At 45.6% G+C, this 263635-nt stretch overlaps 4 protein-coding genes across 5 annotated transcripts; 2 read left to right on the top strand and 2 right to left on the bottom strand.

The window, feature by feature from the left end:
- Nucleotides 1–280: 280 nt before the first annotated feature.
- Nucleotides 281–5825, top strand: Tigd6 (tigger transposable element derived 6). Its single transcript, XM_026384469.2, has 2 exons — nt 281–365; nt 4086–5825. The coding sequence occupies exon 2, from the start codon at nt 4169–4171 to the stop codon at nt 5744–5746; it is 1578 nt and encodes a 525-aa protein (XP_026240254.1). The 5' UTR covers nt 281–365; nt 4086–4168; the 3' UTR covers nt 5747–5825.
- A 13557-nt stretch (nt 5826–19382) lies between these two features.
- On the bottom strand, nt 19383–32516 carry Slc26a2 (solute carrier family 26 member 2). The gene is made up of 4 exons (XM_026384430.2): nt 32290–32516; nt 25941–26120; nt 23217–23931; nt 19383–21460 (listed from the first exon to the last, which is right to left on the bottom strand). The coding sequence occupies exons 3-4, from the start codon at nt 23904–23906 to the stop codon at nt 19940–19942; spliced, it is 2211 nt and encodes a 736-aa protein (XP_026240215.1). The 5' UTR covers nt 23907–23931; nt 25941–26120; nt 32290–32516; the 3' UTR covers nt 19383–19939.
- Nucleotides 32517–45368: 12852 nt separating this feature from the next.
- Pde6a (phosphodiesterase 6A) lies at nt 45369–115758 on the top strand. Of its 2 annotated transcripts, XM_026384413.2 has the most exons (22): nt 45369–45842; nt 54085–54237; nt 54749–54838; nt 55737–55877; nt 65164–65238; nt 74705–74769; nt 81530–81596; nt 85655–85702; nt 88693–88842; nt 89451–89594; nt 91672–91737; nt 91947–92093; nt 93046–93153; nt 95421–95530; nt 97204–97291; nt 97461–97561; nt 97910–98017; nt 109782–109845; nt 110150–110224; nt 111776–111859; nt 113884–114031; nt 115682–115758. In XM_026384413.2, the coding sequence occupies exons 1-22, from the start codon at nt 45369–45371 to the stop codon at nt 115756–115758; spliced, it is 2583 nt and encodes an 860-aa protein (XP_026240198.1). The 2 variants fall into 2 exon arrangements, with proteins under 2 accessions (XP_026240198.1, XP_077652854.1); XM_077796728.1 differs by lacking the exons at nt 54085–54237; nt 54749–54838.
- Nucleotides 115759–119773: 4015 nt separating this feature from the next.
- On the bottom strand, nt 119774–225966 carry Ppargc1b (PPARG coactivator 1 beta). Its single transcript, XM_026384408.2, has 12 exons — nt 225803–225966; nt 150637–150810; nt 144410–144622; nt 141058–141174; nt 138393–139539; nt 137465–137501; nt 136939–137003; nt 135227–136034; nt 131946–132021; nt 129817–129938; nt 128115–128269; nt 119774–127253 (listed from the first exon to the last, which is right to left on the bottom strand). The coding sequence occupies exons 1-12, from the start codon at nt 225878–225880 to the stop codon at nt 127153–127155; spliced, it is 3093 nt and encodes a 1030-aa protein (XP_026240193.2). The 5' UTR covers nt 225881–225966; the 3' UTR covers nt 119774–127152.
- Nucleotides 225967–263635: the final 37669 nt, after the last annotated feature.

Here is a 263635-nt window from a genome sequence, read left to right as displayed (position 1 = left end):
GGAAGAGAGCAAGGACACAAGTATCCTCGCGGCACTAGTCTAGAGGTGGCAGCAGCAGCAGCAGCAGCAGCGGCGGCGGCAGCAGCAGCACACCACGGATCGCCAGGGAGACCCGTCCCGGCGGCCCTCGCGGCGCACCGGAAGTGGCCGGCGGCGCGTGACTGCGTGAATCCCTCGCGCAAGCGCAACAGTCTAGCCCTAGCTGGGAAGTGGATCCAAAGGAATCGTTTAGAGGTTTTGAGTGGGGCTGTTAAGACTGACGGACTGCTTCCGGCCAAAGGTCCTGGGCAAAGGAGGAAGCTGTGGCTGCCGGCTGTGGAAGTGCCCAGCCGTTTAGCCCCGGGGCACTGCAGTGGGGCGTTCAGGTAACAACAGGGGCGGGGCTGTGCTGCGCGTGAGGGATAGAGCCCCGCCTCACGTCTCAGAGCCACGTCGGGCACTGGGGAGCATACCGCACCACCCTCTGCGGAGCAGCATCCAAGGCCTCACCCCAGCCCTCCTCAGTCGGCCCGTCCTCATTCAGGATAGGTTGATACTTAAGGCCACATCAATCCCCTCTCTCACTTCGGTGATGTGTCCACAATCCGTCTCCACTGTCCTACGGACAGTAACGACAGTGAGTTCCTGGAATGACTCAAGCCAAGTTCCTGGAGTGTGGAGAGGCTCCGGGAATCAGGGATTGGACTGGATTGTCTCCCGGGTCACATATTGTGCTATATTTGAACAAGTTCCTGCACGACCCTCACTATTTTGCAAATGTAATTACAATCTGCTTTCTTCTTTTTGTCTACCTCTATCACCAACCTCCCAGCCAACATCATTTCCTTCCTGAACTTCCACCCTTGTCTCTTTACAGTCTATCCCACTTCTGCTTGTCTCTCTACAGTCTATTCACACAGCAGCCAGATTGATCATTTTGCATTGTAAGTCTTGTCATGTTAAATGCTTAACATTCTCCAATATCTTGTCTTTCACTTAGAATAAAATTCAAACTTCTGGATCTGGGGGTTTGACTTAGTGGTAGACCATTGCCTAGCATGGGAGAGATCTCCCCACAAAAGAAAAATTAACCAAACTTCTTAGGTTGATCAAAACTTTGGTTTGGCTTCCACCTCATTCTCTTTACATGTCTCTTTTCAGTATCAGTAATTTTCAGAACAAACGATATAACATTTTTTTTAGTGTTCAGAGCATTAATTTTGTCATGAGCCTTTCTGTATTTGAATCCTAGCCCTGCCACAAGTAAGCAGTATTAAGTATGTAAAGTGCTTCACAAATTGTTTAAGCAGTAGATGCTCAATATTTGGTTCCCATCTCAGTAAATAGCATCACAATCCACTGGATTGTTCAGGCTCAAACCAGAAATCTGAGAGTTGTCATTGATTCCTCTTTGATCTCATATCCTCACCACAACAAGGCCTGCAAAAACAACCCTCAGCTGATTACTTCTCACTATTTCCTATATTACTACTCTAATCCAAGCCACCTCATCTGTTGTCTGGACTGTTTTTTTTTTTTTTTTAATTTTGTGCTGGGGTCTAGCCCAGGGCCTTGCTTATGCACTCTATCATTGAGCTACATGCCTGCTTTTTCCCCAACACCTTTTAATTCCATTCTTCACACAGCAATCAGCTTTTTCTTTTCTTTTTTTTTAAGTCCTACAGTTGTTTCCTGTTGCATTCAAATTAACATTCAAACTGCATGCAGTCCACTAAGCTAGCTTGCTTTTATCTTCAGATTTAGGAGCACCTCTTAGGAAAATGGATTTTACCTATTAGGTTCTCCACCCTGCAACAGGACTCTTTCTAAAGTACAAATCTGATTTGTCATTCTCTAAAAACCCTCCAAAGGCTGCTTTATATTTATTTTTTGTTCGTGTGAGTGTATGTGTCTGTGGTACTGGGGATTGAACCCAGTGGAACTCTATGACTGAGCTACATCCCCAGACCTCTTTATTTTTTACAGGGTCTCACTAAATTGCTGAGGGTACCCTCAAACTGAGGCTCCAGCCTCAGCCTGTTGAGTTGCTGGGAATATACGTGTATGCCACCGTGCCCAGCTAACCAAAGACTTCTTACTGCACCCAGGATCAAGCTAGAGTCCTAACTAGGCCTTTGTGATTTGGTTCTGCTTCCCCCCAACCCAACCATGCCTGACCATGACATTTTATTTTCTATAGTAATCCATTGCCTTAACTCATATTTCCTTACATCTCGTAATTCTAGCTTGTTTATTTCTTAAGGCCCAGCACATTGCTTTCTCTTTGAAGTGCCCCCGTCCATGCCCCATTCCAGTTGATTATCCCTACTTCTGTGTTCACATGGCACTCTATAACCTCTGTTACAGTATTTCACACACTCAGGGCATATCTTCGCTGTGCTCCCTCTCTATGTGGCTGGCATTGAAAACATACAGGATGCCATGAATGGAAGGATAGATGTGTGGAGATGGTGTAAAAATCTCTCTTTGGGAAGGGACAGTCACTACATAGAGGCACAGCATCTTCTGTCTATGAGGACTCAGGATAAAATTAAGCAGGCAATTATCAAAACTGCTATTCCTGGATGATATTTTATTTGACCAGACTTGGCAGAGAAAGTGTTTGTTTTAAATTCTTAAGAGCTCTGGACAGGGCACACAGTTGACAACATTCTCCAAATATCTCACTTAATAATTCTACTCACTTATGCCACCCACCATTCTGGTTTCTAAAGGCATTTTTCTTTGGATCACCTAACTAGAGTCCAATACTTCAATTTGGAAGGAACTTTAGAAGTCATCTGGTCCCATGGTTTACAAACATGGGACATATAAGAATTACACTTAGAGCATTTCAAAATTATGTACTTCCTCATAGAAATTCTCATTCAGTAGGTCCTAGGTCAGGCCTGGACATCAGATTCTGATATGTCCTACCTGGTTGAGTCTAATCTCCTCATTTTAAAATGGGAAAAGAGGCCCAGAAAGGGTCTAAATTATAACCTGCCCATCATTTCTGCCATCGTCTCTTGCCCAAGTTGTCAGCAATAGCATCTCAGTATCCTAGTTGGTCTCTTTGCCCCTTCGGTACATTTTCTACAAAAAGAGCTAGAGTGAGCCTTTTTAAATGCAAAAGAGATAATGACCTTCCCTTGCCTATTCAGTGGATTTCAATTGCATTCAGAATAAAATATCACCTCCTTACTACAGCATATTTGAATGGTCTGGTTCTCCACCTTTGTCATAGACTTGGAATCATACAAATCTTCAGTTCCTGAATACCTCAAGCTCTTTTCTGATTTTGAGATTTTAATGATGCTATGTCCTTTGCTAGACTCTCCTTTCCCCCTGTTTTTCATGGAAATCTCAGCTTAAATGCCATCTTCTCAGTGAGGCCATGCCTAACCACCCTTTGTAAATATTATCTTTCCCTTTTATTCCCTGTCATAGTTTGTTTCCTTCATAGCACTTAACCACACTATAATTTTCTTATTTATCTGTTTACTTATTGTTTGTCTCCCATCATGTTTTGTATTTCCTAAGGGTAGAGACCTTCACTCTGTTCATCACTTTATTCTTGCTGCTTGGCACCTGTAAACATTTATTAAATGAATCTTACTAAGCCAGATGGCACAAAAGCTTTGAAGAGTTCATTTTGGTGGAATTTTAAGCAGGACTGTGGAGTGGTGGATACAGCACTAATCTGAGTCATCCCCTTCCCCAGGGCTCAGTTTCTCTATCCATAAAACAATCTGGATAAATAATTCCTTGAATTTTTATACTTCATATGTTATTTGCAAAGCTCTTTCATCACCTATCTTAATCTATTAACATAGCAGGTAAAATAGACCTTGTTATTCCCATTTTTACTGAGGCTGGAAAGTTTAAGTAAACCAGATTATCTGTAAAATACCTTCTGCTTCAAACATTCTATGAGTCTGTGGAAGTAGTCTACTACTGACAAAAAGTCAGAAGCATGAATCCTATCTTCTTTTCACTTTACCATTGTAATTTCCTCATAGGATTTTTAAAAATCTGAACCCATCTTTAAAGGGGAAGTTCATTATCTTTAGGTCCTGATAGATACTCCATTTTTGTCTTCTCAGTTTTCCACACTTGTGGCAAAACAAGCTTCAAGAAAGAACATTGGCATTCCTGTTAGTTGTGGCCCAGTCCTCATCCTCTGGAAATGGCAAACAAGGGGAACAAGAAGCGTCGGCAGTTCTCCCTAGAGGAGAAAATGAAAGTTGTAGAAGCTGTCGACTCAGGCAAAAGAAAAGGTGATGTGGCAAAAGAATTTGGTATCACTCCTTCTACATTATCTACATTCTTAAAGGATAGAGCCAAATTTGAAGAAAAAGTGCGAAAGGCATCTGTGGGGCCCCAGAGGAAAAGGATGAGGAATGCTCTCTATGATGACATCGATAAGGCTGTTTTTGCTTGGTTTCAAGAAATCCATGCCAAAAACATTCTCGTGACTGGTTCTGTGATTCGGAAAAAAGCACTAAACTTGGCCAACATGCTTGGCTATGACAATTTTCAAGCAAGTGTGGGTTGGCTGAACAGATTTAGAGATCGCCATGGAATTGCTTTGAACGCTGTCTGTAGAGAGGATGGTGACAGGTTAATGAATGGTCTAGGAATAGATAAAGTTAACGAGTGGCATGCAGGGGAAATTATAAAGCTAATTGCTGACTACAGCCCAGATGATATATTCAATGCTGATGAGGCAGGAGTGTTTTTCCAGTTGCTTCCCCAGCACACACTTGCTGCTAAAGGGGACCATTGTAGAGGGGGCAAGAAAGCAAAGCAGCGGTTGACAGCACTCTTTTGTTGCAATGCCTCAGGGACTGAAAAAATGAGACCATTGATTGTTGGTAGGTCACCCAGCCCACACTGCTTCAAGAATGTCCATTCCCTGCCTTGTGATTACCGAGCCAACCAGTGGGCATTGATGACGCAGGACCTGTTTAATGAGTGGCTGATGCAAGTGGATGCCAGGATGAAGAGGGCAGAACGCCGGATCCTCCTGCTTATTGACAACTGTTCTGCTCACAACATGCTTCCACGCTTAGAAAGGATTCAGGTGGGATATCTGCCCTCAAATTGTACTGCTGTCCTGCAGCCACTGAATCTTGGCATAATTCACACCATGAAAATGCTATATAGGAGTCATCTTCTAAAACAGATCCTCTTCAAGCTCAGTGGCAATAAAGATCAAGAAAAAGTGGACATCAAGCAGGCCATTGACATGATTGCTGCAGCATGGTGGTCAGTCAAGCAGTCCACAGTGGTGAAATGTTGGCAGAAAGCAGGCATCATCCCTATGGAATTTACAGATTCTGATACAGAAATGGTAGCCAAAGAACCAGACATTGCTATTGAAAAGTTGTGGCACTCAGTGGCTGTTGCCACATGTGTCCCAAATGAAGTAAATTTCCAGGACTTTGTCACTGCAGATGATAATCTCATCATCTCTCAAGAGCTACTGGACACAGAGATCATCCAGGGTATGGTGACTGGCAAAAATACTGGTGAAGCTGGAAGTGAAGATGAGGAAGAGGATGTTTCTTTACCAGAGCAGCCAAAAATCACTATCACAGAAGCCATCTCAAGTGTACAGAAACTTAGACAGTTCCTTTCCACTTGTGCAGGGGTTCCTGATGCTGTTTTTGGACAGCTAAATGGAATAGATGAATATTTAATGAAAAGAGTGACACAAAGTCTTACTGATTCCCAAATTATAGATTTTCTCCAAGCAAAATAATGTAGGAATTAACTGCCTCTTTTACTTTGGAAAATATTTTTCAAGAATAAAGATTTCTTTAGATAGAATATTGAACTAATTTAAGTAAAGCAATATTATTATGATGATTTTTCAGTACTCAGAGATAATCAGGAAACTTGAACAGAATTTGGGAATGAAATTTGACTAATATGTGTGTTCCCTTTTGGTTAATACATTGGTTTTCAAATTTTTCTGCACCTTAGGAGCATTTGAGGATCTTCTAATAATTCCAAAGCTCAAGCCATATCCCAGAGGAGTTAAATCACAGTCTCTGTTGATGGGTCACAGGCATTTAGTAGTTTTAAATTTCCCCAGATGATTCCAATGTACAGACAAGTTTGGAACTACTGAAATAACCACAGGAAAATCAAGTGCATTATGGACATACAGTCAACTACTTCCCAACAAGTCTAGATCAGTGGTTTCTAGAGTTTAGCTCACATCAGAATCACTTCTACCCTCAGAATTTTGGATTCAGTAGGTCTCAGAGGGAACCCAAGAATTTGCATTTCTAGTAAGTCCTCACCTGATGATCCAAGGTCCATACTTAAAGAACCACTGACATAGCTGGATTCTAGTACCTCCTCTTCAGATGGCCTTCTCAATACTCTCCATTGCTGTATAAAAAAGGAAAAGTGTCAGCTGTTCTTACTCCAGGGCTATTTAGCTCCTTCTTTTCTGCTGATTTGTTAACTCTAGAACTTTCTTAGCTATCCTCTTGATGCCCCAAAAGTTATCCAGGTTTTCAGTAGAGGTACATATGTTTGTGCCCAAGGAATTAACAGGAGCCATCTAGCTCATTAAAATATCCATAGTGCTTTAAACATATAATTATTAGGAAGCTGGAGTACAGGGAAATAAAGAGCATAAAAGGGACACGGATATGCTCTGAGACAGAAGGTATAATAAAGAGAATCCTGTTAATCAGGATCATGGGGGAGAACATATAGCCCCAGCGTGCCTCTCACTTTCTAGACAGGATGAAAGGAGAGTTTGTTAGATAAATCCTATGGGGGTGTTTGGATCACACCCTGATTTGGATTTTTTTCACTGTTCTTTTTTTTTAAATTTTTTTTGTAGTTGTAGATGGGCAGAATGCCTTTATTTTGTTTGTTTATTTTTATGTGGTACTGAGGATCAAACCCAGTGCCTCATGCATGCTAGGCAAGCACTCTACCACTGACCTCAGCCCCAGTCCTCACTCTTCTCAATCCAGTCTGTACTATATAATCAAAATGAAGGCACATTACATTTTCCCTCTACTAAAATGGTTCCATAAATTGTTTTTTTCCATTTGTGCTTGTTCTTCAGAGAAATCAAAGTTAATTCTGAGTTATTTAAAATTATATGAATTTATAATCAGATTTATATTAAAGTTTTTTCCCTATAGAGAAGGCATTCTTTTTTCTTCTTTGCAGGACTAGGGATCAAACCTAGGGCTTGTCAGGCAAGTTCTCTACCACTGAGCCACATCCCCAGCTCTAGAGAAGGCATTCTTATTATTCTTTATAATTCTAGAATATACTCCTGGTAAACCAGACAAATAAAATTTCATTTCTAGAGGGTACACACAGAACCTGTTAATGTTGCGGTGGTGGGGTTTTTTTTTAAACCTGCCCCCACCCTGAATGATTTTGTAGATATTTCAGAAACCCACAGGAATTCATTTTTCTTTCTGCAGTTAATTGAAACACATAAAGCAGATTAATCATAGAAAGATTGCTTCTACAGTAAACAAAACAACAATCATGAAAAAATATTTGTTTAAATAGATTTTTAAAGCTTATTTTGGATATTTTTCCTTTCAACAAATTAGTATGAGAATTTAAAAGTATTGTACATGTTTTAAATTAACACTTAGAAAAGGGAAACAATGTCTTCTAGCCAAATCCTGTGGTTATATCTCATCCTTAGCTCCTTAATTGCCCTCATCATCTTCTTGTATCAGGATTACCGACACTTTTCCTAATCCTTTCCCTCACCTCCTGCAGTCCCTTTCTGCACATATTGTTAGGTCTGTTGGCATCAAGCCATTTCCTTTGCCTAAGTGTTTGTGTTGGCTCTAAAATGTCTACAAAAATGAAAGACCAGATTTTTCAGCTGAGTGTTATTTCCCTGGGTAGTTGACTGCAATTTCCAACTTGGTTGTGCAGCACAATGTGCACCTTGCTGCCTAAACAGGCCATTGTCATCGTTCATTTCATACACATTGCTGCTTCTATGCCTTTACTAGAATGCCTTGCCCTGCTCTCTATGAAGCTAGGCCATACACATTCTCCAAGAACTAACTTGAGCCCAGCATGGTGGTGTAGGCCTATAATCCCAGCTACCCAGAAGGCTAAGCCAAGAGGATTCCAAATTCAAGACCAACCTAAGCAATTTAGCAAGACCCTGTGTCTAGCCAGGCATGGTGGTGCACGCCTGTAATCCCAGTGACTCAGGAGGCTGAAGTGGGATCATAAGTTTGAGGGTAGCCTCAGCAGTTTAGTGAGACCCTATCTCAAAAAATAAAAAGCTGAGAAGGGGGCTGGGGTTGTGGCTTAGCAGTAGAGTGCTTGCCTTGCACATATGAAGCACTGGGTTTGATCCTCAGTACCACATAAAATGAAATAAAGGTATTTTTTCTATCTGCAACTAAAAAAGCTGGGGATGTAACTCAGTAGTAAAGTACCCCTCAGTTCAATTTCCAGAACTACCCCTCCCCCCAAAAAAGACTGACTCAAAGCACCTTGGGTTCAATCTGCTGTGCCACAGAGGAAAAGGAAAAAAAGTAGAATCCTCTTTCTTGAAGACTCCAGCACATACTCTATGCTTTTCCCTCATCCCATAGTGGTAGAGATTCATTGTCTCTACCACTCAGTTAAGCACTTAAATGTTTTCTCAATGTTCTGTGACTCTTTGATTAGACTGTAAGTCCCATGAGAGCAGGGACCAGTTAGCCTTTATAATGGTGCCTGACACGGTGCTAGGTACATCTTAGGCATGTCAATAAACATTGAAGTAGAAATCAATACACATGTAATATGTCAAAGCTACCTTGTTTTTTAAAGCAGCATTGATTATATAAGAAAATGGCTTGGGAAAAGGGAGTAATGTATTCTATATTTGCAAAATTTTTCTGTATCATCACCTCAAATACAATTCCAATTCAAGTCATAATCTGGTTTTTGATAATGAAGAAGTCTATTATATGGAGTTAAACCTGTGTCTTTCCACCAAAAAAAAAAAAAAATGCAGGATTTTATTTTATTTTCTCTCCCCTCTATTTGTACACAGAGAACTTTTGTTAGAAAGGCCTTATCTAAGTGGATGCTAATCCATAATGATGGGGGGCATGGGATGAGTGGAGGAACTTTGGGTGTGGCAAAGGAGGGGACAGGGGGTAGAAAAGATGGTGGATGAGATGGACATCATTATCCTAAGTACACGTATGATTGTATGAATGGTGTGGCTCTACTTCATGTACAAAGAGAAGTGAAAAATTGTGCTCCATTTGTGTACAATGAATCAAAGAGCTTTCTACAGTCATGTATAACTGATTAGAACTTATTAAAAAAAGGCCTTAGATAGAATAGATGTTCAGGACATATGTGCTTAAACTTTTTTCACAAAAAGGAAATCTAGCATTCTTGATTTACTTAACATCATGATATAGATCTAGGAGATGAAAATCATATCCCAGAGTCCTTTGCAGTCTAATTTACATTGGCTAAGGTTTTGATTCTAGTGGATATTAGGGTTTTGGGCTTGGTACTTTGTTTTTTAGATTAAAAGTGGTTGATAGTATCCCTTCTTGGCCTGTTCTCATTAGACCCTCTGTGGCTTCTCCCTGAATATCTGGTCAAGGGGATGTGGCTCAAACGGTAGCACGCTTGCCTGGCATGCATGCGGCCCAGGTTCGATCCTCAGCACCACATACAAATAAAGATGTTGTGTCCACCCGAAAACTAAAAAATAAATATTCCCCATCAGGGTAGTGCCCAGGACATCAGATCCCTCATCAGACAAACCAGAGGGAGCGCAGGGTTAGACATCTGCGCCTCCGCCAAATCAGTACTAACTCCAGAGATGGGAGTTCAAATCATTTCCACAGGGGTGAAAGAACCTCTTCCCAAAGGAACAGTAGGCTTATTATTGGGACGCAGCTCTTCTACTCTAAAAGGACTTTTGATAAGTCCTGGGGTAATTGATCCCGATTATGAAGGTGAAATAAAAATTATAGCCAGTTCTCCAAAGGGTATATCAGTAATTTCACCAGGAGATAGAATAGCACAATTACTAATAGTACCAAGCCTACATGATAAATTTTCCAGTCATGCTGTAGAAAGAGGTTCCAAGGGATTAGGCTCCACAGGTGCAGATTGGGCTATGCTTTCTTTAAATTTAGATTCTAGCCCCATGCTAAAACTAAATATTCAAGGACATGAATTTAATGGGCTACTGGATACAGGTGCAGACCTTAGCATCATCTCTCGTCAAGAATGGCCAAACTATTGGCCATTACAACAAGCCACTCAAACGCTTCGAGGCCTAGGAGTGGCGACTAATCCCTATAGAAGTGCAATGGTATTAGATTGGAAGGATCCTGAAGGATGTGAAGGGCAGGGAAACAGCCCAATGAACAGCACCACAGAGGAGCCAATCAGCTAGATGTTGCTGGGGCCACTGTGAGCCAATCATCAGCCAGTAGCTGGAAGTTTGCTGGCAGCTGGAAGTTTGCTGGGCCCCTTTGGCTGTGGCTCTCAACACTCATTAGACCCTCTGTGGCTTCTCCCTGAATATCTGGTCAAGCTAGCTCCATTTGAGTAACAATTACATTTCTGCCCCGGTTGATTAACCCTCTCCATAAGCCAGTATGCAAGAACTCGGTACTTACCTCAATTGTGTTGTTATGAGGATTAAAAGATGTGTCTGGGGACTGAGGATGTGGCTCAAGTGGTAGCATGCTGGCCTAGCGTGCATGAGGCACTGTGTTAGATTCTCAGCACCACATAAAAACACCTAGAACTAAAAAATAAATAACAACAAAAAAAGTGTTAAAGACTAAGTGTTCTTTAAATTCTACCTATAGTCATTACTATCTTAATAGAACTTAACCATCATATAGAATCAGAGATTGGTTTAATCAATCCTTTCTTCCATTAGCAGTTCTTGGGTTCAGTGTTCCAGATGATAACTCCCAAGAGTTTTCTTTGTAACTCAAGAAGGGCACTTTCATTCAAAAGGAAGAAAATTTAAGATTGCTTTCCTATCATGTTATGCATTTTTCACTTATCATTTAATCTTTCTAAAAATATATATATAGTACAAAAGCACAAATAGGCTCAGATAATTTAGTTCCAAGGTTACAGAGCTGTTAAAACTGTTCATGCTGAGGCCTTATTTCCTGGAATTTCAACCACCAGAGGGCACAGGTGGGTGACATAAAGGAAACAGTCAACTGAAGAAACCCTAAGAGCAGCCACTTGTAAATTCTGTGATGTGATAAAGATTGAGAGGGAAGACAAGGAAAAGGGGAAGAGACATAGGATGTGAGACTTGTTCAAGCAACCAACCAGGAACGAACTGCCTAGGACCACAAAATCTACCTCATCACACATGTCTTCACTAGAGACTTTTTCCAACCTATTGATACCACAGACCATGTTGACTCTGGACAGCTAGATATGCTCTAGAAATGAGCCAGTGTTATAGGAATAATTATCCACCAAGCATATCCATGTTTGAAATAATAATTTATTGGACCTTATAATGTAGCCATCACTGGCCATAGGAGCTCTAAGAATTCTACCCTCAAGAATTTCAGCGGGGCACAGTGGCACTTGCCTATAGTCCCAGCTACTTGGGAGGCTTCAGGATTTCAAGGATGGTCTGGGCAACTTAGGAGGACCCTGTCTCAAAATAAAAGGAAAGGTCTGAGGATGTAGCTCAGCATTGGAGCACTTGCATTGCATGTGTGAGGCTTTCATTTTAAGCCCTGGTACTACAAAACAAACAACAACAAAAGACAGAAGAGGGAAAAAATGAGTAGTAAATGTCATTCTTAGTGAATAAGCATAGACTAAATAGAGAAGTACAGAGATGGAGTCCAAAGGAGCCCCTAAAGGAGAGGAGTTCTGTAGGAAATGTTGCCAAGAGCAAAGGATACTTGTTAAAAAATATCTAGGAGGAGGAGTAGGGAGTTAGGTTGATGAAGCCAGGAGGCATCTCCTGGCAGAACAGCGTAAAAGATAGGTGTTGTTTAGTAAATGGCCTGTTGGGGAAACCTAAGGTCAGTAGTTGGTATGTCAACCAAAGAATGTGTGATAGGACAAGAGGCTAGAGGGGTAAGTAAGGGCAGTTTTAAAGGTCTTGTCAGCTAGAATATTAACCTTTTATTTATCCTGAAAACACAAATAGCAAGGGTCAGGTGTTTGTTTTTAATATAGTAATTAGAGGCTGGGTTGCAGAGAAGCAGATAGTTATTTAGGCTGTGGCACTGTCTTGAAGAGAAATAATGAAAATTGAGAGCAAGAACAAGATGTTAGATTTGATAGACACTTACAAGGTAGGTGGATTTGGTGTGGGAGTTAAAGAGAATAGAGAAATCCCCAGGTTTCTAGCTTAAGTAGCTGGGTCATGCCATGATTACAATAGGTTAACACGGTTAGAGGTATAGCTCAGTGGTATAGCACTTACTTAGCATGTGTAAAGTCCTAGGTTTGGGTCCCAGCACCAAGGAGAAAAAAAAAAAAGGTAGGTTAACAGAAGGGAAGACAAGTTTGTTTGGAAGACATGTTGCATGTGAGATATCTCTAGGCATCCCAGCTGAGCTGTCCGATAACAGGATTTATATATAGATAAGTTGGTTGGCATTCTAGAAAGGTCAGGCTAGAAATCTTTTTTCAGCTGCTACTAGCTCAGAAAGTAAGGTGAGTGGAGCCATAGATGTGGAAGTTTATAAGCCATCCTTTTTATAGTTATATACCTGCACATGTGAATATTTCTCCAAGAGTCACACTTTCATCAGTCTCAACTGGATCTGAAAAGAACAAATTTATACAATGGTTCTAAATGAAGAGGCCATGGAAACAAACGTTGAAAGGGCAGATGGGGGAAGCAGAGCTCTCCAGGGTAGCCAAAGATGCTAGAGAATGACTGTGAGTGCATTTGACAGGTCTCAGAATGCCAGTGCTGTCTGCAGACACGGAGAGTATACAAAATGCAGAGACCAATTCCTTCACTCTGTGAGATGGGAATAAGGTCAAGATCAGAATGCCTCCTGCAAAAGGAGGACTAAAAACCATCCTTAGCCCTGTCCCCACAATCCCACTTCAGAGAGATGAAAAAGAAAGAAAAAAAACAATGGTGAGCATCAGCCAGAAGAGGCCTCATGGCAGGGGAGGGTGGTGGTACAGTCTCCTTCACAATGTATGTTCCAGTTAGGAATGCCACTCTCAGTTCTCTCACTTAATCATCATGTGTTAGCCTCAGTTTGCTGATAGGGAAAATGTGGACCAAAGATCACTTTTTCAAATTCAGAAAGAACAATAGTAAAATATTAGTCAGATTTGGGTTTTCTGATTCTAGCATGATACAGAATAGGAGTCAAGAAATATGAGAACTCCAAGTGTCCTCAAGCAAATCTAGTCCTCCTTCCCTCTTCACTTATGGAAAACAGAGTCCCCAAAGGAAAAGAATTCGGTTTCTTTATGTTTTGTGTCCTTCTATAATGACAGATACTATCGTTATAGTAGGGAAAAATTACTGAGTAAATCATTTTCCAAATACAAACAGACTGTATTATAAAATCCACTGGTGCCTAAATATTTCTTGGCAGATTCCCAACCCCACACAAAAGTAACTAGAGTAATATTTATTATAGTAACAATTTATTAGTATACAAAAGAAATAACACCTCTGGACCTCAATACACATAATCTTACATTAAAAAAAAAGGCAAACATCCTTCCAGCAGAAAAAGACCTTTCTATTAACCAACTCCCCTCCTTTCCAATAGGCTATAATACATTATTGACTCATCCTTGTCCCATAAGGGGACTAAACAATGACTTATGAGGAATAACATCAAGGCACTCACTTCAATTAAAAAATATGTAGTATAAACATATTCCTAAAAGTCATCAGTCTTAATATAATTAAAGGGGAAAAAGACAGTATACTTTTTTTGGAGAATAGACAAGATGGAGTTCATTCACTTGTTAAACTGATATTGTCTTGATTTGCATACAAAAGTTGCAAAGGTGGCCTATTTTGGTATTTTCACATACACATTTCTGAGAAACAGAAGCCATGGCAACATCAGGACTCAAATCATAATTTTCCAATTGATTTGCATTGAAAAGGCAAGAGCTATTTGATTCCAGGTATCTCATTTGAGGGATGGGGTATTGGATAAGGAAGAGAGAACTCCCCAAATAAGTTCATTAAAACTTGGTAAAAACCCATTCTAGCACAGACTTACAAACAGCATCAATAATTTTAAAGACATTTGGTGGTGTTCTTCATTATTCAGTCTTCAAAATTCAATATTCTTCTATTTTACACAAAGTTTAAAAAAAAAAAAGACATACACACAGAAGAATGTTTAGTGTAATGTTTACTTTCTTAACAATACTTAACATGTTTCCTTTAAAACTGAGTTGCAAATTAAAAATTGTTTATTAGGCTAAAAATATTTATAAAAAATAAATCTTCCTCACTCCTACATCTAAATTCTCCATTCCTGTTACTTATTTTCTTTTTTTAACCTTGAAAATTGGGCTAGGGGGTTGGGGCTGGGGCCTCTCTCATGTGTGAGGCCCTGGGTTCAATCCTCAGCACCACATAAGTAAAATAAAAAGGTATTGTGTTGGGGCTGGGGATGTGGCTCAAGTGGTAGCGCGCTCGTCTGGCATGCGTGTGGCCCGGGTTCGATCCTCAGCACCACATACCAACAAAGATGTTGTGTCCGCCGAGAACTAAAAAATAAATAATAAAAGTTCTCTCTCTCTCTCCTCTCTCACTCTCTCTTTAAAAAAAAAAAAATAGGTATTGTGTCCATTTACAGATATATTGCTCAGTGGTAGAGTGTTGTCTGAAATGCTCCAGGACCTGGATTCAATCCCCAGTACCACATTAAAAAAAAAAAAAAAAAAAAAAAAGAAACAACAAACTTAAAACTTTTAATATTTCAATAGTATTTTACTTCAATATAGGCTATAACAACAAACCAGCTGGTTTGTTATTTTGTCCTATTCCATCTGCCTTTTATTATTGTAATTCATGGCAATCCAAAATCTTTCTGCAAAAGTGGGGAGGGGTTTGGTGACACAAACCTGTAATCTTAACAGCTAGGGAGGCTAAAGCAGGAAGATCCCAAGTTCAAAGCCAGCCTCAGCAATTTAGTGAGGCCCTAAGCAACTCAGCAAGACCCTGTCTCAAAACAAATAAAAAGGGATGGGGATGTGTGGCTTAGTGTTTAAGTGCCACTAGGTTCAATCCCTGGTTACCTTCTCTCCCCGCCTCCCCCACCACCACCACCAAAAAGGGGTGGGGGGCAAATTAGTTAAAGCTTAAGTGTTCTAGTTCCCACTTCATCCTTTTTTTCAGTTTTTGAGCCCAGTTTTAAATAAGGCATCACTAGAATAAAAAAAAGGGGGGGGCACTAAAGAACAGAAAAATTGAGCAAAGTCTAATTCCTATCAACTGGATATTTACCATTTCCCTGTGGAATCTTCCTCTGAATGAACCAGGGGTATCACTGGCTCCTGCTCAACTCTCAGTCAAGCTTCAACTCAATACTCTTCTACAAAGCACATCCCCTAAGGGTCCCAGTGTGTCATTTATTGATTGATTGAGAGAGAATTTTATTATTTATTTAGTTTTTTAGTTTTCGGCGGACACAACATCTTTATTTGTATTTGGTACTGAGGATAGAACCCAGGCTGCACGCATGCCAGGAGCGCGCTATAGCTTGAGCCACATTCCCAGCACCCAAATGTGTTATTTATTGAGTACCATAGTACCAGAATCTGGCCCAGGGTCCCTGACTCCTGGGTAGGTCCTCAAATATACAAGGTAATATCTACATTAATGTAAAGAGAACCCACAGCCCAACTCTAACAACACATAGAGGAAAACAATTCATTAAGAAGGGTCACAGAACTTGAGTTTATCACTGTAACTTGAAGACTGAATTTAAGTTCCCAAGAAATGCACTTCATCCCTTGTCTTACTTTTAAGATCAGGGCTAAGCCTGACAATATGGTTGTTTTCTTGTTTGGTATGGAGGATTGAATCCTGGAGTACTTTACCACTGAGCCATATTCCCAGTCCTTTTTATTTTTGAGACAGGGTCTAAGTTTTCAAGGCTCGCCTTAAATTTGAGACCTAACCTGGGATTACTAGATGTGCCACCCACCCAGTTGACAGTGTGTTCTTCAATAACAAATTACTAAGAGAATACCCCTGCACAGAATTACTTTTCTTATTAAAATGTAGCCATTAATATTATAAGTCTAATAATGCACAACAATTCCATACATTTTTAAAGTTCACTGTTTACCATATTATAAATCTAACAATAAATTTTGATAATCAATGTCTCTATCATTTAAAAGCTAAGCCAACTGTCAATCAAAAACACCTTGCCAGGCATGATGGGACACATCTATAATCCCAGCAAGTCAGCAGCCTGAAGCAGGATGATTGCAAGTTCAAAGCCAGCCTCAGCAACTTAGTGAAGCCCTAAGCAACTTTTTTTTTTCTTTTCTTTTTTGAGAAACCTTCTCAAAAAAAGGGCTGGGGATGTGGCTCAGTAGTTAAGCATCTGTAGGTTCAATTCCCAGTACAAACAAACAAAACCCTCCTTTTCTTTTTGTTCTACTTTAAAAAGATCAATTAGACATGTCAATCTTATTACCATATCAGAATCACATAGAATACTGGAGTCACATAGTTTAGAGGGAAGACAGTGCTCCAGAATAGTTCAAACCAGCTCTTTCAGCTTTGGTGAATCTGACTCTTCCCTTCTAGAAACAGAAACCAGTTCTGATCTTGCTCTCAGAGGTGTGCTACCTAATCCTAATCTACTATTGTGTGGAGTTTACCAGGAGTTGGATTCTGTTCAATTGGGTCCCTTCCTTGTCTCCCTTTATAAGTCAGTCTCTTCAGTGATTATACCCTGCACTGTTTTCCTTGCACATATGTCTATTCCTGCATTGACAGACTCTACCCTTCTGTTGTAACAAATTTTAAAAATCAGGTTATAAGAGCTTTAACTATACAAATTGTATGCACAGTCTATAGTTCAATGAAATGATAACCATTTAGATAGAGTTTGTATATTTATCAATAAGTAACAAGAAAATGCTTCACTTAGACTCTCACATTTAGAATAATCAAAATAATTTTGTATCAAAGCAATTTTAAAAACATCAAAAAGCAGCCAGGAGGGTAGTAAAAACTGTCTTTAAAATAAAAAGGGCTGGGGATATAGGTCAGCGATAGAACCCCTGGGTTCAATCCCCAGTACAAAACAAAACAAAATACACACACACACACACACACACACACACACGTTTTTGGTTGTAGTGAGGATGGCAAACTAGCCTTTGGTTCCAAAGAGATGTTAAAAATTTTTAAGTTTACGTAGACCTCAAGTCCAAGTAAAGAATGAAACAACTCCAGTGAAATCTTAAAATGCCCTTATAATTGCCTACTAAAAGCAGAATCTCTTGTTTACTCTTATTTATCTTGGTAGGGCAGGTGCAAATCAGAACATTATTCAAGACTAATGCTCACTGCTTATTTAAAGATCCAAAACTGTTCATATCCACGTTGGTAAAAGTTTAGGCAATGCACAAACAATGTCATTCATCCTAAGAAATTTTCCAAATTCTGACCAAAATGAAATTCTTTGGCTATGCTGGTACTGGATTATAGAGTTGTTGTAAACATGTACTCATTCCTCTGTCAGAGTGTTTGACATCTATAATAGTCTCAATTCAAACCTGGCTTGGGGAAGGGACAAGAGGGGACAAAAAGCAATTGACCAAGACACGGGTTTTGACAATTATTATTCATAAGGCTGGATAGAAAGGGCAAACATCAGGGAGCAAAAGTTCTAAAAGGATGTCAAAATTCAGAACATTACATCTAATCATAACATTAATCACCTAGAAGATAGAAATCTAGACTTTGTACTCAGAAACTGCTCTGTCAAGATAATGGAAAGGTATTTTTCCATGTAAACAAATGGGAAAGTCCGATAATAGACAAGCAACACTGGCAGTTTATGGAGCAAACAGAAATACCAAAAAAAAAAAAAATATATATATATATATATATATTTGTATGTGTCAAGTAAGTACAAATATAGTATGTTTAAAAGCATCCCACCTCAATAGGAGCCCTATATATAAGGCTTGATTCTTATAATATCTAAAATTATTAGAACATAGAAGCAGGCTAAAAAAATTATTTTGCACTTTGTAAAAAAAGACTTGGCTAAACGTTTAAATCTCATATAAATTAATCCCCTATTCCTAACTTTGGAGAACCTGCTTTTTTCTTGCCTTTGAAGGTCCAGATATAGAATTGTAAGCTTTCAATGTCAGATATTCTTGATTTTCTAAAGAAACCATTTCTCAACTCGCAACTTGTGGCCAATGATCAGAAACAACACATCCATACTTGGGTTTTTACAAATGTGCTTCTAAATTATTTTGTGTAATAGTTTTAGGCGACTTGAGTTAAAAGCTATCACTGTCATCAATATTTACTATACATCAACAGACATCTATGGCAGTAAGCACCAGCACTGTTTTCACTAAAACATATACAAATTAATTATTGATGTCCTTTTGGAAGCACTCTTGCCACTCTTGTGCATTCTTTTCCAGAGCAGCAGCTTATATTTAAGAAAGACTGTCTAGTCCCCAGTAGACCCTTGCTAAAATGATATGAGGGGAGGGGGATATACAATTTACTGCCAAATAAACTAATTCTTAAGGGAAACTGTCAGCCATTCTTTTTTGCCATCTGTCCTTGATGGTCTGCCCAAAGCTCATTTAAAATACTGTAAGGCCAGGCATGGTGGTGTATGCCTATAATCCCAGTGACTCAGGAGGCTGAGGCAGAAAGATCACAAGTTCCAGGTCAGCCTTAGCAACACAGTGAGACCCTGTATCCAAAAAGAAAAAAGAAAAAAAAAAAAAGAGCTGGGAATGTGGCTCAGTCATTAAGAACTCTTAGATTCAGTCGCCAGTAGCAAATTAAAATACTTAAGAAAAGGCAAAATCAGCTCCTGCTTTATCTGACATGACTGAAATTGATATTCAGAAATGCCAGCTTAGGACAGATTCCATGGGAAAACACACTAGGATAACTTAATGCTGAAACAGAGCTTAATGGTAGATAAATGGTCAGATAAAGACCACAGAAAAAAAGAATTCCCAATGCAGAACATTTCTAATTTTGACGAACTCTTTGCTGAACTACTGACCTTAAACAAAAAGCTATGACTAAAACATTAAATATATCACCAAGGTTATTCTGTAAAATGTTAGTATGTCACAAACCTGCTGGCCATCAGACTCATAATGAGACTGTGCCTACAGTTCCCTGCCTTAAGGATAGGACTGGTTCTCTCCTCCTGAAATCCAGAGATCCTACTGCTATCTGGGGAACAAAGACTGGGAATAGAGAAGCACAAGAACAAGCTTGTCTAGTTAGGTCCTCATGCTTCACAAGCCCTTATGCTGCTCGTTCAAGGGCAGGCTCAACACTCTCCCTGACTTCTTCTCCTTCCTGTCTACAGAGCCAAGCAAAGGCACAAATATTTCTAATGCAAATCCCAACTTCACTCCTTTTCTGCTTGGAGGAGAAAGAGTCCAAATGTATAGCCCCTAAAACAAGGTGGTAATAGTCTTGGGACTACTGTACTCTTTAATTCAGTAGATATTTATTGCATCCCCCAAATACTTCATATCTGTATGAAAGCTTGAAACTACAACATTTTCTTCTTTTTAACTTTGCCCAACAATAAGCTCTGCTGCATTTGAGAATATACAAAGGCCATAAACTTCAAAGGAAGAATAATTTCAAGTGTGCAACTTGAAATTATTGGAAAACGTTGCACACTTAAAATTTTAACCTATTGGCTTGACATTCTTCCTTTCAACTACTTTCTCAATCACCGGACAGACTCAGACCATTGAGAACACATATTCCTTTCTGCTTTTGAGATTCTACTGCAAAAGCCACTGCTTCGTACACACTATAGAAAAGAAGATTTTCTTCTTCCTTTTTGGAATATTCTCCTCTGGCCAAAGAATCCCTCACAGAGGGATTGCACTGAGCCAGCAGAACTTGGATACCAATGGCTTCATAATCTCTACGAACTTCCTTCAGTGTATGGATCCCTGCTGTATCTAAAAATTGTATTGTACTGCAGTCAATCACTATAGTATGCAGCTCCAAAGGATCATGGGAAAGTTGCATTGAAACTTCATCCTGGATTCCACTGAGAGTCACCGTTTCCTCTTTGAGCTTTATCTTTGCTGCCTTCTTCTGAGCTGCCTTTACCAAGACTGGGTTTAGAGTTTTTTTGTATAAAGCAGATCTGAAGCATTCTTTGTTTATGTAGTACAGTGGAGCTGCAAAGCGGAAAATCTTAATGCCTGGCTTAGTCTGAAGGTTCTTGTAAGCAGATATGGATTCAAAGATTTCAGTCTCTTCCACCAAACCAAGCAATGAAATCTTTGGCTTCTGGGTGCGGAGGATGACACAAAACATAGAAAAACAAACTCCAACAAGCAGGCCTATTTCAGTGCTTATCAATGCAGAGGATAGCATAGTAACAAACCATATAACTGTATCCATTCTGCTAACCCTCCACATCTTGGGCACATCTCTAAATTTACAAAGGGCTCCCCGAAGATTTACAATAGTGATCACACCAAGGACACATTTCTGAAGGGAATAGAATAAAGGTGCAATTATCAGTAAAACCAACAAAAGAACAAGGGCTGTCACCACAGCAGAAAGCTGAGTTTGGCAACCTGTTGATTCTTTAACCAATGTCTTTGCAAGAGCAGCACTAGTAGTAATGCAGTGGAAGAAGGAAGGGATAATATTGCAAAAGCCAATGGCATACATTTCCTGATTTGCTCTGACCGTGTAACCATGTTTCTTGGCAAACATCTCAGAAAGTGATACAGTTATAGCAAAACCAATGATAGAAATAGCTATTGCATCTACAGCCACACTAGGAATTAGGCTCCAATCTGGTGCTTGGGGTGGCATAAACCCAGTGGGAATATGTCCAGCTATACTAGAATTGTAATTCTCATTTAGTTTTCCATAATGAGAGGCTAAAGTGGCCGCCACGACAACAATTAGTTCGGTAGGAATTGGTGCCTTGAGTTTGGACTTGAAGCGCTCATTGAGTTCTTTGGTTGGCAGAAGGACCAAAAGGCACAAAAGGCTGGTGATGAGATCACAGAGATTGGTCTTATGGATGTTTCTGAAGATATGAATCCAGGTAGTGATAAATGAGCCCACGCCACTACTCCGAGGAAGGCTGAGCCCAAGAAGATATTTGGCCTGAGATGTAAGAATAGTGAAGGAGGCACCAGTGACAAATCCACTCAGCAAGGCATCGGAGAGGTAGACAGAAACGAAGCCCACTTGAAAGAAGCCCATTGCAACCTGGAATAGATGATATATAAGTGTTAAATGGAAACAGAAAAGTGCTTCTCAATTTTCTATTACACTACATTTCTAGCATGGAAACAAACCATCAGAGCATCACAGTAGGTTAGAAATTGAATGAAGGCAATCATGCATCAATCTTTACATATTACAAGGAGAGGGAACTTTCCCAAGGTCACACTGTCACTCATTAGTCCAGGTGAAGGAGCAACTTAGGATATCTATCTATCTTCCCATACAATGTTTCTTAAACTTGAATAAGGTTCATACGTCTTTTCAAAAGGACATTCTCAAGGGTCCACAAGAAAACATACAAACTCAAATTGGAAAAATTCCTCCAATTTAAGAAACCACTTATTTTTCATTAAGTCATAATCATTACTTTAAAAGTGGAGCTGTAACTGGTTAAAAAAAAAAATCACGGGGCTGGGGATGTGGCTCAAGCGGTAGCACGCTCGCCTGGCATGTGTGCGGCCCGGGTTCGATCCTCAGCACCACATACCAACAAAGATGTTGTGTCCGCTGAGAACTAAAAAATAAATATTAAAAATTCTCTCTCTCTCTCTCTCTCTCTCTCTCCTCTCTCACTCTAAAAAAAATCACATCAAAATAGAATCACACTTTCAAAAATACCATAGAACTCTTTAATCTAACTTCTGTAAAACTTGTTCTCCATTCAGTATGTATATACTTATACCACATTGCCACCCATATTAATAATAATCTTGTATTTTCACAGTTAATACCTTTTTATTTCTTCCTCTTCCCAGCTCCTCAGAATTCTATCACAACTTTCTAATTCTTGGTGAGACATACTAAAATCAAAGAAAAAGCAGACTCTAAAGAGTACTACTCATCTGTATCTCACCTTCCTTTCCCTATCTCATCCAAACACCAAATTAAGTGAGCCAATCTTCCCCTTTGCCCACTGGTTCCAAACACCTTCATTAGAGAAGAGATTTAATGTCAGTGCTGACTTATGGATGCTAACAGGCATGGCATAATGATAACAGCAAATTAGTGGCTACTATGGAAGACCCAAGAATAATTTAATTTTTAATCCTTTCTCCTGGCTGCTATATAGTAGCCCTCAATTTATCCCTTCCTTCCCCAATAACCATGGAGAACTACTGCATTTTAAAATTTTATATTTTTTTGGCACTGATGACTGAACTCAGGGGTACTTTACCACTGAGCTACATTCCCAGCCCTTTTTATTTTTTGAGACAAGATCTTGCTTAGTTGTTGAGGGTCCTGCTAAATTGCCAAGACTGGTCTTAAACTTATGATCCTCTTGTCCCAACCTCCCTGAGTTGCTGGTATTATAAGCATGCACTACCATACCCAGCAAACTGTTTTTATTAAGAGCCCACTCACCAGAGCAGCAACTCTAAAGGAAGGTAGAAGAACCTATAATTTGAAATATTCCTAATCCACATTTCTCCCTATCCCCATTCTTTTATCATTTTTTTTTTTTTTTTTGGTTCTAAGAATTGAACCCAGGGGCACTCGGCCACTGAGCCACATCCCCAGCCCTATTTTGTATTGACAGGGTCTCACTGAGTTGCTTAGCACCTTGCTCATGCCGAGGCTGACTTTGAACTCAAAATCCTCCTGCCTCAGCCTTCCAAGCCACTGGGATTACAGACGTCCACCACCAAGCCCAGCATTTTGTTATATTATGCTCACTATCTGAAATTTCATGTAGAGATTACTTTTGCCAGAAATGACCCATTCTTCCACTGTTTCTTACCTGATAAACTCCAGCCATAAAGGTTACAGTGCTGCCAACTTTAATTGCATAGCAACTTTTATCACATACCCTGTCTAATGTCTGGTTTACTAGTGTGCTCCTATTTAAAATAACTTCTAAAGAAGGAGCAATATCAGAGCCAGCTTTGTGTACTTCTCGGTCAACTACCTCACCAATCATAAGGCACAGTACACCAAAAATGCCCACAGAAATGTGATGGGAGGTACCAAATATGAAATAAATGATGCTGGCAAAAAAAGATGTGTACAGTCCATAAATAGGTTCTTGGCCAGCCAAAAGGGAATAAGCAATAGACTGGGGCACCAATAAGATGCCCACAATCAAGCCAGACATCACATCTCCTAGAATGTTCTTCTTTAGATCATATTTTGGGAGCCATCGCAAAACAGGAAGGAAATCAAAAATCATATTTTTAACTTTGGTTGGGCTACACTGGCAACTCTTCTGTAGCTTTTTGATGACAAACTGCTTGATGTTAGTATGTGATTTCTCCTGAGGCTCCATATGGATCCTAGGATAAGAACTGCGTTGATCATTGGTCTCAAATTGCTTCAAGTCAGTACTTGATTCCTTTTGAGGCTTCAGAAGGACACCGGATGGAAGACTGTCATTTCCTTCAGCTGAGTCCCTGGGTGAAAGGTCATGTTGCTCTTTACTTTCCAAAGACATTTCCGGAGATAAATGGTTCCGCTTCCTACCCCAGAGAAAATATCAGTGTTAACCGATAAACTAGTTCTCAGTATTCAGGTATATTAACAATCCTACTTGTCACACACATGGAAGTTAAGAGGACTTCAGTTTGGGGATACATATCTTATGCCTTTTTTTCTTCATCAAGTCTTGTTTATCTTAGAGGAAAAAAGACCAGCACCAGACCACAAACAGCTAGGTCAAAGCAAACAATTGAAAAAAAACCAAATAACTGCAAAAAAAAAAAAAAAAAAAAAAAAGCAAACAATTGGCTGATACAGGACACCCCAAGAGTATAAAGCACTAAGGATTATTTTCCATATTTGCCTGTCTACCCCTGCAGTTTTTTCTTCAGACAAGTTACTGGGGCACTCTGTCTTCTTTCTATATACAATATTGGTCTGCTTCCCAGGCATACCACAAAATAGGATCTAGTCTCAAATCTTCACTCTTCTCTACCCATCCTTGAAAAAGTGGTGGAGCACTTGCCTAGCATGTGTGAGGCACTGGTTCGATTCTCAGCGCCACATATAAATAAATAAAATAAAGGTATTGTGTCCATCTAAAACTAAACAAAAAATAAAAATAAAAAAGATGGCTCTTTGTGTATGTATATGTTCATTTTTAAATGACCCACTAATTGTTGAGAATAGAAGATAAAGTATGTGACGGAGTAAAGATAAGTGTTTTGGGCAATAAAAAGAAACTAGAGCAGAATGCATCTGAATCTTCAAATAGCACTCCTTTACTTAGATAGGGAAGAGAAGCTGATAAGAGAATGTTGAAACTTAACAAATATCAAGTGCATGGGGAGGGTTCATAGGGCACGTGACTAATATATGCTATAGAAGGTTTTGGTCCATTCTAGTGAGTTCTAGTTTGGAGTTATCTGCCTTAATGGCAGAGCCCATATTAATGCAAAGAGAGACCCACTTGACTACTATGAGTACACACAACAAAACATAGGCTATCTAGAGAGGAAAATGTTGCCCTGAACTTCCACATCTCTAGGTCCTACCAAAACTACAGAACTAGTGCCATAAATCTACTACTAGGAACTACAGGAAAACAAAGGAGATAAAAATAACAAAAAAGAGAAGGGACAACAAAAATCTTAGGAGTAAAAGAGGAGGAACAAGAATCATGCTCTCAAAGGAGTCCAGTGAACACTTTTTAAGCAAATACTTCACAAATTAGTGACTTTCCATAAGCTATGTGCTTAGCTTAGAATATCCATCCATCTCTCTGCTTGTCAAGACCTTAATCATTTTTGAAAACCCAGTTAAAATGCTACCTTTGCTACAAAGCACTACCCAATTTCCCCTAACCCAAATGAATCACTGTGCCTTCTGTATTCCACGACACTTTGCATCTGCATTATAGTAGTAACCATACTCTGTATTAGTTAAGTAAGAGTCTGTCCAGCTCCTGGAGAAAAGACATCTTGTTCATCAGTACAGTCATCACTAAACACAATATAGTAACTCTGAGATAGCAGGTTCACAGAATATTTGAATAAATTTAAGAACAAATAAGCAAACAAATTTGTGACTATGAATATATAGAGTCAAGACAGATGGACGACTCAGGAAATTTTCTGTTTTCTTTTTTCCCCCCAGTCCTGGGGATTAAACCCAGGGACACTTTACCATTGAGCTACATCCCCAGCCCTTTTTATTTTATTTTTTTTAATTTTGAGACAGGTTCTCACTAAGTTGCTGAGGGCCTCTCATTGCTGAAGCTGGCCTGGAACTTGTTGATTCTCCTGCCTCAAGCCTCCAAATCACTGGGATCACCACTGCAATTGGCCAATTTTCTGTTTTATAACTGACAGAAAAACAAATCTTTGTGAGGTATAAACCTAACATAAAGTGCCACATTCCAAGATCCCATGGCCTATTCACCAAGACAAGATATATAAAATTTTATTTTATTTAGGTTGAAGTGTAAAATAACAGTTATTTTGATGGTCTTGTGAAGCAGAAAAGGAAAAAAAGGATAGATGCTACTGACCCTAAGCAGGTAAGCAGGTAATCAGGTTGATGGAGAGACACAGTAGCTCTTCGTTCCTCAGTGTAAACAGTCTGTAATTATCTTCTCACTTCCAGCTTTCTTGAGCAGCTTGTATGCACTTCTTACCTCCTAGTTTGGAGCAGCTCTTGTTGATTTCTGGGTCAAAAGTCTTTGACAAACCTAAAAAACAAAAAGAAACATAAAGCAAAACTAAATAAATCTGGGTCTTTGCCTTCTATGGAGCTGTTGAAAAGAATAAAAGAAAAAATACTTGAAAAGTATAAGAGAAGGCTGGGTACAGTGGCACATGCCTATAATTCCAGTGACTCAGGAAGCTGAGGCAGAGGAATCACAAGTTCAAAGCCCACCTCAGCAACTTAACAAGGCCCTAAGCACCTTAGTGAGACCACCTCAAAATAAAAAATAAAAAGGATTGGAGATGTGGCTCAGTGGTTAAGCACCCCCGGGTTCAATCCCCAGTACCACAAAAAAGCAACAACAAAAAATTATGAGAGAATTATAAATTAAGAAAGAATCAGGGCTGGGGATGTGGCTCAAGTGGTAGCGCGCTCGCCTGGCATTCGTGCGGCCCGGGTTCGATCCTCAGCACCACATACCAACGAAGATGTTGTTTCTGCCGAGAACTAAAAAATAAATATTAAAAAAATTCTAAAAAAAAAAAAAGTATCAAATAAAAAAGAATCAAATAGAAATGCTGTAAAAACTATAATAGAGGCAAAGAATCAGTGAACTCAGCTCAACAGAAATTAACTAATGCAAATCATCTAAATGCTGTTTTGCTGTTTGGTATTCAAACAATAACAAAACCAGAAACCTAATATCAAAATAACAGAACATCCAAGATATGTGAGACATCAAGCTATCTAACATGTGCATAATTAAAATCTATAAAGGAGGAGAGAATGGGAGAAGAAATGTGTGAAAACATAATAGCCAAGAGTTTTCCAAAATTAATGAGACACAACTACAGATCCAAGAATCTGAGAGAATGCCAGGAAGGATACACATAAAATTAAAACAAAACCCTATACCTATACATATCACATTCAAGCTGCTAAAAACAAAAGATAAAGAGAAAATAAACAAAAGAAAGAAAAAACCACGTTCTTTACACAGGGACAAAGGTAAGAATTACAGCATCTTTCTTTTTAGAAACCATGGAGGCCACAAGACAATGGAGTTATATCTTCACCAGTGAAGTCTACACCCAGAAAAAAAATCTTTTAAAAGATGAAGAAGAAATAAAAACTCTCTCAGATAAACACTGAATTTATTACCAGCAGGTCAGTTAGTTTGCGTTTGTGCACTATGTTGCCCCTGCACCCATCCTCCCTCATAAGTTACAGAGAGATTCTTTAGGCAAAAGAATATACCAGACAAATTTAGGTCAACACATCAAAGAAATAAAGGTTCAGGAAATGGCACAAATGAAGATAAAATATACTTAACTTTTTCAGTTTAAAAAATCTTCAATTTCTCTAAAAGATAACTGTCTAAACCAAACGCTTGAATGTCTTATTTATGCATATAAAAAATAAATGTGTGACAATAATAGCAAAATAAATGGGACTTGGAATGGGGAATTACAAGGTCTATCTGTAAAGTAATATAATAGTAAAACGATTTAAAAGGCCAATTTTATGTTACATATATTTTACCATACACACATACGCAAAAGCCAAAAGGGACAAAATTCTAAGACTCTTATGCCATATATGAAAAGATAAAAGACCATGAAATGCAATCCTCATATTCTGTAGATAATTATAAGGGGTTCAGAATAGTGAAATCATTTAAAGCAGAGCTGGAACTACAACTCAAGTATCCTGACCCCTTAACCTTTTTCCTCTAATAGATTATCAGTCTCCTTACATGTGTACAAATCATCAAATATTACAAGAAAACTACTGTCAACTCCAAAGTAATCTAGAGATCTAAAGTTTGTTGAAAACTGTTAAATCTTAACTCAATACTAAGGTAAACAAGTCATCTACCAAAATAAGCATCCCTTCTTAGATGGAAAAATCTAAAATAGTTTGGAATAGGTAATGTGTAATTTGGAAATAATTTTCCAGTACTCCCAGCACTTACAAGCAGCAGGATGATAGCCCTAATACTAGCCTCTGATTTGGGCACACTCTGTAGGTACATTCTGCCTTCTGACTGCTTATATTGAAGCTTCTTATTTAAAAGAACAAGACATGAAACACCTGTATACTCACAATTCACCTACTTAACTGACAATTGTTAACGTTTTACTGCATCTGTTCTTTTGCACCCTTTGTCCTTACAGAGTCTTGTTCTTCTGAACAACTTGAAAGCTGCAGACATACTTTGCCTTAAACACTTCATTGACCCTACATTTTGTAACCCTATGCTATCTGCCTCTTCTTCAAAAGAAGAAATGATTAACATAAGATGTCTACCTCTTGGATATACTCTTCAAAAATCTGCAAGGGCTCCCTGCCTCTTAACAGTCTAATAAAACCTTAGTACAGTCTCCTAAGTAGAACAAGACTGCAACTGCCTCTCTTGCTTTCTTCCATTCACTAGTGTTCCAATCACCAATCCATAAAACTATTAGGCAGTCTGCTCCTTTGCTCATGCTATGCCTTCAGTCTGGGATGCATTTTTTTTTCTTTCTTTCTTTTTTCTTTTTCTTTTTTGTGGTGGTGGTGCTGGGGAATGAACATAGGCCCTCATATATGCTATGCTCATGCTGAACTACACTCTCAGCCCATTTCTATCTTGGTTCTTTTTCTAATCCTAGAAGGCCCACCTCACAGGGAGACTTAAACTTCTTAGGCTATGCTTCCTTGACACGTTACATAAAATGATTTAGCACTTAAGCAAACATGTCTTTCAAATTACAGCACATTGATAGGCAGGCATCAAGTCATCCTTGTCTCTTAGAACCCAGCACTTAATGCCTCACACTTGCATTCATGTTAACGGAAATAAACATTTATGTTTCTTTACTTGAAACAACTTTTGTTTACTGAGGATTGAACCCAGGGCTTTCTGCATACTAGGCAAGTATTCTACCACTGAGCTGCATACCCCTGCCCTTTTTATTTGATTTTGAGACAGAGTCTTGCTAAGTTTCCTAAGGTGACCTCAAACTTGTGATTCTCTTGTCTCAGTCTCCCCAAATAGCTAGAATTATACCTATGTGAAACAGCTGCATGCAGCCAATACAACTAAGTATCAAGTAAATACAATGAACACAATAAAACTTGTTTTCCAGGTATCACAATTACCAATATTCATTTATGTCTGTGATACAAAATAATCAATATAAAGCATTTATCAGTAGTGTAAACATCATGACATATTATATCTGATATTAAGCACAATTGAAGACAAAATAATAAAATATCCAAGAGGAAAATAATATAAAACACCATCAAATAAATAGTTCCTTGAGCAGTATTTCACAGCTTTCAAGATTACATACACAACTTCTACTTGCCTCCTCAATAAACTTAAGGACACAACAGGAATTCCCATTCTCCAGTATGAGACAAATCAAGTTTAGTCACTTGCTCTATTGGTAACATCAGATTCTCAAATCTCATCCTCCAATTTCCAAGTTTAGCTTTTTCTATAAAACAACACTGTCTCCCTCAATTTATTTCCTTGTTAAAAGGTTTTAGTTCAAACTATTAGTCTGTAGACAAGTGCTCAACTCAGGATTTCTGAGTATATTAGTAATTTTAATAAGTGAAGATAACACACTACTTAAAGCAGGTTTGGTTAAAAAAAAAAAAAAAAGCCCAAGACTAAAATTACTTTTATGTTTCATACTATATTCATGCTTGGTAACATTTTCTTTTTTTCCCCTATTAGAAGCAAAAACATAAATTTACTCCAGTATTACATTTTGGCCAGAATAACTGTCATCCAAGACAAAAGTCAAACAAAGCAAATAAGCTCTCGCCTCCTCCATACCTTTTTTCTTCTCTAATGGAAGTGCTCTTCTCCAGTTATATTCATGGCTTGCTGCCTGTTTTTTCAAAGGACACCTTATCAATTAGTTCCTTCTTAGACACAATAGAAAATAGCACCACTGCCATCTGGGTCTATCTCTGCTTTGTACTCTCATCCCCTTTGCCTAATTTTTTTTTTTTTTTTTAAGTCTATGGCCCTGTCAGTTTTTAAACTGTCTTTCAGGCGGGGGCAGGTAGGGGTAGTTCAGGGGCAGGGGGCTTGCCTAGCATCCAAAGGCTCAGGGTAAAATCCACAGCACCATTAAACAAATAATTGTGTTTCTTTCCCACGAAGGCAGTGACTTACTCTATTTTGTTTGAAGTTGTATCCTGAGTGCTCTGTTATGTGGCACCTAATAAGTGCTTGTTGATGGTTGATAGTTTAACAGCTATTCAGGAAGAAAAAGGAAGTTATTTTCCCCATTCTTACTAAATCACCAACTCCGACCCTTCCACCCCCACATACCAAAACAAAACTTTTTAAAATAGTTTTTTAGTTGTAGATGGACACAATACCTTTATTTTGTTTATTAAGGTTATTTATGTGGTGTTGGCTATCTAATCAAGTGCCCCACACCATAGGCAAGTACTCAACCACTGAGCCACAACCCCAGCCCCCCCAAACCAAACTTTTATCAAGAAATTATAGTTTGGCAAACATCTGCCTGGGGTTTATGCTCACTAAACATGTTGTGTTGATTCTCAAAGTCTACCTCTAGTAAATACCTCTGGAGATCCCCCAAACCCTGAATTTGTTCATTTCTAGATCCTCCCCTAGGAGGCAGCACACTGAAGTACTGTACAATGATTTTCAAATAGAGATCAAAATGTAGATTCTTAGGCCTGCCCCTAAAAATCCAAGTATGGAATCTAAGTCTCTCTGCACTGTGGATAATAATGAGCTTTAGGGCCACATATGGAGAATCACTAGTTGTATTCTAGAAGTCAGACCAAATCTCTATTTAGATCCTAGCTACACTGTTCAAAGTTGTTCAGGGCTGGGTGAAAACTTCTACTTAGCATCAATTTGTGACCTACAAAATGGAGATACTATTACCTAACTTGCAGGATTAGGTAACACAAGTAAACTACCTAGCATATAACAATTACTCAATAAACAACAGCTATAAGTCTCTCTCACAATCTTTGAGATTCCTTCAGGAAAAAAAAAAATTGGACTCATTTCTTTTTTTTTAAATATTTATTTAGTTGTAGGTGGACACAATATCTTTATTTATTCATTTTTATGTGGTGCTGAGGATTGAACCCAGGGCCTCACACGTACAACAAGGCAGGTGCTCTACCACTAAGCTACAGCTCCAGGCCGGACTCATTTCTTTCCAACAGCGCTGATCCTCCATTTCCTATTGATCCAACTTTCAAAAACAAGAATTTCTGCTTAACCCAATCCTATAAATCATATTACCTCTAGATTTCACATAAAGCCATGATGTGAAGCTAGGGGTGGGAATGGAGCAGTGTCAAGAGGCCCTGGGTGCAATCTCCAGCCACCCTCTCCCCCAGCCTCCGCAGGAAAAAAAAAGGGCTATAGGGTTGAAAAAGGGGGGAAAAATACTAATAGGTACCAGAAAGGAGTGCAAGTTTTGGATGCTTCTAACTCACGGTGGGTCCCAATCTGTGCAAGAAAAAGGGCCCTGCTAGATATTTACAAGCTGAATACCAGCCCTAGCTGTGCAATTATAGTTAAGGCCTTGGACCGCAAGTCTTCTCAGTGTCTCTCACCTAACCACTGAAAGAATTCCAACTTCAGTGTATGAGTATTAAAGAAGTACAAGTCCATACCCTTCTATGACTCCGAAGCAAAAATAAATAAATAAATCTATTGCTTTGAGGGAGAAAAAAAAAAGAAAGGAAGGAAAGGAAGGAAGCGTAAATCCTAATTTTGTATCTAACCAGGTCTGATTTTAATACCCACGATAACCAAGTGTTCTCTTCAGGCCCGTTTCCCCATCTGCCCAAGGTGGGGCGGCTCCTACCACCTCGGTGCAGCTCCCCAGGTCTCAGGGTGCCAATCGCCTCAGCAAGGACTCGGCGGGAGCAGCAGCTCCGCATCTGCGAGGTGCGAGGGTGCAGGATGAAAAGTGGGCAGCCATGGGCCGCAGGAGCTAGCCGCCTCATGATATTGAGGCTCTGCTCCGGCCACCGCTGATTAAGGGAATAACCCGGACGCACGCCCACTTCTCCCCGCCCGGCCACTACGCTCACGGAAAAGCTAGGTCAAGGCTTCCTCCCACCATTCTTGGGACCAAGGCCAGTCTGAACCTAAAAGGTGCCCGCAGACCGCGTAGCGGCCGCCCCGACCCCTCCCCTCTGCTCACCTCTGGGGTCCGGACAGCACCACGCAATGAGGCCCCGCGGCGCCTCCTCTGCCGTGGCCGGGCTGAGCGGACACCTCAGCGCCGGTAGAGGCTGTCCGGCCCCGCGCTGGCCTCTCTTTAAACGGCCCGTCCCCTTCCCCGCCCATTGCCCGGCCCCCGGGGGAGGCAGAGGACCAGCCAAGCGAGACCCAGGGAGCGCAGCGAAGACGCACCGGCCAAAGGTGGTGCGGAAGGTACTCCGGTTGCTGAAGCCCGGGACTAAGGTGGTCACGTGGTTCTGAGGCGAGCGAAGCTGCTGTCAGCCAATGACTGGGCCCGGGCCGGCGAGGGTTCCGCCCCCTATCTGTTTTCCTCCTCGAGATTGGCTGTCCTGGCAGAAGGGGCCACGCGGCCGAAATCCTTCAGCAGTTCCTTGGGCCCAGAGACGGGTGACTCAACCGGCGAGTGGACAACCTATTCGTTCTCAGCCGTGACCCGCAGAGTGTAGGAAAGATGAAATGTCAGGATCGATAAGCGGAAGCGCTCTGCGCGGAGCTTTAGAGAGCTCTGAGATTGTGAGCTGCCTCATCTTCATCCAAGACTTCTTCGGGCTCCTTTTGCTCCACCCGCAAAGGGGAAATTAAAGCCCTGAATAGGAAAAGGCAGCTAGAAAGTTAAGGCACTTGCCCCATTTGAACTTGTTCTCCACCAAAGATCCCAATAACTAGAAGGCCCTTTTAAAAAACGTAAAACAAAAAGTGTAAAAATATGAAATGTAATTCCAGCCCTTGTTTGAAACCTTCCATGGCTTTCCATAGGCTTTATGCACTGGCTCCCTGTGTCCTCTGCACTTTCCTCACTGCTCTGGTCGTCTTTGTCCGCTAAGCTTTTTCTCTTGTGGGATCTGAACACTGGTTGCTGCCACCTGTTGTCTCGGTCTCCTCCTCGGAGGACATCCCTGACAATCTTATGTAAAGGAGCCACCCCGTCCCACCCTATCACACCCTCTTGATTTAATCATAGGTCTGGACAACATGGTGTATGCATTCATTCATTCGTTTGTAGCTTTCATGGGTCCACTAGATGGAGAGGAAGAGACCCTGTGAATGAATTATGGTTAACTTCTTTGCCACGAACCTCTTCACAATCATTTAAGAAATTTTCTTATCTACAGATGATTGATCCCCAAGTTTTGTTGCCCACTGAATTAAGAGTTTCCAAGGTCACAAACTACATCGGTAATTGTATTAATCAGGGTTCTCTAGAAGAACACAATCAAAGGAAGTATAATGATAAAAAGTTGACTTACTAGGTTAACTGGGTAGTCCACGAAGGCCGCTGCAGGCTGGAAAGCTGGGAGAACCAGTAGCTGCATAGTCTTAAGAGGCTGAAGCCCCCAGAACAAGAGAGATGGATGGTGCTACCCTAATCTGAGACCTAAGCCTTTTGGAGAATCACTATCAGAGTCCGCTTTGGAAGAGTCCAGAAGAGAGAATCCGCTCCCTGAGGGCAACAGCAATCAAGAACCCGTTCAAGAAGAATTTAGCTTGAATCTGCTGCTGCTTCTTTGTTCTTCCAATTTTTATTTCATATAAGCCATCCTATTGATTGGTGCTGCCCATGCTTGGGGAGGGTCTCCATTTCAGTAGACTATCCACAGGCCAATCATTCCTAGGCACACCCCCATAATCCTTTTAAGCCTTGGAACCTCTTAATCCAATCAAGTTGACGATTCAAAAATTAACCATTATAGTAATCAACAATCAATACCTGGGTTCTGATTCTTATGCTGCCCCTTTAGACTGGGGACAGATAGTCTAAATGGGCGTCAGTATTCTCACCTTTCAAAGGGTAGTTAATGGGCTAGCACCGAGTTTTTGAGAGGATCAAATAAGTCAATGGGATGTAAATTACTTTGCAGCTCCCTATAGATTGCCCAACAAGCAGAACCTCCATAATTGCCCATTTCTGGATGTTTATCACGTATCTCATAGAGATCTTCACATTCATATTTTAGTTAATTCTCACAACCCATCTTTTTAGAGGAGACCCTATACCATGAGTCTCCTTTTATATGAGAAGAAATGAGACTAGAGATTTTGGGTGAGTTGCCCAAATGCTCATGGTTAATAAGTGACAGATGACTTTAACCCAGTCACATATGACTGCAAAGCACATTTTCTTAATCCCTACATTCACTATACTATTCAAGTGTTAAGAATCTATCCACAACCTTACATATAATAGACATCAATAAAGACTGGTCTAATAATGGCTATCATTTTCTTCTTTTTATTCCATATATATTATTCTGCATTACAGATGAAGAAATTGAAACTCGGGATGTTGTTACCAACATCATACAACTGGCAGGTAGTAAATATCAAGGGCAATTTCTGAGAACTGGCAGATGTTCAAATCTAAGAACACCCAGCTCTGCCTCAGTGCTGGGGAAGGTGCTACAGAAGCTTTAGTTCAGCCACTGGAACCTCTCTCAGTTTAACATCCTCAGCTGCTGCTTAATATGGTGCCCCCCTCAACATCCTCAGGGGCCCCATGAAGGTGGACTTTGATCTGTCATGCCTATATTACCTTTACTGATGCTCCAATGGCTCCACAGTAATTGAAGGGAAAAAAAAAAGAAAAAAAGACAACCAACTCCCCCTGATGGAGAGCTGGCTAATAATCTGCTTTTCTTTGATAACAGCAGGTCACCAGCCTGGCCAGCCAGTACCTAGATCTTTTCACCCCTCCTACCTAAGCCTAAGCATTTTCCCTCTTGTTGGTCTCAGGGTTTATAGGGGTGGCCAGCAACCTAAGGGCTACATATTATAGCCATTACTCTGTTCCAAACAGCTTCACCAAAGAATAACTAATGATGTATAAACTGGGGGAATTATGGGTCAATAAGGAAGTCATTTTAGGTTAGGGACCCCATTAGGATCCACCATCTTAGTACTTCCTGAAGACCTGTTGTTTTTTTTTTGTTTGTTTGTTTGTTTGTTTTCCTACATGGGATAGGCCACTTCCTCTAAGACCGCACCCAACCTTAGGATGACTTTCACTATTTAATGGACCATTCCTGATTTTGCTCTTCAGGAGTCATTGTCATTGCTACCGATGTTGTACTGTTATTTATTTTTTTTTAATTCCACATCTTAAAAATAGTTGACAAAAACTCAAGTAAATAAATTCAAAACATCAAGAGGCTAGCAATGTAGTTAAATAATAGAGCACATGCTTAACATGCACAAGGACCTGGGTTCGTTGCCCAGCACAAAAGAAAAAGAATTTACAGTGAAAAGAAAAATCTCCCTCAGGCCCTATCCATTCTTACCCAACGGTACCTTTCTCCAGTGTACAGCCCCTGTTTCCTATGTTGCCTTTCACATTTATTCTATGCCATCAGTTCTTGATTATGGCTGCACATTAGACTCTCTTAGGGGAATTTCTAAAAGATACCAGTGTTTGGGTTCCATCTCCAGATTTATAACAGGTAGTATAGAGAGAGTTCAGGCATCAATAGTAAAAAAACAAAAACAAACAAACAAAAAACCCTCTCCAGAAGTACACTTGGGATCAGCAAACCAATGTTCTATGCATATACAAGACTGCATGTGTATTTTTAAAATAAAAGCGGCATGTAGTATACACTAACCTGTACTTTGAAAAAGTAATATACCTTTAAGATTGTTTCATATCAAGGCACAAAAAGCTGCCTTTTGACTATATTGCTTAGTAAATCACTCTACAACTTAGAGAATTAATATATATATATATATATATATATATATATATATATATATATATATATATTTTTTTTTTTTTTTTTTTACAGTTTCTAAGGGTCAGGAATTTGGTAAGTTCTGGTAGCTTCTGGCAGATTAACTCTAGAGAGTGGCTAGAAGTAGGATAGAATTGGGATAGAAAAGTGGCTCAGCTCTTTCCCTTCATGGAGTCTCAGGATCACTCCTGTGCTTCTCTATGGGCCAGTGTCAGCTTCTCCACAGCACAACAGTTTCAGGGCAGTCCATGCTGATGTGGCAGCTAAAGGTTTCAAGATCCATTGTCCCTGCAAATAAGGAGATCACAGTACAGCTTTTTATGACCTAACCTCAAAAATCATTCAGGATCATTCTATTGCAGTCTGTTAGTTTAACGTGATAAAAAGCCTTTCCAATTTCAAGGGGAAGGAAATATATATCAAGTGTCAATAGAAGAAGTGTCAAAATCACATTGTATAGGATGAAAAATATCATCGTTGCCATCTTTGACCTCAGCAACTTCCATTACATCCATTGTTTGGATGTGTTAAATAAAAATCATAGGAGGCCATTGTTTTGGACTAAGATCCTACACTGGGCTCCAACAGACCAGACTAAAAATCAAAATGGAGCCACCCATGCTGAAGTTCCATATAATGCAATGAAAAATAAGTCCTTATCTGACCTAAAAAAATCAGGAGAATGAGACAACTAAATTTCCCAAGCAGTCCCATTAGTATGACAATGAAGTTCCCTTTGCATATATCCTTCAATATTTTAATCCTTGCAAAAACTAACCTAGAGTAATCTGATATTAACCACTGAGCAAGAGCCTGTCTCAAAACAAACAAAACAAAAATATTAAAAGGACAGGGAATGTAGCTCAGTGGTAGACTACCCCTACGTTCAATCCCAGTACTACAAAAGTAACTTTAAATAATCAATCTACTTTGTGGAGAAAGCAATGTCTTGATGTACACCAGTATACCAGGGATTCTGGTCACACAAACAAATTAAACAAACTAAACAAGCTAATGCTGATAATGTCACTGTTTCTGCAACCTAACATATAAAACCCTTCTCTCAGTGGCAACTGGTGTGGAACTGAGGGTACTGTGGGAAGGATGCATGTCACTTATCCAGCCTGCCACCACTGGATAAAATACCATGAAGGAAAGTAGGTCTGCGACATGAATCACTTTGAAGGAAAAAAATGCTGTATTTTCAGCCTATCACACCTAACTCTAATTGGAGCAGTCATTGATCTCTTGTAAGCTTTCCCTAATAAATCCTGTCTAGCATGCTGTCTCTGGGCACTTTTTTTTTGCCATTCAGCAACCTACCCCATTAACCTGGCACAGCTGAAGTTGGGACACTATTCCATCAAAACATTTATTCTATTTTATGGAGTGATAAAGCTAATCAAGATCTTTAAATTGTTGTGTAGTTCTGTCTTTTGTTGGGTATATTGTCACTTATTTAGGCATTGATGGACTTTCATGTTGCTTAGATTCTTACAAAATTCTTAGATTTTATAGTTGTTACTATTATAATTTTTGAGGTGACAGGGATCATACCCAGGGCATCACACATGCTATGCAAGTGCTCTACCACTGAGCCGCATCCCCTGCTCCATTCTTTTAATATCACAAATAGTGCTTTGCATCCATAGGTGTTTTTCTTCTTCTCTGTCTCCCACAATTCTGAGTAGGGATTGGTTCTTCATGATGACTTGTGTCTACTGTGTGGCAGGGGGGAAGGCAACCATTCTCGCTATTGGTCTTGAAGGGAAATTAGGCCAAATTGTTCCAGAAGGAGAGAAAATGAAAGGCCAAATAGCTAGGGAAAGAGAAGATTTTTGGAAGCTTCCCCCCAAACTGAAAAAGAAATTGAGTTTTTCATGATCCTTGAGTGAAGAGGCCCTTTTCCCTCTCCTGCATGGGTGGCTATTGGGACTCTGGGAGTAGAAAGCCTTAGCCACAGCAAGAAGATTTGACCCCCAACTGACAGCAGAACTGCTCCTGGCCTTTTAGGGGCCACATCAGCTTGGATGAGGTGGATATTTGTGGTAGCAGAGTGGACTGAAGGCCAGAGAGCTTTTATGGGACTAGCCTAGTTTAGACCAGCAGGGCTTCACAAGACCTGGGGTGGACCATCCGTCGTAATTATCATTGGGATCGCATGTCCTGCCAGCACTGTTGGGTGGGGTATTGGAGCATATAAAATTTGACTTGGAGAAAGAAAAGAAATGTGATTCTTAGATCCAGGGGGAAGGGAAAACAGATTACTTCTGATATAAATATTTAGGCACTGAAAACAATCTGTTATTTGACGTTTCATGGAAATGGCAAACCCTAGCATCCAGATCTCTTCTTTCAGAAACATGGGTTAAGAGCTGTGGGAAATGGTCACTCAAAATGAAATAGGATCTTTGACTTACTTAGGATTTCTTTATATAAACTCAAAATTTTGGATGGCCAGCGTAACGTCTTAAAGAATTAGTGATGATCTTGTTCTATCTTTCTGGTCAAGTTTTTGGTTAAGAAGAAAAAAACAAATATGCAAAGACTTAGTACACAAATATTTATTTAAGAAACACAAGAGGGGCTGGAGTTGTGGCTCAGTGGTAACGCACTCGTCTGGCATGTGTGAGGCACTGGGTTCAATCTTCAGCACCACGTAAAAATAAATAAATAAACAAACAAACAAATAAATAAAGGTATTGTGTCCATCTACAATTTTAAAAAATATTAAAAAAAACAGAAGAAAAAAATTAGAAACAGTCTAAATAATAGTTGTAAATATGTTGAATAAATTATGGTACATCCACCCAGTGAAAGACTATGAGGCCATTAAAATTAATTAGTAAGCTCAATATGGTGACACACACCATGCTTGGGAGGCTGAGGTAGGAGGATTGTGAGTTCAAAGCCAGTCTCAGCAACTTAGCAAGGCCCTAAGTAATTCAGTGAGATTCTGTCTCTAAATAAAACATAAAAAAGGGCTGGGGATGTAGCTCAGTGGTAAAGCACCCCTGGATTCACTCCCTAGTACCGGGGGAAAAAACAATCAGTTGGTAAACTGGACATGGTGGCACATACCTCTAACCCCTATATTTTCAGCCTATCACACCTAACTAGCAATTTAGGAGGCAAGCTAAGAGAATCAAAAGTTCCAGGCCAGCCTCAAAACTTAGTGAGACCCTGTCTCAAAATAAAAAATTAAAAGGGATGAGGATGTATCTCAGTGGCAAATGCCTTTGGATTCAAACTCCAATACCAAAAAAAAAAAAAAAAAAAAAAAATCAACTAGCAAAAAGGAACATTTAATGGCAGAGAAAGATGTTTATGTATTGTTAAACAAATAAACCACAGCACAACCGTAGTTTTGTTTAAAAATTATATGATTGGAGGGGTTGGGGATGTGGCTCAGCGGTAGAGTGCTCTCCTAGCACGTGCAAGGCCCTGGGTTTGATCCTCAGCACCACATAAAAATAAATAAATAAAATAAAGGTATTGTGTCCAACTACAACTAAAAAATTTTTTTTAGTTATATGATTGGGGAAAAAAGGATGCATATCAAGATGTTTCTCTGGATTATGACTATTATGTTCTTTTTGTTTACTTATATTTTTTCAACTTTCTACAACACAAAACATATTACTTTATAAAGAGATAATTAAATTTAGTCATAAAGATAATTAAAGTTTTGAGTTTAAAAAATGATAGGGAGATAAATACAGCTGTATTACTTTTGCTTTCTACCAAGTATTACTGCCTCATACTTAGCTTACATTATTAATTTGCTACATTTATTGATAACCAGCTGTCAACAAGTTTTAATATATAATCCTCACAACAGTTCTATAAGTAAGTATCATTGTTCCCCTCAACTTGCAAACAAAGATAATGAGAGCAGAGACTAATAGTTCTCCCCAAATCAAAGTTTGAAAATTATAGGAAAAGAATTTGAATTCAATTCAGCTGTCTCTGGTTCCAAAGCCTGAGTGTCCCCTTCTGTCCATTGTCTTTTTGCTACAGTTGTCAAAACACATATATTTAAGACCTGATTATACCTGACTTTTCAGGATCACCCTACTATGGTTTGAATATTGTTTGAATGTGTCCCCCAAAAGTTCATGTTCTAGAAGCTTGGTCCCCAATGTGATGGAGTTGAGGTAATGGAACTTTGAAAACATAGACCTAGGCTTTTCTTAATTTTAGTACTGAATTCCTGATTTTAACATAAGTGCTCTTTCTAATCCAAAAGTTATGTTCTTTGGGGATTCTATGCATGGGGTTAAACTGATGTTAAAATAGTTTGGGAAAAAAAGCATCAGTTTAAGTCCTGTAATCATTTCAAGTGTATTATCCATCCTTCAAAATTAAGTTCATGAGATTTAAGACAATTATGTTTTCATTAAGTTCTTTTGTTATGCATGTAAATTTCTTTTTTGTATGATTAAAGAAAGATTATGATAAAATGATTAGTTCATTTGTATTCATTTGTAGCAATTACATAAGAATTTGAATTTCCATATTTGAACTTGTTCATTCCTGTGAATGATTTTCTTTTCTTTTTGAAACCCTCAAAGATTAAAAAGAACTATCAGGTTTCCTTAAAAATTACTCATTCATTTAAAATAAAAAAGAAAGAGATGGGATCTAGTGGAAGGAGATTAGGTCATTGGAAGCACTGCCCTTTAAATGGATTAATGTAGATTTTGAGGTAACCTAAGATAGCAGATTATTACAAAAAGAGAAATCCAGGTCCCTGAATCCCTGTGGCTCCCTGTCTGTCTCACATGTCATTAGCCAAAAAGTCCTCACTAGAGCTGAGCAGATGCTAGCACTATACTCCTGGGTCTCCAGACTATAAGCTAAATAAACCTCTTTATAAGTTTCCCAGCATCAGGGGGTTTGTTTGTTTGGTTTTGGTTTTGGTTTTTGCTCGGGGTTCTTTATTTTTACAGTACTTGGGGATTGAATCTAGAGATGTTCTACCTTTGAACTACATGCTCACACACCCACCCACCCACCCACCGGTTTTAAAATTTTGGGACAGGCTCTTGCTAATTTGCCCAGGCTGTTCTTGAACTTGCAAAACTTCCTATCTCAGCCTTCTGCGTAACTAGAAAACAGGCTTGTGCCATTGTGATAAGCTTCACCATCAGGTGTTTTGTTATAGTAACAGAAAACATACTAAAACATACTCCAATTTTCCATTGTTTTAATAGTAGATTCCTTTGAGAATCTGAACTTGAAAAAAAAATGTACATAGGTTAAAATGCACTTAAGGACAAATTTTTAAGGCCTGAACCATGGACCCAGGTTAGACTCTTGAGGTAAAACAAAGAGGACTTTGCAAACAGGCTAAGCTCTACATATACAGACCCAACAGGAAATCCATCCAGCTGAATATAAAGTCACTAAGTCAGCAGGTGACCATACAAGTAGAAAGTGACATCAACTCAAGGTCAAGGGTAAAATGAATGCAATATGGAAGTGAGCCATAGAATGTATAAAAAGAGGGTGGAGACCAATAAGGGTATTCTGGAACGTGTAAGGGCTGGCTGACCTAGGAGGGAACCAGTCTCCTGTGGTTTCACAGAGGAAGAGGAGTTGGGCGAGCCATGGAGGAGAAAGGTCTTCCTTAAAGAAGTAGAGGCTAAATCAGGATATATTGCCAGGGAAGTGTCCTGAAGCAAGAGGCCCAGTGCTGAGTTTCCCACAAAGGCCCAATGCACACAGATTCCCAAGTTCACACCACTGCTTCTCATGCCTCCCTCTCCCACTCAGTCAGCATGTCCTCCATATTCTATATCTTGCTTCTATACTGTTTCGGTTCTCTCTCTTGTTTGCACCTGCTTGCTGACTTTTAGCCTCAGGTTTATCTGCCTATGAAAATACTCATGGGTAAATCCTCTTTACCATGTCCTCCTCTTACATACCTGCAGTGGCATGACACTTACCCCCTATAAGGTAATCCAAATCTTTTATAGTGAAAATAACTAATATAATAATTATTGAATATCTATACTAAATTAAACAATAGAAAATCGCTTTTTGGGTAGGATGAATATAGTCATTGGAAGTTTTAAAGGGTTTGACTTAATATACACCAGGTACATAACTTTACATTATACATTGCATTATCTCATTCAATCTTCATAATATCCATGTAAAGTAAGTCTAATTTTACAGATAAGCAAAGCTAGGTCCAGGAAAAATTGATTAATTACACAGCTAGCAGATATCTGACCCAGACTCAGTCCCAGGTTTAACACTAAACTATCTCTTTTAAGTACTCTGGGTGCTGTGTTTTTATAATAACCTATGCCTCTGTCCTGATAGCTTATCCTGCTCTCTAGAACCTTCCTGAACAAATTGGCATGCTACCCCCACTTTCAATAGGTTTTTAGAATTTCCTTCTATTTGTTTCTTTTTTTTTTTTTAAGAGAGAGTGAGAGAGGAGAGAGAGAGAGGAGAGAATTTTTAATATTTATTTTTTTTTAGTTCTCAGCGGACACAACATCCTTGTTGGTATGTGGTGCTGAGGATCGAACCCGGGCCGCACGCATGCCAGGCGAGCGCGCTACCGCCTGAGCCACATCCCCAGCCCCTAGAATTTCCTTCTAGTTGAGTACCCCCAGCTTCTTCCCCATTGCTCTTGGCAGAAGTGATGAATATCTTTTGCATATCTTTTGTTATTCATACACATCTTCTTCTAGGCGACTGGTAGAGCGCTTCATACCCCACACTGGAATCTGTGGCCACTAATATGTCCACCAGTCCATTCACATTCAAGCAGGTCCTCAATTTCAGAATTCTATTCTTTCCAAATTGATACCTCACAAAGAACTTCTTCTTTGCCCATTCATTCCTTTCTTGTTCCTGTTATTTTCTTCTATTCTATCTTATTTATCTCTAAACTTGGACTCCAAAAAAAAAAAAATCACCTGTGGGATGAATGGATAAAGAAAATGTGGTATATATACACAAAGGAATATTACCCAGCCATAATGAAGAATGAAATTATGGCATTTACCAGTACATGGATGGCAGAACTCTATAGTTATGCTTTTTTAAAAAAGATGCAGAACTCAAAAGGAATGAAAAAAATATTCAGAAAATAGTGAATGTTTTCACTAAGAAATATAAAAGTTCCTTACAACATTGTTCATAATGCTATAAAATCAGAAACACCCTAAATATCTAACTAAGGGACAATAGTTCTCAATTGAGGTGGTTTTGCTTCTCGAGGGGCATTTAGAAATGTCTGCAGATATTTTATTTATGGGGGGGTGGTTACTGAGGATTGAACTCAAGGCACTCGACCACTGAGCCACATCCCCAGCACTATTTCGTATTTTATTTAGAGACAGGGTCTCATCAAGTTGTTTAGCACCTCACTTTTGTTGAGGCTGGCCTTGAACTTGAGATCCTCTGCCTCAGGCTCCCAAACCACTTGTCAGCAGGTATTTTAGTTGTCATAACTTTCAGGAGTGATATTGGTATCTAGCAGGTCAAGGCCAACGTAAGCATTCTCAGTGTTCTGCCTTTCACAACAAAGAATTACTGAATACAAAATGTTAATAGTGCCAAGGTTGAGAAACCCTGCTGTAGAGGGTGGTACTGTGTGGCATTATGGTCCCTCCATACAGAGGAGTGCTCTGTAGTCACCAGAATGAATGGGAGATCCTCAGAAAGATGTTCATATTTAGCAACACATGTTACAATCTGGTATAGATATGTATTCTCAAACTTTTTAGAGAGGTGGGAAAGAGCATTTGGACAGAGTTCTCAGTTTACTTTGGTGGGAGTGTTTGAAGTTTTTTTAAAAAAAATGATGGGTAAATAAATTGTAGCTTATTCATCCAATGGAATACTATACAGCAAGGAGAATGAATGAACTTACTGCTACACATAGCATATAGATGAATATCACAAACAGAACTTTGAATTTCAAATCTCACAAAACTAATCTGCAGTGTTTGGAGTTATAATGTTAACCATGGGTCAGGTGGACACCTTTGTACACAGTACTAAATGTGTCCAATGCCCAAAGGACTTATACTCTACAGCAAAAGAAGTAATCTACTTTCCAATAAAGTTCATTTACAAAGTTCAAAGTGCCAGCCACTGTTTATGATCATGCATTCTACAGTGGTTACAATGTAGAGACATCAAGGAAAAGAAAGTAAGGTTCACCCAGAAAGTAAAGTGTTCTTTTGCTCCTTCCTGGTGTGCAGGAGGGGCACTTCAGCAAGGATTCTGGTATTTTGAGATTCACTGCAATTGATAGTCTGTGGACCACTGGGTGTATTTCTGATGAACAATCCAAGAAGTTATAGGCTGGAGCCAGAGAAAACATATTAAAGTGCCAAAAGAAGGTCAAGTGCATTGAAGGGAATCAGATTTTTAAAGGTAGGCCTCTATGGAAAGGACAGATTGTCTCTGAGTAGCAGAATTATGGATGATTTTAGTTATCTTCTTCATGCGATTTTCTACAGAGAACATGTATATTTTTGTAATAAAAGAAGAACTATGAAAGGTGTGTTGTTTCTCTAAGGACCCTTAGAACAACAGAATCAGAATCACTGAAATCTAAGACCGAGAAAAACTTTCGCGCAGAAATCGTGAAATCCGGCCCCTCAAGTGCCAGACCTGTAATGGATAGGAAGGAAGCAGTCTGAGTGGCCGCTGGGCAAAGACAAGGCAGATACCGAAGAGGCTCTGGGGAAAGGGTGGCGCCGGGAAGAGCAGAGGAGGCTGGTGGACAGTCATCTCCCAGCTCCTGTCATTTCTGCCATGGAGGAATGTGGAAAGGGCTGTTAGATCTCAAGATTCTCCAGGAGAAGCCAAACAAATCTCCTAAATAGTGTTAGGCTTCTGTGTCAAAGGTTTAAGGAAACGATCTTAAAGGACAGAAGAACACATACATAGATAATAGGCTAGGCTGTTCCTGTGAGGCCTATTGCAACCTCCTGATTGAGTGGTATTTAAGTTCGCCTCCTGCTCTGTGCAGAAATCTCTTCTCTGTTTTAGCAGATCAAGGTGAAGAGGGAACCCTCACCTCCCACCCTGGGCCCAGCAGCATCTGGAACACACTGATCCCCATAATCCTGGTTCTTGGGAAATATTAATGACTTAATCTCCCAAGCTCGATCTCACTCCTATGTGTCTTTCTTTCTCAGTGAGATTTCCATGCAAGACCCAGAGAAGTCCAGATCAGAGCAGGGCACGTTCTGACGCAACTTGCCACAGACTGCAAAAGTACCCTTGGAAGGCCTCCGTCTCAGCACCTCCAGAGAAGTAGGCAGAGGGCTTCCCAGCCATGGGTGAGGTGACAGCAGAGGAGGTGGAGAAGTTCCTGGACTCAAATATTGGCTTTGCCAAACGGTATTACGATCTCCACTACAGGGCCAAGGTCATCTCAGACCTCCTTGGGGCCAAGGAGGCAGCTGTGGACTTCAGCTACTACCACCCACTGAGCAGCGTGGAGGAGAGTGAAATCATCTTTGATCTCCTGAGGGACCTTCAAGAGAACTTGCAGGCTGAGAAGTGTACCTTTAATGTCATGAAGAAGCTGTGCTTTCTCCTGCGGGCAGACCGTATGAGCCTGTTCATGTACAGGGCCCGAAACGGCATCGGGGAGCTAGCCACTCGACTCTTCAATGTCCACAAGGATGCCACCTTTGAGGAATGCCTGGTGGTGCCCGATTCCGAGATCGTCTTCCCTCTGGACATGGGTGTCGTGGGCTATGTCGCACAGTCTAAGAAGGTCATCAGTGTCCCCAACACAAAAGAGGTACTCTGTTCCCCATAAGAGAGGGTGGTGAGATATTATTCAGTGGGGCTCTGGGTACAAATGGGTCAGGGAGCTGCTGGTCACCAAGTCTGGGCTGATGACAACACGGTGCCTCTAATTATTTACTTATTTTATTTTGAAAAAAGTTCAGACTTAACAGAAAAGTTTAAAATACTACAGACAACTGGATATTTTCATCCAAATTCACCGATCATTTGTATCTTGTCAAATTTGTTTTCCAACCCACTTGAGAGGAAGTCGCAGACTTTGTCCCTTTGTTCCTAAGTACTTCACTCTGGATTTCTAGAACAAAGAAAGGTTTTATATCGCCACAGTATAATGACTGAATTCAGGAAATGCAACATTGCTGCAGTATTATCATCTAACCCACAGGTCACCTTCAGGCTGTGCCAACATCCCGGTCATGTCTGTGCAGCCCTGTCTCTTTAATCTTCTTTAGCCGGAAACAAGTCCTCAGTCAATCTGTGTTTTCCTTGGGGCTGATGTTCTTGGAAGTCACAGACCAAAATATATTTCCAGAAATGTCCTTCATTTGGCCTTGTCTGATGTTTCTCTATGATTAGATTCAGGTTGTGCACTCCTGGCGGGACTATCATTGAGATGATATTGTTTTCCTGGTTGACATCAGGAGGCAGGATGGATGGCTGACTCTCTGGTTCCTGGAAATGTTAACATTGATCTCTTGGTTAAGCACTGGGCTCCTTCTAAGAGTCCTGCAGTCCACTGGATTCTACCAACAGTTATGATAAAGTTCTCTTTGGTCACCGTGGGCAAATCGTGTCTCTTTTCTGGACATTAGCTTTCAAAATCTGCTATGCAGGGTCCACATACTCCTCTTCACTGGCCAAGTCCAACCCATCCTTTAGATTGCTGCTTACAAGTCACTTACTCAGGCTGGGTATGGTGGTGCATCCCTGTAAACCCAGTGAATCAGAAGGCTGGGCGGCTAAGTCAGGAGGATTGCAAGTTCAAGGCCAGTCTCAGCAATTTAGCTAGGCCCTAATCAATTTAGCAAGAACTTGTCTCAAAATTAAAATTAAAAATAAAAAGGGCTGGAAATGTGGCTCAGAGGGTAAGCACCCCTGGCTTCAATCCCTGGTACCTTTCCCACCCAAAAAGTGTCACTTACTCAGGAAGGCTCTCCTGATTCCCCTGTTATAGATTGCCCTTCCTGAAATTGCTTATCACAGTAAGCCCGCATCCAGGGCCCATGTCTGCCTTATTCCCCAGGCATTTATCCTAAGATCCAGAACAATGTGCAGCACGAAGCAGGTGAGGAAACACAGCATAAAGATCACAGCCAGGTAATTATGCAGTAAATTTCTTGAGTCCGTGTCACACCCAAAAGAATGACTGCCCCATAGTAGAGGGCCCGTGTGGGGCTCACTTACCACCACATTGGCCAAACCAGGAGCCCAAGTTCAACCATTTTCAAGATTGAGAACCTGGACTTTTTGTGTCTTGGCCTTATTTCAGATGAAGGGTCTTCTTAAGTTTAAAAAAAAAAAAATGGAGAGGGAGGTAGGGCATCAGAGATAATTTTATTCAACTGTTTTATTTAATATTTAAGAAAAACAGATCCAGGAGATCTCAGAAAGGGGATCGTGCAGGATCACCAGAGAGTTGTGGCCAAGCCAGGACTCCATACCTACTATTGCCAGTATTCAAGAAGGTCATCAAGTCCAGGCTTGAGCCTCTGTGGGACACACACCAGGTGGACTCCCTCATGGCGTTAGTTTCTCCTCTTATTTCCCCTGGGGCTTTCAGTTTTCTATATTTTTATGATGAATACATAAATTGTAGTTTACTCATCCAATGGAGTACCATACAGCAATGAGAATGAATGAATTTACCACTATACATAATAATATAGATTAATATTGGACTCCAGATCCTACTCAAGAGTCTTTCAGGAGGACTTGTCTAACTGGATTGGAGTCTGTTATCTTTCCAATTCTCTCCGGACTTTAATTGTACCCCACAGGATTATCTCATTGCTTTCATAACCTTTGATAGCATAACTCTCAATATCTCTGTCCTATAGATGATGAAATTGAAAGCCAGAAATATTAAATAACTTTTTCAGAGTCACACAGTAGAAAGTAGCAGGCAGGGATCTTAAACTGGCTTTTTTTTTTTTTTTTTTTTTTTTTTTTTTGGTACTAGGGATTGAACCCAAAGGTGCTTTACCTCTAATCAATATTCCCAGCCCTTTTTTATTTTGAAAAACAGCTTATAATAATTGCTGAGGCTATCCTTGAACTTGCAATCCTCCTGGCTCAGCTCCTGAGTCACTTGGATTATAGGTGTGTGCCTGGTTGCACTCTGGCCTTTAGACCATGATCTTAACTCTGATGTTCTATACTTTCTCAGTATCTAAAACATGAGGGCATGGGATTGTGTGTCCAAGAAAGGTCATTTCTAATCAAAGAGAAGAGAGTTAAGATCTTATCCTTTGAGATGAGATCTGGGTGTGAAACCTGTCACTTTCTAATTATATGTGCTTGGCAAATCTCTTAGCCTCATTGGATGGATTTCCTAATTTATAAAACAGTGATAAGAGAAGCCTGGGGCCCTTCTTCCTTTCTGTAGCAGGAGGTTTCAATCATCTGACTCTTCATATAACTCCTCCATGATTTGGGGGGACTCCTGTGCATATATAAGTAATTAAATGATCTTTTCTCCTGTTAAACTGTTGTACATAAATTTAATTTGTAGCCCAGGCAAAGAAGTCAGAAGGGCAGAGGGAAGCTATTGTTCCCTCCCCTACAAATAGACTCTCGAATTAGATATCTCAGGTTTGGGAGGTCTGCTTCAGCTTCCTCTGGTAAAAGAGGTTGAAAACACTAACATGTATCTCAGGGTTGTTATGAGGATTTAATTAATTAAAATTTATACACAGAACAGTGATTGGTATACAGTAAAAAAAAATCAAAGATTTTGATAAATTCTATTTTTATAGATAAGGAAACTGGCACAGAGGGCTTAGGTAATTTGCTTTAGATAACAGCTAGTTGCTGGGCATGGTGGCACATGTTTGTAATCCCAGCAATTCAGGAGGCTGAGTCAAGAGGATTGCAATTTCTAGGCCAGCCTCAGCAACGTAAGCAAGGTCCTAAGCAACTAAGAAAAACCCTGTCTTAAAATAAGAAATGAAAAGGGCTGAGATTTAGCCTAGTGGTAAAGCACCCCTGGGTTCAATCTCCAGGACCCAAAACCAAAAGCGAACAAATAAAAAGCAAACCGCAGTAAGATTTATCATCCAGCATTGTAAGGATTAAGCAAAATTATTCTTTCTCATCTAGCAGTGCTCTTGGCACATTGTAATGGCTCCCGTTGGTGGCCCCCATTCCTTATTTGTATTATTATGTTGTTAAGGACTTATTCTAAGTGATAGGTACTTCCCTGGGTCTCTGTGGAATATGAAGAAGAATCTAGTCTTATCTTTCTAGAGCTCTCGGTTCAGATTCTGTTTGTGGGAAAGCAGAGAACAAAGGTGCTGAGAGCTTCTGTAGACTCTGGCACTATGGGATGGAGGATCTTAGAAAGGTCCTTGGATTTCCCATATCTAAGCCTAACAGTTTATGGAGCCACCGAGCTAAGGGATGGCCTGTGACTTTCTCTTCAACCCTCAAAGTTCACCCTGGCAGCCAAGCCTGTCCTTCCCTGGAAGCTCTTGAGCCTGGGACAGTCTCCCTAGCTGTGACTCAACCCCGAGGGCGAAGTCAGACCAGTATTTGGATGTTGTTTGCTTCTGTCCTCCTTGGGAAATCTTACTCAGTTCTTGCCTTTGGGCAGGACACAGTCTTGGCTGCCAAAGAGAAACTGGAAGTGAAGCAGGGGAGGAGGAAGATGTTATGGACCGGGGTCTGGGTTGTCCCTGAAACCTCAAGTCGTACTTTTAGCCCTCAGTGTTGGAAAAAACCTGGGGAACGATTACAATCGCTGCACTGTTGGGGTAGGAAAACACGAATGGAGTTTTCCACGCTCTAACGTACCTCCCCACCCTAGAAGACTCCTACTTATCCTTGGGGTCTCCTTAGGAAGACTTGCAGTTAGGATTGCCAAGTAAAATATAAGATGGCCAGTTACATTTGAATTTTATATAAGCAAAGAATAGTATTTTGGTATAAATATGTTCCATGCAATATTTAGAACATATGACTAAGGAATTATTTATTACTCACCTGAAATCCAAATTTAACTGGGTATCCTGTATTTCCTTACTAAATCTGAAAACCCTACTTGGCACTAAATATTTATGAGTGTATTAAACTTTAATTCTTTTTCCTAGCAGGAAAGCCCATGAAGCTGTCTGTCCCCAAGCACAGTTGTCTTATTCACCACAGGTGACCAGCACCTAATCTAGTGACTGGGACAGAATGGGACGCTCTTTGCAATTGACTTGAGTGAGTGAAAGAGTGGACAGCAGCCCTTTCCCAGCACCTCCTGAAGTCAACCAGTCCCACTTTTGAAGGCTGAACCCTGATAGGACAGCATTCTAAGACACTCATGTTTAGTCCTTCCCTTCCTGGAGATCTGGGACCTGGCAAATTAGACAAGGAAAAAACCTCCAGAAGGGCCTGAGCCCTCACTCTGTTTTTGCCAAAGGGGAAACCAAGGCTCAGAGGGATTCCAACTACTGACGGTGCATTGAGTAGCTCCTAAATCCAATCCTAGAACAAGCCCCTCCCTCTCTGGAGCTCCAGGCATCACCCATTCTGTGAAGGGCTGCTTCGTATTATGGTTTGAATTGTATGTTCATGTTTTACAGGATCCCCTACTATACTGTGAGAACCCAATAAGAACAACCTCATATTATTGGTCTTGGCATACTAGTGCTTGACCCAGAGCCAGGTTCAATAAATATGAATGAATGAATGAAGTGATGAGCAAATCAATGGATAAACCAATAAATCAGTGAATGAAGGAGTGAAGTGACTGTGGCACTTAGCAGTAAAGGAGTTGGCTATAAAATGAGGAGGGTGAGAGTTTCTTGTGGCAGAGCTGATGTAAATTAATGAGGCTATATGTGAAAATTGTCTGGCCCTGAGCCTAGCCCATCATTACTAAATCATTAACAGATCTCATCATGGGATTCAATAAAGCTTAGCACTGTGAATGTTTGAAAAAGAGAATTGTGAATCAGGAATGAGAAGGGTGCTACATTGCTTTTCAAAATCTAAACTGTAAAATAAATAAATAAACAAACAAATAGGGCTGGGGATGTGGCTCAAGCGGTAGTGCGCTTGCCTGGCATGCGTTTGGCCCGGGTTCGATCCTCAGCACCACGTACAAAGAAGTTGTGTCTGCCGAAAATTGAAAAATAAATATTAAAAATTCTCTCTCTCTCTTTAAAAAATAAAAAATGAATACATAAAATAAAGGTATTGTGTCCATCTACAACTAATTTAAAACAAACAAACAAACAAATAAATAATAAAATCTAAACTCTACCATGTTCTCCAAGGCCCCGATGAAGGCGGTTCCTGCCCCCTGTCTAACTTCCTCGCCCTCCATTCTCCCTCTCCTTCTAGATGCTTCAGCTACACTGATCTTTCTGTTGGTCAGAGCTACCAGGCTCATTGCCACCTCTGTCTTGCATTCTTTGTGCCCCTTGCCTGGCTCCTTTCAGCTCTCGGTTCAGCATCACATCTCTAGAGAAGCCTCCCTGTCTACCATCATTAACCAAAGTGGCTTCGGCCTGTCACCTCTTCCATCACTTCCTACAGCATCACCCAGTTTATTCCCTCAAAACTGATATACCACCACAAGCTGGAGGGAGAATGCTTACCATGAACCTGCTTTTTGTTTGTCTTTCCCATTTAAATGTAACTTTTAGCACCCCTCTTGTTCACTGGTATGGCCCCAGGCTCCAGAGCAGTTCCTGCATATAGAAGGCAGCTTTGTTAATTCTAACCAAATAAATGGATGACTTTGTGCTTTTCCTAGCCAGGCCTCTGATTCCTGAGCTTCAAAATAAATGGTTTGAGCTAAATGTCATCTAAGTCCTCTTCTGCCTCTGATCATCTGAAAGTGTATAATATGATCATTTAGAACGTACTGAACACATGCAGATGAAATGATTGCATAGATGCCAGTCAGTTGGTAGCTGGAGTGCTCATGAGGGAGTTCCAGGGCTGGTGGATTCATGGAAAAGAGGATTCTGGTGGATTTAGAAACATCTGCTTCAAATGCAGGCAAGGCTCAAGGGTCTGCTTTCCCTATTAGAAGCAAACTCACTGCATGAAATGAATGTGAGCATGCCCTATCCTAACCCATACTCAGGAATTCGTCAGTGTCCTTAGAGAATGACACAGAAAACTCTCCTGGCTAATGCCTCTTTAGAGATTTTGCTTAATCCTCAAATGCTAATTCAAGTAGAACACTACAGGCTTCTCTTAATTCCTTTACCCTTCACCTGGTTTAAAACAGCTTCACAGTCAGGGCCATTGTCTATTTAATCTCACTCTAACCAGAAGAAATCCAAAAACGAAGAATATCACCCTCAGAATTTTTGAATCATGGGAAAGATTCGGCAGACTTGGTTTTAGAAAAGTTCTATGAGCCAGGTGGCACACATCTGAAATCTCAGTGGTTTGGGAGGCTGAGGCAGGAGGATTATGAGCTCAAAGCCAGCCTCAGCAACAGCAAGGCCCTAAGCAACTCAGTGAGACCTTGTCTCTAGATAAAATACAAAATAGGGCTGGGGATGTGGCTCAGTGGCTCAGTGTCCTGAGTTCAATCCCTGGTAACCCCTGGAAAAATGTCAAGTTCTATGAATTGGCTCTGTGAAATACATTTCCATTCTCACAACGGCATGTGCTGTGCATGTTTGGGTTGGCTTGTGTCCTAAGCCACACTGAGAGTTGGGAAACTCATGGAGGCACCAGCAGCAGAAAGGTGCATTCTTTCAAGTTCAAGATAACAATCCAGGCTCTGTCTCTTCATTCTGCACACATGGACTGCACCACAGCCTCGACTGGCTTCCCAGGCTGCTCTCAGTGGGGGATGTGAGGGGATGTCTCCCCTGCATCCCTAGAACTTTGAGCCAAGCCCTACGTCCCTGTTACTATGACTGATTTATCTGTGAGAGGCCTGAATCTTAGTCATCTCATATTCCTGGTGTTTGGCAGAGGTCTGACACATAGTAGGGCTTCCATTGAGATTTATGGGAAGGGGATATCTGTTGAACTGGCTGTGTGGTACTGAAACTAGATGTTAGAAAAGCTGAAAATAACAAATCCTTTTGTTCAATGAACTTAACCCCATGCTAACCACATCCCAATTTCTGTGAAAGGCAGCAGAACTGAGGATAGGTTCTGAAGTCAAACACACACACACACACACACACACACACACACATGTAACATTAGCTTCAAGTTTCCCCTTCTGTAAGATGGGCTCATGGTACCTATTAGGAAGAATGTATTACTTAGCTTTTCGTTTCTGTGACGAAAATACCCAACAAGAATAACTTAGAGGAAAAAACATGTTTTTGACTCACAGTTTCAGAGGTTCAGCCCATGATTGGCTGAATCTATTGCTCTAGGCCCAGGGAGAAGCAGAACATCATGGCAGAATGGCGTGGTGGAAGAGAGGGCTGCTCAGCTCACGACAGAGGGGAAGCAGAGAAAGAAAGTGCTCTGCTCACCAGGGACAAAATATAAACCCCAAAGGAAGAACCCCCTTACCTACTTCCTCCAGTCACACCCTACCTGCCTACAGTTATAACCCAGTGAGTCCTTTTAAATTATTAATCCATCAAATGGATTAATCCACTGGTTGGGTTACAGCTCTCTGATCATTTCATCTCCTGCATTAACACAGGAGTTCTGGGGGGACACCTCATACATATCAGGAAATGAAAACGAGATGATGAAGGCAAAGTGACATGCGCAAATACCTGCAAGTGATCGTCATTATTATACTCATTCAAGATTCTATTTTGGGCTTAATTGTCCTGATCTCAAAAGCCTCCTTCAAACCTCCCTCTCTAGAATGGCCCCCCTCCCATCCTCAGGCCCCCACAGGTCTGTGTCTCAGACCTTCTGGATTTTGGAGACTTCATCTCTGGCAGGAGTCATCTCTGGTTGCCTGGCTCTTGCCCCCGGGGAGTATATGGCAATGCCTTCATTCCCTCCTCAATGAAGGGCTCTGGGTCATTTTATTGTCCTCGCTCAGCATTTGCCTCCTCATGGTGGTCTCTGCTTTCCTTCAGGATGAGCATTTTTGTGACTTCGTGGACAACCTCACAGAGTACCAGACCAAGAACATTCTGGCTTCCCCTATAATGAATGGGAAGGACTTGGTGGCTGTATTGATGGCTGTGAATAAAGTAGATGGACCCCACTTCACCAAGGGAGATGAAGAGGTAAGAATGCTTTAGAAGCTGCAGGGGTGGCCATGCTGGCACATTCTCCTAGCTCATGAGGTCCCCCAAACTGTGCTATTTGGCTGGCCTCAGTTTTCCCATCTGTAAGACGGGGATTGGTCTGAGGCTCTCTGAAAGAGGTGGGGTAAGATAATGGTGAAGACGCTAGGTTTTGCAGTCAGGAATAAAGGAAAAATTGTTCTTGCTTTTCCAATCTCTCACTGACTTGGGCAGGTCACATAGCTTCTCTGAACCTGTTTTCTTATTTGTAAAACGGTGATGATTTTACAGAAAGTAATAGCTGTCATTAATATCCTCACATCAACATTCTATATTCTGTAAGTTTTACATTCATAATGCAATATTTTATGAGTCTGCTTTCTAAATAATCCTTCTGCTTAAATCACTTCTGATGAAGCTTTTAAAATATTCAGACATTTGCTGATGGCAAAAGTGGCCAGAGTGGATTTTTCCTTCTCATCTGCTCCTCCTATGCTGTTTGATTTTTTAGATTCTTCTCAAGTACCTCAATTTTGCAAATCTACTCATGAAGGTTTACCACTTGAGTTACCTGTACAACTGTGAGACTCGGCGTGGCCAGGTAAGGGTTTGGCTCTAGGAATGGACTGGACATGTCCTTTTACTGAAGCACTGATGTGGTTAGAACTGGCAGGACAGGTCGGAACGAAGGTGCCTGGGAACCATTCTACAGTCTCCAGTGAGAATCCCCAGTGGTATCAGGCAGAGGAGGTTTGTAAAGCTGAAACCCAGAGTGATTATATACACAAAGTTTCAAGTTAGACAGCTTGGATTTTAATTCCTGCTCATTACCTACTCCTACACCCTGAGCATATCAGATGGCCTCTGAGCTTTAGTCTTCTCTTTTGAAAAACAGAGCTAGTTATGGTACCACCCTCAAAAGATTGCTATCAATAGTAAATTATGCCAGGCTGGATGGCACACACTAAAATCTCAGCTACTTTGGAGTCTGAGGCGGGAGGATCATAAGTTGTCCAACTTGGGTAACTTAGCAAGATTCTGTTTTAGTTATCTAGCATGCTTGAGGCCCTAAGTGGAATCCCCAGTACCACCACTCCCCCTCATCCACATAAATGAGATGATATATGTAGGGCATTTGTGTCCAATTAATACTCATTATTATTTTTTTTTTTTTGTAGTACTGGGAATCAAACCTGGGGCCTTGTGCATGCTTGGCAAGTGCTTTACTAAAAAGCTACATTCCCAGGCCCTTTTTATTAATATGTTTATTAATAACATATAAGATAGAAAAAGTACAGAGTTGATCACAGTATAAACCAGCCAGTTAATTCACCTCTTCAAGCCTCAGTTTCTCAATCTATAATATCTATTTCTCCAGGTTATTGTGTCAATTAGATGAAATAAACTCAAAAACTTTACAGGATTGTTATTTTTATCTAGCTGAGTGAACTACTGCTCTGTGCCTCAAAACCTCTGCATACTTTTTTGTATTTCTGTAGATACTGCTGTGGTCTGGGAGCAAAGTCTTTGAAGAACTTACAGACATTGAGAGACAGTTCCACAAAGCCCTGTACACAGTCCGTGCCTTCCTCAACTGTGACAGATATTCTGTGGGTCTCTTAGACATGACCAAGCAGAAGGTGAGAAAACTTCAAGGTCAGACATTTCCAAAGAAAATCAGTGCCATGACCAGTGTGTCCAGTCTAGCAGTTTCTGGCAAGGGGCTATGGGGGATTAGAAAAATAAAGACTCACAGATACAGATTTTGAAGATAAATAGCTGGGATCAGGTGGAGTGCTGCTCTCTGATGGAGAAGCAGATCTAAAGAGATATGCCAGCAATCTTTATTTATATATGTCTCATTATCAGGCTAAAGGCTATGCAAGTATTATTCTTGGTATTCTGAAAGTTACCGGGCTGGAAACATTTATGTAGCTTTTACACAGTTGAAGTTTATCATTGCAATATTAGGAGCTTTGTGTAGTTCTCAAAAAAGTCCATTGTTTAAAGTTACTGTTAAGTGGGCAGCTTCCAAAGTAGTGGACCTGGTAAAACACTGTTGTTGTCTAGTAGGAGAGTCCCTCAATTCCCAGGAACTATGTGCCTGATATCAATGTCGAGGCTGATAAGACTCGGCATCCTGCACCCTTGCAAAGGAACACTCCCAGGCCCTAGGCTTGCCACAGCCATGAGGTCATCAGAGACCCCAATCTCAGACACTGTTCTCCCATTCTCTGTCACTGCTTTCCCAAAGAAGAGTCTTTTTTTTTTGTCACACATGTCATCGCACAAGGAAGAGGCTGGGGAGTTTGCATGTTGTGAAATTCTTACACAGGTCCTAATTGAACATAGGCATACTGGCCTTTAAAGGGTAAAGGTTACTCTAGAGCTCAAGTGTAGCTTAAAACAAGCCTACACTCCCGGGTCATTTAGAAAGGAAAGTGTAAGTGAGAAGAAGGCTGGTGAGGTGAGTGAGAAGTTTTATTGGTTGGCAGTCCAGAAGAAGATGGCCAACCTCTGGATTTCTTAGAAAATGTACTGAAAGTTGGGTATAAAACTTTCCTATGGTTTGTCAAAGCCAAGGCTCGAATGGAAGTAGAGACAGGCGCTTCATCGGGTCCTTAAAATGCTCAGGGGGCAGATTTGTAGCCCACATGGCAGCTAAGGAGGCAGAGTTTGATGCGATCCCAAGCAATGGTTCTCAACTATGTTCTCCCAAACTAGTTCTCCAATTCCTTTATTCATCTCTCTACCTCCTGAGACTAATCATTTTCTGTTTTAGAGGAGAACTTCTGATTGCCCAGATTTCTCCTGCACAAGGTGCAGGAGGACTCAATTTCCTTTTATGTACCTTGTTCTACTGAGCATGGTGCATAGACCATTGCGCACCCTCCTCATATGGAGTGGAGTGCAACACAGAATCTGGGGTTTGAAAAGATCTTAGTTTAGTCCAAAGGCCTCCAGATTTGACAGTTCATCAGCATCTACTGAGTGGCTGAGTCAAATTGCTGGGCCACATTTTCTGATAGTCTACATCTTTTGCTTAGTGTTTTATAAACATCTGTCCATACCAATACACATCAATTCTTTTTAATAAGCCTTTATATTGAAGCATAACATAGACCCAGAAAGGGGAATTATCACAGACTGAATCTCCCTGTGTAATCACTATCAAAACTAAGCAATGTTACCAGCTCCTCAGCAGTTTCTTTCAAACCCTCTTCAATATTCCCACAGCTGACTCCCTGAAGGTAGCCACCATTAGACATTGACCACCATATTTGTTCTGCCTATTTTGAGGTACATTAAATGGAATCATACAACACACATTCTCCTGTGCCGGGTTTCTTTGGCTCAACATTTTGTTTATAAGGGTCATCTTTATTGATCTATGTAGCAGTTTTACACTTGTGGAATGTTCCATCATATGAATAATCCACAACAATTTATTGATTTCTACTGTTGATGGAAATTTGAATTTTCGGATCTCGGATGGTACGAATATTGCTATTGTGAATGTTCTAGTATGTGTCTTTTTTGATCAGTTGTACCTGTTTCGGTTAGGTATTTAGCTAGAGTGCATTTTGGGGTAATAGCTTTAGAAGCCATTGCTTATCTGATTTTCCAAATGATTGCACCATATTTTGTACTCCCACCAGCAACGCATAGGGTTTCCACTCCAATACTTGGTGTTGTCATTTTTACTAACTTTCCACTCTGGTGGATATGTGGTGTTTTTCCTTTTGAAGGTAACATGTATTTCCCTAATGATTGATGAGGTTGAACACTTTTTCATGTTTACTGGCCATTTGGATATCCTTTTTTTGTGAACTGACTGTTCCAATCTTTCCCCATTTTTAAAAATTATGTTGTCTTTTTAAAAAATCATTGATTTGTAGATATTCTTTACAAATTCTGAACACAGGTCTTCTGTTGATTATATGCATTACAAATATCTCCCCTCCCCCCCTTCATTCTCTTAATGATGTTTTTATTGTTGTTATTTTGGTACTGGGATTTGAACCCAGGGGCACTTAACCACTGAGCCACATCCCCAGCCCCTTTTTTATATTTTATTTAGAGACAGGGTCTCACTGAGTTGCTTAGGGCCTCACTAAGTTGCTGAGGCTGGTTTTGAGCTCATAATCCTCCTGCCTCAGCCTCCCAAGCTGCTGGGATTACAGACATGTCTCACCATGCTGGACTTAATGGTGTGTTTTAATTAATATAAGTTCTGAATTATAGTGTAATCCAGTTTATCAATATTTCTTTATGACTATTGATTTTTGTGCCCCATTTAAGAACTATTTCTCACCTCCAAGGTCATAAAGATATTTTTCTATGTCAACTTCTAAAAGTTGTATTATGTTAACTTTTACATGTAGTTCTATAATCTACCTAAATTTTTTAATGTATAGTGTAAGGCAAATATTAATTTTTCCATACGGATATCCAGTTGGCCCAGTACCTTTTATTGAAAAAAAAAAAAACCTCCTTTTCCTACTATTCAGTTGAAAATATCATCTTTCTCTATCATACCTTTATCATCAGTCAAATATGTGGGAGTCTATTTCTGGATTCTGTATTTTGTCTCATTGGTATGTTTATCTATTCTTCTACAATACCTTACTGCCTTGATTTTTTTTTATATTTGTAAACATACTTCCTAGTTATAAAATTAGCTGTAAGTTTGTTGCTATATGTTAGATATTTTCACTATGTTTTGTGTCTCTAATATGACTTTCTGTATTTTTACTTTCATATTTTTGTGCTTCAACTTGAATATTTCTTCTGATTTATCTTCTGTTAATTACCTATCTTCTCTTTGATTGTGTCTAATTGACTGTAAAACTTTATATTGAATTCTTCATTTCAGCTATTTTTTTTTTAATTTTGTTTTTCTTGGTGTGAGGGATCAACCCAGGGCTATGCACATGCTAAACACTGGACTACTAAGCTATATCCCCAGTCTTCATGTATATTTTTTTCAATTTTAGATTTACCATTTTATTCATTCACACTTTCTCTTTCTCTCTGTAATTTCCAGTTTTTTGTTAAAATTCTCTCCCTTTGTTTGTCCTTCCTCCCCCCTCCCCCTCTCCCTCCCCTCCCCCTCCCCCTCTCCTCCCCTCCCCCTCCCCCTCACTCTTGCTCTCTTTGTTCACTTGTGGTGCTGGGGTCAAGCCCAGGGCTTTAAGCATGCTAAGGAAGTGCTCTAGTACTGAGCTATATTCTCAGTTCTCTATATTATATTTAATTTCTTAGACATAAACATGATTACTTTAGAATCTATCTGAGCCTGGCACTGTGATCTTGGTACTTTGAAAGCTGAGGCAGGAGTATCACAAATTCAAGGCCAGTCTCAGCAACAAACAAACAAACAAACAAAAAAACAAGGTAGGGTCTGTATCTGAGAGCAACAGTATCTGTGGATACCTTCTATAGACCTGTTTCTATGATCTGTTTCCCTTCTTGATCTTTTAGTTAATTCTTATCTTTCACATTTCTGATCATTTTTGCTAGATCATTAGAGATATGTATGAAAAATTATAGAGATGATTTAAAACTCTGGAACAATGTTATTTCCTTCCAAAATGGATGATTTTACTTCTGGCAAGCAGTTAGATTGCTTAATCAGGGATTATGCTGCTTTCAAGCGGGTTTGCTTCCGGTTCATTTTTACTCCAGGATATAAACTTTGCAGGAGGGTGTGGATCCCAGCCTAGGGTGTTTTCAAGGATTTCTCTTCCTTGACAGGTCCTGAATTACAATTTTGTCCTTGCCCAGTGAGTCATCTGTCAGCTTTTATCAGTTTCTTAGCTTCTCAACAACTTTGGCGTCAGCAAGTGGGTTGAAATGAAAAGTAGAATCTGATCAGGCTTCTAGCACTGGCATCTTGGCTCATTAAGTACTTGCTGCCTTGCTAGCTCTATGATTCCTTAAATCAATGTTTTTACATACATACACCCCAGATTTTGCAATTTTCCTATTGAGAGGCTTGATTTGAAATAAATAGCCATGATTAATCAAAGTAAAAATCCCCTTCTTTGTTCTGTAGTTCATATCTGAGGTTTTTGAATAGTCTGGTTAATTTATCCTTTTCCCTGTTGTTGGGCATTAAATGTATTTCTAAATATTCTTGCAATTAAAGACAAAGCTGCAATAACAACCTTAAAGTTGAGTCCTTATGTTCTTAAGTGAAAATGTCTATAGAGTTGTAGAAGTGAAATTATTTTTATTTTGCTTTTTTCAAAATTTTTTGTCTAAGGGCTATACAATTTTCATTCTCACTCATACTGCATTAGAGTCTTTTTTTACCAAAACTCTTACCAATTCTTGACATCATACTTTCCACCCACTATGGGTAAAAACTGGTGTCTTTTTTCTTCCAGTTTTTTTTTTTTCCCCCCACTGGTTACTCAGAAGAGGAACTATGTCCTTTTGTTTGGATTTGATTTTTCTTTCTCCATGCACTTCCGGACATATCACATGTCAATTGTTAAGAGTTGTCTGTTTCTTGTTAATTCATAGGATGGAGATCATACATCTGTAACATGTGCTGTAAACTTTTTTCCCTATAAATTATATTTTAACTTTGTTTATGACATCTTTCAACATACAGAAGATTTAAAATTTATTTTATGGCTTCTGAGCTCTAGTTTTTATTTAGTAAAACTTCCTTACTGCCAATGTTATAAAGATAATCTGAAAAAAATCTCATGTGTTGACTTTTAGTGTTTTTGTAGTATTTTGGGTGGTGGTTGTTGTTTTGGTACTGGAGAATAAACCCAGGGGGTGCTTTACAACCTACATTCCCAGGGATTTTTATTTTTTATTTTTTTAAAATTTGAGACAGTGTCTTGCTAAATTGCTGAGATTGGCCTCAAACTTATGATCTTCCTGCCTTAGCCTCCCAAATTGCTGGGATTACAGGTGTGCACTAACCCAGCCTTATAGTTTTGATTAATATAATTTAATCTTTTATTTATCTTGAAATTAAGTTTATGATGTGAGAGAGGGGTATATATTTTTTTTCCTTCTATGTTTCTCCACTTAGAAAACAGCCTACCTTCAGGATTGGGTATTCAGTGGCAGAGTGCTTGCTTTGTACATGAAAGGTCCTGGTTTTGATTTTTGGCACTGAAAAAAAAAATAGAAGAAAAGAATGGTCTACCCTTTAGCCATTCTTTAGCATGCCACCACTTTGAATCCTCTTTATTATATATATTGCATTTCCATGTACCATATAGGCTTATTTTTCTGATTTTACCTTTAAAAATAAATAGCTCCTGGAGCTGGAGATGTGGCTCAGCGGTAGCGCGCTCGCCTGGCATGCGTGCGGCCCGGGTTCGATCCTCAGCACCACATACCAACAAAGATGTTGTGTCCGCCGAGAACTGAAAAATAAATATTAAAAATTCTCTCTCTCTCTCTCTCTCCTCTCTCACTCTCTCTAAAAAAAAAAAAAAAAAAAAATAGCTCCTTACGTGATTCTGGTGTAGTTGGCTATATACTATGATATTAAGGGACTCTAATTCTAGTGCAAATATTTATATGACTTTTATACTCTTGAGTCATATATTTTTGCCAAATATTACTAATTCCAGCAATATACTCTTGGCTTCTCCTTCAGGAAGTAGCAAATAAATTAATCATACAGATAAATGATTCCTTTTTAACCAAAATAATTTGTTTTCCTACCTTTCCTGCCTTCCTTCTTTCCCTTTTTATTTTAATTTAAAAAAATTTTTGATAGAGTCTCACTATGTTACCCAGAATGACTTAGAACTCCTAAGCTTAAGTGATCCTAATCCTAAGTAGCTGGGACTATAGGTGTGCACCACTATGCCCAGTTCTTCCCCCCGCCCCCCACTTCAGCATATTTATTTGCAGTGCTGGGGATTACCCTCAGGGCCTCGTGCATACTAAGTACACAGTATACTACTGAGCTATATTCACAATGCAATCAAAAGAATATCCAATCTGGGCACATGCTGGTAATTCCAGCAACTCTGGAGGCTGAGTTAGGAGGATCATAAATTCAAGGCCAGCTCTTATTTTTGAGATTCTGTCTCAAAATAAAATAAAAATGGGTTGGAAGTGAAGTTCATGGTAGAACACTTGCCTAGTATATGCAGAGCCCTGGGTATAATTCTCAGTACTGCAAAAACAAATAAACATCAACAACAAAAAATTCTGAATAGTCAAATTTCCACCAGGCACACATCCCAGTGGCTCGAGTGGCTAAGGTAGAAGGATCAAGAGTTCAAAGCCAGCCTCTGCAAAAGCAAGGCACTAGGCAACTCAGTGAGACCCTGTCTCTAAATAAAATACAAAATAGGGCTGGGGATGTGGCTCAGTGGCCGAGTGCGCCTGAGTTCAATCCCTGGTACCAGGGATTGTACACTTCAAGTGGATTCATTTTATAGTATCTTAGCTTAGTTTCTGTTGCTATAACAAAATTCATGAAGCTATATACTTTTTAAAGAAAAGAGGTTTATGTAGCTCATAGTTCTGGAGCTGAAAGTCTAAGATTGGGCACCCCCTTCTGTTTGGCCTCTGGTGAGGAACCAGTGGCAGATGGGAACGCATGTGTATAACATCACATAGTGTGAGAGAAGCCAGGAAGATCCAGGGGCCAGGTTCTCTCTTTATAACAACCTGGTCTCTCAGGAACTAACTGGGGTCCGTCAAAAATTAAATGACAAGGGCAGCATTACATATGACCTAGCCACCTTCCACAAGGCCCCACCTCCTCAGGGTTCCATCACCTCTACATTGTCACACTGGGGACCAAGTCTCCAGCACAGGAAGCTTTGGGGATATACTGAAGGCATATCCTAACCAAAGTCTATGATACATCAGTTATATCTTAATAAAGCAATTAAGAACAAAAAGAGAAGAAGGGAGGGGAGGGAGCAAATGAGGGAGAGAAATTTACCCCCCTCTCCACCCGACCCTGCTTAGCCATTCTCTTCTCCTGGTACAGCCTTTAGATCCACTCAGTGTTTGGCCACACAAAGCATCAGCCCAATGTACTTGTTCTTCTGGGCTCCTCTGGCCTCTCCCATCTCCTTCCACCACTGTTTCAGTTCTTGCTCCATCTACCTGAGTACTCGATTGTCTCCTTCATGGGGTGGTGAGTTCCTCTAGGAATAAACCGTGCCTTATTTATCTCTGTATATCTAGCAACAATCAGGTTGTGGGGCTCAGCTAGGCCCCAGTTTACATCTTCATCCAGAACTGAATTTCTTCCTGTGGCTAGTCATCTAGAAAAAGGGCCCAACTGGGCAGAAGGCTGAGGACATGAAGGCTGAGTTCCACGTGGACTCCCTTGTGCTTGTCCTTTGGACGGTATGAGAACAAGCAAACCCTCACACTGAGATGTGTTGTTCAAACAGGAGAGAAGCAAAGGAAAAGTGCGGTTGGCCTCCTACCCTTAATAACCCAGGCTAGCCGAGTACAGTTTGTGCCCACATATTACAGCTTAATGAACAGCCTTGGAGGTGGGAAGACCCAGACTTGACGCAACACAAGGTTTGCAGCTCTGCCTGCAAAGGAAACCCAGCGCAGTAGCAGGCCAGAGACTGTGTGGAGTCCCACTGGCTCCTCCTCCTGAGACTGTGAGACCATACAGATCCTCTCCAGGCTCTTTTCTCTCTTCTCTGCCTGTCTTGACCATGGGAAAAGAAAAACTTGAGGACAAAATTGATGTAATGGAGCTTTCTTGAGTAAAGAATGATTCATGAATTGGGCAGCACTCAGGGCCAAACCATGTCCAAGAGACATCTGCTCTGCAGCATGCTCACTGAGGTTTTTTAGATTGAACTAAGAGGTAAAATACAGACATAACTTGACTTGTTAAAGGTAGACATTTGCCTGATTTGGACCTGATCCAGTCAGTTGGCTGCCTGGGATTGGCTGAAACTTCTATTTGCTGTGAAAATATGTTCCTAAATTGGGTTTTTGTTCTTTTACATAGTAAGTCAGGTTGCACTTTGTATTGTGGGAACTCAAATTGCTAGGCAGGAACCCAAAGTACAGAGACAGCCTCAGGCTAATAACCTCCTATTTATTTTTGATTTATTAGCTCCTCATTTTAGAGGCGGCAACCTTTCTTGTTGGATTTATCTGTTACATTTGGCACCATTGTGTATTTTTTCTTTATTTCCTTCTTTTTTTCTTTCTTTAATTCTTTCTTCCTCCTTCTTTCCTGTACTCAGGATTGAATTGACTGAACCATATCTTCAGCCCTTTTGGCTCAGGGTCTCACTAAGTTGTTTAGGGACTAGAGCCTCACTTGGTTGCCAAGGCTGGTCTTGAAATTGCCATCCTCCTGCCTCAGCTTCCCAAGTTCCTGGGATTGCAGGTATACACCACTGTGCCCAGTTTGGGCACCTTTCCAATCAGTACACACACATCTGTAACGTCATTGTTAATAGATTATTATCTACTAATGTTGTTAATAATGTTGTTAATAATTATGTGCCATATTTATTTTAATAATTCCATCTGGTTGGACATTTAAATTGTTTCTTATTTTTCACTGCTATCAATGGTACTGCAGAGGGTAATTCCTTCCATCATGTGTTAGTGTGTCTTTATGGTAAATTCCTTAGCCATGGAGACTCCACTTTCCCTTTTGCATCCCACCACACTGAGGATGTCCCAACTCAGCTCCAATGTTTTGGCTAACAATTAGACAAGCCCTGTTCATCAGTATTTTGTAGGGCAGATGTGATTATCACGTAACTGCAGTTAGTGATTCTAGTGAGTCTCACTGCTCTTCCATGCTTGGATCCCAGCAAGCTCTTCCCACCTTCTGGATTTTAGTGACAGATGATTCATATCTGTTAACCTTCTTTTCTTCAGTCTCTTTTTCTTTACCCATTTTCAAAACACCTAAACTGATTCCTTCATTCCTAGGAATTTTTCGATGTCTGGCCAGTTCTGATGGGTGAAGCACCTCCCTATACCGGTCCCAGGACCCCGGATGGAAGGGTAAGTCTCTCTCTAGCCTTTTCAATATAAACAAATGCTTAATAAAATTCAAATATAAGACACAGTAGACTGCTGAAGGACATTTCTTTTTTGCACATGCTTTTATCTTCTCTGGGTTTGTTTGTCTCTCTGGAGTTAGAATAATTCTTCACAATCATCCAGGCCTGTCTTTTGCAGAGTTATCTTTAAATACTTACTGAAGTTTCACAGTAACCTGGTGAGGTAGATTAAGGAAGAAATCAGTACCTTCATTTCAAAGGTCTTCTAAATTCTAAATTCTAGAGAGACTTTTTTTTTTCTGTTCAATGCTGGGGTCAAACTCAATGTCTCATGCATGCTAGGCAAGCACCCTACACCAAGCTACATCCCCATCCTACAGTGGGGACTCATTCTAAAAACGAGGTTCAATATTTAGAATGAAAAATTGAGATGCCAAAAAGATGTGTGTGGGATGTGGATGTGACACATGGCACATAGAACTGGCACTCAAACGGCCTACAGAACCTGTTGAATAACTGAAGAAGCTTAGCAGGAACCTCAGAGGATCAGAAAATGTGTTAGTCAATTTTCCATTGCTGTGACAAAATACTTTATAAAATCAACTGAAAGAGGGAAGATCTCTTTTGGCTCATGGTTTCAGAAGCTTTACTTCGTGGTCACTGGACCCTGTTGTTTCTGGCCCTGTGGTCAAGCAGACCATCATGGCAGGGAGCATGTGGTGGAGTAAAGCTGCTCACCTCATGGTAGCCAGGAAACAGTGGGGGAGAGAGAGAGAGAGAGAGAGAGAGAGAGAGAGAGAGAGAGAGAGAAAGCCTTATAACAAAGGCTGTCTGCCCAGGCCCACTGAGCTAGGAATCCATCAATGGATTAATCCATTCTTGAGATCAGACCCCTCATAATTCCTTCACTTCCCAAGGCCCCCCATCTGAACATGGCTGCTTGGGGACCAAGTCTTCAACACAGGAACTTTGAGGGAACATTTAAGATCCAAACCAAGCTGGGTGCCATGGTGCACACCTATAATCCCAGTGCTCAGAAGGCAGGAGGATCACGAGTTCAAAGCCAGCCTCAGCAACTTAGTGAGGCCCTAACAACTCAGAGAGACTCTGTCTGTAAATAAAACATTTTTATAAAGGGCTAGGGATGTGGCTCAGTGGTTAAGTGCCCCTAGGTTCAATCCCAGGTATAAAATAATAATGATGATAATAATAATGACCATGATGATGATGATAAGATCCAAATCATAACAGTAAGAAAGACAGTCTTATTCTGAATTGAGTATTAGTTCAGCTCTCTTCCCATAAGAATCTTCATTCTGGGTGAAATAGTATATCAGTTTCTCCCAGAGGCCTGATTCCACCCAAATAAAGAGCCCAGAGTGTGCACTCACACATGCCTGTATGACTGTGAATGATAAAGAGTCTTAATTCAAACTCTGGAAATTCAAAATTAACACCTTTGTGAGCTTCATATACACACCAGATGAGATTTCAAACTTGGAATTTATTTTGTCTGCTATATTTTATCCAAAATGACCTTTGTAACCTGTTGTCATCCAGTTTCAAATTATGTTTTTGCCCACACAATTTTATGATTGCATTTCCAAGGCTGAATCAGTGCTGGGGATGTAGCTCTGTGGTTGAGTTCTTGCCTAGCATGTGCAAGATCCTGTTGTACCATCTAGGGGGGGGGCTGGCTTCGTAGTCTCCATTCAGCAAAGAATTGAAGAACAGAGACAGCAAATAGGAAGTAGGTTTATTGCAAAGATGACAGAGACACAGAGACAGACAGCTCCCAAAACCCTAAAGCTGGGAATCCAGTGGGGGAGTTTTGGCCTATTCTTTTTATGGACTCTGGAATTTCCTCCTTTCCTTATCTACTCCCTTGTCCACGTGCTCCTCACCATTATTGATTAGTGCCTCCTCTGTCCACGTGTCTGTTTTTGTTTTTCTGTTGGATCCCCCACTTAGGAGCACAAGTACAGAATTATCAGTTTGTTTGGGTCCCCCGTTTGTGTCCACGAGCACTTTTATCAAGCAGGAAGTTGACATCATCACAAGACCCTCTCCATGCTCATTTGTTCTGTCCCGGCTCCCAACCTCCTCACTCGACATCTTGCTCTGACCACCTAAGCACTTCTACATCTCCCTCACTGGGTTTGCACAAAAAATAAAATTAAATTAAAAAAAAATGCATCATGTCTTGCTGTCAATACTGTTTCAAAAATACTATGTCACGATGGGCACGATGGTACATGCCTGTAATCCTAGCGCCTTGGGAGGCTAAGGCAGGAGGATCAAAGCCAGCCTCAGCAAAAATGAGGTGCTAAGCAACTCAGTGTCTCTAAAGAAATACAAAATAGGGCTGGGGATGTAGCTCAGTGGTCGAGTGCCCCTGAGTTCAATCCTAGGTACCTCCCACCCAAAATGTTGTTTGGGGTCTCCTCCTCCTTCTTTTTTCTTTTTCTCTCCTTTGGTGCTGGGAATGAAACCAAGGGCCTTGCACATGGTAGGCAAGTGTTCTGCCACTGAGCTAAGGCCACAGCCTGATGCCTTTCCTTTTCAAAGACAGCTTTTAATGTGCAGCTTTTCCATGTTGGCAGAGTTAATGTGTTCTCACAGGGCTTTTTTTTTTTTTTTTTAAGAGATCGAGAGAGATAGAGAGAGAATTTTTAAAATTTATTTTTTAGTTTTCGGTGGACATAACATCTTTGTTTGTATGTGGTGCTGAGGATCGAACCCGGGCTGCACGCATGCCAGGCGAGCATGCTACTGCTTGAGCCACATCCCCAGCCCTCACAGGGCTTTTTCTCCAGCTCACATACAATGTGAACCTATATAGAAGCTGGAGAACTGGAATAGAGATCCTCATAACGTTCGACAATACCAGCTTTAATACACTCTCATTGCCTTGGCTGCATTGATATTCAGCTCTCAGAGCTGAGCCCTTAGGTCAGAGGTCAGAAACCATCTCCAGCTCCAGGTCAGCCAGAGAAATGTCAGGAGCTAATTCTTCACCCTCAAGCAGATTGCAGCACGTGTAGTAGCCTAGAGCAATGGAGCCACCCACCTAGGACCCAGGAGGCCAAGAGGCTCAGGGGAATCCGGAAGATCAAGAAGCTCTTAAGAGCTTAGAGGTGGCCATGCAATGGCACAGCATGATATCCTTGTCCAAGTGGCAAAAATGTTATCTGATGGCTTTGGAACTATCTAACATGAAGTCACAAGTAGACTGCCTTTCAGTCCTGCAACAAAAGGAGGAGAGGAAAAGAAAGACAACATGGACTTTGACCCTTTCAAATCAATTGATGTGTCCCTTTATTGTGTGCCAGGAAGTTCTATAGAGGCTCTTACAGCACTGCTTTCAGAACATGGTCAAGTGCAGCTCCATCGGAACAGATGGCAGTGTGTGTTCTGGGTTGAGTTCCAAGGACACCCGAGAGAAGTCCTGCACAAATCCATGGGGAATCTGCTGAAGAAACACAGCAGAGGAGGCCAGTCAGCCTTGCATTTTGCCCATTTAAGAATGACACGTAACTGTGTTCTGAAAGTAGCAGAGACTGCAGACAGCTGTTTATTTCTGGGGACAAAGAGAACGTGATTAGTCCTGTTTTAACTGGATCAGCTGATTTTTATCATTCTGATATGTTTGATCAGAGGTCACAATGAAAGCTTTAGAATTAATGAATGCAGGTGCCAGGCTTGGTGGCACATATCTGTAATCCCAGCGGTTTGGGAGGCTGAGACAGGAGGATCACCAGTTCAAAGCCAGCCTCAGCAACTTAGCTAGGCTCTAAGCAACTTAGCAAGGCCCTGACTCTAGATAAAAAAATAAAATAAAAATTGCTGAGAATGTGGCTCAGTAGTTAAGTGCCCCTGAGTTCAATCTCTAGTACCAAAAAAAAAAAAAAAAAAAAAAAATTAGTTGATGCATCCTATGGTAGTGAAATGGATCCAACCAGCTATTGAATTACCCACTGAAATCCTCTCTAGCTTGAAATCATTCAAGAGAAGAAATTAATAGACAATATAACCATCCAGGACAGGGGCAAGTACTCTTAGAGTTAGAGATAAACTAAAAGCTTTTGAAAATGGAAGGTATAGAGATTCCAATAGTCTGAAAATCTGGATATATTGAGATACGTTCTTCATTGCTAAAGCACGGAAAAGGACAAAATTCTCTATCCAACTCTGGAACAAAAGAATGATAAATCTCACTTCACAAAAACACAGGACAGAAACATGGGCTGATTGAGAGCACACCTCTGTTGGAGTAGTTTGCAAACAACTATTAAAAAATTGGGGGCTACATTGAAAATTGTCACAAACTGAGCATGGTGGTGCACGCCTGCAGTCCCAGACACTTGAGAGGCTGAAGCAGGAGGATCACACGTTCAAGGTCAGTTAGGGCAACTTAGTGAGTCCCTGTTTCAAAATTTTAAAAAATGAAAAGGGCTGGCATAAAGCTCAGTGGCAGAATGCCCCTGGGTTCAATCCCCAGTATAGAAAATAAAAGGGGGGGGAGAAAATTGCTACAGTTAAGTCACAAGAAGGATCCCAGTTTGTGAAAGAATTTGGTAGAATTACAAGTATTTCACAGCACTGAGCAGACTTCCAGGGAAAGGGAGACCAAAGAGGAGATGATAAAGGCATTGACCTTGATGACCACTAGTAGTCAACATGGGTCCAGCGAAATGTGCCTCGCCCTCCAGCGTCTGTCCCAAGTTGCATATCAGTGGTGGAATCCCAGCAGATCCCCGACTTACAATTAGAATATATCTAGAACTTAATCCATGAGCTTTGACTGTTAAGAAAACAGGAACAAAGCCAGACCCAAACCCTACACTTTAGTTTGTTATAGTGTTAGCACAGCCGTCAACAATGAAGCTCCTAAATGCCACTTTGGTCTAACTTAAAAGAGAGGATTATCTTACTTTACTCCGTGGTGAAACTGTTCTTTTATCTTGTGGGGAAAAATGATTTTTAAAAAACCTTCATACATAGAAGCAAAAATACTTTTTATCTGCTATAAATCTTCAAAACTTAGTAGGAGTAGTGAAAAAAATTTCTTTCCTCAAATCCTTCCCCATCTTAGAAATCTGGGGTTTAGTCCTTGCAAGAATAAAGTTGTCATGGAAAAGACAGTGGTCCAGAAAACGAGGATTGGGGTTTGGCTGGTTGCTTGAATTTAGGCCGAGTTTGACCAAATAGCTCCTCAGGTCTTTGACCTCCCCAGCCACTGGGTGTTGTCCATGAACTCATCTCTGAAGTCAGCCCCAGGCCTCGGACACAACTGTGAGGAACACACGCAGGGGCCTGAGCTGGGGACCAGACAGACATCCTCAGGACTGGCCAGAAGTGGATCTTCTGGCAAGGGCGTGGGCTTGGTGGGAGAAAGCCTGGGTTCTAGCCTTTGCTCCACTAGCTAGTTTCTCTGTCTTGGAGAACAAACCTCCAGATGGCTGGCCTTCCTCATCTGACACACCCGCCAATCAGGCTTACTTAGCAGGGCCTGCTTCTAACTCAGAATGCTTTTCCCTGTGGTAACCGTAATTACCATCATGCCTTTCATGTTCCCTGTTACAGTGATCAGGACTCTCACATTCATCTCCCACATTCACCTCAGAGATAGGACTTTTGTTTGGGAGCGGTGGTGCATCCCTATAGTCCCAGTGACTCCAGAGGCTGAATCAGGAGAATCCCAAGTTCAAGGCCAGACTCAGCAACTTAGCCTAAACAACTCAGTGAGACCCTGCCTCAAAATTAAAAAAATAAAAAAGGCTGAGGATGTGGATCATAGCTTATATATCTTTTTGTTTGAATTCCAACCCCTTGAGTCTCCCCAAATCTTGGATCTAAAACTCCCTCATAGCAGCTACCTCTTGCTTCATCTCCTTTAAAAATTAAAATGGTGTGTATTTTTTTTAATTATTAAAAAGTTATATAAGCTAATTAGGCTTCATGAAAAAGCAAAGTTTTTTTTTTTAAATTGCTAGTTTTTAAACTGCTGCATCTCTGTGCACCACGGTCTGGCAACAGCTATACTGGTGACTTTTCCAAAGCTCCTTGTGTTAGAGTGTGAGTCACTTAGTTCAAGGTAACAAAGGTGTCCTTGATGGTTCTGTTTGGATTTCCCAGAGTCTGGTGAATTTAAGTGTGAATGTGGCCTTATAGGCAACAGACTGAGCTATAGTATGTTGAAAAAGTCCTGTTTACCTAAAGCATACTGGTTTTTTTGTTGCTTTTTATGAAAGCACATTGATTGATTCTGCTGTGGGTTTAAAAAAAAAAACAAAAACGTTCTAGAGAGTCTCATGGAGACATAGGAAAGGCAGCCTGCCAGGCACGGGAACCTGGGGCTTGCTGGGGAGTATAGCAAGCAGCCAGGCCAAGGGCAGATGGCCTTAAGGCAAAGACATGAAGGTGGTCAGGAAGGTCCTAGAACTCCCTGGCCAGGGGGAAGCAGTTTTGCCAAAGCCCCAGCAGATGACATGACTATCTTTTCTTTTCTTTTTGGCACTAGGGATGAAGCCCAGTGCCACAGTGTTACTTCTCAGGTTCTAATTGTTTATTTTGAGACAGGGTTTCACTACATTGCTGAGAGGCTCACTAAATTGCTGAGGCTGGCCTCCAACTTGTGATCCTCCTGCCTCAGCCTCCCAAGCTTCTGGGATTATAGGAGTGTGACAGGCACTATCTTTGCTTTTTTAGAAAACCATTTACAGGATGCAACTTCACTATTTTAAAATGCTTTGAGTTAGAGGGAGCTCAGTCACAGGGTGTTTGCCTAGCATGCACTAGGCCCTGAGTTTTACCCCCAATACCTACATCCCCTCAAAATTCTATACTATTTATTGAAAAAGCAATACATGAGCACAATGAAAAGCTCAACTCTTACACATTGAAGCTTCCCTCCCTCCTGCTCAGCCTCCCCAGGCAGCCACAGTGCTAAGTCCATCTGTCTGGGAACGTCTACACACATATCCAGATATTCAGGAGAAGTATTCTACCATCACCACCCTCAATAAATGTGGTGACTCTATTTTGTGCCTTGCTTTCTAAAGGGCATCTTTCACGATCAGCACAGGTGCAGCTGGAAAACTGCTAATCATCCCTGTATGGGCACAGATAGTTTGTGGCTTATGATGGTTCAACTTACAATTTTTTGACATTAGGATGGTGGAAAGTGATCTTCATTCAGTAGAAACTGAACTTTGAATTTGGATCTCTGTCCTGGGCTAGCACCATGCAGTATTGTATTCACTCACAATGCTGGGCAGCAGCAGGGTGCCATGGCTCCAGCCAGCCCCGAGGTCATGAAGGTAAACTGCTGACACTCCTGTTCCTGGGCTAGAGTGTTCAGTAGGTTGGGTGAATTTAATGCATTTTGACTTAATGATATTTCCAACTTACAATGGGTCTATTAGGATGGAATCCAGCACAGATTGAGAAGCATCTGTACTCAATTTTGTTTAATCCCCTTCCTAATGATAGATACACAACTGTTTCCGGGCTTTTTGTTTTATTTTATTTTTTAATTAGTTCATTTTAGTCATACATTATATTGGGGTTCATTTTGACTTAATTATACCAACATAGGATAAAATTTTCTCAATTCAGTCCCCAGTACTTTCCCTTCCCTCTCTGCCTCCATCCTCTGTTCCCCTTTTCTTTCTTGATCTTTCTTGTATTTATTTATTGCTTTTTTTAAAATTTGCATGCTATGGAGATACATAAAGGTGAAATTCACTATGGCAAATTCATGTATATGTACTTAGAAATCTCCAGGCTTTTTAGAGCAGTGTGGATGAGACCCCTGGATGGGGCAAACCATACTTCCACTCATAGTTGGGGATGTATCTACAGGATCACTGCCATAAGTGGAATCACTAGCTTAAAGGAAATGTGCATTTTAATCTGGAGGGATATTGCTAACTATTCAACTTCATTCTTAGGGTCACAGCTGGGAAGAACTTTAAAGATTATCCTGTCCAAGTTTTTTTTTTTTTTTTTTTTTTTAATCTCTTCCATTTGCCCTTAAAACAGTCGAGTTGGCTGGGCACAGTGGCACACTCCTGTAATCCCAGTGGCTCGGGAGGCTGAGGCAGGAGGATCATGAGTTCAAAGCCAACCTCAGCAACTTAGTAAGGCCTTAAGCAAGTTAGCAAGACCCTGTCTCTAAAATATAAAAAAGGACTGGGGATGTGGCTCAGAGGCTAAACACCCTTGGGTTCAATCTCCAGTGCCAAAAAAAAAAAAAAAAAAAAAAATCAACAGAACAAAACAAAAAAACAGGAAAAGTTGGCAGCAGCTGCCTTGACCAGGGGAAAATAAGGAGGAGGAGGTGAGGAACAGGAGTCGGAGAGAGCACAGAGAGCTGCAGAACCTGTGTATCCAACTTGGCTTCTATTTTATGTACTTTATGTGATAAGATCCTGAGCTTTGTTTGGCGAAAGAGGTCTGCTGCTTAGCAACAGCTTCGAACACTAACCTGATGTTACAGCTGGAGACACTGAGGCCAGAGAGCGCGCATCATAAAACCAAGACTGGACCCAGTCTTTTCCGTCTCGGTGGAGTCCTAGCTCCATGCCAGTCCTCATGTGTGGGGTCACTTGGCCTCCCGCTTCCTATTCTGGGGAGCTCTCCACTCCCCTGGCAACCTACACATTGGGGCAGTGCAAAAGTTCTGCCTTTGTTGGTCCAAGTTTGCCTCTTGGAAGTGTTCGGTCCCAGCACCATGACCAGCAGTGGGCTTTAAGGAGCAGGGCCTCGATTGCAGGAGACTGAAGAAGGTCATGATCATCACTTTCCTGTCACCAAATGGGCATTCAGACATTCTTGCCTGGGTCAGGAATTCTCTGAGCCTGGACGTATCTACATTTAAATATCTAGGACGGAAATGACACAGCAAAAAGTCAGCTGGTGGTAGGTGTGGAGGAGAAAGGGGGCCAGAGCCACGGAGGCCCCCTGTGTGGAGGCTGGCTGGGTGAACTATGATTCTAAATGGATGGGAACCTCTGTTCACCTTCCCCTCCCTTTTCTGGACTCTAGCAGCAGTCTTTATCTCTTTCTTCTTGCACTCCAAGTTCAGATCCCCTTGGAAAAGGTCCCATCCCTCTTCTCAGCCTCAGATCCCAGCTCCCTGCCTGGCTTCTGTCAGCTGGTTGCACAGAGAAGCACACTGAATTCTGAGGGTCAGCTGAGGACAGTGATCACCAGAAGCTAGGAGTGAGCACCCTCAGAGGGAGGCATGGCAAGCTGGGTGCTTCCTGAAAACCACAGGGCAAGTGACAGAACAAGATCTGGGAGTCCAGTACTCCCATGCCCCGGGCATGTAACAAATCCTGTGTGTTCTTTTCCCTCTAAAACAACAACATCAAAAACAGCAAGATCTGTCTCATGGTCACACTCCTTTTGAAGTTCTCTCTTTCACCCTTCATGTACTATTTTTCTATCTATTTTGCCAGGAAATTAACTTTTACAAGGTCATTGACTACATCCTGCATGGCAAAGAAGACATCAAAGTAATTCCGTAAGTTTCATCTCAAAACAAGCAGAATTGTGGGCACCTTACCTACGTCCATAGGATACTCATTCCCGGATGAACACCAATCCATCCAACGTAGCCAGGCTCTTGGTTAGAGGCAGAGAAAGCAGTGGAGGCATTGTGGAAAGGTAATGACGCAGGGTGGGAGATGAGACCTGATAGGGGAAGGGATTTGATCCAAGTCGCAAGGGGCCAGTTGTTAATCAGGGGTTCTGAGTTCCAGGCTCACAGCCAGTGTTAATAAGTAGCCTGTAGGGGCCTCAGTTTCCCATCTATGGAATCAGTGTATGGGATCAAGTCAGGGTGTGTTCTTTTCTCTCCTTCCCTGTCTGTCTTTCTTTTGTTTGTTTGTTTGTTTGTTTGTTTTTGCAGTCTAGGGGATCAAACTCAGGGCCTCCCATATGCAAAGCAAGCACTCCAGCATAAAGTGGCATCCCTAGCCCTTTTAATTTTATTTTGAGACAGCGTCTTGCTAAGTTACAGGAGTGTGCCCCGACACCTGGCAGATCAGGATTTTTCAGTAGTTTTCCAAGGAGCTGCTTCTGGGGTCCAAGAATGGAGAGCAAAAGCAAGATACTGGCAAAGAAAGTGACTCAGCCCGAAGGAAAGGTTATTTTCTAGTGTTCTCTTCAAATGTGACCAAGAAGGATAATGAAGAGGACAGGAAAGGACTCTGTAGAACCTGATTGTGGGTAGCAGGGACTCAAAGACCGTTGAAGAATTGAACAGTGCACTCCTATAATCCCAGCCACCCAGGAGGCTGAGGTTTGAGGATCACAGTCAAGGCCAGCCTGGGCAATTCAGCGAGATCCCGTTTGAAAATAAAAAAAATAAAAAGGGCTGGGAGTGTAGCTCTGTAGTAGAGCACCCCTGGGTTCAAAACTCAGGAGCGTGAAAAGAAAAAAAGAGTTAAACATTGGCAGCCCTTTGTAGCATAGGCCTGAACTCTTGCCTGCAGAGCATTTGCAAAAACTTTGTCACCTTCTTATCTATTTGAATCCTCTTCTTGCTCCAGGATCCACACCCACAGAGCTGTCTTGAGACAGGGCTCTCTTTCTCAACGTAATTGCTGGCTCCTTGAGGCTGCAGTCAAGCTCTGTGAGAGAGTCGTGCCTTTTGTCTCTTTCCCCTGACCTCTAGTTCACCTGAAGGGACTGACTCTATATTGTCCTAATCCTCAAACCAATCCTCAAACTGTGGGTGTAATTGGAAACGCTGATTGTACTCTGGCCACCAGACCAAAACTAACAATTTTTTATCTTTTGCTAGTTGAGGATGAGAAGTTGTGTCAAGTTCGGTTTCTAGGTTTTTTTTTTTCTATTATCTTCCATTCCTGCTTGAGTAAGAACTGACTCTGATTCTGGTCTGAGCTCATCTCTTCTTTTTAACCTTGTCAAATGCATATTCATCTGCCATTCTGTTTTCTAACCCCTTTTCTAGAATTACAAGTTTATTAAAACTCATTCCCTGGGTTGGAAATGATCAACGGTCAGTAACTAGCTCCCCGATGTTTTATCATCGCTTGTCAAGTATCACATCTGACTAACCTCTGTTAGCATTACCTTGTCTTCCACTAAAGTAACCTATTTTAGACTTTTTTTTTTTAAATGGCAGTATTCTGTTTCTAATACTTTTTTTCCCCCTTGGCTAAACTTGGTATTGAATCCAGGGGTACTCTGCCACTGAACTACATTCCCCAGTATTTTGTTTGTTTTTTGAGACAGGATCTTGCTAAATTACCCAGGCTGGTGTGAATTGCAATCCTCCTGTGTCACCCTCCTGAGTAGCTGGGATCACAGGTATGCACCACCGTGCCTGCCTAATATAAATTTTTGAATCAGTAGGATAGGCTACGTTGTGCTGTGGTAACAAGACCTTGAGATCTCCGTGGTATAAATAACAGAGTTTTATTGTCCCATCCCCTGTGTCGCCATTGCCATTTGGTGGGTGTGGTTGGAGCTATAATGCATGGAATTGTGGTCAGGCAGGGACCAAAGCTGATATATCAGCCACCATTTTGAACCTTGAAGGTTCAAACCCAGAGGAAAGAGAGAAATGAGGAAACACCCTGGTTTGTAAAGTGTCCATCTGAAGGTGACACATCACTTCCACTCACTCACATTTCAATGGCCAAAGCCAGTCACATAGTCATATTTGACTTCAAGGGACAGACAGTACAACCCGACTATGTGCCCAGAAGAAGGACAGCCAGGATGTTAATAAATACTCTGAATGGCTCACAGCATATGCCACCCACACTAACAGAGGGAAAACTGAACAGTAAATCAATAATTCATCTAACCAAAAGAAGGCCAAATATGGGTTTAGGAAAAAACAGAAAGGTAGGAAAAATAGAAAGTACAAGTAAAATTGATATTTAAATCCAAATGTAGCAATAGTTTCTTTAACTATAAATCAACTAGATGTTCCAGATATAGAATAAAGATTGACAGACTGGATAAGGAAAAAACCTATTGCATTTCATTGATTCTGAGAGGCACAAGTTTCTACTTTTTGACATTTATGAAGCAAAATCAATGATGTTGTACAGTTGCTGTGAGCCATGCAGCAGTCTCCACATAGTTATCTTTGCCTGTGTATGTGTGAACTTGGTCATAAGCATATATAACTTCACTTGAGTTAGTGTTGAGCAACCACTACTGGATGCTATCCACAGGGAATTTAATTGCTACATAAAGTAATAGGAAGAGCTGGGTGTGGTGGTGCATGCCTGTAATCCCAGTGACTCAGGAGGTTGAAGCAGGAGGATTTCAAATTCGAAGCCAGTCCTGGCAACTTAATGAGGCCCTAAGCAATTTAGGGAGACCCTGCCTCAAAATAAAAATAAAATAAAAAGGGCTGGGGATACAGCTCAGTGGTTAAGCACCCCTGGGTTCAATCCCTGGCACCAAAAGAAAAGAAAAGAAAAAAAGTATCTGGAAGAGACAATGCTATGAACCGGGTACAGTAACATATGACTAATTCCAGTCACTCAGGAGTCTGAGACAGGAGGATCCTAAGTTTGAGGCCAGCCTGGGAAACTTAGAGAGATCTTATCTCTAAATAAAAATATTTGGAGATGTAGCTCAATGGTAGAGCACCCCTGGGTTCAGTCCCCCATACTGAAAAGAAAATGATTTTGCTCTAGGGGTATTAAAACAAAAGTTGTCTTGAATGGCACAGGAAAAATAAAATTACAAGTGAAAAGCACTACAATGCAGATCAATCAGCAGCATTTTTTCTTTCTCCGTCACACACAAAAAATTGGTTCCTAAAAAATGATTATTTCCAGTGGACAAAGTGGTGTATACCTATAATTATGAGGAAGTTAAGGCAGAAGGATCACGGGTTCAAAAACAGCCTGGACAACTTATCAAGACCCTGTCTCAAAACAAAAAGGACTGGAGAGGAGATGTATCTCAGTAGTAGAGCGCTTGCCAGCATATGTGAAGCCCTGGTTCAATTCCTAGTCTCTCTCTCTCTCTCTCTCTCTCTCTCTCTCTCTCTCTCTCTCTGTCTCTGTCTCTGTCTCTCTCTCTCTCTCTCTCTCTCTCTCTCTCTCACACACACACACACACACACACACACACACATATTACTTCCTAGATATGATGAAATACCATATACCCTGTCCAGTACTGGGGATTGAACCCCGGGGACACTCTACTACTGAGCTACATACACCCCTGCCTTTTTATTTTTTATTTTGGGACAGGGTCTTGCTAACTTGCTCAGGCTGGCCTCAAACTTGGGATCCTCCTGCCTCAGCTTCCTAAGGCTGGGATTATAGGCATGTGCAAATGTGCCTGGCTATAGAAGACTTATCGGAAGGATAAGAATAAAGAAGTTGAAAATAAAAGCTTAAAAAAATACATCATATGAATGCTAACCAAAAGAAAACTGGCAGAGCTAAAATTATGCTGCTTTTTTTTTTTTTTTAATGCTAGGAATTGAACCCAGGGACTTGTGCATACACTAAGCATGCCCTTACCACTGAGCTGCAATTCAGCTCTGGTGAAACTATTTAATATGAAATTAAAAAAGATGTTATACTGAATAACATTAATAGAGATAAAGGTAGTCCCTTTTTAAAAAAAATTAGTTGTAGATGAACACAATACCTTTATTTTATTTATTTATACGTGGTGCCGAGGATTGAACCCAATGCCTCACACATGCTAGGCAAGTGCTCTACCCTTGAGCCACAACCTGCACCCAGATAGTCCCTTCTTAATAATAAAGGGATCAATCCACTTTGATCATACAGGAAGACATTATACTTCTAAATCTGCATATATCTAAAAATATAAAGCAAAAACTGACCAAAAAACAAGAATATATAGACAAATACAGGTTCATTAGTCACTAGGAGGAGAGTAGGACAGTGTATACAATATCTGTGTAGCACAGATAGCAAACATAACCTAATGCATCTATAGAGAACATTGCTCCCAAACTCCCAAAGTATAGAACACTCAGTTTTTTTCAAGCATATAGGCAATGTTTACAATATTTGCTTATATACTGATCCATAAAGCAAACCTTAATAACTTTCAAAAGATTGAAATCATACTGGGAATGTCCTTTGCTCATAATAAAAATATGAAAGTCCAGTTACAAAAAAATAATCACAATCTGGGTGCAGTGGTGCACACCTGTAATCCCAGTAGCTGGGGGTTAAGGTGAGAGGATGGCAAGTTCAAGGCCTGCCTCAGCAACTTAATGAGACCCGTCTCAAGAAAAAAGACTGGCGATGTAGCTCAGTAACAGAGCATCTGTGGGTTCAATCCCTTGTATCTCAGAAAGCACAAACACAAACAAAAAATAATCGGTAATGTGCTGGGGTTGTGGCTCAGCAGTAGAGCGCTCGCCTAGCACGTAGGGCAAGAGCCCTACCACTGAGCTAATCCCCCAGCGCAGTGACAAATACATTTAAAAAAGAAACTCCATTTCATTAATTTTGCAGAGGAATGAAAAAGAGAACCACAATGTGTCACCATTAGAATCCACCAGAAGGGTTATGATTTAAAAGCATGGAAATACTAAGTACTGGCAGAGACTTAGAGCAAAGGTAACTCCAACACCCCCTGGTGGGAGTGTCAATCACTTTGGAAAGCAGTTTGACCTTTGAAGAGATGCACAATTTTTTTTTCCAATCCTGGGGATTGAACCCAGGTGTACTCTGCCACTGAGCTGCCTCTCCAGCTCTTTTTATTTTTATTTTGCTATAGGGTCTTACTAAGTTGTCAAGACTACCTTCAAATTTGTGACCTCCTGCCTTAGCTTCCCACATCACTGAGATTACAGGCATGCACCACCATACCCAGCTGAGGTATGCACATCTTATGACCCAGTATTTCTACTCCTAGGAATCTGCCATATAAAATTGAGAGCATATACTTATTGGAGTGTTCATAGAGGCACTGTTCACATTATCTGTTTACATTGGCAGAGGAGATGCCCATCAACCCTTGAATGGATAAATTGTTCTATTGTTCTCCATGGGGAAATTGCATGTCAATAAAATGAATGAATTATAGCAATATGAAAAAGAAGCCAACCAGGTGTGGTGGCAGGAGAATTACAAGTTCAAGGCCAGTCTAGGCAACTTGTCTTAAAATAGAAAATATGAAGGACTAGGGATGACTTAAAATAGAAAATATGAAGGACTAGGGGTGTAGCTCAGTGGTAGAGGCCCTTGGATTCAATTCCCAGTTCTGCAAAAGAAGAAGATAAAGGAAAATGAGAAGGATCCAGATAGAATAAAATAATTATACATTGTGTAATTCTATCTAAATGAAGTTGGAAAACGGGCAAAATCAAATTAGAAGGTATAAGACATCATACTTAGGTGGTACAACTACAGAAAAGCAAGAATGTAATGATCATGCTAGAATAATTATTACGTTTGGGGTTAGGGAGAAGGCTATGATTGGGAGGGGCATGTCAGGGATCTCCAAGGTGCTGAGAATGCTGTTCTTGACATCTATATGGCTTCATATGTATTTGTATTCTAATGCTCAATGAATTTTAATGCATTTTTCTCTGCATACTTTTCTCCCAATAAACAATCAAAAAGTAATGAAATTATGCATCACTTAAGAAAGGGGACACATTTATTTATTTGTTTAGTTGCTTATTGTACGGAGATTAAACCCAGGTGTGCTCTACCACTGAGCCACATTTCCAGCCTTTCTCATTTTTATTTTGAGATAGCCTCTCTCTAAGTTCCGGAGCCCATCCTTAAACTTGCAATCCTTCTGCCTCAGCCTCCTAAGTTGCTGGGGTTACAGGTGTGTACCACTGCATGCAGCTAGGAAGGGGACACGTTTTGAGAAATGCTGGGCAATTTTGTCATGGTGTGAACATCAAAGAGTGTGCTTACACAAACTAAGATGGCTATGACATCATTAGATGATATGATCTTATGGGACTTTGTTCATATGTGTGGTCCACTGTTGACCAAAACATCATCATTTATGACACATAACTATAGTACCAAAAATTATAATATTATTATTATCTCCACCAAATATAAAGCATTTAGTTAGTCACTAGTGCCTGGCAGGAGCTCACTATAGATGAATTTTCAACTCTCTATATAGTATGAAGCTACTAACTCCATGAGGAAAGTGATGGTTTGTGTTTTTGCTCAGCAGTCAATAATAATCTGTGAAATGGATGTTGTCACTTTTCTTGGGTCCCCAAAAGTCCCTACATTGAACTTCACCATTTGTCTTTACAGGAATCCACCACCTGACCACTGGGCTTTAGTAAGTGGTCTCCCCACTTACGTTGCCCAAAATGGCCTGGTAAGTAACACAACTTGAAAAGGGGAAAAGTTTGATTAAGATGAAAGAATGAAAGGATTTCAGATGGAGCAAGTGGGAAAAAATGGGGGGGGGCAGGGAGTGTGGATCTCCAAAGCCCGAGTCTCTTGTTTTTCAATTTACTCAATAGAGGGTCCCTAGAGATAAACAGAGAATTGACATTTGGGCAAATAGGAAACGCAGAGAAATAATCTTTAGATGGAAAGATGGTCACTGACAAATGCGTCAGGGACAAAGTCATGACTGGGTGGTCTACCAGGCTCCCCAGGGACTAAGTCTCAATCTCTCATGTCAGACTTAATTGCCATTGTCCACCTCCCATCCCCACGTTTCCAGCCATGTCACACAAAGCAGAGCTCCAGAGCTTTACTCCCACCTTGCCCCATTCACTAAGGCCAAGGGTGAAGCAGTGGTGTCCCCTGCGCCTGAGAGCAGGGTCACGTCTGCTGCACATCACCCCCATATTTGGTCCTGGTCACGCCTATATCCTTCCCCCAGAACATACTACACAATGGTGCCCCTGTGGCAAGGTGTTTATTTATTGAGCATTTTCTATTCCAGACACTGTCATAGGCTCTGAGGATGTAAAGGTAGATGGATCAGGATGTACTGTTTCTCTTCTGAAACTCATAATCGAATGAGGAGATGCCTTTATTAACAGATATTTATACTGCGATGTGATAAAGCCACGATAGAGGATACAGAATAGGGGACATATAAACCAGTCTTCATTTCCTAGAGTGTGTTGGTCTGAGTTGAATTTGAAATCATTAGTTCTTAGGCAGGTGGGGGCAGGAAACAGGATTCCAGGTAGAGGAAACATCATGGGTGTTAGTCAACTCTCCATTATTGTAACAAAACCCTGAGATAATCAGCTTATAAAAAGGAGAGTTTTATTTTGGTTTCAGTCCATGGTTGGTTGGCTTTGTTGCCTTGGGGCCTCTGGTGATGCGGAACATCATGGCGGAAAGCTTAAGGTGGAGCTAAGCTGCTCACCTCATGGCCAGGAGGCAAAGAAGAGAAAGAGGAGCGGTGGGTCCCACAATCCCCTTCAAGGACACACCCTCCAATGTCCGTAAGACCTCTCACTAGGTCCCACCTCTTCCCAATAGTTTCCACCACTTCCTAAGATCCCTGAGTTGAGGACAGAGCCTTTAGTATATTGGCCTTTCAGTCCATATCCAAACTATGGACAAGCAACATGGGCATAGGAGTTTGGAGCAGCACACTGTGTGCAGTTTAGTGTTGCTGCTGTGTTAAGTTTGAGACAGCAAGACAGGGGACTCGAGAGGGAGAGAGAGGCCAGATAACAGGCTTTGGATGCCATGTCCAGCGGGTAGGACTTGAATCTACGGTCATGGCTTTTAAAGCAGGAGACCAGTACAGCTGCTTTTCATCTTATTTGTTTGGATCTTATTGTTGTTGTTTGCAATACCAGAGGTTGAACTCAGGGCTTGGTGCATGCTAGGCAAGTGCTGTGCCACTAAACTACCTCCCCAGCCCTGCTTTTCATTTTAGCAGGATAATGCTGGCAGGTCCATAGAAAATGGATCAGAAGAACTAGGACTGGAGGCAGAGTGACCAGTGCATGATTCAAGTAAGGGATGATGAGAATGTCAACAAATGCAGGCACCATGAAGAATACTGTCATCACTGCCCATGGCCATCTACGTAGTGCTACGATGAGGCACCACATAGATGTTCTCCTTTAATACAACATTCAACAAAGACAAGATGAAAAGGAGATAAGGGGCTGACCTGAAATCCAGAGGGCAAAACTGGCAGGACTTCGCCTTGGTGGGGAGCAGAGAGGATGGAAGAGAAAAGAGTCAGAGCTCATTTTAAGCTTCCAGACTGAGAGTGCTGCCATCAGGTTTGGATGTAAAATGAGGAGGTCAGTTTTAAACAAGGTGAGATTGAGACATTCTTCAGGAGGAAGTGATCAGCAGGTAGATGAAGCTATGGAGAGAGAGGAAGGGTGGATTAGGAAGCTATCAGGACCGGGTAGTATTTGAAACTATGGTGTTGACAACACCCAGGGAGATGTGAGGAGCAGTGGGTTCCCAGGGTGCAATATTGGAGGATTTCAGAATTTCCAGAGCAGGTGGAGAAAGGGGTGTATGTAAAGGGGGGAAGCAGGAGGAGAATTCAGAGGTGTTTGCAGACTCAGGAGAGGCAGTCATGGAAACCAAAGAAGTAGAAAGTTTCAACAAGGAGAGAGACCATCCAGGTGTGGTGGTGCACATCCATCCTCCCAGCTACTCAGAGGCTGAGGCAGGAGGATTCCGAGTTCAAGGCCAGTCTGGGCAGTTAATTCAGAGGGATGATGAGAGGATGAAGAAAAGACAAACAGACACACATAGAGAAAAATCTGGGGCCAGGTGGTTTAAGCCATGGCCTGGTGAGGCTTGTTTGACACCAGAGCTAGCTCAGCACATTTATTATACAGGTTTTGTCTTCAGAAGGTTATTTGTGAGACAGTTTCAGCAGAGCAGGTAGTCTGAAGGATGCAACGAAACTTGGGAGACATGGAGGTCATCTTGTTATGCCCAGAATTCTCTACCCCTGGGAGTTGGTGTCTGAATCCAAGATTCTGACTGTTAGAGCCACACACCTTTGCACATAGCCACCCCTGGCCGGCATTACCATAGCAACTGGGGAACCTTGACCTGCACCTTTGCACAGTCAGCTCCCAGGGCAAAGGCAGCCATAAGGGAATCAGGGACCAGGGTGATTTGAACCACCCTGGGAACCCAGAGTCTCACTCTCCACAGTGAGACTCTGTCTAAAATAAAAAGGGCTGGGGATGTAGCTCAGTGGTACAGCACTTGCCCCATATGAGCACATGGATTCAGACTCCAATGCAGAAAGAAAAAAAAAAAAAAGGAAAAGAGAAAGAAAGACAGGCAGATAGACCAAATGCAGCACAGTGATCTGGTGAGACAAGAACTGAAGGCCCCATCATATTTGTCAATTAAGAGGTTTTGGTGGCCCCGATGAAAGCAAATTTGGTGGCAAAGTGGAGGCAGATACTAGCATGTGGTCCACTGAGGAGTGGCATGCAGTAAAAGGTAGAGAAGGCAAGAGAAAGAGGGAGAGTACCTGTGGGTGGTTGCTATAGAGACCACGCTGTGTGAGGGAAGCATTTTGAGGATGGGAGATACACAAGCTGGCTCATGGGCTGAGGGAAAAGGGCCCGAGGAGAGGTTGCTGATCAGGAGGGAACAATGGGAACGGATGGACCAGGTCCAAGGAGAGGCTGGAGGATGATAGAGTGAGTAGGCAGTCCTTGGACAGGAGCTGGGCAGCTCAGCCTCTGACACCAGACAGTCCACATCTGTGTTGATGGGCAGGGTTGCTGCAAGCCCATGTAGTAGCCTTTGAGAAGTAAAAGCAGGCCCTCTTCTCAAGGGAAGACTACAGTGAGAACCCAGGCTGGATCTCAGGGCCAGCCGCCCCTCAGCAGGTGCAGTGTGTACACTACCCAACTGCAATGGTGGCCAGCCGCAGGAGGGATCAGATAAGTGTCATATGGTTCCTTTTTTATTCTCTCCTTTTCAGAAGAGAAATCTAGCAATGTAGAACCCAAATTACAACACCTGCCATTTCTTGTTCTACTCTGAGGTTTCTACCCCAAGGAAAAATGCCTTCCTGCCCAAGAAAGCAAAACAGAACCCCAAATGTACATGAATCAAATATGTTTTGCATAGCACTGTTTCAGTTTAGAAAAAGCAACCCAAATGCTCAACAAAAGAGGAACGGCAAAATGAGACACTATTAATAACGGCAGCTTGTATCCTTAATTTTTGCAAAGTTTAGAAATAATTCGAGGTGGAGCCAATCCTGAGAAGTAAGGTTTACAAGGGGACTTTTCTTTCCAGTATCCTCTGTTAATAATCCAAAAGGATCTCTGGTGTAGCTACCTGTGAAAAAAAATGTGAATGCTGTTGGCAAGGACATGGTGTTTGTGAAAAGAGCAGGCCCTTTACTACGTGCCCCTCGGGGCTAATGGCAGTCCCTCTTCCCTCCACTGCTTTTAGATTTGCAATATCATGAATGCACCTGCCGAGGACCTTTTTGCATTTCAGGTAAGTCATTTTGGATTTGTTCTCTTAGTCACATGACTTTCCTCTCCATTCGAATCCACCTGCTTCCTTGGGTAGCCATCTAAATGGAGTGAAACCAGGATGGAAAAAAGCCATGTGCTAGTGGAGGTGGGGAGGGAGCTGGCTGGGCCAATTCCAAGATCTTATTCTATTTCAACACTCGCACTCTTTGCCTTCTGGCCTCAGGACCTTCACTTAAGCTGTTCTCTCAGCCACCACCCTCTCCTGTCCAAATTCCCCGTGTCCTTCAGTAACAATCTCAAATGCTACCACTTCTATGAAGTTTTATTCTGATTTTTGTGGCTGTGTATAATTTCTTTTTGAAAAGTGCATGGAATATCGTTTAGCATTCCATTCGGCTTTGGCTTTTATCATGTAAGAAATGCTGGTGGAAGCCATCTTCTGGGCCAGGCTTTGACACAATGCTACTCTGGCTACCATAGTGGATCAGAGAGACCTGGTGGTTGTCTTCATGGGGCTCATAAGAGAGACACCTGAGTCATGGTCTGCCGCGACCCCTCGCCAGCAAAGGAAACACAACACAGGATTCTTCCTTCAACAGTTTATTCAGGCCTTTGTTTTGACATGTCTTTTAGCTTGTTTCTCTCCCTACTCCCGTGTGCCCCAGCCTTAATAAAGCAGATAAAGCCCCAATGCACAACTGCCACGTGGACTTTTCCCATAGGGTGCCAAGTCACAGTGTGCCAACTCATTCTGATAAGGAGTTGTTTGTCACAGACTACAGCAGAGACCAGCGCCATCTTGTAATGGCGGCCGCAGTACACAGAAAAGGCTCACCACAATGGTCAGTAGAAATGTAGGGGCTAGCCTGGTGCAGTGGCACAGGCTTGTAATCCCAGCAGCTCGGGAGGCTGAGGCAGGAGGATCATGAGTTCAAAGACACCCTCAGCAACCTAGTGAAGCACTTAGCAACTTGGTGAGACCCTGTCTCTAAATAAAATATCAAAAAAGGGCTGGGGATGTGGCTCAGTGGTTAAGCACCCATGGCTTCAATCCCCAGTACCAAAAAAGAAAAGAAGGAAGGAAAGAAGGAGGAAAGGAAAGAAGGAAGGAGGGAAGGAAGGAAGGAAGGAAGGAAGGAAGGAAGGAAGGAAGACAGAGGATAGAGAATGTGGAGAGGAACTCTCAGAAGCCCTGACCTGACCTGAGAGAAATCAAGGAACATGTCCTTGAGGAAATTATTTGTGAGTAAGGAGAGGGGAGAAGCCTGCAGCAAAGAGACGGATAACTGGAAGGGATAGCGTTGGCCAGCAAGTAAGAGACTGAGAAGGGTGTGGCAGAAGCCGATTCTAGAGAAGTGGATAAAAAACAGATCACACCAGGCCTGGAAGGGCAGACCAAAGGGGAATTTGTCTCTCTTACTATTTCCCCCTTATTTCATTTTTTATTATCCTTAGTTTTGCCTTGGACTAATTTCTGCCAGTATAATATTGGCTTTCTTGGATCAAGGAAGGGTTGGTTCTTACCTTTCTTGACATCCTCAGCTCTAGATGTCTTGTCAATGTTCTTTGGGTTGAGCATGCCAACCACAAGAAAAATCATTAGCAATCAGGACATAATTAAGAAGGAGATAAAAATCATGCAAGAAAAATCTGTGCTTTTTTTTTTTTTAACTTTCCAGTTTATTGAAATACAAATAACAAGTATCATCTCACCACCTTAAGAATCTTGACATAGGGCTGGGGATGTGGCTCAAGCGGTAGCGCGCTCACCTGGCATGCGTGCGGCCCGGGTTCTATCCTCAGCACCACATACAAACAAAGATGTTGTTCCACCGAAAAACTAAAAAATAAATATTAAAAATTCTCTCTCTCTCCCTCTCACTCTCTCTTAAAAATAAATAAATAAATAAATAAAGTATAAGAACTCTATGCTGAGTCTTGAAATTTGCATAGTTTAAAAAAAAAAAAAGAATCTTGACATTTCAGAAATGGAAGATACCTACTCCAGGAAGCCTTCCTTGACTTCTGTCTTTGCTCTGGCTCCCAGGGGACATAAAATACCGCACTGCAGTGACATTGCTGGTTTACTTTACGGAAGATGAGCCACCTGAGGAACATCTGCCTTACTTGCCTTGGTTTCCCCAGCTGGTAGCTTGGTTTCTTGTACATTGTAAATATTGATGAATCAGTGAAAATAGAATCTAGAAATGAGTCACGTTATCTCTGTTTGATAATGATGAAAGCAAGGCTCCCCACAGGCATCCTCAGCTGACCAAGAACCTCATTGCTTAGCAAGGCACACACTCTTCCCCATCTGTATGTAGGTAGGAAAATCAAGGCCTAAGGAAATAAAATTCCAAGCCAAAATTACACAGAAAGTCAGGCCAAGGGCAAAGAGTTAGAGGATATAGCCAGGTGATTCATTCAAAATTACGAAAACCACCAGCATTTGGTTTTTCAGTGCTGGGGGTTGAACCCAGCGGCTCTTTACCACTGAGCCACACCCCCAGAGCTATTTATTTATTTATTTTTTTGTTTTGAGGCAGGGTCTCACTAAGTTGCTGAGACTGGCCTTGAACTTGTGATCCTCCTGCCTCAGCCTCCCAAGTGGGATTACAGCGTGCGCCGCCATAACTGACCCAGAATTGTTCTCTGAAGCCAGCCAGTGCCCTCTGGTTTTCTCCTATATATGAAAGAGAACTACGCTCCCTGGCATGTTTCTGCACATTATTGTATCCCTGGCACACAGTCCACTGCCAGGCACCTACAGCCCTGAGCTCTTAGGGACGGAGACAATGTGGCTACCTGGTTTTGTATCAGGCACTCCACCAGATGGGCTGTTGGTTCAGGCTTCTGTGGCTGATACTAAATCCATACAAAATCCAGCCAGCGCCACCCTCTTGCCAACCCCTCTCAGCCAATCAGGGTCACCCCACAGCCCAGAGTCCATCACAGCTGCCTACACAGCCCAGACCCAGAAGAGAACCTAAGATCTGCCCCTCTCTTTAGAAAGAGCCTTTGGATGATTCTGGATGGATGATCAAAAATGTCCTTTCAATGCCGATTGTGAACAAGAAGGAAGAAATTGTTGGGGTGGCCACGTTCTACAATCGCAAAGATGGGAAGCCCTTTGATGAAATGGACGAGACCCTCATGGAGGTATGGCGTGCCGGGAGGTCCTTGCAGCTGGGATTCAGAGTCTGCTTGCGGCCAGGTGTGGCTTTCAGAGCTGCACATTGCGACAGGAAGGCCACCTGAGGCAGCCTCGACCACCACCTTCTTTACTCTCGCTTCTGCCCCACATGTCACCAGAGAGATCCACATTCTGCTTTCTGTAAAATTTTATTTATTTATTTTTATATACGTATAACAGCGGGATGCATTACAATTCTTATTACATATATAGAGCACGATTTTTCATATCTCTGGTTGTATACATAGTATATTAAACACCACATATTAGAGCAGTTTTAGGTCCATAGAGAAATTGAGCAGAAAGTACAGAGTTTGTATATAGTCCCCACATAGGCAAAGAAGGGTCCCTTTTTGGGAAGCTTTTACATATAAAAATGATGCTTAATGTCTATTAGTGCTTTAAGAAGGCGCATTCACACCGTTGTTTTACCCTGTAATCACAACAGCTCTGCATGGTGGGCAGCACACAACCCCTGTTATAGCCCAGTAAAAAGAGTCCCAGGGGAGTCTTGCTCTAAGAGTCAGGATCAAAGCTGGGTGTTCTGTCTGATTCTTCCTTTCTTTCTTTTCAGTCTTTGACTCAGTTCCTAGGCTGGTCTGTCTTGAATCCCGACACCTATGAATCTATGAACAAACTTGAAAATCGGAAGGATATTTTCCAAGACATTGTAAAATATCATGTAAAGTGTGACAATGAAGAAATTCAGAAAATCTTGGTACGTAATATTCTTTACTTGTTTTCATCTTAGTAGAGACTAGCAGAGTTGAAGTGAGACTTGAAGTCCACAAAGGCACAGCTTGGGTGTGGGTTCGCTCAGCCATGTCCCTCCAGCTTAGCACAGAGATGTGGCAGCCCTCAGATGATGGATGGATGAGTGCCCAGAAGGTGGTGCGTACTAACAATCTTTGTGGCCTGAAGACAGGTATCCCTTGCAGGATCATCTCAATCTGGGGCCTGACCCTGGCTTAAGAGCTTCTAGAAACTCCACTTTTCACTGTATCCAGTGTTGACTTGGAGACAAGATCAACCAACATAGCCCCTAATATGAGAAGAAGATTTATCTGATAGACCAATGGACCAGGGTCAGTTTCTCAGAGCCTCACTCTTTGGTTAGCTCACAGAAGACCCAAGAAAGTCACAGAAGAGTTTAGTGTGCAAAGAAGTAGTTCACAGTGAATAATAAGTCCTCGCCACTTTACATTTTATAAAGCAAATTCACATTTGGGCTCTTTTTTGATGCTTGCAAGTTATTAGTCCCATAAGATGGGCAGGATAAAGGTTTCTATTTTTATTGTATAAATGAAGAAATCAAGGCCTCCAAAGTGGAAAGAACTTGTCCCCAAATCACCTAGACTGTGAATATGTCTCACTTAACCTTTATCATAATAATGAATAAAATTCTCTACCTCTCTTATGAATGGGCTATCTCAGGAGGTGATGAGCACCCCAACACAAGAGTTATCCACATAAACACTGGATGACATGTATCGGGGATGCTGTAGAGAACATTGCTCCCTGGAGTGGGAAATTGGACTAGATGCTTTCATGGATATGTGAGAATTGTTGATTCATTGTTCCTGAGGTTTTGGTCTTAAAGAGACCAAGATCTTAATAGCACACTGAGTTAGCCAAATGGTATTGGCTATGATGCCCAGCCAAGCTCCCAAGACCTTGGCTTATAGATAGACCTCTCAAGTTGAAAAAAAAAAAAAAAAAAAAAAAAAACAGAGGTCAGTATTCTCAAACGAAGTTTCTTAAGCTGGGAAAATAATGTAACAAATTGATCATTTAATACCAATAACTGGTATATTCAGAGAACAAAATATCCAGTTTGGATCATTTTCCTCATGGTTGGCTTGACTCAGTTCATAAGTTTCAGACAAATGATGGATATGTAGATCCTATGGAGGTGTAGCCTAAGTTAACCAGTTGAAAGCTAAGAGATTTTACTCTGGGCCAAGAAATCAGAAACAAATAACTGGGTCCAGGTTCCCTGCTCCTCTGGCATCTAGGGAATAAGCCCAGAGAGAGAAGAAACTAGCCTCAAGTCAACCAGAAAGAAAGTGCCGGGATCATGGCCAAGCCCTCCTTACTCTCAGTCAATAATTAAAACAATACAAATATAACAGAATTATTTTATTTTGGTGCATCCTATGTGCCACATACCATGCTAAGTGCTTAATATGCATTATTTAATTCAGTTGTGCATATTTTTTTAAAAAAAATGACTCTGTGGCTGGGGATGGTGGTACATACCTGTGATCCCAATTACAGGAGAGGCTGAGGTGGGAAGATCACAAGTCAGAAGCCAGCCTTTGCAACTGAATAAGACCCTATCTCATTAAAAAGTAAAGTAAAATAAAAGGAAAGAACTGGGATGTAGCTCAGTGGTAGAGGACCCTTGGGTTCAATCCCCAGTACTGGAAAAAAAAATAATAAAAATTAGAAAAAAAAATGACCTTGCACAATTGATATGTGCTGTATGTGCTACACTGTCCGATTGCACAAATTTTAACTTACTGGTTAAAGGCTTTAATTATCCCCATTTTATAGGTGAAGAAACTGAGCTTCAAAGGCATTTGATAATGCAGAGCTCAAATTTGGATGCAGGTCTCCATAGCGCCAAAGCCTGTGACTTTGAATTTGTTCACCAATGAATGTTGAATGGCAGTTTCTTTAAGTGGGTGGTTCTGATGCAAAGGAAGGGCAAAAATGGAAATGGAAAAGTGGAGGCATATCAAGTTTTCAATATAATAACATTTCTTTTTCTCTCCTGTTTTGGGGCCTGGCAGAAAACCAGAGAGGTATATGGGAAGGAGCCATGGGACTGTGAGGAAGAGGAGCTAACTGAGATCCTGGTAAGAGGAGCTGGAACAGAACAGGCCCTGATGTGTTATCTGCTCAGGGTGCTCCTGAGCGTGTGTGTGTGACTCTCTACAAAGCGTGTTCCTATCATTCTACTCTGATCCTCCCAGGACCCCAGGATGGAAACAGGGTGGTGGTGGGTGGCAGGGGGACCCAGGAACACTTCCTATCCCCTAATCCCTTGACTCCATTCCTTTTACAGCGGGGAGAGCTGCCAGATGTAGAGAAATATGAAATTAATAAATTCCACTTCAGTGACTTGCCCCTCACAGAACTGGAGCTGGTGAAATGTGGGATACAGATGTATTATGAGCTGAAAGTGGTGGAGAAATTCCACATTCCACAAGAGGTGAGATCAAAGCAAACATCTGTGATTTTCTGTTTTTTGGGGTTTTTTTTCCCCTTGCTTAGGAAAAAATAAATAAATAAAGATCCCTCCATTTGTAAAGTACCTTTAAAAGAGTGTGCCCTCAGTGTTTGGGGTTTAAAGCAGTCGTCATGTTGCATGGTTGAATTTTTTATTAGAAAAGAGACACGCTGTTCCTCTGAACTTGGGATCTTCAGAGCTTTGGTTTCTTGCAGTGGGTTCCGAGCACTGCGTTCTGAAGGCAGGGAATAAATAGATATCTGACTGGGGTGGGAAACGTGGGCTAAATCCATTTTAATCAGGGCTCTTTCCCTGCAGGATTCCTTATGAGTGTTCACTGAGTCTGGGTGATGGGGACTGGCTAAGACAGTGGGATGGGAGGTATGCATGGTCTTCAGAGTTTCCCAGACTTTCATTAAATAATGGTTCTCAAAGTGTTGCTTCAGAGTACATCAGCACCATCTGAGAAGTTTCTCTCTCTCTCTCTCTCTCTCTCTCTCTCTCTCTCTCTCTCTCTCTCTCACACACACACACACACACACACACACACACACACACACCCCTAGAACCGATTTTAATAAGCCCTCCAAGGTAATTTTGATGTTCTCACAAATTGGAGAACCACAGGATTAAAGAACCCTTTTTGCTGCTGCTGCTGCTGCTGTGAAGCACCTGTTAGTATCTCTGAGGACAATTGCTCTCTGAGGCACAATTTGGGAATCACTGATGGACGCTCGACCCGCAGGATAAGGGGAATGATTCTCTCTTACTTTGTTTCTAGCAACAACAGACATCTTCATAGCATGGAGCAAAGTGCTTTCATAGCATTTCCGCATCTGTTGCTAGTTCCCACCTCCTAGTGTCTTCTAGCAATGGAGAGCCCTGGGCACCTGGGCAGGTGTGCACTGTCTCGCTGATGTGGGTGTATTCGCAGGCCCTGGTGCGGTTCATGTACTCCCTGAGTAAGGGCTATCGCAAGATCACCTACCACAACTGGCGGCACGGCTTCAACGTGGGACAGACCATGTTCTCCTTGCTGGTGGTAAGCAGGGCAGGCCTGGTCCGCAGGGTGAGAGGATCTGCCTGGGCTGTGGGCCCAGGTCATGTGGGACAACCTCATGCAGACTCCATATGGCAGTGACAGCATTGTTATCCTCTACTGCCTTTTAAGAATTCCAAAAGTAGTACATGCATAAAAGAATCCCAAGAATAAATAAATGTAACAAATAAAACATGATAGGAAGCTGCAGTCTATCCCAATCCTGGTCTGTTATTTGGAGATAACCAAGGCACAAGTCCTTCCAAATTTTCTTTTTGTATACACTTGTATACACACACACACACACACACACACACACACAGAGAAACATGCACACCATTTATTTTGTTCATAAGCAATGGGATATTATTCTGTTTTTCATTTGAAAATGTATATTATCACATTCTTCCATTTTATAGGTAAATCATACTCTTTCATTATATATGCATACATACATATAAAACACATTTTCTATTATATGCAACACACCAATTTTACCATTTTAATCAGTTTTGCATGTATGATTCAGAGACATCAAGTACATTCACAGTGTCGTACAACATTTACACTAAAACTTTTCATCGTTTCAAACTCTATACCCATTAAATAGTAACTGCAACTCTCTCTATTCTGCAGTCCCTGATAGCCCCTATTCTGTTTCCTATCTCTATGAATTTGACTACTCTAGGCCTTCATGTAAGTGGAATCACACAGTATTTGTTCTTTTCTGTCTGGCTTAATGTCTTCAAGGTTCATCCATGTTTTAATTTTACAACTGCATAAAATAGTCATCCTTGATATCCATGGGTTTTGTTTTTTTTCTAGGACTCTCCTCCCCACACATACTAAAATCTGCAGATGCTCAAGTCCCTTATATAATGGCACAGTATTTCCATATAAGCTGCACAATCCTCTTATACACATCAAATCATCTCTAGATCACATTTAGTACCTAATAAAATAGAAATATAAGTGGCTGGGCATAGTGGTGTGTGCCTGTAATCCCAGCAATTTAGGAGGCTGAGGCAGGAGGATCACAAGTTCCAGGCCAGCCTCAGTAACACGTAGCAAGGCCCTAAGCAACTTATGAGAATGTGTCTGAAAATAAAATATAAAAAGGGCTGGGGATGTGGCTCAGTGGTTAAGTGCCCCTGGGTTCAATTTTCAGTACCAAGAAAGAAAGAAAGAGAAAGAAAAGAAAAAAAAATGCTATTAAAAATAGTTATTATGTTGTAATGTTTAGGGAACAACTACAGAAAAAAGTTAGTATATGTTTAGTACAGACAGATTTTTTAAAATATATATTTTTGGTCTGTAGTTGGTTGAATCCACAGATGTGGAGCCCACAGGTGCAGAGACAGGGATGGTTTTTTGTTGTTGTTGTTTAAATATAGCATGATTTCTTCACCCAGCACCCAACTGTGGGTGTGGACATTGTTTTCAATCTTTGCTGTGACAAACAGTGCTACTGTACCTTTGGGGGACAGACCTTCATGCATTTGTATCAGTACTTTGGGCTCAGAGGGTTCCAGCCCATTATCCTTCATTGGAAAGGGTTCCCCATGCAGGGCATGACACAAGTCTGCTCGGGCTCACATTCCCTGTCCTCATTCCTTTCCCTTCAGGGCTGGAAATGTCAGGCCAGAGCAGGTGCTGGAACCCAGGGCAGGCATTCTAGCCAGGCCACTGCCAGAGGTGACAAGGACACAGCTTAAATCTGGTTTATTCAGTAGGATCAAAGTCAGCATTGCCTCTCCACAACCCTTCCCCAACCCTTCTCCAGCCTCTTCTCCAGCACCAGCAGGAACAAGGGTTAACTATGTGGAGAAGCCCCAGGAAAGGAGGATTCCTCCGGGCTGTGCTTAAACCAGTAGACCAGGTTTGGGAGGTTTGCTTTACCCGTCTGGCCACTTTCATAAACTTTCCAAATCCTGAAACCGGATGGTTCCAAGTTTCTCAAAAATCATCCAGAGCAACACCCGTGGTCCACCCCCACTGTGCAGACTGGGATACTGAGGCCCAGAGGCGCATGAACCCAGCTAAGGTCACCTAGTAATAAGTGGCCAGTTCTCCCTGTTTGCCTGGGATCATCCCAGTTTCAGTATGGAAAGTGCAACTTCCTGGAAAACTCAGCCTGCGGTAAAGCTCTGCTCACCTCAAGGTCAGAACCATGTCGGTCAGCGCCAGGCTTTCCCCGCAATCTGCCCTCTCAGCCCTGCTTCCAGCCCCCACAACACAGGAGTGACTTGTACCTCTGATTGCCCTTCCAGACAGGAAAACTGAAGCGATACTTCACTGACCTAGAGGCCCTGGCCATGGTCACTGCTGCCTTCTGCCATGACATTGACCACAGAGGCACCAACAACCTCTACCAGATGAAGTGAGTTAGCCCTTACTGGCTCCCCGCCCCTCCCCAACCCTCACCCCAGGATTTATCACCTAGGTCTTTATGATCCCCGGGCTGGGTGACCAAGGAAAAGGCCCACTGTCCACATCTTCCCACTTCCTCTTGCCCTTGGGATCCAGCTCTACTCCTATGATAGACAGAATAATGGCCTCCTAAAGATGTTCACATCCCAAACCCCAGAGCACGGAAATATGTTATGTTGACTTACATTCAAAACAGGCTTGCAGCCAGGTGCGGTGGCTCACGCCTGTAACCACAGTGACTTGGGACACTGAGGAAACTCAGTGGAGAATTGCAAGTTTGAGGCCAGCCTGGGCAACTTAGTGAGACTCTGTGTCAAAATTAAGTTTTTTAAAGGGTCGGAAGTCAGTGGTAGAGCACTTGTCTAGCTTGTGCAAGGACCTGGATTTAATCCCTAGGGCTGGGGGAAAAAGAAAAGGTGGGAGGGGGACTTGGCTGATGTGGTAAAGGAACTTGAGGAATAGGAATGGTCTAGATGGATTCCTTATAGTCCAAAGGGTCCTTGTAAGAGGGAGGCGGAAGGTCAGAGAGGAGAGAAGATTCTCCCCTAGGGTCTCCAGAAGGAGGCCACCCTGTGGACCACTTTAGACTTCTGAACTCCAAATCTGAAAGACAATCCATTTTTGCTGTTTTCAGACATTAAGTCTGGGGCAGTTTGTTACAACAGCAATAGGAAACTAGGAGATTAAACTCCCGTGCTCTCCTCCTCCCCGTCCTACCTGCTGACCTAATCTGAGCCAAGATGTTAGTAACCGATAATGTTCATTCATTCACAAGTATTCATAATGCTTCTCATGTAGTTGGTGAACTACGCTGGCCAAAGGAAGTACCATGGTGAGCAGAACACATAGTGCCTGTCCTCATAGTGCTTATATTCCAGCCTGCCTCTGAAGCACAGTCCTTGAACTGTCTTGATGGATCCTTCTGATCACCACATGGGCTGGACAGAGTAGGGGCTAGTGTTATCCCCATGACACTGATGGAGAAACGGAGGCCTGTAACTCACTAATAAGCACTAGGGTTCATTCTTCTGAGTCTTTTCAATAGTCCACGCTGCTCCAAGGGTGGAGATCGTGTTTACAGTTTACACTGTGGGAATCCAAGTATGGAGTGTAGTGCTCATCACATAGTAAGTGTTCAACAAATATCTATTACACTTAAAAAATGAACAAACACACTGCTGGAGGGAATTCAGTGGCTTCCCCTTATGAATGGAGGACTAGGGCTTTGCTGATCTTCAAAGCATGGCCCAGTGCCAGGATGAATGGACAGCTTCAGGGGATCCATAAATCTCTGCAGCTGCGTGTGGTATGATGTGGGTTTGTGACGTTTTCTGAGGGTAAGGGTCTCCACTGCTCAGCAAATTCCCTAAAGAGTCCATGAGCCAGACTAGGGTCAGAATCACTTGTGGAGAAAAGCTAAAGGCAGAGCCAAGAGATTTGGTATTTGGTCCTAATTTTCCCTCGTCTCACTGTGCAAGGACCCACGCAGAATCCTTCTCAATCTTGAACTTCAGCCGTTCTACTTGTAGATTTAGAGGTGTTGGGACTGGATCATAAAGTCCTTAACCTCCATCTTGACCCTTCCATGTTGACTTTTTCTTTTTCTTTCTCTTTCTCTCTCAGATCCCAGAACCCGCTGGCCAAGCTCCACGGGTCCTCCATCTTGGAAAGACATCACTTGGAGTTTGGCAAGACACTGCTGAGAGATGAGGTAGGACGGGGCTGAGGCCTCATCTCAGAAGGAGCCTGAGCGCACCCAGGCAGCCTCCTTGCATTGGCCTAGGCTGCCATGAACTCCCGCCATCTAAGGTGACCACCGGGAGGTGGCTTACTAACCGCCAGCATCGTCTCTCACACCTCCCCTCTGGTTTTCTCTTTAGAGTTTGAATATCTTTCAAAACCTCAACCGCCGGCAGCATGAGCACGCAATCCACATGATGGACATCGCGATCATCGCCACGGACCTCGCCCTATATTTCAAGTTGGTATTTTTTTCTCACTTTCATAACAAGAAGACCAATGATTATAATAACAATAGCAAACGTAGTTCCAATGGATCTTTATTATGTGCCAGGCCCAACACTATAGCCCTGTGAGTTATCATTCCTCTCATCCTATGTATGGGGAAACTGAGACCCAGGGTAGGAGATTTGCTAAAATCCAATAGCAAATCAGCACAGTCTGGGTTAGAGCCTGTCTTCACTCTCAGCCATTAGTTTGGCCAAGTGTGTCCATTTCATCAGTCCCCATATGAAATGAGCAGTGTGAGCAGCACAGGTATGTCTTAACCTAAGACTTGCTTCCTTTAACAAACTGATGTGTTTCGTAGGAAGAGGACCATGTTCCAGAAGATCGTGGATCAGTCTAAGACATATGAAAATGAACAGGAATGGACACAGTACATGATGTTGGAGCAGACGCGAAAGGAAATTGTCATGTGAGTTGAGGCGGGGCTAAGCCCTGACCCTCGACAGCTAGGGTCGTGAGGTGGGAGGCTGCATGGGTAGATCTTGCTGCTTTTAAAAGATCTGGGACATCTTCCATTTTGGAGGCCTCCAGTTTATTGGGGAGGGGGCAGTTATTCCCAAACCAAATAGCACAAGTTATAATAGAGGTTTAGTCTTTATTTTAGCACTAAAAATATAAGAAACCACATCATTTATTTCTCTGTACACAAAAAGTGTAAAATACAGGATTTGGGTGGCAAAGTGATATGACTTTCAAGTTTTTTTTATAAAACAACAACAAAAATACTAGGCTTCTGTGATTCACCTCTATTGATGAGGAGGTGAGAAGTGAAAATTTGTGATCTTTTTTGCAAATATGTAGCCCAGGCCAAATGGTTCCTGCTTCTCTTTGATGGGTTCACAGCATCGATATTGGTAATCAAGAAGGGTCTTAAGGGAGGATCACCAGGTCCCAAGGAAGCATTTCCTTGTTTATTCATCCCCTGATCCTTCTGTGGAAGTGAGCTGTGATAAAGTCACAGCACTGCAAATTTCTCCACAGAGGAGAGACAGCCACTGGGACAGGGAAAGGAGGGCCAAGATGCTCCTGCTGCAGCCCTTTAGTTGTCCAGTCAGGCCTCTAGAAAGGTCCCCTGATCCTGGGGAGCAGCGTGACCAGCTCCTACTCAACAAGGGTGCAGATTCAAGTTGGGACTGCTCCCAGGAAGACCAGGAGCTGCCCCACCAGACATTTCAAAATGGTCCAGCAGAAGAATTGAATCCATTGTAAGATTGGGAAGTTATCTGTTCTCCTAATTAGGTATTCATTTAAAGTGATTCCAAGAAAAATACCTACTGTGCTTTGGAGGAATGAGGAAGCTGATTCCAAAACTCTCATGAGGAATATGTACGCAGAAATCGTCAGAAAGTTCTGAACTAGAGCAGTAATAAGGCAGGTTGGTCCTAGGCATGGTTAGTTGTCAGGTCAATGGAACACGCTTGAAAGACCACGCGTGTGCTAAAGTGGATCTCCTACTGACAGAAAAAGCATAAGATCATAAAGGGCACTGGGACAACTGGGTGGCCTGTACAACAAAGTAAATTCCAGACAAATAAAGACTTTTTAAATAATAAGGGAAAGAGAGAGACAGGATGGGGAAAGTATGAGAGAATTAAAAAGAATAATTTCAGATGCATTTTCCTAAGTATGGACTGTAATTCACATCATAAAAAAATAGGTGAATAGATTTGATGGCATAAAAATTAAGAATTTCTGCACAACACACACACAGAAATTCAAGGCCAAAGTCACAAGGCACCGTGATAAGCTGTAGAAAACATTACAACACTTCAGACAGAAAAACAAACAAACAAACAAACAAACTCATCTCCTCAGCAAAGTGTTAATACAATTCAAGAAAGACTAACCCAATCAAAAATGGACAAAAGACATCCATTTGGGTCATCAAACAGATGTTTCCAGAAAACTTGTTTTCAGAGGCATGAAAAAATCAATGAAAAATGATGACCTTACTCCAGAGAAGTTCAAAACAGAACTGCAACAAGTTGCAATTTCTTACCCCTCCTCTTGGCAAAGATGAAAATGTTTAACCCACGGTGTTGGCCAGAGCCAGGGGAAACAAGCGATCTCATTCACTATGGTGGAAGTATATGGAGGCATAGTCCTTATGGAGGACAACTGAACATTACCATCAAAATTGCAAATGACCCTACTCTTCAACCCTTGAGTCCCACATATTTCCCACCAGGCATTCTCTTACATGTGCACCAAAGAGTGCATACACACCAGGTGTGGTAGTACACACCTATAATCCCAGCAACTCAGGAGGCTGAGGCAGGAGGATCAGAAGCTTGAGGCCTGCCTCAACAACTTAGTGAGGCTCTAAGCAATTTAGGGAGCCTCGGTCTTAACTTTAAAAATAAAAAGAGCTGGGGATGTGGCATAGTGGCTAAGTACCCCTGGGTTCGATAACCAGTATCTTAAAAAAAAAATAAGTAAATATATATATATATATGTGTGTGTGTGTGTGTGTCTGTGTGTCTCTCTGTGTGTATACATATACATAAAATATATATCTAAAAATATGTATATATGTACACACACATGATTTGTATTCCCAGAAAATATTGAAAACAACCTAGTACCCAACTGGTGCCCAAGTTACAGAAGTGACAGTGCTTTCATACAATGGAATGTCATACAACCTTTGCAAACAAATGATGTCATATAAAAGATGTGATGTTTAATTTCTTTCAAAAGCCAGGAGCAGGACTTCGGTTGTAAAGGCAAGGTAATCTTAAGCAGGAGTCTTCAGGCTGAGAAGCACGTGTTCCCAAGGGAACCCAAAACCTCCCGAACATGTATGGGCATCAATAGCTTTAAGGGAGTCGGTATTCTTCCTTAATACTAATCACCTGGAGAATGCAGACGCACAGTGGGTGGGGCATTCCCTCTCCTCCCACTTTAACAAAAGAAAATAGGTGATACTAGGTGGTAATACGAGGAATGGAACCCAGGGCCTGCAAGCATGCCAAGCAAGGGTTCCACCACCTAGCCACATGATAAGCCTTCATTTCACCCTTTCTTGTAGTGTATTGGCCCGGTGCAAAAATCTTTGGGTCATCAAACAGAGGTATTCTTTGAAATATTGGTGACTTTTAAAAAATTTTAATTTAATTTAATGGTTTCTTTTTTGTACTAGGGATTAAACCCAGGAGTGCTTTACCACTGAGCTACATACCCAACCCTTTTTATTTTTTATTTTGAGACAGGCTCTTGCCAAGTTGCTTAGTGGTCTCAGTAAGTTGCTGAAGCTGTTTCAAACTTGTGATCCTCCTGCCTCAGCCTCCGGAATTGCTTGGATTATAGACATGCACCCAGCCTAAAGTTTTTTGTTGTTTTAAAAGCAAAACAAGGTATTGAGAATGGAGGATTTTGTCCTGCGATATATGATGAATTGGCAGCATCTTTCATTTAAAATCATAGTTCCTTTAATAATCATAATTCTTTCAGAAAATATATCACTGCCCAGGGACCATAATATTAGAGCAAAGGCACATCAGAATAAGTACTGAAGGTGGCAGTTCCTGATTTTTTACAAACTTCTATCTACATTCTATAGCTACCTGTCTTAGTCAGCTTTCTGTTACTGTAACCAAATACCTGAGATAATCAACTAAAAAAGAGGAAAGGCTTTGGTTTTTGGTTCATGGTTTCAGAGGTTTTAGTCCATGGTCTCTTGGATCTGTTGCTTTGCAGCTGTAGTGGCAAAATATATCATGTAGTATTGCATGGCAGGGGAGGCCCGTTCACCTCATGGTGGCCAGGAAGCAGAAAGCTAGGAAGAGGAAGACCCAGGATACAAATTTCCCTTTAAGTATCTGCCACCACTATCTCTCTTCTATCCTCTGTCTTCATGTCTGTCTATCTAATATACCTATAAACCTGTTCCTCTGTCTATCTCTACCTTCCTTAGAATTAAAAATAGAAAAGAAAATAAATGAAAAAACTTAAAAAAAAAAAGATAGAGTATCATTGGGACACACTCTAACATGCTTATTTGAGTTGAAAAATAAAGTCAACTTCTTTCTGAGAGAAACAAGCCTGATTTGGTTGCTTTAGTGACAGTGAAAGGCTGGCATTTCCTATGATGTTGGATGGCAAACATTTTCATAAATTAAATAAGTGAAACCTGCAGCTTCCAAGTCTTGAAGAAAACACAATTGAAATTCATCACAAGATAAAAGCATTTTATTAAAAAGCACTGCAAATATATATTAAAATTAACATTTTAATTTATCTAACCCATTCTCAGTGTCTACAGCTAATCCAAGTATTGCTGAGAAAATTTCAGGGGTGTCATATGAAAAGTCTTGGCTAAATCTTCATGGCGTGCTTCCCAGAAATTGAAGCAATAAAAGATTCTTAAGCTTTCTTTCAATTAAATGGAAGGAGAACATAATTGAATTGTCAGCTGATAGGTCATTCAACATAATGATCACAGTATAATTTTTTAACAGTTAACTTGGAAGAATTCAAAGAATTGAGTGATATTGTTATAACTAAACTCCATTTTCAGGGGTGTTAAGTACTTGCACTTATAAAAATGAAAAATGGGCATAAAATAGATGCTGATTCTATTTCAGTCTAGCGATAAGAAATATTCATTACTTAATTGATTGTTATAAAATAACTTTGTCCTTCAGGGAACAGTGGCTTATGCCTGTAATCCCACTGACTCCGGAGGCTGAGACAGGAAGATTCCAAATTAGAGGGCAGCCGTGGCAACTTAGGGAGACCCCTGTCTCAAAACAGTGAAAAGCCTGGGATATAGCTCAGTGGTTGGTAGCCCCCGTAGGTTCAATTCCCAGTATAGAAAAGAAAAAGAAAATCCTATCTCATTAAAAGATAAATTCCTAAAAACAAACTAGTTTTGAGTTTTAATAATTATTATAAGAATAGAAAATATATTTTGGTGTTTTTTTAAATTAATTTTGTAATAACAAAAATTCTGAACACTTAAAGGCTTATTGTCAAAGAAAACAATCTTAATTATATAATTTCAACTAATGAATGTATTCAGTTACAGATAAGTAAGAAAGGGTATCAGTGAAAGATTCTCTGGCATATGTTTGCATACATACCGCAGACACACACATCCATACGCATGTACACACACAATACTAGGACCAAATTCTATGGGGGAGGTCAAGTAGAACTGTGAGTTTACAGAGAAGACCTTGTGCATATGTTTTTTTTTTTTTTTTTTAACCATGGATGATGGGTTAGTATCGAATTGCTGTACTCTTTAGATTCCTTTGGACCTAAAGAATGATGTAGCTATGCATGGTGGTGCATGCCTGAAATCCCTGTGCCTCAGGAGGCTGAGGCAGGAGGATCTCAAGTTTAGGGCCAGCCACGGCAACTTAAAGAGGTCCTGTCTCAAAATAAAAAATAAAAATAAAAAAATAAAAAATAAATTAAATAAGTGAAACCTGCAGCTTCCAAGTCTTAGTGTAGCTTCCAAAGTCTTCCAAACCTGTAGCTCAGTGGTAAAGCACCCTTGAGCTCAATCCCTTGTACCACACACACACACACACACACACACACGCACACACACACAATCACACTGGCTGATGTAACGGTTTTATTTTTAAATGTCAGTATTTCTAATAGGGCATAAATTAGACCTTTGATAAATATTTGAACCTGTGATAAAATAGTTTAAAAGGTACAAGAACGTCAGCATTTTTTCAAAAATGTTTAAGCTAAGCATGTTCAAAATGTTGAAGAACTAGAAAGCAGGGTTTTGCAACCTCAGCACTGTGGACGTTTTAGGCCAATAACTCTTTGCTGTGGGGGCTGGTGGGACGCTGAGCCGCATCTCTGGTCTCTCCCACTAGAGGCCAGGAGCAGCCCCTCCTCCCCAAGGGTGACTGTTGATTATTTCCTGAGAAGCACTCTATAGAGCAGTTTGGGATCCATCCATTAGTTGTATAATTAGAACTGCTTTTGTCCCGGGTAGAATGGGACAGTCATACGCTAGGGGCTTTGGTGCCAGACAGCCTGGGTTCCAGCCTTGGCTCTCACTGTATTGGTGGTGGTGACCTTGAGTTGTTTACTTCGCCTGAGCCTCAGGTCTTCAGCAGCTCAAAGAAGATAATGGCCCAGCTCATGGATCTGGTTTTCCCAGTATGAGTCTGATAAGCCCCTCCATCCATGTGATTCTGATTAATATGACAAATTCAGAGGTGGGCATTCTTATTAGCACAATTGGAACTCAGAGCAGAGCATGGCCTGATCTCCACACGCCAATATTCCCTGCGCTTGTGCATGGCCCTTGAATCATGTTACATTTTGCAATCAAGGATGTAGATCAAGGATGAGGGCTGGGTTTTGCATCTCAAAGGTTCGAGGGTTCCTGGGCATTTCTGCATTCTAGCAGTTCATGGGCACTTCTCTTTTGAGACTCAGCATATCTTTTTCCGTATCCCACAGTCTCTCCCCTGACAGTACATATTTTGTGGGTTTTTGAGCTGGGGGTAGGAGGAGTGTTCTGCAGCATTGCTTAGGTAGAAGGTGGTGGTAGGCACTTCCTGTCATATAATAAGACATATGTATTTGGCCTTTGTCTCCAGTTCCTCACACAGAGTTCTTCAGACCCTTGGAATTTCCTGAGTGATGGGAGTATCTTTTGTTTTAATGAGGTCACTCTTGGCAAGACCCTAGGTAACTTCATGATGGGGGCTGGTCACCAGAAAGACCAGGCCTTTGTTAGAACTTGGTGTGTCAGCCCTGCCTCCAACCTCTAGGGAGGGGACAGGCTAGAGATGGAGTCATGCTCCATGGCTCATGGTGTAAGCCATCATGCCTGTGTGAGAAAACCTTCAGGAAAACCTCTGCACCTGGGAGTCTGGAGAACTTCTGGGTTGGCAGGCGCACGGAGGCTGGCATGTCTGAAGAGGGCATGGAAGCCCTGCGTGCTCCCCTTCTTCTGCCCCGCATCTGTCATCTGGCTCTTCCTGAGCTCCGTCCCTCATAGTAAACTGGAAAGGAGAAGTAAAGGGTTTCCATGAGTCTGTGAGTCGATCCAGAAAATCACTGAACCTGAAAGAGGATTATGGAGATCTCATCATCCCAACATGGTAGCCAAGGGAGACAGATATGTGGTGACCTGGGATGTGACACACAGCCAGCCTCTGAAGTAAGGGTGGGCTTCAAGGCCTGGGCCCTTATACCTATGGAGTATAACTCCCGGTAGTTAGGGATTGAATTGAATTGTGAAAAAACAGAAACATTCTGAGATGTCCTAAATTTAGTTATAAGGTGAGGGATGGGGGAGAGGAGAGTAAGAGAACCTATTCAGCTAACAACTTCAGCCAAATCAACAACAACAACAAAATACCTTCTCCATGTTGCTAACCAGGTATAGGAGTGCACACCTGGAATCCCAGTGATTCTGGAGGCTGAGGCAGGAGAATTGAAAGTCTGAGGCCAGCCTGGGCAGCTTAGAGAAACCTTGTCTCCAAATAAATAAAAGGAAATAAAAGAGGCTGGGGATAAAGCTCACAAGCAAAATGCCCCTGGGCTCTTTCCCCAGTGCAGCAGAAAAACAAACAAACAAACAAACAAACAAATCCTATCTGTTCTGTGTTCCTACATATATTGAAACCATAACTCAAAACCTGGGGAGAATGACTGTGAAAGTGCCATCACATTCTGCTTATATCCCCAAGTGAGAAGCAAGTGCATCTCCGTGCAGACTATTCTATTCCCAAACTTTACCCACTTCACATTGCCCACCCCTCTTATCTCTAGCCCATGTGGGTTACAGAGCTTTCAATCCCCCAAATTAAAAAAAATACTCTTTACTCTGGCCACACACAATTTCCAGCTTCTGCTGGTAGTAGTGGGAACTTGTCCCAGAACCTGACCCTTTTCCTGGCTAACATCTGTCATGGCTCAATAAACCTTCTTATTTCAGAGATCCCTTGATCTGTAGTCTTGGTTTTACGTGAGGAAACCCCAGTGGTCCTTCCGGTGCTTTATCTCGGAGTGCTCATGTCATGAGCTTCCTGTAGTCTGACGTCCACGCCTGACCCCTTGATGTGTCAGGAGCCAATGGACAGCAGCTGGACTCTTGCACAGCAGTTTCTCATGTTGGTCGCCCTACTTCAGTGTGTTTAGTCTTGGGCCAGGTTGCCCAGGAACTCTAGAGAAAGGGTGTGGCTGCCCAGGCATCTCCAAGCCCTTTGGTGTCTCTACTTAATTCCAGCTTTTATTCTTTATCTTCCCCCCCTGAGTACTGGGGATTGAACCCAGGGCTTTGCAGACATGCTAGGCAAGTGCTTTATCCCTGAGCTACATCTCCAGACCTTTCTTGTTTGGAGACAGGGTCTCTCTATAAGATGCTGAGGCTGACCTTAAATTTGTAATTCTTCTGTGACTCTTTGGGATTACAGGCATGTGCCACTGTGCCTAGCTGAGTTTCCTTCTTAGGTGCCATGTCTACCTGGACACTTCTATCACCACCTCCATGTCTTGCTTAGACTTTGCAATGACTTCTTTGCTGGGCTCCCCAAGTATGTTCAGTTCCTTCTGCAGTGATTTTGCAAATCTGACCGTGTCACTCTTCTTCTCAAATGCACAGTACCTTTTCCTATTGCCCTGAAGATGCAGACCTGCCCCTCCCTCTGCCCAGGCCCTGCTTAGGCTGCACCTGCACATCACTGGGGCCTCTTTCCCATCGCTCCCTCCTGCTCACCGAGCTCCTCCCACCGCTCTGACAGTGCCAGGCTCCCTTCACCAGGTCTCTGGCCCCAGGCATTCTCTTTGTCTAGAATGCATCTAGAATTTTTCCTTCATTCTGTCTCTACCAAGTTAATGGTTTCACATCCTATAGTTGTCAGCTCAAGGGACACTTCATCAGGGAAACCCTCCTGACCTCCCAGGTCCACATTGTCATCCTCAAGAATGGACCCCCTTTCCTTGGAGCATGCGTTTTTAGGATAAATGTGCAGGTCCCCAAAACATCTGCAAGCTCTTTGAGTGCAGGGACTATGCAAACTCACCCCCACGTGGCATCTGGCACACATCTCTGCACAGGATGGATAGATGGGTGCTTCCTGTGGTCTAGCTCCTGATGGTCCCCTGTCCCCATGCTCTCCACTGCACCTCTGCCATGGTATCCTTTCTTCTGTCCCCATCTTGGGAGTGTCATAGTCAGCTTGAGCTGCCATAAAAAATAATCATAGACTGGGTGGCTTGAAGAGTAGACATTTATCTCTCCCAGTTCTGGAGGCTGGAAGTCCAAGGTCAAGGTGCCTGCTGAATTGGTTCTTCTGTTGTTGTTGTTTTATTTTCCGGGGTGGGGGAGGTTGCTGGGGATTAAACCCAGGGATACTCTACCCCTGACCCACACCTCCAGCCTTTTCATTTTTCTGTTTTGAGACAGGGCCTCACTAACTTGCTTAGAGCCTTGTTAAGTTGCTGAGGCTGCCTTTGAACTTGCAATGCTCCTGCCTCAGCCTCCTGAGTGGGTAGGATTACAGACATGCACCACCGTGCGCGGCCAGAGTTGGTTTTTGCTGAGGGCTTCCTAGCTGCAGACAGCTGCCTCTGACTGTATCCTCACGTGGCAGGAAGAGGAAGCTCTGAGGTTTCTTTCTCTTCTTATATGAGCACTAATCCATCATGAGGTCTCGACCCTCATGACCTCATCTAAAACGAATTACCTTCAAAGATCCCGCTTCCTAATACCACCACATTGGGGGTTTGGAATTTTATATAAATTTGGGGAGACTCGAGCCTCAATCTGTATCTGTGAGCTCCTATGCACCCCCAAGTTCCTGCTCTACTGTCATCTCCTAGATGCCCTCTGGGCTGAGCCAGTGGCTCTCATTTTTGGATTTGTTCTTTTCGGTGACTGTGAGCTTCTCCACACCTCTCATTCATGCCCAGCCTAGCATCCAGGGCTCCAGTTCATGTTCAGCGATGGTGCTGCCATGAATGTCATGCCTGTCTTTAGGGCCTGAGGTTTCTGATTGGCTGTTCGGGCACCTAGGTGTCTGCCCCCAACCCTCTGCACACACTGAATCTCTGTCTATAAAACAGTTGGGTGCGTTTCCCCATCTCTGGGGGTGTTTTTCATGTGATCTCTTTTGTCAAGGAAAACAAACATCCAATGCTCCCCTAAAGCCACATCCGTAAACTTAATATGTGAACAATGACAGTTACCAGGAAGACAGAGACTTTTGCATGCATGGCTGAGCATGATTGATTTAATCTAGTTGCTAGTGAGCCTCACATGTCCATGACACATGACCCTAAGCATAGGCCATGTATTCTGCTGTCACTCTAAAGCATGAAGGTGTTTCTAAATGTTTGCATTTCTGAAAGCTGAAAGAATTATGTGAATTTTTGAGGCTCATGTAATTAAAGATTTTATTTAAACGTCTTAATACTTGATGAGTGACTTTTTTTTTACAGCCTCCCAGACTAGCCTCTGTGAAATGTGCCAGGTTCAGCTGATTGATTGCAAAATCACTCAAGCAGCAAGTTAAATCCAGAGCTCCAGCCTCCTTTAACTGTTCCCTCTCCTCTGCCCCTGCCGGGCCTGCAGGTCTCACCTATGGCGCTCCCTGCTGCAGACAGGTGCTGCTGCAGGTCAGCCCTGTAGCCCTCCTGCTGCTGCTCTTTCCCACTTTCTCCTTTCGGCTCCTTCCTCTGTGGGCTCCCAACACGCCTTCCTACAGCACAGCTCTGAGGAAGTGATGGTAGGCTCTGGACCCTCCTCTACTTACCAGATATAGGGCACACATGTGGCTCTGGATTATCTTCTCTGAAATGCCTTCTCAAATTTCTGCCCCACCTCGTGCTCCAATTCTTTGTTTCTCTCCCCCCACCCTTTCATTTTATGTTCTCTCCACCAGTTTTGGAACACCTGTCCACCTTTCCATCAGTGAGAAACTCTGCTGAGAGTTCACCTCGGGACCCTTTCTCCCACCCACCCCTTTCTGCTCTCCTTCACACACAGGGCCCTTGCTCTGCCGGTCCTACTGCTCTCTACCCCATGCCTATTCAACAGGGTGGAGCCAAAGGTGGTTCTTGAGGGGAGGAGGGGAAGATCTTAGATGTTACAATGGTCTGTGGCTATCTGAGCAGATATACAGTGTATCTGTGGAATTAAGAGTTCATAGGGCTGGGATATAGCTCAGTTGGTAGAGTGTTCGCCTCACATGCACAAGGCCCTGGGTTCAATCCCCAGCAACACACACACACACACACACACACACACACACACACACACACACGAGTTCATGGTGAGGGCAATTAAATATATATATATATAGGATCTTTTGCAATTGGGGCAGGGGACAGAAATGAGAAAAAAACGTTGAGAAACATTGCTCTTCATGTTCAGCCAGGGAGAGGGATTCTGCAGGTGTGGTGAGATTTAAATAAAATCGATGGAGCCCTGTGTGGTGGGGCACACCTGTAATCCCGGCACCTCAGGAGCCTGAGGCAAGAGGATCACCAGTTCAAAGCCAGCCTCAGCAAAAACAAGGTGCTAAGCAATTCAGTGAGACCCAGTCTCTAAATAAAATACAAAATAGGGCTGAGGATGTGGTTCACTGGTCAAATGCCCCTGAGTTCAGTCTCTGATACCACCCCCACAAAGTAAAATAAAATTAAATTGATAGTTATTCAGTGCCTAGAATGGTGCCCACTGCATAGAAAAAAACACAATATGTGTTTATTGTGCACATACGGTGTCTGGGCACTACACAGAGATTTTTACATATAAAAATTGTCTTTTTTTTAAAGAGAGATAATTTTTTTAATATTTATTTTTTGGTTTTTGGTGGACACAACATCTTTATTTTTATGTGATGCTGAGGATCGAACCCAGTGCCCCGCGCATACCAGGCGAGCGCGCTACTGCTTGAGCCACATGTCATACTTACCCTGTGAGGGAACTACCATTATCATCAGACAGGCTTAGGGAGCTTGGTTTCCTGGCTTAATGTCAAATCTCTGATAACCAAGAGGCAGGAATAAAACCTCTGTCTGACTTCAATGCCTGACCCAGGACCCAACAGGGAAGTGAGCCCTGTCCTCACAACAGGGTGAAGTCACCTACTATTGGGGGGCAGAGAAAGAGAGAGCAGTGACTTACCCATACATGCAGCCTGAAATTGCCTTGATCTGATGGAACTCCCCTGTGTGCCCAGGGCCATGATGATGACCGCCTGTGATCTCTCAGCCATCACCAAGCCCTGGGAGGTGCAGAGCAAGGTATGGGCCCCTCCTGACCCAGAGGCGGGGAGCCCGTCCTGCTGACAGCAGGTAATGAGGCCTGGAGTCTCTCAAGTCTGACCCAGAGTTCAAGCACCTTTGCTCCAGCCGCCTCTGCCAAGACTGAGGGAATTTGCTTTCTGTTTTTTCCAGTGACCATAAAAAGTGGGGGTGGCAGGGCAGAGGTGGGTTTATCTTTTTTGCTAAGTTGGAAACACAAGTGGGGTGGAAGCAGGGACAGGATTGGGGTTGGGGCTCTGACCTGGAGTGTGTGTGTGTGTGTGACAGCGTCTATCTGTTGCAGGTGGCTCTACTGGTAGCGGCAGAGTTCTGGGAGCAAGGCGACCTGGAGCGCACAGTGCTGCAGCAGAGTCCCATTGTGAGTAGACAGGGGACGCTGGCTGATTGCTAGGCACGTGTGATCTCATCCTGACCCAAAGACATAACCCCTGGCATAGAGATGCATGACCTTACCCTAATGCACGGCGCCCAGAGGGTCCCTGATGGCCCTCAACCTCATTGCCTGAGAACAGGTTAGAGATGCAGATTCACAGGCCTTCCTTCCAGAAGCTGGGGGGGGGGGCAAGCAATATGTGCTCTGATGAGCCCTCCTGTTGAAGGACCTTGTTCTGGTGCAAGTGTCCTTAGCTCACTCAGCTGCACAGAGCCTGAGAAGCGGACACCACGACTTAGAGTCTTGTCACTCTTTCAGTGCCAACAGTGTAGGGGTCCACCTCCCCTGGGCCTGTGCTGACAGTGCAGAGTGAACAAGGGAAGACTTCGTGAAGCTGTGAGTCTGACACATTTGAAAGTTCCCCAGGCTGGGACAGTCAGTTGGCTTCCTGGAAGAGGTGGGGAGGCCAGACACAGGGTGTCTCAAAGGCTCTGAGGGCAGAGCTCCAAAGTAGAGGAGAGTTTGGAGAGGAGGGGGACAAATCACTCATGGGGGAAACAACTAAACCAAGAGTGTGTAGGGGTGAGGGGCCTCCCTTAGGAGAGAGTGAGCAGGAGGAGCAGGTAGGGTCATGAACGGGAGCCTTGAGGGCCAAAAAAGAGTTGCAGTTCTTGCTGGGTGCAGTGGTGCCTGCCTGTAATCCCAGGGGCTGGGGAGGCTGAGGCAGGAGGATCTCAAGGTCAAAGTCAGCCTCAGCAACTTAGCAAGGCCCTCAGCAATTCAGTGAAAGCTCCTTCTAAATAAAATATTTAAAAAGGGCTGGGGATGTGGCTCAGTGCCTCTGGGTTCAATCCTTGGTACCAAAAAAAAAAAAAATGTGTATAACCATAATATAGACAAAAACATGCATACATGCATATAACCCAATATCTTCACCACACTCACAAGATTAATAATTATACTTTAATATCATCCAATCCTCAATCTCTGCTCTTTTTTCTTGATGGAGAAAAAGAATTCAGTTGATTTGTTCAAATCAGGACCCAGTCATGGAACAGACTGTCCCCAGTATTATTCTATTAAGTCTCTTTTAATCAGTAGTATGTTCCCCATTCCCACCTGCTCCCTGGCTTTTTTTTTTTTTTTTTATGACCTTTACTTGTTGAAGATGGTTGGTCTTTTGTTGTGAAGTTCCCTACATTCTGGATTTTGTAGATTTTACCCTTAGGGTATTATTTGATGTGGTCCCTATTCCCTCTTTTTTCTTGCAAATTGCTAGTCAGATCTGGAAACTTGGTGAGTTTAGGATATGAATTTTGTTTACCTTTTCACTATTTATTTATTTCTTGGGAGAGGGGCATTTGTTGAGTATTTTTCAAAAAGTAAATGCATATTCAAGGGAAAATAATCCACCTTATCAGAATATCTAGAGTGAAGATCTCCCCCCCCCCATTTATTTCTTTTTAGCAAGAATGCTTCATTAGGTAGCGGGGGCTCTTACTGCCCAGTGCGGTTAACTCTTTCTCCCCCTGACAGCCCATGATGGACAGAAACAAGGCAGATGAACTCCCTAAGCTTCAAGTTGGCTTCATTGACTTTGTGTGCACCTTTGTCTACAAGGTAGGCCCTGGGCTTCCTCAAACCCAGATAGATGTCTTTGTTAAGCCTGGGATCTCTAAGACTTCAGGGGTAATAAACACCAGCAAGGTAACCAGGGGGGGATACTTCACAAAGTGCTTTCCATCTCCAGTGGCATTTGGACCTCAGAGCAGCTCTACAGGGACAGGGTGATTGCGTCACCAGTAAATTGTTGGGGGCCAGATGATTCAGCCTAGATTCAGACTGGGGAAGAGGAAAGAGCACACACATAGCCTCCTAAACTGGTGGGAATGTGACAGGCCAAAGTCCAGAATTTTTCTTGGATTTTTTGTTCAAGGTTAAAGTCTCCCTCTGGAAAAACCCACTGCTTCCAAATGCACCTCTGCTCTCCACTCCCTTTAAATTTTTTATTTTGGTGACATGATAGGTGAAGAGACAGAGTTTAGAGATGAGCAGTGCCAGGGCCACCTTCCCTGGATCCAGCCATGAGGCAGACTCAGTAGTCCAGGCTCTGGGCTCTGTTAGCAGCCCCTCTTCTGCTAGGAAGGAGACTCGCAGATGCCCCCAGAGGGCCCGAGAGCCCCTCTGGTGCAATGCAGATCTATGGGGCCCCTGGTCCACAGGGCTCCGTGCTAACGCTCGCCCTACCAGCGGCATTATGATGAAATGAGGGAGACTGGGCTTTATCTGCGTAATCACAGCTGTCCTTAGGGTAGGCACAGTTACTGTTCTAATTTCTGGCTGAAAATGACCTGCCTGAGGTCACAGAGTTTGTGGCAGAGCTTAAACACTTACCCAGGCATCTCTGAGCTCAGCTGGCTTTGGCGGGGACTCTGCTGTAGTGTGTCCTTACCAGGGAAATCCACTCCATCCGCCTGCATGTTTCCTACATGCAGGAGTGGCGGATCTTATACATCCTGGGATCTTCCCAAGACCAAAGGAAATAAATTGCTTCATGAACTGTAATATGCTGTGCTGACAGCATCATTTTTTTAAAAAAAAAATTTATTAGTTGTATATGGACAGGATAACTTTATTTTTAAGTGGTGCTGACGGTTGAACCCAGTGCCTCACATGTTCTAGTCAAGCACTCTACCACTGAGCTACAACCCCAGCCCCGACAGCATCATTTTTTGTCCTCAGCATTGTAAGAACCCTGAAGAGTCACCTCAACATCTAAAAATCCCAATTGCATTCTGCACATGTTTACAGTATTTTTTCATCCCGGATCCTGGGGTCTACCAGAGCCACGCCAAGAGATGAGGCTGTAACGTTCCTGCCCTCTCCAGGTGTCAGCCTCTGGGTGAGGCAGCCCAGGGGAATCATTTCTAGCAAGTGAGATATGATACGAAAGGGCTTTGGGAGCTGGGCGCTGCGGCGCATGATTGTAATTCCAGTGGCTAGGGAGGCTGAGGCAGAGGGTTGCAAGTTCAAAGCCAGCTTCAGCAACCAAGTGAGGCTCTAAGCAACTCAGTGAGATCCTGTCTCTAAATAAAATATAAAAAGGGCTGGGGAGGTTGCTCAGTGGTTAGGGCCTCTGGGTTCAAACTCCGGTACCAAAACAAAACAAAAAAATGGGGTAGGGGTGCTCTGAGAGGGTCCAGTAGGGAGTCTGATTTACCTAGGGGGTCAGAGGGGTTCCCCTGAGGAAGTGAGGAGTAAGTGGAGTGTCAGGGAAGGAGGAGAGATTAGAGCATTCCTGCAGAGGGAAGAGTTTGTGCGAAGCCCACAGACACAGGACACTGAGGAACAGAGACTTGGAGTGCCCAGAGGGCTCCTGGTGGAGAGGGGCAGGGGGCCCTGGGCTGTGGAGGGCGTGGACACCCTGGTGAGGGCTTGCCCCTCACCCCGAGGGAAGGCTGTGCAGAGCACATCACCTGAGGAGGAAAGGCATCATGGGATCCCGTGGATGGGAGGCCCAGTGGGCACACCTGCATCCAGAGGCAGCGCATTCTGGTGCCCTGCATTTCTAACCGTGCCTGACTTCAGGCTGGGCCCCTGGGGCATGGCCTCTGGGCCAGAGGCTCATTCTCTCTCTGTCCCAGGAATTCTCCCGTTTCCATGAGGAGATCACCCCCATGCTGGATGGGATCACCAACAACCGCAAGGAGTGGAAGGCGCTTGCTGACAAATATGAGGCCAAGATGAAGGCGCTGGAGGAGGAGAAACAGAAGCAGCAGGAGGCCCAGCAAGGTCTGCCCAGGGGAGGACAGGAATCCTTAGCCTGCCGCACCTGCTTACTGTCCCCATTCTGTGTAGGAGGGCACTGAGGCCAGTGGTCACTGTCTGCTAAGTGGCAGAGCCTGGTTATCAGATGGAGGCCAAGGGGGCTCCAGGCCTCCCAGCTAGAGAGGCTGACTGAGGCTGTGGACACCCCACCCCACCCCAAGGCCAAGGAAAGAACTAAAAAGGTCAGTTGGAAGGGATTTTAGAGGCCATGTTTCCTGCCTTCTGAATCCTGCCTGTGCGTACTACAAAGGCTCTGTGCCTGACACGAGACTCCCACTCAGTGCCAGTTGGGTCTTCCTTGAACTCACCTGGTCCTCTTTGTTGAAGCTTCCATCCAGCTTCAAGTCGGGTTTGTCTGCTCCAACTCTTCCCCAGTGACACTGCCACTCGTCATTTCTTTGATCAGCTCCTCCCAGGACTTGGCTTAGAGTCCCTGCCCCACCCTGAGTGCCACCTATACTCTGTCCCTCTTACCATGGTTGCAGTCAGGTCCACAGCTCTGCTCTGCTCTGGGCACTGAGATATGACCCAACATGGGCAGCTGCAAATATGGAGGCACCCTGTTGATTCTGCCAGTTGTTCTTTTCATACCTCCGAGGGCCTCCTACCCATCACAGACACGTACAGCTATTGCAGTTTTCCAGAAAATGGCAGCAAAGTCTCTGGAGGAAGAATGTTTTTCTCTAATTCGCGTAAACTATCTTTTGAACTTGTGGCAGGTTTGTGTGAACTTGTGGCCTGCATTTTTTTTTTCAAATATGTGTGTGTGTGTGTGTGTATTTGCAGTGCTAAAGACTTTCAGGACCTCACACAGGCTAGGCGAGTGCCCCACCACTGAGCTATGCCTCGAACCCCTGCATTTTATTTTTAATGTGAATTTTCCATCCATATTTTAAAATTAGGAGAGTTCAGATTTAAAAATACAGATTTCCAGCTTTTCTTTTTAAAAGATCAAGGCCTGGCCACATCAGCCTTTCATTTCTGCATAAGTGATTGAAGCTGAGTGGGTCTCTCCAGTTTGTCACAGTTGCTAGTCCCCCCGACTCCTGTGTCTCCCAGACATTAATGCCAAATGTGGATCGTCATTTGTTATCATCTCTGTCCTATTTGTGTGTGTGTGGTGGTGGTGGTGGGGACTGGGCAATTGAACTCAGGGGGTGCTCTACTACTGAGCTCCATTCCCAGTCCTTTCTATTTCTTTGAGACAGGGTCTCCCTAAGTTGCCCAGGCTGGGCTTCAATTTGGGATTCTTCCTCCTCAGTCTCCCAAGTAGCTAGGATTTCAGATGTGTGCCACCCCCTGACGATTATCTGTTGGTGTCCTAAAGCCCTTGAGTTTTCAACTCTTAGTACAAACCAGGTCAAAGGGGAAGCCCACTGCAGCCTCAAACCAGAGTGCTTAACCACTGAGTCACATCCCCAGCTGTTTTTATATTGTATTTAGAGACAGGGTCTCACTGAGTTGCTGAGGGCCTCACTAAGTTGCTGAGGCTGGGTTTGAACTCATGATCCTCCTGCCTCAGGCTCCCAAGCCACTGAGATTACAGGTGTGTTCCACCAGACCAGCTGCAACCTCCTCTTAATCTGTCATGATCTCTTTCCTGTCTGATTACAGCAGCCTCCGGAAACCAGCCGACGGGGAATCCTATCCCTGGGGGTGCACCTGCATCCAAGTCCTGCTGCATCCAGTAGCACCTCCGGCCACTGCTGGTCAGAGTGACACCATCTATTCGAGGAAAGAGGTCACCCAAGCCATCAGAAAGTCACACACCTTGAGAAGTGAAAGCGTTGCAGGATTTGAGTGATGATGGATAATCCATTTACATCTCATCTAGTGGGTTTTGAACATTTTTGTTTTCTAGCCTTGAGAATTGTCCATTAAGCTAAAACCAATATTCTAAGTTTCATAGACATCAATTAGATTTCAGGTTCACCTGCTTGCATAGAGTCATTTTTGTTCTTATACTTCTGTTTAATGTTTCATTATACAAGTTCTTGGTTACTCTCAAAAGTAGAAAATTATAAATTGAGGGCTGGGGTTGTGGGCTCAGCGATAGAGTGCTTGCCTAGCATGTGTGAGTCACTGGATTTGATTCTCAGCAGCACTATAAATAAATGAATAAAATAAAGGTCCATCAGCATCTAAAATAATATTTAAAAAAAAGAAAATTATAAATCGAATCCCCAGGTACCCACCACCCGGATGTGAATATCAAAAGATTTGGCTACATTTACTTCATCTTCCTTTTTACATTTCTTTTTTTTTCTCTTTTCTTAGCTGAAATACTTTAAGGTAAATGTGACATACCTTTTCACTCCATATCTTTTCACTCTTCTATCACGTCTTGAAAGGACTAAGGGATTTTTCCAGCATAAGCAGGGATTCACACATAGCACAGGAACAGCTCGTGTACGCAGGGATAGCCGTGCAGACCAGTCCTGAATGACAAAGTCCTTCAATACTGGACATGGGGCCCCGGTAACTGTGAGTGCTGTCAGCCGCAGCTTCAGTGCCAGCTCCTTCAGGGTTCTCCTCAGGCACAGGGACACTCTTTGCAATTCCGGAAATCAGCCTGGGAGGAATGAGTGCCCTATATCCAGCGACTGACTGATGCTGGAGAAGCCTGGCCATCTTGACCCACCATGGGGAACTCTGCAAGGCCTTTCTAGCTCCAGGTCTCCCGCGGGGACCATCAAGGCTGTTGATAAGTTCCCATCACCACTCCCCTCCCTTTCTCTCCCCAGGTCAATCACCAGGCCCTCCTTACTAAGCATCCTGCAGACCAAGCATCCCTTTGAGAGTCTGCTTCCTGGGGAACCCAACTTGTGGCAACGACCCTTCATCAACTTCCCCTATTGTCCCAAAAATGTCTTTGAGAGCTGATTTGCTTGAATCTGACCCAAATAATTTTCACACATTGAATTTAGTTGCTGTGTTCCTTTATACTTGCTAGATTTTAGGAAGATAGACTTATTCTTGAGTCTTCCATTGATTTCAAGGTGTATAAATAAGCTAAGGTAAATCATTCTTAATTGTAGACCTTCAGTTTCAATTCATGGCATTTCTGTTGGTTTAAAAATAGAGATTATTTCTTTAAAACCAAATCAAAGTACACTCTGGTGGGTCAGCAATGCCTGCCTGGTACAAGTAGTAGTCATGCTATAGTAACCGTGTTGAAAAAGGCAAAAGAAAATGAAAGTATGGTTCAATCCCCAGCACCAAAAAGAAAACGAAAGTTGAAATTGGCAAAAGCATGCTGAAAAGTCTGCTCTAAGCTTCTGCTAATTGCCCAAACTCGAATTTTCTTTCTACCTTTTTCCTCTCCCCAGCTTTATTGAAGTAGAACTGACAAATAAAAATGGCTTCTATTTAAAGTGATGATGTTCTGATAGACCTGTATACGGGGGACTGTCACATGATGGAGCCAACTCATGTCACCACCCTGCACAGTACTGTGGTTCTGACTCCTAAGTCTCTTTCGGTGTCCAACAGTGCTCTTTCCTCTTTTCCTTCTCCAGGGACTCATGTAGAAGCGAGGTCACTGTCCCACATTCTGGACTGGTGTCTTTGTTCTGTGATGATGTACAACACATTCCTGTCCCCTATTCTCTTGCAAACAGACATTTCTCCCAAGTAGGTTTTGCAGAAGCTGATGGGTTAAAGCAGTTGCTTTGAGGAGGCGGAACCACATGGTTTCCCGAACTATTCTTAAATCCCCAGTCTACTCTAACTCCTCTTTTTATATAAAGGGGGAAATTGAAGACCAGTGAGAGGCTGGAACTGGGCCAAGTTCATGCGGTTTCCAGGCTTCCCTCTAGCACACAAGAACACAGTATGCAGGACACACACACCACCGTGATTTCCATAGCAGATCAATCTGGGTTTCTGATGCACAAGCCCTGACCTTATTTGCAGGCCACGTCAAAAGGGAGATGGGCCTGGCCTCCCATCTTTTAACTCCCAAGCTAGATTTTGTCCTGCCACTCACAAGAGCATTGGTCTTTTAAGCAGGGGCATGTCCCTAAGCATATTATGTGTCGTGGTTAAGTGGCAGAGTGGAGAGGAAAAAAAATTGTCACTCATAAACACACAAGCATTGCTGCTGGTGGTCTTGGCTTTGCCACTACATTATTGAGTCCCTGGGACAAGTTCCTTCTGTTCTATTTCTCAGCCTTTTCAACCCACCAACTGAATATCAGGCAAGGACTCTGCCTCTCAAACAGGGCTATGGTTAGCACCAAATGAAACTGCAATGATGGGGGTCATGGTTAATGTTTACCAAGTGCTTACAGTGTGCTAGGTACTGTGTATATTCAACTTTGTCCCCACAACAAACCTAGCCCCATTTATCACATGAAGAGCAAACTCAGAGAGGTTAAGAAACTTGTCTAAGGACAAACAGCTTCTAAGTGATGGAGTCAAAAACTCAAAACCAAACTGCCTAACACCAGAACTCCAGTTTGTAATCCTTTTCCCTATACCATGCAGCTTCTGATAATCAGTTTCTTAGAACGTAAAGGACTTTGAGTTCATCTAAGCAAATCATCTTGTTTCATAGTTGGGGAAACCAAGAGCTGAAGAAATGGTTCACATGATACAGAAGTGTGATGCAGAGTTGGGTCTCAAACCCAAGGCAGGTCTTGAGGCTCTATGGTTGCCATTCTGTTCCTTGCTCCATGGGTGGTGCCCACTCAGACTGCTGGTTGGTGGGGCGGGTCGCCCTGCAGTGAATGGAGCAGCCCCGTTCTCCCAGGGCTTACTTCCCATCTAATGGGGGTAAGGGGCAACAGACATGGGGCAGCATTCACACGGAGGCCCTTCCTAATGACTCAATTCACACTGGAGAGCTCTTCTCTCTGTAGAAACATCCCTGTTCATTTTAATGGGAAAAATTATGATCCACTCCCCTCCAACTTGAGAAATCCAAACAATTTTCATAGACTGAAAATTATCACCTGAACAAGGAGAAATGCTTACATACATAATAAACAACAATTTGAGCAGGGCATGGTGGCACATGTCTGTAATCCCAGCAGTGAGGCCCTGTCTCTAAAATAAAATATAAAAAGGGCTGGGGATGTGGCTTAGAAGTTAAGCTTCCCCTGGGTTCAATCCCCAGTACCAAATAAATAAACAACAATCTGAAAATGGTTTTGCACATGACGTGAAATGTAACAGGTCATTGTACCTGTTCTTGTTTGTGTGTAATTATCTTCATTGACATTTTGACCTTTGGGCGGCTCATGGGCATCTTGTATACAGACTGAATTTAAAAATCAAGTTCAATTACCAAAAAGCAACTTTAGGGCAAAATAAAAGTTAAACTCTTTTAAATAACACACATGCATGGGATACTCTTGGAAGATGACCCTTGCTCACCCAAACACGGCACACGGTTCAGATCTGCTCTCCATGAGACACTTTTGTAATTGTGGGGTGGTGAGTGGTTTTGCCTGAAACTGTCAAAATGTCTCCTAGAGTACATTTATTTAGTGTGTGTGAAAAACAGAACAAGGAGGTCTTTGTTCAGGAAGTGCCACATGAGACTGCCTGTGTGGTTATTATGAACCGTGAAGAGTACAGTAAAGAAAGGCAGAACATCTAAGAGAAAGTGACACTGGAACTGGAATCGAGTCCCCATTTAGTGGCCAGAGTGTCCTCAATGAGCTCACAGAACCAATAAAGAAAGACACACCTGGGCAGGGCTGTGGGTGGTATTGTCTTTTTAATCTCCATAGTGTATTTGTTAAGTTTATTTATAAGCAGATCACTTCACTATTTACAGTACATGAGCATAGAGATTCTACAGTTTTTGTGATGTAAACAATAACTCCACCGTGGGAGCTTGAGAAAAGAAGCCAGTTCTGAAGTATTTACAGACGTTAAAATAGAACTTTATACTCACAGAATAATAATACATAGAGCCATTTGGTTAAATTATCTATGAAACTATAGAATCTGACAATGTACAAATACAGGAAAACATTTTCTCATTTAGAAGGTAAGACAGATAAATCACACCAGAAATAAAATAGGGACGATGACAACCACAGGAATTAAAAGCAAAGAAGTTTTCTTCCTTGCCTCTTACGGATAAAGTATTTATATAAATAAGGACACAACCCAACAAAATGGAAAAAATATATAAAAATCCTCTACCAATTAAAAAAAATAGCAAAACTAAAAACTCGATTCTCAATCATTAGCAGTGTCCTTTAAAAAATTAAAGTTTAGCTTTCTATTATAAATAACAAAGCAGATGTGTCCCTCTGTGTAGGTGAAATTCTTGCACCTTTCTCAAGAAATGCATCAATGTAGTTTCCACTCACACACTACACACACACACAGGCACAGATGTGTGTCCACGTGCATACGCAAGTGCACATGCGTGCGCACACACACACACACACACACATACACACACACACTTCACAAACACAGCCTTACACTCACACACCCCAGGCTGTAGTTACCTTTGTTGAGCTTCCTAATAAATAATGCCCCCTACAGTAGTACCCCTGGGGATGACAAAACCTCATAAGTTTAGCCACTCCCTGGTTTGACCCTGTCACAGAGCCAGGGAAGGCCCTGGCTCCCTATTGCTCAGAATTCTCTAGGCTGCATGGTCACACCAAGAGAAAAGGATTTTGAGTCCAAGATTTGGAAATGCTGGAAGGGACCATAGGGACCACCTTGCCCCATCGATTAAGGCTAGCTACAGACACCGTCTCTAGACGCCTGGGGGTGGGGAGAGGGAGCTTGTGTTGGTTTCAACATTAGCAGCTGCCTCTGGAAGAAGCAGACTCGCTAAGCCAAAGTTAACAACATGGCACAAGGAGGTGACGGGGTGGGCGTGAATTTCTGGAGCAGATTGCACTGAGCTGGACTTGCGGATGGTCACCTTCCCCCAAAACCATCTGGAAATCCAGTGGTCCATTGCCCTGTGCCACATACCACTGACCACACTCCCCTTGGGATTTCCAACTAGTTTCAATCGGAATCAGAATATCCCTCAAGAAACAAAGTTGGGAATAGTTTATGACTTTGTATTCCTAACATAAATACATTGGACAAGAGTTTTAAATACAAGATACAAAAACAAACAAAAAAACCTGTTTGGCTATTTGGTGGACCACATCAAGGTCATGGCCAGCGTGCCCCCCAAATCCCACCAATCCTCTTTGCTTGACCTGAAGGTGTAATGTGGGCCACTAGCAGAGGTTCACTTAACAAGGTCAGCAGCTGGGCTGCCAGTATTGCAGTTACAGTAAACCCCTCCCGGGCACCTGGATGTAGGGTTCACTCTTATCTTCTCTACTTACAGGATATCTAATGCATTTCTCAGACTGCATGAGTCTAAGTGGCTGCTTCTAGAATCTTCTGACCCTGGTGTCACAGTGGGCTCTGAGCACACAAACAGTTCACTCATGCCATTATATTTAATTCCCACAGTTGGAGCTGGAACCTCAGTATAGCCAGCTCAAGGGATTTATTCATCTTCTCTCTCAGTAGTGCTGATGGATACGGTCTTGGCCACTAGATGGCGAACGCGTGTTGATAAGGCAAAGTGCTGAGGTGGAAGCTGACCAATTCCCTTCACAAGTACCCACTGAACAGGATTGGCAAAGCGAAAAAGAAGGCTCTTGGGAAACCTTTGATTAAAAAATAAAAAAATCACAGCACGGAGGGGGTTCTAGCTATATGAACACCTCTTTAAGGAACTGTGGCACAGCCTAGGCACTGACCACTGACCAAACCATATTTTACAGGCCCCCAATTTGGATAGTTAGATTTCTGTACTCCTGGATGTAACAAGCCATTCTTATGAAAAAAATCTGCAAAAAGCTGTCCCCCTCAATCCTGAAGCCTCAGTCACTGCTGCTATACCATTAGAAACAAAAAAACAAAAGCTGCCCTAAACATATGCAGTGTGATCCGTGCCTCCTGTTGCCCCATATGTTTTACAATCATTTGAAAGAAATGTGTGAAAAGTGCCTAAGTTAAGCTGTTGGGGGTGGGGGGAATAGTGTATTGCTAGTATTGTCTGAGAAGAGAGAAACAGCCAGTGGTCACAACAAACATTCAGATTAAAAGCTATTCGAAGGGGACAATGACAGGGTTAATGTGAGATTTGACATCACCACCTAACCACACTGGGGAGAACTAAAAGTTCCTCACTGTCCCCACTAGAAACTATGGCTTAGATCTGTCCTGGGGAGCTGGCCTCCTCACATAAGGCAACTCAGCCAGGACCATGTGGGGCCTGCTGCGGGCTGGCGACTGTGCAGAGAGCCCTTACCCTGGACCGGAACTGGGCTCGGCCAGAGAATGGGATTGGTTTCACAGGGAGTGATGAACTCCTCATGCTCCAGGATGGGAATGCACATATCATTCAACAGTCTCATTTGCTGGATGAAGAAGCAGGGACCTAAGGCCACACCTTGGGGTTTCTTATTCTCAGATGGCTTATAGATAAATGATTTGCTCCATGAACCCATTTTAATCAACGGGGCAATTTTTAATCTTTCTACAAAATTAGGTACCAAGACCTAAACCCATCATTCCCTGTTTCTAGGGCTTCCAACAAAGGCTAGCAGAGGGCGGCTCCTCCTACTGGCTCCCTGCTGGGGCTGCCATCTTGGAAGGCCCCTCTGCTTTCCTCCCTCACACCTGCCACCCTGTCCCAATGCCTAGGACAGCACCTCACATGGTCACAGGAGACCTATATTTGCCAGTGCAGAAACATGGAGCCAGGCTGAAGTGTTGGAGTTTTTCTCAAAGTGCTTTTATTGATGAATGCAAAGTCATCTTCTGCCTACTTCCTGGGTGTCCTGCAGCTGGCACCCAGGGCTCCCCTTTACCCCATGTTTGTTCTGGGTCAAGGGCGCCCCTGTGCATGTTGACTTTTCCAGCTCACAGGCTCTCCCTCCATTTACCCTGTACCTCCGGACTCTGCAAACAGTCCTGGAGCCCATCTCCATGTGCAAACACCACAGGAACTTTGGGACCAGCTTTAACATATTGCACATAGATACTGGTTGGTTTCCTTCTGCCCCATTGGGAAGAGGTGAGAGGGTCCTCCTTTGGCCAATGAAATAGTTTCACTTTACTTTGCTATTCTACATCCGATTTCTTTCCTTGGTCATATCTGACACTGGAATATGGGATCCCGGCAAACTAAGAACAGTTGCTAAATCTCAAATGTTAAGAAAAATACTGAAATTTTGACATGAGTAAGTCAGATGGATACATCTCTAGGTTGATTCTCCTTCCTGTTTGGGATGACCCAACTCTCAAGATACAGGTTCAGCTGACAATTCAGCTGAACTCAAGGCCTAGGATGGATCATGGCTGGAGCTGTCCATGCAGAAGGATGGGCTTCAATGCCTGCCCTTCCTCTCCACTCACCTCCCACACAGGGGCCTCAACCGGTATACTGCATGTCTAGGAAAAGTCACTCTTGAAAATCTGACCAGCAAGGCTTTAGGCCATGAAAGACATCAGGACTTGGGGACTCAGTCCTTGAGGCTCAGAGCATTCTTTCTTCCCACATTTCACTCTCAGAACCCTGCTGCTTTCCTGAGGCTCTATACTCCATGCTACCAGATCTCCAGGCAGATGTAGACACCAGATAGGTGCTATCTGGCTCAGAGCAGTTCTCTGGTTGGGGTGGGGCAGGACGTGATGGGGAGGGAGTGGGGGCCTGAGCTGCTCGCCATCCACTCATATCCTTTACCTCTTTGATGCATTTTCCTTCGGTAACCAGAGCCCCCTAGAGTGAGGATTCTGATTCAGCCTTGTACCGACTGAGGAAGGAGATGGAAGAATTCCACTTAGTGGTTGGATCAGACAGTTCTGGAAAACACCAGCACGGCACAGAGACGGACAGTACAGCTTGCCCTGCCAGGGCGGCTGTCGACACAGTCTACAGGAAGCTGTTATGGCAAATTACATGTAAACATCATTGAGAGCAAACACTAGGACAGAGCTACAATGAGATGGTTGCCAATGGCAGCTGCTCCCTCTGGGTTACTCCTTAATTTGGTGGGAAAAAGACCAAGGTTGCCTCGTCCTGGAGAAACCTTGGAGTCTCCTTGGTAAATAATACACAGCACCGAATGGGTCTTCCAGATAGAGGTTGTCTGCAGGGCTGATCAATGTTAGGCCTTGTTGCCTTTGTTCTATGGGATGACAGAGACTACTGGATGCTCTTGGCAGGCATCTTCTCTATCAGCAGCCCCCAGCCCTGACCCTAGGCACCTTAGGGCCCAATGCCAGCCACACTTAGGTCCCTGTTCTGCTCAAGGATGTTGTCTAAGTGACTTTAAGTGCCCTATACTGAACTGGTGTAAAGGGGAAGCTTCAGCTGACCCTGAAGCAGGGGAGAGACTCATCTTTTGCTTAAAAAAAAAAAATGCATTTCTTGAAGCTCAGGAACCAAAGTAAAACCTCTGGCCTAGTGCAATGGAGGAAAAAGCAGACATGGGGCTTTGAGATCATCTAGACTACTTTTCCCGAACTCTGTGGCCTAGAGAGGAAAGAGGCTGAGCAAAGTTACCAAGGAAATTCTTGGTGGTGTCGGGACTCAGCCAGTTCTCTAGATGTGAATCTAGTGTCTTTCCCATCCACAGGGTGAAATCTCAGGTTTCCTCCTTGATGCATGCCAATTAGGTCTTAGTGGAAGCAGCAGCAGGATTTTAATTCTGTTTCATTCCATAACCATTGATTATGTGCTTTCCATGTGTGATGCAGTGAATGGCTATGAAGGAATTTAGAATGATCTGTGGAAAGTCCCTTTTTTGGTCAATCCGTATAAGTCTCGCCTTTTCCAAATATGTTCCTGTCTGCTTGCACTCCCTACCTTCCCTGTGTGTCACAGTAGAATTGAGAGCCTGTTGCTGAGGAATGGCTTTAGGAAAGTTTTCTTTCATAGATTGAGGGCATGACAGACAGGTATGGGCAAGCATAAACCCTAGTCAACATATGGCTCTGTATGATTGATGAAAATCTCCAAAGATTAGACCAGGATGTCAAATAGATTAAACTCTGATCAATTTGTAATGACTGCCCAGAGCACTGTGTTGTGGACTAATAGCACATTTAAGGTTCAAAGAATCAGAGTTCTATGATCGATTGGTTATGTTTGCATTGGCCAAGGATGTGGGAATAGTTGTACATGTGCTGGGTATTTGCCATCTTGAGCTAGACATTGCCTTAGCAGAAGTTAAGACTGTTAGAACTGCCTAATTCTCCCTCTCAATGTATTTTACGGAGAAGGAGACTGTGGTTCAAAGAGGCCAAATGACTTGATGCACATGAGTTCAAATTCCCTATGTCTGCAAAAGCCCATCTCCTCCAGCCTTATCTGGGGGCAGAGAGCAAGTTAACAACCCAGAACAAGAGAGTAGGCTCAGTTTACCTACTGAGGTATTTTTTTTAAATCAACTACCAATCTCCAAAGACTAAGCCTGGCATTAGCAACAGATTAATTTGGCTAGTTTAGTTTTATGAATCACTTTCAAACTTTTTTAAAGTGGCAGGACCTTTTTTTTCCCCTTCCAGATTCAAAAATGTCCCAAAGAATCCTGACGCATGAAAGAGATCAGGAGGAGTCACTGTATGAAGCAGGAGCAGAGAGCTCATACTCTGCCTAGTCACAGTCTCCCTCCTGAATGGACCCAAGGCACCCTTAGAACATCAAGCTGGACATGGCTTTGACATCACTCAAGAACACAAAGTTTGAAGGAAGCTTGGAGCATGCTTGTTGATCCGCAGTCCTTGGGGCCTCTTCCTGCTCCCATGCCCCACCCCACCAAACAATGTTACAGATGAAGAAAGGCAAAGGCAGGAGGATGGGCTGGCATCTGACCCCCAAAGGATAACTGCTCCTAGCCTATCTGTTTATCCCACCACCAGGTATGTCTCAAAGCCCTGATGATATGTCCATAGGCTGAGGTAAGCCCCAGGCCTGCTCAGAATCAGAGCCAATGGCATTCCCAAGAACGTACTGGAGCTGGAGTTCACCCAGGGCTGGGGATGTTGAGCTGACCCCAAAGGAGTCCTTAGGCCTCTCTGGGCTGTTGCCCTGTTGAGCTGAACTCACCTCTACCAGTGCCTGAGCTTTGTGTCTTTACCCATATACCGAAGCAGCCTGGGACTGAGAATCAGAAGGCTGGTGTGGGTCATTGCTCTGCCTTCTCTCTGTCTGTAGGACCTCGGGCAAGTCATTGTGCCTCACAGCACACTGCCTGCCTCTCTTGGAAACAAGGACAACGTGCTCATCCTGCCTTCCTCTCAAGGCACAAGGGTCTGAGCACTCACAGGCAGGCACTCTTCAAGTGTGAGCTGGACACTAGACAAGGGCTGTCATTGTAATTTGACTCAAATTGCTCAAAACAGGGCAAGGCTTGGTAGAAAATATGGAGAATCTTTCTCCATGGCTCCTAGTCATGGCTGCAGGCCATGATCCCCATGATTCCTGGGGATCAGCCTATCGGTTACCCAGCACCCAGGGCAATCTGGCCAGGGGAGCAGAGCAGCTCAATGGCAAACACCTCAATGACAGTGCATAGTTAAAAATCAAGGAAGCAATACAATAATCCCAGGCACAGTACATCTGAGCCATAAATACATTATTTTAAGGATATACTTTTTTTTTCTTCAATTAAAAAATGAGTTTATAATCCTGATTCTATTCACAAGTGACAATTTCATCATCACACACTACAGACAAGAGATGTTATGGTGAACACAGCTGCAGGTCTACAAGAGGAAGTCAGTCGGGCAGGAGGGGCAGAGGGTGACTGACCCGGCACTTCGAGGCGCACCCAGGACAACCCGTCAGAAGCGGGGACTCTAATGTGGCAGTGGAACATCAACACCATGGAAACTCACAGACAGAAGCAGCTTTGTGCAATGTAAACATTGATCTGTTTTTTTTTTTTTTTTAAAAGGACAGCAGTTTCAAGTCTCTCACGCTCGCTCGCTCGCTCTCCTTCTCGTATACTTGTTTCTTTGAAAACGTAAACATATTGGAAGGGCCTTGTCTGAGGTATTGAGGTATTCCTCGAAGGTTAAGGCTGTGATCAATGCAGGCTCTGCTGGGCCTCTTTCAGTAAGCTGTCGAAATCCATGGCTTCGTACTTGCTTTTCCCGGAGGCGGGAAGGGCCTCTTCTGGATTGCAATCTGGGGGTCAGGGAGAGGGGAAGGCGTGAGCACCGTGGAAAGGTGTGATGCCCAGCAAATCCATGCTTGTCCATGGCCCTGTGGAGCGGATCTGGCCCCGGGCATCAGAGAGCAGGGACGAGCCCTGGGCAGTGAGCACTGATGCCATCCTGCTATGGTGTCTCTGCACACCATCAGCATCTCAGAGCCTCCACGGCCCTGTTGTAGAACAAAGGGCCCCCTGACCTAGGGCATTCCAGAGCTCCTTTCCAGCTATGACATCCTAGAGTCCTCCTACCTCACAGCTTCTTGCCCTTTAGTTTCCTGTTATTGAGTCACATGAGGGAGGGCCAGCAAAGATGGGATCTTGACCTTGTGCAGACAAGGGAACCTAATTCTACAAGCCTCCTGACACTCACCCTGTACTATGAAGCCCATCTCACGCTCTACCCTATACACTGCACTTCTGTGTCCTTCTTCACCAATATGTACCCACAAGGCAAGTGCATGATGATGGTATTATTATACCAAGGCCCACTAATGGGCACAGCTACTGCCTTGTCAGGAGTCACCATGGAAAGCCCCTTCCTGGACCAAGGCAGCAGTGGCCCTGTGAGTTAAGAGGGACAGCAAAGCCAGGGTTCCCAGAGGCCAAGGGAGACTTGACAGTCCTTAGTGCAAGTCACAGGACAGGACCCAGTGGGCCAGAAACCAGAAGAAAAACAATATGGTAATAATAGGTCAAGAGCTGCAGTTATACCAGTCAGCACACAGGGTTTGGGCACAGAGCCACATCTAGAAGGGGCATTAGGTCAGGGTATCATTAGAGGAAGTCGTTGCCCCTGATGCTCTGGGTCTTACCAGATGTGGCAGGGTACTTACCATAGTCAGTGTATCTGGGCCAGCAGAAGTGCCGGAGCCCCCCGGAGCTCAGCTGGAAGGAGGGCTCATTGCGCTTGCTCAGGGCAGCGCCATTCCTCAGGGAGAGGGCTGCATGCTCAGAACACCGGTAGGTGATGAAGCCGTACTTCTCGCCTCTGGGGGGGGGGAAAGACAAGGGGACCGTGTTTCCAGGCTGGCCTGGTAGACATTGTCAGAGCACGTATTACAAGAAAAACAGAAAGCCACAAGGATCTGCTGCCCACATCACCCAGCCCCCTAGTCAGAGAAGATGACGTTTGCTGGGCTGATCTCTGCTACATGATAATGAGAAGATGAGGTCATGAATGTTTGTGGGGTCAGGTGTGAGGCACGTGTTTGGCTCTTTAGGTGACCCTGTAAGGTGTGTCATCTGCACCTTATCATAAGGAAATCACTTGCTGGACTCAAGGAGCTACTCAAGGGCAAGCGACAGACAGAGCAGGGATTCAACCCAGGCCTCCCAAGGTTAAGGTCAGTGCTCCAGGCATTCCCTGCATCTCCTACTCTTGCTGTCCCTGCCCCTGACCTATACCATCCTACTACTGTGCCATTCCCACCCACAGTAACTAAGGGGCCCGACTTCTCCACATCCTCACTAGCACTTATTTGCTGTTTTTTCAAGCCATCTAATGGACAATGAAACATGTGACTGACTGTTACCCAAGAAACTATTTTCTTTGATACTGGGGATTGAACCCAGGGGTGCCTTCCCACGGAGTAACATCCCAGCCCTCTTTATTTTTTTATTTTGAGGCAGGACCTTGCTAAGTTACTAAAGTTAACCTGGAACTCGAAATCTCCCTTCTAGAGTTACTAGGATTACAGGTGTGTGCTACCACGTCAGTAAGAAACGGTTTTATTATTGACGTTCTTCATTATTTTTATTTATTTTGTTGGTACCAGGGATTCAATCCAGGTGAGAATTGAGACAGGGTCTCATTAAGTTGCTGAGACTGGTCTCCAACTTGCAATTCTCCTGCCTCAACCTCCCAAACTGCTGGCATGACAGGCACTTGCCACCACACCAGGCACGCATTATTATTTTTAAGTCACAATTTAAAAATGCTAATAACTTAGTTTGCAGGCGTAATGGGAGATAATTTAGAAAAATTTCAAAACTGATAGTTTTGACATCTCAATTGCACATTCATAGGCAGCCTGTTCTTTTTGCAGTTTCCCTGACAGACGAAACACTGTTTCCCAAGTGAATGAGGAAAAACCAGAGCTGCCTGCAGAAAGGAGGCCCAGAATTTCTACTGCAGAGGAAGGAAGTGGTGTGAGTGGCATCAGGACCAGGCAGGGCAAGGCCCCTATGCAAGTGTGTCTTTCAGCTGCCAAAGGCTGTTGCCCTGCACTATGACACATGGGTTCCAGTTTTGTTTTTTCCAGGAAGGTGCTGCTCAGTTAACTTGTCTGAGTGCCCCCAGAAGGAGAGCAACAGAAAGAATAAGCATGCCTGTCATGCGCATTCAAAGGTTAGACAAAGGAACACATGGGGACTGCCTGATGCGTAGTAAACCCTCAGCCATTACTGGCTGCATGACCACTGCTGCAAGCTAAGGTTGGATTTTGTTGCATTTGTTACACACAGACCTTCTCAGGTGCCTTCTATGCACCCGGCCCTGGATGGGGACCTGAGCCTGACCCGCTTGTCTTGACTCACCTCTTACTTCTTGTCAGCACCTGACACTCTACAATCTCGCCAAACACCTCGAAGCGCTTCTTCAGCTCTCGGGAGCTCATGTCACTGGAGAGATTTCGAACGTATACCACACGGCCTTCACCCTGTTCGAGAAGGGGGACACAGAGGGACTCGGTCATGGTCATTGCTCCCATAGTCTCCTCATCCCTGTCTATGCCTGGCTGAGCAGCAACACCAGCTAGAATTAGAGAGAGGACAACACCAGAGGACCTGCCCTTGTATGGAGCAGGGGCAGTGGCGTTTGGAGGGAAGTGGCCTCCAGAGGGAGCAACTGTACACATGAAGGCGGCCAGGAGAGGCTGGCTGGGAGGGAGGGGGCTTATCACCCTCAACTGAATTGCACATTAGGTGCCTTCTCGCTTGTGTTTGGAGTGTGACAGGGAGAAGCTGGGTGGAAACACAGGACACTAAGGACGAGTTAAGAGCCAGGTAGTTTGCAGGGGTCACAGCGGACTGGAAGGAAGGGGGAGTCAGGGCTATGACAGCCACCATTGTCTTTGATTTTCCCTGCAGGGTAAGGTGGTTGAAGCCACAGAACAGACATTGTGACAGAGAGGTCACCTCTAGGAGAGCTTGGTGCTATGCCAGAAGGTGCTCAGAACAGCCTGGCGGAAGGAGGGGGTGGGGAAGCCCAGGCTGCAATCTCCCTCTTCCCCTTAAGATCTGTGATTTGATCTGGTTGAAGTCATTGCATGGACACCTGTGCTCCTGTAGGCAAAAGAGCAGAGTGTGGTTTGGACACACTGTATTTCTCCAGGAATAGGCCATACTCAGCACTCCTCTAGCCACCCCACCTGGGCACCCATAGTGTCCAGATGGCAAGAAAGAAAAGCAGGCCTGGGCTCCACAGCAGAATCGTGACAATGGTCACAGGAACTGTAAGCCTCATACCATGATGTGCCTGCATGCAACTCTCTAGAGAAAGCCCCTCCTCCCAGCCTTCTGGAGGCTTCTTGCATGCTTAACGCCCTTTCCTGCCCCCACCCAAACATTCTGCTCCAGAGTTTTGCTGGTTGCCCCTTTTCACGTCCCCAGGCCCGGCTCCATGAGACCCCTTCTCCCGAGACCCCTTCTCCCCAGCCACCCATGCTCTCAACAGTCCAAACAGGACTGTAAATTTCAGACATTTTAGACACGATGTTAATTTCACAGTGCTTATCCCAACCCTTAATTCCATTGTTTTCTCCTTCATTTACAAGTCTATTGTCTTTCCCTTCTGCCCCAACCATGTGATGAGGGGGCCCTTGTCTGTTTTACATGTTGTTATTGCCCAAAGCATAGGCTGGCACTAGGCTTGTCAAGACAGAGGCTTGTCAAGCAGGGGAGGCTTGTCAATCATGGGCTAGAGAAGATGCCATGCTCAGCTGTGGTTGTAAGCACTGCTTGCAGACAGCTGTGCACCTCTGGGGCATGCAGCTCTCGTGTGTACCCTGCTCCCTGAAGCACAGCATTCAGTGGGAGTCATCTGTCCTTTTGCATTTCTGTCCTACTTTCCCCCCCCTTCTCTCTAGTGGTACCACACAGCTGGCTGGCTATAGCTCCCCACTGCAGGCTACTGATGGATCCTTCACAGCCTGGGGACAAACTCTGGGAGAGGATCAGGGAGGTGGGTAGAGAGGGGGGAAGGCTGTCTTGGTCTTTTCGCTCTGATTAAGTTGGGAAAAACCTTAGGAAGCACCAAGCCCAGCATCCTCATGTGCAGATGACAAAACTGAGGCTCAAGGAAGATTAGGACCTGTCCAAGGTCACACAGAGGGTGGTGGCAGGGCTGGCTTGTGACATGGTCAGCCTGGTTATGCTCCCCACTACTCCACCTCTCCTCTTGGCCTCCTCAAGACCCCTGAAGCTAAGCTCTAAATCGCCACCAACTGTGTACCTCATGTCCAGCCTATTGGCTGAACTCTGCCTGGTTGCCACTTTTAATAGCCTTAGGTGACCCTGGTGATATTCAAATGAGGAGAAAAAATTGTGTTCTGCAGGCCACAGTCCCTTAGTCCAAAGGCAGGGGTTGAAGGCTGAGCGGCCAGCGCTCTCACGCCTGCTAGCCACCCTGGGGGCTCGGGGCTGGGGGGGGGGCCCAGATCACTTACAATGGCCTTTTCCCGCCGCTTCCTGGCATGCCGGATGCTTGGGGTTCCGTCTGAACATGGCCCTCTGCTCTCACATCTGTCAGTGAAAAGCAAAGCAGAGGCACTCACTCTCCGGAAGGAGCCGGACGGGCGGGGCACGGGGCTCCTGGGGGCGGGGCTGCTGGGAGGCGGAGCTTCTGGGGGCGGGGCAAGGACTTCTCTAGGGTCCACCAGAAGTCCAGCTTCCCCTGGGCGATGAGAGCCCAGGGTCTTGCGCTGGCCTCTAGGCCTAGATACCTGGACCGCTGGGGCACTAATTATGACCCCGCCCTTCTGTGCCTTGCCTTTCTCTGCCATTAGGGGTGGAAAGGGCCAAAAATCCTATGGAGCATGTTTTCCAGATGAAACACCAGAGCCTCAGGTTCAGGATGGGATTTGCTTAAGGCTAGAAAGGGGAGAGGTCTGATGGAGGAGATATTCTGGCTCCAGAACCAATGCTCTCTACTGATTGGTGCCCCAGCCAGGAACAGCTCCCCACTTGTTCTTCCCAGCTCCCTGTGTTTGGCTGAGCTCTGGGGCTTATCATCCACATACTGCAGCCCTCCCGACTCTTCCCTACTCCAGTCTGAGTCCTTGAGAACAGAACTTAGAGGATAAGAACACTGGCTCAAATAGCCAGTGTTAGGGCTGGGCTCCATCGCCTGCTGCTGGGTGGCTTTGGACCAGTCATTTAAGCCCTCTCAGCACTACTTCTTTATCTATAAAATAGGGATAATCAATTGAGTCCGCCTCCTCCTTGGTCATTGGTGAGGATTAAATTTTTTAAAAATGCACATAAATGCTTCACCCAGGAACTACAATAAACACTTGCTCAGTTTTTTTAATTTAACCTCTCTAAGCCTTAGCTACCTCATCTATAAAATGAGGATAAAAAGCAGCTAGGCCCTCCACATGCATCTGTGAGGCTCAAATAGGGTAAGAGGTATGTGATTTGCAAATTTTAAAGTGCTATAGAATAGGGCTGGGGTTGTGGCTCAGTGGTGGAGCACTTGCCTTGTACATGTGAGGCACTGGATTCGATCCTCAGCGCCAAATAAAAACAAAATAAACAAAGATATTGTATCCATAAAAAAAGTGCTATAGAATAACTGGTCACCACTCATTTGCAACAGAATTGGTCAACATTCTCCACCTAAAGGGCTAAGAGTGTCTGGAAGGTGTTGTAGAGTTCAATTTATGCTATTAAACTAGCCTCGACATGCTGCTTATTGCCTGAGACTGGGTAATGGTGAAGATAGTGGGGCTGGAGAAGGCCAAGTACCAGTTTGCCAGGCTTGTCAGGTACCCAGCCCTGCCCAGCAGCTGAGCAAGGACTGAGATAACCAATTTACTCCTTCTAGTGAGCAGACAAAGCCAAGCCTCCACATGACCCAAAAGTGAGATGAGAAAAAGGAGAACCTGTGGGAGTTCCAGAGAGGGTCTCAGCTCTGGGCCTGGGATTGCAGGCCCAGCTCTAAACCTGAGCCAGGCAAGTCAGAAAGAGATCAGAGAACTTCTGCTCTGGTCATGGGGGATGGCTTCAAGATCAGGAGAGCTCTGGAAGTACTCTGAGTAAACCTTCACAAAGGATACTGTCTTGTGTGGAAATCAGTTATTTCACAGCAAAGCAAGGTTAGAACTGAACCTTGACCATGGAGGGTTTCAAGGCCAAAGCTGCCCCTGGAAAGAAGAATGCAGCCAGAAAGACAGGCCCAGAAAGACATCTTCAGAGAGGTCTGCTGGAAGACAACTGGGACCCATGTCTCCCGCCTTAGTACGGAAAAGGGCTGATTAGAGAAAGTGCTAGGGAACTCATTTTCAGGAACAGATGATTTAGGGCTTCTTAATGTCGGTTTTGTGGGGAGTCCACGAATCCCTAAAATTGATGTTTATGCGCAATTTAATGGGGAGAAAGGCCTTTGCTTTAAGGAGATGTTCAAACAATTAAGAGCCATGGGTATAAATGTGCAATTATAAAGCTGACTTTTTCTAAGAAAAGGTACATCTATATGACCTGAATTCTGATCTCAGAGGATGGCACTTTGGCAATGTCATCATTACCTGGGAACTGGTTAGAAATGCAAATTATCCTCCCCCACAGATTCAGATACTTGGTGGAACTTCCAAAGCAGCGCCTTAAACCCTCCAGGTGATTCTGCTGCTTGGACCCAGGAACGCCACCTAGTGGCCACTCAGGCACACCTTCGGCACAGGGCAGGAAGGGCACTGACTGCCCACACCCCTGCCCAGGATGAATCAGAGAGCAGCCAGTTCCTCCAAATGTGCCAAGCCTCCATGCTCTCTGCCTAGCTCCCCAGCTGACTTTTGGACTGGTTCCCTCTCTTGTCTGGTTCAGTGCACAAAGATGGTGTGAGCAAACAAGCTCATGACGCATAGTCTCTCCACGGGGCTTTTATTTTTTTTTTAATTAATTAATTAATTTATTTATTTTTAGTTCTCGGCGGACACAACATCTTTGTTGGTATGTGGTGCTGAGGATCGAACCCGGGCCGCACGCATGCCAGGCGAGCGCGCTACCGCTTGAGCCACATCCCCAGCCCCTCCACGGGGCTTTTAGAGGGGCGGCCCATGCTGAAGTCAGGAAGCAATGCACAGTTTAGCAGGACCAAGAAATGGGAATAAAGCTCATCACTGCTTTAATCCAGGTATTTTTCAGAACACTAATTATTTTTTTCCTTGTGATATTGGAGATTGAGCCCAAGAGCACTCTACCACTGAGCTATATATCCCCAGTCCTTTTTATTTTTTGAGACAGGATCTTGCTAAGTTGCCCAGGCTGGCCTTGAACTTCCAATCCTCTTGCCTCAGCCTCCTGAGCCACTGGGATTGCAGGCATGCACCACCACACCCAGCAATGGCTACATTAACTCTTCTTTTACGTGTTAATGTTATATAGGTTTTAAACTATGTGGGCCTGTGAACATTTGCAGAAAACCTATCCATTTGACAAATACAGAAGCAGAAAATAGAATAGGAGCAATTTCATTGAGACAAGGCCATGAATGGCCAAGAGATCTGGAACACACCTCAGTGCCACATGCCAGGCTTTGCTTGCCTCCAGGAACACACCACAACTCACCCAAGAGGGGGCTATCTTCAGGGCCTCTGACCCTCACACAGCCACACCAGGAGATGCAGCCCTAGTATCAGGGGACTTTTCCCACATCTCCTTCCTCCTCTGGCACCCTGGGGAAGGGAGCCCTCAGCTGTCCACTGCCCCTCCTGAGGTCGTCCAGCCTTACCTGAAGTTCCTCCGGGTGGCTGGTGACCAGGAGCGGCAGGATGAGGAGCCAGAGCTAGAGCGGCTTCTGGAACAGAGCTGCCGACTGGCCTTGCTGGGTGGGCTCTGGTAGGGGCAGTGGTCAGAGCGAGGGGGGCTGACCCCTGAGTCCTCTTCTTCATCGTCCTCCTCTTCCCTCTCCTCATCTTCCTCCTCCAGGAGGAAGCTGCTCTCACCACTGCTGCTGCTGCTGTCCTCAAAGACCGTGTCATATTCAGGACTCTTGCACGAAGCCAAGTCTTCGTCCTCCAGAGCCGTCTCCAGCAGCCCAAAGTGCTTGGTGAGGCTGGCGCGGATCTCGTGGTCTCTCAGCTGAGCGCTGTCCTTGGGTGGGGCGCTGGCCTCACAGCTTCGGGCTTCCTCCTTCCTAGAGGCCTGCATTTCAGCCTTTGAGGAGGCACCTTGCTGGGGCCAGTCCTCAAGATGGACCCCAGATGGCTCCCAGGACCTCAGCACCTTCCTCTGCATAGTGCCCTCTGGCCTGAGCACCTGGCAGTAATCATGGTCTCCAAAGGAACAGGAGAAGGGGCGCTTCTGGCCAGCCTGGGAGGCCGGCTGGGCCGTGGCATGCCGCAGGTGGGACAGAAGCTCGCTGCGCTCTGGGTGCTTCTTGGGCAGCTTGTGGGCAGGCCCTGTGGTGGCCGTGAGCTGGAGAGCCTCAGGGGTGGGGGTGCTGGGGGCTGTGTCTTGGCCCAGGCTGTGCTTGATGTCAGGCTTGAAGGGGTCCTCCTCGGTGGGCTTGTATGGGGGTGTGGTGGGTGGGGTGAGTCCTGCCCAGCAAGGGGAGAAACACATGCAGTGAAGGCAGCTTCCTTCTCCAAGGAACAAATCCCAAACCTTAATTTGGAATTTGGGATTTAGGATGGAAAAGAAGTGGCTATGTGCCACCCCCACGGACAGAGGGTAGGCCTCACTAACTGATCCTGCACTACTGCTTCAATTCTGTGGAGTTGGCATGAGACAAAACGAGTGTGCTGTCCCTTCTGTGGGTTGGTAATGGTAGCAACAGCCCCCAAGTCATCACAAAGTTTCTCCTGTTCCACCTCCCATCATCCAAAGGGGCCTGCTCCAGGTGTCTCCCAGCATGCATCAGGGCAGGCTGCATGGGCAAAACTGCCCACCTGGATCTGACTACCATCGTGTTCTTGCTGCTCCTGCACCTGACCCTGGCTTCCGTTCTCCCCAGTGCACCAGAGGAACTTGCCCAGCTCCTCCTCTCTGGAGCTCCTGAAGGCCTACAGGGTCAAGACCAGACACCTCTGCATTTTAGCCCTTTTGTGGCTGCTTTTCCTGACCTGCCCTCTACCACTTAGAAAGACCAGGTGACCAGCATCTCCAGTGTGCCCTGGGAATTCCACTCCCCCACCACCTCCACCCCTCTGCCTGGCTGCGTCTCTTGCCAGGCACACCCTTCCCCTTTGTCTTTCCAATGTCCATTCATCCTTGAAGGCAACTCATGCCCCTTGCCCTGCACTCTGCCCAGCCCTGACCCTCCTGTGCTGTCAAAGCTTTTATGAAATAAAAGCATATCAAACAGCGCTTGACAGGGCGTGGTGAGTCTGTCCCTCACAAGACTGCGGGCTCCTCCAGGGAAGGAGGAGGATGTGGGACATGCATGGCCAGGAGTCTTGCCACGCCCCCAAAGGCACTCCACCAGCTTCGCCCCCTGCTCACCTGCCGTGCCACAAAGCTCCACTGTCAAGGTCTGCTCAAAGCTCTTCTTGCCAAAAGGAGGGTCACTGATGGGGTCAGGGAAGACAGAAAGGAAAATGGCAGTCAGTAGCAGGCTCCCACTGCCCTGAGCATTTGAGGTGGGGTGAGGAGATACTAAGATGGATCCTGGTTCTGCTGCCATGGAAGGGGAGTGGGGCACTGGGAGAATTTGCTGGGGGACCCTACCCTGGCTGTTGGAGGAGTTCAAGTTGCTTTTAGGAAACTCAGGCAAGGTTTGCTGGAGGGTGAGGAGAGGACAAGGTGGGCCTCCTTATTTTGACAGATGGGGCTACTGAGGTCCAGAGGGGGAATGGAACTGGCCCCAAGTCACATGGCATTATCAGCTTTTCCCTTGGGAGAAAAGCACTCTTTGCAGCGTCCTGGGGAGGGCAGCTTATGAAATGGCCTGGTGAACCCCTCCCCAACACACACGTCCAACAAGACAAAAGCTCACAGAATAATATACCAATAATTTCTAAAAATCTACCTTTGTGACAAGGCCAGCATGAGGCACCTGGGAGAGTCTGAAAATAAGACAAAAAAAAAAGCAAAATGAGCTTCCCTGACATGGCATCATGAGCAGACGTTTCCCCTCCAGAGACCTCAAATTTCCAGGGGCGGGGCAAGCACCAAAGCCCTTTGGGCAAGTGACCCAAACACCGTGGCCATGTTAAGGAAGGACAGGAATAGCTCAAGTCCACCTCCATCCCGAGGTCTGGGCAGCCCATCACCTTGACTCTACAGAAAGAGTAGATGGGCACAAGGTCAACCCCTTCTGGCCACTGAGTAGCACAGTGGCAAAGAGCTCAGACCGCCCTACCCCTGTGGGTTCTGGACAGTCCTGCTCAGGGCGGATCACTACCCAGCTCTGGGCCTCACTTTCTGTGTCTTCAAATGGAGATGATCACCGTGCCTACCACACAGGTTTCTTGGAGAAATCAAAGGGGAGATCTGTGTCACATTTCAGACCAGTGCCTGGCATGGGAAGTACCCAATAGATGACAACCACCACTGTCATTAGCATTTAAAATTCAACTCCACTGTGGAGCTGAACTTACGGACATATCTCTGCCACATCAGCCCTGGTCAGTCTTCTTCGGGCACCTACCACAATTTGTGATCATCCTCCTTTCTGTTTACTTTTGGATTGCCCCCCCCTCACTGAAACAGGCCCCAGGAAGGCCAGCATCTGGCTCCCTGTTCTTTAAGCAGTACCTTGACCACGCGTGATGAAAAACTCAGAGGTGTCCTGGTGTCTTCCCGAAAGTCTGCCCCAAAAGCCCAGTGTACAGACAGGAAAGTGGGAAGAAAGCCAGAGAGGGAAAGGGACCTGCCACATGGGGTTGGGGACTTGAGCGTGGGGGCTCCAGGGCCACACCCACCCTGCCCCTCTCTCGTAGACCCCTGACGCTTACCACCTCTGGAAGGGAGGCGTGGGCAGCTGGGGTCCTCATCCGTGTCCCCACACCCACTCTCACAGGGGCTCTCCAGGGCAGAGATCTGGGGTCCTCGTAGGAGCTGCTGGTCTTGGCCACTGTCCTCGTCTGTGGGGCTGCCAAGCTCTCCTGCCATGTCATAGGCCTTGGGAGCCAGGCATAGCGAAGGCAGAGCACCTTGGGGCTCTGAGGAGACCAGCAACTCATCAGTGAATGTCAGCCAGGGGCCCAGCTCGGGGTTCAGTCTCCGGGAGCGGCGCACTGGGCACACAGAGCTCTCCAGCTTCTTCCCCAGCCTGGCCCATGGCAGGCCTCGGCCCGGCCTCTTCCTGCCCCACTCCTCCTCCTCCTCTTCTTCCTCTTCCTCCTCTTCTTTTTCTTCTTCTTCCTCCTCCTCTTCTTCCTCCTCCTCCTCCTCCTCCTGCTGCAGCCGGGTAGAGCGGCTAACGTCCCCCTTCACCTCCAGGCGCAGCGGGCGCAGGCTTGGCCTGGGCCCAGTGTTCTTGGGGGAAGCTGCCACCCTCACCTCCTCCACCGGGGAAGGGTGAGCGGGGGAGGCCTGGTTGTCCTTGGGGGGCCTGGGCCTCGGCCGGGGAGTGAGGGAGGCATAGACAGGCGTGGCCAGGCGGTAGGGTTTGCTGACATCGCAGAGGACATCTTGAGCCAAGAGTTCCCGCAGGATGGAGAACTCAGCCCAGGAGGCTTTGGAGGGGTGCCGGGGCCTGGCCCTGGAGGGGCTGCTGCATGGCTGGGGGGGTGGCTCTGGGGCCTGTGGGGGCAGCTTCCTCTGGGGGAGGCAGTAGGTGTGCATGTATCGAATGAGCTGCACCATGGCCTGCACGTCCTCCTGGGGAACCTGGGCACTGGGGCCTACCCTGCCCGGTGCCAGGGAGTCCCGGGGAGAGGCTGGAGCTGGCTGGAGACTCAGGCAGTCCTCCCCTGGCTCCTCCTCCTTCTTGGCAAGGAGCTGGGGACTCGGGGGCAGTGCTGGCTGCAGTCCCCTGTCGGGGGAGGAGGCTTTTGCCTGGGAGCAGGACGGCACCGAGGTGAGGTGCTTATGCAGTTCTGCACAACTCCTGTTGGGAGACCGCTGCATGGGGGTCTTCTTATCCTGGGTGCTGTCCGTCTAGAATGAGAAAGAGGCCAGAGTGAGGAGGGAGGGACACACTACTCCCTCTGCCCCATCCCCACAGCCAGAGCTGGCCCAATGTGTTGCGCTGCATCATGGAAATAGCCACGTTTCCTTCCCTCCATTCCCAGCCTTCAGCCCAGAGCCTGGCACCCAGCCATATTCGGTTGGTAAAGAATGAAAGAATACCCAGCCCCTAACATGTCTCCCAGCCATGGAATTTGGCCCTTGCAGACCCTGCCAGATGTACCAGAGGCCTGCTGTGAGCATCCCACATCCCCACCCCACACCCATCAGCAACAGGGCCAGGAAGTGATTGGTGGCCGCCTGGGGTGGGCTGTGGGAAGAATTCGCAATAAACAGGGATGTCGGGAAGCATTCTGGGATGATGGGTATGTTCTAAAACTGGACCGTGGTCATGACTGCCCAAGCCTAGAGAATTACTAAAAATCATAGAATCGTTCTTTTTAAATAGGTGGCTTTCCAACACTCTGGGGGCTGAGGCGGGATGATCACTTGAGCCCAGCCTGGGCAACCCAGTGTGATTCCCACTCAAAAACAAAACAAAAACAACAAAGAGGGGGCTTTCATGACGTACAAATGGCACTCAAATAAAGTTGTTATAAAAAAGAAAACAATTTAGCAGCTTCCCAGAGCCCAAAGGATAAGGGGAGGCTGCTTGGGCAGGTATCCGAGGTCCTCTGTAATCTAGCACCAGCTGACGTCACTCGAGCCTTCTCTGCCCCCCTCACGGTCCACTTCCCTCCCAGGCCCACTTGTGGTTTTGCTGGGGCTTTCTAACAATGGCTGTCAGCTGTCTCTCTTTCTGCTGGGCCTCCCAGCCCTGCAAAGGGCAGCACTGGCTCTTGGAGGGGCTTGGTTGCTGCCCCTTGAAAAATGAAACACACAAGAGGGTAGGCCTTTGGGAGGTAGCGCAGGGACAGGGGCCTGCCCCCTGGGGACCCCAGCAAGGGGAGAGGCTCCCACACTGCACCCCTGTCAGGCAGGCACCTGATTCTGCTTCTAGGGTGCAGAACCATGTGCAGCTGTCCCCTGGAGGAGTGTGCAGGGGCAGGGGGCAGAAGAGTGAATGTGGCTTTGAGGAGCAGAAACCCCTCCTCCTTAGGCTTGGACAATGAGGACCAAGAAAGAAAGGGGACATGCTTTAGCCCTTGGAGTTCAGAGCACCAAACTTTCCAATGGCTCTGTTGACTGTGGCCTTCACCTCTGAGGATGATCCTCCTTTGGTCTGTCACCCTGTTAGAACTTGAGCCCCATGCTGGCCGCACCTTCCTCGGTCAGCTCTAACCTGTGTTAATGTCTATCAGTGCCTGATGCACGGAGGCATGTCAAAGCCCAGCTCTCCTTCCAGGAGCGCACTCTGCAAGGTCTGTGTGAGCAGCAGCAAGAGAGGCTGCTGGGGACCAAACCTGCCATCCCTAGCCAGCGGTGACGGTGGTGCCCTAACAGGCCGCCTGGGATCTCAGGTAGACTTCTGGGCAGGTGCAGAAATACCTTGACACAAGACCGCTGACTTCTAGACCTGAGGCTGGCCTGGCGCCAGGTGGTCCCCTCCTTCTGGATGTCAGAGCTTGATGTCGGGGAAGATGTAGCCAGGAGAAGCTTCTGCAACTGGGGGAGAAGCAGAGGGAGAGATGCATGGCCAGCCCCAAGGCTGACCACACCCTGATCCAGCACCAGACTACGGGGAGAGCATGTGACAGTCTAGAATGATGCTCCCAATACAGTAAGTACAGGAAGTTGATTGGCTAGTGATCCTAAACACACACAAATGTCCCACTATCTTGAAAGTCCTTTCAGAATCACCAACCCAAGAGCTTGGCAATGACTTTGAGAAACCCAAACACATCATGGGTAATGCCTACCGATCCTGCTGTTAAAACAGTACCAGGCAATCTGCATACACTTGCACTAGACACACACATGCACGCGAGTGTGAGCGCACGCACGCGCGCGCGCGCACACACACACAGACACACACACACACACATCTGGGAGATTAGGTACCAAAATGATTCTCTGATGTGAGATTCCAGCTGATTTCCCTTTTGTTCATTCACACTACCTTTAAAAATTTAATTTCTTTGATTATGTAAGTTAATACTTATAAATATCACAAACACTAAAATGGAAAATTAAAAGAAAGGCTTCCTCCTAGCAGGGTGCAGGGGCTCATGCCTGAAATCCCCGTGACTCAGGAGGCTGAGGCAGGAGGATCAAAAATTTGGAAGCCAGCCTCAGCAAATTAATGAGATCCTGCCTCAAAACAAACAAACAAACAAAAAATAAATAAAAATAACTGAGGATGTGGCTCAGTGGTAGAGCACTTCAGGGTTCTACACACACATGCATACACATAAAGAGTCTTCCTCCTGCCCAAGGTCCCTTTCTCCTTCTCGGAGGCAAGTGCCACTAACTACTTTCTTGTGACCCTATCCCGGAGATGGTGGCACTGATCATACAAGAATACACATGGATATGTCACCTCCAACCCACTCAGATATTTTTACACAGGTGGAATAATGTTACAGTTAACTCGTTAGACTTTTGTTCCAGGTTTTTTTTTTTTTTTTTTTTTTTTTCTACAAAGATTGTTGAACTCCCCTGCTTCTGAGCCCCGTGGGCAGGCGCACAATGCATCCAAGCTGAGAGAACAGAGGCTGAGCACATCTGCAGGTTCTGCCCAGGATCCATCAGAGCTGAGAACTAGGCAAGAAATGTGATGGAATTTTACATCCTGGGGGACATGCCCCCAAAGCACCCAGCGAACACCAAAGGCTGGGCCTCCTGAGGAGCCCATGATCTTGCTATACCCCAAACCACATGCAGGCCTGTGACTCTCTGACTTTGGATTGGAAAAGACCCTTGGCATGACAAGGACAGGGAGGCAAAATGAATGGACCAGAACCTTCTTTTTGACTCTCAGAACAGAAACTGCTGACCTTGGAAAACACAGAGACATGCAGAGGTCCATGGATCCTTCGAAGTCCATGGGTGGATATTCTGGGATCCAGGACAAGACCTGGGGTCTGGATGACTTCATTGGGCCTTTCTAGAACTGGCAGTATACTGAGGGCCTAGACAGTGAGTTTGGTTCCTAGAAGCGTGAGCCTAGAAGCGTCTATAACAGAAGTGCTCAGAGTGTGGGGTGAAGGCAGATGGAGACTTGGCCAGGAAACCACCTTTGACCAGCAGGGGTCGCTCTTTGCCTCTTTAAGAAATGGCACTGAGGATTCTTGTTACTTCCAAGGGTTGTGCCAGGACTACGAATTAGCTGATGTCTACTGAGCAAGCATATATGCCAGGTACTGTTCTAAATGCTCCCTATATAATACCTGCTGTATAGTCTCCTAATAGCCTTTGAGATGGAACTATCATCCAACCCGCATGGGTCAGGAAACTGAGTCAGAGAGGCTTAGGGAGGCTGTGGGCCTCAGGGAACCACAAGCACTGATTGGCAGGGATGGGATTCACACTCAGGCAGTTTAACTCCATTCTGGAAGGAAGCAGGGTCCCATTGGCAGAAGCCATGATGTGAGATTGGAAATATTCTGTGTCAGCACATAGTAGGTACTTACTAAATATTTCCCACTGCTTTGAGGACCTTAAAGACCCCAAAGAGAGAAGACAGAGTACCTTCAACCAAGAGTCAGAAGACCTGGGTTCTAGTCTTCGCTGGTGCACCAACTTTCTGCTTGACCTTGGGTGAAGACAGCCTCAGAGTTGGGCTTGGTGGTCACCAAGGACCTTTCCAGCTCCAACTCCCTGAGACCTAAGAACCCTCCCAGCCCTGACAGGTTCTGGTTTTCCGGCTGTGCCTCATTGGCCCCCAGGAGCCACAGATCCAACGTGAGGGAAGAGCCCAAGACAGGCAGCACGACTCAGCCTGAGTGGAGGGCAGCCCCGGCAGTAACCCACGAGGTCCAGACCCTTTGAAAATCTGATCAAAGCTGACATCTTCTCCCCAGGAAGCTGCTCTTCTAAGCACACATTCCGACACTCCTCAGACACTCTCACAGAAGGCATTTAACGTGCTGGTGGGAGTGTAAGTTGGCATGATCTCTTTGACGGGTAATCTGGAAAGATGTGTCTAAACTGAAAATTTCCCTATCCACGGACCTAGGGGATCTGTTTCTAGGAATTTATCCATTTACCCGGGGCAAAGGCCTACATATGACGGCAGCACTATTGGGGACAATGGTGGAGTTAAAGGAATATAAATATCCATCTGCAGGGACATGGTTAAACAGATGTGACACATCCTCAACCAGGAACACTATACAGCCACAAGAGGGACAGCACAGCTCCATACGTTCATTTGGAAGAGTTCCCAAGACACATGTTAAGTGAGAAAGTAAGGTGCAGAATGGTGGAGGAGCAGGCTTCCTTTTGTAGTAAAAAGAAAAAAAAAATTAGGTGAAGAGGAAAGTCACATAACAGATCGGTAACCATGGTTACCTCTGGGGAAGGACAAAGCAATTGTGAGAGGGCTGAGGAGGTTTTGCTTTTAACTGTCCACACTTCCTGCCTGGATGTTTACCATGTGTACATAATCTTTAGGAAAATGTTTGCATGCAATTTCAAGGATTTAACATAGGACTAAGGTCAGTCTTCGAAATCCCATGGAGCCTACAGAATGTAGATGAAGCCTAGTCCCACTGCACAGGAGGGAAAGGTGAGACCCAGAGAGGCCTCCCACCTCCAGTCCAGGCCCTCCTCTGGAAACCACATCACCGTGATGCACAGGGACCCAGGTTGGGCTGGACTGGTGCTTTGCACTCCCACCCCTGCAGACAGATCCAAATGGCAGCCTCCACCACTGTCTCAGCTGGAAATAGGTTCTCACCAGCGAGAGCTCATCCACGTCCGAGGCTGGGGCTGGGGGCCTCTCCCTAGCGGGGCTGGGGGGCGCAGACAAGGGGGCGGGCGAAGCTGCGGGGCAGCATGGTGCATCTCCTCCATCCAGGACCGGGAAGGCAGCCAGCCCCACGTCATCTTCAGGGATGTCGTCCAGGGTCTTGGTGAGCGCGGCCAGGAGGGCCTCATTCTCACTGTCGATCTGGAAGGAAGTGGTAGAGAGGGTCAGTCACCTGGGACATAGCTGCTCACCCTGCTGGACCACCACCCTCCTCCTGCCAACCCTCCCCTCCCTGTGCCCCATCAGATCCGCTCAGATTCCTGGGAGCCCAGGAAATGAGTCGCCGACTCCAAGGATCACAGAATTTTGTCAACAGGCAGGAGGTGGGAATGGAAAGGGATCTGCTCTGGAGTGGGAGACGGGGGGCAGAAGTCTGTCCACCTGAGTGAGGCTGCTCTAAACATGAAGAGCAGGAGCTCAGTGCAGGCCCCAGACACCAGGACCCTGGGGCCCAGGCAGGGTGAAGTTCAGAGCTCAACAGTGACAATGATAAGCAGTTCAACAAGAAAGCAGCTACCATTTCTTTCCCTGGGGGACCCCAGGGCTTGCCGTCCTTGCTCACGCTGGGTGAAGGGGTGGGTATGGTGGTCAGGAGCTCTGGGTGAATCCCAGGGTCCAAAATACTTAACAACAGTGGGCCCCTGGGCAAGTCAGTTTCCTCCCCTGTCAAATGGGGAACAGTTCCTACTCCAAGAGGTTCTTGTTGGGGACTAGATAAGTTAATATAGGTAAGATGCTTCCAAAACAGTTCCTGGCACAAAACAAGCACTCTCTATGGCTTCTGCTGCCATGATGACTATACCGCCATGCTCCCCTGTCTATGCTCATGACAAGGGGGTGGGGGGCGGGGTGGTGACGATTCCCCCACCTTCCCTCCCCTACCACAGGTCTACTCTGCACCCAGCTTTGTGCTGGACACTGGGACACTGGTAATACAGCCCCTACCCTCCCTGCGCTTACCCTCCAAAGGAGAGTAGAGGAAAACCAGGAAAGAATCAAGACCATTTCAGAACGTGGGAAAAGCCGTTAGGAAAATAAAAGGACGCTGTAATGGAAAGAAAGAATGTGGCCGAGGCTGCGGGCTATTTAGGCGGGCCACAGGAGCCCTCTCTGTACAGCTAACAAACTTAGGCTCAAAAGACAGGCAAAGAGCTTAGGAAAGAAGACCTGGGCCGAGGGGAAAGCCAGTGCAGAGGCCTCAATGAGGGCAGCACTTTCTAACCTTCATTTTCCAGGGGAGGAAACTGGCTCCCGGCATTTCAGAAACCTGTCAAGGGCAACCCAGCAAATGTGGGGCAGAGCCAGGTCCTGGACCCAGGGCCCCCCACACAGGTGAACAGAAGCATTTCCTTTTCTGCTCTGATCTCTGAGGGTGAGCATGCACAGCCCAGCCCCAGGCCAGAGGTGGGAGCAGAGATCACATTGCTTCCAGGTAAGCCATGGGGGCCTCAGTCGGGAACCCCTTGCTTCCCAAGCCTGTCCTGGCAGAAGCACATGCTGTCACATGATGCCTCCCGCAGCACGCATTCCCACCCCGGGTCAGGCTGTTTATCCCTTCCTCAGGAAGTTCATCTGAAATACACATCTCGTGACGGCCTTTTGGCTGCACTAAATCTGTTCCAAGCCTTGCAGCCGGAGCAGCAGCTGAGTAACTGGAAGGGGGGACACGGGGAGAGAACAAACGCATTTGTAATTTTTAGAACAGAGCTAAGAATAAAAGAAGGGTCAAAAGAAGAACTTGACGTGGCCAGCTCAGCTCAGCCCTGGGGCTAGGGGCCTGGAGACTGTGGCTCTGGCATGTAATGAAGGCTCACCTGGCTGCCCCCATGCCCTACCTGCCAGCCTCCCGGGCACTCGGGCCAGACGCCCAGTGTTGGGTTCCCAGAACAATTTGTCCCATCTGATGGTGAGTTAAGATGTGGGAACTCGGGGCCCAGTGGCCATGTTTGGAGCTGGTCACACAGTGCTCTGCCACTGACAGAGTAACCCTGATCAGATTGTTCCCCATATCTAAATCTCATTCCCTTTCTCACAGAATGGCAAGATATGGCCCCTGCTGGTGTCCCCTGCAGGGCTCCAGGCAGGCCACGCCTGGAGTAGTGACGACAGCACCTAGCTCTGTGCCCTAGCAGCCGTTAGGGAACAGCCGGGTTGTTGAATGAAGGAATGAATGAACCGAACAATGAACAATGGCGGGAGACTGGGTTCTTCCGTGTCTCAGAGGCCAGTGTCTAGAGGGAAGCCATCCAGAAATGACATCACCAGTGCTGGATGGGATGAGAATTCCCACTCTTTCCCAGGAACTGCAGTAAATGGCCCAGAATTATTGTGAATTTTCACATAGATCAGAGCTGAAAGGGCTCAGGGTGATGTAGTGACCAGGCGTGTCAAACACGTGGCACCATACCACTAGGTGACTGTGGTGCTGGTGGCTTCCATGCCAGTTTCTCTCTTGACACAGGGCTCCAGGCTACAACTACCAATCAATCGTGGTCGGTGCTGCCGAGACAACCTAGCTGCTACTCTTTGGGCTGGAGGGGCCTGAGACCCCAGGAAACAGATCTGACAAGGTCATTAAGCAAGTCAGGGATGGGGTCAAGGATGAGAACCTGGAACTTAGAGAGCCAACAATGGTTTTCCAAATGCCAGGCCCAGAGCAGAAATGAGTAGGAAATGGCAGAGACCTCAAGAAGCACCAACCAGGTTAGGTGAAAATAAAAATGACTAATGAAAGCCCACTCCCCAAGACTGCTCAGCTTGGGAACAGGCCGGTGGGGCTAGAGGCACAGAGTCAGCTGGGAAGAAAGGCCACACCTGCCAGGCCAGCCCAGCTCCCTCCAGATGAGGCCATCCCATAGGAACCCTAAGTTAACACATCCCAGGGAGCTGGCCACCCTCTTCTTTTTTCCCTGGGCCCATTAGCTCAGCTCCCCCTGCTCCGCTTAGAAGCCGAGTGCAAATTAATGGAGAGTTAATCAGCTGAGGAAGGATATTAATAGACCCAGCCCCACCCCCAGCCTTCCTGAGCTGATGTCAAGCTGGAGGAAAAGGAGCCTTCGAGACATGTGAGGGAAATGCTTCACTGGGGAACTAGAGCGGCTTGAAGGAATGGCTCAGAACAGCCTTTGGGCTGTCAGGGCTAAAAGAACTCCTGGAGATCCTCCACTACCCAGGGCCTTTCACGGAGGCCAAGAAACTCAGAATTACCTCTCCCCCTTTTTTCTGGGGGAAGGTCCATGAATCTCATCAGAGTCTAAAAGAACTCAGGGACTGTCCTTTGTCCCCAACAGATTAGAAGCTACTGATCCAGTCCATGTTCCCTCTTCACACACACATGGGAAAACAGAGGCCCACCAAAGGGCGCTACCTGCCCAAGATCACTCAGCACAGAATGGTCCAACACCTGCTTCATCTAGAAACAGTTACCAAGTGCCCTTGTGCTCCAGCCCTAAGAACCTTGAGGCACACAGAGAAATGGAACACAATGTCCCTGCCCCCAAAAGGTTGTCAATCTTTATAACTGTAGCTTGTTCTTCACCTTCCCAGACTGTTTCCATAGCAATAGTGCCACTCAATTGTTAGAACACAGCTCGGACGCAGGCAGCCAGGCACGGTGATTCCCACTCGTCTCAGGGGGCCCCCCGATCCCAGCTCAAGGCTTTTTGTTTGGTTTGGTTTGGCTTAAAATAAATAAATAAATATATATATATATATTTAGTTGTTGATAGACCTTGATTTTATCTATTTACATGTGGCACTGAGAATTGAAAACCTGGGCAAGTGCTCTATGGCTGAGCGCCAGCCCCAGCCCATTCAAGGTTTTGATACTGGTTGTGTCTGACCTGTGGCAGGAAAGAAAAACGCTACAATCAGGTCAGTGTGTGAGGGCCCCAGATGAGGATCACATTGTCCCACGGTCTGAAGACACATGTGTACTAGCTGGTCACCACAGAGGAAGCCACTGCCCAGCTGCTTCAGGAGGAGGCAACTCTAGAGCCAGGAGTCAAAGGGTGTGTTCACTGGATGACCATGTAGTAGGCCCTGACAGCGTGCAATGCCCAGGACATGACCCACAGTATGGACACAGACCCCACAGAGTATGACGGCTTCGTGGGGGTGAGGGCGGGCCCTACGCACACCATCAAATGCACAGCAGGTGCACAGGTGAGAAATGGACAGAGCCGGCCTTGGGCAGAGCTCTGCCAGCTGGGAGGACCATCTTCCTCACTGAGCTGGGGCCCAGGGGCTATGCCGGGCTCACTTGGGTCTGAAGCCATTCCATGCAATAGTAGGACTACAGCAGAGACCGCTGGGGGGTCTGGCCAGGAGGAGGAGGGGGGCCAGTGCTGTCCAGGTGAGGACTGTCTCAGGAAGCAGTCAACATGCTCTACGTGTCAGCTCCACGCAACCCGAAAGCATTTTCAGAAGTTGGCCTCCTAAAGAGGGAAGGAGCCACACAGGGAGGGCCGCATCCTTGGTGTTCAGAGAAGAAAACAGAGGCCCCGGATGGAGCCAGGACCTCGGTCCAATCCTGCTGGCTCCTCACGGGTGTGGCAAAGGGGTTCAGTGTAGCAGTGATGGTATGAGCTCCTTGATTTTAGCCTTCTCCCTGACCCTTCCTACTGTGTGACTTTGGGCAAGCTCCTTCATATCATTGAACTTCACTTTTCTCACCTGTAAAAACTTACAGCTAGAACAGCATCAGGGAAAATCCAGACTCTTGGCCTGGTGCACAAGATTGCATGGTCAGGCCCTGCCTACCTCTCCTGCCCTTTGACCTTCACGTGGCTGTCTCCTTCTCTTCCTTGGGAGGCCTTTCCTGACCACCAGCCTGCAGAACCTTTTCTATTCCTGGGCTCATTTCCTCTAGTTCCCTGTCACAAGTGACTGCAGCTGTTTCCTGGTCTGGGGAAATGCCTCCTGCCAGCCTGTGAAGTCCACTGATGGACACGGTGCCTGACACACAGGGAGTTGCGTGATCCTTTCTAGAAGGACTGATAAAATCTGTCAGGAGGACCACCTGAGATGGCGTGTGGCACACCAGCAGGGCCTGTGGCACAAGGTGTGGTCAAGTTGCCACACAGGCACAGACAGCCACATGTCCATTCCCCAGTCTTTACGGGGGAGAAAAATTAAAAAAAAAAAAAAAAAAAAAGAATGAATCAGAAGGAAGCCAGCACCCAGCTTCAACAGGGCCCGGCCTATTTCATCCCCTGCCCTCCATGCCTCACCCCCACACCCACGCACACAGAGCTTGCTTTGTCCCAGGCCACATATTCTTCCACCTATTGTGAGCCCCCAGGGCACGCAGGGTTAAGAGGTCTATGCACAGTGGTTCTTGGCACTGCCTTTTGTTAAGCGTACGCAGTGCCAGTGCCACTGTAGGCCCCACCTGGAAGATGGGGACAGCTGTATTTACAATTGAGAGTTGTCAGGAGAATTAAATGAGTTAATATATACACAGGGCAGTCCTACCACAGAACAGGTGCTCAAGAAATGTGAGTCCTTCTCAGAACGTTCTGGCTCAGAAGGCAGACTGGGTTTGAGTCAAGTTCAGTTACTGACTTAACTCTCCAAGCCTCAGTTTCCCTATCTGGAAAATAGTGGCGCTGCTTCATGGAGGTTCAATGAGACAATGTAGGAAACAGACTTTGGAGCCCCCAGCCCCAGAGGGTGTGGCTCTATGGGAGGCACAGAGGGACAGGTCACACTAGCCGTTACTTTCTTTTTTTGAACCAGAGATTGAACCCAGAGGGGCTTAACCTCTGAGCCACATCCCCAGCCCTTTTTATATTTTTTATTTAGAGACAGAGTCTTGCTGAGTTGCTTAGGGACTCACTAAGTTGCTGAGGCTGGCTTTGAACTCATGATATTCCTGCCTCATCCTCCCAATGTAAGCCATTGGGATTATAGATGAGCACCTCGGTGCTGGCTCTAGCCCTTACTTTCTGGAAGCGACAACACAGGCCAGATAAGTGGGTGAGAACTGGCCCAAGTCAGGTGCAGATCCAGAGGAAACAAGGTCTCAAGAGACTGGGTGGGTAGGAGACTCTTGGCATGAGAGGGTATAGAAGGTAATGCAGCAGGGCCAAGGACCTTGGGGGCAGACAGGAGTGCTGGCACTGTGGTGGGCTGGTGAGGCTGGGACGGCCTACCTGGAAGAGCTCGGAGTCGTCGGGGCTGTACTGGCTGGGCTCAGTCTCAGAGGTCTCCGGGCACCACTGCAGCTCTCCAAAGCAAGTGGCAGAGTCAAAGTCGCTGGCGTCCAGCTGGGAGAGGTCGAGCTCAGGAAAGTCAGCGCAGAGTTGCTCCTCCCCAGAACCCCCACCCTGCGGAGACAGGAAGGAAAAAGACACATCAGAGCTGAGCACAGCTTGACCCACGCAGGGCCTTCCTACACAGGATGCTGCCAACCCAGACCCTTGACCATGGCCAGATTTTGCCAAATGTCCCAAAACTATTAAGATCCACCCCACCCCTCACAATCATCAAATCTACCAGTAGCTAAGCCAGGCCTGGGGGTACAACCTCCCTGGGGCTCTCGCTCCTCCTCCTCTGCACTCCTACACATCCCTCAAGCCCTGCCCACACGGCGCCTCTTTCCTTTTACTGAAACTGTTTTGTTGAAAACTTGACTAGAGCCTGTAAACAGAGTCACTCCTTTATACAGCTGCCCCTACCTTCAAGAAAACTTCTTCTTCTTTTTAAAGAGAGAGAAGAGAGAGAAAGAGAGAATTTTTTAATATTTATTTTTCAGTTTTTGGTGGACACAACATCTTTATTTTATTTTATGTGGTGCTGAAGATCGGACCCAGCGCCCCACGCATGTCAGGCGAGTGTGCTACTGTTTGAGCCACATCCCCAGCCCCTGCAAGAAAACTTCTTAAAGCTAACAATCCTCAATACTAATGAGGAAACAAAATATAGCAGCAATAATAGCTGACATTATTGAATGATGACCAGATTCTGGAGAAACACTCATGTTCTCAGGGATTTTAGAGGGTTATCTGTGATATCTAAAACACACAAGGCCACCCATTTCAGAAGGCAAGAGGCAAATAAAACCATAGCACCCCTGTATCCTGAAACACTGTAGAGAATAAGGCAGATCTATGGATCATCTCCGAGATAAATCAAATAAAAGACTAAGTTGTAGAATATCCACAGGAATATAATCCCACACGTATAAACAGAACGAAACAACAATCAAGCTACAGATGGCTCTATGCAGCATAATAAATATCCAAACACACCTGTCTGGCAGTGGGGGGTGGGGACAAGGGGGTCAGTGGGACTCTGGTAACAGCAGGTGGTCCCAGGACCAGTGACATCAGCATCACCTGGGAACTTGCTATGTCAGAAATAATGCAAATTCTCAGGTGAGGACCAGCCCTACTGAATCAGGGGCAATATACTTTCTCCCTCCATTTCCCAAGTTTAACTGTCACCCACAGAAGGGCTGCAGACTCAGAGCAGCTTTGCTGGGAGGCTGACACAGAAGTGGACACCACAGGGACAAGGAGGGCTGCCTGGGCCCGGCAGATCTGAGTCGAGATTTCCCCCTCCTCAGCCATGAGACTCTGGGCAGGTCCCTTCATCCCTCTGAAACCCAACTGCCTCATCTGCAGAATGGGGACAGAAACAGCAGTACCTGCCTATGGAGCCAAGAGCAACTTACAGCCTGCTCCAGTAGGTGCTCAGTAAGTCAGCTACAAGTAATGACACCAAATAATGGTGACGACAACCACGATGATAAAAAAGGTGTTTCACGGCAGGCAGAGAGGGTGGGACCTGCCGCAGCAAAAAAAGGGAAAAAAAAAAAAAGGCAAATGGGTGACACTTAAGAGAAACAGGTTTTGCTCAGGCCTTTTCCTTAATTGTTCCCACTTACGAGACTTCATCAATTATGAATAAATGTATATTATTAGCTCAACTTGACACAGGAAAAAGGCTTTTATCCAAATTTGGGTCAAATGTCTTAATTGGCATTTTGCAAGAGTCCTGCCTGTACCGGCAACATCATAGCCACGTCCTCACAAGTGGCCCATCTCTGGCTTTCAAGCCAGGCAGCACTGCGCCCAGCAAGTCTCTGTCTACAAGGCCATACCCCACCCCTGCGCCCCACTTGCCCCTTCTTTCTCCAATCCACACACATTCAGCAGTCCTAAATATTAAGTTCTGAGTTACTGTGAGCTGGGCCCTGTGCCAAAAGCTGCAGCCAGGGGTGAAAGAGACACCACTGTCCTCTTGGAGCTCATATGTTGGGGAGACAGGAGGATGATATTAACAAATTATCACTTAAATAAAATGCAATTACAGTTGTATCCCCTTATCTGTGTTTTCAGTTGCCTATTGATCCACTATAGTCTGAAAATATTCAAAAGAAACTTCCAGAAATAAGCAATTCACTAAGTTTTACACGGGGGGGGGGAGGGTGTGCATTCTGAGTAGCATGATGAAATCTTGAGTAGTTCTGCTCTGTCCCATCAGGACATGAGTCATTCCTTTGTCCAGTGTATCCATGCTGTATACACTACCCACCCCTTAGTCACTTAGTAGCCATCCTAATTATCAGATACACTATCACAGTAATGCAGTGCTTGCATTCAAATCCAAGTAACTTATTTTACTGACTAATGGTCCCAAAGTGCAAGAGCAGAGACACTGGCAACTCAGATACACCAAAGAGAAGCCATAGAGTACTTCCTTTGGGTGAAAAGGTGAAAGTTATCCACTTAATGAGGAAAGGGGTGGGGAACCCTATGCTATGGTTGCTAAGATCCACAATACAAATGAATCTCCTATCTATGAATCTGTGAGGAAGGAAAAGAAATTCATACTAGTTTTGCAATTGTACCTCAAACTGCAAAAATTTTGATCACTATGCTCGGTAATGCTTAGTTAAGATGGAAAAGGCATTAAATGTGTGTATGTACGCATCGGGAAAAAAATAGAGTCCATAAAGGACTTGGTACTATCTATGGTTTCAGGAATGTATCCCCTGAGGAGACGCCTTACAAATTGCGACTCCCCGAGGAATAGGTGAACACTTCTGAACCTGGTTGGGAACCTGAAGACCAGAGGGAATTGGAGCTGCCTTACCCTGTGGGTCCCCAAGGCAACCCCAGTCCCCTGCAAGCTCCTGTCTGTCAGCCACTTCAGTTATAAAGCACCATCACTCAACAGCTGCCCCCACCCCAGGAGACTTAGGCAGATCCTCTCTTTTCCTCCTGGAAGCTCTTTTGATTTGTTTGATTTGTTTCTAGTTTTCGGTCATTATGAGTTAAGTCTTCAATATTTGTGTACAAGTCTTTGTGTGGACATATGTCTTTGTTTCTCTTGGGTAAATATCCAGGAGTGGAATTGCTGAGTTATTTGGTAAGTTTATGTATAACTTTGTAAAAATGACAAACTGTTCTCCAAAATGTTGTAGCTCTGAACACTGCCATCGGCTGTAGGAGAGCCCAACTGTTCCATACCCTCACCAAGACCTGGTATTGTCAGTTGTTTTAATTTTAAGCATTTATCCAGGGGGATGATGAGCAAAGGCACTGCAATATACAGACTCAGTCCCTTCCTTTGTTTGATGCCATCTTAGTGGGGAGAGGGGATCTCATTGATATTTCATGCAAGATGGGGAGCAGCGTTCCGGGGAGAGGGACCTGCAGGGCCAAAGACAGTGGGGACTGAGCTGGAGGCGTCAGTGAGGGGAAAGGCAGGTGGGGATGGGATCAGGGAGGGATCATAAGGGATTTGGTTTTTCATTTGTTTGTTTATTTGTTTGTTTTGGTACTGGGGATTGACTCCAGGACCGCTTAGCCACTGAGCCACATCCCCAGCACTTTTTATGTTTTATTTTGAGACAGAGTCTTGCTGAGTTGCTTAGGGCCTAGCTAAGTTGCTGAGGCTGGCTTTGAACTCACTATCCTCCTGCCTCAGCTTTGCTGGGGTCACAGGCATGCACCATCACACCTGGCAGGATTGGGTACTACTCCAAGTGAGATGGGGTGGGGTAGCCCAGAGGCAGGAAATAGCTGAGGCCATTGGAGCCATTCAAGACAGGTTAGGCAGGGGCTGGTCATCACCTAGGGCCCGTGGGACACAAGGGAGGGCCAAAAGCAGAGATACAAGGGTGCTGGGCAGGAGGGGGTCTCCCTAGCCAAAAAAAGTCCCCTCATGATAAGCTCTCTGGGGAGCTCTTTCACTGTGTTCCTGGTTCATCCCTCACCCCAGTTACTCAGAGTGGCTACCTTTGTAGATCTGTTTCCTGCAAAGAACCTTAGAAGCAGAGTCACAGAATCAGACCAGCCAGGTGGCAGCAGCTCGGAGAGGTGACGGGGTAGAGGTTGGGGGTCATGGTGGGCAATTTGGGACGTAGTGACCCTCCAAGAACCAGTTAAAGCTCCAGGCACACTCTCCCAAGATGCCATGTGCACACACAAAATTTATATACAACTTTCAGGCCTTCACAGATGCACCTTAAGAACCTCTGGCCTGGCTGATCTTCACTCTGCAGATATGGAAACTGAGGTTCAAGGAGGGAAATGGATTTGCTCAGGGTCATTAGTGAGTATCCTTCCCTTGAAACCATGCCATGCCTCCTTTACAAAATGATCATAAATGGCCAAGACGACTGCACTTATTGATCACCCATAGGGGCTCGACATACTGCAAGTGTAACCAGCATATGAAAATCAAGAAACCTCAGCTTCACGGCCTTGTCAATTAGGCCTAAGACCACTCTCTGGCTAGAAAGCATCAAGCACTGCATTAATGGTGATTTCTGGCCTTCTCTGTACTGGAGAGGCTTTTGAAGGGGTGCCTTGAGTGACCCAGTTCTCTTCAGTCTGCACTGAGGCCTTCTCACCCATCCTGGCTGCTTTCCTCCCACAGGCTCTGCTAGTGGGGCTGGGCAGGCAGTGCAGGACTAATAGCCTCTGCGCTCACGATCCTCCAAGGGCTGTGCTCAGCGCCACATGCGCTTCCTCTTATCAGTCTCAAAACAACCATGCAGGGCAGGTGCTGCTGTCCCCTCGTCACTAGCATTACTAGTAGAGAAACTCCAAGATGGAGTCACTTGTATTAGTTCGCTAGGGCTGCCGAAACAAAGCACTACATCTGGATGGCGTCAACAAAAACATCTTGTGCACAGCTCTGGAGGCTGAAGTTTGAGACCAAGCTGTCAGCAGGCGTGGCTCCTTCTGAGAACCCAGGGAAGGTCTGTGCCAGACCTCTTCTGGACTTTTTTTTTTGGGGGGGGCGGGGGGAGGAGCAGTTACTGGGGATTGAATCCAGGGCACTCGACCACTAAGCCACACTCCCAGCCCTATTTTGTATTTTTTAAATTTAGAGACAGGGTCTCACTGAGTTGCTTAGCACCTTGCTTTTGCCGAGGCTGGCTTTGAACTCACGATCTTCCTGCCTCAGTCTCCTAAGCTGCTGGCATTAGAGGCATGTGCCATGGTGCCCAGCTCTCCTGGGCTCTTTGATGGCAATCTTCTCCTGTCTTTTCACACTGTCTTTTCCCTCTATTGGAATCTGTGTTTATCCAAATTTCCCATATTGGATCAGGGTTCACCCTAAAGACCTCATTTTAACCTAATTATCACTGTAAAGATCCTGTCTCCAAAAAAAGTTCCATTCTGTGGTCCTGGGCATTGGAACTTCAATGTGTCTTATGGGAAGACAACTGAAAAGCCACAGCACCCCAGATGTCAGAAAGGTGAAGCTGAGATTCAAATCCAAGTTTTTTCTCTCCCTACAAGGCCATCATCCACATTCTGTTTCTGAAAATGAGAAGCACCATTCAAGGCCATTTATTCACAGTTACAGATGGGGAGGTAAAACTTCAGACCCAAGCTGGGAATGGCCCAAGTCACATGGCAAGTTCATGGATGAGCGAAATCGAGTCTAGGACCAGAAGCGCTGCACTGTGCCCAGCTCCTACCAGCCTCTCTGGTCTGCTGGTCTCCCTGCCAGGGGTCCCCTTTCCTGGTGCCATGCCTTCAGCAACACCATGCCCCCCTATTTGAAAGGGCTGAAGCTTCCTCAAGCCAGGGAGATAAATGACCCTGGCAGGGGATTAATGGTGTTTCATCCAGACTCTCACATAAGTGGCTTCATTGGAAGCTTGTGTATCTTGTTGGAAATCGATTCCCTGCTTAAGAAAGAATGCATCTTCAGGAAAAATGGGTGGCTCCACTTTCCTGGCTGCAATCAGCAAATGGCCGAGTTGGTGCCTGGTCCAGAGCCGATTCTTAGAATTATTGGTAGAAGGAAGCAAGGAGGGGCGGGAGGGTGGTCCCAGTGGCAGCTTGGGTTCCAGACCTGTCTGGTATTCACCATGTGTCCTGCAGCAGGTCACCTTCCCTCTGGTTCTCACTGTCCCTCTGGAATAGAGAACTTTAAACTAGCCACACCCTCTGGACCCTGCCTGCACACATCTTTCTGGGAGCCACGGAGGCTTTGGGGAACTATTTTGGCAGAACTCAGCATCTAATGAACAGATCAATGAGTGACTTGATAAGTAAATTTCCAGGGGGGAGACAAAGGGCAGAAAGAAGGTCTTGAAATGGGAAGAAACCTAGAAAAGGTGGGCAGAAGGGCAGGCCCTGGCTCCGCTTCTGACCTAAGACTTCAAGATCAAGACATCAGCTTTCACTGCTTGCTTCTTTCTTTCTTTTGATACCAGGGATTGAACCCAGGGGCACTTAACCACTGAGCCACATCCCCAGCCCTTTTTCTATTTTTTATTTTGAGACGGGCTCTCACTAAGTTGCCTACGGCCTTGCTAAATTGCTGAGGCTGGCTTTGAACTTGAAATCCTCCTGCTTCAGCCTCCTGAGCCGCTGAGATTACAGGCATGTGCCACCGCACCCAGCCACTGCCTGTTTCTAAAGCCAAAGTAGTAATCATACCTCTCCCCGGGGCTCTTACAAAGGTCAAGTAACATAGGTTGGGAGCCCAACATGTGTCAGACACACCATGAATGGGACTCACAGATTGCTATGGTCTAAATGTGTCCCCACAGAACTCATCCCCATGGTAACAGTATCAGGAGGTAGGGCCTTTGTGAGGTGGGTGGTCAAGATAGACACAGCCTGGCCAAGTGAGTCTGAGTAGATACCAAGAATGGCTGGAGCGTCCATTGGGACAAGGGGGCTCAGTTGGTTGAGTTCCACTCTAGAAGTACCTTTGCCACTACTTGTGAAGAGCCTGCCTGAAGAGGAAGCAGCACGGGCGACGTGGAGAGAAGAGGGGAGAGGGGGGGCTTCTGACAAAATAATCTGTCACTTGTCACACTTGGAGCCAGCTGTGCTTGAAGCCAGCAATTCTCTGTGCTTTGCCATTAGGAGAGCACATCAATTCCCTTTCTAGATTTCATACCAGTGGGAATTTCTATCACCTATCAATGAAAACGTGATGACTAATTTATCTCTCCCATTAGAAAAAAACAAGATTTCCACTGTCTTCTAAGTTAATACAAAACTGCTAAAGAAGATTCCAGAAGGACAGTAGCAAGAGTAGCTGAGCTTAGTCCCCAATGAAATATTAAACAGTATCATCAGAAATAGGACTCAAACCATGCACATAAAGTAAAACTCCAGGAAAAGTTGAAGAAAGGAGGGGCTCTAAGCCCAGCCTGAAAGGACCAAGCACCAGGAACTCGGAGATAAACCAGGTCACTGGAAGGGCATCCCCTCCCCCATCAAAACTCTCAAGACTAAAACCCTCAGCCTGGCACTCAAGACCCCTTCCCCATGGAAGCATCTGGCCTTGGGCCTACCAAGCCTGGTGATGGTCAGTCCTTTACAGCAGACCCAGCCAAGCAGGTACCTGATCAGGGTTTGGTTTAAGGTGACCCAAGAAAAGGTCCCCAGGTAAGAATGAGTCCTCCTGCCCAGAGAGCAAGATGGGCCGTGCTCAGAAAGAGGCCACTTGGCTGTGCCTGACCTGGCCAGCTGTGAAGGAGCCCAGTCACCAGTGTGCAGCTCCTCACGATAGGCAGAACAAGAGGGAAGAAGCCTGGGTCCTGAACACTGCCCTTGGCCTCTATCTGCCTTGGGGACCCAGAGGACTCAACTTGGAGCTCATCTGGCCTCTGGCCATGTTGGGAGTTCTCTGTTACTTGCAACCAAACCTAATCCTATCAGGTCCCCTCAGACTTTGGTACAATGCCTACCATCTCTTACCCGACCAGCTGGTTGGGTTGAACCAATGCTCTCTGTCCTCCCATCCACATCCTTCAATATATATGGCACCCACCAGCGGGCCTGCTCCCACCAGCTGAGCTGTCTGTGTACCAGGAGCCAGTACCCATTTATTACTACAATCACAAAATTCAATTAAATTGTTTAAACACAGAAAATATGAGGACAAAAGAAGAATTTCTCAATGAAAACTAGAAAGTAGAAGGCTGTGGAAGGATCCAATAAACTTGAGTTGCTACACAAAAACCTGCTGTCAGATTCTTTGTGGATGAGATCATGGTGAAAGATTAGGAGACACCTGTAATCATCTAGAAGGATTCTGCGCTCACACAGCTTGACCAATGTCTAGTGAGTTCTTGGTCTGTTGGCATAAATACTCAAACTGGAAATTGGAGCCCTGGCACTGTGGGTGTGGACCATGCAGGAAAAATGACTTAGAATTTCAATTCTGGCACCACAAAGAGCCCTGTACTGAAAGACCAGCAAAAAAAAAAAAAAAAAGAATGTGCAAGTCATAGGCCTTCATTAAGATGATGTTAGGCATTAAGTTCTGTGATTCAGTGCTTTACCCGACCTTTTCCCAGGAATTCCCCTCCCCAGCCTCCCCCTGACCTCCCAACTACAGTTCCCCTCTCATCAGATAAGAAGGTGCCAATGGTACAGGATTCCAGCCTTCCTAGCACAGGAAATGTAGCCTCAGGCCAGACTCCCGGAACACTGCGGGGTGTGGGCACTGGAATTGTCTGCAGCCGCTGCAGTCACACTTTTAGAGACCAGTATCTTATTTTGCAGATGATGAAATGGAGGTTCACAGAGAGGAAAGGAGGAGTCACCCAAGATCCACACAGCCAGCTCCTGGCAGGCTCAGGACAAACTGGGATCTCCCATGTCTCCTGTCCAAAGCTCTTTCCAAGGCTCAGTGCGGTGGCGCCCACCTGTAATCCAGCGGCTCTGGAGGCTGAAGCAGGAGAAGTGGAGTTCAAAGCCAGCCTCAGCCATTTAGCAAGGTCCTAAAGTCACTCAGTGAGACCCTGTCTCTAAATAAAATATAAAAAAAGGGCTGGGGATGTGGCTCAGGGGTTAAGCACCACTGGGTTCAATGCCTGGTACCAAAAAACAAAACAAAACAAAACAAAAAGAGCTCTTTCCAAAATGACAGTCCACTCACTTCCTCAACCGCTGTGGCCCATATACCCACCTTAGATTCACACCCCCCACCTCACCCCACCCCACCTTAAAAGGTGAGGGAAAAGATAGAAAAGGAAGAGTCCTGGGGCAACCTTATTTTCTTGGTCCTCTTCCTCTCTGCCCCTGTTGCCCCCAGGCAGCCCCCATCCCACAGGGGTCCGAGGCTTGGGGTTACCTGAGGGTGGCGCAGCTCCAGGATAGCCTGGCAGATCCCAAGGCCAGCCTGCTCTCCTCTAGCACTGAGGTCTCAGAGGGCACCCCCTCTCCACCTTTGGCAGCATGGATCCTGGCATCTGGCCAGGCCCAGGAAAGCAATGGTGTTTTTAAACAAGTAAAGGTTGAATTATATTCTGACACAAGTGCAGGGCATTTGGGGGGCTGCGTGCTCTGCACATTGTGTTTGCCTACACTTACAGTCAATTTTAGGCACTTGAACTCAAGGGCCTCTTGAATTCAAAGGCGAGTGTAGGAAAGGCACTATAGCTGCCGAGTGATGGGCAGGTAGAGTGGGCAGGATCCATGCAGCCGGGGCTGGCCCTGGCCCTGGCTCTAACAGCTAGTTACAGGGTGCTCGGGCTCTGCATCTGCAGACCAGCCTCCCGCACGAAGTGCTGTGGGGCCTCAGCCCTGGCCCAGCCCTCACCTCCCCAGACAGCTCCCTTATCATCCCCAATGAAGTGTCGTTCCCACGTGGGCTTCCCCGGCCACTGGACCCAGCTCTGGCTTCCTAACACCCTGCTGCAGTTCCCTCATTTTGCACCTGCCATTCCCTGAGACTCCCTCCACTGGCCCTTTCACTATGTTTTAAACTGTGAGAAATAGCCAGGCGTGGTGTTGCACGCCTGTAATCCAAGGCTTGAGAGGCAGAGGCAGGAGGATTGTGAGTTCAAAGCCAGCCTCAGCAACAGTGAGGCTCACTAAGCAACTCAGTGAGACCCTGTCTCTAAATAAAATACAAAATAGGGCTGGGGATGTGGCTCAGTGGTCAGGGGCCCCTGGGGTCAATCCCTGGTATTAAAAAAAAAAAGTGGGAGATACACATTATACAACATGAAATTGACCATTTTAACCATTTTAATCATTTTTGGCATTAAATACATCCACACTGCTGTTCGATCATCACCAGCATCCCCTCCAGAATTTTCTCCCATTTTAAATTCATCTACTTGTTTATTGTTGGCTCCCTCAACCACACGGCAGAGGCCGTGTCTATCTTGTCCCCTGCTGTATCCCCAGTGCCTGACACACAGTAGGTACTCAATAAAGATGTGCTCAATAAACCTAATGAGTGCCATGTAAATTGTCGAGGGAGTTACACAGAAGCGAAAGAGCACAACGTGGGAACTGTTTCCATACAGCCCCAAGACAAGGTCAATTGCCTGGTAGCCTCAGTTACCAGATAACAATTTCATGTCTTGACAAACTCTATGGGGACAGAACCGATGAGAGCTCCTTTTCTCTCCTGGTTCTAGACCCCTCTGCAAGGTCAAGAATGAAGACATACGATCACATGAGCCACCTGACATCAACACTCCCCGTTTCAACACCTCAGCTCTACCCAAGACGGCATTTTATCAGTGGCTGAAGGGCGGACACAAAAATAGACTGTAGGGATCAGATGCCACCCTCAGCTGCTCTCTGGACACTCAGGAATGGTTGAAAGGCCTTGGGAGGCCTGGGGACCCGGGGCCGGGGTGGGGTGGGAATGCACAGTAGTACACAGGGATCAGAAGGTGAAGCCAGAGTCAAGAATAGAATGCCTTGGGCACCCAAAGCTTCCGTAGTCAATTTTTAAATGCGATATTTTTAAAATAGGCATCGATGCAAAAATTCCATCCGTAATTAATATAAATACTTACATCCTAAATAAAGGCAGGATCAGCACTGCCCCTTTTTCCTTTGGCCTCAAGTTCCAGTATGGCTATGCGTGACACTTGTGTTGTTCCTGCCTTTAAAATTTTTATATTTTGTTCAGCATGTACACATTCCCCTCAATTATTATGTTTTTTAAACACTGAGTTAAAATATCATTTATTTTGATTGCTGAATTTTTTGACATTCCCTTAATTTGCCTGGAGCCAAGTGCCTCTTAGCCTCACCCCGGTCTCCACCTGGGGAAGGAGGAACTGTTTGTCCAGGTGACTGAAATGGAAGTGCACCCTTGGTCATGTCACTTGGGCCTCCGATTCAGTATCTCCACAAAGGGACCTATGAACCTGGACTTGCCATGAGATTGTCCAAGCCAAGTCTGGTGAGGTGTTTTGGGTAGAAAAGTGTTTGGAAAACTGAGTCCTTCTCAAGGGTATTGCATGGCAGCGGGTGCTGATGGTTTTTGAGGAGAGCTGCAGAACATTTGCCCTATTTACAATGGAGTGAAGATTGCTAAATGAATGGTTTGCTTAAGGAGAGTCAGAAATGACAGCAGATCCCTGGTTCTCCTCCAAATCAGGATACCTTCTCCCACTCCCACCTGCTTCCTGAATGAGAAGGAAAGCAGAGCCAGGCACGTTGGTGCGCATGCCTGTAATCCCAGTGGTTTGGGAGGCTGAGGCAGGAGGATCTCGAGTTCAAAGCCAGCCTCAGCAATTTAGCCAAGCCCTAAGCAACTCAGCAAGACCCTGTCTCTAAAGAAAATATGAAAAAGGGCTGGGGATGTGGCTCAGTGGTTAAGCGCTCCGGTTTAATCCCCAGTACCAATCACTCACTCACTCAATCAATCAATCAATCAAGGAAAGCAGAGTTCCGACTGGCCCTGGGAATGTGACATTCAACAGACGAAAGGGCCATCACCAACATTCCAATCACACACTGACAGCCGCTTTCCTTCCTTGCAATGATTTGTGGGGTTTTCTTAAACATGGAGTGTGCCTGGGGGAAGGGTGGAAGCCAGCCCTCCCACGGTGTTAGGTAGATGAAGGTATCTGGTTTGAGTTAATGAGAAAGTTCTGGAAATGGAGACTGGAGATGACTGCATGGCATGGGGAACATATTTATTGTCCCTGTCTCACATAACTTAAAAATAGTAAATATTACATGTATTTTGCCATGGTAAAACAAAAATTTTAAGACGTCTCAGAGACCTAAAGACTTGCCAACCCTGCCAAGTGTGGTGGTGGACACCTGTAATTCCAGCCACCCAGGAGGCTGAGGCAGCAGGATTGCAAATTTGGGGCTAGCCTCAGCAACTTGGTGAGACCCTGTCTCAAAATGGAAAATAAAAGGAGCTCAGTGGTAAAGCAACCCTGGGTTCAGTCTCCAGTAGCACCAGAAATTAAAGGAAAAAAAAAAAAAAAGGAAAAGAGAAGAAAAAAGGTAGCACATTCTCCCAGAGGCCTTCTCCAGGGTGCTGCCGTGTCTGTTCCCTGTCTCTGTTCCCGTGTCTCCGGTCCTGCCTGCCAGGAGAGAGGCTGAGGGAGCCGGGCCAGGGCTGGGCTGCACAGCCCTTGGCCTCTTAGCACTGTTATAAATAACACAGAGAAAGGCAAGAAGGGGGTCCTGGCAGGAGAGTGAAGGTCATGCAGCCCCTTTGTAGCATCTGAGGAAATGTCACGCTCAACAGGCCAGGGAGGTTCAAGCTCCCGTCTTCAGGCTGGTGCTGCCAGGATGACTGTGGCCTTGCTATGGAGCCAAAGCCCTGGGGAAACACGCCTGCCCAGGACGGGCAGCCTCGAGGCGGTGGCTCCTGGGGGTTCTGAGCAGGGAGGGACGGTAGGTCCCTGAGGAGTCCCCCTTCCCAGTGGGCTGGGGACTGGGCAGGCAGAGCCCAGGCCAGGGCTACATACCTGGGTTTGTCAGCCAACACACACTGTGACCTCCCCAGGAAGAGGTGACTCAGCCGTCCTCCCCCACCACTGCCCCTGCAGCTGCACAGCACAGGGACGGCAGGGGACCTACAGCCCCATCTGCTCCGTGGTTCCCATGCTGGGCTCCCTGGGAAACCCTTGCCTGTTCTCCACGCCCACAGCCCAGCCAAGGCCCTGGGCTTTGAACAGGGAGGGTTTAGGAGGGAGTTAATTAGGTTTTGCATTTTTATGAACCAAGAGCCATCCAGTAGAAAGGCATCATACTTCTGTTTAACCTCAGTGAATTCAATAGTATGTGCTTGGCAAAAGCCAAATTTCTGTCTCTTTCTTACACAGGAGAAATAAAGCAATGCATTTTGCATCTGGACTCTATATTTGCACAGGCTCACACACACATACCTATTATTCATACACACTGTTTCATGGGCAATTTAAGAGCTTTATGAGGTTAATTTGACCAAAACCCCAGATTAAACCACCACTTCCCAAGTACACGGCTCCTACCATTCAGTCTCTAAGCAGCTCATAAGAGCCCAGCAAAGTGGGCGCGCCCCCATATTACAGATGGAGAAGCTAAGGCAGGGAGGGGGAGGGGCTAACACGCTTTGCTGAGCTAGAATATGAATCCAGACACAAGTCCTAAATCTATTACTGCCCCCTACTCAGGTTGACCCCAGCAATTAAAGACACTGCAGGAAGAGTTCATACCCTTGCTCTGTGCAAGTTCATGTTCAGTAGACTTAGGAATAATGGAGAGGGGACAAAGTCTTCAAGGTCTTTTTGTACCTTTGGGTGTCTTCTTGGGTTCAGAAAGCCCAGGCCACAGACCTTCGAGGGTTGCCCAAGGAGGACTGGGCAGGGCCTTGCCCACCACCCCAGCACATAAGGCAGGACTGAAACGGGTCCACCCTCCTATGGAGAACACTCCCCTGAGATCACAAAACTTGGAAGTCTTCATGAGGCCCATAAGGCCAAGATCAGGCCACCCCAGGGCCTGGCCTGCCTGCTCACCCACCATCTGGACCCAGCCAGGAGGCCGTCCCAACACCCAGATCCCCCTCACGATGGCTGTGGGTCAGCCTCGGCACCAACTCAGTGACCGGCTCCCCTCCAGAACACAATCCCCGGGACCTTCAGCAGGTGCTCCTTGAACCTTCGTGGGATGTGATGGGGCCACTCCCAGGTCCCCTGGCATCTTGCCTCCCGCCTGCCCCTGCACAGTGTGGGGGAGGGTCCTTCTGCATCTGTGTGTCCCCATGGACAGCCTGCTTCCCTCCTGCAGCCAGATGATGAGAAACACAGACCCACGGGCTCTCAGATAAAGCTGGTGGGAAACAGATTCTCTCTGTCCCCAGCAGGCCCTCCTTGTCATGTGGCCAGTGAGGGCCAGAGGCCAGGAGGGGGTGGGGGGCTCAGCAGGCCCTGCGGCCCAAGGCACTGGCTGCTTCTGGCCACAAGTGGCCGTGGAGTCCACTTGTGCAGAGTGAGAACTGAGCATGCCCAGGAGCCTGTGTCCAGCGACTCAGGGTCCCAGGGTGGGGGGTGGCGTTCCCACACTCCCCGCCCCCAGTCTCCTCACTGCACACTGATGGACAGAGGCACCCAGACTAAGGCAGGCGGGGACACAATCCTACAACGCCTGACTTCACCCAAGCCTGACAGGCCGTAGGCAGGGAGTCAGGAGTCCTCAAACACACCACAGTGAGATGGAGCCCCCCAAGTCCCTGCATGCATGTGACACCAGAATCTACTTTTCTGCCCTACTAGGATTTTCCTGACCCACTGGGATTGGGGATCCTGGGGCTCAAAAAATCCTTTCAGCTCTAAAGTAGACATTCTCCCATTTGTTTCTCACAACAGGGTCAAGGTTAAGCCACTTTCCCAATAGGAAAGCTGAGGTTCAGAGAGGGGAAGTGACTTACCTAAAGTCACACAACTAAATTAAAAGGAAGCATGGGACTAGAATCCCAAGATCTCTGGCTCCTGTTTGAAACAGTAATAAAAAAAAAAAAAAACACTGAACTGGGAATGACAACGCTGAATTCTTTGTGCTAATGGCCCGGGAATGTGGATGGGTCCCTCTACATCTCTGAGCCTCAGTTCTTTGGGTTCCAACACTGGCCAGACTTGGAGACCATGATCAGTCAAATGGGGCCCTGGGACATGGAGGGTCAGCACGTGACATCTGTGCATGATTGAAAGTATGTACCGAGGGGAGGAACCAACCTAGATGCCCTTCAATAGATGAATGGACAAAGAAACTGTGGTATAAATACACAATGGAATACTATTCAGCATTAAAAGAGAATAAAATCATGGCATTTGCAGGTAAATGGATGGAGTTGGAGAAGATAATGCTAAGTGAAGTTAGCCAATCCCCAAAAACCAAAGGTCGAATGTTCTCTCTGATAAGCGGATGCTGATCCATAATGAGGGCAGGCGGGGGGCTGGGGGGAGCATGGGAGGAATGGAGCAACTCTGGATAAGGCAAAGGGGAGGGTGGGGGAGGGAGAGGGCGAGGCAGGTAGGAAAGACGGTGGAATGAGACGGACATCATTACCCTAAGTACATGTATGAAGACACGAATGGTGAGACTCTACTTTGTGCACAACCAGAGAAATGGAAAAATTATGCTCCATATGTATACTATGAATTGAAATGCATCCTGCTGTCATGTATAACAAATTAGAATAAACAAATAAAATTTTTTTTAAAAAGTATGTACCGAGGGACGGAGTGTCTCGATGGTGCATGCTGCAAGGTGGGCAGGTGTGTGGGAGACCTGCTTGCTCCTCACTGAGCTCCTCAAAGTGTGATTCCCCAGAGCAGCAGCCACAGCCTCTCCTGGAGCATGTTAAATACCACAGCCTCTGTGCTGCACCCCAGGCCTCCCCTCCCCATCAGGATCCGCTTGACAAGACCCCCACCCCTGCCGGAACATGCGCACATTCAGGGTTCACAGGCAAGAAGTTCAGAATCAGTGAGACCTAGAGAGCGATGAGGTGCCAGCCCCAAGTCCCCCCAGCCTGCTCTCCCCACCAGTGGAGGGGAGACCACGCTGCACTCCAAGACACCAAAGGCCAGCAGGCCAGCGACAGTGACCCAAGTTGCCTGTTTCTCTCCCTCCCAAGAGGCCGGAAGGAAGGAGACCTCTGCGTTCACTGGGTGTCTGGGAGGCCAGGAAAAGACCCCACGGGGGCAGCAACAGATGGGATGGGGTGGGAGCACAGAGGAAGGAGGACAGGGAAGGAAGTGGGCAATAAAAAATTAAAGCAACTGCAGGGCCCAGGCAGCTCCCAGGAGGCAGGCGACATGGGAAGCCCTGGGCCCCGGCAGTTTAGCTCACATGCTCAGTCAGGAGCTGCCGGAAGCCAGCAGGCCAGGAGGGGCAGAGGAGTAAGGCCCCCACGGCCAGGCCAGACACAGCACTCACTGTAGAAACCATGTAGGAGCTGGGCAGTGGACCTCACCCTGAGACGGGTCAGCCTGGAGAACATTATGTCAACCAGAAAAGCTAGACAGTGGGACTGAGAGGTGTAATCCTGGCCAAAGATGGAAAGAAGCTCTTTGGGCTCAGTAAAACAGCATGAGAATTGTCCCCTCTACTCCCTTAGAGTCCTCATGAGGAATTAATGAGCAGACATTTGCAGAGCACGTGGTGCCAAGTGCTCAAAAGACAGTGGCCATTAGTGAGTCCTGAAGCAACAGCTGGAACAGCGGCAGCCTCTCTGGGCAGAAGAGCCTTTTTGCAGCTTCCTTACCACTCAGTCACTGAGCAGACCCTTAAACTCTGAGACTGGCTCCATCCACACCACCACCAACTCACACCCTGAGGTAGCCATGGCCTCCTGCCTCTGCTTGGGCCCCCCTTCTAGGCTGCTGGACATAGAGCAGCCACGGCCACAGATGTAAGGTGTAGATCTGAACCACTGGCCCCTCCATTCCCTCCCAGGCAAAGACCAGATCCCTGTCTGTGGTCTGCAAGGTCCTGAAGGGTCTGGTCCTGCTTTCTGTGAATTTGCAGACCATGCGAGGAGCCCTGAACTTTCTAGAGCTTATCACAGTGGTCATGGAGTTTTTAGTAACGCCCACTATTGTATCCCTGGCTCCCAGCACATAGTAAATGTTCAGTAAACACTCGGGGAGCAAATGACTAGGCGCCTGTGTGTTCTCTGTCCGCCATATCACCATGGGTCTTACAAGGTCAGGATATCCCCCCATCTACACGGGGGAAAAACCCTGAGGGTGCCTGATCCTCCACCCACGCCCGTGACCCCCAGGGCCAGCACCAGAGGTCCAAATGTTTCTAGATCTGATTTTCTTGAAAGCAACTTTGGGCCACAGCCAGGGAAGGCGTGTGCCGCCGGCCTCGGAGCGAGCACAGATGAAGCCGTCTGGCCAGGCCGAGCCAAGACAGGGACATGCCAAGATTTAAAAGCATCCGGAACCCATTTATTTATTGTTGTTCTTGCACTTCCAGGCTATTTTGAGCTTCAGATCGATCAGTCAGTCCCTCCTCCCTCCAAATAATCGCTCCTGAAACACCCAAGATGCACCTGGCCCCACCTGGCAGGCTCAGCTACCCCACCCTACCCATCACAGGACAGGTCAACGGGCAGGAGCCCAAACAGGACTGTTTGTTCTCGATCATCGGAGGCCTCTGTGAGTAGTAAGTGCTTTCCCTGAGAAGTCCCCAACAGTCCCCAAGGGAGGTATTATTAGCGCCAGTTGAGAAGTAGGAAGTTGGAACTCAGAGAGGTGAAGAAACTTGTCCTGGGTCACACAGCTAGGAAGTGCTAAGGCTGGCATATGGCCCCAAATCTTCCACATACAAACGCCAGCCTCCTGGTACCTTGGCAAGACTGCCTCCCTAGTTCTCTTGTCGAAGCTCCCCATATGTCCCCTGGGTTGCTCATTTCTGAGTTCTTGGTACCACCTCTGTCACCACATGCAATGGCCACCAGTGTTGTTGCACCACTGGAGAAAAGGTACCCTCTCCAGACGCACGACCGTGGCCACATGGGCTGAGTGGAAAGGCAGGTGACACTGAGTGACCCCACTTGTTATTCAAGAGAGGAGTGGGTCATCTAGCTGTCACAGCTGCACACACAGGGAAACAATTAAGAGTCGGAGCTGGGGGACGCAGCACACGCCTGTGATCCCAGAGGCTCAGGAGGCTGAGGCAGGAGGATCGTGAGTCCAAAACCAGCCTAGGCAACAGCGAGGGCTGAGCAACTCAGTGAGACCCCGTCTCTAAATAAAATACAAAATAGGGCAGGGGATGCGGTTCAGTGGTCGAGTGGCCCTGAGTTCAATCCCCAGGACCAGAACCAAAAAAAGTCTGAGGGAAGAGGAACGAGGAGTTGATGGGGATGGCGAAGGGCAGAGAATATTCACTTTCTAGTTAATGTCCTTTGCTCTTTGAAGGTTTTTATTTACGATCTACAGGCCTCAACCCCACCTTCAAACCCTACTGCTATCCCCCTGGAGGCGTCCCTCGTCACCCCAGCTTGTCCCTCCCCTCGGGATCTTTCTGAGCATCTAGACCACTGGGCCTGGTCCTCCAAGGCCTCGGGAGGCAGAAGGCTCAGCGTCTCCCTCCACACCCGGCGGGGCCTCTGCTGGAGGCAGGGTGGGAGTGGGCCCCAGCATCCTGAGGAGTAAATAAATAGCTGCTTTCTATCTTGGTCCTTGGCCTCCTGAAGCCAGAGGAGCTGGAAACTCAAACGGAGCTGGGGGGTGGGGAGGAGAAGAGGACAGCAGAGACGCAGGGTAAATTCCTCTCCTGGCTGCCTGCCCAGTGCTTGTCCCTGGGAAATGACTCAAGCCCCGCTGATGCCAGCAGACAGTCCATTTGGGCCCTGAGGTCACCAAACCTCATCATGGCCCTGCTTATTAAATACAGAGGTGCATGAGATAAAGCCACCACTTCTCGTACGGAGGCAGGGACAGATGGGGAATCTGTCTCCGTCCCTCCCTCCCCCTCGGCTCACCGAGGGCGCTTTCAGCCATGGCCGAGGCGGCTCTGTTGGGCACTTGGCCTTGGTTGGAGCTTTGCACCTGTCCCATCTCCCCCAGATGGCAGGAAAGGGTCTGTCCTGGGCAGCAGACCCCCTCCTGAGGCCATTGGAGAGCTGGGCAAGGTTTGGCCCCTACGTGCCTCTCCTACGTGCCAAGTACTTCACTGTCCAACAACCAAGTAAAGGCAGGCAGATAGGCCATCAGGCCCATTTTGCAGATGAGGAAACAGAGTCCCGGGGATGGGAAGTAACATGCTGGAGATCACAGAGCTAAGGCAGTGGTAGTCGGAGCTCGACCAAGGTCTGCTTTCGCGTGGGCCAAGCCAAGGCCGAGAAGGGGAAGGGCCAGAGCTGACTGCACCAGCCAGGCTACATGCCCACGGCCCTCTGCCTTGGCTCAGTGAACACCTGCTCTCAAGGAAGCCTGGGGCCAACAGTGGGGATAGGACAAGGTGTAGCCCTACTCAGAGCTCCATTGACCCCCAAGATTGACCACAATGGAAAGGTAGGTCATTTAACTAGTAAGGAAAACGTTTCCTATTATTTAAAAAAACAAGAGCACATTAATGACTAGGCAGTAAAGGCTACATTACTGTTTTGACAGATAAGATATAAAATGTTTTTTTTGCAGTGTGGGCTCTGTTTAAACCAGCTGTAGATTTAGCAGTGACAGACTGTTAAGAACATTGATTTTGGAATCAGAAAGATCTACATTAATTTTTGGCTTAATCACTCAACCAGCTGTGTGACCATGACTAAGATACTGGACGGCTCTGAGTCTTAGCTCCTTTATTTGTAAAGTGGGAATGAAGGGTAAGATCACGGTCGCATAGTAAGGGGCCTGGTCTTTTTATTGAGCCAAGGGTCCCTCTGCAATGGTAAAGCCTATAAACTACTCAGAATGTTTACGAATAAAAATAAAATAAAAATAAATGTTTTTAAATGCATAGAATTAGGATTATAAAGGAAACCAATAACAAAACAATACGTTTATAAAACATTAAAAGAGTGAATTTCTGGTACGTTTCCTTATTAACATATTAAGTCATGAAAGCAAGTGGCAAGTCTAATTATTACCTATAATTTCAAAGTAGCAATGAGCCTAAATATTTCTAGAAAACTGCAACAATTATAATGTGATATGAAAATATCTGTGACTTGCGAAGGTGATAGTCATTGGCACCACTAGTACTGTTCCCCCACCCGTACATTCAAGGAAATGCTAGATTTCAGTTAGAGGTTAATGCAAATGAACACAATTCCCCCCCACACACACCCGGTCCAGTTCAAAGACCTGGCCTGCTAGGCCAGGCTCTATCCCCAGACACAACAGGGCTGGTGGTCCCACCCGTGCGCCCACAGGGGTGGCTCTGCGCCTGTGCAGGGCTCAGGGTAGGATGTGGGTCAGGCCAGGCTGCTGGGGAGAGAGGGAGGTCCGCACAGCTAATCCAGAGCTTAGGCCAGAAGAGGGTTAAGCCCCTGCCAAACACGCACAGGGGCTGCCTCAGCCCAGAGCAAGCGTACATGAGGTCCCCTAGCCTGTCCCATCCCGCGCCCTGGTTTGTCCCCATGGAATGCTACTCTGGCCCAGTCCGTTTCCTTTCCGATTTCCCACGTGGGGAACGGCCTGGCAAACCCCACCCAGCTGCTCTCAGCAAACTTAGGCCCCGCCCCGCCCCTCGCCCCGCCCACTGTAGCCCACCCAGCGGCCAGGGTCCAAGACACAGCACTCTCATCCCTATCTCTGCGGTCTCCATACCCGCCCACACTGTCACTATCTCTTACAAAGACTTGGAATAGGTGCTACACTAGTGTTCCTCTCCCACCCTGGTCACTCCAAGATGGCCTCTCCCAGAGTCACCAAAACCATCTTTAAACATGGAAATAGGCAATGTCCTCCCACTCTCTGATCAGAATGCTCCAAGATTCTCCTACTGCACAGAGAAACCCAAATGCTTCCTGCTCCCGGGGCCCTTGCTGGCCTCCAGCATCCTCTACTGCCAGTTTCTGACTCATCTCCCCCACCCCAGGCACCCTGACATTCTTCACATTTGTAGCTGGTCACTGCCCCCGCCCCTGGGCCTTTGCACAAGCCATTTTTGCATGGCTGGCTCCTTCCTCACGTTTAGAGGGAATGTCACCCCTTCTCAGAGGCCCTCCCAGACCATTTCAGAATGACCCCTCCCATCCCCTCCCTCACACTCTCCTTCCCAGGGTCTAAATAAATGGCTTCCTGATCCATATCATTGTCTGCAATGATCGGGTCCACTTTGCTCACATTTGTGTTGTTTGTCCACCCCCACCAGACTGAAAGCCCCTGAATGAATGCTGACTTGCTTCCCACTGGATCTCAGCACACAGTAGGCACTCTTCAGATTGCACAGAGTGGGCATATTTTGTGTGGAAAAATGAGCTAAGCTCTTGGCATGTATCGTGTCATTTAATCCAGCGACGGGCATCGTTCTGGTTTTACAGAAGAGGAAAGTGAGGAGCCAAGTGGGGTTCCCCAGCTGGTTGAGGGATGTCTGAGCCCAAAGCCGGGTTCTCAATCACTGTTATGACACTGCTTAAAAGAAACAAAATCACGCGCCCCACTCCTACCTAAATCAACCCCACAGAAGACGTAGGAAGGAGCCCACAGAAAAACAGGGACAGGTGGGGCTATGACACTGCCTCCCAGCTCCTCTGATGTGTCACCTCATCCTGCTCAGAAGCTATAGCCCCCAGGACCCTGTGCCAAGGGCAGCGGGCTGCAGGCTACAGCACCCACATTGGCCTCAGATGCGCAGGCGGTGCCCTGGAAGCTGCCCCTGCTGCCTCCTCCTCCGTGCCCTTTCAGGGCCTCCAACCTCCCGATCGGGTTTCCAGAGCTGTGTTGTGTCCTCGGCTTAGGAAATTCCCCAGGGAGACCTGCCTGCGAAGCTGGAGGGCCAGACCACACACAACCCCCAAACCCGCCACACACACACACACACACACACACACACACACATACACACCAGACCACACACAACCCCCAACCCCGCCACACACACACACACACACACACACACACACACCAGACCACACACAACCCCCAACCCCGCCACACACACACACACACACACACACACACACAGACACAGACCTTGGAAGCCACTTCGTCCAGTCTCCTCCACCTGAAGCTTTACTGGCCGCCAGGGCTGCAGGCACCTCATGGGGGAGGTCCTGGCTCATCTCCATTCTCATCTCCACTTACAGGAAAGGAAACCTGAGGCCCAGAGAGGTTTGCTAACTTCCCCGGGAGACACCCAGCTCAATGCGTAGCTGAGCTGGGTTTGGAACCCAGGAAATCGGATGCCCTCAACCCTCACATCTAACCATTATGCTTGAGTAAGAACAAAGGCTTTTAGCAGCTCAAAGGGAGGCCCAGGTGGCAGAATTCCAGAAACGCAGGCTGACAAGGAACCTGAGCCACAAGGGGCGCGATGCTCCTGTTGTTCATGGGAGGAAACTGAGGCCCGGAGTGGGGGAGTCTCCTACTGAGGATCTGGCTGACCCTCTGACCGCATCAAGCTGTCCCCAGAGCCCCCAACTCCAGGTAGGGCACAGAGGGAAGGCAAATGCCTGGGGCACCAGCCCAGGACCACAGCCCCGTGGAGAGGGCTGCATTCCGAGGTGGTTACGGCAGGCAGGGCAGGTGCTGGGCAGGCAGCGCCCATCACAGTGGCCGAGAGGCAGCTGCTGCGCGGAGCTTGCCCTGAACAGAACTCCCTGTGACCATTTTAGCCCTGTTGCCGAGGGATGGGCTTGGCCAGGACCACGGCCTTCTTATATAGGGTCACACAGGAATCCTTCCAGTTCAAAGGCCCTGGGCACAGAAAAGACAGGCTCCATCTCTGCCCTTTAGAGGCAAGCACACGTCTGGGCCGTCTCACTCTTGGGAGTTGGCTTATGCGTATGGTAGGCACCTGCGAGCACGACAGAGCCAAGCAGAACACAGTGCGCTGGCTCCGCCTTCCCAGACTGAGTTCCACCACCACCATAGGCTCCCGAGAAGGCCCCTTGCCTCTGGGGGCCTTGGTTTGCCCACCTAGATACACAGGATTCCAACGAGACCCTAACCCCCTTCCTGGCATGAATCTACAGTAACTATGGATCCCAGACCTCCTGAATCTTCCCGTGCCCTGAAGCATCAACATGGGGGCCACAACACCTGCCAGACTGTGGGAAAGACCTTCCCCAGAGATTTCACCCCTCTCTGGCCCTTGTTTAACCGAAGCTGTATTTGAACCCTCCTGAGATACTCAAATCGTTGAGGGCTGGCAAATGCTTTCTGTAATGAGCCAGGAGTGAATAGTTTAGATTTTTGAGCATTAATTCTCTAACCACTCCACTCTGCGGTGCAAAAGCAGTCATAGACCACCCATCCCACAGGGGCAGGGCCAGTTTCCAATAAAACTTTATTTATAAAAGCAGGTGGCTGACTGGATTTGGTCCATGGAGCTGTACCATAGTTTGTCAATCCCTAGAATCATCACTGCCCACCCCCACCACCCCCGACACACACACACACACACACACACACACACACACACACAGACACGCACGTTCTTTTCTTTGAGACCATGCTGTGCTGTCTTGGGGCACTGAGGTCTTGAGAGCAGATCTCTGTTCAGCAGGTCAGGCTAAGTGCCACCCCCCAGCCCTCCTCCAACCCTTGCAGACACACGCATTCAACAAACTATCTCCCTGCCACGAACTGTTATGCTATCCTGCAGACTTCCAACCCTCTCTGCTTGGATACTGTTTCCAGCCTGCAATGACCGGTCAAGAATCATCTGGGGAACAGCACAGCCTGGTCCGTGATGGCATTCTGGCCACTTGGAGACGGAGGCTGCGGGTGAGGCTGCACTCGGAGATGGAGGCTGCGGATGAGACGTGTCAGGAGGCACCAACACTGGCAGCCCGAGGTGCGGCGGTGCAGGGCTCTGGGGTTTTCCAGAGGACAGAGGATGTCCTCATGAAGCCACTTCCTCCTGTCTTCCGCTGGGACTGAGTGATACATTTCTCCCTCCTGGCAGGAAAACGTCTCCTCTGAGTCAGGGGCTCCTCCTGCCAGGCAGAGCCACCCTCCTGCCCACGAGGAGCTGCCCGAAGCCTCCACCCTGTTCTCAGAAAGGCAAAGAGGAAAAAGCAGCAGCAGCCACCCCACAGGACCAGTGAGGGGTCACCGGGCCAGCCATACCCAGGGTGGAGGCAGAGGGACCCCCGGGGGCCCACAGGGGGCGGGGTGGAGAGTACACCCACCCCCTGCCCCGCTGACCAGAGGGAGCAGCCAGCACCTCTGTGTCTTCAAGGAGAAGAGCCACAGATGTCTTTTGTGGGGTTCAAGGGCAGATGCACAACACCAGCAGGTGGAAGCCATTTCCCCACAGGAGGAAGAATGTCCAAGTGAAGGTGGCGACACCCCCTTTGCTGGGATTTATAGAGAAGTTGGCACTGCTAACTTCAGAGGGGGGCCTGAGCGCCAAGGACGGCTTGAATCAATCCACACAACGAGGTAATGAGGTTGGACTCCATCCTGGCTCTCATCCTCAGCATCCACCTCAAGGTAGAAATTCATATTAGCCCACCTTGCAGATGGGAAGACTCCAAAATGTTATAAGAGGGAGGCAACAGTAGTCCAGCCAGCCAGAATTATCCCCCCCCCCCAGCTCTCCAGTGCCAGCGCCTACACCAAATCACCCTCCTGAGCCAGTCACGGTGGTGGCACACCTATAATCTCAGCCACTCTGGAGGCTGAGGCAGGAGGGTGGCAAGTTTGAGGCCAGCCTCAGCAATTCAGCAAGACCCTGTCTCAAATTAAAAAATAAATAAAAAGGACTGGGGAACGTAGCTCAGTGGCTCAGGGGTAGAGTGCCTCTGGGTTAAATCTCCAGTGCAAATAAATAAAAATAAAATTCTCACTCCTTAAATGAAACCAAGAATCCCAGCCCTACCCCTATTCCAGTCCTCACCTCCCCAACCCAGCCCCACCCCCATCCCACAGGTGGAATGAGCTTGTTCTGGAATAAAGTCTTAGGTTTTCTTTGACCCTTCTTCCTGCTGGGAAATCTTCCATACCTTGAAGATTTCTGCCCGCCTCCCACTTCCCCAATCTACTCCATAAGCCTCCTGGGGGAGATCTGGAAGAGCCCTGAGCACTATTGATGCAAAGTCTATTTGCTAACTCCTGTTTTACAGCCTCGAGTCCTGCCCCTCCTCACCCCTTATTCCAAAGGCTCAGAACAGCACCCAGCACCACCTCGGTGCCTCCGGTGCCTCCGTACATGCTGTTCCACCTTCCCCCACCACGCCCTGCCAGGCAAAGCTGTTCTCTGCACAACTTCTTCAACCCTGTGCCCCTCAGCGTCTTGCCCAAGGGTCCCCCCATCCCCGTGCCCTGCTGACTCCCACCCCCATGGCTTCAGCATCACTGCTAACAGGGAAGCTTGGACCCCAGGCAGTGAGTTGTCATGTGCCCCAGGGATCCCCCCGGGGCCTCCCATGTTTGTTGAGTGAGTGAATTTTATAGACATATCCTTTTATATATAAACGGAAAACCAGCCGGCACTGGGATATGGCCCTTGTTATCTTAATCTCTAAAAAGTTATAAAAAGAAAGGAAGGGTACCAGGGAACACCAGACCAACCTGAGTAAAGGCCACTTGCTGTCTGTTCCCTCACTGGGCCTTCGTTCCAGACTGTTTGCCCAGGACAGTCCTCCAGGAGAAACTCCCTCTAGCCCTAAGGATCCCTGCAGTCCATTCTGCAGAAATGGATTTTTGCTTCGAAAGCAAACCCCAGCACCACAGTACCAAAGGTGAGGACGTGGCCAGCTTGCCGCCCGCCACCCAGACCAGCCACGCTGAACTCCTTGCACACCTCCAGGGACAGGGTGCTCCCAGAGGCAGGCGCTTCTCCAGAAACTCCAGCAGGGACTCGGGCTTAGAGCTTTGCCAGGTCCTTCTGCAGCCCCAAGAGAATGAAGCCCAAGAAAACCCAAAGGAATCAAAGTTTGTTTGTTTTTTAGGGTGCTGGGAATCAAACCCATCAAAGAATACTCTTAAGAAGAGACTCGGGCAAGGTGGGGTGGTGCACACCTGCAACTCCAGCAACTCAGGGGGCTGAGGCAGGAAGATAGCAAGCTCAAGCCAGTCTCAGCAACTTAGCAGAAACTCTGTCTCAAAATATAAAATTATAAAGAAAAAAAAAAAAGGAGGGGGGATTGGGGATCCAGCTCAGTGGTAACGTGCCCTTGGATTCAATCTCCAGTACCAAAAATAAAAAAGAGACTCAGGATTCCTCCAGGTTTGGCTGTAACCAACTGCTGCAGAATCTTTCTGGGGAAGCTTGTAAAACCGTGGTGTCCTGGGCTCCCCCCACCAGAGGCCCTGAATTCCTGGGGAGACCCAGGAATCTGCATTTTTACCCAGCTCCCAACTGGCGAAGTAACCATTTCTTGTCCACCCCCAGGTTCCTGGGGCCAGGAATCTGTGTCTCTCTCACCCTGTGGAGGCTGGGCCCGCTACACAGCTGGGCTCCCTGAGTGACTGACAGGAAGCTCCTCAGTAAGAGCTTCCTACTTGCTCTATCTCACCAGGATTCCAAATGCAGGCACCTGCACGGGACACCCAGCACCAGGGGACTCCCCCAGGTGTGCTTCTCTTGCTGCCATTTCTTAAGCAGCAAAGGCTTTCAGGAAGCAGGCTGCAAACCAGCTCACTCTGGATCTGGCTGGTTTGGGGCTGTGGCAGCAGGAGACTGGGACAGCTGCTGACTGCAGGGCTGAGCAGGGCCAAGGCAAAGGCACAGCCCCCAGGGTTAGTGAGTCCCACGTTCCATGGGTGGGAGAGTGGTGGCTTCCGCCCACCCAGGAAGGGAGGGTCTGCTCAGAGCAGACCAGAGCATCATTATTGATGAGGCCACAGAAAGGTCCTGGTCCTGAGAAGGAAAGACATGCCGACCGCTTTGGGTCCCTTTGACCTCTGCACTGTCACCCTCCATCCCCCCCCCATGCTGAGTATTTCATGTTACCAATCATAACCCTTAGGTTATCCCATTTATTCCCTACAGTAATCCTACACAGTAAGTAGGATTACCCTCTCTATTTATAGGTGAGGAAACCAAGGCTCAGAGATGCTAAGTAACTTGCCCCAGGTCACCCAGAGAGGAAGTAGTAGAGCCAGGAAGTCACCTAGCAGTTTGATGGACAATTGGGGGCAGATCCTTAGGTCCTACTGCTTCCCCTTCCTCAACTCCCTCAAGGTCTTGGAAAAGTGTCTCAGAATCCTGCAAGGTGACACACAGACCAGAACAGACTCATTTCACCTCCATGAGGGTAAGGAGGTTTGAATTAATGAGGCATCCCCTGAGCAAGGAAGGTCTTGGAAGTGCTGCTTTGAGAGAAGTACCTTAATGAAGGAATTCAGAGCAGTGACATCAGAGTCTGGGTCTAGATCTGCTCTGCAGCTGTATGATCTTGGGCATGGGACCTGACATTTGTGCCCAAGTGTTATTTTCTACGAAACAAGGCCAACGATAGAAACTACTTCATAGGGTTGTTCCAGGGATTAAATGAGGCTATAAACAAAGCACTTAGAATAGTGTCTGGCATGTAAAAAGTGTCATTTAACTGCCTGCTGCTATTTTAGCTAGGACAAAATGATTTCATACTTATTACTTCCTTCAGTCCTCACCAACAACCCTACTTCGTTCACAGGGCCAAAGGGTTTGCCCCACCTTGCAGATGAGGAAAGTGGGTTTCAGCAAGGAAAATGACATCCACAGGAACATAGACCCAGGAGCGCAAGTCTCCGAATTTGCAGGTCACTTCCCAGGTGAGCGCTACCTTGCACTGGTCTCTTTTGAGCTGGGAGATTGCCCTAATTTGTTCTGTTGATGCATGTCTAATGTCAAAGAGCTGAAGGAAGTCCATGAATGGCCCCCACACAAGGAACATGCCAAGAATCTCAATGGCCTTCCCCAGAGCAGACATTACTAATCAATCTCAAGCTTCCCTCCCACTAAGCCACAGCAGAGCCCTGGATTCCAACACACAACTCTTTTTCGGGGGGTTGGAGGGAGTCAGGTACCAGGGATTGAACTCAGGGGCACTCAACCACTGAGCCACACCCCCAGCCCTATTTTAAATTTTATTTAGAGACAAGGTCTCGCTGAGTTGCTTAGCGCATCAGAGGCTAAGTCACCAAGGCTGGCTTTGAACTCGCCATCCTCTTGCCTTAGCCTCCCAAGCCACTGGGATTACAGGCGTGCACCACGGTGCCTGGCTTCCAAAAACGCAACTCTGGACAGACATTATCAGTTGATCATAGATGGGAGACAACCAGACCCAGCCTTGTATCCAAACTCAGGTTATTTCTGAATCTTCTTATGACTGGAAGACAGGATCCGTCAGTCCTTGTCCCTACACATGTCAACCTTTCTGCAGTTCCCACTCATAAATTATAGTGTCCCCGTGGGCAGAACGTGATCACAGAAGCATCCATCTTCCACCTGGCTTAGTGCTGTCCCCACAGCTCCCATCAGGACTGCTGACTCACATCTGCAGATGGTCTTGGCATTCCGCATCAGCGGGTCTCCATGGCATGACTGTGGACACTGGTGAAATGTGTGACAAGCAATCTGTCACTAGTCACACTTTAAAATCTTAATCTGAAGAATGATTGGGTATTTAATATAAAATATAAAAGTGAGGTGGTTTGCAGGCATGTTCTTGTCCCTCCGACACCTCTGAGGAACAAGACCTCCCATCCCAGGTCTCATGGGTCAGTGAGACTGGGCCCATGTACATCCTCTTACTCCGGTCCTGGGCACTCAGAGAGCCATCATGACTGGCTCAGGTCTGTATGCCCAGCCCCACTCCAGTCATCCCATGGACATTAGCTAGTGCTACTGTAAAAGAAATACTCTTCTGTTGTCGTTGCTAAACGGATTCACCCAAAACCTTGTAGCCATTTCTTCCATTGACTGGAGCCCCCATAGAGGAAAGTAGAGGTGACTGATAGAGTTCCTGGACCCAACCCAACCAGAACCCCACATATTCAATTATGGGATCCAATCAATTCCTTTTGGAGGGATGACTTTTAATCAGCTCTCTGTCACTTATAACCAAGAGAACCGACAGCTAAATACATTCTGATGTGGGTGGGTGGGAAAGAAACCGAGAGGGGATGTGGCACCTGCAGTTTCTTCTACCTGTGCCACAGTTGGTGGTAACCTGGGCACGCCCAGGCAGGCAAGTCTGTGTTCTCCAGCATGCATGTTGCCACAGGGAAAGAACAGGTTTGAGAATCACTGACTTTAACCCAGTGGTTTTATTCTGATATCTGAGCCACACCCCCAGAGACTTGTCTACTAGCGACTTTGGGCACCTAATAAAAGCCAGAGAGGTTGATGCTCAGGCCTGGAAGGAGATTCTGCTTTTATTGGAAGGTGTTGATTCATTTCCCAACATTACTGCTGGTTGCTAGTTTCCACTCTAACCCTGTGAATTCTTCACCTTTTCTACTATGAAAGGGATTCCTCCTCTCGACCTCCCAACCTTCAGTTCTGCAGACAGTCCGCAACATGCATGCGGCGCAGGCTAGACATGAGGCCACCCCTGTGACCAGGTGTCTAGGAAAACATCTGTACAAATACCTGTCTCTTTACCTTGGCACCTGCCTCTGGGACGTCTTCCCATGGCTACTCCCTAGGCCAATTCGTGACAGTGGGCACCAGGTGGAAGGGAAGAGAGATGGGTAGGTTGAACTATGTATAGTTTGTATTCTGGGGTAGGATTGATGAGACCCAGTACTGGGCAAGCCGAGGGCCACAGGGAAAGAGAGTTGAGTACTCCTTGGTGTCAGGCCTCAGTGCCTGGTAGAACTAGAGAGGCAGAATGGGAATGCAGGGCTACAGGGAGGAGCTCCATCTTGCATTTGCTGAGTTAGAAGTATCTAAAAGTGGGTAAGCAGAGCCATCTGCCTCTCAGGTGATCTGTCACACTCACCTGGCCCAGGCTAAACTGAACATGCATGCAAGTGTGCAGGCGCTGAGATGAGAAGGGACAGGGAGAACAGGGGTATTAAGATGGCAAGCGCCATGCTCCATTTTATAAAAAACTACAGGGTAGAGGCACATGCTCTCTCCTCTGATCCCCAAAACATCCCTGTGAAGCTGTCTCCCCATTTCCCAGATGAGGAGCCCAAGACCCAACAAGATCAGATGAGTCCTCCAAGGTCGCAAGTCCAGCCCATGTTTTCTGTCTCTCAGGTCCTATGCAGTTGTGGTTAAGGTCCCTGGATCCCCTTTATTCTGACACTTACTCTTAACGAAAAACTATGCCCAGGCTTAACTGAGTTCCAACAGCAAAAACGGGGCACACAGGCTGGGGGTTGGGGACACATTGCATCTCTAGTCTCATTTGTGGCTGTGTGTCTGAGAGGAAGTTAATTGGCTTCTGGGGTGTTGAGGATGGCAGGCAGGGGAACAGTGGCGAGGACAGCCTAAGCAGGCCAATGATCTCTTTCTCCCTTATCCCCGTGTGACATCAATACTCGGACCCAGGAGTTCCAGTGCCTGCTCCAGGGACCTCTGCTCTGAGTGTTCTGTCCTTCTGTCTCTCTGCAGGCTCAGAACGCTTGGCCCGGCGGCCCCACTGGCTGCCTGCACACAAGCCCTTTCTTCCTTTCTTCCCTTGTGCCCCCCTACCTCTGTCCCAGTGGACACTTGGCAGCCCCCCAGAGGCCCGCTGGGAGTCAGAAGGGAATGCTGAGCATCTGGCCAGAGCCCAGGCCAGCGCTGTAGGGTCACATCAGGGCACCTGCTAATGTGTGAGACCCTGGGGCCAGCGGCACTGTGATTGGCTGGCGAGGCCAGGCACCCAGCCGCCTCAGCACCCAGGACCACATGACCCCAAATCCCAGCTATAAATAGATGAGAACCTGTCAGCCCCCCTGCCCATATGCCTCTCCCCTCCCTATTGGCCAAGAACAGAAAGAAGGGAGCCGTGAAATGATGCAGAGGGCCCGGATGCTCAGCTCAGCGGCTCTGGGCCCAAACCCTCTGCTGACCTCAAGGCAAATACTCCATTTTCTAGAAATCCAGAAATCTGTCAGCTCTCCAGGCCCTGCTCAGCCCACGTCTTTGCCTCTTCCCCCGGTAACTATCTTGGTGTCGCTACTGCTTTCAGCCCCCAGATTTCTGAGTCATTTGGATCTCACTTTTATAGGCTGCCACCAACCAGGCATTCATTAGGAACTGGATCTGGGGAGAAGGAAGGGTAGGCATGGGCACATGTGGATTGCCAACACCAGCCTTTGGAAAAAAAATAATAAATAAATAAAATTGAAAAATCAGCTTTTTTACACCTTACTGAAGATCATAGAGCACATGGGTGCAGAGAAGGGATCAGATTGTTTGGCCCAGTCATCCCCAGGATGATCACGAGCCCTACCCAGCCCACCACTTAAGCTTCTGCTTAGGCCATGCTAGTCCAGAGTACCCTCCTTGCTTCTCTTCTCTTGATCCTCCCCTGGCCCCTCGTGGGCTTAGCTCACGACCACCTCCACTAGAAGATGTTCCAGGCTGATTCAATTTAGCTCACAGCTGCCCCAACCCCACTCACTACCCGCCAACGCACGTTCCCCTTAATGCACCGACTGAGTCACTTGCTCGGCCCTGGCCAAGAATGACATTAATGGTTATTTTCCTTTCTTTAAGAATGGTAAATAGACCTACCTCATAGGTCAAGCCCTATCAGTTAGTAGCTGTCACCATATGGGTAAAGATCAGAGGGACAGTGTGGGGATGAGACGGTGGCGCTGTCTCCCCGAGTGACTCCATCAGCACACATGCCAGGTGTTGCTACACCTGCCTCAGTACTGACCCTCCACTCTGCTGCCCCCAAGACTCCAATCCCTAAAGCAGAAACCCAGCTATCTAGATCAGCCAGCTTGGGCTGGGAGAATGGGGATTTGCCCCGCCCTGCCCGGCGTGGTAGCAAACACCACTGGGGACTGGGGCAGGTGGAACCACAGTGATCCCCTGCTGGCCTCAGTACACGCAAAACACAGAGGCCACCGAAGCGGGCACCTCTGCTCATCGGCAATGTGCCTCAGAGACAGACACGCGTTCTGTCTCCCTTTCACAGGAGGAAACAGAGGTTAAATGACTGTCCCGAGGTCATTCAACAGGCCTGGGCCTGGACCCAGATTCCAGAATGGCAGCCACCCAGAATCAGCAGAAATCATCCAGTCCAGTGCCCCAAAGGACCAAGGATAGCCAACCTGTCAGGTGACCACCCCATGTGCCCTGTCATGCTTCCCATGACAGGAAACTCCCTACCATCCACAGCAGGCCAGCTCATCCGACTGGGGTACTTCCAGCTGCCTGGGAAGCTCCTCCTCAGCCCACACTAGATCCTCTCCTGTGACCCCCATTCACCAGGGCACCCCTCTCCTGTGGTGAATATCTGCAGGAGGCTCTCACACCCTCTGTGGAAGCTAGTATCCCTCCAGATCACACACTTGAACAGTAGTTGCCCACGGAGAAGAGCTGGCCCAGGGTCCCCTTGCTTTTTTTTTTTTTCTAATATTGTTTTAGCTGTTAATGGATCTTTTATTTTTTTTCTTATATGCAGTGCTGAGGATCGATCCCAGGGCCTCACACATGCCAGGCAAGTGCTCTACCACTGAGCCCCAACCCCACCCCCGCTTGCTTTGTAGTCAGTGTTCTCTGAGAGCGCATCTGTTTGCCCACTGTGGATGGAGTCACCTCCCTAGTTCTAGGCCCCAGGCTGCTATTAATGTAACCTAATGTTAGAACTATCCGTACTTTTTTGAGATTCCTGTTTCACACTATCCATCCTCCTACCTCCACGTGAAAACACCCCTCTCTGCCAAGGATCTGCAAAACCACAAGAGGAAATAACAGCCATTAAAGCCAGAAGGACTTACAGACCCTCATCTAAACCTCTCTAGGCCTCATAGTCCCTGCACAGATGGGGGCTGTGAGGCCTAGACAGGGAGAAGAGCCCTGTCTCAGGCCTGATGATGACACTGGACAGGGATCTTCCCCGACTAGGCCTCTACCCCACAAGTCATGCTCAACTTGAAACCCTGCACCCAATGCCAGGTCAGGAGAGTCCCACTGAGGGCTGGGGACCAGGGAGGTTGAGAATGTCAACCCTACAGCCTGGGGCAGGCCTTGGCCACACGTGGCTCCTGCTGCCCTCCCCATACAGCCCATGTAAGCTGGAAGCTGGGCTGGGGGTGTGCTCTACCCTGACGAAATTCTACTCTCCACTCCTGCCTGCCCTCCCCGCCCCCCACTCTGCAGCTCTGTAGTAGTGGCCTTGTTCCTGTGGGCTTAAGGAGTCCATCCTTTGCAGCCTGCCCAGCATGGGAAGCCCTTTCACCCAGATCTCTTTTCAGCTTCTCCAGCTAGGGGCAATCACTGGCTGCCAGGCAGAGGGTGTTAGGAAACACCACCATGAAACGGGAGCCATCTGGCCCAGCTCAGTCCACATGGAGGGGCTGGGAAGGGGCTCTATCTACTCCTTTATCAAATGTCACAGGGACCAACACCCCCGCCACTCCCCTCCCACGCCATCCTAGATATATACCCAGGGCCAAGACACCAGGACACAGGGTGCAGCACCGTCCTACATTCCCACCCTGGGGACCTTTCTTGTGTCTCCCTATGTTCTTGCCACACCAGCCTCCTCCCGCGTTCCCTCTGGGCTCTTTCAGAAAGATATTCTAACATGAAGTTACTCAAGAAAGAGTCAAATGCTCTTCTTGGCAAGAGGTCTCAAAAGTCCCTCCTGGAACACGCCTTTCCTGATGCCCCCACACCGTTTCCTCCCTCCCTCGTCTCCTCACAGCTGTCTGATTAGCCACTGTGTTTCTGTGTCTCTCAACAGCCCCCCACACGCGGCAGTCTATTGCTCATGGTCGGCTCCTCCGCGCCTGGTATGCAGGAGTCACTCAATACAGAGGCACAAATGTTGCAGTGGGGCCTGAGGTGGTGCCGTGACAGTTTGGGGTGAGGGTGCCAAAACTGAACCTGGAGGGAGGAAGAGGCAGCCCCTTCCCCAGACACAGGAGAACCTGATGCTTTCCAGTCACTGAGAACAGGAGGCGTGGGGCACCCTCACCCTCTACACCCTCACGTCCCACACCCCTGCCTCTGGGCCTCGCACATGCTAGGCGGGCGCTCCACGGAGCCCCATGCCCAGCCCCCTGGCCTCTGTCTTAACAATGAGAAGACAAGTTCAGAAAGGTTCAGATCTGTTTGAAATGGTGCAGGCAAGGTGCTGCAGTGAAGGGATTCAAAATCCAGGGCTCTCCCACAGGCTGCCACTGGATTGTCCTGAGGAGGAATCTGGACTTTATCCAGAAGCTAATGGAAATCCCAGGAAGACCCTTCTAAAAACCAGGTCTTGTTGGAAATGGCAGATTTCTAGGGTACTGACTCCCTGGAAGACTGGTCTGGGAGTAAGACTCCCCCACAAACACAGAGGCGAGGTCTGGGTCATCACCACCATGAGATATTTCTAGAATTTTCTGGATGATCTCTTTCCACTGAATCCTAGAAACTGGAAGACTGGTTCATGATTATATAGTCTGCCACACTTCTGTGTTCTCAACAAGGAAACTGAGGCCACGAGGACCAGATTTTGCCTGAGATCACCCAACTTCAACTAGGCAGTGACAGGTCCAAGCTGTCTTGTCTGGGGTGCTGTTGGGAGAACCCAGAAAGAAGGGGCATGAAGGGCTGTGACCTGCAGGAGGTCCCAGGAGGCTGAGCTGGGGCCTTGGGTGGAAGCTGAAGTTATTACTTGTGTCTCGTAAGGAAGCCCTTGTGACAGTCAGAGCTGCCCAAAGATGGTCACAGACAGCCTTACGAAGTGGTGAGGCCTCTGTGACTGGGCGTGTGCAACCATGACTACCCAGAGGGAGGGCAGGATGCAAGCACCAGTGGCCAGCAGTTTCGATGAGACAGCCTTGACTTTGAGAGCCTAGCTTCTGCCCTGGTCTCCTCCTGCTGCCTCCAGGGTCTCTCTGGCCACTAGAGATCTAGAGCAAGTCAGGGAAACCCATAGACCTTTTCGCCTCTTGCCACCTTCCAGGCTGAGAGTCAGGACCAAGAGACTGAAGGCTCTGGCCAGAAGCATGGGCCTCTTCTCACACCCTTGCCTTGGGGGCTCCCTTTCTTCTGTCGTGCCTACAGACCCAGGCCTGTGCGGAGTCCCGAGGCAGGCTCGTACATGTGGGCAGCCGGATCCCGGATCCCGTGTGAGTGTTTAAGAAGAGAGCTTGAAAATCCCTGCTTCCAAGTGCTCCCCTCTTGGGAGGCTCGAGGCCCTGGGGGGAGGATGGGGTGGTGCAGCTCTCCTGGGGAGAGGACCAAAGAAGGCAAGAAGTTAGGATGCAGGGGGAGGGAGGCTGCCTAGCCGTTTCCTGAGGAGACCCAGGCTGTAAAAGGAGAGAAGAGGCCTCCGTGATCCATGGGGGACGAGGCAGCCACTTAACTCTTCCGCCCAGCCCAGCCCAGCCCAGCCCAGCGTGGGAGGGGAGTGGAATTTCCCAACGCATTCCTGGGCTCCCAGCCAAAGGGCCCCCTCCCACCCCTGGCTTTCAGCACAACTCAGGCAGGGGCAGCCAGTGGCCCAGCAGGCGGTGGCTAATGCAAGGAGGGGTGGGCAGAAGAGGAGCAGGGCTCTAGAGACTGGGGAAAGGGGCAATAGGGGCACAGGTCTCTGGACTTCTCTCTGAAGAGCAGGTTGCACATCTGCAAAGCGGGTGAAGCACATGGGAGTGCACGGTCCCCACGTGTGCGTGCACATGTCATGGGATAACTGAGAGAACAACTCTAAAGCCAGAGCACATGCTAAGTGCTTGGTAAATGGTACACGAAACACACCACGAAGCTGCCTCAGAACCAGTAACAGCAGCAGATCTGTCCCCGCCGACTCCAGCCCTGGCCTCAGACAAGTCGAAGTCCCTTTCTGAGTCCACAGCGGCACAATGCAATGCCAACCTCCCTCTGCAGACTGAAAAGAGCGGCCTGGGAAGGACGGCTACTACCACGGCTACTACCACCGGAGAGCTGGGCAGAGGGCAGGGCAGGCGCTGGGTGGCCAGAGCAAGGGTGTGTGCACACGTGTGTGCACAGAGTTCAGGGGCCTGGCCAGCCTCGCCCTCTTGACTGCCAAAGGGAAAAGGTTACTGGGCTGTTTCCCTCATAAACCGAGAACCACACACTGTTCAAACTTGCCCAAAGACCCAGAGCTAGCCAGTGCTGACCAGGAACCGGATCTCAGGTCACTCTGCATGGGGGTTCTGGTAGGTCACCCCCTGAAAGTCTTCATTGAATTCTAAATGCAGCTGGCACCAAAGCGCCCCCAACCCTCCCCACACCTCAAACGTAATTTCAAGATCCTCTGGGGTCAACAAGTGCCAACCACAGGTGGCACCACTGCCAGGGAACATTTAGGTTCCACCTCAGCATAACAGTGTGATTTAGGGGCTGGGGATAAGAAGTGTCTTAACTGAATGGAACAGTCCCACAGGATGAAAAATGGCCCAGCCTAAAAAACTATGGCTTCCCTTTTTGGGAAACACTTTTCCTAGTGCCTAGGGAAACAAAAGCCCAGGGAGGGAAGGCAAATTCCCTACAACCACACAGCAAGCAAGCAATGGAAATGAGGCTAAAGTTCAGGTCTTTCTATTTCCCATCCAGTGTTCTATGACCTTCACCAACCATGCCGTTGCCTTTTCTATGATCCATATTATAACCACAGCAGTGCGGAAAGGGTCTGCAAGAAATAGACTAGTATGGGGAACTTTATAAGCTCAGAGGACAAGGAGTGGTGGGGGTGGGAAACAGCAGGGAAGGAAGGAGGTGGAGGGGAAGAGGGGTGGGCAGTCTGTGCTCCTGGTACTAAGCACTAGGGGGCAGTGTTGGCCTCAGACAGCTTGGTTGTGTAGGGAGAATGTTAAAAGGAGGCCAGCCAGGGGGAAATGAAAGGACTCCATTAAATATTGATTTCTATTACACTTGATTTACTTTCCTTACAGACAGTCCAGTGAGTCTATTGCCACAACTCCCTCCAGCATTGCCTGGGGAGGGAGGTTTGAGGAGAGAGAGAGAGAGAGAGAGAGAGAGAGAGAGAGAGAGAGAGAAAGAATTGGATCCAAAGATGGCTGCAGATCAGAAAAGCCAGAGCTCTAGAGCTCCGGGGACTTGCTGCTTCCCCTCCTAGGACACAGGAAGGAGAGCGGCTGTCATTAGCCAAAGGTCTCACCACAAAGTGCACCCAGCAGCCAACTCTGTGGCCCTTTCTAGATGGCTTAGATGTCTCATCTCAGAGGCATCTGAGGCCCAGCCATACTCAGAGGTGCAGTGACTGATTAGCCCCTCTTCCATGGGTGCTGGAAGTGGCATTTCAGCCCTTGTGCCATCTTTATTCTGTCCACAAAACACCAAGTGTCTGGCCCTGCTGCATCCTCCAAGCAACCTAGGCAGCGGGCAGGGCAGGGGCTCTCTGGAGCCCCTTCAAAAGGAAACTGTGCAAGGTCATACAAGTCCATGAGGTGGTGGGAGTGAGAAGCTGGGACTTCACGGCTCCAGCATGACCCAGAAGTGCATTTTCACAGCTGCAGTTACTGCTCTGCAGTAAAGCCAATGAGGGGCGCCCGAGTTCAGCCACGCGGGGCTGTCAGGAGGCTGTAAGAGTCCCCAGGCAGGGAAATGCCCTGCCCTGTCCCTACACACCCCTCACACACCCTTCAGCTGCCCATGAGCACACCCATCAAGGCAGGGCGGGGGCAATTCAAGGTAGAGTTGCATAACCAGTTCCATCCTTGGCATCTACCCTAGAGCCACCAGGACCTGTGCAGGGCTCCCTGCTCTCCAACAGCGGGGACCTGTTGCTCAGCTGAGCCCCAGAGGAGCCCATCTAGAACCAGGGAAGTGCGGAGAGGACAGAACCCAGCCCCCGAGCACACAGCTCCCAAACTAGCAGCCTCATCTCCATGACTCCCTCAAGCAGGTCCTGAAGAATGCCAGTCGCTTTCTGAGAAGGCTGACAGGGACTGGCTGCAAATGGCATGTCGATGCCAGTGTTGGGGCAGGAGGGAGAAGGGACGAGGCTCAGGCCTTACCCAGCAACCAGATTACAAATGAGGCAGGACCCCAGTCATGTTCATCCACGAGGGCCTCACACTCCAGAAGAGCCTGGCTCCTAAGGCATATGGCCTGCATGTGGGATGAATGAATGAAAAAACAAATGAATGTCACAGCTGGGAGTCAGAGATCAGCCCAAACTCTAGGAGTGAGGTGCACACCTTGTAATCCCCATGGCTCAGGAGGCTAAAGGAGGGGGCTGAGGATGTGGCTCAAGCGGTAGCGCGCTCACCTGGCATGCGTGCGGCCCGGGTTCCATCCTCAGCACCACATACCAACAAAGATGTTGTTTCCGCCGAAAATTAAATAAATAAATAATTTTTTTTTAAAAGGAGGCTAAAGGAGGAGGCTAAAGCCAGCCTCAGCAACTCAGCGAGGCCCTGTGTCTAAAATAAAATATTAAAAAGGGCTGGGGATGTAACTCAGTGGTTAAGTGCCTCTGGGTTCAATCCCAGTACCAAAGAAAGAGAGAGAGAGAAAGATCTTCCCAACCCATTCCCCACAATGCTGAGATGCCAGTAACTGGACAGGTGGGTCACCATGGATACAGAAGGATAACAGGAACAGCACATCTTTCCTGGGTCCTTTCTATGTGCTAGGCCCATCACTGAGCACTTCCCTCTACTGTCTCATTCCAACTTTGCAAGCTTCCAGGGTATGTAACATTGTGCCACCCGCCCCACCCCACCCCCATGCCCTGCTTTGAACTCTCTACTGTGGTGTCCCCTCATGGCTGCTGCACTGTGCTGCCCCCAGATTTCCCATGGGGCCTTGGATGCTCATGTCATCATGGCTCTCCGAGAGGACATTCAGGTCAGAGCAGAGAGGGGAACCCAGGACAAACGCCTCATCCGCTCTCCTAACTGGGCTAAAACGGCCATACCGGCGTGTAGCCTGGGCTGGAGTCCTGAGGCACACGGCCAGAATTTTTGGTGCTGCCTGACAGGTGTACCGTCTGCCATGGAGCCCAACATAGGGCAGCCTGGCAGGAGGGGCTAGGCATGCTGAGCCCTGCCAGCAGTCACCCAGTTCTGTGGGTCACCATGCAGCAGGCAGCCCTGTCCTTCCTGCAGAAGTACACTATGCTCCCACAACCAAAGACCTCCCTGCTCTTCCGAAGCTGCTTCTCCCCAGGCTCCAGTTGCCAGCCGGCCCCACCTTGGTCCTCCCTGCTGTTCTAGCTTCATGACACTCTCAGTATGCACTCACACAAATCGGGACACTTGATTACTGTCCATCCTCCCCCCACCCCCACCCCTTCCAGGAAGGCAGAGATGCTAGGGATCCTGTTCATTTGCTCAGTTCTGCAAATGGTGGGCCATCAAAACTGCTTATTCAAGCAAGGAGCAAAACCCAGTGGGGAGACCAAATGCACAGGAAGTTGGGTAGTGAGTGTTCCCAACAGCAAGGGCCAGCAAGAGCCCAAATGGGCAGAGATTCAGGGCTTGGACAGGCAGTGAAGAAGGAGCAAGGACAGGCCTCCTAGAAAAGGAGCTAAGTTTTGCAGGGTAGAGAAGAGTTCAGTCATTTGAAGAGTAGAACCTCTCATGAGGCTGAGGTACAGCTTCTTTCCGTGGGGAAGGTCAGGCTGGAAGGAAGTAGCTGGGTAGAGACCAGGAGCCAGAATGTCTTCCCTTCCACGGGCAGCAATGGTGGAGGAAGGTCAGTGGCCAGGGGCTGTGCACCAACCCCACAAAACTTGCTGTGGACAGGTGCTAATGGGAAGCCAGGGGCAAGTGTTGCCTCCCAGGGGCTTCAAGAGGCACAGCTGTGCTTCCTCTGCACGTGCATTTGAAAAGACATATAGGTCTCACCCATCTATTCAAGCCAACACCACAGTGATCCCTGCCCCATGACCCCAGTGACAGCCTGTATAGTCATCCCAAATACCAAGAAGGTGCCAACCGAAAACACCAAGCCTGGACACGGCCAGCAGAGTGCAGGATGATGTCCAATGAATACCAAGCACCGTGCTCTGGAAGAAAACAGCATTGCCACAAAGACCAGCACCCCTGACACCCTCCTGTGACAGACATCAGCACAGCCCAAGCCACACTTTGCACACTAGGTATGGTCACCATCTGTCCGCTGACACAGGATATGGTCAGGGTGAACAGTATCTTCACAAGGTCACAAGCACTTTTCCATCAAACCCCACTGTAAAACCACCACCACCCCGTAGGCTGTGCTGGACCCTCTAGAATCCAGGTGGACACCCGACTGTACTGACGGGGCCACCTGCAGCCCTGCTCCCCATGCAGAAGCCAGAGCCAGCAGGAAGGCAGGGGCACCTGTGGCCTAGGAAGGTGGCTTAGGTGCTGCTGGAGAAAGGTTAACTGCAGGGGGCTCTGGGGATGAGGGGCCCATCCCCACTACAAGGTGAATCATGTCACCCAATGATGTCCACAACCTAATCCCCCAGAACTGAGAAGATGCTACCTTCAGGGCAAAAGGAACTTTCAGATGAGATAAAAATAAGAATCTTGAGATGGGGAGACTATCTGGGATTCCTTGAGTGGGTCTTTATAAGAGGGAAGCAGAAGGGCCCCAGTCAGAAGGGAGATGTGATGACAGAAGCAGAGGTTGAAGCCACGTGACTGTGACCAAGGAAAGTGGGCAGCCCTGAGAAGCTGGAAAGGGCAAGGGAATGGATTCTGTCCTGCAGCCCCAAGGAAGAAACGCAGCCCCGATAACATCTTCACTCCACCCAGTGAACCCCATTTTGGACTTTTGCCATCCAACAGGACAAGACAATACATCTGTGTTAGGCCACTAAGTTGGTGATGACGTGTTACAGCAGCCATAGGAAGCTAATACAACCCACGTTCAACGTGTAAGTTGAAAAAACTAAATCCCAGAGAAAGGGGAATGGCTGGGGGTCCCTCAGCTGTGAAGAAAGACCAAAAGACAGGCAAGGCTCATTCCTGCACCCTGAAGGGGAGAGCTTAGACTGTCAGGTGTCCAAAGGGGACACCGTGCTCCAGGGAGAACATCCCCCTACAGCTGCTCAGTGGAGCAGGCACAGCACTGTCCGGGGAGGCCACGAGAAGCTCTTACCTGGGCAAAAAAACAAGAGCAAAAGATATCCATGAGTCCATGATTTCAGAAGGTTCTAGATTTCTGGAATTCTGCTATATTGTGAATGAACCTCAAGTCTCCCCCCCATAATTCTAAGATCTGCCTCCGCTGATGCTGCTGAGACTCGAGATCATCTCACCACACCCTCCAGGCTTCCCAGTGCCTCTGTGGCCTCCGAAGAAAAATCAGGAAGAAGACCTCCCCCGAGTCCTGAATAAACCATCACTTCTAAACAATTATTTTATTATCAAGGAATCTTTCCAGTCCGCCTCACCCAGACCCTGTTCCCGGGAGCAGGGTAAAGAGCCAGAGGCACAAGAGCACATGTGTAGGCTCTGGCCCTTCCCTGCACAAACACCCCCTCAGGTCCCAGCGTCACCTCCCTAAACCTGACACCCCAACCTACACCCTGTTCTCCCAGCAAAACCAGCATGGGAAATGGCCCTACATTGTCCAACTTTCCAGAAAGAGAACTGTTGTTCTGCAATACAGGGCAGACTTCCCTGGTGTAGGGGGACATCCTTGCCAGGGGCCAGGGAGTCACTAGAACAGCTGTCTCCCCACTCATTGAGGGGGACTGGTCTTCATTTCCATGACACCCACACCAGGCTAGTACCACCAGCCAAACTGACTTGGGAAGGAAGAGGCTGGTTCTGCCCCCTGCTTACACCCCTGCCACCCTCTCCATGCACTGAGAACCCGTCCCAGGTTCTCAAAGTGCAAGCAGGAACCTGGCTTGTCTCAGAGCCACTCAGATAAATAACATCCACTTTCCTCAAAGAGGCCACCTGCCTGATTTGGAGGGAGACAGATAATCATCCCACATTTGTCTCTGGTGGGATCCAGTGAAATCAAGTGGCAGAGTTGTTGGGAGAATCCCAGCCCCTAGGGCCAAATCCAAAAACACAGTCCTTAAATACTGTGGGATCCAGCAACAGGACAGATTATTGGCCTCACCATGGTTGAGAGGTTGTTTACTTACTAGTGGAATCACAGTGCCTAGTCCAAATTTTAACTGTCTTAAACAAGCTGTTTGTTGTCAGGCAAGTTAGTAACTTCTCAGTTCCCTTTTGAAGCATGATGCTAATAATATTGTGCTCTTGCCAGGCACAGTAGTACACCCCTGCAATCTCAGTGGCTTGGGAGGCTGAGACAGGGGGATTGCAAGTTCAAAGCCAGCCTCAGCAATTAGCCAGCCTCAGCTAAGCAACTCAGTGAGAACCTGTCTCTAAATAAAATACAAAATAGGGCTGGGGATGTGGCTTAGTGGTTTGAGTATCCCTGAGTTCAATCCCCGGTATCCCCCCGAAAAAATACACTCACACACAGTGCTCTTGTTGTAGAGGAAGGACTTGGAAGGATAGATGCAAAGTATTAATCAGATTGTCTGGCTTACAGAAAGTACTGTAAATGTGGATTAGTCAATCATTAGGGCTCTGCTAGGTCTGATATTCTGTAGTTAACTTGATAAAAATACATTATTTTAGCCTGTCTTTCCTCAATACCCTGTAACCACATAACTTTAAATTTTCTGATTGATCTGCTTCATTTGGACTACTCCATTTTTATTAAAAAAATAATGAGCATAATAAATTATAAAGAATTTTTAATTATTTTTAGGATTTGTTTTGTTGTTGTTGTTTTACAAATACTAAACTTGCAATTTGGGTGGCAGATTTCTTGATGGCAAAGTTAACTATAAAGTCCAACATTTGCATGAGAATTCAGAGGTAATAGAACTGTAGATGTCACAATTTCCATATGCATTCTCTTTTATTTAAAAAAAAAAAAAAAAAGAAAACTATGGGGCTGGGGATGTGGCTCAAGCGGTAGCACCCTCACCTGGCATGCGTGCAGCTCGGGTTCGATCCTCAGCACCACATACCAACAAAGATGTTGTGTCCGCCGAGAACTAAAAAATAAATATTAAAAAAAAAAATTCTCTCTCTCTCTCTTTTTAAAAAAAAAAGAAAAAGAAAACTATTAAAATGGCAACCTTAAATAAATTAAACAATTACTATGTGCAAGGTAATGTCAAAAACATTAATTCATTTAAACCCAAAACCAACCTCAAAGATTGGTGTCTTGTTATCCCCCATTTTAGAAGTAAGGAACTGAAGGCTCAACAGGGTGGAAAGACTTGCCTTATGACCTGAGACCTGGGTCCATCCTGGGGCTGGCCCTAAGCAGCTCTTCCAGCAACCCCCATACCTTGCAGGTCAGGGAAGTGGCATTGACCCTCCCACTTTCTCAGTCACACAGCTACGAGTGGCCTAGGCTTGACCCCAGTTCAGTCTCCGAACCCTGGGTTGGAGATGGCTGCTCTGTTGGATTGGAGGAAGCCTGAGCTCAAAGTCCCAGAAAGAAACCTAAGTTATGACACCCCATCCCCACCCCTAGGTCCTGTCTTCTCTGCATTATTTTTGGGAAGAAGCCCATCCCAGAAAGACAGTAGGATATAGGTATTTGAGTTGTGCCTTCTGCCCTAAGGAGACTCACCCTAGGGATTTCAGGGACTAGACAGGTGGAAGCTGTCCATCCAATCCAGTCGGGTCTTGTGCCTTGGTTCCCAAGTGCCAACCTCCGGACTGTTAACATAGCTTTATACTCCTCTACTATTTTTACTTAATATGTGTTTAAATCCACTCATTTTTTTCCTCTTAGACTTGTCCTTAGCAATAAGTTATATGTACTTAGTTATATCCTCTCAAATCTGCATTTTAAATAAAAACTTAGTTACTAGAACAGAACAATCTAAATTGTTGGCCACCTCAGATCACCAAGCAGAGCTCCCGTGCCATGATTTGAGGCTGAGTTAACTCATCCACACACACTGCCCCCATTCCAGTCCCCTGCCCTACTAGGCCTATTTGTTCTGTTAAATTCTCATCTTTGAGGTTTTTCAAGCCTAGGCCTCCTAACAGGCAAACTTTTGTGTGTAGTGTCATTCTTACATAGAGAGTCTATCTCCCTCCAGTCTCCGGTTGGTCGGGGATCCAGGACCAAATAAAAAGTAAAGCTCTAGGAGGAACTGTCCCCAAGGCCCTCGGGCACTTCTGCTCTGACTCCTCCAGACCCACACATTCCACTCAGCCAGGCCCAGGACCAGCAGGTACAGCACCCAGTAAAGGATTTAAAATGCCCTCCCCCTCCCTGAACTCCACCCTTATCCCTAACATTCTCAGCAGTAAGAAAGAAAAACACACCAATGTCTGAGTCTTGCATTCAACTCAAGACCCAAGGTGAGCTGTCACTTTAATAGGAATAAGAAAGGTCTAAGAGTCACCCAGGGACCTGGGGCCAGGGTGGAGCTATCTGGAGGAATTCAGAATGGGACCTGCAGGACTAGAGCCAAAGGCACGAGGGAGGGAGGCTGCAGGACAGAGAAGGGGCCAGGGAGGGGTGTGGAGGACAGCGGTTCATCTTTCTAAGGAATCTAAGAAGGCTCAGGGGCCTTCATACCCAGGGTAAGAGCCAGAGGATGGAAGCTGGATTCAGTTGGACACCTGAATTGCAAACACAGTTTCCAAAACAATACAGGCTGCCTCTGGAGATAGCAAGCATCCAGTCCTCCTGTGTGTGCAATTAGCAGGCGGATAACAATAGCCTGCCCCCAGAGGGTGTTGGGTAAGATGCCTCCTTTCCATTCCTGAGAGCCTTGGAATTCTCCCTCTGGACAAAGAAAAGACTGGGGTCTTAGAGGCTTGGTGGAGTAGGTCAGGATCCCCAGGGAGGCACGAGGAGGCTGCACAGGAGACGGTCACCTACCTGCTCCCTGTTAATCACTGCCTCTCACCTGACACCCATCCTATGAGAAGTCTACACAAGGATCTGGGAAGCAGCCTGAGCTTCTCTGGAAAGGAGAAGCAGAAATCTGAGTCATGAGGGAAAAACTGAGTGCTTAGCACTGTGCTAAGTTCTTTAAATGTGTGCCATCTCGCTTCTCCCTGGCGAGATCACAATGAAGCTGGAGCTACTGTCAACTAGGCATGCGCGGGTGTCCATGAACCAACACGCTGCTCCCCCAGGGATGGTGGGGATACTGAGGACAGCAGGGAGGATACTCTGGCAAGTTCATACATCACAACCTTTTCTAGAGTCCACATATAAACAAGAGTGTTGGTCTTTCTGCACCTGGCTTATTTCACTTGGCATAATGTCCTCCAGCTTCATCCATGTCACAGCAAATGACAAGGTTTCCTTCTTTTTTAAGGCTGAGTAATATTCCATTGAGTACAACATTTTATTTGTCCACTGGTGGCTATGTGGGTTACCCCATATCTTGGCTATTGTAAATAATGCTGCAATGGCCGTGGGCATGCAGCTATTTCTTTAAGGGCCTACTTTTCATTTCCTTTGGATACACACCCAGAAGCAGGACACACAGAGAAGAGAATGGTGGTGAGCAGGAATAGGGGTGGGGAAATGAGAGGCCTTAGTTGAAGGATACAACATTTCATTATACAGGATGAATAAGTTCTAGGCATCTAAAGTAAAGCAATGTGACTATAGTTAACACTATATTGTATCCTTAAAATTTATCACGCACCTCTGATACAGCATTAATCTCTAGGACATACAAAGAACTCAAAAAACTCAACAACAAAAAAACAAATAGCCCAATCAATAAATGGGCCAAGGAGCTGAACAGACACTTCTCAGAAGAAGAAGTGTAATTGATCAAGAAATATATGAAAAAGTGTTCAACATCGCTAGCCACTAGAGAAATGCAAATTATAACTACTCTAAGATTTCATCTCACTCCTATCAGAATGGCAATCATCAAGCATACAGGCAACAATAAATGTTGGCAAGAATGTGGGGGGAAAGGTACACTCATACATTGCTGGTGGGCCTTCAAATTGATGCAACCACTATGGAAAGCAGTATGGGGATTCCTCAGAAAACTGGGAATGGAACCACCATTTGACCCAGCTATCCCACTCCTTGGTTTACACCCAAAGGACTTAAAATCAGCATAGTATAGTGACACAGCTACATCAATGTTTATAGCAGCTCAATTCACAATAACTAGACTATGGAACCAACCTATGTGTTCCTCAATAGATGAATGGATAAAGAAAAAGTGGTACATATACTCAATGGAATATTACTCACCTTTAAAGAAGAGTGAAATTATGGCATTTGCCAGTAAATGGTTGGAGTTGGAGAATATCATGCTAAGCAAAATAGTTTGATCTCACGAAACCAAAGGCCAAATGTTTTATGTAATATGCTAATTCAAAATAAGGCAGAGGTGGGGGAGTATCGGGGTGGGGAGGCACTAGGGAAGAATAGTGTTACCTTAGATTTGGTAGAGGAAAGTGATGGGAGGGGAAGGGAGAGGAGGGAAGGGGATATGGGGATAGGAAAGATAGTAGAATGAAACAGACATTATTATTGTATGTATACATATGACTTTATGACCAATGACTCTGCAACATGTACACTCAAAAAAATGAGAAATTATATCCCATCTATGTATGATGTATCAAAGTGCATGAATGCATTCTACTATCATGTATAACTAATTAAGACAAATTTTAAAAATTTTTTTAAAAAAAGTAAATTGCAAATGCTCTCTTAAGCAAACACACACACACTACCTTAGCTGTAAGATGGTGGCTATGTTCATTAGCTTGATTGGGGATCATTTACAATATATAGGTACACTTTCAGAATGGACTTTTTTATTTTTGGTACCAGGGATTGAACCCAGGGTTGCTTAACCACTGAGCCACATCCCCAGTCCTTTTTTTATATTTTATCTTGAGTCAGGGTCTCGCTGAATTGTTTGGGGCCTTGCTAAATTGCTGAGGCTGGCTTTGAACTTGCGATCCTCCTGTCTTAGCCTCCCAAGCCACTGGGATTATAGGCATGTGCCACCGCACCCAGCAGAATGACAACTTTTGTCAAGCGCCTTAATAAAGCTGGAAAAAGAATAAAAAATAATCACAGAGTCAGAATTGGATCCCAAGCAGTCTGTCTTCAGGACCCACAAAACCTTACTCTTAATGATGGCCAAGGCTGTTCTTGACTGTTGGGCAGCCCGGGTCAATGGGATCCTGCCACACACTGAACCAAAGCCCAGAAAGAAATTCCACTCCTCCCCTCCCCTCCCTGGAGGCAGCCTGCACAGCCCCTGGTGCCTTTTGTGACTGCAGGGCAGGTGCAGGAGAACTTCCGTAGGACAATGTGCCACATTTGCATAGCATTTGAGCTCCACTTTTACTTTACAAAGTACACAACCTCAACCCAAGTCTGTCCCAGGCTTCTCCACATCTGCTTCCCTTCCCCATAACTGGCGATGATGACCCCATGGCTGTGGAAATATATTATTCCTCTTCTTCTCACTTAATTCTTGAAACTACCCCAAGGTAGATGCCATAGCAACCTCTTTAAATAAGGAGGAACCTCTCGGAACTGCAGCAGAAGCCTATAATCCCAGCAACTAGGAATGCTGAGGCAGGAGGATGGCCAAGTTCAAGGCCAGCCTGGGGAAATTTAGGGAGACCCTGTCTCAAAAAATAAAGGGGGGGGGGTTGGAGGAGCTGGGTATATGTCTCAGTGGTAGAGCAACGCCCACCCCCAACTCAGTTCCCAGTATTGAAAAAAATTTTAAATAAAAATAAACAGGAAGGAAACTCAGCTACTTGCCTCAGGTCACACAGCTTGTCAAATAGCAGACTACTAATATCAAGGTTATGTCCCTGATTTAGGGGCACTGCAGCAGGGGTAGCCCCATCTTTGTCCCCACTGCAGTAATTCTTCCCAGGTGCCTCTGCCCAGAGCCCTCTGCCACCAACACAGTGCTTTCTGCCTGGCTGGAGCCTCCAACAGCGTGCTGTTTGCTGTTCCACTGAGGGCCACTGGCTCAGGCTGTGTCCACAGGGCTGAGCCCAGACCAGGAACGGTGTGTACAGAGGGCTCTCCTGCTTCCTCCACACCCACTCCTTAGTTTTCTTCCCAAAATAACACTTCAACCCACCAGATGAGTGAGCTGAACAGGAGACATGTAGCAGAAAAGTCCTGGGTTCAAATCACGGCTCTGCCACTAACAAGCTGCCGGACAAGCAAATGGCTCAGCCCCGCTCACTGAGGCTCAAGATCCAAGGCAGGTGTGGGTAGGCTCTTGGTGGCCAAGTCCCTCCCCAACTCCAAGGCCCAGCCCTGCAGCTGGCCCACACTCCTGGAAGCCTGGTGAGGGTGGATCATTCTTAACCAAATGCACTTCCTCCAGTTTGTGAGGATGCGGCAGGAGGAGCCCCATCTTTGCAACGAACCAGACCACCCCACCCAGAGCTCAGTCCTGCCTTCATTTGTATGCAGATCAGTGTGACACTGGTCAACAGCCAGTGAGGCAGGTGACTTAACCCTCAGCCTCGGCTCTGGCCTGGAATAGGAAATGGCAGCGTCTCCTCGGCCTCCTGCTCCTGGGAGTCCCCCTCACCAGGACTCCTGAGACAGGCACTGCCCCTTTTCCAAGTAAATAAAGAGGCAAACAAGTGCCAATTACTCGCCTGAGGTCATGAGTAAAACTTAACTGGCTCCCAAAGAAGAGAAAGAAAAAAACCACAAAACAGAATCTCAAGCCGGGTTCCGCGAGGAATCCTACCTGCTGTCATCAAAAGGGCAAGTTAAAAAACTGAAGGCCATGGAAAAGACCTTCTATAAACCTTAATGAAGATTAATAAGACCTTAATAAGGACAGACTATACAACAAAATAGGAAATGAAAATGTCGCAAAGATTTTTAAAAAAAATTTTTTTTGGTTGTAGATGGACACAATATCTTGATTTTATTTATTATTATTTTTTATGTGGTGCTGAAGATGGAACCCAGGGCCCTCCACGTGCTGGGCAAGCGCTCTCCTGCTGAGCCACAATCCGGGGCCCCAGGAGTGGATATTTTTTAAAAGGAAAAATGTATATGGGAAGAAAAAAAAAATGTTCATAGTGGTCACTTCTACACAAAGAAATCATGAGTGGTTTTTACTCCCTTTGGAAGAATGTATCTGTACTTTAATTTTCTTTAATAAAGATTTAACTCCTTTAAAATTTAATAAAATTTTAAAAGTAAGTTTGTGTTTTAAATTTCAAAAACAAAACAGGAAAAGTCTCGAATGAGACAAAGGAATTGTGAATGTAGAAGATTAATAGCCAATTCTTTAATTATGTCTTCTAAAATGTGACAAAATGTACAATTCTTCAATATTTGTCAAATTAAACTCAAAGCAAGATGCAACCCCACAACGGAGATGCAAGACATCATGGAGCCTGAAAGGAAGACTCTAGAATATGGGCAGGGCTGGCCTGTGCCATCGCTGAATCCCCAGTTGATGAACTACTGGGAAGCAAACCCTAACCGCCCCAACACTCCTCCTCCCAAAAGATGGCACTGCCTGGGCGCATGACCACACAGGAGATTCCACGAGGAAGTGCATCCGTCAGCCAGGTCCCAGTATGTGTCTTTGAAGGTTATGTCTCCCAACATGAGCTAATGTGCTGCGTCAGTGATAAAATATAATCCTAATCTAACAATCATGCAATTCACAAGGCTGCTTCTTCCTCTTCCCAGTAGACTTCATTACACTCTGTACAGGGATGATCTGCTCCCAGCACTCATGGAGCCCTTCATGGGCTGTGATTCCATAAGTATTTGTTAAATAAGTGAACAAAGTATGTATGATGGATAAAGACAAATGAAAAGTGAATGAATGGATGAATGAGTGAATTCTGATCTACCATGGTCTACCATGAAGGGAATGACTGGACTTGCCCCAGTGACAGGGTTGACCCAGCCCCGGTCCACCACGAGGTGTGTGACCTTTGGCCTTACCACGGTGAGCTGAACCCGCACATGGCCTTACACTGCAGACCTATCCCAGCACCCACTAGCGCTGACCACAGACAGTGCTGTGTGTGCAGCTTTGGGAGCAAGGGTCATGGGATTAGGGGAGACAAGGAGAAAGGTAGCCACTTCTCAGGCTGTGGGAGGGAAATATGAATCCAGGCCAGAAAATGTCCCAAGCTGCCCACCTAGACTTTTTCTAGAACTCAAAACTCCAGGGATCTGAAGACTCCCTATCAGAATAGCAGCATCAGTGGCACCCAAGGCGCATATACTGGCCTCACCCCTCCAGCCCTGTGATGGTGGGAAGGGCCCTGGATCTGGCTACACAGGTTTCTCTGTGTGGTGACCCTGCCTTGCACCCAGCTTCCAGCTCTAGGAACCTCCCGTTTATTAAGCTACCCAATTAGCCCCTCTGACCTCCACTCTGCACAGCTCTCGGAGCAGCCGGGCATTCAATCGCAGATCCAAGAGTGAAAATTGACTTTGTGTCTACGGTGGCTGCAGACGCTGACACCATTAGATGGAGGGCCAGCGAGGAAGCCCTCATCCGTCAGGACAGCCTGCCAGGGACCCTCTGACTCCAGGAAGACCTCGATTCTGCAACTCACAGAAGCCTTGTGGATTTTATTCACTTCAAGTAAACTTAGAGCGCAAGAGATGGCCCCAAATGCATTTATCCACTCACTTCTCATGGCTGACGTGGCCATCCTCTCAGGAGCGGCTGCACGCACTGAGACCTAGCACATCACCTGCTCTGAACAAATGCTCCAACACACCAGCGCTCTTTCTGTAACCTCCCTGTTGTTTGTGTACTTTGTGAAGAAGGACAAACTCCACAGCTCAGGGCCTTTGCACTTGCTTTCCCACTGCCCAGAATGCCTTTTCCCCAAAGATGGCTCCCTTTTTGATTTCTCAACCTTGGGCATGAGCATCACCTCAGAGAGGCCCCTGGACACCCTTCTCTAGTGAACTCTTCTACATCACATGTCCTTGCCTTTTTATTGACTTCACAGGCTTGACCCTAGCTGGAATCTTCTTGTGAATTATCTGGCTCCCTGTGACAGCTCAAGGAGAGTCCTGGGAGTGAGTGAGCCAGTGCTGTAATCCCCAGGTCCAAGCACAGTCGTCGGGCCACAGAGAACAGCATTAAGCACAGACAGGAAGGGCAGCAGGCTTCCCTTCCAGGACAATTAATAACCAGGAAACCCAGGTCGAGAGGTCCAGGAGCCAGACCCAGCCCAGGAAGCATCCAAAAGCCACCAGATCACAGGGCAGTCAAAGAATCTCAGGTGGCCTCTGCTCACTTGTGGTGGGGAAGGGGCGGGGTGGAGGCTGAGTCAAGTTTCCTAGGGTTAAACTAAAGGAGCATCTCATAGGACGATGAGTAGAGCCTGCTGTGACAGGAAAAATCCCCAAATTTCCTCAGGACATGTGTCCTACAGCTTTTAGGAGGGGCCCCACAGAATCTACATCAAGACCCAGTGGTGGACCCCAAGGCCAGGGCTCTACTTCTTTTCTATTAAATCCCCAATATCTAGACAGTATTGGCACATAACAGGCACTTCAATAAGTATTTTTTTTAAATAACATTAATTTATGAAGTACTACTCCACATGCAAAACTCACTGATTCTTCAGACAGGACTCCTGTTACTACCTCAGAGAGATGAAGTAATATGCCCAAGGGCATGAGAGGGCCAAGCGAGGCCTTGAACTCAGCCATTCAGGCCACCACACCTCCTGCAAGGCCAAGAATACAAATGACACCATCTACCAAGCTCCCAGCAGGTGCCAGGTGGGCAGGGCTTTGGCATTGTGGTCTCAGTGACCCTCTCCATGGCTCTGTGCCCTCCACAAAGAAGACAACCAAGGCCCACAAAGGTTGAGCCCCCTGAGCAGGGTCTGGAGCTAAGAGCTAGCTGAACAGGGGTGCCATCCTAGGCATTTTTCAGCTCTGAAGGTCAGCCATGAAACAGAAATGCTGTCATGGTTGTTGGGATCATTAACTCCACATTGCCCATGGTTCCTCCTAGAGCAAGACAGATCAGGGCCTCGGTACCTATCAGGCCCAGCCTCTGAGGTGTGAACTCTGCAAGGACCTTCTTTCTCTCAGCCTCGGTCTGTCGACCTGTTTAACCAGATGACTCAGCTCTAAGGTGTTGGGTATCTAAAATCTAATCACTCAGAAATCAAGCGAATATTAATGTGATATTACGTTGCGACAGCTTTCTATAGTTTATAAAAACACTTTCATATGGAGTATCTCATCCAACAACTGTGCTATTGAAGTAATATGTGCACTTTACGGCACAGAAAAGCATGTCTCACCTTAAGTGACAGTCACACTCCCATAGTAGATAGGTGGTGAACCAGAGTAGGGACCCTAGCCCTGGTCCAGGGAACTTTCTGCTCCAAACGGGGCTGCCAGAGGAAAGAGGGGCACCCAAGAAGGGTACAGGGTCATATCAGGTTATGTGGGGTACAATAAGCTCACCCACACAGATTGATAAGGGACGAAATCAACAGCCTGACAGGCAGTTCATAGGAAAGTAAACACAAGTGAGTCTTCTCCATGCAAGAAAGACTGCAAATCAAAACCCCAGAGAGACACCAGATTGACAGAAATCAAAAAAGTTGAATAACGTAACAGATTGGGGATGATGTGAAGAAATAAAATTTGTCATTCATTTCTCTGGAAACAAACTGATAGAATTTTTGTGAGAAATTTTAGAGAACTATGGCAACATTCATCAAAATTTAAAATGCACACATCCTTGGACTGGGCACAGGGGTCCAGGTAATTTATCCTATGCATAAACTCACATGTGTGCAAAATGATACCCTACAAAGATATCACTGCAGACCAGTAGCATGAAATTAAGAATAACCTGACCGTCCAACACAAGACTAAACAAACACTCTGGCCAAAAAAATGAGGTGGAGCTTTACATATTGATATGAGAAGATCTTTACAAAATAGCAAATGGAAACATGCAAGCTGCATAAACTAAGCAGTTCAGAGTTTGCTTCTGTTGCTATTAAAAAAAAAAAAAAAAAGAGGCAGGAAGTCAGACCATCTATCTGCATGTGTCTGCATGGCTTATCTCTGGAAGAACACCTTAGAAATTGGTAGAGAATTGCTCTGGGGATGGCAACACAGGAATGGGAACACAGGGGATGATTTCCATTTGCAACTCTTATGATTTTTTAAACCAGGGCCTTTATTACATTTTCAAAATACATACAACAGCAAATCCATTTGTCTCTTTCCCACTGAACCATGGTGTAGGCTGAAACCGGCATGAAAATTAGCTGATCGGGCAGCTGGATCGTCCTGGGGGAGGGGGTCTGCTTCCCCACCCCCACCCCCCTGACCCTCACCAGTCTCTTCCCCTTGGGTCTGCTCCAGTTGCAGCCCGCATCACAAAGTGGATCAGTTAACACTTCCAACAGCCCGGGTGAGTAACAGATTCTAAATCAGGAAGCCTGGGTTTGAATGCCTTCCCTCCCAGCAAGGCTGTTTATCTTGATCTGTACCCATCAACAAAACTACGCAGAGACAGATGCAGTATACAGTGTGGACTCAAAGCTGCACCTTGAGGGTAACTGAAGCCTGAGGTAAATGGCTACCGGTCATGTGAAAGACTTGGAGGTGATCTGATATTGTCTAAGCCAGGTTATTATCTGAATTACAACAGGGAGCCGCAGCAGGAGCCCTGGTGTGCACAGGCTGCTAAAGGCACAGCCCAGCCATACCTCTGTTTATGACTCTGTCTTGGAATGAGCTTCCAGATTCAAGATGAATGTGTTCTGACTACTAGTACTGCAGTGACTGTTCCCATTTTATAGAGGAGGAGATAGAGGTTCACATGGTGGGGCAATAAATTATGACTACATTCTTGTTCTTTCTATCTCAAGGCTGCGGGCAGAAATCAGCCCATAAATGAGGGCTGGGAAACAGGAAAAGTGTGCTCAAGGAGGGAAGAAGCTTGGCTTGATACAGCTTACAATGTTACCTTTTTTGTTTCTTAAAGCACGGCTTAAGACTGATTGTTTCTGGGTGCAGGGATTATTTTTACTTTGTTTCTTTTGTCTATTTGTATCCTCTGAACTTTCAACAAATTAACATTTGCCACTTTTCTTTTCACAAGAAAAAATACAGTGCAGGGGCTGGAGATGAAACTCAGTGGTAGGACATTTGCTTATCATGTGCAAAGTCCTGGGTTCAATTCCCAGTAACAAAAATAAATAAATATGTACATACAGATGTGCATGCACATGTGTGTGTGCCTACACACACACACACACACACACACACACACACACACACACACACACTTTCTACCAAAAGAAAAATTGAAACACAAACTGCTAAGGACTATTTCCTCAAAAGAAGAGACTATGGGGTAGGGACAGCCTCATTTTCTCTGACAAATTAGTCCCTATTATTGGAAATGTTTAAAATATCACTTTAAAAGATGTTTGAGACATTAATTTTTAGTTTTTAAAAATACATGTTCCAGGGCTGGGGCTGCGGCTCAGTGGTAGTGCACTTGCCTGGCATGTATGAGGCACTGGGTTCGATTCTCAGCACCATGTAAAATAAATAAAGGTCTATCAACAACTAAAAAGAATAATTAAAAAGAGTGAAAAAAAATACATGTTTCATTTGTTGAACAAAACAAGATACAAATGAAAAAAATCTCAGGCAAGAGGTAATTTCTCCAAAACACTTTGAGCTTGATGATAAACTATGGCACAATTAAAGAAATGTCTGAGTTATATCAATGTAAAATTTTTTGTTTTAAATTTCATAATTTTGAGCTTCCGTTTCCTAGACAAAATTGCTTCTACATTAGCTTGTTTTGTTCAGCTTGGAGCAGAGCCTCCACTGGATATGGGTAGATTCCATCTTCCAGGCTGAAGCGGGGCCAGGCCGCCTGCCCGGCACCCAGTTGGTGCCCTTGGACCTGCCTGTCAGCCCACAGTCACCTAACTCACCCGGCTGCCCAATCCTGCATCTGGCAAGGGCCAGGCAGAGCTGGGTGCCTCTGGTGTTGAGTTGCCTCTTGGCCACATGGTATGGTGTTTGTGGTCACTCTTTCCACTTGATGTGAGCTTTCTTTAAATAATTACAGACCTCATAGTTGAGCTGACAAGTGGCTCTGTGTGAAAGACACCAGGGACAGGGCTCCAAGAATGGCCATCCTGAGTCTCAAAGAGCACCCACAGCCAAGTCTAAACCCCCGAGATATCTGAGTTCACGAACCACCTTCCCTCCCCTATTAAAATACTTTTTAAACTAAAACAGAGAGAAGAGTTATCAGGCAATTGGATTTATAGATTAAAATAAATTTTCAATACAGATAAAATAGTACTGTGAAGAAAAAAGAAATCATTTTAAATATATAATCTATCACTGGAGGACAGATTATATATTTGAATGACTCGCTCTTTAAAAAAAAAAAAATCTGGCCTAAAGTTCCCAATTTTCACCCAATCTTGCCACCCCCGTTAATGACTTATCCAATGTTCCATGATTCACTGGGGAGGCTGGGAATCGGGGATTCTCTTGCCTGGAGTTCCTCCTCCGCTATCTCCTCCTTCCAACCCACTGTTTTTGGCACATGATCCCTTGACAAATTTCTTCCAAAGAGCAGTTCAAAGAGAAGTAGCACCTGTCACCAGGAAAGGGGATCCAATCTGGGCAGCTAAGCACCTGCAAGTGTCTTTGCCTACTGCATGTGGGGGAAACACATCACCTATCCTAGATGGGCCTGTTCCCTGACTCCATCTGTCTGCACAAAGTCCCCTCTCTCCTCTCTAATACCTGGCAGTTCTGCTCCAAGCAGCATTGACCAAAGCAACACAGCCCGGTGATTCATAATCTCAGGCTTGTGACACTAAAACAGCTGCTATATAGAAAGATGAGACACAGATGGCAGAGATGGGAGAGAGGGAAACTCAAGCCCAGAGAGGGGGCAAGATTTGTCCAAAGTCACACGGCAAAGAGGGACAGCCCAGGCGTGCCTCCCTCCAGACTCCCAGGCACAGCCCAGCTCTCTCTGGGCTCAGGGCTAATCTCCAGAGCAGCTGCAACATTCTATTTGTTCTTCCCTAACTCACAATCAAGAGGAATCCATGGAAGTTACATTTTTCTGGGGGAGTTTCACAGTTGCAACTGTTACAAAATCACACAATGAGAGGATGTTGCAACTCCAGAAAGTCTGGCGATTATTGCTCCAAGGAGAATTGGAGATAATTTGGGGAACTCCTCCCAGGCCAGGCCCAGACAGGAATGGCTGAGGGGCTTCTTTCAAAAATCATCCCTTCTCCACCAGGCAGACTTGAGGGGTCAAAAACCTCACATTGCTGTTAAGTTCCTGCAACGGTGATCTTATTGAGCAAGACACTTCAACATCCCTGGACCTTAAGCTCTTCACCTACAAAATGGAAACGAAAAGCCTCACAAGGGTATGAATTATGGATGAGCAAACGCTGTGTGGATTTCACAGCGACGTGCCACGAGGCATAACAGTAGTGGTCATAATTATTATGGCAATAATTATCATCATCATTAAGTCGGCTGAGGGCTCACTCCATAAAGTAACCTTCACCAACGACAGAGACTATGGCTCTATTGGACAAGGACTTTGAGGCAGGACTAGTGAAGAGAACTTGGGCCCCAGGCTTCCTGTCCATCCTAGGGCAAATCCCACATGGCTTCCCCTCAGCTTGGGGCCTGCACTGAGCTGTGCAGATCACAGGTGACACCACTCATTCCACCGGCCTATGAGACCCAGGGGAAACCTATTCACTCTCAAAGTCATCCTCCTCCTGAAACCCTCCCAAGACTTCACTTCTCCAGAACAGCCACCAGCTGGGACTGGAGCTGGAAAGCTTAGTGTCACTACTCGTGACTCTTCTAGACACTTGGTTCATCCTGTTCTGCACCCTCCCGGGTATCCTCCAGGAAGCTCAAATCTTCCAGCCCCACCGCCTACCCTGTCACCCGCTGCTCATGCACCAGCCACACAGGCTGCTCCTTCCCTCCCCCACCACGTCAGCCAGCTCCTGCTCACCCTTCAACACCCTTCTGCTATAAGAGCTATCTGGACATTCTCCACTGGCCACCCTCCAGGGCCTTCTGCAGATCTGTTTCCAGGGCAAGGAGCAGGGCTTGCTCAAATCTGCAATCCCATTTTTCCACAGAATGAGGGATTGCTTCATAGATAGAAAAAGAATAAGGAATCCAATGCTTGTCCACAGTTCTGGAACTCATGGGATCGACAGGTTCCCTCCATAAGCTGTCATCAGACTATCCAGTCGCTGGTAATGAGTGATTATTAATGATAATAACAACACCCAGATGCCACGCCACGCTCTCCATTGACTGTATCTGCTCATTTTCAACCACCCTTTGAGATGCATAGTTTTACCCCATTTCACAGGTGAGGAAACTGAGGCTAAAGCAGAGTAAGTGACATGCTGTATGTTGCTCAGTTGCTAGTGTCAGACCCTTCTGTCACCTGACTCAACTGTTCTCGGCAATCTGCCTACTCTGACCCTCCAAACCCCAAGCCCCAGCTGTGCTCATCACCAGGGACAGTGGCTGTCTCACACCTGGATCATTAAATATCTAATTCTGAGCAAAGAAAGGATTTCTTCTGGGGTGAACTCTCAGGCCCCTCCCCACCTCCTGCTTGTCTCTGTACTTCATCCTGGAGCCCTCCCTGATCTCCCCAGGACTTCCACCACCCATCTGGCTACTCTGAGCCGGCCGATCTGGGTCTACTCTGGCTCCAAGGAAACTGTAGCAAAGCAGTCTCCACCCAAGACACCCTAATTGTCCTCTGGGCTTTCCAGCTACAGTGCCTGGCCCAGGACCACCACCCCTACCACCCCCAGGAAGGCGAGGCTACAGACCCCAGGAGAAGGTTGTCACATTCCTGCGGAGGGGGACAGGGAACAGACCAGAAAGTACAAGCCAGGCAGCCTCTCCCTCAGCCACTAGGACAAAGAGCAAGAGCTGGAGAGAACTGGAGGCCCAGGGCTCTGCAGGGCAGGTACCTGGGCCACACCCACAGGACAGGGAGGAGCTGCGGCCTGACCCCAGGGAGAAAGTGCTGTGAGGTCACTGGGGCACTGGGGCAGGGCTTCTGAGCAGGACCCCATCACTCCTGCCTTCTGGCCCCTGGGGACCTCTGCATGGTTTGGTCAACAAAGGAACAATATCCCCCAGCCCTACTACTCCCCTCTGAGCCCTAGGTCTCTGGAGTGAAAAACGATGCCAGAAGGGTTCAATGAGCTCAGCATAGTGGCCAGTCCAGATTAAGGGATTAGCTCATTCATTCAGTGATGCACAAGAATAAAGTGAGCCCTTACCTAACAGCATAAGCAAAACATAGCTCAAAATGGTTCAAAGAGCTGGGTGCTGTGGTGCTCACCTGTAATCCCGGTGGCTTGGGAGGCTGAGGCAGGAGGATCAAGAGTTCAAAGCCAGCCTCAGCAACAGCGAGGCGCTAAGCAACTCAGTGAGACCCTGTCTCTAAATAAAATACAAAATAGGGCTAGGGATGTGGCTCAGTGATCGAGTGCCCCTGAGTTCAATCCCTGGTACCTTCCCCCTCCACCCCCACAAAGCTCCAAGGCCTAAATGAAAGACCGAAAACTATAAAATACTTGGGAGAAAACACAAATGGCCAAAGACTCATGACATTGGATTAAATCATTTTCTTAGACACAACACCAAAGGCACAGGCAACAAAAGAGAAAATTGATAAACTGGACTTCATGAAATTTTTAAAACTTTATGAATCAAAAGACCCTATCAACAGGGTAAAAAGGCAACTCACCAAAAGGGAGAAAAAAATTTGCAAATCACATATCTGATAAGAGATTAATATCCTGAATACTTAAAAATCTAAAACCAACAACAAAAACCCAAACAACCTGATTCAAAACGCCAAAGATATGCAAATGACCAACAAGTGCAAGAAAAAACAGCTCAATCACTCGGGAACTGCAAATCAAAACTATAATGAGATAACACCTCACATTCATAAGAATGACTCTCTCGTATCAAAAAAAAAAAAAAAAAACAAGTATTGTCCAGTGTGTAGAGAAACTGGAAGCCTGGGGCACTGGTGGTGGGAACATGAAACAGTGTGGCCCATGGGAAATAGCATGGTGGTTCCTCAAACAGCTAAAAATAGAGCAACCATAGGATCCTGCAGTTCTACCCCTGGGTAGATACTCAAAAGCACTGAAAGCAGAGACTCAAAGTAGATCTTTATACTCATGTTTGTGGCAGCACCATTCATAATAGCTAAAACATAAAAACAACCAAAGGTCTCTCAATGAACACAGAAACAAGATTTAAGCACGAGCCCTCAAAGGAATATATTTCCGCCTTATTAAAAAGGAAAGAAATTTTGACACATGCTACCACGTGGATGAACATTGAGGACATTATGCTAAATGGAAATAAGCTATTTCAAATAAATAAATAGACAAATATTGTATGAGTCCATGTACGCAAGACACCTAGGGGAGTCAGAGCAGACCAGGCGGTACAAGGGTGGCTGTCCAGATTGGGGAGGTGGATGGGGAGTTATTGGATACAAAGTTTCAGTCTTACAAGGTGAAAAGAGTTGTGGAAATGGATAGAGGTGATGATTGTACAATATCACGAATATTTAATGTCACTGAACTGTACCCTTCAAATAGCTAAGATGGTGAATTTTATGTTACATGTATTTTGCTACAGTGAAAACAAATCAGTTGAGGGGAAAGGAAGGAAGAAAGAGAAACACTGGGTGAGTGCCCAGCACGTGCAGGGCCCCAGTCTAGGTCCTAGGGATGCAGCGGGAGCCACACAGGCAGCACTACCCTTGTAGAACCTCCTTGCATGCCCTGGAGTGTGACATGCCTTAAAGAGAACTGGGTCCTGGAATACATGGTGGTGGGGAGCAGGAGGGTCAGGGGAGGCCTCTCTGAGCAGGTGGCACTTAAGGACCTGAAGGAGGGGAAGGGGCATTTCAGCAAAGAGTCTCACAGCAGAAGGAACAGCAAGTGCAAAGGATCCTGTCACCAGCAGGCAGACTCGGGAGCCCCAGCAACACTGATGGCCGTGATGTGAGCATCAGAAGTGGATTCGTCTGCTGCTCTCCCTAAACTGCTCTCTGGCCTGGGACATTGACCAGCACCCTCTAATCTCTAAGGGTCCTGATAAGTCAAATGACCACTGGTCTAAGGGTCTGTAGATGGTATACATTCCCTCTGGCTCCCTCTCCCCCCCCTCCTTTCAACCCACCTGACTCTTAAAGTAGTCCCCATTCAAATAGGCTGTCCCACATGCGGGCTGAGGCTTGAGGAAGGTAGATGTGTGATAAAGATAAATATCTGAAAATGAATTAGCGGTAGCATCCTAGCATGTCACCCTGGGGAACTCCATGTTCCCATCCGTAAAATGGGAACACTACCTCTTGCCTACCACACAGGACTGATGTGAAAATCCAATAGAAATGCCAGCAGATAAGGAAGCTAACCTGCTTTATTCAGGCTCTATAACTTGGCTTTCCAAATGCTATCCTTTGTTCTTAACTATGGGGCGGGGGGGACAGGGAGAGGAGGGAATCAACAGAGTTAGTGCCAGACACTCTACAAATAGTATCTGGCCTTTAGGGCCAGAGCAGGAGTGTCACTGGAGGGAGTTTTTTAAAACAGAAGTTCAAGGGCCTGTGCACAAAGATTCTCATTCAAAAGGTCTGGGACAGCACCCAGATGTGTAATTACAGGTGTTTTAACTGCAGAGCTGATTCTGATGTGCACTCATGGTGGAGAGCTACTGATTAGCTCTCCTGAGCCTGGAAGATAAGTCCTATTATTACTCTCATTTGGGAGCTGGCTAACTAGAGCACAGAATAGCTACCTAACTCTGTAGATCACACAGCTAAAAGTCATAAAGCTAAAGTTTGAACCAGACAGGTGGACTCTGAAGCCAAGCTCCATTAATCACTAAGCTACACTATCTTCCGAGGCCAATCAGTGTCCCCAACGCCCGGACGCACACTGTCCTCCCCATGCAGCCTTGGAAATCTGAGAGACAATATCTCATTTTCAGACTGTGCTAACTTTCAAAGAAAGCTTTATGGCCGGTCTAATTTCTCATTCATCTGGCATCATGGAGGAATAACATGCGCACAGAAAGCAAAGTTTATAAGTCACTTTAAAGGCTAAACTTTTTTTTTTTCTGCTTTGGATAGACTTCCTATTTTTTTATGGTAATATTGAAATATACGGCATGATCCTCACTCCCTCAGAGAACACTGAGCAGAACAGACCTGTCCTCAGGCACCAGACAGCGCTTTTATGGCCAATTAACTTTGCACTTTCATATGTTAAGATATTCAGAAAGCAGGGGACAGTGTTAGGTTCCTCTGCTCCTTCACTAACTGGGGCCCCTAACGTCACCAGGGCAGCTATTCATAGGTCTGCCTCTGGTACACCTCACTCCTCACCCCAGGACTACAGAATCCCACTAACAGAACAGATTGGCTGCCTCTCATGTCATGAGGCCTGGACCTGACAACCAAGTTTGAGAGAACTGTGTGCAAACCAAGAGTGAACTGGCCCTAAAGGAGGAAGGCCAAGGGTGGCACATTCAAGGGGATTCAGGGAAGCAAGGACAGGTCAACACAGCATGGAGCTAACCCTCTTGGGCTGGAGACTATGATCACTGGTCCCTGAGTTCCCCCTTGCCCTTCACCTCCCAGGGCCCCTCTTTCTTCTCCTGAGGCCAGTTCCTCTGCAGTAAGCAGCGAGGTCATGAGCATGAGGCTCCGTGTGAACTACTGGTTTCAATTTCCCTAGAACATGGGGACATTTGGCCAAGCACCTCTCTGCACTCTCAAGGTTCCTAAAGCTCAAAGCCCCTCCCCAGTGCGATCAGAGCCACTGGCTGGATTCCTGACAGTGGTTTGACATTCCACCAAGCCCTGCCCTCTACAGGGGTATTCTGATAGGGGTTTCTAGAGGCTCCACAAAGTGTTTGCCTTTGATTCCTCTGTGTGCAAGGCTTATCTTTGGTGACAAGGGTAGTGTGCCTCTTATATAATACCCCCACACTCGTATCACCCACTTATCATAGCAAGGCTCCAAGTACAGAGAAGGAGCCTATGGGGACAGGCAAATGTTAGGTGAATTTTCTGAAAAGTCAAACAGCATTTGTTCATTCATTGAGACATTCAACAAATATCTATTGGGGGCCTCTGGGGTGCCAGACACTGTTAAGACCCTGGGGGATTTGATGGTGAGGCCTGCTTGCAAGGTCTCCTTTCCTTAGGGAACTCCAGTCGTGACTGGAGAGGAAGGCAAAGAATAAACATGAACAAAGGTTGTAAGAGGTAGAGACCTTGGTGTCACGTTTAACCAAGCTCGGGAGAATACCAGGGATGGGGACAGGCCTGTGCTCGGTGGGTCCTGAGCAAACAGGTACCCTCCCCAAAGAATCCTTCTCCAAACCAAATCCTGCACCCCATCTTGGCTGGTGGGCTTCTCTCCCACATCCAACTCACTTCCATGAGATCTACTGCAGAGGCACACAAGCGCACCGCCACCCACCAGCTGCACCTGGGATGCCTCGTCACCCCATTTCCCATTCCAGTCCTTTCTGTGTGCTCAGCCAGATTAGCCACACTGCAGTGGTCAGGACCATGTGCTTAGAAGACAGGCAGTTCCTCCACAGGAAGCAGCTAGGCCATGAGCATGAGGTTGAAATCCCAGCCCAACCCCCTCCCCACAACTGCCTGGTCAGGTGATTTGGGGAAAGTCACTGAAATTCTCTAAGCCTCTTCTTCCTTATGCATCACAGAGGTGACCTCACCGGCAGAATGAGGTTCAACACGACAGTGCACCTAAAGGTCCTGGGTTAGGTCCCGGCACATACCAGGTAGGCTCTAGGTGCTAGTCGTTTCACATGATTACTCTTAACCACGATGATGGTGGGGCGACAAGCTCTGCACACTCCTCATTGCCTGCCAAGGCAAACTCCTCACCAGGACAGAAAGGGGAGCAGCTCAGTGGTAGCAGAGCAGGTGCTGGCATGAAGGAAGCCCTCCCTGGGTTTGATCCATAGCACCAAAACCCAAAAAGAAAAAAAAAATCCCTCAGCAGAGTGACAGAGAGCACACGACTCTAACACAGTGCAGAATCACAGAGCAAAGAAGAGCGCACTCGTGAGAGGGGAGATACCAGCAAAGGTGGCACTGGAGCTTGGCCTTGGGTCATGCAGCTGGAGATGACAGGAGTGAGGAGAACAGATACTTCACGGGAGGAGCTCCAGAAGCTGCTTGGTCTAGGTAGCACCAGTGCTACCAACTCTGGGCACAGCCTCTGTCCTCCCAACTGTGACATGGGATAATAGAGATGATCCCATTGAGATTAAAAGGGATGATACATGTGAAGAATTTAGCACAGGGGGCAGGGGCGGTGGCTCAGCAGTAGAGCATTCACTTAGCACGTTCGAGGCCCCTGGGTTCAATCCTTAGCACCACATAAAAAATAAAGGTATTGGGGCTGGGGATGTGGCTCAAGTGGTAGCGCGCTCGCCTAGCATGCGTGAGGCACTGGGTTCAATTCTCAGCACCACATAAAAATAAAATAAAGATACCACCTAAAACTAAAAAAATAAATATTAAAATAAAATAAAACAAAGGTATTGTGTCCAACTACAACTAAAAAATAAAATATAAAATATATTTAAAATTTAAAAAAAATAATTTAGCACAGGGCCTGGCAGAGTGGTTTCATTGAAAGTGTTAGTGATAAGGCCAGAGTTCACATCATGTAGTTGTACTCTTGCCACAGCGGGTACAATGGAATGCGCTCTCTCTCTCTCTCTCTATAGAAGGACACTTGGATGGATGGGCATTTGGGATCTCCAGTGCCCACCCAGCCCAGGAGTCTGAGTCTGCAGGCCAGGCAGGGTGGGTTGCAGATGCTTTGAGCAGGGGCTGCTGTGTGGGATCACCAGCAGGATGAAGGCCGGGCCACCCTCAGTGTCAAGAAGCCAGGGCAGGGCCCTCTTCAGTGTTCTGGGTACCACACTTCCCCGGAAGGAGCCGGAGACCAGAAATAAAGGCATGAGCAGCCACGTTGCCAAGGCTGTTTGCCATGGCAACATCAGGGAGCGACTGGTGGGCCGGCTGCTGCAACTGCTCAGGGCCTGGTTCCTAGCGTCTCCTCGCTCTCCCTCTGCTAAATGACTGTGTTCTGCCAGGCAATCACAGGGAGAAGGACGACTGCTGAGCTGTCGCGGAGCATCCATCTCAGCCAACAGGGCTCGCCCAGCTGAGTTTCCAGACAGTGGGTCCCAGACAGTTGAGTCCTGGCCACGCAGACCCAGCAGAGGGGCCTATTCTGCCTCTAACGGGGACCTGGGGGCATCCCTCATCTGTTCCCTGTCTGTATGCTCACTTAAAGGTAAGAACATTAAGCATGTCGGTCTCTAAGGCACACCCAACTCCCTGAAAGCTCAAGTTGACATTTGTGGATTTTTTTATTTTATATCATTGTCATCTTAATTTATAATTGAGTCGAGCAGTGCTATAAAGCTTTCTGTGCCCTCTGCAATTTCTTTAAATTATCCTAGGAAGCCTGTAATCCCAACAACTCCGGGAGGCTGAGGCAGGAGGATTGCAAGTTCAAAGCCAGCCTCAGTAATTTAGCAAAGTCACTAAGCAACTCAGCTAGACCCTGTCTCAAAATAAAATTTAAAAAAATAAAGGGCTGGAGATGTAGTTTAATGGTTAAGCACCCCTGGGTTAAGTCCCCAATACCAAAACACACACACACACACACACACACACACACACACACACACAAATGGAAAAAGTTATCCTAAGAAGAACACACTATTATTATCGCCAATTGTGTATATGAAGCAACAAGGATCAGAGAGATTAAGACATTTGCTTAAAGTCACACAATGAGGAAGTGGTAGAGCCCTGATTGGAAACTTAGGCAAACTCCGGCAAACTCCAAAGCTTACAATTCTTAACCACTATCTATGTTTCTTCACCTCTTTTCAAGTGGCATCTAACTAGATTCAGTTTCCTAGAAGTCAGTATTGCAAAATTTGCTAAGGCAAGATTTCCTCTCCAAAATATAGGGGAAGCTGGGCGTGGTGGCACACGCCTGTAATCTCAGCAGCTCTGGAGGCTGAGGCAGGAGAATTGCAAGTTCAAAGCCAGCCTCAGCAACAGTGAGGTGCTAAGCAACACAGTGAGACCCTGTCTCTAAATAAAATACAAAATAGGGCTGGGGATGTGGCTCAGTGATCGAGTGCCCCTGAGTTCAATCCCCAGTGCCACCCCCCACCACCACCACCAAAAAAAAAAAAAAAGTACAGGGTGAGAAAATAAAATATTCTAACAGAGGAACCTCAGAGCCTAGACAGGATCAAGGGCCTAGAGTTCAGAGTCAAAAATACAAAGAGTAGAGCTGGGGATGCAACTCAGTGGCAGAGTGCTTGCCTAACATGTGCAAGGCCTTGGGTTTGACTCCCAGCACCAAAAAAAGGAAATATATATATAATCATTCTGGTAAAGTTGGCCAAGCCTGAATCCTAGCTGTTCGGAAGGCAGAGGCAGGAGGATCAAGTTTGAGGCTACCCTTGAAAACTTAGCAAGACCCTGTCTCAAAATAAAAATGAAAAGGGCTGGGGTGTAGCTGAGTAGCAAAGCACCCCTGGACTCAATCCCTGGTCCCACAAATCAGTAAATAGTTGGGTCTACATTATATTCATCTCCTTCCATAGTAAGGGCTACTAGTGATTGAACATCTCTAAATACTTTCCAGGCACTGATTCAACTAGTCTTCACCAAAACCTTTTAAAATGTGTGCTATAAAATATCAGGCCCATTTTTCAAAAAATATTTTTTAGTTGTAGTTGGACACAATACCTTTATTTTTATTTATTTATTTTTATGTGGTGCTGAGGATTGAACCCAGGACCTCACATGTGCTAGGCGAGTGCTCTACCGCTGAGCCCCAGCCCCAGCCCCTCAGCCCCGTTATTTAGATAAGAACCCTAAGGCACAAAGAAATCCTGTGCCAAGGCCACAGGATTGACAGACCCTAAACAAAGCCCAGTTCTAAAACTCAAAGTCCTCGAAGTCCTCTAAATGATTAGGGCAAATGTTTGTTTTCTTACCTTAAACACAGAGAAGTAATTAAGGCTTTGGGAATATTTAATCAATGACTTTTCCCACCCATTTGTAAAAGTCTTTCTGGTCTACTCTAGACCAGGTGGCATCTCAGTCTCTGTCCTAAGAAAAGAGCAGCATGGGGGGGGGGGGGGTGTAGCTGCCACCCTGGCCCTGCGCACTGTGCCCAGCCCAGCTGTGTGACCTCAGGCCAGGGCCCTCCTCTCTGAGCTCTACTGACTCCACCCCGCTGCTTCCGGGTGGGCCCTGCTTCTTTTACTGAATGGTCCTAATAAGACAACCCAGTCACCTTCAAGAGGCACAGGTGGGGCCTTTGACATTTAGGAACAGTAAGAGCAGGAGGAAACTGTGGCCTGTCCAGAGGTGCTGGTGGCCACCCAGTGTTTCTTGCAGGGAGTCCCACCCCAACCCTCCCTAAGAGCCATGTCCTAATGCTGAGCAGGAACTGATCAGAGGCTGGGGCCTCCCTGGGCACCTCAGTGCCTTCTCTGCTGAGAAAGCAAGCTGGATTTGGTGTCATCCAAGGGCCCTCCCAAGCCAGAGAGGGAGCTGCTTGAAGTCCCAGGTCAGCCACTCACCAGCTGTGAGACCCTAAGCAAGTGATCCAACCTCTCTGCATCTCAATTTCATTACAAAGTGGAGGAAACAACCAACCTTCTGGGGTTACTGGGAGAAGCCCATGTCATAGCATCAAAAGTCTCTTTACAGCTGGGCATGGTGGCGCACGCCTATAATCCTAGTGGCTCGGGAAGCTGAGGCAGGCGGATCATGAGTTCAAAGCCAGCCTCAGCAATTTAGCAAGGCCCTAAGCTACTCAGCGGAGCCCTGTCTCTAAACAAAATATGAAAAGGACTGGGGATATGGCTCAATGTTTAAGTGCCCCTGGGTTCAGTCCCTGGTACCAAAAAAAAAAAAAAAAAAAAAAAATGTACCTAAGTCTTTTTACAGCTAAACTGCACTCTCAGGGGTGAGATGACACGACATGTGGGCAGATGAAACCAGAGTGGCCCAGGAGTCGGTAATGGTGGGAGCTGGGTGGTGGGAGCTGGGGGTTCACTACACTGTCTACTCCAGGTCAGGTGACATTCTCCTCCATGGTAAATGTACAGAAGACAGAGTTCTTCTCAGAGCACCCCACACACAAACACACAACACTCTTCTGCACTAAAACTCATCGGTTCAATGGGCAACCACGATGCCGATCTGGGATAGAAACAGTTCTTCCTTGCCCTCCAGAGCCCTCGGTTGAGTTGCTGGTCCACTCGAGGGGCAGTGAGAGGCACAGCCTGGGGGTGGCAGAGGAGGACCATTGATTAGAAGGGCATCCCAGAAGACAGGCTTTCGAGCTGGGCTTAAAATTCAGGGGGGCTCTGGATGCATTAGCAGGACAGGAGGACAGTGGCCGCGGACATTCCAGTTCCCTTCCTGGCACTCATCCACCAACCATCCTTCCGCAGCACGCAGACTGAGGAGTGAGGAGGACTGTGTGCCTGAAGAGGCTCCGTCTAGCACATGTGCTCGCTCCTGGGGATGTACACAAAGCTCGCTGTGTGCCGGGAACTCGCCTGTTCCATGCCGGCAAAATGGCAAAGGAATCGGACAAAATCCTTGCCCTGGTGGAGCTCAACGTTCTGGAGTGACTCCCTAAGTGACACAACCCACACAAGTGTGTCTGTCCCTTCTGCTTCGTGTACGCCAGGCACATACATGCCAGGTGACCTGAGCCCAGGTCGTCACTTGATTTTCACCCACTACTCCTCACCACCTCATCTGGCAAGCACCGTTACCCATTATCTTCCCAGATGAGGCCGAAGCTGGGGTAACTGACCCAGGGAGGGCTTACAGCCAGCAGGGTGCCACCGCTTCAGGTGGCTCTGGAGGGCTGGGCCAGAGCAGCAAGGGAATCCCTCAGCAATGGCAGGGCAGCTGGGCCTTACAGGATGAGTGCATAAGTGTGGAAATGGAGACACAGGAGACCACAAAGAACCCTGTGAGTCTATTCTCCTGCTTCCTGGAGGAAAATCCAGGGCATATTTTGGAGTGAGCCTCAGAAGAACATGCTGTTATTATCTCCAGTTTTTGTATATAAATCAACTGGGACCAGAGAAGTTAAGTCACTTGCTCAAAGTCCCACTTCTAGTAAATGGTAAAGTCCTGACTTAAAAATTAAGGAAACTAGACAACTCAGGATAAAGAATAACTCTTCAACTTCAAGTACCTGAAGGCCCTCAAACACTAGGTTTAAAAGTCCGGGCTTCAATTGAAAAGCACTGAAGAGCTGAGCTATCAAGCTGTGAAAGACATGAAGGAGCTCTCATGCAAATCACTAAGAAAAAAAAGTCAACTAAAATGTTCCATATTGGTTGATTCCAACTATATGACACTGTAAAAAGGCAAAACCATGGAGACAGCAAAAAAGAACAGTGGTTGCCAGGAAGGAGGGGACATAGGAATGAACAGGTGGAGCCGGAGGATTTTCAGGACAGGGAAACCACTGTGATGCTACACTGAGGGATATGGGTCATTATACACCTGTCCAAACCCGCAGAATGAACAGCACCAAGAGTGAACACAACTGTAAACTGTGGGCTGTGGACAGTAACAACGTGTCCATGTAGGGTCATAAACTGAAACAGGTGGACTGCTCTGGTGGGGGGAGTAGGTAATGGGGAAGGCTGTGTTGGGCAGGGATATATGAGAAACCTCTGGACCATCCTCTCAATTTTGCTGTGAACTTAAAGCTTCTCTTAAAATAATAAAATAATAATAATAATGCTGGACACGGTGGCACATACCTGTAATCCCAGTAGCTCAGGAGGCTGAGGCAAGAGGATTGCAAGTTCAAAGCCAGCCTCAGCAACTTATTGAGGCCCTAAGCAACTCAGCAAGACCCTGTCTCTAAATAAAAAGGGCTGAGGATGTGGCTCAGTGGTTAAGCACTTTGGGTTCAATCTCTAATACCAAAAAATAAATAAATAAATAAATAAATATTTTTAAAAATAGTGATATCAGTCATGCACTCTAAAAGGACTGATCTGCTATAAGGACCAAGGACAAATAGGAGAAGGAAAGTCTAATAGGGCAAAGATCTATCCCATAGTAATTTTAAAAATCCAATTGTGAGTGGGACAAGGACCTAGACCAAAAGAAGGGGAGAGAACAGAAAGATCAATCCAATCCTAATAAGTCTACATCAATCTAGTGTCCAAGGGATGAATCTGAAGCATCCGTTCAATTACCTTGGAGGAAGACAAACAGGAACGGACCCTGCACATTATCTTCTAAATGATTTTATTTGGGTTCCATTCATTCTTACAAAATAAAAATTATGCTTGTTTACATTTATTAAAAAAAAAAAGATTGCAAGCAGAGTAGTTAGCTCTAGGCTTGATCCTGTCCTTCTAAAGTGTTTCAAAGACAGAATTCCAAGTTTTAAAGGCAATAGGTCAATGCTCATATTATATACATCATATTATTTCATTATAATGGGCCTGAGAGTGAAGGCCTATTATACCCATTCCATAGATTATGAAACTGAGACCTAGAGAAGCAGAGGGAATTCAGAGTTCTACCTTCTCTATGTACAACGTGCCTTTATTTGCCCAAGGTGCTGGAAAACAAGGATGAACAAAAGCAAAAAGCAATCCCTGTCTTCGGGGAGTCTGGGGTCAGGTGGGGTCATCACCCATTAATCTTGGCTCTTCCACTTATTCCAAGGCAGTGTTGGCAGGTACTCTTCAGTGAGTTCTCTCAAACTGTGAAATCTATAAAACTGTAAAAGAGCACCTATACTGTACAGCATCTTTGTGAGAATGAAATAGAACAGTGCAAACAAAAGGCTCGGCAGAGTGCAGTGATCTGGAGGATGCTCAACAACTGTGGCTGATGGTGACAATGAAGGAGAAGACAGCCCTGCATGCTGCAATGTTCTTGTCGTGACCTCACTTCCAAGCCCAAGGCCCATTTGCAAGGCTGCTTCTGACTCAGGCCAGTATTCCTTCTATTATTTCAGGGGAAAAAAAAAAAAAAAAGGTGACTCATACCATGAACTAGTGGAGCTCTAGGCTGGCCTGCACCAGCTGGAGAGAGGAAGGCCCCAAGGTGAAGAGGAAATATGAGCCTCCAGGGCCCGGCAGCTTTCCTGGGTTTCTTAGGCACCCTGATCATTAGCACCAGCCAGGGAGCCCAGGGAAAGTAGAGCTGAGGTCCCTGGGGAAAGTGTTCCTAGCTGAGCTCAGGTGAAGAAATTCCTTCCTCTGATCTCATGCAGACAAAGTGTGGGCAAATATAGCCAACCAGGGCTACACTTCAACCTGCTGCTATGCACGGCAAGAACCCTGACTTGGCAGGTTGGCCCTGGCTTGCAGGGCTGTGGAGGCAGTGATATTCCAGACCTAGCAAGGAGGCACGAGGACTTCGAATCATTCTCCCAAGTCTTCCTTCCAGAGGCAAGGGCCCCTTCTGGGTGTTCAGTTCTAGCTTTAGAACCCAGAGACAGATACCAATTGCAAAATGCACCAAGTTCACAAACAAAACTTTGCTTGTAATAGAACCACAAATGGCCATGATCCTATCAGGGAAAGCTCAGCATCACAAATTATCCAACAAAAACACATTAAAACAAGAAGGATGCCAATTTATTGATGAACAGACTGGTAAAAATGCAAATACCAAGAGTTATCTGGGTATGGATAAACAGCATTCCCACACACTGATGGGGAGTGTGTAAATGAGTACAATCTTTCTAGAAGGCAATCAGATGTATGTTTATCAAATGCCTGCATAGTTCCCTTGATGGAGTAATTTCACTTCTAGGAATTTAAACAAAGGAAAGAAGGCATACACACAAAGATACTCATTTCAGTATTGCTTACAATAGCAAATAAAATAAAATGGTGAACAACTTGAATAAGCAAAAATAAAAATAATTCGTTGAATACAATGAAAACCAATGAAATACATATAGCCATTAAGATATCAAGATATTAAGTAAAATATTTATTGATGTGGACAAATGTTCACAGCATACTGTTTAGAGGGGAAAAGGCAAGTTATAAAACAGGGTGAGTCCAAGTTACAAATTGGCATAAACAAATGAATGACTCTTTTTTAAAAATTTTTATTTGTTTAAAGAAGTGGCCAATATGAGTAGGAAATAAAAAAGTATGGAAATATGTATATGAAACTAACAGTGATTATCTTTGGATAATTGTTACATATTATTTTTACACATCTATTTTTTTCTTAATCCTTAGCAGTAAAAAATGTTTTAACAATTCTATAATTATTTTTAAGTAAGGTGTTGGACTAGATGATTTATAAAGTTCCTGCCATCTCTGACATTTTGGGCCTCCAGGACTGATGCCCCAAGTGACTTCAAACAACCTATATTTAGTGTAGGCTTTTGCCCTCAGCTGCAGCCTCTGCATTCCTTTCTCCCTGCACTCGCTGCCCAGCTGTCTCCCCTGTCAGCCTGGGAGCTTCTTCTTGGCAGGGCCCAGCTGTGCCCCTGTGTGCAATCCATGTGCCTAGCCAAGAGCTGAGCAAAGAACAGGGCTCATAACGCTGACAGGTGTCATGCCAGCTCAAAGAATTAAAAGGCACAATTCTAGCATCTAAAATCTTACTGGACACAGGACTCATACAATAAAGTGCTTAGTTGTAAAAAGCAATAAAAACCAGGAGAGAAAGCAGGGCAAGCAGGGCCAGGAAGGCCTGCTAGAGGAGAAGGCCATGCAGGATAGGTGGGCAAGGCACTCCCAGCAAGGGGCACAACCTGAACAAAGGTGAAACCAGCCCAAAGTCCTTTGAGATGCATTCTTTAAACCTTTCCAAGAAACTTTCACAATCCTTGTTCTGCTAAATTTTTGTACTTTGGCCCCAATGGGTAAAAGTTGAGTCTATCCTAAACAGAAGTTCTCCCTCTAATTTAGCCCCAGGTTAGACATTAAAGACAACAGAAATCTTTTGGACAGGACAATGAATGAATCACATTTTTATCCACTTTCCCCAACCCTCCCAAGGCAAGAGACAGAGAAGGGAAGAGTTTAGGAAGGGTTGTGAGGAAGAAGGGGCTGTAGGAACAACCAGACATTTCACATGCAAACATTGCTCACCCCCACCACCAGTCATTGGATTCTCTTGCAGGTACCAAGTCCCATTTGACAGAGGGAGGAATGGAGGCTCCCAGAGTTACAATGGCTTGCTCCGGGGTCACCCAGCCAGAGAGTGGGGAAGGTGACTCCACTCAGGCCTTCTGACTCCAAGTCCAGTGCTATTTCGAGGTAACACACAGGACCTGGAGTCAGGAGCCCTGGGTGGCTCTGTCACCCGCTGGCTGAGTGGTCCTGTACAAACCGCTCACTCCTCGGAGCCTCTTTCCCCAACTGTAAAATGAGGAGGCGCGCGAAGGCCCGCCCAGGTCCTCTTCCGGCTGGGCTCTCTGCGCCTTCTAAGGGTGACAGCAAAGCTCGTCCTATCAATTACATTTCCCAAGTTGGGCCGGCAAAGATCATCATAAGATCCTCGGCCTGTCACGTGGTTAAAAAAAAAAAAAAAAAGCAAACGTCCCAGATTAACTTTCACTGCACTGCTTCTGCTGACAACTGATTACCCAATTTTCTAGTTTCCTTGGGTTAAATAGTCCTGCTGGGTAGTCTAACTGGCAGCTGAAAGGGCAAATAATTAATTATTGGTGAGCCAATGAAGATGGAGTTAAAACCCACGTCCAGACCGGACAGTCCTTGCGGAGAATCCCGGCACCAGTCTTAGTCTATTTCAGGCCTCCCTCACCGGTGTCTAAGTGTAGAGGGTTAGAAAAGACCCCAGGCAAGTGCGAGATGGTGGGGGGGGGCAGCGTCTTCCCAGAGGCCGCTCCCCACTGTTACCGTCTCCAGCCCAGTCCTTATAGTCCCAGACTAACGTCTCAGGAGGTCCTGAGGCTGGGACCCGCCTTCGGCGCAGACACTGGCGCGGGGCGTGTGACGGAGCCCGGCGACGGCGGCGGGAGCTCCACCGCAGTTTCGTCAGAGGTAAAGGTACGCGCCTGGCGCGCGCAGCGTGTGCACACACACACACACACACACACACACACACACACACACCCGCGCACAGCCCGCTTACCAAACACTCCCCACGACCTGGAGAAGCGCGATCACACGCCACCAGCCCCTTAGGCTTCTGCCGAGAACCCAACCCACAGCGCCTGCCACCGACCACAGGGCCCCGGACGCAGCGGTGTCTGCAGAGGGCCAAGACCGGCCTTTTCCCGCGCGCGGCGGGCTTCTTCTCAGCTACACCCCGCGACGCCGCGCCGTCCTAGCCGCCAGCCCCAAGTCGCCACCCGGAGTCTACCGGGAGCCGAACGTCTCAGCTGCTGCGTCCCCCTCCAAGTCGCGTCTCACCGCAAGGAGTCAGCTTGCAAGCCTCTCCCCGCCCACCCGGTCCCATGACAGCTGCTACCGCCCAAAGACTGGCAGATTATAACAAGAAGCAAAGTTTCCCTCTCTCCTCCCACCTCCCGGCCCCCCTCCGTCTTCCCCCTCCCTTCCCGTGTTATGCAAAACGGGCCGGCACCGGCGTTCCCACTCCAGGTACCAAACCAGCCCCCGCGAGCCGCGCCCGGTTCGGCAAGGCGGCCCCTCTCCGCTCCCAGGCGTGTCCCCGCATCCGGGGTCTCCTCCAAGCATCCACGGCATCCCCAGCCTCCCGGTGTCCCGCAGTCGGGATCCCGCAGAAAAAGCCCCAACTCTGGAGCCAAACTTTATACTGGCAACAGGCATGGGGTGGGGAAAAGGGGGAAAAGGGTGGGGGGCGCACACGCCTTGCGCAGACATTTTCCGTAACTGCATGTCCCAGCAGTACCCTCCCGCAGGTCTCCAAAACACCAGCTTACTCTCCCTCCCCCTCTCCCGGTACACCAGAGCACCCTCTCTGTCACGCGCGTGTCGCCAGTGGGGCTCCGGGGCTCACCCAGAGCCCGGGACGCCGCCTCGCCTTCCCTTCCCCCCGCATCAAGGAACGCGCGCCGGGGCCGCGCGCCGCAGGGGGACCCAGGCGCCCCCAGACAGTCCTTCCTCCCCCATCCTGCCTTGCTTTCCCCCTGGGGGGCTCCGCGGGATAGCGAAACCAGGAAGGCGCTATCTCCGCCAGCATGCCCACGTGCCCCGCAGACCCCTATGCCCTTAGCCGGCAACTGGCAGGAAACTCCGCGCTGCTGGCGAGGGTGGGGAGCTATGGGGGGCCAACAGCAGCACTTGGGGGACCGGAGGCTGGAAGACAAGGAGTCTCCGGGGATGGGGGTAAGAGCCGGTGCCGGGGCCACAAGTCCACGTGAAAGTACGGCAGCAAGTGCCGGGAGCTGAGGGCGCGCCTACAGCACCCCGCGCCAGCCTGAGGGTCCCTCACACCTTGGCGCGGCTCCACCTCCCCAAGGAGGCGCGGTGCCCCCAGATCTGCCAGCGGTGGGGGGGCAGACTCCAGGTGGCCCAGGCTAGACCCTCCCCAGCAGCCGTGCGCCCCCAGTGCTTCAGCACGCGCCGGGGGACCTCCACTTCCCTACCCCTGTAACGGTGCGCATCGCAAGGCGGTAGAAGGGGGGCTCTGCAGCCTGGAACCCCCGATCTCCCCAGTGCGCCCACCGCTGCATGCCGGCCTTCACGGCTGCAGCTGCAGCCCCTGCAGCTCGGCACTTCGGCCCCGGCTTGCGGCTCCGGCTGCCCGTACCTGCGTGTCGGCGAGATAGTTGAGGAAGAAGGAAGAGAGCTCTTCGTCCAGCAGCGCGCCGCAGTCGTTCCCCGCCATCTTCCAGCCGCGGCTGCAGCGTGCGGCGGAGTCAGCGCCGAGCCGGCCCGGGGGGAGGGAGGGAGCGAGCGAGGGAGGAGGCAGCGAGGCCGGCGGGAGGCGGAGGGCGGAGCTCGGGTCCCGGCTGCCGCAGGGCCTCTAGCTGCGGGGGCGGGGCCGCACAGCGGCCGCGCGAGCCAGGGGTCGCACCCCGACTTTCCTGCGCAGCGTCTGGCACCTCGACCGGGTCCCGCAGCCCCCAGCAAGGAGAAAAGCACCCGCAGCCAGGTGGCTGTGCCCCAGCCAGCAGCCGGATGCCTGCGCAGCAATGCGGGCAGCCCCCCACTCCTGCCAGAGCGAATCACGTTGCGTTAGCGCTGGGCGGGCACTGCGAGACAACCTGCTTCTGCACAGCTTGGGAAACTGAGGCTCAAGGAAGCGTAGAATCTTCTTTGAAGCACAATGTGCTTCAGTCGCAGGAGGAAAAAAGCTCCGAAGGCCTGAGATTGTCTACCCGGCTGCAATACCAGAGAGGGAAGGAGATACCACAAGTCAAAGGCAAAGAAATCGAGGGAGGCTCCATGAAGGAGGTGGCATTTTTATTCTTTCTTTAAAGAATGCGTTGACCCATAGTCCGCTAAACTCGATCATCTCTCTCTTCCAGTGTCACCCAATAACCACCATCACCACCACCCAAAAAAATCAATGACTTCTCTTCCAATAATGTCTTCAATTGACTGGGCTCCCATCAACTTCCCCAGACCGGATGGCTTTCCAGTTCTTGGGATGAAACCTCTCACAACCGGCCTCTATACCCAGCAGCTGTTCACCTAGTAAAGGCGTCTTGTGGACATCTTTTCCCACCACCCTTCAGACTATCAACCCAATCTCTCCCGTCCCTCCCTCATGGGCTCCCTTAGCTCCAGAAGCCTTTCTTTGAATACTGGTCACTTACCACTTTATGGTTTGATTCAGTGAAGATGTCAGATTTATTTATTTATTTTTGTGCCAGGAATTGAACTCAGAGGTACTGGGCATTTGAGCCACATCCCCAGCCCTATTTTGTATTTTATTTAGAGACACATTCTCACTGAGTTGCTTAGCGCCTCGCCATTGCTGAGGCTGGCTTTGAACTTGCCGTCTTCCTGCCTCAGCCTCTGGAGCCACTAGGATTATAGGCATGTGCACAGCTGAGATATATGATCTTTGAGTTTCTCCTTCCTAGACTCTAAGACCCATGAAAGCAGGCCCCAAATCTGCTTCTGCGTTCGGTGTATTTCCATAGCAGTTTGGTATATCTTCATAGTGGTGTTTAATAAATAGTATGTTCTCTGAAAAAGCTGGAGGACGTGGATGCCCCACCACCACCATGCACATGGTACAGATGAGGAAACTGACAATGGCAGGAAGTACAGAACCAGTGCTCAGGCCTCCTGACTTCAGTCTGGAGCTCTGTCATTAAGCCCTGCAGTCTGCCAGGCAGAAGGTGACATGCCACCTGGGTGAAGGCGGGAAGACAGAGGCCAGTTTTATTGGGCATGCCTGCCTCCTGCCCTATTCCCACCCTGTACTCTTGAGGACTGCCCCACCCTGCCCAGCCAGCAAGGCCTCCTTTCCAGCCAGAGGAGGAAACAGTCCCCAGCTCACCTGCTCAGACTTGAACAGCAGAGCCAGAGCTTCCTTCTTCTCCAGACTGAGGTTCCCAGAACCGCAGGGTGTGATTTCACTCTTTGGGCTTCAGGCCAGCATGCTTTTAAGGAACAATGCATGCCAACCAGGAGCCTACATCTAGCCTTGGAGCACTGGACTGGGAGTCCCGGAGTCCTGGGTTCTGGTCCAACCCCCCTGCCGCATCTTGTTCCAGTGTTGGCCGCTCGGGAAGTGAAGAGCATGGGCAATGGAGTCACCCTGCCTGGTTTTGAACCCCAGAGAGTTATTTGGTCTCAGACTTTGGTTTCCTCATTTTATACAAATGCAGATCATAAAATTACTTACTTCATAGGGATGTTATGATGATCAAAGAGATAATATATGTAAAGTGCTTGGCACAGCGCCTGACCTAGGAGGGAAAATGCTAAGCTCTCTGGTCCTGTTTCCTCATCTGTAAAAATGGGGATAAATATAAATCCCTTGAAGGGACCACTGACATTACTTATTTGCCTTCCTCCCAGCACTTACAGCCTGATAGCTTAACTTGAACTTGAATCTTGGTATAAACTAGCCAGGAGTTATTCTTTCACTTTAAACTAAAAAGATCATTTACTTAATCTCTCAGAGACCCAGTTTCCCATCTATTAAAATGGTCACTGAGGGTGGCCTGTGGGGAAGGAACAAGAAGCTTTTGAAAAGAAAGCCGGATAACTCAGGTGAGGTGCCTTCTCACCTAAGTGCCTTGCCAGCCCCAAGCCTATTCCAAGGACACAGAGATTAGTGAGAAAATCCCAGCAATGGTGCTGCCCCCCCTTAGGGATCTTGTAAACACTGAAGGAAACATATATGAATACAGGACCAGTGTGACTCCACATCAGCTCTACATCATGTACCACCACAAGAATGGGAAGTCATATTCCATGTACGATATGTCAAAATACATTCTACTGTCATGCATAACTAAAAAGAACAAACTTTTTTAAAAAGAAAAAAATATATGGAATGAAAAAATTGTGTGTCAAATAAATTGCTTGGCCTCGAATCTGGCAGATAGGAAGTGCCCGTCATCACCGTCATCATCACCATCATCACCAAGGACTTGAACTTTCCCAAGGCCCTCTTTTGCTATTCCTGCTGGACACCAGTTTCCAGAGACATCCCCATGCAGCTCGCCTCTTGATGGCTGTGGTGCCCTTTATAATTCAAAGGCCAAACTTGGAGAGTCCCCCAGGCCAGGCATCTCTAGTCCTGGTCACGCAGCAGCCTTCAGAGCCTTGCCAGGGAAGGCCTCCACACCACTTGCCCAGAAGCTTTTTCTTTTGTTTTTACAATAGAAAAGTCATAAAATGCCCAGTTTCTGGGATTTTTTCACAATCTCTGCATCCTTGGAACAGGCAAAAAAACTTAAGGAAGAAGGTACCTCTCCCAAGTTATCCAGCTTCCTTTTCAAAATCATCTTGTCCCAGGAATTCCATCCTTTCGGGCCTCCTTCAGTCTCAGCCTATCAATCACCTCTCCAGTTCATGCAGGAATCTGAAGTTCTTCATTGAGATTCAAGACCCTCAAGAACCCTTAGAGCTGAGTGTAATGGTGCACGCCTGTAATCCCAGGAGCTCAGGAGGCTGAGATAGGAGGATCGCAAGTTCAAAGCCAGCCTTAGCAAAAAGCAAGATGCTAAGCAACTCATTGAGACCCTGTCTCTAAATAAAATACAAAAATGGGCTGGGGATGTGGCTCAGTGGTCGAGTGCCCTTGAGTTCTATCCCTGATTCCCCCCACCCCTCACCACCCCCCAAAAAAAAGGAAAAAAAAAAAGAAACCTCAGGTGCTAGACAATCTTAAGCCATTTGCCTGCTCTCTGCCCTCAATCACTGTTCCCCCCTTGGAAATTTAAGAGGCCCAAGGCTGCAGGAGCCTCTGTAGACTTCCCAGCCCAGATGTGCTGGCAATTTATAGGTCTCAGCCAAAACTTTGCAGTCCTTCTGTACTGAGCGTGTGCCAGACACCTGAGCTCACAACATCTCTAATCCTTTCAACAACCCTCAGCAGGGTGAATCATGATGTCCAGTTTATGACTGAGGAAACAAAAGCTTAAAAGGGGTTAAAGTGATTAGCTCCAGCGCAAGCAGCTAGAGACGCGGCTGAGATTTGAACAGAGATCTGTGCAGCTAACTGCCCCAGGGAGACTAGAACAGTGGCACATTTTTTATTTTATGACTTCCAAGTGAAGGGCAATATTAATGCCAAACTTGGACTTCATGTGGCTCCACTTCTACCTTCTCTGCCTTTTTATTGGCCTTGCCTCCCTGGAGAATAGTGAAAGTGAGCCCTGAGCACAGTCTGTGCAAAGCCCAGTGCTCTCCAGCTCCTCAGCAATGGCAAGGGGAAAAGCAACCTACAGGGGTTTGGCTTGACTATTTTAGTCTCTACGGGCAAATGCTTGAATGTGAAAACATCAACATTTTCTCCCTTCTGATAACAGAAGAATGCTTTATTCAGATACTATGGCTATGGTTCTCCAACTCTGGAGGGCATGACAGTCACCTGGGCCCTGTCACCAGAAATTCTAATTCAGTGGGTCTAATGGGATTCTAGTTCAGCCTTAATAGGCACCTCTAGATGACTCTTTTGCAAAAGACTACCCACCTTTGGGGCTGGGGATGTGGCTCAAGCGGTAGCGCGCTCACCTGGCATGCATGCGGCCCGGGTTTGATCCTCAGCACCACATACCAACAAAGATGTTGTGTCTGCCGAGAACTAAAAAATAAATATTAAAAATTCTCTCTCTCTCTCTCTCTCTCTCTCTCTCTCTCTCTCTCTCTCTCTCTCTCTCTCTCTCTCTCTCTCATTCTCCTCTCTCACTCTCTCTTAAAAAAAAAAAAAAAGACTACCCACCATTCAGCAGAGGTTTAATGAGCACCAGCTATGTGAGCTATGTGCCAGCCATGGGACTCGGTGCCACAGATAAATCAATGAACTCCACAGCCGCCATCCCTGCCCACATTCTATTCAATACCAACTACTTTGTAAACTTGTGTTGAATGAGGAAGGGAAGACATGGGTCTTGATAATCACTGCGGTTTCTTACCAGTGAAGCACGACTCTGTGATTCTGTGGCCCAGGCCAGATTGCCAGGTGCTCACCAATTTCCCAACTTCTGTCCAGGAGGCAGGGACTCCTGCCAAGAGAAAGCCATCTTCACCTTCCATTGAGCAACAGGACTTGGGAACTGTCGAAGAGCAAGAGCAATGGAAAGCGAGCTACCCACCTGCTTCATTGTAAAAACAGAAAAGTGCAGCCTGGTCACATGGCCCCCTCAGCGGCACAGCCAAGACCAGAAGCCAGGACTCCAGATCATGTGTGAACTGCTCAGGCAGCTTCCACAGGACAAATTTCTTTTCAGAGATGATCCTTTGGAAAGTTATCACATAGATAGTGTCATTTAAGGGTCTCAGTTAAGGACTTTTTTTGGTGAGGGGGGCTACTGGGGATTGAATTCAGGGACTCTCGGCCATTGAGCCACATCCCCAGCCTTATTGTGTATTTTATTTAGAGACAGGGTCTCTCTGAGTTGCTTAGTGCCTCGCTTTTGCTAAGGCTGGCTTTGAACTTGGGATCCTCCTGCCTCAGCCTCTGGAGCCACTGGGATTACAGGTGTGCGCCACCACACCCCGCAGAGTTAGGAACTCTTGAAAGCCTTTCATAACAAGGCAGTGTCTTCTTTTTCCTATGGCAGTAATCTGTGAATTCACCCATATATTTGGGGAAACATTTAACAGGTCACTTTCTCTCTCACATGTTATAAATACTGAAAGGGTTTCCAAATCCACAGGTGAGGGGCACATAGTGCTCTCCAGTCAGCCAGGACTGTTTCTCAATTTTGCAAAGACTGTTGTCCATGTACCCTCCCCTGCCTGGTAAGTGTCAGTCAGCAGGAGTAGAAAAACATCCATTTTTTTCTTATCTCTTACAGGGAAAAAATCCTAGATAAAACAGATAAGATGATAAAACAGATAAGATGATAAAACAGATAAGATGATGTTCTGCCGAAGCCAAGTGCCAATGACTCGGCTTGGCACAGAATCACGAGCCACCACACAGCTCTGTAGGTTCAAACAGCAATTCTTTATTCCGGATCTCACACCAGCCTCCACACACGTTCAGGGGCAGTCTCGTTCTGCCGCACACTTCACCTACTCCACGAGGCTTTTTCCAAAATCCCATTTGAATCTCACGAGAACTCAACGGGAACAAGCAACAGGAACACCCTAATCCCAGCAGCAATAATCTTCAACCTCAACTTCCCTAAAACCCATATTCTTAAACCGGGAAACGCCTTAAACCGGGAACACCCTAAGCCCAAGGACCGGGATACTTCCTCAAACCTGCAGGATACTTCCTCAAACCTGGATCCACCCTCGATCACCTTGAGCAGGGTCATCTTTCTCAAACACACAAGCAAGGTCGCAGCAAATTTCCAAGGCAAGTCCATTTAACATGGGGTACACTGGCAAGGATTACGATGCGTCAATACCTACTTGGTAATGGCCCTCAGCATCTCCCCCCTTCTGATTAATTAAACAACAAGCAATGTGGCTTAGGACCGTGCCTGGTAGGTTGTCCAATTCAACATGTGGTTCTTACCCGTCATGGGAGAGCTGACCTTTGGGCGTCAACTTCCTGTCTTAGGTTGAATCCACTGCAACCAGATCAACCCGTCACTGACTACCGGTCCAGCATTCAGCCATGCTTGTGGATAGGCCTAAGCACCAGTGGGGGGGTGAGGTTCTTGCCTCACCTCTGTTGGCCCCCAAATTTTAGACCATCACTAGTAGAAGGGAGGAAGACACAGAAATGCCAAGACACCAAGCCAATTGACGGCTCCTTTGGAAAAATTGCGTCACTGGTGACACCATCAGCAAAGATGCCAGTGTTACCACAATTAACATGGGGTGCGCTGGCAAGGAAATTGCATCACTGGTGACACCATCAGCAAAAATATGCCAGCAGTACCACAATTCGCTGCACCAGACGATAGTTCACAATGCATGCAACTGATATATAGTCCAGGCAAGTTCTGCAGGCAGTTCAAAGTGGAAGAGTCTATCAATATGTCCATTTCCTCCCAAAGTAAATCAAGTCCTTGATTGAGCATTACTTGTTGAGTTATATTCATTGATGCATCAGTTTATACAGTTTACTGTGATCATAGAAGCTGTAGTTTGGTTTTCTTAGTCTTCACAGGCACTGGGATGGAGATGGGAATTCTGGCAATGATGTTAAAGAGACATTATCCTGAACAGAATTATTAAATATAATGAAAAGGAAAAGTGAAAGTAAACAAACAGATCTGTTAATCACTTTTAAAAACAATAGCAAGCAAACAGATCTGTTAACCACCTTTGAAAACAATCATTAACAGCTGTTTACCTAATTAATGAAAAGGAAAAGTGAAAGTAAACAAACAGATCTGTTAATCACTTTTAAAAACAATAGCAAGCAAACAGATCTGTTAACCACCTTTGAAAACAATCATTAACAGCTGTTTACCTAATTTAGATTAAACCACTTAAATCACGTGAATAAAAAAAAAAAATTCGGATCCATTTTTTCATGAGCGCTCCTCAAATAAAAATATGGACATACACACATACTGACATGCAACACAAAACAGTACACACATAACATACAACACATAAGACAATAATAAGTAAAGGCCTTGTAGCTATACCTAAGTGAAATCTCCATTGCAATGTTTAAAAACTCCACAGTCAAAAAATAAAACACAGTCAAAAAACAAAACTGATCAGAAAAACATTAACCTAGGTTTGTATGAGCTCAAAAAATAAAATAGAACTTTATGATGTGGGAAAAATGCAATAATAAAATAGATATTGAAAAAAGGCACCGTGGTTAATCACTGTCGCAGATGTAAGAATAGCCAAACTGGAGCTCTGGATATCAGCTGTTATGGATTTCAGTCAAATCATCTTCTTTTTCTGTAGAAATTGCTTTAGTTAGTGTCTCTGGAATCCAAATCGGCTGCTGTTCTCCCTGTAGAAACACAAAAATAAAACCCCGACTCCAGACAAACACTGGGTCAGGAGCTTTCCATTGTCCTGTTAGAATATCTTTCCAAAGTACCTTAGGCTTATGTACATTTTTCGGATACATGTCTTTCCACAGCATTAAGTCCTGATGAATGCAAATTTAAAAAGTTTAGAGTAAAAAGGGTTATTTTAAGTTTATCTTTGGGGGATATATACCCCTTTCCAATTCCCTCTTTTTGCTTTAATAAGTACGTTTTAATAGTTTGATGAGCAAAGCAATCCTTTTTTCCGCCAAGAAGGTATCTCGACCACCTTCAATTTAACCTTTTAAAGCCTTTCATTTATCATGTATACTGTACTTTTAAATGTACTTTTTTCACTACCTACAGCTTTACTCTTTAAAACGAGGCTTAGATTCTGTTTAAATCGCTTAATATTAGTTTACATGGCTGCCCTTCAACCAAAGGCTCTTTTTTACTCCATTGAGAAGCTTTGTCTCAATCTGCCATGTACAAATATCTTTTTCTTCTTTCTTCCTTTCTTAAGCTTTTAAAGTAAGTCTAGTTTCCTCAAAATCTTTTTAAATGGCATTTGACAACTTTTTACTTTACCACACAAAAATTATCTCATCTAGAAACATTTCTTTTTCCTTTAACCTTTTATATTAAAATATATTTCCACATCTTGAACCTTTTTATATCTCTTTTTTAACCATTAACCCTTTTTATAAATTCACATTCTGAAACAACCCTTATAAAATTTCTGATTTAGACAAATTACTCCACTTTAATAAGATGAAATATTTTCATGTTTTCTAAGGTACTATTATACTGTAATTGAAACCCAACTGAAACTTCTTATACTCTTTGTATATAAATTACACATGATAGAATCTTAACACTTAGTAACCTTGTTTCAGCAAAGACACAGACCAAAGCAATATTAAACCTTTTTCCATTTACCAATTTATGCAAACACACATAATGTTTAAATATATTACCTTATGGAACTTAATAAGTCAAGAGTACTTGATTTCATATTTAGTGGTTGATATTTTAACACTTTAGCTTGGTAATTAATCAGATGTCTGTAAAAACCAAGATCTTAGACAAATGTAGTAAACAGAACTAGCCATCTCTTTCTTGTTGAAGAAAAATCCTTCTACAGGATACCATGATGGTCCCATTGATAGACTTAATAACTCGTCTGTAAAAAGCCATGGGCTACATTTTTGTATTGTATCAACATATGCCCTAGCTGTTCTTGGTCTTACTGGGGTGCCTCCTTTCTCTAACAATTTGTCTTCCTCAGAGGCGAACAAATTCAAACCTTGAGTCAACCATTTTCCCCAGTTTGCCTGAGAAAGTTCTAGGAACAGGCAACTTGAAATAAAAACAAAATAAATCACAACAAGAACACATTGTTTTTTGAAATGGTCACCCATTTTTTTGCTCTCCTTCGGGAGGGAGCAAATTCACTTACCCCCAAGCTTCAGACATCCCCGTACGGGCCACCAAATGCCGAAGCCAAGTGCCAATGACTCGGCTTGGCACAGAATCACGAGCCACCACACAGCTCTGTAGGTTCAAACAGCAATTCTTTATTCCGGATCTCACACCAGCCTCCACACACGTTCAGGGGCAGTCTCGTTCTGCCGCACACTTCACCTACTCCACGAGGCTTTTTCCAAAATCCCATTTGAATCTCACGAGAACTCAACGGGAACAAGCAACAGGAACACCCTAATCCCAGCAGCAATAATCTTCAACCTCAACTTCCCTAAAACCCATATTCTTAAACCGGGAAACGCCTTAAACCGGGAACACCCTAAGCCCAAGGACCGGGATACTTCCTCAAACCTGCAGGATACTTCCTCAAACCTGGATCCACCCTCGATCACCTTGAGCAGGGTCATCTTTCTCAAACACACAAGCAAGGTCGCAGCAAATTTCCAAGGCAAGTCCATTTAACATGGGGTACACTGGCAAGGATTACGATGCGTCAATACCTACTTGGTAATGGCCCTCAGCAATGTTCCCCAAGGTAGAATTTTATAGGGCTCTTCTTATACCCATTGAATAAATGGAGAAAAAAAGACCCAGAGTTGTATTTTTTGTCTTTACAGAGAGGCAAATTCCACCAGGTTATTGTTAAACATATATGTGTATTTTATATATGTACACATATATCTGTATTAGAATGGCATATAATATGTATGTAAACTAGAATGGCAACATTTTAAAGATACAGTCACTTAATATTAAAGGGCAACACAATTACGTGTAGTTTCTATTAGATACAATTTAGTAGACCTATCAAATAAGACAAGCAGATGGAACAAAGACCTTAGTTCACTGTCACTTACTGGCTTTGAGATCTTGGGAAAAATCACTCCTTGGGAAACATCATCTTATCTGTTTTACTTGACCCAGAATTTTGTGTGGATCAAGTTCACCTTATGTAAGACTTGGAACTTGACATTCATTATTCTAAAGCATCAACAATGCTCCTTTGGGGGAGTTTACCTTAAGAGTTTGATTCAAAACATGGTGTGTGTACATACTTTGATTCAACAAACACTTTTAATTCTAGGGCACCAGGCACCATGCTCCACGGTGATCACGATGCAGTCTTTCTTCTCATGTAACTCACAGCTCTGGTCTCCACAATGTGCAGAGGAGAGGAGAGTTGCAGAGCAGTTTGGTAGGGTGCAGTAATTTCTTTAATGGAGAAAGTTGGGGGACCAGAAACTGGAGATGGTGATGACAAATCTCTTTTCCACTCTGAGATTCATATTGTCCCTCTACACAATGAAGGGCTTCAATTGGATCAGCCATCCCAAACCTCCTGCGGATGGGCATCTCCCAGGTCTCTGCCTGAACTGTGAGATGTTCGGGTTCCCTCTCTCATCTGCAGGAAAAGTCATCTGGACTGTCCGTAGTTTGGCAGCAGAGGCGGTTGGAGTCAGGATACTGAGAGGAGAATCCAGGTCAGTAGGCCACTCCAGGAGGTTTTTTATATGGGGAGTAATTGCCTGGGCTCTTAGAGCAGCCAGGAAGACTGCAGGATCCCAGAAAAAGGGCGCGTCTTCGCAGGCGCGGTGTAACATCATGGGGACAGCATCTGGAACAAGCAGGGAGAATCAAGGGTGGAGCGGAGCATCATGGGTACTCTCCTGCTCTCTGGGCTTCCCCAAGTATCCTGATGGACACTTCAGGAAAAAAACAAGGAGAGAGAGGGTTGGTGTCGTAGCTCAGTGCTAGAGTGCTTCTAGAACCACAAGGCCCTGAGTCCCATCCCCAGTACCAAATAAACAAACAACAACAACCAAAAAAAAAAAAAAAGGTTGAGAGAGACTATTCCACCTTTGACCAGAGTTGTTTTATTGTTTCATTTTTAAATCATATATTATTTTAAACTATACAGGTGATAGATACAATTATACTATCTTTGTATTAGAAACAGAGAAAGGACAAGTGTCTCCGACCACTCCCCTCATAAGAGATGCCCACAATTAATGTTTCATGAGTGGTCCTCCAGATCTTTTGCTTGGATTTAGACTCATTTAGGTTTATAGAAAAACTCAAAGTTTTGTTTTTACAAAAATGGAAACTTACTGTAATTAGTATTTTGAAATTTCCTTCTTAGTGTGTTGTGAATATATTTTAACTTAAATTTATTTTTTAACTGGTACTAAAACATAAAAACTGTACATATTAGCCAGGTATGGTTGTGCATGCTCGGAATCCTAGTGCTTCAGGAGGCTGAGGCAGGAGGAATGCAAGTTCTAGGCCAGACTCAGCAACTTAGTGAGACCTTGTCTCTAAAGATAAAGGGCTAAGGATATGGTTCAGTGGTAGAGCACACTTGGGTTCAATCTTCAGTATGGGAAAAAAAGGTACATATTAGTGGGGTACTTTGCAGTGTTTCAATACATGATTATATTGTGTAATGTTCAGCACAGGGAGCGACTGAGGGTAAGTAAACTGCTCGCCCCTGAGGGCAGGGCGAGAGGATGGTTAAACATACCTTATCATTTCTCTAGATGAAAACATTCAGAATTCTTGCTTTTAGCTTCTTGTATCTCATCCTTTAAATGGCTGCATGCTATTCCCCCATGTGAGTGTAGCACGGACTTGCTTTGTAACTATGGGTCCATCATGATTCTAGACTTGCATTCTCTAGATGGTTATATGGTCCTGGTTATATCACTGAAAAATATGCATGGGGGGAGAGAATGGATGAGACAAAGGGAATGGAATGGGCTGAGGTTGTGGCTCAGTGGTAGAGCACTTGCTTAGCATGTGTGAGGCCCTGGGTTTGATCCTCAGCACCACATTTAAATAAATAAAATAAACATTAAAAAAGGGAATGGAGTGGGGCTGGGGTTGTAGCTCAGTGGTAGAGCACCTGCCTGGCACATGTAAAGCACTAGGTTCAATCCTCAGTACCACATAAAAATAAATAAATAAAATAAAGGTATTGTGTCCATCTACATATGTGTTTTGGAAGTTAGAGATTAGTTAAAAAAAAGAATTATAATTTTTTTAAAAGGTGGAATGGGAGCTGGCACTATAGCTCAGTTGGTAGAGTGCTTGCCTCGAATGCACAAGGCCCTGGGTTCAATCCCCAGCACCACAAAAAAAGAAAAGAAAGAAAGAAAAGGTGAAATGAAGGGAAGGGAGTGGGAATGGGAATAGAAAAGATAGTGAGATGAATCAGACATAACTTTTATATGTTCATATATGCATAGACCACAGTGAATCTCCACATCACATATAACCACAACACCTGGACCCTAATTAGAGTAAGTTATATTCCATGTATAGGTAATATGTCAAAATATACTCTACTGTCATGTATATCTAAAAAGAACAAATTAAAAAATGATTATGTAAAAAAAAAAAGGAAAAATATGCAGAGTTTACTCAGAAAATAATGACAATGGATTCATTCAGCCAACAAAAATCTTTGGAACACTTGCTTTGAGTCTTCATCTTTGAATACACAACGAAGCCAGATCTGCATGTATGTGTTAGTGAAGAACATTAATCATGTTGCTGCCTTGTTTGAAATTCATTCATCATTCCTTCATGAGCAGCCTACTTTGTGCCAGGCTCTCTGCTAAGCTTTGTGGAACCATGCGAGTTGTGACTCTTTTGATTGCAATAAACAGAAACCTCTGCTCAAACTGGCTTTAACAGATAACATATTGGCTCTCCTAGTGAACACATGAAGAGGGAGGAGTATTGTCAGGAAGAGGTGGATGCTCACTTCCAGCTCTTCTGTCCTCCGCGCTAGCTTTCATCTGGAGGCTGATGCTCTCCTGCCGATGGCAAGGTGATGTGTTCCCGACCCACGCCCCACCCTCTCAGCAAGGTCCGCAGAAAGAGCCCTCATGGGCATCCAGCAAAATCTTCGATTCACTCTGCATCCATTTGGTACAAATGCCCATCCCTTGGCCGGTCTGGGCTCTAATTGGCCAATATTGGGTGATGTGCCTACTCCTGAATGCAGGAGTGAAGCAGTTCCATATAAATCCCTGAAACCAGAGATTCTTAAGGAACCATTAATTTGGATGAGAAAAAAAATTATATCTCTTTTTACTAATTTCTAACTGAAACTTAGCATTTCCTCTGTTATGAATGTGGTCAGCAAGTTACAATACTATTAAATATAACCATATCTGGGCTGGGTTTGTGGCTCAGAGGTAGAGCCCTCACCTGTCATGCATGATGCACTGGGTTCAATCCTCAGCACCACATAAAAATAAAATAAAATAAAGATATGTGTCCACCTATAGCTAAAAAATAATTTTTTAAAAAATACCCATATCTTTGGTCTGAGAATATAGCTCAGTGGTAGAGTGTGTGCTTGGCACATGCAAGACTCTTAAGTTTTATTCCTAACACCAGAGAAAGAAAGAAGCCTGAAGTACACAGATATTTCATATTGCATTGCAATTGTTACAGATATCTCAAAATATCATTAGACCAACTAGATTTAATGTGTTAATGTGTTAGGAAAGAATTACGTAGATTTTTATATATAAATTTTTCATTCTAACAATTTGATGGCTAATAATTTGATATCTAATAATTTGACAATTGCTTTCTTTTAGACCATATGCCATATATATTACACTTTCAAAAACATCAATCTAAAGAGAGTCCATAGGTTCTCATAAACTACCAGAGGGGGAAGACAGTAGAATGAACCTGATATAACCTTCCTGTGTCCATATATGAACACACGACCAGTATAACTCCACATTATGGACAATCACAAGAATGGGAAGTTATACTCCATGTATATGTCAAAATGCATTTGTGTATGTCAAAATACATCCTACTGTCATATAAAACTAAAAATAACAAATACCTGTAATCTCAGCTGCTCAAGAGGCTAAGGCAGGAAGATCACAAGTTCAAAGCCTGCCTCAGCAACAGTGAGGTGCTGAAAACTCAGTGAGACCCTGTCTCTACATAAAATACAACGTAGAACCAGGGATGTGGCTCAGTGGTCCAGTGCCCCTGAGTTTAATCCCCAGTACCCCCCACCCAAAATAAGAACAAATAAAAAATAAACTACCAGAGGGATCAGAGCGGCCCATGGCAAAAAAAAAAAAAAAAAAGTCTGTATATAATGTAGAAGGGGGGTATCTCCCCAAAGAGAAAGCAGGTGCCTTTGCCAGAGGAGGAGGAAGGTGCTGAGCCAGCAGAAACAGCAGATGTCCACTCCAAAGATAGAGAGGAGATGGATGGGAGCTCCCTCCAAGCCAGCTTGACTGCAAAGCTCCTGGAAATGCTTCAGTACAGCCTCTTCATTGAAAGATAAGACACAGCTAAGACTGAAGAGGACCAGGACTCACCAGAGGCCATTCAGCAAGTAGCAGTACCAGGTTCAGCCATGGCTCCCTGCATCTGTACCTGGCTGTCTCACTCCAGCCCCTTCAAGGTAAATGGTGAGGGTATAATAAGACCCCCCCACACATTCCAATAGTGTACATGACAGGAGAAAATGTGTACCCTGAAATGCTTATATTAAAGAAGAAGAAAGATCTCAGGTTGATAACGTAACCCTCCATCCTAAGACACTAGAAGAAGAGCAAACTCAATCCAAAGTGAGAAGAGGAAGGAAATAATAAAAATTTGAGCCAACATGAACCAATAAAACTAATAATTGCTCCTTTGAACAGATCAACCAGATCAATACAAATTTAGTCTGTGCTGGGGATGGTGACACATATCTGTAATCCCAGGAACTTGGGAGGCTAAGGCAAGAGGATGCCAGGGGAGGCTTGCCTCAGCAATTTAACAAGGCCCCAAGCAACTTAGCAAGGCCATATCTCAAAAGTTAAAAAAAAAAAAAATTAAAGGATTGGGGATGTAGTTTGTGGTAAAATCTCCAGTACCACAAACAAAACTTTAGTGAAAAAGAAAGAGGAGACTCATATTGCTAAAATAAGAAATAGGAGAGGGGACATAATTACCGATCTTACTGAAATAGAAAGGTTCATAGCAATAATTTAGAAAACCCAGAAAAAATGGACAGATTCTTACAAAAATACAGACTATTCTAACTTACTCAAGTAGAAACAGAAACTCTGAATAGGCCTTAAACAAGAACTTGAACTAGTAATCAGAACACAACCACAAAAACCCAGACCCAGATGGCTCCACTGGGAATCTATCAAACATTTACAGGATTAATACCAACTCTTTACAACCTCATCCAAAAAAGTCAAAGAGGAGGGAACATTTGCTACCACATTCTCTGAAGGCAGTATTTTCTTTGTTACCAAAACTAGACAAAAACACCACAAGAAAAGAGAACTATAAACCAATATATCTTACAAATATGGATCCCAAAACAGAGCACATGAGAATTTAATGGCAGAATTAAATATCATAATAGAAAGATATGTATAAAGATGTCTCTGGTTCCTGAAAGATTCAAATCACCAAATGCAATAAAAGATAATGGAGATATATCAAGTTAAATTTAAGTATAAAAGAAGAGTGGGACCATTTTGGGAAAATATGCATGGACAATTCATAAGAATTTTTTGTTCCACCCAGGCACAGTGTCATATGCCTGTAATCTCAGTGGCTTGGGAAGCTGAGGCAGGAGGATCTCTAGTTCAAAGCCAGCCTCAGCAACATAGTGAGACCCTGTCTCTAAATAAAATATAAGAAAAGGGCTGAAGATATTGCTCAATGGTTCAGTACCCTGGGTTCAATCACCAGTACCCTCCCCCCAAAATGTTTCTTGTTCCATAGCAGGATTAATAATACTAATATGCTCTATGTCCCCAATCTCTTTGCAATTATTTTGAGGATCATTTAAGATAAAGGATGTGCAAGCATTTTAAAACCCTCTAGTTGGATAATTACCATAGGGCTCTTCACAGTTAAAGAGCATAACGCTATACATAAAATCCATTCTGTTTCTTTTTTTTTTGGTGGGGGGTTCTTGGGGATTGATCTCAGGGGCACTCAACCACTGAGCCACATCCCCAGTCCTATTTTATATTTTTTTTAGAGATGGGGTCTCACTGAGTTGCTTGCTGCCTTGCTTTTGCTGTGGCTGGCTTTGAACTCGTGATTCTCCTGCTTCAGCCTCCTGAGCCGCTGGGATGTTAGGTGTGTACCACTGCACCTGACCTCCATTCTGTTATTTACAGTGAATTTTCTGCTGCCTCGTGGCCTTTACACCTGCTGTTTCCTTGACCTCAGATGCTCTCCCTCGGCTCCCCTCTCGCCTGCTCTCATCCTCATGCCTTTTCCAAGTCTCATTTCCGAGAGGCCTTACCTGGCAACCTGATATAAATTAAGTATCTCAAATGATCCTGGTTATTTATTTACTTGTAAGACCAGAGAAGGAGGAGGATCAGGAACCTTTATATCCCATGGTACCCACCAGGGCCCAAGACAACTGTTGCCTCATTGAAGATACCGTTAATGAAGAGTCATCATCCACATCTCTAGGAAGCAGAGAGCCAGGCCCATTGTACAGATGAGGAAACTGAGACTCTGGGAGAAATGACTTGCCCAAGTTCCAGAGACAGTGAGAACGATCATATAATTTATTATCTTACATAGGAGGCTTTTGCTCTGGACAAATACTAAACTGGATAAGACATGGGAGGTATAAGGAGGGACAGCAGGCAAAGACATGTGCTTACGTTTCAGAAGGAGGACTGCACATTGGCAGGTCTAAGCCACTGCATTCCTTCCACTATATCCCGAGTTCTGAGAAAAGTCAAGTTCAGCAAATTACTTTCCCCACATGCGCCTGATCCACAGGGAGCACTGTCCTGCATAGCCCTTGGAGTGGCTGAACATCACGCCTCTTTGCTGACTTTATTGTTGCCCAGAAGTCGTGAAGAGGCTGTTCATAGCAGGAGCCAAGATTCCCTCCACTACAGCAGAGGCGACAATAGAATGAATAAAATTAAACCCAGATCTCCTTTATAAAGAGGAAGGATGAGGTGGAAAAAAAGACTTAGGTAACACAGTACTTACAGAGGGTTTGCTCTACAGAAGTCTTATCTCAGCACCAGCCCAACAGCGTCCTTGACCTTTGACCAGGTCTCCCTGTTCTTAGGAATTCACCCCAAAGAATGAGGGAAAAGAAGAGAGAGAGCTAACTAGGCAAAAATGCTCCCTGAGGTGAGCGGGCTGGAGGACTGAGTTTGGAGCCCTGCGTCAAGCAGGTGTTGGAGGCCCCGTTCTGCCAGTGGGAGGGTGTCAGCCTCCAGTCCCATCCATCCTCCTGGCACCAAGGGTAGGGTCTATTTCCCTCTGGTCTTTGACCAAAAGGATGCAGCAGAAAGGATGTTGTGCCAATTCTCGGGCTGGTTTTTAGGATGCCTGGGAAGTTCTGATTTTGCTCTCTAGGAAGCCAGCCACCATGGAAAGAAATCCAGGTAATCTGCTGCACACTGAGCACGTGGAAGAAGAAAAAAAAAAACCTTGGAAGATGAGAAACCACACAGGGACAGAAACCCAGCCAGCCCTGAGCCATTCCAGCCTCCCTTGCTGAGGCACCAGGCATCGAGTGAAACGTCTTGGATCCTCCAGCCACGATGCAAATACACAGGTTGGAACCCTGGGCAGCAGAGATGAGCCAGCTCCACCAAGCCTGTCCAAATTGTGGGATCATGAAGAAGTAAGTAGTTGTTGCAGCTTTGAAGCCACTATTTTTGGGGAGCAATTTGTTATAGAGCCTTAGATATCTAAAATGAATTTTGGCAAGTTAATAGAGTAATCTTAGCCTTAGTTGTTTCATCTGTAAAACGGGATCATTTTAGTACTTACCTTACAGAATTGTGCTGATGCTCAAAGGCCTCATAGTAAATATTTAGTGATTTTGTGGATTATCTAAGATATAGCTGGACCTCAGTATCTACAGATTCTGTATCCACAGGTTCCCTATTCCCAGATTCAACCTTCCAGGGATTCAACCAACCATGGATTGAAAATGTCAGGAAATATTCAGGGGAAAAATTGTACATGTACCGAACACATACAGACATTTTTTTTCTTGTCATTATTCCCTTGACCATACAGTACAACAACTACCTAATAGTTTTAACATCGTACTGGGTATCATAACTAATCAAGATGTGATTTAAAATATATGAGAAGATGTGTATAGGGTATATGCAAACACAGTGTCATTTTATAAGAGGAATTTGAGCATCTTTGGATTTTGGTACCCTCAGTGGGCCCTGGAATCAATAGCCTGAACATACTGAGGGATGGATGAGAATGTGACGTGATTTCCTTCATGAGTTAAGTTTCCATGTTACTGATGAATTTCACTGTGTAGAATCATATGGAACCATTAGAAATCACAAGCATACAGTCAATGCAGCAACTTAATTTATTGAATGATTGAAGTAAAATAATAAATTAAAAAAAGAAGAAGAACACAAGCAGGGCATAGTGGCATATACCTGTAATACCAGGGACTAGGGAGGCTAAAGCATGAGGATCACAAGTTCAAGGCCAGCTTCAATAACTTAGTGAGACTCTAAAGCAACTTATCAAGACCCTGTCTCAAAATAATAAATAAACAGGGCTGGAGATGTTGCTCAGTGATGAAAGTGTCCCTGGGGTCTATCCCCAATACCAAAAAAAAAAAAAGAAAGAAAGAAAGAAAAAGAAAGAGGAGGAGGAGGAGAGGAAGGAAGAAAGGAAGGAAGGAAGGAAGGAAGGAAGGAAGGAAGGAAGGAAGGAAGGAAGGAAGGAAGGAAAAGTAACACGAAAGTCTGGATAAATGTTGAAGAAATAAAACTGTCGGTGGGTTTGAGTGGTCGGCTTTATATAAGAATTTACCTTTAGGATTTCCTTAATGCTGTTTGTAAGTTCTTAATAATAAATCATCGTAATGCAATTTCCAAAAGGGAATAAAAAGATAAAAACATTATATTTGAGTTCAGATTTTAGAGAAAATGTTCCCTACCAAAATTTACTTTAATTTGATCTTCATAAAAATAATTTAAGTGCAATTATTAAATAGAAAAACTGGTCATTATGTAATTTGTCCAGTGCTATTATGGGCCCAGCAGGGAAGTAAGTGTTTGCATTCCTTCCTTTATTCAATAAATAGCAAAATCCAGAGCTGGAGGGGAAGGTTTTCCATGCATCTGTTCTTTTTTTTTTTAAATATTTATTCTTAAGTATTTTTAGATGGATACAATATCCTTATTTTACATTTATATGGTGCTGAGGATCGAACCCAGTGCCTTGTGCATGCTAGCTGAGCGCTCTACTACTGAGCCACAACCCCAGCCCCTCCATGCATTTGTTCTTTGATGCCTGTAGCAATTTTACAATGTCAATTCTGTTATTAGCTCCATTTCACAGATGAGGAAATGAAACTTGAAGAGTTTAAACTGCTTGCCAAGTCATTCAGCTTGGAAGAGGCAGAGCTGAGATTTGAGCTCAGAGCTCTGGAGTGTCTTCTCCCAGAAACCCTCACCTGGGCCTACAGCAGAACTCACTGTGCCAAATGTCTGGGACTGAATAGGTGAACAGGGATAATCAGGCAAGTTAGTGAGCAACCAGAGGCTGCATTCTCACCAAGCAACAGTGCCGGGTCAGGAAACCTGGACTTGGTTCAGCCTCACTGTGCGGCCCATGCCACTGGCCTCAGGCTAGCCTCCCAGGCTGAATGAGGGATTTAGGAAGATATTTGGAAACGCCTGGAAACCATAATCCCTGGGACTTAATTTTAACTGATTATCGTCAGTACTTTAATCCTAAAATTATACGAAAAATATGCCAATGGTACTCAAATTCTATTCAAAGTAGCAAGAGTCCCAAGATACAGATTCAAAGAATGGTTCTACTTTTAAACTGCTTTGGGCCATATTTCTAGTATACTGTCTCTCACTTTCTTTCTTTCTTTCTTTTTTTTTTAGTTGTAGATGGACTCAATACCTTTATTTTATTTTATTTATTTATTTAATGTAGTGCTGAGAATCGAACCCAGTGCCTCACATGTGCTAGGCAAGTGCTCTACCACTGAGTCTCTCAGACAGTAGTAAGCCCAACCTCTCTCATCAATCATGTGGACTGAGTGAGGTAACCACTGGAAATAACCAAGTACTCAGTAAATACATATGTATCAACTGAAGCTATCATAATGAAGAATCAATGGAAACTTACATAACCTTTACAATTAGCATAAATCTGTTTTGATGTTTTCTAATCACTTAGCAAACCTTAAACGTTTCGAATAGCAGAAATGATAGTTTTTGTTGTTGTTGTTGTTTGGGTACTGGGGATTGAACTCAGGCACTTGACCACCGAGTCATATCCCCAGCTCTATTTTTTGTATTTTATTTAGACACAGGGTCTCACTGAGTTGCTTAGTGCCTCGCCATTGCTGAGGCTGGCTTTGAACTCATGATCCTCAGCCTCCTGAACTGATTACAGGTGTGCACCACCATGCCCAGCACAGTTGCCATGAGGAAAGGAAGTGAACTTGTAGCTCTCAAGTAGGATTCTTTAGACAGGGACAGGTCTGCGTGGTTCACGGTTGCCTTCTGGGTCAGCACGTGTCTGGTCCACAGAAAGAGTTCAGTGAGTGTGTGAAGAATGAATGACCTCATGTCCACAGCTCTGTGATGTCACAGTCAGAGCCAGGGTGGAAGTACCTCTGAATACTCCCCAACCTCTGCCAGCCACTGTCACCCTGCTGGGGAGAGTGCTCCTCCTCATTCCTCTCTGTACCTTGGGCTTAGTTCTATTGAGCACCAACACCTTGAGAGAGAAATTTTTCTTTTTTAAGTATCTGTCACCCCAAACAAGTCTGCAAATGGATCAAGGCCAGGGCTAGCTCTTCATCATCTTGGGTACATCAGATCTCACAGTGATTGCCACAGAGCAACGGATCACTGAATATTTTTAAACTGAAATGAGTCAATAAACAGATCTTAGACATTTCAAACAGCAGAAATGATTGCCTTAAAGTTATGTCTAGTTTTTTTTGTTTGTGTGTCTATTTTTGTGTTGTTGCTTGGTACCAGGGATTGAATCCAGGGGCACTTAACCACTGAGCCACATACCCAGCACTCCCCCACACCTTTTTTTTTTTGTATTTTATTAATAGACAAGGTCTCACTGAGTTGCTTAGGGTATCACTAAGTTGCTGAGGCTGGCTTTGAACTATGATCCTCTTTCCTCATCCTCCCGAGCGGCTGGGATTGCAGGCCTGCACCACTGCACCAGGCTAAAGTTATATCTAGTTTATATGAATAGCCAATAAGCAAGTGGAAAGATGTTCTATATTATTAATCATTATGGAAATGCACAGGAAACTCACAAATACTACTACTACACATTCTCAATGATGACTAAAATCTAAAAACTAACACTACCAACTGAAATTCAGCTCTGACCTTATTGGTCTCCTGCCTAAAAATTCTTTCATGATGTCTCACTACCCCAAACTGTAGTCCAAATTCTTCAACCTGGCTCACAGGTCCCTCTGTGACAGACAATGGATTGAAAGATCAGCTAGTGGGTATTGTTGTATCCCTGTGGGCTGGAATCGAGGAAGGGACAGGAAAGAATCTAACTGAGAGATGTTTAGGGAGCAAACCGCCCTGGATTCTGGCCCTTTCTATATAGCCCAAATCTCAGTTTCCCCAGATTATCCAGCCATGAGATGGGTGATCTCTAGAGGACCTTTCAGTTCCAGGATTGTGATTTTATGCTTCTCACTATGTTCCTCTCTGACTCTGTCTCTCTGTGCGCTCTTATCACTCAACAGACACCTTTAAGAAAATCGTTATCTGCAGATATGAGTCAGAGATTATTACTGGCTCATCAGCAGGAGGCTTCACAGCCCATCCTGCTGACAAGATTCTCTGCCCAGAGGAGCTGACAAGACTCTCTACCCAGAGGGTCATGTTACTGACCTGAAGTGCAAAAGAAAGCCTGGTGAGTGTCCTTTGAAACGGGACAAGAGGGAATGTACTTAGAACCATGGAGACTCTCCTGGAGGAGGCATGTTCTCTGGAATCTAGAAAAAAGGATCGAGGAGGAGGAGGCCTGGCCCAGTGTCTCAGATTGCTCTGATGCTCTGTGTCTGAGGCACTGTAAACACTACTGGCAAGTGTTTTCTTCCTGGTCAAGTGGAAAGGTCACTGAACTGGTCGTAAATCAATGGGTCACTCTGTCTTGGCTTTACCTTGACAATGTGGGTTGACCTCAAGCTCAATTTCTTTAGCAGCTAGTCCAACCCAATAAGGACAGCTCAAGCTCATCCAACATTTCACATTATTTTCAGATTCACACAAGCAGTAGATGTTGAATAAAGAAAAGTATAAAGCATGAATAATCAAAAAGAAAGAAAAAAAACTCCTCAATTTTACAATCCAGACATGAGCAGATGTTTTTCTATTTTAACCAAAATGGGATTGCAATTGCATATCCTCTTCTGTACCTGATTATTTTCTTTTAACAATAGATTGTCAACGTCTTTCCGCATCATTAAATGACACTTGATGTGATTGGATGCCCCTGGGTATTCTCCAGTTGAGGCCAGTCTCTGTATTTCATTTCACCCTCCAAAGACATAGATCCAGTCCCAAAGAGCTGCCAGGTACTGTGTATTTTACTGGACACTTTGTGGGCCACCGGGGAATGAGTTAAAATGGTCACCATCCAATAAGCACCTGTAGACATCCCACTCATTAGCCATTTCTCTCTATATAACCCCCGTTATTCCATTCTACTTCTACCCCATGCAGCAAAACAACAGCCAGGCGGGATGCTCCTTGGAAGTTAATTTTTCCTCACCTACCCATTCAGTCCTTTGATAAATGCTGAGCGTTAAATGGTGGGCATTGTTTTGGGCGCTGAGGGACTCATCACTGAATAAGAGGAAAAAATATTAGTTTTCATGGGACTTTAATTCTTCACTGCTCACAAGTTCATTGAGAGAAATCCTGTTGTTCATTTAACACTCTCCTCTTATTGGACATATAGGCCAGTTCCAGTCTCCTACATCTCCATGGTAAACAATACTGAGGTAATGACATATGTCATAATTTTCAAAGATCTTGCTTTTCTCGTGATAATATTAAGAGATTTCACTAAAAAGAAGGAATAAAGGCTAAGAAACACCAAGTCATTTCTTCAAGGTTATATATCTGGTTTCTTTTCTTGGTGGGGAGGGGGTGTACTAGGAATTAAACTCAGAGGCACCCACCCACTGAGCCACATCTCCAGCCCTATTTATATTTTATTTAGAGATAGGGTCTCAATTAGTTGCTTAGTGCCTCACTTTTGCTGAGGCTGGCTTTGAACTTGCAATCCTCCTGCCTCAGCCTCCTAAGCCACTGGGATCACAGGTGTATGCCACTGTACCGGTCTTTATATCTGGTTTCTTGGTGGCAGATAAAAAGCATATTTTCAGGAGGAAAACATAAATCCGTGCCACCTTGAAGCTCCTGACTCTGAATTTCTTTCCCATGACCGTAGCAACTGGAATTTACAGAACACTCTCTATGAGCTACCAACTCCAACAACTTCCATCTCACTCCTCAATCCTCTTGCATTATCATTCCCATTCCACAGGTGAGTACAAGGACAACAAGTGACCAGAAGGATCCCAGTGAGTCTGGCAACAAAATCCAGGCTCTGAAGAACCCTGCTTCCTTGGCTCATGGCTTTGGGAGTTCCTGACTCCCACCACAGCAACCTTGTCTTACAGTCTTAAAGCCTGCATGGAGGTTTGCTAATGCTTCTGACAAAGACCTTTCCTATACTGGCCAGTTATTTGAGGAAAACATTTTTACCAGAGTACCTTAATAATAAACATCATTCCTTCTCTGTGATATTTTTACATTTTCACAATCTCATATGCTATTGCTCGGTTGATTCTCAAAACAAAACAACAACAACAACAACAAAACTCATCCTTCAAGGCTCAATGGAGCATTTGCTTCTCTGAGAACACCTTCGAACTCCCTCTTCTATTGGCCATATAGGCCACCAGTGCTTTTGGACTGTTTCTGACCTTGAAAATAAAACCAGGTCTTATTCGCTGCCAAGCACCATATCTGGTTCATAACAGGTATTTCATAAAAGTTTGTGAGTGAAGGAGCACATTAGACACTCTGCAGATTCCTGGGTGGGAAATGAAGATTTGAAATTAGGGTTCTTCACTCCAATTCACCACCACACGAATTTTTCCAACACCTTGAGCATTTCAGGTAGTGAGTTCTGTCTGATATTTTATTGCTAAAAATGGGTGGAAGAGTGGATAGAGGACAGAAAGGAAGGAATAATGGGAGAAAATGAAAGGAGGTAGTGAGAGAAGGGAGGAGGGACGGGAAGGTGAACAGTGGATAGAAGCAAGAAGAATGGATGGAGGGATGAGTGGATCCAGTGTTGGCTTATCTAGAACCTCCCTTTGGAATCACATGCCCAGAGAGCATCAAGTAGGGGAGTCCTCCTTTCACTGAGATTTTGCATTCTAAGCCTTAACCAATATTTCATATGCTAGATGAACCCAGGGATCATAAAAGTGATTAAGTTTGTGCACATAGTCAAACTTGATAGTTAGGACTCCCAAACTGAATCTCTAAAGGGCGGTGAAATCGATTTTCGTAGAAGCATTTGCTTTCTCTTCCATCAAAGAGATAAAGTTATATGAGGCACGGAAGAGCAACAAGGAAACAGAAATCTTGAACAATGCTATAAACCAGCTCGACCTCATAAACATCTCTAGACCACTCCAATTAACCAAAGTAGAACATACATTCTTGTCTAGTGTACACTGGACATTCTTCAGGCTAGACCCTGTGCTAGGCCAGGAGACAAATTTCAGTAAATTTAAAAGGGCTGAAACCATACAAAGTATGTTCCCTGGTAACAATGGAGTGAAATTCAAAATGAATGACAGAAAGAAATTTGGGAGATTCACAAATATGTGGAAATTATTTGTGGAATTGGAGCATTAGTGTCGGGAAGGAGTTCAAGTTCACAGAACAGGAAGAACAAGGTGGTTCTCTAAAGGCCCATAGGCGGTCCAGGCACCAGGCACTGCTCAGAATGGCTGCAGGGGTGGTGAGTGGTGCTGGTAAGAGCTGGAGGGGGATCTGCACAGGTGGACTGCAGCCTAAGAGCTGAAGCTTGAGTCTGAAGAGTGGGAGCTAAGGACCTTATCTGAGCACAGAGGAGAACCGCGCTGATATTCAGATGTATAGGTCAGCATGTTCCCTGCCTAAGCTGGCTAGATGATAAGATCTTCTGAAGAGCTGGATGAAATGCAGATGTCCAGACTCAGGGACTGGAAGGTTTGATTCAGTCATTCTGGGAAATGTAGAGGGGAGGTTGGGTAGCAATCCGGGAGCGACAAGCATGATTTTGATCTGTGTCCTTCACATCAGGGCTGACCGAGTCCTCTGAGTCCTCTGTTGACCATGTGTCAAGTTTAACACTCTTGAGTTTTGTGGGACTGGTAGGTAAACAAAGCATGGCGATATGTTCTGTGGCGTGATATGCAGGAGGATCAATAGGAAAACATCTCCTACCCCAGTGACCCCAATCCCAATGAGCCCAGCCCAACACTCATGGGACTGTGGTCATCTCCTCTCCCTCCAGCCTCGTGTGTGCTGGGGAGAGGCAGCCCTGCCAACTGGTATGAACTTTGGCCCTTATGTTATCACTTTTCCTGAGAAATTTAAAAGTGGCCAAGCAATTCAAAGGTCTTTTATGATCAAGAGGACAAAAGTCAGCTCCAGCCATTAGCCATTGATTACTGCTCACCACACCTTGGGTGAGATCCTTGCTCTAGTTTGACTGAGTGAAACTCTGTTCTCAGGGTTATTCCAGCAAATACCGGTATGATGTCAAGAGGCCTTATCACACTCGGGTTTGCTCGGAGAGGGAAGCCCTCTAACTTCATACTCATTAGAGTTGTGTACGCTGGAGGGAAAGAGACTCCATTTCCTGCCCCCAGACAACAGATTTACACTTAAAACAGAATTCTCCTTCTCCTCCCAGGAGTGTCAATAGTCATCTGAATCAAGAACTTTAAAGAGATCCAGACCCTTTTGCTGCAGCAATTTCATTTCTGGAAAACTCGTGTAAGGAATGAATCTCAATCTGGACAAGGCTCTAGACAAAGTGGTGGTTCATGTGGCCTTATTTGTAATAGCAGCAAAATGAAATGTCTATATTAGCAACGTACGGATTGCTAACGTTTATTGCATCAGATTGTTGGCAAAAGCATTTTACCTGCATTATCTCACTGAATCCTTTCAGGAGTCCCATAAAGTAGATATTGGTGTTATATCCCATTCTACAGATAAGGAAACTAGCACACAGAGAGGTTGACCAAGATTACATAGCTAAAAACACATCAAAGCCAGTACTGTTAGCAGCATGAAAAATAGGTTTCTGTTAAGATGCTTTTGAAAGGATCAAAATTAATGTATGAAATGTCACAAGTAGGTAAAAAAAAAAACTGATTTATTTTTAAAGACTTCAATGAAATTTTCCAAAATACTATGGAGCTTCTCCTAGGTTGTATGACTTTTGGAGGTACAGTAGATGGAACCCAGGGGCTCTCCACCAATGAGCTACATCTCCAGCTCTTTATATTTTTTATTTTGAGAAGATCTCACTAAGATGTGGAGGCTGGCCTTGAACTTGGAATCCTCCTATCTCAGCCTCCCGTGTTGCCACCATGCCTGGCTTTTGTGTGACTTCTTTGGTGGGGAGTGAGATGGGTTATGTCTACTTTTAACAGTAGAAATACAGTAGAAATTCAGAGGGGGGAAATGAACTTTTTTTGTTTGTTTGTTTTATAATGGGAATGCATGCCAGGCATGGTGATACATGCCTATAATCCTAGAAGCCTGAGACAGGAGGATTGCAAGTTCAAGGCTGGCCTCTGCAACTTAGTAAGACTCTCAACAACTTAGTGAGAATTATCAAAATTAAAAAAATTAATAAAGGGCTGGGGATGTAGCTTAGTGGTAAAGTACCCCTGGGTTTAATCCTCAGTACCAAATTAATTAACTAATTAAAATAGAAATGGAGAATTGATAATGCAAAAGGATGGTTTGGGGTGGGGGGAGGATTCTAGGCAGCAGAAGAGCTACTGGGAACAGTAAGGGCCTGGCTGGAGCAGCCCCCAAAGACCTTGGCAAGTTCCTGACTGGCCCACTTCCATTGACCTAGTGTCACCTCTGACACGTGCAGGGAATAACAGAGAAGCCAAGATGGGGAAAGGTTCCGAATCCCAGATCCTGGGGCAGCCACAGGAGGTCTTCCAATGGCATGGCTGGGCCCAGGAGGCTGGGAGGTTGTGCTTCCCTCATTCCTCTAGGGAGGGGTTGGGCAGTCAAACCTCACGGCATCTACACCATGGGGCCAGAGAGGGTGGCTCAGGAGCTGGCCCACTTCTCTACCTCCATCTGGCTCCCCCCACCTGTCCAACCCCTTCTTTAACATGGACAAATAATGTTTGCTCAACCCAACATAAACCATGAATAACAATTTCTTTTGAAAATTTTATTTTTATTGGACTATAATATATTATCAAAGTGAAAACACAGTGTTTGCTAAATAAACAGAGCTTCAAAATAGCCCCTGCACCCCCAGCAGAAATCTGAAAGCCCCCTGCCCTTGTCCCGCCCTGCCTCTGCCCAGGGAGTCCTGAGGGCTGGACCTGGCAGGCCGCACAGGGCCTGTGAGGGCAGCGGGACAGGCAGGGCCCAGGGTCTGTGCCAAGGAGGCTGCAGAGAGCAGGGCCAGAGGGGACTCCATGAAGGTCAAGGTCAGGCTAGCACTGCTTTACCAGCTGCTCCAAACTCCTAGCTTTATGTTTAAAGCTCCGTTAATCATGGACCTTTTCCAACATAAAATAATAGACACATTATAGAAAATTTATTTCTGTGATGCCTATATTTATTTTAAAATACTTTTTCTAATAAATATCTTTTCCATTTGAACGTAAGCTGGAAGGAACATTCTGTTTTTACTTTAAACACTTCTGGTTGTTCCAGTGTGCTAAGAAATATTTGCTGTTTTTACCTGTCAAGTAATGTCAATTGTTATAAAAATGTGGTAAATACAAAACAGGACAGAAACCAAAAAAAAAAAAAAAAAAAGTAATATATTTCCCTTAAATATCTTTGATCTTATGATTCAGAAACTTGTTTTACAACATAATGCAGAAAAAAATATATCCCTTGGAAAGTACTAAATTCGTACTACCAAGTCAAAAGGCAGAGAGATGGTTTATACAGGGAAAAGTCTATTTCTCTCCCTCTCCGTTTCCCAACTACCCAGTTGCCTTCCTTGGTAAAAAAAAAAAAAAAAAAAAAAAAAAAAATTCTTGCTAGTTTTTACTCATTTTGACAGAGTCTCTTTGCATCTGCAAACATATGTGTGTGCCCCCTTTAGTGATTTGTGTGTGTGTGTGTGTGTGTGTGTGTGTGTGTGTGTGTGGTGTGCATCACACTTAATTGTGGTACTCTGTCTTAAATTTTGTTTTTACACAATATGCCTTGAGAATCTTCCATGAACACACAAAAAGTTCTGTTGGCTGGTGACCCCATCCCTGGCCTGAAGGCCCTATCTAGAAACCCTCTCACCTCCCATCCTGATGCAAACCTGGGTACATCTCCAAGTGGAGGAGAGAAGAGGGGGTGAGATCAGGGATTTCCCTCCCTTTCTTCCATTCCTTTCTTCTGTCTTTTCCTTCTTGATTTCTAAAATAAAACTAGCTTATTGTGTTTTTTCACTCTTATTATTAATGAAAAAGATGCTTATTATAAAGTTTTCAGGTAGTACAAAAAGAAAAAAGGAGAGAGTAAAAAGTCACAACTACTGTTTACCCCCAAATAGTTGCTAACAGTTTATAGTTTGTTGTTCCAGTCATTTTTCTGGAATATCCACATTTTTTTCACCATTTTTTGGGGAGGGTACCAGGGATTGAATTCAGGTGCACTCAACCTCAGAGCCACATCCCCAACCCTATTTTGTATTTTATTTAGAGACAGAGTCTCATCGAGTTGCCTAGAGCCTTGCTGTTGCTGAGGCTGGCTTTGAACTTGAGATTCTCCTGCCTCAGCCTCCTGAGTCTCTGGGATGACAGGCGTGCACCATCATGTCCAGCTTTTTTCCCCCTTTTTAAAGTACAATTCAGGGCTGGGGATGTGACTCAAGCGGTAGTATGCTCGCCAGGCATGCATGCGGCTCGGGGTTCAATCCTCAGCACCACATACAAACAAAGATATTGTGTCCATTGAAAAAAAACTAAAAAAAATAAATAAATATTAAAATCTCTCTCTCTCTCTCTCTCTCTCTCTCAAAAATAAATAAATAAATAAAGTGTACAATTCAGTGGCATTCAGTACATTCACAGTATCATACAACTGTCAGCCCCTGGCAACCACTGATTGCAACCACTAATCTCTCCATGGATTGTGTATACAGGGCTTCTCATACAAATGCAGCAGGCAATATGTGGCCTTTTATGTCTTCTTTCACTTCGCCTAATGTTTTCAAGGGTGATCCATGTTATAGCACCACAGCTCTTTATTCCCTTTTCAAGCCAAACAATGTTCCATAATGTGGATATGCCACATTTTACATATCCATTCATCATTTGAGGGACATGTGGATTATCTCCACCTTTTAACTGTTGTGAAGAGTGCTGCTGTTAACATGTATGTATGCGTTTTTATTTAAACACCTGTTTTTAATTCTTTGGGGCTTATAGTTAGAGTGGGATTGCAGGGCCGTTCTGTGGTTAGCTGATTGAGGAAACACCAACTGTTCTCAGTGTGGCTGTGCTCCCACCACCAGTGTACGAGGCTTCCAACTTCTCACCATCCTTACCAACACTTGCTATTTTCCCTTCTTGTGTTTGTTTGTATCATTCCGACCGCCATCCTAGTGAGTATGAAGTAGCATCTTATTGTGGCTTTGAATTGCATTTCCCTAATGGCTAATGGCATTCAGCATCTTCTCGTGCATTTGTTGACCATTTGTATAAATTCTTTGGAGAAATATTTATTCATGGCCTTTGCTCGCTCTTCCCCACCCCCAACTCCAGTTTTGGTGATTGAACCCAGGGCCACACACATACAATCCAAACCCTCTACCACTGACGTACACACCCAGCCCTTTATTTTCTTTATTTTATTTTACTAGTAGTATATTATTTGTACTGGGGATTGAACCCAGTGGTGCTTTACCACTGAACTTTATCCCTAGTCCTTTTTATTTTGAGACAGGTTCTTGCTAAGAATGTCACTAAGCTGCTGACGCTGACCTCAAATTTTTGACCCTCCTGTCTTTGGGATTATAGGCACATGACACCATGCCTGGCGTATTTTCAATTTTGATGAAGCCCAATTTATCAATTTTTGTTGCTATTGCTCCTTTTTCTTTTGGTCTAAGAAACTGTTGCCAAATTGAAGATTATGAAGATTTGTCTCCTAAAAGCTTCATAGCTTTAGGTATTATATTTAGGTCTTTATTCATTTTGAATTAGTTTTTGCACATGGTGTGATGTAAGGTCCAGCTTTATCCTTTGGTATGTACATATCCAGTTGTTCTAGCACTATTTCTTGAAGAAGCTGTTCCGTCCCCCATTGAATGATCTTGGTAAGCTGGTTGAAAATCAATTGACCATCATTGTGTAAGTATATTTCTTTTTTTTTTTTTAAGGTTTTTATTGCTTTGCTGTAAAGGAGAAACACAGGGCACCTTTAATTCTGTCCATCAGTAGGAACAGGTATTTTCTTTCTGTTTTTTTGTTTTTTGGTTTTTTTTTTTTTTTTTTGGTCTTTTTTTTGTTTTTGTTTTTGTTTTTTTGGCAGGGCTGGAGATTGAACCCAGGGCCTTTTACATGGGAGATAAACACTCTACCAACTGAGCTATATCCCCAGTCCGTGTATGTATATTTCTGGCCTCTTAATTTGATTTCTTTCATCTATGTGTGACTATCCTTATACCAGAACCACATGATTTTGATTACTATATCTTTGTAGTAATCTTTGAAATTGGGAAGTGTGAGTTTTCATGGCTTGGTCTTCTTTTTCAAAACAGTTTTGGCTATTTGAGATCCTTCGCAATTCCAAACGAACTTCATAATCAGTGTTATCTACTTTGGCAAAATGGCAACTGTGAGACATAGGGATTTTGATAGAGTTTATATTCAATCTGCAGATTATTTGGAGTTTTGCTATCTTAACAAAATAAGTCTCCTAGCCCTTGGATAAGCAATGTCTATTAAGGTCTCAGTACACTAACTTTTTTAACCTTGTACATGCTAGGCTCAAGATTTTTTTTTTTTTTTTTTTTTTTTTTTTTTTAGTGTTAATAAACAGGGCCTGCATCTCCTTGGTTAAATTTATTCCTAAAGCCAATGCGGTGGTGCACTCCTGTAATCCCAGCAATTCGGGAGATCAAGGAACCGAGGAAAGAGGATCTCAGATTCAAGGCCAGCCTAGCAACTTCATGAGGTCCTAAGCAAGACTTAGCAAGAATATCTCTCAAAATAAAAAACAAAAGGGCTGGGGATATAGCTCAGTGGCTAAGCACTCCTAGGTCAAATCCCTAGTATAATCAATCAATCAATCAATTTGTTCTGAGTGTTTTGTTCTGTATAGTACCGTTACCCACAATTTATTTTATCTTATTTATTTATTTATTTATTTACTTAACCTATTTTTAGTGCTGGGGCTGAAACCCAGGGCCTTGTGCATGCTGAGCAAAAGTTCTATCACTGAACTATACCAACGTATACACAACTTTTTAAACCAACTTTTTAAAAAAAAAAAACTTATCATGTGCATCTCTTCATGTTAGTAATATAGAGGTCAAAAATTATTTTATGTCACTTACTGAATATACTACAATTTGTTTCAACAATCTCTTATTATTAACTATATTGGTCATTTCAAATTTTTAACTATCAGAAAGAAGGATGCAGTGAGCTTCTTTGTAATGTACATCTTTGTGCACTTATCCAATTATTTCCTTTGGATAAATTCCCAGAAGCTAACTTATTAGGTCAAAGGAGAGGCATACTTTTAAAGCTTTGATGAATGTTGCCAAATTTTCCTCCAAAAATATCAGACCAACACCCACTCTGAACAGCAGGGATGTTCAAATTGCTTTTCCCCAATGTCACTTCCAGGGGAGAAAACAGGGGCCCTGACATGAGCCGTCACTGGGCAGAAATTTTGAACAGGATGGCAACAGTCCTCAGTCAACAGAGATGTCTTCCTCTTAGACCAGGAAGGGCCCTTCACAAACCTTTGTGGGAATTTTTATTGCAATGAAATTTGAGATTTTGGTCTGTTTCTCCCTCTAGACTATAAGCTACATGTGGCCAGAGACTGCCTGGCTTGTTCACCATGTGGGCCCAGAGTCTTTAAAGTGCCTGGCACAGAGAAAGTCCTCAGAAAATGTAAATTATCACTAGGATGGGGGTCAAGGCAGCTTACCCTAAGCCCAAATTCCACAAGGATGGCAATCGCATGTTTCCCTTTTGGGTCTCCAGTGCCAGCACAGATTTTGGCACACAGCTGCTCAGGATTTGTTGTTGACTGAATAAATGAAAGCAGCTGGCTTTAGAGAGTCAGTGGTAGGAAGAGATCTGAAAACTCCTGAATCCTTGTTGTTTCTACCTGCTGCACCCCCTTAGTTATTTACTTTTGCCGGGAGGGTATTGAGCTAGAGTTGGCAGGTGGTGGGGTGTGGCAGGAAGTGTGAGGGGCCAATGGTGAATTTCATTCATTATGTATTTAGTGAGCATCTACTGTATGTTCAGGCTTTGGGCTAAAGGCTTGTTTAGATTAGGAAGAACATTTGGGATAGGAGTCCAGAGGGTCTTGAATGCTATTCTACTGTTTTTCCAATAAAACACAATTGAGATCAAAATGTGGTGGTGGACACCTTACCACATCCCTGAGCTACATCCCCAGCCTTTTATATTTTTATTTTGAGATGGGGTCTCACTAAGGTGCTTAGGATCTTAATAAGTTGCTAAGGCTGGCCTCAAACTTGTAATCCTCCTGCCTCAGCCTCCTGATTAGCTGAGAATACAGGCATGTGCCATCACATTGAGCTCTGTTACTTTTATTCTAATGTTTGCTGCACCTTTCAATATACATGTTCCTTTGGTTTCTGTGCTTCAATAAACAACTATATTTCTGCTTGAAGTATGGAACATCACCTGTCAGTAGTTGTAAGTCCCCTCTAACACTCTCAAATGATTTTCCAGTGGTGAGGACCAGGAAGGGAATTTCCCCGTGCGTGCTCAGCTCTGGCTCATCTGTGTCCCCTTCCCTTGGATGCTGTCCTGTGGGCTGGAGTCAGCATGAAAGCTATTTTTGACTAAGTGGCTACCTAATCTTACATAACCCTCAGTGATTCAGGCCAAGGTCATTCTACTTAGTGCATGAAAGACACTTCAGACGCCAGTGATCACCCTTCCCCAGAGTCCCTCTAGAGACCCAGAGCTGGGAGGGCAGCGCTCAAGATGGTGGCTCTAGGCCTGCACAGCAAAGCTCAGCTAGGATGGTGGCAGCACAGTGCGCCTGTGCAACAGCCCCTGGGAGAGTCACCCAAAGGGCTTCTTCTCCAATTTTTCTGGAACTTCAGTAGAATTATGAACTCAGGAATTAGGGTGTCAGAACACTTGCTCCACTTCTTTCCCAAGACACGTGACCTGGCGATGTTCAGGGTCCCTGAGTAAGGAAGACATGGATTCCTCCTATGGAGGAGCAATTAAAACCTGCATTTTGATCTCAATTTTGTTTTATTGGAAAAACAGTAGAATAGCATTCAAGACCCTCTGACTCCTGTCCCAAATGCTCTTCCTAATCTAAGCAAGCCCTTAGCCCAAAGCCTAACATATAGTAGATGCTCACTAAATACACAATGAAAGAAATACACCATTGGCCCCTCACACTTCCTGCCACACCCCACCACCTGCCAACTCCAGAGCCTGCTGGTGGACCCAATGCATGCTCTAAGTGCGTGCCCAGTTCAAACCCCAATATCTCATGGCTATCTTTCCAGATGCCCCTAAATAGAACTGGTTGTCCCTTGGTCTATATGTTCCTAACACATTGCTTCCACTTCTGCCCTGAGCTGGTTAACATACGGGCTAACCAGTGTGTACTCATCTCTCTTCCACCAGACCAAGAACTTCTGGAGGGCAGGAAATGGCCCTTAGTGGTCACTGTGTCTCCAGCACAGATCACCTCCCATCACTTCCTGGGCCCCGGTGAATATCCACTTATTGGCTTAGACACATACCTGGATGACTGGCAAGGAGAACCAGGGCTGCAGCTCACAGCATTCCGTGCATTTTGAATCCAACAGGAGCCGACAGAGGAAGAGACACATGGCAGGCGGCTCGAGTGCACATTCCCAAGCCACAGCCAATACAGCATCTCTCTTTCAAAAAAGTAATCTTGGGCTGGAGATGTGGCTCAAGCGGTAGCGCGCTCGCCTGGCATGCGTGCGGCCCGGGTTCGATCCTCAGCACCACATACAAACAAAGATGTTGTGTCCGCCGATAACTAAAGAATAAATATTTAAAAAATTTAAAAAAAAAAGTAATCTCGCTAATAATTGGTATTCATTATCGAGAACACAGCCCAGCTGCAGGAAAGCCACTTTAAACATTTTAGAATTGTCTTAGAGCTTTGCCACTATGTACCCCTGACTCCTATCTTTACTGAAACGGTGCCTGTCAACAGGTAGGAGGCAAAGGAGTTTATCAGCCCTGCTCTGTTTCCTGGGTACCCATCTTCCCCTTCTCTGTTTAATTCAGGGGCTCCCAGATTAAGTCAAAGATACCTGCTCCCTGGTCTTGGTATCTTTGGACCAGGGGCAGGTCTTGACCCAAGCTAGACGAATCACAGGCCCCAGCCCAGCACATCACCTTTAAAGGTAACAGGGTGTTGCCTGGATTTCCACTTTTGGCTAATCACCTGTGGATGGATATCTTGATTATTTTTTTTTCCCACTGTGATGAGCAATGCTTCGATAAACATTCTCATAAATTCATTTTTGCTCCCATGAATTATTTTATTAGAAAGGATTTGGGGGGGGTGTTCAGTTTGCTGTGGCAAAGGGTGTTCAAGGACTGCCTCATTGCCCTGTGCCTAGTGCCTCTTTCAGGGTCATTGGACACCTTCACGGATTATACTATTACAGACTGAGTTGACCCAATGTTTGACCCTTGTTTGTCCTTTGGGAAGAGGGTCCAGGCTTTGGGTGCAATCTGCCCATAAACTGTGCCCAAACATTCTGTTGAAAAAGTAGGTGTGGGGTCAGCTATGGTCATGAGAATGTCCAGGGGATTTGGAGAGTACAAGGACAAGTCCCTGAGTGCACAGCGGACCATGGGTCTTGCTGGGCCTGGGGGTGTGGACAAAGGAATGCCCAGCTTCAGGGTCACTGTTTGGATCCCTAGGGGTTAGCCCTGAAGGCAAGGGAAGAACATGGCTCTGAGGACACACGTGGCGTGCAATAGCAGGGCACAGGGCACAGTCCTCAGCCTGGGAGATCAGGGGACAAATTGGTCAAACCCTCGCCTTCCTGGCCACCCCCCACATTGTGACTTCTGTGCTAGTGCTGGGTGGCAGTAGGGGACAAGGCACTGGAGCTCCCAGATCATTTGCAAAGACTGATGCTGTAGGGAGAGCGAAGGTTCACGCCGGGACAGAGCTGGTGACTTGGGTGAACAGGCAGCAGCTCATCCTGCTCAGGGAGTGTGAAACCTTCCTGGGAAAACACTGGCTTTGATCTGAGACTTGAAGAATGTGCACTGGTAAGTCCAATGAAGAGTGAACAGTGGCCCAGACACAGGACGAAGCCTACTACAGGCTGGAAATAAGACAGAACCCTAACCCTTCAGCAGAAAGCCCTGCCTGATTTAAATCAAAAGAACCCATTAGAAGACCGAGGAGCAGCAGGCACAGCAGTGCCCATCTGTAATCCCAGTGACTCTGGAGGGTGAGGCTGAAGGATCACAAGTTTGAGTGAGATCCTGTCTCAAAATTAAAAATAAAAACTGGGTGTAGTGGCCCACACCCTTAATCCTACTGACTCTCAAGACTGAGGTGGAAGGATTATAAATTCAAGTTCTGTCTCAGCCATTTAGTGAGGCCTAAGCAACTTAGCCAGACCCTGTCTCAAAAAATAAAGAGCTGGGTATGTGGCTCAGTAGCAGAGCATCCCTGGGGTTCCCAGTAACACCTGTCTCTTACACACAAAAAGTGGCAAATGCTCCCACCTGGCCTGGGGGCTCATGCTAAAGATTCTCATCTGGGAGGAATGGGGAGCCTTGGAGGATTGTCGAAAGAGAAAGGTACGATCTCTGTTCTCCAGGGGGCAGGTATGAATAGATATTCAATCAAAAGGTAATGGAAGCTAGGCATGGGGGTGCACACCTGTAATGTCAGTGACTCAGGAGGCCAAGGCAGAAGGATCACAAGTTTGAGGTCAGCCTCAGTAATTTAGCAAGGCCCTAAGCAACTCAGTGAAATCCTATCTCAAGAATAAAAAACAAAAAGCTCAGAATGTGGCTCAGTGGTAAAGCATCCCTGGGTTCAATCCCCAGTACAAAAAAAATAATAAAAAGTAATGGAGTCCCTGTCTCTTTCAAATGTGGCCCATCCCGGTTCCCGAGGCTGTCTGAACAAGTCTCTGCATGCTACAATTGACCCCCTGGCTCAGCCTGCTGTAGAGTGACTGGCCTCAACCATCTTTCCCAGGGTGGCTGGTGTTCCTACCCAGGGCCTGCTGGCTTTTAATAGATGGATAGGGCCTGCCCAAGTCACAGGGCTCACATTTCTAGAGAAGGACACAAAATTCCCCAACTCGTCCACACCTTGCCTCCCATACAGACAAGTATCTTTGTCATGAAATAAAATGGAACAAGGTATTGGAAGTGAAAGTGCTTTGTAAAAAGAAAAGGGGCTACAGAACTTTATTTCTCTCTTAAGCAACCAAAGTTGTTTTTTTTTTTTCACCAAATAAAAGTTTACTGCACACCCACATGTCCAGCTGCTCCAATGAGGTTGCCCTTTGGAAATACTGTGAATGTCACATGTTCAAAACTAAGACGCTGGATTCCACCATCTTTTCCAACTTCTCCTGCCTTCTCCTCTGCATCTTGGTTCTGACTCCTCCAGCCACCCAGGTGCTCAGTGCAGAAGCAGCACGGGTGCCCCCGTTGTCACCAGCCCAGGGGGCTCTTCAACATGTGTCCCTGGTCCACCCTCATGGTTCCATGGCTGTCACCACCCCTCTGGCTGACCACCACTCACATGGATCCTGCAATAGCCCTACTTTGTCACCTGTCCCATTTGCAGTTCATCGCTCACATATTGGCCAGAGAATCGGGTACAAGTCATAAGCCTTCATTCAGCTTGACAAGTTTGCCTCCACCGGACTCACCTGTGGATCTGACATCCGAATCAGGGCGCAGAGCATCAGCAGCCTTCCAGAAGCCCACCCTGTGCCCCTTGTCCCCCAGGACGACTCCTATCTTGACTTCCAGC

Source organism: Urocitellus parryii, chromosome 1, assembly GCF_045843805.1.
Source record: "Urocitellus parryii isolate mUroPar1 chromosome 1, mUroPar1.hap1, whole genome shotgun sequence".
Taxonomy (NCBI): Eukaryota; Metazoa; Chordata; class Mammalia; order Rodentia; family Sciuridae; genus Urocitellus; species Urocitellus parryii.
This window is presented reverse-complemented; position numbering and strand designations above follow the sequence as displayed.

What these genes read in the sequence shown, in the direction of transcription:
- Tigd6 (XM_026384469.2), top strand. Translation starts at nt 4,169, where the DNA reads ATGGCAAACAAGGGGAACAAGAAGCGTCGGCAGTTCTCCCTAGAGGAG.
- Slc26a2 (XM_026384430.2), bottom strand. Translation starts at nt 23,906, where the DNA reads ATGTCTTTGGAAAGTAAAGAGCAACATGACCTTTCACCCAGGGACTCA. An exon ending in TTATGGCTGGAGTTTATCAG is followed by an intron (nt 21,461 to 23,216) that starts GTAAGAAACAGT and finishes CATCTATTCCAG; the next exon opens with GTTGCAATGGGCTTCTTTCA.
- Pde6a (XM_026384413.2), top strand. Translation starts at nt 45,369, where the DNA reads ATGGGTGAGGTGACAGCAGAGGAGGTGGAGAAGTTCCTGGACTCAAAT. An exon ending in TCACCAAGGGAGATGAAGAG is followed by an intron (nt 54,238 to 54,748) that starts GTAAGAATGCTT and finishes TTGATTTTTTAG; the next exon opens with ATTCTTCTCAAGTACCTCAA. An exon ending in AAGAAATTCAGAAAATCTTG is followed by an intron (nt 89,595 to 91,671) that starts GTACGTAATATT and finishes GGGGCCTGGCAG; the next exon opens with AAAACCAGAGAGGTATATGG.
- Ppargc1b (XM_026384408.2), bottom strand. Translation starts at nt 225,880, where the DNA reads ATGGCGGGGAACGACTGCGGCGCGCTGCTGGACGAAGAGCTCTCTTCC. An exon ending in ACGCCTCCCTTCCAGAGGTG is followed by an intron (nt 137,502 to 138,392) that starts GTAAGCGTCAGG and finishes TCTTATTTTCAG; the next exon opens with ACTCTCCCAGGTGCCTCATG. An exon ending in GGAGCTTTGTGGCACGGCAG is followed by an intron (nt 136,035 to 136,938) that starts GTGAGCAGGGGG and finishes CTTGCTGGGCAG; the next exon opens with GACTCACCCCACCCACCACA.